The sequence below is a fragment of the Choloepus didactylus genome, chromosome 16, assembly GCF_015220235.1.
Source record: "Choloepus didactylus isolate mChoDid1 chromosome 16, mChoDid1.pri, whole genome shotgun sequence".
Lineage (NCBI taxonomy): Eukaryota > Metazoa > Chordata > Mammalia > Pilosa > Megalonychidae > Choloepus > Choloepus didactylus.
In genome coordinates, this window is record NC_051322.1 from 11,576,399 (window position 1) to 11,835,159 (window position 258,761).

Here is a 258,761-nt window from a genome sequence, read left to right on the forward strand (position 1 = left end):
TTGCTATTTTGTGACTGGATGACCATTTACATATTTCCATGGGTCATGTTTGATCCTTGTCTCCTAGGTTGCTTTGTATCCAGAATTAAACATAGTCTCAATAAATTATAGATTTATTTGTTTTCAATTATTTTCTATTACATGAAATTCACTAGAAGAACTCTCTTTACCAAACAAGAAACTAAGCCAAATGCAATCCTTACGTAACTGAGGCATTCCATTATGTGTTTGGTCAATAAACAGAGTCGATTATTTGAGCTGATTACCATTAACTTACCAACAATCCGCATCTCACCTAAAGAACATTAACAATCTACTGCCTGTCTGTGTAATCCTTTCTGTATGAAAGCATCCCATGACTAAAGAATTCATCGATATCTTACATGAATTGAAAATACATGCTACTTTTCCTTAGCTATTGTAGATCTTCAAAAGTTATCAGTAACCTGTAAACAGAGAGAAAACATTTTGTTCAAAGAACTAAGAACACTACTCAAAACAGAAAGATACTGCAGAAAAATTTGCCACATCATTATTTTTAATTAAATGTGAATTGACTTATTATAGAAGAATCCCTCAAATGTTCATCCTTGTTAACATTCCATTAAATAATAGCGAAATGTGTTATGTCTTTAGTATCTAATGTTTCTCCATATTTCTGAAACTAGAAGTCAATTTACTGGAACCTATCAATTTATTCAAAACCTATTTACTGAGCTCCTAACATACTCAAATTTCTATTGGGATTTTCGGGGGCCTAATAGTTAACACACTTTTTCCCAAAAGGTTCTGAATCTGTTAAGATGGACATTTGAGCAGTCAGAAATCAAAATATTACAGATAATGCTGCTGGGGAACTTGGTTGGCTGCAGGACATGAATGGACTTCTTACGTGATGACACAGATGGCCGCTTTCCCCACCCTCCCAGCCCCGTGTAGGCAGGGACACGGGCAACTCTGCTGGTGGCTAAGGAGATAGGGTGTTCTCTGCAGGCATGTCAAAGAGAGGGGGAAGGCAGGGTGGGAGCTCTGCTTGCTTGTTTCGTGACACCAATATCAAATCTCCCCCTCTTATCCTATGGTAGAAGAAATTTTCTTGGAAACTTGAAGCAAGGATAAAGAGTGGTCCTGATCCCAAAGAATGCAATTCCAAAATCTACTGTTTCTTCCTTTATTTGCTTTATAAAGAAAATATCCATATTCACACCACCATTCTAATACCTCTATCATCCTTCCCTCTTGTGACTACTGACATGCATGTATGGATACTGTCTGTCCTCAGCTGTAAGTGTACAGGCATTAATTTTATCTGGTATATTTGCAAGCAACAATATACAGACACTGGAGGGTACAGGATGAAGAGGGGTGGGGGAAAAAATGTATATTTTAACTCTTTACATTCTGGCAGATCCACTTTGATGTAATTAGCATTTGTTTGAAGAGATAAATGCACTGTCTTGTACACTGTGGCAATTGCGGCAAGATTTAATATGCGCTAAGTTATTAATAATAACTGGGTACTTTTCAGGGAGTGCAAAAGAAAGACCCTAGTCCGAACAGGGAAAAATTTCAAAGGGTTGTAAGTCCTTTGTTGTTTTAATGACCTAGATACTTTTTTCTGCTCAGACACAAAATAGCTTGTGGTTTGTAAAACCAAGAACTTAATGTCACTGTTTCCCTTTTCCCTCACTTTTAACTGTACAGATAAACTCTTAATTCACGTTGCGTTCATAAAAATTATGATTTGCAGAAAGAACAGAGCTATGAATGCAGCAGGTGATCACATATTCCAATAATTGGAGGGAGTCCAATTTTACAGCACCGACTTTTCAGAATGAGAAGAAAAAGAAGGATTTGTTTATATGTATATGTGACTGTAACTTCATTAGCTATTTTCTGAGGAAAAAGGCTAAATAGATGAGCATGTGAAAGAAGGAAATTGTGAGGAGGTAGAACTGAATATAAAACGGCAAGGGAACAATGCATGATAAACAGTCATGTAAAGCCCCAGTAAGATGTAAAAGTGATTGTAATTATAAAGAATCCAAAAATATTCTTGCATGCACACTTTTAGGTCTACATTTCAGGGTCAAAGGGAAGTATGGTAAAATGAGCTAATCAAAATGAGTTTGATTAAAACTCCATTAAAATAAGTTTTGATGAAAAGTTTTAATATGATTTATTACTCTCTTATGGAGAGTGTTCTCCCTATATGGAAGACTTTTGAATGGCAAATATTTATTTTACATAGCTTCTTGAACATTGCTACCTTGACAATAACCCAATATTTGTTTTCAGATTTTTATAAATATTGTTGCTGTACAATATAATTGCATTTAGTTTACCTGTCACTTGGGTCAAATGATGAAGCTCATTTTCATAGCAAAACAGTTTTTAATATAGTACCTAAAATGTAGGATGCAGTCATTACCCATACACTAAAATTTTTACTAATTATTACTAATTTTAGTACTACTAAAATTATTACAGATTCTACTGGAGTGTTTCAGGTTAGACAAAAATTTTATTCAAAACAGTTTGACGGATCATTGCATTCAGAATGCATTAGTATTGCTAATAATTGTACTTATGTGCTAGATGATATTCTAAGTGCTTAACAAACATAAATCATCTAATTTCCAATGAATCTTAGTATCATTATATCACCATTTTACAGCTGAGGAAACTGAGGCAAAAATAAGGTAAACTTTCCCAAAGGCACACGGCAAGCACATGGCAAAGATGGGATTAGAAACCAGGCAGAAAAATGAAATTAAATTAACTAAAACATTTGGATGATAAAAATTTAACCTAGATATTTTTAAAGAATAACATAAGAAATAGCTAATGATCTAGACATACCATTTCTCCAAATTTAGCAGGAAACAGGAATATCTGTAGCTTTTCTAACAAGGAATATACAAATATTCTTAAATGAAGAACTGTGTAAGATAAAAATTCATGAATATTTATGTTACTTCTAATTTACAGAAGTTTTTTGTTTTTTATATTTTGATTTATTTTGTCTAAAAATATACGGTAGCTATTTTCTTTCTGAGGGCAATAAGTATATCCAAACAACTGGAAAGATAAAGAAATAAGTGCTCTCTAAAGATTTACAGTTAATATTGTATCTCTGTTTACCACTGAAATGCAGTCAGTTGATGATTATCAGAACAATAAATATGCTAAATATCTCTTATTTGCTAATATATTTTATGAAACTCTCTCATTCTGACAGCTTAAAAGGAACCTAAATTTCTCATTCTCAAATTCAATAAGGAAAATAGCTAATGCTGATAGATTTACATAAGATTTGCAGAAATGTAATGAAATTACATATCAAAGCTATATAGCTTGCTCTTGTCAGAATAAATATGTATATGTGGGTTACAAAATATTTTTATTCTTGATGAACTAAATAAATTTAAAACCACTGACAATTGGAGCCCTAATATTTCAGATGATTATATACTTCTGGCATCGATAGACAGAAAAAAGAAGGTCATCAAAAAGACATCATGTAACATAAACTGATAATGCAGGAAAAAAAGATCATTCGTTTAAAATACTAAGAAAAATTTTTGTTTTCCTGTAATTTTTGAAGGAAAAAAAATACCCTGAAAAATAATAAACACAAAAGGTGAATTTTGTGGCACGTATTTTTGTCACTGTGATAAATGATGGTAATACACTGTGTATTTATCCAGTTAACAGATGTGTGAGCAACAAACATGTACTAGGCCTGAAATCGAATTATGGAAAAAACACAGAAATTTACTTCATGAAGCTAATGGCTGCCTATCAGGAATCAGAAAAAATTATATAAAAAGGGTTAGTAATGCATTAACTAGATAGTCTAGGTGACTTTTCCTCTGCAAAATCTCCAGAAGGTGCATAAATTCAGCTTTCATTGCTGGGATCATAGGAATTAAGAAAAACCCCAACATATCAGAGGAAAAAAGCAGGGAAAGATTGTGAGTTCAAAGATGAATGGGCAACAGTGTTTACACAAAAGGGAGGATTTTTCCCCCTGCCAGCCCAGATCCCAGGTCAGTCTCTCTCTCTCTCCCTCTCTCTCTCTCTCTCTGTCTCTCTCTCTCTCTCTCTCTCTTCCTCCCTCCCTCCCACACGCACCCTTCCTCTAACCCCTCTAATGTGTAAGGCTAACATCTATTTTCTCTGTATATCCAAATGCCTACCTCCTGGAAGTTCTGGAAGTTCTCCGTTACCTGACAAGTCTAGCGCTGTAGAACTCCAAGGATTTCAAGCAGGGTCCCTCCCACAGTAGACTGGGACTATGAGTTTACTAATCCCTTCCCCCGTGACTGGCAGCTCTATGAAGACAAGACTGAGTCTCATTCATCGTCATCCCTCTCTGGCTAAAGCACAGTGTCCAATGCAGATAGGAGCTCAAAAAACCCTCACACGTGAATAAAACATACACATAAATAAAGGCGTGAATCACTGAAGTCATGCCATAATAAACAGGAAGAATAGTTTATATTAGGTGTAATAGGAATTAGGAAGTCATAAAACGTCTTTTATTAGGGAGTAAACAATTAAAAAAAAAAAACCTGCTGAATCTATTGTCTAGCATTAGAAACAAGCCTAGAGACTGATAGAAAATAGGCCTGAGTTACTTAGGGGAAGATAATGGAAATTTAAGTAAGGGATATTACTCATTTTCATAAAGAAAGCATCAACAGGGTTCTCTTATTTACTCCACTCCAAGCTCTATGAAGGCAAGGACTTGTTGGATTTGCTATCATATGTAGAACAGCTAACCCAGTATCTCAACATAAGTGCTCAATGAATACTTATTGAACATTGATTGGAAGAATGAATGCATGAATCAATCAATCAACACATTCAATTTCTGAATATAGGCAATGATAAAAAATGACGGTGCAGTAGAAACTAAAATATTTTGAGTACGGAAGAATGCAAAATTATTATTTCCACTAAAAAGGATGATTTGTCTTGGAAATAGAAATGATGACCAAAAGACAATGAATTCTTGTGGATGTTGTATTGAAAGTGAGCCGTCCCAAGGAGAATCATTTCTTGGAAGGCTGGAGATAGACGGTTGCAGTGGGCGTAAGAAAACCAGACCAAAGACAGATTCATACGATATCCACATAAAATACAGAGATAAATCCAAGGGAGACTTAAAGAGAATAAATCTAGCAATACTTTATTTGCTTTCCAAACTAAATCACAAAACTAGAAAAACATATTGCCTCAACATAATAAAACAAAAACAAATCAAAGGATGGAATGTATTCTAGAACATATTAGAAAATACTACCATTCTTAGGCTGACCTTTCTAAATACCAATTTAGCTGTTCTTTGGAAAAGGAGAACTAATTCTCGAAGACATATGAGTGGATCTAGTGAAATAAATGTTTACTTTCCAAGACATATAGACCATATATAAAAATAATATCAGCAGGAAAATGGTCAGAGAACCTACACTTTATGAAATCTAAACATAAAATAAATTTACAGAATCCCACAGAAGATGAATATATAAAAGCATGTACAATTCTATTAAAATCCATGAAGTATTATGTTAGTTGGGACCAAATTATACCTTGTTGGAGAACCTGAAGTACCTATAACATTTCTACAAACATTTTATATGCACATATACATAATACCACAGACACTGAATAGACAATATGAGAAAAAAGGTACAATAAAATTTTCAGAATGAAAAAGTATAAGATGAATTTCAACGCCTCCTTATTCTTGTCCAATGACACATTTGATGCCAGAATAACTTGCCTCTTTATTTTGTAGGTGCATTTTAACATTTTACACTAAGTGCTATATTGAAATTATCCTGTATATTTAATCATATATTGGGTATTATGTTGAAAGAACTTACTACTTAAAAGAATACTACTGTAAATCCTTTTAAAGAAATTTGTCATCTTATTATCAAAGGAACATGTGAAATTTTTTTATTATATCTAAGAAGGAAGTTCTCTTAACCCCATACCTAGATTTGTTTACAACTATAAGAACAAATGATACAAGTGCTTTTTGACACCATATTTTTCCATGTTATTGTGCATGATTTTTGTACGAAACAATTTTGAATGAAAAGGTCACTTCTTTCAAACTTTAATAGCTCTGAGAAAATACAAATTCCCATTTATTGAGTGTGTATATGAGGCAATTTATGTACCAAATCCATTTCAGTTGTGTTAAAATGCCTTTGACTTTATAGCATTAATAAAGTCTGCTTATTTGTTTTTTAATGTTTAAAATTCAGATTAAAACTCATATGTTAAAATACAATGGATAGTGAGTGTCTTTTATTCATTTATTTATTCATGCTATTGTGGCTTGGTTCAGTGAGGTGAAATTGGCAAAAGGAAAATGCTGTTTCATCAGGTTATGCTCCAGTAACAGAAAGCATGATCTTATACTCCTGTGATTGAAGGCAGGCAAGGGTCATTGCTGAAGCTAAAATCTGAAGTCAGACAATCTAGCTACGACGCATGGGGAAAGAGGGTGGTAACTACATTCAGTACTAAAGAATACAGCATACTGAGACCAGGCCCCCTGGCTAACACTTCACCCTGAAGATGTTTCAAGAACTCAGTGAAATCTATAAGAACATTTCCTATTTAAATAAAAAATGAAAAATAAAAAAACCCTAAATAATTAAAGTAACCATTTTTATTATTTAATATACTCGATATATTCAAATATAGATTGTCGGGGCAAAGGCATGCAAGTTCATTTCCTACAAAAGTAGCGTGACTGGAACACATATTTTGAAAGAGAACTTACACCTACAGCCTATTGTATAAATGAATTTGTAACCAATAATGCATAACACAAATGTATGCCTAGACTTTTCTGTTTTATCCATAAAAACAGATAATATTTAGTCTAAAAGTTTACAATATTTCTCATTGAGTTTACACATATTTTCCCTACTGTTCTTGATCTCAAGTGGTTATGAAAGCATTACAGATAGAGAATTCACTCTTCTTCCAACAGTATATAAAATGTGCAATGCACTTAAAACTCTGTAATATAATAACTCAAAATTATTGAGAACTATTTTTCCAAAGAAATAAATTTCCTGTGTTCAAATAAGAGACCGTAATTCCAACCTGACAATAGAAGAACAGTGTCATGTGGCTAAACACAATGTACCACAAGGAGGAGTTCCTCAAAGACTAGGAATTATAAACATATTCAGAAGCAACAAAAATAGACCTTTTTCTACAGAAAAGCTAGTGGTTTACTTCAGCATGAGTAAAGCCAGTTAGTGGCTACGAATTCATCTTCCTAGTTACATAAAATATTTTTTAAAAGAAATAAATGTGATACCGGTGCTGCCTGTGTAGTAGTAATAAAATGGAGAGACTAAGAAAAGAGAAGGAAATGAAGAGGCAAAAACAGAAAGAACATTCTTCACTATTAGAAAAGTATTGAATTTTTAGCAGTCCAATTTACTGAGACACCCCATTGACTTTCCAACATGTGCTGCAAAATGGAAAGTAATAACTTTTTCTGCTGCCCTATAGGCTCTTCTGAAATATACAGCTTTTCATCTATCATGTTTTCCTAAATGGGAGTATATACTTCTACATGTGGATATCTATCTAGAATACCCCTATTAAGCTCATTTTTAAATAACTTGATTTTATAGAATTCATAAAGCAGCAACATGTGCTTTAAAAATAAGTTCTAAGGCAGCATTTGCTTTACAAACAAGTGATTTTTTAAATTCCAAATTCAAAGCCATATATATAGGCACTAATTTTCTGATGCAAACAAGGGAGCAATACATTGAATGCAGTATAATTGATTTGTCTTTGCAGGAAGAGTCCCACAAAATGATCACAAGAAGAGATTCTAGAAAGTATCCTATGCATCAACAAAGTTCTCACAATGGTCAAAAAGAAAAAGAAGTAAAAGAACTTTGATCATTAATATTAAAGTCTCCAAACATAAATTATAAAGCCTTTTTTTATCTGCAACATTTGGAAATGCGGAGCTTTAGCAAATGGTTACCATGGTAGGGCAGATGGTAACAAAAGCATAAAAAATGTTAACAAAATTTAAATTTCTGAGTTCCTTCACCAGAAGTAAATTCCAAGAATGTACATATCATACTGGTAGTGATAGCCCAGACTGTTCTTTGTGCCCACCCTCCTCCCACATCAGCAAAGGAAATGTAGATTCAAGGTTGGTTTTAGCCAGAAAAATTTAATTCAAATTATTATTTTCCACTGTGTGAGTGCTGTTGGCACAAGTTATTCAATGCCTCTAAATCTCAGATTTTTCCTTTGTAAATCAGAATATCAATAATCGCTCTAAAGGGTTACATAAATTCACAAATATTAAATTATATAACTTAGAAAATACCTCGTGAGTTATATAGAAAATAATATTTTGCGTGGGGTACAATGAGAGGAAGGTCTTGGTGATCTAACAATATATAAGCTATATTCCCATCAGTGAAAAACAGCATCCTAGGTAGAGGGGTATTATGAGGGAGCTTCAAATACCACATTTTCTCCCCTTGAAGCTGTGAGGGACCCTCAGGGGTGGAATCTACAGCTAGTTCAGGCATAATAAGAGTCCACAATGTAGTACAAACAGTTCCTCAGGATATGGAGGGCCCTGGGTTGACAATATATATACTCTTGGGCATCTTCTGGATAAATTGTGGCCTGATATTTAGATTTGGGGTGACTGCACCCCCCCCCCATGGGCTTAGGACACCCAGCCAACAAGGCTGCATGAGCCAGGACCAGGGCCAATTGACCTTGTTTTCCCCACTTTCTAATGTCTGTGGCATAGGAAAGAGCAAATTATTGTTGTTACCTTGTTACGTTTTTTTTTCTTTTTTGAAATAAATTCAAAGTTATAGGAACAGTTGCAAAAACAATACAAACCCTATACACAGAACTCCAGCATACCCTGACCCCCTTCTCCTGATACCCCAATCCACCAACTTCAACATGCTGTCACACCGCTACTTCTTTCCCTCCCTCCCTATCATCTATCATCTATTGCTCTGTCTTCTGAACATATGAGAGCTAGCTGCACACATCCTTGAACAAACACTATAATTCCCACATACAATTCCCATGAACAAGAACATTCTTTTATGCAATCCCATTAAATGCAGCTAAAAAGTACAAGAGATTCAACATTGATACAAAGCTTACATTCCGTATTTCCTTTTTTTTTTTCCTTATGTCTCAGCTGTGTCCCTTTGAGCCTCCTGTCCTCCATCTTCAGATCCCATCCAGGGTCATCCTTGGCATTCAATTGTCATCTATTTAGACTTTTTTTTTTTCTCTCAATTGTGGAAACATATATACAGCCTAAATCTTCCCATTCCACCCCCTCCCTAGCATTCCATTAGTGGGATTAATCACATTTAGAATGTTGTGATGCTATCGCTTTCCAACCATCCATTACTAGAAATTTCCCTTCAGGTCAAACAGCAACCCTACACTCATTTCTTAACTCCCCATTGCCCCTTCCCCCATTTCTCTTAACCCAAACTCTACTTTTCATCTCTATGGTGATATTCTCTGATAATTTCTTTGTGTTTACTGTGGGGCTTAAAATTAACCTCTTAAATCCATAACAATCTCTGATCCATCAAATCTTTTTCTTTGATACCAACTTTACTTCAATAGGACACATAAACTATGTTCCTATACTCCTCCATTACCCCACCTTTATATAGTTCTTGTCAAAAATTACATATTTTACATTGAGTTCAAAACCACTGGTTTGTCATTAGAGTTTGTATGTTTTATATCATGTAGGAAGTAAATAGTGGAGTTACAATTCAAAAATTATTGACTTCTATTTGTATTCCATTGTGGTCAGAGAATGTGCTTTGAATATATTCAATTTTTTTTTTTTTTTTAAATTTATTGAGGCTTGTTTTATGTCCCAGCATATAGTCCATTCTGGAGAAAGATCCATGATCACTAGAGAAAAATGAGTGTCCTGGTGATTTGGGACTTAAGGTTCTACATATGTCTGTTAAAATTCTCTATATCTCTTTCTCCTTTCTTTATTTCTCTGTTGGTAGGGCTCCCTTTATTATCTGAAGTAGGGCAGGTCTTTTATTGGCAAACTCTCTCAGCATTTGTTTGTCTGTGAAAAATTTAAGCTCTCCCTCAAATTTGAAGGAGAATTTTGCTGGATAAAGTATTCTTGGTTGGAATTTTTTCTCTCTCAGAATTTTAAATACATCATGCTACTGCCTTCTCACCTCCATGGTGGCTGCTGAGTAGTCACAACTTAGTCTTATATTGTTTCCTTTGTATATGGTGAATTGCTTTTCTCTTGCTGCTTTCAGAACTTGCTCCTTCTCTTCAGTATTTGAGAGTCTGATCAGAATATGTCTTGGGGTGGGTTTATTTGGATTTATTCTGTTTGGAGTTTGCTGGGCATTTATGCTTTCTGTATTTATACTATGTAGAAGGTTGGGGAAGTTTTCCCCAACAATTTTTTTGAATACTCTTTCTAGACCTTTACGCTTCTCTTCCCCTTCTGGGACACCAATGAGTCTTAAGTTTGGATGTTTTATTTTATCTATTGTATCCCTGAGATCCATTTTGATTTTTTTGATTTTTTTTCTCCATTCTTTCTTTTATTCTTTCATTTTCTGTTCTGTGGACTTCTAGGACACTGAGTCATTGTTCAACTTTCTCTAATCTTGTATTATGAGTATCCAGAGTCTTTTTAATTTGTCCAACAGTTTCTTTAATTTCCATAAGATCTTCTATTTTTTTTTATTTACCCTTGCAATTTCTTCTTTATGCTCTTCTAGGGTCTTGTTTATGTCTCTTATATCCGTGCCATGATCTTCTTCATGTCCTTTATATCCTTTGCCATGTTTTCATTCCTTGATTGTAGTTCTTTGATTAATTGTGCCAAGTACTGTGTCTCTTCTGATAGTTTGATTTGGGTGTTTGGGATTGGGTTCTCCATATCACCTGGTTTTATCATACGCATTAAGATTTTCTGTTGCTTTTGGCCTCTTGGCACTTGCTTTGCTTGATAGGGTTCTTTCAAGTTGTAAAAAAAAAAAAATACCAATCTAATTTTTCAGAAATTAAGTTGGTGGCATACACTTTCTCTAACTAACCAGCAGATGTTGTCTGCAAGTCACCTATACCCCTCAAGTCAGTTCTCCTCAACTTTGTCCTTGTAGTGTGTGGGGAAATGATTCTTGTGGGGTTCAGTTGGTGAACTCAGTTTGGATGTGTTCCTGGAGCCATCCTCCCTGAATGTGGGGCATGTGTCCATGTGGCTAGGGAAGCAGGGCAGCTTTAATATTCAAACCTCCCAGGTGTTCCTGGAGATTCAAGGCTGTTGCAAGTCTAAGCCTTCATTTCAGTTCTGCCCCGGATCCTCTCTGTCGCTGACCCACAAACCATTCGCATTGACATAGCATCCCTGGGTTTTCCTAGCAGGCCCCCCTTCTCAGCTGTGATCTTTCAGGACCTCTGCTGAGGGAAGGCTGTGCTACGTCACAAGTGCGCGCCATCCTTCAAGGGAAGCCCTGAGCCACCGGGCCATGCAGGGACGCTCTCAGCCTGATGCAAAGATGGCTGAATGGGGCGTCTCACCCCCCCCACCCCTGCACAGTTCCTCCTTCCCAGCTCCGGGACAACTGGTGCAGCGCTGGGCTGTGGGCACGGCCCTGGGCAGGAGTGTCTCCAGCCCACCAGGGAGCCAGTTGCAAGCAGTGGGGTTTCTTTCTCCTTCCAGCTCACCCCTCCACTCCCCTGGCCCTGAGGGAGTCTGCAGCAGGCTATCCTCCACACCAGACACCAAGAGGCCGGCTCAGCCTGCTCCTGCCCTGCTTCACTGCACAGTTCCCACCATCGCAACTGCAGCCGCTCCTGGGTTTTTCCCCCTTTTTTTTTTTTTTTAAAAGAACCAGTCCGTCTCCAAACGCCAACCCCCAGCTTCCCCACACAGCAGCACGGCCTGGCTTACTCACTTGTTTCAGAATGCAGACTCCTGGTTTCACCAAGTGTACAGACCCTGTGGTTCTAGCAGACCTTGTCCAGATGGTGCATCGCTGAAACTGGTATTCTGGATCACCTTCTGGTTTTTATCTAGTCTTTTTCACGGAGGTGTTTTTTTGCTGTCTCACCTAGCTGCCATCTTGGGTTCTCCTCCCTTGCTACAGGTTTAAAGCTACCTGCCCTTTACCTGGATTTGTAAAGCTTGCCTGGGTCCAGCGGTTATCATTTCCACAGGAGCAGGGGCAGCTGCTCTAGGCCTCGAGTTGATGCTGATTAGTGTTGAATACATCCACCGAGTGCACTGCTGTAGAGAATGCCTATCATCCTTCAAGTGTTCTTTTAAGAGACCATTCATTCTTTCAATCAGCCCTGCTGCAGTGGGGTTGTAGGGTAGGTGAAACGTCCAGAGGATGTCATGTTCAGCAGCCCAAGCTTGGGTTAACTGTCCAGTAAATGGGGTCCTCCTATGGCTGTCCATATGTGTGGGGACCACAAAGAAGGCACTCAATTTTTCTAAATTATATATTATAGCCTGTTAGTTGACTTTCCCCACCAGGAAAGCTAGCAAAAGTCCTGGAGCCATGTCTACAGCAGTGAAAGCATACTTTGCACCCTCAGATAGGGGAAGGGGCCCAATATAATCTACTTGCCACCACGTGATGGGGATTTGGTCCCTGCTGATGTGCCCAAGTTGGTGGGGAAGCATTCTGGGCCATTGTAGTGAGCAGGAAGGACAGGCATCTACTACTACTTTTAGCTCTTGTTGGGTGATAGGCAGCTGAAACTGCTGTACCAGCTTCCACAGGGTCTGATGCCCTCAGTGTCTGGTTTTCTGATGCAGCCATTGAGCTGCCTCATGTGTTGTTGGTGCTAGGCTGCGGATCTTCACTAGGCATCTGCTTCTACATTACCTGGCAATGAGTTAACATTATGGGCAGAGACATGGAAAACAGTTGCCTTACAATTCTGGCAGGCTGTCCAGATGTCTTTCCACAGTTCCTTCCCCCATAGGGGGTGGCTGACCACTGTCCATTGCTCTTGCTTCCATGTTGCCATCCATACTGTCAGACCTCAATATACAGCCCAATTATCTGTGCAAACAGTCAAGGGGTCTCTTGGTTCATGGACAATTACCATCCATACAGCCTGCAGCTCAACCCACTGGTTGCTTTGCAAAATTCCAGTCTCCCACCAGATGGTTTGATTACTGGGCTGGACAGCCACAATCATCTGGGTAGCAGGCTGCCTGTGTGCCGATTCGTCAGTATACCATGCTGAAGCAGGTATACTTCCTTGTCCATCAATGGTGGGCATGTGAGGAGCCACTTCAGGAGGACTGAAAGGAAGCAGAGCATACTGCTCTTCCACGTAGGGGAGTGGTCCTAAGATTTCATGCACCTCTGCATTTACAGGACTATTGTTAGAGACACTGCATTGTAAGAGGTAACCTTTCCATTTTGTTAATGTGCTCAGCTGAGCACTCTCTGAGTGGGGCTTGCTTATGGTGTCCCAGATCCACCTTTGTATGGATATGACTGTTCATCGAGTTACCAGACATTTTTGTGTTAGCCCCTCCACTTATAACAGGGCATTATAAGCTGCATGCAATTGTTTTTCCAAAGGACTATATCTAAGCTCTCCTCCTTTCCATAACTATGAGTAGAATCCAGTGGGTGCATGCTGAGCCTGCTGTCTTTGCCACAAACCCCACCCAAAGCCAATGTCGGTGCTGGCCACATCTAATTCACAAGGCACATCAGGGTCCACCCCCCTTGAAGTTTGTGCTTGTGCCACAGCATGCTTAGATCTTACAGTGTGTGGCCTCTGAACCCCAGTGTACCCCTAAATTGCTCTTATTTGGGGATTTTGGCCCCATCCATAACCCAAGGGAAATGGGACTTCCCAGACCTCTTGTGCTGGTGGGGAAGAAGGCTGCTTGCACAAATTGCACACCTGAAAGCCAGTGCTATATCTCCTTCTGAAGCCCTAATTCCTGGCTTAGTAAACCTTTCTTCCTTGGGCAGTTTGCTCCATAACTTAACCAATACTGCATGTGGTTGCCCATTGATCTCTTCTACTGTGGTTCCAGCTGCCACAAGGTCTGCCCACATTTGCTTGCAAGACACCCTGTTTGGTCCATTGTGCCCTTTGGGAAAGTGCCCTGCAGCTCTGACTCTGGCTTTACGTCACCACAAGTCTGTTTACCCTGCTCAGCAATCTCCTGGGCTGCCTCAACTAGAGGCCTTCCTGTTAGTGACTTGAGGATTGGCATTAATGTCCCATACCATTGGTTAGGGGCTGTGTGTAAAATTATTCTGCAGAGTCCCCAAGTAAAGGTTACATCATCTGGCCCCAAAGCATTCGGTGCATAAATGGAGTATCTCATATCTAACCCCTGCATTACATCCTGAAATTCATCTATACTGTTCCACTGCAGAGGTGGATGGGGCAAATCCCCCTCCTCAGGCCACACCTCCTTACACTCTTTGACTAGTTTAACTAGTCAGCTAAAAAGTGAGTTTGTTTCCTGATTAGTCCTAAGTGAGTACAGGCACTGGCACAGAGAGGGGTGGGTGGAGCAAGGTCAATTTACTCATTTCATGTCTGGTGAACAAAGTACTGTTAGCTCCACGTCCCATAGCTGCAACAGTCAATTTGCTAAAGATTCCCTAGATTTTTGTAAGTATTGATTTCCAATATGTCACAATTCAGCTGTGAAAAACTCCCACAGTGAGATGAGCACCTTTTGTTCATCAGGCATGGCTAAGGCTGCCTCTGCACCACCTCTCTCTCCACCCACAGGGACTGCAACCTGTTCTGACTTGATCGTCCATCGGACTAGAGAACAGACAAGCTTATAGTCCTCCTCTGTGTCCCAACCTGTCTGTGAATTTCTCTGAAGAGAAATCCACTGGATCCCATACTTTGGGATCCCAATCAAGCAAAGTTACAACATGCCTGACTTGCACTTTATACAGCTTTCACCCTATCACTCTAGTATACTGGCATGCAAGCATTTTCAAATCTCTACCTATTCACTTAAGTCTCTCATTTAAAGCATCCTTTAGTTCTGCCTGTGCCAGCCTCATATCCCTTTCTCATTTTAACTCATTCTCCAGGTGGCGCACAGCTGCTTTGGCCACAAAAGCCTCTTCAGTGGCAGCAAGTACAGCTTCTAGCAATGGCTAGCTTATTGTGGCAGCTATCTGGCAGCCCTTCTTTTCTTTCTGAATTCCCAAGTCTCCTGTGGCCTGCTGCATGATGGCTATTAATCCCTCTGGAGAAGTGCAAGCACATCCATACTCTCTTGGCAGGCCCCATTCATACAGGAGGGTAGCCACCCCCCCCCCCCACACACACATATAGAAGCCCCAGGCCACCTCGGGATCCCTCCCAGGGTTTCTCCCTTCCCAAGGTTCATGTCACCAGAAATGGGGTCTCTTTGGCCTCCTGGCTGGCTCGCCAGTTGCCACTGCCTGTGGGGGCTTTGCCAGTTGAAAGGCCAAAGAAGACACCAGACAATGCCTGAGACATGAACCTTTATTGGGATTTACTTACAGGAGTGCCCAAGGAACAACAGAAATCAAGTGGCTTTCACTCGCTAGGCAGCAGAAATCAAGTGGCTTTTTCTTCCCAGGCAGGTATGCTAAGGAAGCAGCAGGGAAGTAGACTGCTTCAATTATGTTGTGCAGGAAAAAGGGGAGAATTATAGGTTACTTTGTACATAACAACAAGAGTGACAGCATCTTAGAGACCTCAAGAAGGAGCAAGCTATAGATCATCTGACACAGGAGATCTGGTTTCTATATGTACATAGTCCAGCTGCACATCCCTGTTAGTTCACAATGAGGACAGGCTAAACTTTAGCTGACATAGGTCATGCAGGCTGCTGTGTGCAAGCTCCACAGGCCCTTTAGCCCAGGCATGGGGCTCCTACACCCATTCTTTCTTCCCTCTTCCCACTTAAACTTTATTTTTGTATTGTCAGTGTAAATTTGACTTTGTTCTAGCCCTTATGCCTACAAAAGAATACGTTGAGATTTGTATTATCTACATTTTAAATTGAGTGTAAATAAAATGCATTGGCCAACTTGAAACAAAATCATATTTGATCATGTTTAGTGTGTAGCCATCAATGCACTTTTACAGTTTTCAGGCAAGTGGAAAAAAGGCCAATAAAGCTGTGATGGTAGCTCTATTCTTTGTTTAACACCTGCCATGATGTTTCCATCTATCAGTGTTTCCTGTGGATGTTGTCTCATTTAAATAAGTCACCATACCCTGTAGATTCTGTGTCACTGATGTTATTGTACTCAAGGGTTATGAGGTTTTCATACTGACAAAGTACACAAGGAACACTGCAGGTATTCAAATTGGGAATGCCAAAGAGGAGGCAATGCAATTATAAGTCTGACAGAAATGAATAGGCAATTCAATGAAAATCACTTCAGGATTTTAATGCCACTAAAGTAGATTCAAATAATATTCTAGAAGTTACAAAATTATCCTACAAGTTAGTGATTTTTGTCTTTAAAGCTTCAAGAAATCTCAAGTGATAACAATGAGAGATATTCACAGGAAAGTAAGATTTCTTCAGGTCCCATCTGGTAGCCTTATGCCTTACAGTGGTTCTACTTAGGAATTATTTTTAAGGTAACTATTTCCACAGTATAAAATGAAAGAATCAAGCCAACATTTTTTTCATAATGAATTCAAGTGGTCTAAGTAAAGCATGTATAATAGATTCCCAAATAAACTTTCTAGTTGCCTATTTTGTTCTATTCCTTTTTATAACATGGAAATTGGGCCATTTAAAAATCAATAACCACTTCCTAAATTTCAACTTGACTCCCCTTAGTCAAGACCATTTCTAAGCTAATGACATTCTCTTTCCTCATATAAAATTGACACATAAATAAATATAAAATAGTCTCCAGTGATATTTTTATTGGCCACTAGAGAGACAATCACTTTAAGGTCTTGTGATTTTTCACTTAATTTTAATAGAATGTAAGATCCATACAAAATATATGAAAGATATAAAGCCTAATGAAATGATACCTATGAACACAACAACAAACTCAAAACCTAGAGCATTACCAATATTGTTATGTCTTCCTATGTGTTTATCCCATTTCCCATCTGTCAACCTTCTTTCCAGAGATTTAAATGTAAATGTGCCCCATATGTATGGTTTGCATTGCTAACAATACATATTGTTTTCATTTTATTTGTTTTTTGAAATTTATAAAATCAGAATCATCCTGGATGCAGTTTTCCAAGACTTACTTTTTCACTCATTATTACGATTGTCATCTTCATCCTTGTTGTTGCATGTAGCTCTAGCTTATTTGTTTTCATTCTTGTAAAATATTCAATTTATTTACTTATTGCATTTTTAACAGGCATTTGGGCTGTTTCTATGTTTTGCTATTTCATACAGTACTGCTATGATCATATTTCTACATCTTTGGTCTATATATACCAGAATCTCTCTATGGTTTCATGTTTAGTGCTAGAATTAGTGATTCATAAACAATGCAAATTCAAACAAGATAATGAAGCTTTTTCCAATGTGGTTTCAACCATTTAGACTGCCAACAATGTTTACCAGTCTCTGTTGACACACATACTCGACAGCACTTGGAATTATCAGGCTTAATCAATTTTTGCCAAGTAGTGATAATAATATTGTATCTTATTAGGGTATATGCCTATTTCCCTGACTAATAATAAACTTTATGAAAGTAAACATTCTCATATATCTATTTGCTATTTTTCTTCTTTTATAAAATGACTTTCACTCACTTTTTATATGATTGTTTTTCTATTATTGATTTGTGGTAGATCTTTATATATTATGGATACTAAGCCACTGTCAGTTATGTTTTGCAAATGCTTTTTACCAGTTTTGAAAATTTTTAATTTTTGGTTTCAGTTGATGAACAGAAATTCTTAATTTTAATATAGACAATATTTTTTTAATGATTAATGTTTTTGTGTCAACTTTAAGAAACCATTTATGGAGGATTCTGCGAAGATGGCGGCATAGAAAGAAGTGGAAGACTTAGTCTCCCCCAGAACAATTCATAAATGAACAAAAAACCAGTAAATAACCTGGAATGGTAGTGGGGAGACAAACGTGACAGTACATTCAACATTCACCGACATGAATTGGGAGGAATGCCCGAGATCACAGCATAAAATCTGTAAGTAAAATTGTGGACCTGCGCTGAGAGCCGAGAACCTAGAGCCGGGAGCCCCTCCCTCATGGAAGCCATGCCGTGCACTTTCTCAGCCCAGCTCCAAGTGAGGTTTTAATATTAACTGCTCAATACAGACAGCGAATTCTCAACAAGCAGACAGAGGCTTTTGGTGACAGCTGACCTTGGGAGAATCAGGAGAAATATTCTGTCTCTCTCTCTCTCTCTGTGGAGAAAACCTCAGCTGCTCTCAGCCCACAAGGCATTGCAGTAAAGACAGCCTCACACATTCTGCATTCTGAAACAAGCTGAGAGCCTCACAGCACAGCCAAGCAGCCCAGGGCTTCCCTAGAGGGATGGTGCACACTGATGACGTAGCACGGCATCCCCCTCGGCTCAGGGAGGATCGTGGCTGGGAGGGGGGATCCGCTCGGAGAACCCAGGGGTGCTACGCCAAGTCCGGTGATTTATGGGACACCGAGAGAGAGCTGCCCTTCCTCCCTGGCCACCCGTGCGCACGCCCCACATTTAAGGCGGGTGACTCCAGCGGCACGCCCAGGCTGAGCTCCCCAACTGAATACACAAAAATCATTTCCCCACACTACACGAGAAAAAAGGTTGAGAACTGACTGGAGGGATATAGGTGGCTCACAGACGCCATCTGCTGGTTACTTAGAGAAAGTGTACATCACCAAACTGTGTCTCTGAAAAATTAGATCGATTTCCCTTTTTTTTTTTTTTGATACAACTTGAAAGAACCCTATCAAGCAAAACAAATGCCAAGAGGCCAAAAACAATAGAAAATCTTAATGCATATGATGAAACCAGATGATATGGGGAATCCAGCTCCAAACACACAAATCAAGATATCGGAAGAAATGTTATACATCGCAAATTTAATTAAAGAACTACAATCAAAGAATGAAAACATGGCAAAGGATTTAAAGGACATCAAGAGGACCATGGCCCAGGATATAAGCACCATAAAAAAGACCCTAGAAGAGCATAAAGAAGACATTGCAAGAGTAAATAAAAAAATAGAAGATCTTATGGAAATAAAAGAAACTGTTGGCCAAATTAAAAAACTCTGGATATTCACAATACAAGACTAGAGGAAGCTGAACAACATCTCAGTGTCCTAGAAATCCACAGAACAGAAAATGAAAGAACAAAAGAAAGAATGGAGGAAAAAATAGAAAAAATTGCAATGGATCTCACGGATACGATAGATAAAATAAAACGTCCAAACTTAAGACTCATTGGTGTCCCAGAAGGGGAAGAGAAGAGTAAAGGTCTAGAAAGAATATTCAAAGAAATTGTTGGGGAAAACTTCCCCAACTTTCTACACAATATAAACACACAAAGCATAAATGCCTAGTTGAACTCCAAATAGAATAAATCCAAATAAACCCACTCCGAGACATATTCTGATCAGACTCTCAAATACTGAAGAGAAGGAGCAAGTTCTGAAAGCAGCAAGAGAAAAGCAATTCACCACATACAAAGGAAACAATATAAGACTAAGTAGTGACTACTCAGTGGCCACTATGGAGGCAAGAAGGCAGTGGCGTGACATATTTAAAATTCTGAGAGAGAAAAATTTCCAGCCAAGAATACTTTATCCAGCAAAGCTCTCCTTCAAATTTGAGGGAGAGCTTAAATTTTTCACAGACAAACAAACGCTGAGAGAGTTTGCCAGTAAAAGACCTGCTCTACTTCAGATTTTAAAGGAAGCCCTACCAACAGAGAGACAAAGAAAGGAGAAAGAGATATAGAGAATTTTAACAGACATATATAGTACCTTACATCCCAAATCACCAGGACACTCATTTTTCTCTAGTGATCACAGATCTTTCCCCAGAAGGGACCATAAACTGGGACATAAAACAAGCCTCAAGAAATTTAAAAAAAAAAAAATTGAGTATACTCAAAGAACATTCTCCAAACACAATGGAATACAAATAGAAGTCAATAATTTTTGAACTATAACTCCACTATTTATTTCCTACATGATAAAAAATACACAAACTCTAAGGACAAATCAATGGTTTTGAACTCAATGTAAAATATGTAATTTTAGACAACTATATAAAAGTGGGGGAATGAAGGAGTACAGGAACATAGTTTATGTGCCCTATTGAAGTGAAGGTGGTATCAAAGAAAAACAAGATTGATAGGGATTTAAGAGGTTAATTTTAAGCCCCACAGTAAACACAAAGAAATTATCAGAGAATATAACCATAGAGATGAAAAGTAGAGTTTGGGTTAAGAGAAATGGGGGAAGGGGCAATGGGAAGTTAAGAAAGGAGTGTAGGATTGCTGTTTGAGGTGAAGGGAAACTTCTAGTTATGGATGGTGGGAAGGTGATAGCATTACAACATTCAAAATGTGATTAATCCCACTAATGGAATGCTAGGGAGGAGGTGGAATGGGAAGGTTTAGGCTGTATATATGTTTCCACAATTGAAAAAAGAAAAAAAATAAAAATAAAGACAGTCTAACTAGATGACAATTGAATGCTAACGATGAACTTGGATGGGATTGGAGGGTGGAGGACAGGTGGCTCGAAGGGACACAGTTGAGACATAAGGAAAAGGAAATATAGAATGTAAGCATTGTATCATTGTTGAATCTCTTATACTTCTTAGCTGCGCTTAATGGGATTGCATAAAATAATGTTCTTGTTCATGGGAAATACATACGTGAATTATAGTGTATGTTCAAGGATGTGTGCAGCTAACTCTCATATATTCAGAAGACAGAGAAATATATGATGGATGATAGATAGGGAGGGAAAGAAATAGTGATGTGACAGCATGTTAAAGTTGGTGGATTGAGCTATCGGGGGAGGGGGGTCAGGGTATGATGGAATTCTGTGTATGGGGCTAGTATTGTTTTTGCAACTATTCATGTAACTTTGAATTTATTTCAAAATAAAATAAAAAAAAAAAAACCTTTATGTTCCTGACCTAGAGGTCATGAGGATATTTTCCTATAATTCTTGTGTGTGTGTGTGTGTGTGTGTGTGTGTGTGTGTGTGTATACATTAATGGGGTTGACAAGACTGTGTTACACACATTAGTTTACTAGGTTCTCATGATAAACTTGGTAGGTAGGTATTTTTTTTATTGTTTTCCAAGTCAGAGTTAGGTGTTGAATTCAGATCTTCTAACTGCTTGGCCATTGCCTAATTTATGAATCCACAGGTGTAAAATCACAGATCATCAAAAGCTAAGATCACAATGTCTTCTTCCCATTAAAATCTTAGGGTCAAGTAATGACCAAAATTGGCTTTCTGTCACCTTCTCTTGCTCCCCTTTCCTCTCACATATCCAAAGGGAGCCAATTTTTTAAGCTACCACTGAAAACCATCTGCTTCTCTGACTCAAGACCCATTATGGAGCTAAACACTAATTCTACAACTTTTTCCTTGTCTTCAAAATAAGCACTCAAACATCTTTTCATCTTTACAGGATTTTTACTATTAGTATTCTCAAGAAGAAAAGGAAATAATGGGTAACTTTTAAAATAGCAAACACTTAGGGAGCTATAACTTTCAAGACATCTCAAAAACCAAAAGCCTTGTTATGATTGACCTCAATTATCCATGAAATGTAAATAGTATTGTACTATTATCCTTGAAACTTCTGCTGTGATATTATCAGACAGTGCCCTAGAAGTCCACTCCCTCATTCTCTTACCCTTGTATTTTACCCTCATTATGGGCCATCTACTCTCAATGTTACCCTTTGTCCAGTACTTGAAGTCAAACTAGGGAGTCCTTACTCCCTAGACTCCAGGAGCTCCATTTGTGTAAACCAGCAAGTGCAGTGGGGCATTAAACCTTGGCTAAGTTTCAGCCAGATCTTTGTGACTGAACTACAGAAAGGGAAGGTGGCTGATGACTTCTAAAAATGGAGAGAAGAAAAAAATGGTGATGTCATTGGAATGGAGATAATTATTTTGACCATCCCTAACCTCTTCCTTTAAACTAATGGCTGACAGGGTCATGAAAATGAGGACAGATGAAAGATGGGTTTTAGAGAAAGGGGGACAAAGTGAATCATTTAGTGGAATTTCTGGAGAAGAAGAACTAGGATCATGATACAGATATATCTTGGAATGGAAGAATTAGAATAGGAACTCTCTCTATCCCACTAATCACTGTTGTATACAAGGAATTCAAAGAGTGGTCTTTTACTGTATTTAGTTTTCCTTTGTAATAGTTGGGCTTAACATTTTTTATTTACAAATTTTTGTTTAAAAACCAGTTGTCAGTTGAGGCCCCCCTGATTCAAGATATATAACCTTGACTTGAAATACTAATGCCAGTGGCTTGTAAATGCCCAGGTCTTCTCAAAATGTCAGAGGCTTCTCAAGTTTTACTCATCATGGTGGTTTCCTCCACCTCTGAAGTCTTTATTATTATATATGGTCTGTTTTATTCCATGTCAAAATGGAGATCAGTCTGCAATAGTCTCCACAAAGAAGTCCTTACCAACTCTTTGGGTTTCCCTTTATCTTTCTTTGCCATCTCTATCTTCTCTTTCCTTCTTTCTTCTTCTCTGGAGCCAATAAATTCCTCTTTGTATTAGCAAATAGGCTTTGCAGAGACTATACCCAAGCTAACTTACAAAGACTTTTTCTCAGCAAAAATGAGTCTCTGCTTAAACGGAATTCTTGTACCAGCTGATAGAAGAACAATAGTTTTTACATATTTTATTAAAGTTAAGTCACTTTTGAAAACCTCATCTTTAGTTTTTACAGGTGACAATGTTCCAGTTTAATCGATCTTTTCTTCCCAAGTATAGTGACCTCGCTGTTTTTTCACCCCAAATAAAGGCACTGGGTAGTGTCTTTCCTGGGTGTATTTCCTGGGCATGCCCACACAGAAAAGCTCCACAAATACCGGGAAACTTCCCTAACTCTCCTCCCTCATAAAGTGTTACAGTAGCTTTAGATTTTCACAAGGACGGCTTCATACTAGAAGCTAGTGGAACTTAGCAGGATACTAAATCAACTAATTTCTCTGCTATATAATCAAATACATAACACTCTTATTTTCTCCCCTGAAAGAGGATGTAATGTTGCAATCGGCCCGTTCTAGCTGGAGCCAGTACATCTGGCAGTGTTTGGTAAACCAGCTTGAATTTTTTTTTTCCTCTTCAGACAGCTCATCACAGGGAACTTCAATGATGATCTCATGTATATGACTTCCAGTTGGTGCTGGAGTGCTATTGATTTTGCCTGACTTTATGAGTTACTGGATCAGACAACATCAAATTCATGAGGGGTTCTCAAGTTCCATGGATCCTGGTGTCCCATAGCCTGGTTTTCCATTTCTACAGGAGCCAATGCAAGCCCAGGACTATTTCTCAATATATATGCATACATATTTGCTGAAGACAGCTATATCTCCTGTGATTCTTCTTCCTGAGCCCAGCATGAGATTCATACAGCATATTCACCAATAACCACCATTGTACGTACTGGGCCATGGGAGCCAAGTGGCAGAGAAGTTTCCAAAGAAGACTGGATAAATAAGGGAATCCTTTCTTGTACCACAAATCTGAAAACTTCATGTGTTACTCAGTAACATCCAAATAGGTATATGCTACTTCAAAAACCAGAGAGGTCAACCAAGCATTCTGTGCTACATTGCTAGTAGGAAGTATAAGTTCAGCGGCTTTCGTTTCAGCTGGATGAGACATACCATACTGATATGCTCCAGAAGACTGGATGTCCAGAAATGTCAATGGCCTCACAGGTTTTGGGATTTTGAGGAATTTTTGTCTCATTTTCCAACAAACACATTTCCTCAGGCCATCTATACTACCTTTTCTGTCCTATACACCAGGTCCTGCCAGCAGGATGTCATCAACATAGTGGAAATGGAGATTGATGTCCTCTGGGATGGTGAGAGGACCAAAGGGTCTGAGAATAAATTATGGCACAGTGATGGAAAGCTTATTTGTCATGCCAAAAAAAAGCAAACTAACACTGGTATTTTCTGTTTATTGCAAAAGGAGAAGATAGGATATGGCAGATTAATAATTATACACAGTATCTTGTTACAGGGCTATAAGTTTGATTTAGTAAAGGTACCACCCTTGAAACAGCAGCTGAAATCCAAGCAGTTAATAGTAAAATCTAACAAAATTTGTCTTTCTCAAAAATCCCTGTCTTTTATTAAAAAAAACAAAAACAAAAACAGGCAAGTTAAAAGGAAAGTGATAGGGAACATCATCCTGCCTCATTGAAGTCTTTGATGGTGGTGCTTGACCCAAGGATATTGATAGTAGTTTTGGTTCAGCACTTATGAAGAAAATGAAGGAGGAGCAATGGGGCAAGGGGCTTCCACTTGGCCCTTCCAGCCATAATAGCTCTCATTCCACAGGTCAGGGAACCTCTGGGAACCAATTCCAATTGTACTCTAGGAATGAAGAAATAATACAGTTTGAATTCAAAGACCAAAGGGGCATGGAATGACTCCTCAAGTCAACTCTCTATTTATCACCAGACTCCCATAAGTCTCCCTTTGACTTGGGTCTGCAGAAATTATCATTAACTCAGAATCAGTGTCTGACAATTTATTGAAGATACAGGTATTTACCTTCCCACAATGCTCAATTATCCTGGTAAATGTCTGCAGCTCCATTTATAGAAGGCTAAGAGGAAGATCTGCAATATATATCTGTGATGGTATCATAGGATCTTTCATAAATTTATCTGTCCTTCTCTGTTATCAAAGAGATCTGGAAACGGTCTCTGGTCTAAGAAATGGGTTAGGGGCCATGAGTGTTTATGGCAGTCATTCAAACCTGGCCTCATTTATTTAGTTGTAATGGTCCGGTAGGACATTATTCTGTTACCCATTTATATTGCTCCTGGAGGCCTCATGATCAATATGCTAATACCCAAGATATCTGTAGGTCAAACCATTTTTATTGCACTCTGGCCCTGCGGTCTAGCACACTAACCACATACACCTTGTCTTGGTGATTATCTGGCTGCTTTTCAGTCTCTGCTATGCCAGGTTTTCAGATTTTGACTTTTACATACTTTGGGAATTTATTTGGGGGTATGTTTGATATAGGCACCCAATTTATTTTTTTATCCATGCAGATATTTGACTGTTCTAGAACAGTTGCCTCTTTTCCCACTGATTACAAACTTATTTCTATTATATGAAGTTTACTATAAGCATGATCATTTTTCTAGGCTTTTTATTTGGTTTGCTCTACTCAATTCGTCTATCTCTGAATCAATAACAAAACACTGTCTTAATAAACACAGCTTTGGAATAAGTCAATATATGATAAGGTAAAAACCCTTCCCTGATAATTTGTTCCTGGGATTGACTTAGTCCTTTGCTTCCTAATATGTTTTTCGAAATAACCCATTAATTTTTAAAAGCAAGCAAACAAAATCCAACTTATTGGTAGTTTCACTGGAGTTCCATTTCACCTATCCAAAAAAACAAAACATACATCTCTATTTATTAAATTGTCTTCCAAAGTTTTATAGTTTTTTTAATTCCATAGAGAATTTTCATTAGCTTTAATAGTTTTATTTCTAGATAATATATGGTTATTCTTTGTTTTTCTTAGGTATGCTTCTTTGATAATCATATGGTCATATTTTTTCTTATGCACGCTTCTAATTATTTGTTACTATATATCTTTCATATAGAAACACAACAAAGTTTTATGTATAGATACTATATTCAGTTACTTTACTGGACTTATTCTTTATTTCTATTAATTTATCTGTAAGTCCTCAGAAATTTTCTATGTAAAGAGGCATAGATTAAGACTGTCTTGCTTCCTATGCTGTGGTCCTTATTTTGTCCCCACCCCCTTCTCACCTCACTTTTTCTTTCCTTAACTTTCTGCATTGGCTAAAACCTCCAACATAATGTGAAATGAAGGAAGTGAAAGTGGGTATCCTTATTTTGTTTCTTATATTAAAGATATTATTTTGATGACTAAAATTAAGAATTACATTTCTTTTATTATTTGGTAGTACTCATCAGAGTAGGGAAATCTTGCATTTTTATTTGGCTAAGAGTTGTTTTGGTTTTCATCATAAACAGGTGCAAAACTTGATCAAAGTTGTTTTTAACAACTACAAAAGTAATTACATAGCCTTCATCATTTAATCTATTCATATTAAACCATCCATGCATATCTGGGATATAAACTTGGTCATTATTTTCTATAAAAACAGCTGGATTTTGGCATACTAATACATAAATCAGGATTTTTACATTTTTCTAATTCTGGAAGCTATTATCCTGAACTGCTCGCAATGTGTTTTCACTTATGTATCTGATTATCACAATGAGAAGTCCAAGCCAGTTGTGTTTAAAACCATTTTAAAGAGGGGCATATAATTTGCTGTCTTTGCAATTACTTAATTTGTCAAAAATCACTTCATGAGTAAATAGAGGAGCAGAGCTAAACACCGAGTTTTCTGCCTCCTAATCCAATTGATCTAATATAGAGTAGGATAACATAGAAAAATTCATTTTTAGAAATTAAATATGTGCTACTAATAGAAAGGAAAAAAATGGTAGGAATCAGTAATTTGCTCTGATCAGGAACCAGAATTCCAGTGAATTTGTTTTGTGGGTAAAGAAATTTATGTGCATGTAACAAATGTTCTACATGAGTAGAAAAATGCCTCTCAATTTTATAGAATAAAATGAGAAATCACTAAATATTTTGTTTCAGAAGTATTTATCTTTCCAAAGTGGGTGCATAAGGAGGGAGACCATTATCCTTGTTTTAAAATATTTTACCCTTTACAAGTTGTGCTGGTTTGAATGTATTCTGGCCCCCAAAATGCCATTATCTGTGATGTAATCTTGTGTGGGCAGATGTATCAGTGTTGATTAGATTGTAATTCTTTGAGTGTTTCCATGGAGATGTGCCCCACCCAACTGTGGGTGATGACTCTGATTGGATAATTTAATGGAGGTGTTACCCACCCATTCAGGGTGGGTCTAAATTAAATCATTGGAGCCATATAAATGAGCTGACAAATAGAAGGAACTCAGTGCAGCTGTGAGTGACATTTTGAAGAGCTACTGAGAGTGACATTTTGAAGAGGAGCTACAGCCAAGAGGGACATTTGGAAGAATGCACAGAAGTTGAGAGAGTAGCTGCAGATGAGAGACAGTTTGAAGACAGCTGTTGAAAACAGACTTTTGCTCCAGAGAAGCTAAAAGAGGACAAATGCCCCAAAAGCAACTGAGAGTGACATTTTTGAGGAACTGCAGCCTAGAGAGGAACATCCTGGGAGAAAGCCATTTTGAAACCAGAACTTTGGAGCAGATGCCAGCCACGTGCCTTCCCAGCTAACAGAGGTTTTCCAGACACCATTGGCCATCCTCCAGTGAAGGTACCTGATTGCTGATGTGTTACCTTGGACACTTTATGGCCTTAAGACTGTAACTGTGAAACCAAATAACCTCCCTTTTATAAAAGCCAATCCATCTCTGGTGTTTTGCATTCTGGCAGCATTAGCAAACTAGAACACAAGTGAAACCAGAACCTTTGAGTTTGCATATTAATTACTCATTTTCATAGGAAAAATAATATGTACGCGTTATAGCACAGACAAAATAAAAGATTTGTGCATCAACAGGTCAGATTAATTCTCACTAAAGCCCAAGGTTTCCTAACCAGAAAAATCTTCAAGAATGTAGAATTGTGGACCAAATTCCATGGGTTGAATCAAGCACACAGGAATGCTTAGTTTGGAAAACAGTATTGGCCAATGCCAGTAGTATTTTCATAATTATGTTTCAAAATTTAAAAATTAGAAAGCTATCACATAAAAGTCTGAATATATATTTTCCCTATAAATATTGGAAGATTCAACAACACAGATCATATTCCAAAATGGCAACAGTCACCCAGAGATGAAGAGTCGGTCACATGGTTCATTTGCTCTCAAGGTTTCCACTGTCCCTACCACTATCTATTGGTTTGCCAACACTCAGGTCAAAGGTCATTGTACTGATTATTTTATTAAGATGAAAAGTAAAGTTAGATATTTCCTGCACACCTGACTCCATCAAAAGTTCAGTAATCAAAGGCAGATAATGTTGGCCACATTTTAAACCTTTTTTCATTTATATTTGCTATTTTGCCCTTGTCAACATTGAATTTGACACCCTGCTCTAGACTATTGCTCTATGTATAATTCTAACAATATTGGCTATCTATTTTCTAATATGACAGGGGAAAAACCTAGAAGTGTATTCCTGCATAGTAGTGAGTAAAGAAGAGAAGAGGTACAGGAATTGAGAATTTATGCCCTTAAACAGTAAGAATGTGGAAAAGAGACTTTTGGGGTTGAATCATGTCATTCACAAAAGGCGTGTCCAGGACCCAACCCCTGGTCCTGTGGGTGTGAACACATTTGTAAACAAAACCTTTGAAGATGGTATTAGTTAAGGCGTGCCCAGAAGGAATGAGGCAGGCCTTAATCTGAAATGGCTGAAATCCTTACAAGCAAAGGAAACTGGACCTCTAAAGAGAAGTCTCAGGGAGCAGCCAGATTCTGGAGGTCAATGGAATCTAGAAGAGAAAGGAGAAGATACCACCATGTGCATTGGCATGTGAAGGAAAAGCCAAGGACCAAGGATGGCTGGCAGCCAGCCCCAGAACGCCACAGTCTTCACAGAGAGAGCACTACCTTGCTGAAACCTCAACTTTGAGTTTTCCTATCCTGAAAACCATGAGCCAGTAAATTGCTGTTGTTAATCCAAACCAATGAACAGTATTTGTTTTAGCAGCTAGGAAACAAATAGAGAGACGGAGAAAGAAAAGACACTGAGGAGGAGACCAAGAGTTAGATTACCTGGGGGACAATTAAAGGAAAGACTTTCAAAGGATAACATTTGTTAATTGTCAAATACTGCTAAGTCAAGAAGGGTAAACTAAAAATTGGCCATCAGTTCTAGTAATCTGGAAATAATTTGTGACTTAAACAGAGCAGTTTTGATGAAGTAGGGAGGTTGAAAACTTGATTACAATGGGTTTAAGTGGGGAAAAAAGAAGGCAAGGACACTAACACTAAGTAGAGTCAATTCTCTTGCAACTTTAGTGCAATGGAAGATCACAAAATGATGCAATAGGTAGAAAGGGACATAAATGAAAATTACAAACAACTTTAAGTGAAAAGTTTTAAAATTGAAAAGTTTCACAATACTAAGTATTGGCAATGATATAAAGAAACAGGAACTCTCATTTATATTTCATGTGGGCATAACTTGGTCTTGAGAAGCAATTCAGCAAATCTATTAGCGCTGAAGAAGCAGATCATTTACAACCCAGCATATTTATTTCTATGCAAATATCCTAGAATATTTTTCCATGTATGCAATGTCATATTTGCAAAGACATATGTTGAAGCACTTTTTTAAGTAGGAAAAAGTGGAAAACAATATATATTTCCATTCATCAGAGATGAATTTTAAAATAATGCTTGCAGCAAATATTGTACTTTCTATACTATAAAGGCTAGAAAACTAAAAATACACCTTCTCAGACTCCCTAGAAATCATCAGGTGATCTGTTCCTCGCCAATGAACCAAAAAAAGAAGGCTGACACTTTTGGGGCTCTTCTCTTCTCTTTTTATCAGACCGGAACATGTACATTATATTGAACACAATAGCCATCACTAAAGATGGCATAAAAGGAAGAGAGAATGACTCTAGTTCAGTCACAGAAAATATAGTAAGATATTAAGGTGGTTATATATTGGTGTCAAATACATGACTGATTTTATAGTATTCTTTGTAATTTTCTGTATGTCTGAAATAATGTAAATAAAAATATTTCTCTAAAACTGTGGAGCACATATAGAGTTGTAAATTTTCAATTCAAGCTTTAAAAGAGTTGTTACAAGACAAAATATCTAAAAATTCAAGAACCAGCTCAACTGAAATGTTACCATCAAAAATGCAACAGCATCAGTTTGATTATCCATTATGTACACTGAGTCATTAAAATACCATTTGCTAGAGATTTACAGTTAAGTTGGGCAGAATATATAATTGCCAATGATTGATAATATGCTTATTCTTCAAGTATTAAAATGTTATAAATGAGACAAAATTTGAAAAAATCATCTTTGATTTCTTTTTTTCAATTTATTTTGATATTTACACTGTAGATTACAATGACCAAAACTCATCAAAAGAGTTTAATTACCCTCATCTCTAAGACCTAAAATGAAACATGAATAGTAAATAAAATATTTCAAACTATGTCCCATAAGCATATTATTAAATGTTTTGCTTGTTTCTTTATTATTATATAAAAAATAACCTCAGTTATGGCAGAGAAAATATTATTCAATTAGCTTTCTTCATTACCCTATTGAGACAGGTGGTTTTGCTGTATTTTTACTGGTGATAATACACAGATACACATATATGTACATACATATATATATATATATATATAAAATGTGATACCTTTTTCTTCTCTGTTTCTGATAATTATAAGTTGAGGGCTATGTATTCAAAGGAGTCAATACATTTCAACCCCACCATTTAATTTCCATTGTTAACAATGAATTTCTAGTGAAAAGTTGTACCCAGGAGGCAGTCACCCAACAATTCCCTGTCTCCATAAAATAACTCTACTAATTTAAAAAAATAACTTAAAATTTTTGCTACTTTGAAATGAAATCTCCTGGAAGTAGAACAGATAATTTTTAATCATATTCTTTGCTTCATTAATGTTTACTCTGATTGTCTTGTGTGTTGTTTTCTTCCATTCACTAAGATTTAATTAGAATTAATTTTAAACCAAAGACAGCAGTCAGAGAATAATCATACATGTGTGCCTGTTCAAGTATCACTTTTGAGCAATGTTCTTGTTTCATTTAATTTGATTTTGTGAAGATGTAGCTCAAATCTCATCTTTAATAATAGCAGAGAAGGATCTACTTTTTATTTCACAGGATGAGCTGGGGTGGAGGGCAAGCTATCCATAAATAAAGGGTGCACGTTTTGTTCCAGCTGCACACTGACAGGTTTCCTGGCCAATCACCTACTATGCTACTACATCTCTCATTAGTCCCAGCTATAAACCAAGAACAGATACTCTCCACATCCCAGTCACAAACGACTGGGCAATAAAGTTTTGATAGATGTTCTCTCAGCCTATCAGAAGGTTTTAGAAAGACAAAGTGATACATTTATTGAATAAATAAATAAAATCTGGATGTTGCTTACCACCCCAATTTCATTTCCAGAGATGGACTCTATGAATCCTCAGACAGGACCAAGTCATCAGTCAGCTACTGTCTCACTTCTGCTGCTTTCCTGGCATTATTATCCTTTGTCTGGAACTCCCTTTGCATCATCTGCTTATTTGAATTTTATTCATTCCCCCAAGCACAGCTAAAACTCTCTCCTCAACAAAATCTAGCAACTAACTATTTATACTCAATCCTTACTACCATGTTTGATTCTACACAATAAATTTCTCTCCATCAGAATAATTCTGTGAAAAATTTAACTTTGTCATCCATATATTTACATCTCCAGAACTAAGAGAGTTCCCTTTGCTTGGTTGAAGATGATCTTTTACCATAATACATTTCATTTTGTAAAAATGACAAAATAACTTCAATTTACATGTTTTATATCTATAATTTATCATTATAGACATGTTTAATTTACAAATAAAAACATACTACTTAGAGAAAATTTATCTTGTGTGATTAACACATCACTTCCCAAATAAATAATCAACATAGAATTCATTGCTATATTCATGAATGTGAGGTTTATGCGCAACACTTTTTCAGGAAGTGAACAAGCTGCAAGCTGTGGAATCTTTCTTCCTTCGCTTTCACCAAATGCTTGTTTTTAAATTTTTATGTGTGCATATAATCATGAGTGTCCCTTTAATGTACCAAGAGGGAAACAGATTTAGGATAAATAATAAAATTGCTATTAGGTAGAAATATAAAAGAAATACGAGAAAAGACAAAATTAAAGAACAGACATTTCAAAAATGGTATGTATACCAAACGCATTTTCAAAATTCAGGGATTTATCTAATAACATCTATATGATATTATATTTTTTGCTCATTTTTATTTTTACATGTTATATATCTAACTGCTAAAATCAAGTTTCCTGGGTATCATGTAGAAGTTTTAGAGCTTTACAAATTTTCTCAAAGAATACAAAAAGGAGAAGAACATGCAGAGAGAGGAATGGCTGAAAAATGGAATTTATCCACTACTCAAGAGGAAACCACTTCAGTAAATACATCACTCTTAAGTTTCCTGAATTTTGGATGAACAATAGGTAACTGTGGAATGAACTTGAAACAAGGAAACTAGAGAACCAGCTGTCTAGCACCAGATTCATTAAAAACCCTCCAAGTGACCATCTGTTTCCCTCAGTTTCCTCATTTTAAAGATGGAAGGTTGAATTACAAGCTCTCTAAGGTAAATGTAATGCATATTTACAGCCACTATATTTTGGGCCCTGTATATATATAAGTATTGGGCATATTGCATATATGAGCTTTAAATTCCATTCAAAGTCTTCTAACTGTAAATAACTTTAACTACTTCAGTTATTCTCACTGTAAGACTTCATCACCTATATCAGGATATGTATGTGGTAGGCCAATCATCTGATGAGACAGCAGTTACAGAAACTGGAGGCCACTGATGCTACTCTTTCTCTAGGGGATGCAAAAACATATTCCTCAAGGTCATAGAGAAATAAATGCTTAATTGCATATGAAATTCCATACCCATACAACCTAACTAAAATTGTTTTTGAAAGTCAGTGTTATTAACCACTTTTTCTCATTCTAAGGCATTGTTCCTACTGTGGTTGCATAATGTGGTTTTTGTTCTTCAACACACTTTATATATCAGAATCTCCAATTCCCATAAAATACTGAGTCTTGTATATTCAGATGTTTGCTGGCCCATGACGCTTCCATTGGAGATTATTATTATATTAATTAAATGTGTGGAACAAAATTACTGAGGTGTAATTCTAGTCACAGAATAATGATTCCCATGTAAATGGCATAAGATTAGGTGATACAGTTTGGAATAAAACTCTTTATCCTGGTAGTTAAATTAGCTTTAAGAAACCATATCTAAATGCTACTGAACAAACATTTTACTTTCATAGCATAACACTTAGGTGTTTTGCTAAATAACAGCTCATCAGATGGGAACAGCTGACTACCAGGATACCCAAAATGTAATTTTGCAATCCTTCAATCACAAGCAATATCTGGGTACAATCAATTGAGAAATTCTTCTCAAGCATGTAGCTACAGAATGTGGCTCTAATTGACAGCCCAAGATTATACAGATTTTAAAACACTAAAATAAAGATATATGTTGCACTGTCCTTGACTAATGACAAACATACGGCAATGTATTGTTTCCTAATGCTAAATACCTTTAGAAAATGGTGCTGATTATGTGTTATATTCATATGCTTCCATGAAAATAGAGGTGTATGTAATATTTTTATGACAAGTATGTCTATTATAATCATAATAATCACATTCTAAAGGAAGTATGTAAACAGAATTATAAATGTATCTTTTCTGTTTCAACAATTTGAAAAATATTTTCTTCTATTTGATTTAATACTTAAATAAACCATATATTAGAGCCAAATAATAAGATGATAGCAACAAAAATAATGCAAGATAATACCATATGGCTCTCAATATATATGAAAGATAGAAAATTAATGTCCTTTATATATGAAAAGTTCTTATAAACAAGTAAAATGAAGAAAAACATACCAAGAGGAAAAATGCCAAAAATATATAGAAGCAATTTAATATGGAAGACAAAATTGCCAATACACATAGGAAAATATGTTCAACTTCTCTGGTAATCAAAGAAACCTAAATTCAAACATCAACATTTATATGTATATATATATTCTCAATACACTATCAAAGATAGAAAAATGTCACTACATTGCCGGGTGTTGAGGATGTGCTGAAATGGTCACTCATACACTTTTTTAAGAGACTCGGAATTTGTTTAATCTTTTTGAAAGCAGTTTGACAATTTGTATAGAATTTAAATAACTAGCAGTTTAATTCCCGTAATTTCTTTTGCCTAATATTTACATAAGTAGGTAAGGATGTGAATGCTTGTCACAGCATTGATTAATTTGTTAAATTTAAAAATGACTTAAATCATCAGCAGCAGGACAATAGTTCAATAAATATGGTGTATGGAATAGGATGTTGTACAGCTATCAAATACAATGATGTCGTTGGATAGTTGTTAACCTGAAAATCTGACTTAACATACATTGCAGATGGAACTGAAGCCAACACTACAAGTCTGGGTCATTCCGAGTATGTGCATATGTGTGTCAGTACATGTGTGTGCATGTGTCAGTATACATGTGTGTGTATAAACACAGGAAAAGACCCAAAGGCATATAAAGCAAAGTTAATAGTGGTTTTGTGTAGATGGTCGAAGTATGGATGATCTTTGGTTTCCTTTTAAGATAGTCTGAGTTTTCTTTTGCCATGTAAAATTTTAGAATCTTAATAATAATAATAAAGCTACAGAAAAGCTACAAATTACTTACAGCAAAAGATACTTAAGAACAACTAATCCACTAAACTGTAACTATAATGAAATATATTGGAAAGAAAACCACTGGGAAAATGAATACACATAATGTATATTAGAAAATCAGAAAATAAAGTGACTGTTGTAAGCAAGCCTGTATTTAAAAATTCCTTTCCCTCAAGCCAATAGGCTGCAAGGTCGATGTTTTATTACCTGTGAATTACATCAGAAGATGTAGTGGTATCAGAAATAACAGACCACAATTATACTGAAATAAAAAAGGACAACTCTTAAAGGATCCTATCATAGGAACAAAGTATAAGGATATGGTCTCCTGGGAATAAACAAGGACAAATTGCTTTATTGCTCTTCTACAAGAGATTTTCCACAACATTTATGACAAATACCTTGAGGTTACATTGTAACAGCATGCTTCAGTAAGCTATGCTATTAAAAACAGTTTCAATCCATTATCTACTTGAAATCAACAAACTAAAATATTCTGCCAACTTGCAAAACAAAGTTAGGTCAAATAAATTATGTAGCTAACTTTTATATGACTATTTGGTAATTTTGAAATTAAACTTGTCAGCGAGAAACTTTTCTGCTAGATCATACAAATGGGTGGATAAATGCAGCTTTGTTTTAAAAATTCAACTTGATATTTGACCTTGACAACATCAATTTTTCACCTTAAGGCTGGCTCCTTAAGTTGACTGTTAGATTTATTTTAAATTAAACCAAAGTTTATAATGCAGACTACTCACTGCTACTATTTAGCTCAGTAGTCATGCAATTTTGCATCATCTTTTCCCCACAGTATATAAAAGAAAGAAGTGATTATCATTCATTTATTTAATTAAATAAATAAATAATAAGCAAGCAAACAACTAGGCACTTGTGTGCACACGCGTGTGTCTAGAGAGACACTGAGTGCCTGTGGCATTGGTCTCAACTATTTGTGAAACCAGCACTACTGCCTCCTAGCAAATGTTCCTGGTGGTATCAGAGACAGTTAGTAAAACTGGAATCATCAGGGGGCCAGTGGTGATGACTTCTATCAAGGAGGATGGAAGGAGAAAGGAACAAACATCCTTCTGGTGTGTTTGGGGCAGCATCTGGGAGAAGCGGCAGGAACACAGGCTTTGGATTCAGGCGTGGGTGTGAGCCTGAGCCTGGAATTCTCCAGCTCCGTGATCACGGGCAAGTTTCTTAACTAGCTAGAACTCATACCCGTGAATTGTGGTACTAGTAATGACCTCGTATAGTCATTAACATTATTTTAATGAATCAAAATAAAGTATTAATTCCATGCTCAATAAACTGTTGGATGAACAGCAGCTTTCTCAAAATCTCCGTTTTGTTCAGATATTCTAATAAATCTACATTATGATGCTACAAAAAGAAACAGTTTCCAAATATATTTTACCAATCGTTAACAACAGTATAAAATAAACATGGAAATGGGCTGTAGCAGTACAGAAATAGCCTACAGTCTATAAAAGTTCCATGATGGATTTCAGTAAAAAGGTTAAGAAATGACCACAATATAATTTGTTTTCACACAGAATGTGATAAGCATGGATACCATGTACTCAACAACACAACCGTCAGAATCTCCAACTAAAAATCTACTTAATATTTGTTCGATCCTTTCAGAAACTTTCTGTTTACGAATGCAAGGGCTCTTAAAATTGGAATAACAGTGAATTTGATATTATTTGATGCAGTAAAACTGTCCCTACAAAATCAAGACATCTCCAAAGGAAAATGAAATTACCTCCTGATTTTTTGTTGCCTACAAAACCATTTCAAGTCTACGTAGCTCACTCCTTTATGACTGTGTATTAATTAATTTAACAAATTGTAAGTGAGCTTCTAAAATGTTGAGCTAGCAAGTTTAGGGGTTTTCTATTGGCAGAGACAGAACAATCAGTAAACCATTATCCCTGCCTTAAGTAGCTCACAGAGCAGTGGGAAAGAAGAAAATGTACAAAATGTTTAATGTCCTATATCGTTAAAATAGAGACACATTACATACGGAAATATGAAACTTTTCCCTTCCTGTGAATCACTCTATAGAGTATAAAATACTTTTTCTATACTGAAGTCTGAGCAAATGGAAGAGTTCGCCTGTATTTTTAATTGAGCTTATGATGAAATTACATTGTATCTTCATGTTTTTACATCTAAACCATGTTTCTCAGAGGAGTATATGCTTTTTACTGAAGAGTCGAGAAGTAAATATGTCAATCCATCAATGTTAAATGCAAGGCATTGTGATAAGTATTATGGTTTGATGCAGAAAAAGATGGCACAGAGTTTGATTCCAGTGCTGTCTGGTCAAGAAAGCAGACTTCCTTAACAGGTGTTCTAACCTGCATCAAACAGCAAGCTCTTGAAAAAAAAAGGTCATGCTGGGGAAATGCACTGAACTCTGAGGTTAATTTACTTCTATTGAGTTCAGTAACCCGAGCTTTCTATTTTCCGGAAGAGGAACTTTTCCTTGAACACTATATACCAAAGGAATTAACTAATTTATAATAAATGTAATAAAATTGCATTTTCTACTTTGATTATAGCCCTCATCCTTTAAAAAACAGCCTAATGTGTTTTTTTTGTCATTATAAAGGTCAGTGCATATCCTGTTTTAAATACTAGCTTAACTACAAAGTCCATTTTCAAAGTCCTAAATGAAATAACAGTTAAGCATTTCTCCAGGTTTGTAAAAAGAATATGATAACTCCTAGTAAGAATTCATTAACGTGTACATCACAAGCTGCTTTTTGAGATTTTCCTGAGCAAATTTATATGCAATCAAAAAGTTAGCAAGCATTTCATGTAATGGAGCATGAAATAATGTTGGCTGTCATTAAGGTGATTTTCCCTACAAGCAATGTGATTCATTAATGTAAAGAAACAGCCGGTGCATAAGGCCAGAGTCATAATATAAATATAAACAAGTATGTGTTCTACATGCAATAAATTTGCAATAAATTTGAAAAATTCAAGAGACTTTCACAAATGCACATTTCCAGGTGACAAATATTTATGATAAAAAATGTGTTAATATCAGAAACCAAAGATTTCATATGCCATGCAAATATTCTATAAATCATGATTAAATACACATAAGCTGAAATCATTATTACACTTCATAGTATAACTTTTTCACTGTCTTTTCAAATATTTCTAAATTTCCTTACTTAGTGTCATTTAATATTTGTCTGTTTCTCTCACCTCTGGAAAGACCATAATATCTAAAAGATGGACTATTGAAAATAATAGTGTTCAGAGTTTTGATTTGGAAGAAAATGAAAATCAAATTAATCAGATTATGTTAGAAATAATAGTGTCAATATGATCACTGGAAAAACATATACATTTTGTGGCAGTTAGACAAAAAATACATCAGTGGTGGCAAGCCATATGTTCATAGGGTTCAGCATTACTCTTAGGTTTTTATGCCTTAATGGGGTGAATTATCTAATATTTCCACTTAGTCATAGAATATTAATGCTGAATGCATTGGGTTAATTTCATTAGAGTTTTAATCTGTCAAAAGGAAACAGATAAAATATAGATAGGATGACGAGATATTTTACTTAAATGCAAAAGCAAAACAAAATGATAAAAATTCATTTTTGTGAAATCTATTATCTATTCGAACCTCCACCTGTCAGTGCCATCTAGCTTATGATATGTGCCTTCTACAAAACTAAGAATAACCTTTATTTCAACCATCAAATGGGAACTGTGAGTCAAGATGGCAGGTTTTGTGTTATAAATAATAATACTTGACTTTTAGATACATCAGGATCAATAGAATATCTGCATCAAGAATAGTGTTTAGGAAAATAGAATCATGTTGTTTCCTATAAATTTATGGCAAGCTATATGCAAAAAGTACTTGTGACATGGCAGTAAAAATATAAATTGCATTTGAAAATATATAGAGAGAAATAAAATCATATCCAATCATTTGCTTAAAAAATAGTTTAATCAACAGAAATAAAGGCCCTATACTCAGAACAACTAAAGGCAACAAAGAGCATTTGGAGGCAGAAACATTCATTTTCTATCTCACCTCTGTAATTTCAGGAATATCAATTACTTACTGAAATGACTTATTTTGGTTAATATCCATATATATAGCTGACAAGTCATTTGAGAAAAACATGAGGCATAAATTCAAAAATATTAACAAGAAATGACTTCTATTTTTCTATTTTCTACAATTCACAATGTCATGAAGAAGGTTTTATTATGAAAAAGCCAAAATGATACCATTGTTTTTTGAACTGGAAATAGAATATACTTATTTTGCAAGATTTTCTATAAAATAGTACCAAAAAATCTACAATCAAGTACTTCAGGGGAAAGGAATGAGTGTTTATAATTTTGAAGTTCTATTTGCATTAGCTTCAATACCTTTTTCTTAAGTCATTATTCATGTGACATACGTTAAGTATATTTGTGAGATATATGTATATCTGTATATACACAGGTATGCAAACACATACATTTATGCATATAAATGTGTACACTTTTTTATGCATAGTATTTTTAAAGATATCTATTGGGGGCCATTTTTGAAGAGTGCATAGCTCTAGAATGTACAAAAAATATTTAAATGTATACCTCAAATATTCCGTATCCTACTCCTTCACTCCCTTTCTAGCTTTCTTTCCTCCTTACTTCCTTATCTTATCAGGCCCCAACATATCCTCTGGAATTCTAGCTATATGACTGCCATGGTTAAGTAACTGGTAACAAAATAATCTGAGTGTTTATTATTAAGTGGAAGTGAAAGGGGTGGGGGTATAGGGTCAGGTTTCCATAAGTCTCAGAGAGGCTCAGACTTCAGGTGTGTCTGAGATCAATTCTACCTCAGAAACTCCTCATATGCAATGGAATCCGTCAATTCCTGCCCTTATTATTGCCTTTGATTTCCTGCTGAGAGTGGCTTATTTTTTCATGCTGAGATGATATAAATCTCCTTTTATTTTCTTCTACTATTTTGATAGTTTCATTTTCATATTTATAGCTGACAGAAATTATGGTACGAGGTGAATACTGGAGATCTAATTTTTAAAAATATTTTTTAAAGTTAGTATCCCACTCTTACAACACCTTTTGTTTAATGCTGCCTTCTTAAACTATTCCATTCTCATATCCATATTTCTGGAATTCCTTATTGTCATCTCTTCTGGTGTCAGTCTACATTTTAAATCATCGCAGCATCACAAAATTGCAAAGCAAAGAATCTAATCAAGGGCTTTGTCAGAGAATTTTTAATAATTTATATTTATTATATAAATATAGTTATTTAATAAGATATTTGTAAAATAACTGATATATTTATAATATTATAATTTCCATCTATTATTCATCAACTTTTGAAATGTAAGTATATCTTTTCACTGAAAGATCTTGCTTAGTATTGAATCTAAATGTTAAGTTCTAGTTATTTCAGTTAGTTGGAGAAAGTTCATTTTGAATTAACAAGATATTTGTTTTCTAGAACAATCAATAAAATGTAATTTTGTAATTTGCAAATAAATAACATAACCCAAAGTGATAACTAAGCTGTGTAAATGTCCCAGAATTAACAGAATTTAACTGAGCTCTTATCATGGATGAAACATTATACCAAGTGTTGTCAGCAATATTAAAATTGAGAAAACCTGGCCTCATCCCTTAAAGAATTTTAAAATCTCCAGGGTGTGATACATACTTTTAATATATTTCAAAATCATATTTTCCCTTAAGACTAACATTCATTTTGGAAATCTAGCACATGTTTTATCTACATAAAAAACTTCTTTCATAGATTGTATTACAGCAGTTGGAAGATAGAATAAAGATCCAAAGTAAACTGACCCTCGCCCTATTATCCAAATTGTATAAATTTTAAGTTAGTAAATTCAGACTTAAGGTACAGTGAAGTCAGGATCCAGATTCACACAGTGAAAGTCCATTACACTGGCGGTTGATGAATGAATGAATCTAGACCAGAAAGCAACTAAAAATACTTTATTGTGAAATACTGTTTTACTGCAAATAGTTAAAAGCGTGCCCTCTTGTAACATGAAGGAGGAATAAAGGTCATACTTTAGGGCAAGTTTTAAGAACTGGAAAAGACAAATATCTTCTAGCAACACTAGGAATAAAATATAAATGAATAATACAGAAATCAGGAATTTGACTAGACACTGGAAAAGGTTTTCTGACTCCAAGTATTTTTAGATTTTGGATATAGCTTGGGGAAATTACTGAAAATATCTTATGGAAAATTAAAAATACAGTATCATATATCCATCTTATTAAATATTACTAATGTTGGAAACGTAGAAAAACTTCCTATCTGGTTCACATAAACTCTAGTTTCTAGAATTTCTTTTATTTTTTCATAATACAGTTTTCATGATTCACCATCTCCATTTAAATATTTTTACATATATATCATACGTAGAATTACATATCTTTCTTTAAGCATAATATATATAAATATACATGTGTATATGTGTGTAGATAGACAGATAAATAGACAGATGATAGGAAAGTTCTTCTGACAGGTCTGAATTATCTGAAGACAATTTGAGCATTGGTCCTTCCCTTAAGGTAATTGCCTCATCACATAGGATCTTTAGAAATTGTATTGACTTGGAATTTTCAGAAACATTGTTAAAAGTGAGATAAAATATATGATACAATATATAATCCTCTGGATCTAAATATAAATGTAGTTATAAAGATAATGCAAAAAAAATGAAACTGTTGTATATTTTAAAAAGTAGAAAAATGGGACTTCTCTGACCATTTAATGATTCTATATTTTTGTGGTGACTTCTGGAGGTGCAGTGCTGACAGAAGATGTTAAGTCTTTAGATTAAGGGGTGGTGGCTTTATGGCAACAGCCAAAATGGCTGAGGAATTCTTACTGCTTTTACTGCAATGAATGAGAAATACAAAATAATAGGAGAGGGAAGAGGATTTCTATCTGTAGCCAAATACCATTCATCATTCTTGAACAATTTGCATCCTCTAATAGTTACAGATAAAATTTTAAAATTATTTAATTTTTCTCAAATGTTCATAGAAAAAAGTAATATTTCATCAAAAAAAACAGAAGTACAATGGAAGATGTGGAGCATTTAAAAGACCAAGGAGAAGGACAAGGCAAGTGAGAACAACGGCCAATTCTCAGTTCTTAGGTTGTTTGTTTGGCTGCAGCATGTGAACAGTTAACAACCCTCTCCTCCTGGATACCCTTTCTTCATTTGGTTTCCAGGACTGCACATTCCAGGGTTTTGCTCCAAATGCACAGGCCGCTTCTTCTCAGTCATGCTGACAGTTCTTATTCCTCTCTCCCCGACCTCTGAACTTTGAGTATTTCAGCGCACGTGTCTCTGAGCTTGCTGCTTTTCCATCTGTTCCTGCTCACTTGGATATTCCTTCCAGTCCTGTGGCTTGAAGCTCCGTTATATGCTGAAGACCCCATTTCACGTGTCCAGCCCTAACTGTCCCCGTGACATTCATATATTGTCAGCTTATTTGGCATTTCCACCTGGGTGTCTAACAGGCATTTCAAACTTGCCGTCGTCAATGCACACACTTGGGCGTGCAAGCATAAAACTAGAACCAAAACCAAATCCACAACAAACAAAACGCATCTGTTTTTCCCTCTAAAATCTGGGTGACAGTCTTCCTCATCTTGGTTAATGGTCACTGTCCTTCCTCTTCTTCTTTGAGTTTTTCTGGACTTCTTGCTTTCTCTCACACCCCACACCCAGCCTGTCAGCACATCTTGTCAACTTTTCCTTCAAAATGTATTCAGAAACCAATCACTTCATACCACCTTCCCTGACGAACCCTCATCCAAGCCATCAAAGCTTATCCAGCAGCCCCCGCTTTATATATCCCCATAGCACTTACCACCATCTACCAAAATATGTAATTTAGACAAATATTTGTTTGTTATATTTATTTTCTAAGTATACCATATCCCCTCATGATGACAAAGGTTTTCTTGTCAATTTTTGTCTGTTTTTTTTTGTTGAACTATACTTTTAACAGTGTATAGCAGAAGAGCTATTAAATGAACATATGCTGAATGAATGAACAAAAATCTGAGAAATATTTAAAGCTTTACACAGGTAATCATATTATAAAATGAATTTGGATAAAGTGCTGAAAAAAAATCAAAGAAAAGGCACTGTCCCATTCCATATTTATTGCATCAAACTTCTAATTACTGAATATTTTATGTTATTTCCCATACATGCATATAAATTATTTTCCACTTGGTACAGACATAGTAGAAGATTTTCCCTCATTTAAATGCCTGGGTCAAAATTAAATCTATTTTATTAAAAATTGAAGACATTGAGGGTCCTCAGAAACCATCATGAGTGGGATGAATTGGTTTGTATTATTTCCATTTTTATTTTTTTTAATAAGTCCTCCTCTTTTAATGGGTCCATGTCTAAGTAGAAGAATACTTAGGAAAACAATATTTAGAAGAAATGATTGATGCTTTTTCTTCCTTATTTAAAAGTAATAACCAGTGGCTTTGTAATAGAAATCTTTGAAAACAACAAAACAAAACAAACACTCAGCCTCTTTAAAATAGAATTATTTTAAAATTCCAAAATTATCTCCTACCATGTTAAAACATTTAATTAAATAACTTCTCTCCTTTGGGCTAGAACCAATGTAATTTCCTGGTTACCAGCTGATGAAGAATATGGATGTTATAAAAAGCAACTGCTTCAGTGACATGAGTTTTCATCAGTAATAACAAATCATAGGTAAAAGGCCATTTATCTGGTGAAATGGGAAAGCATTTACTGCCTTATATAAAAAGCCTGATTTTAATTATTTGCATACATAAGTAACTCATTCTGGTTTTCAAATGTTCTTTTAGAATACACTGATGGTAGGTAAAAATTACATTCTTAGGCTTTTTTATTTGTTTAGTTGGGTTTTTTTTTTTTTCATTTTTTAAAATTTGAAATTAAGAGGGGTAGAAGAGTGGCCAGCTAATGCTATTGGTATTGTATGAATCACAACACGTGAACTTCTGCTATGATTTGAAACTATGATTGGAAAAAAGCCTGACACGGTATAACAAAGCAGTAAGTTTTCACACTGATACTCAATTCCTCTGTTTCATCACAGAATATTGTTGAATGATCTAAGGAAATTAGAATACTCATTAAGTATTTTGACTGCCAACAACCAAGGACCCTGGATCTGAGTACACATCCCACCAAAACTGTCTAAGTTCCCAAGAAAGTCAAATTTTACCAGGTAAATGATGCTCATATACCTGTGAATGTTTTAAGGGTAAAAATGATTTTTTTTTATGTTGTAAGAATATCTGGTCTCCAAAAACTCTGGATAAAAATTATAAATAATAAGTATAAATAAACTTCCTTAAATGTCAAACTGTGAATAAATTACCAAAAAGAAACACAAGCTATTAGTTTATTAAATTCTATGCAAGGTTACGGAGTAACAGTTGAGGGTGAGAGTGGCGTTTGGAGTCAGCAAGCCATGGGTCCAAACCCAGCTATCCAATGATGGGAACAAGTCCTCCCTCCACCTCAGCTTTCTCTTTTCTAAGGTGGGAACAGCAAATGAATGGCTGCTTCAGAAGATTTTTGTGAGGCCTAAATGGTATAACACTTTTAAAGTGCTTAACGGCAAGCTTAGGACATTGTAATCATGTAACATAAATGATTACATGTTATATTAACAAAAATATAAATTAAAAACATCAATGGACCCTATATTTTCAGCTGAAAATACTGAAAAGAATACCCAGTTCAACAAATAGGACTAAGTGTTCTCAGGAATACTAAATTTATTCCTGTTGTCATTCACAGAAGAAAGGAGATTCAGAAGAGAGGAGGGTGTCCTTTGGTATTACTTGTTAATAAAGTGGAAGGAATTACAAAGTCCACCTAAGGAAACCCCTTCATTTACTTATGAGGAAATTCAAAAAGAGTGTTTAATGATCTGTATGTTTCATGGTGAGGGCGGGTTTCTAACTAAGGTCTCCTGCTTCTCCTAACAGGGTTTTTGTACCTTCCCCCACCCCATCCAAACCCTATTGTCTCAAATTTAATACCAAAACTGAAGGATATAAAGAAATATTTTCTAAGCAAAGTTTGAACATGGATAGAAGAATTAGTTTCTAGGAATTTTTTCTGCAAGTTGTTACTTAAAATTGAATACAGAACAGAAATGCCAATCCAGGGAATATACGAGGAGTAACTATGCATCAAACTTGCATTTTAAGGTAGTCCAAATGTCTAGCTACAATCTTCTGCAACATAAGCAATCCAAAACTACTATGTGGTCAAGAGAGTTTATCATTTGGTTCTTGTAAAGAAAAGTATTGCTTCCCCATTCAAAATGGCTTATCATATGCATATCCATATCTGAATTGTGCAAAGAACAATTTAAAAGATCTCCAAATGATTAAATAAAACCACATTATGTAATAAGATAAATAAATTTGCATTTAAACGTCACAACGTGAAAAAAAAAGATGTAGCAAAAGCCTAGACTAAACTTAAAGTAATACTGGTAATTGGCCTAGTGTCAATGCTAAATAAGGGAGAATTCCATAAAATTGAAAGGGACTCACAATTCTCCATAATTGTTTAAAAATATAGTTATAAGATCATCAGAGCTGGTATCTGAGTTACCTTAAAAGGAGCTGGTACAGTAATCCACATATCAATTCAAAAACAGTTCAGGATATAGTCCCTGAATATCCATTCTGTGAAAGGTGCTCACTTGTGACAAGTACTCACCTGTGACAGGAACTCCAATTCCTATGAATCAGAATTTAAAAACCACTAGGTATTCACCAAATGCCTCTCTCTCTTTCACTCTCTCTCTCTCTCTCTCTCTCCTTTCTGGACACACAGCTAGACTACATCTCCCAGTATCCTTTGCAGTTAGCTAAGGTCATGTGACTGAGTTTAGCCAACAGACTTGAATGGGAGTGTTGACTTCCATAGAGCCTTCCTAGATGGTCTCTGCTCTCCATCATCTTCTGACAGCTGGAAGCAAAAAAGAGATCAAGACCCTAGGGCAATGTTTCTCAATCATTTTTTTTTTCATTACTACTTTCTCCTAGGGGCATTTTTAGACATTTTTCTACTCCTTCACCCCATAAAATTTTAACACCATTAATGTGCTATATATCTTTTTACCTACTGTGTAGCCCTTTGGAGGAAGACAAACTACTGTAATATCTAAGAGTGTTTTCACCCCCCCAAACACTAAATTTTCACCTCATTGGGCAATATGGCCCACTTTGAGGATGCATACTTAGAGAATCTTAAAATTATGAAATGGGAAGAGGGGGCAAGATGGCAGCATAGAGAGGAGTGGAATTTAGTTAGTCCCCTGGAACAACTAACAAACAACCAGGAACAACTAGTAAGTAACTTGAAATAACTGCTGGGGGACAACCATGACTGTCCACATATTGTACACCAACCTGGATTGGGAGGAATGCCTGAGATCGCAGCATAAAATCTCTAAGTAAAACCTGCAGAACTGTACCAAGAGCCCCCTCCCCCAATAGCAGGCTGAGCTACAAAACCTTGCTGTGGTAGAAAGCAGCACTCTCCAAGCAAGCAAATGTAGCTCAGCTGAGCTCCAACGGGGGTTTTAGTTAACAAATGTGGACTGCTGAATACAAGCGACAACCCCCCAACAAGAAGACTGAAGCTTTTAGTGATGACCGACTTAAAGAACCAGAAGACTTATCTGTCCCGGGAGGGGGAGCCCAGAAGACCAGGTATTACCTTCGGCTGATGAATGAAACTGGGGGCTGTGTACTGGCTCTACAAGTGGGCTTTCTGTCCCTTTTTTCCCTCTCAACACGAGGGTCTCAGTGGAGACAACCTCAGCTATTTTCAGTTCCAGTGCTCTGACCCAGACAGGAGTGGAGATAACAGAGTCAGAGAGACAACAATTCAAATGCAGATGATACTTCCCTATGGGGTGTATCTTCCCTAAGAGTAAGGAAGTGGGGCCCAGCTTTCCCTTCAAAACCAGACCCCAGAGCCTGGAGGAAAACAGCCAACACAGAAAATAAAGAGGCCACACCTCCTTACACCAGTCCAGAGTGACAGGCTGACAGGCGCCACCTGCTGGGCAAGTTAGGAAAAGCACAGCGACTAGAGACCTCACAGGAAAGTCTGTCATTCCTCTAAGATACACCCTGAATATAACCCATACTGAGACCTGAACCCATTCTAGTCTGGGAAAATCTGATTGGGGTAACCAAGGAAAACAGATGCCTAGACAATGGAAAACTACAATCTACCCTAGGAAAAATGAAGATATGGCCCAGTCAAAGGAATAAACTTACACCTCAGTCAAGATACAATTGAGATATTGCTTCACTTTAATGAAACAATCTATTAAAGATTTTCAAAGAAATATGCTAAATCAAATCAAAAACCAAATCAATGAGTTCAGGGAAGATATGGTAAAAGAGATGAAGGCTATTAAGAAAACACTGGGTGAACATAAAGTAGAAATCGAAAGTTTGAAAAAACAACTGGCAGAATCTATGGAAATGAAAGGCACAACACAAGAGATGAAAAAAACAATGGAGACATATAATGCAGATTTCAAGAGGCAGAAGAAAACACTCAGGAACTGGAGAACAAGACACCTGAAATCCTACACATAAAAGAACAGATAGGGAAAAGAATGTAAAAATATGAGCAACATCTTCAAGGAATTGGATGACAGCATGAAATGCATGAATGTGTGTCATGGGTGTCCCAAAAGGAGAAGAGAAGGGAAAGGGGGCAGAAGCAATAATAGAGGAAATAATCAGTGAAAATTTCCCATCTCTTATGAAAGACATAAAATTATGGATCTAAGAAGTGCAACATACCCAAAACAGAATAGATCTGAATAGACCTATGCCAAGATTCTTAATAAGAAGATAATCAAACATCAAAGAAGAAGAGTGAATCCTGAAAGCAGCAAGAGAAAAGTGATTCACCCCATACAAAGGAAGCTTGATAAGACTATGTGTGGATTTCTCAGTAGAAACCATGGAGGCAAGAAGGAAGTGGTGTGATATATTTAAGATACTGAAAGAGAAAAACTGCCAACCAAGAATCCTCTATCTGACAAAACTGTCCTTCAAATATGAGGGAGAGTTTAAAATATTCTCTGACAAACAGACAAGAGAGTTTGTGAAGAAGACACACGCGCTACAGGAAATATTAAAGGGAGCACTACAGACAGGAAAAGACAGGAGTGAGAGGTTTGGAACAAACTTTTGGATGATGGTAGCACAGCAATGTAAGTACACTGAACAAAGATGGCTGTGAGTATAGTTGAAAGAGGAAGGTTAGGAGCATGTGGGACACCAGAAGGAAAGAGGAAAGATAAAGACTAGGACTGTATAACTCAGTGAAACCTACAGTACTCAACAATTGTGATAAAATGTTCAAATATGTTTTTACATGAGGGAGAACAATGAATGTCAACCTTGCAAGGTGTTAAAAATAGAGTCATATTGGGGAAAAAATACAATCAATGTAAACTAGAGACTACAATGAACAGAAACATTGTATTTTGCTTCCTTTAATGTAATATAGTCAATATACCAAAGCTAAATGCCTATAAGAGGGGGACATAAGGGAGGGGTATGGGACTCTTGGCATTGGTGATGTTGTCTGACTCTTTTATTCTACTTTAGTTTAATTCTGTCTTTCCTTTTGTTGCTTTTTAGCTGTCATGTTTTTTCTTTCTTTCTTTCTTTTTCTTTTCCTTTTGTCTCTCTACCTTCTTTGACTCTTCCTCCTTCTTTGTGGAAGAAATGGAGATGTCCTTATATAGATAGTGGTGATGGTGGTGAATGCATAAATATGTGATTATACAGGGAACCATCGATTGTTTACTTAGGATGGAAAGTATGGTGGGTGAACAAAACTGTCTTACAGAAAAAAAACAGATTGATGAAGAAACCTTGAAGGAACTACATTGAGTGAAATAAGTCAGACACATAAGAACAAATATTGCATGGTCTCACTGATATGAACTATTTATAATACGCAAACACATAGACATGAAATATAAGTTAACCAGATATAGAACAAGGCTAAAGAATGGGGAGCAGTTGCTTATTATGAGCAGAATGTTCAACTAGGTTGAACTTAAGTGTTTGGAAATGGACAGAGGTGATGGTAGCACTTTACTATGAGAATAACTAACAATGCTGAATGGTGGTGAAGATGGTATAAAGGGGAAGCTTAGAGTCACGTATGTCACCAGAAGGAAAGCTGAAGGTTAAGAGATGGGATTGCATAAAACAGTGAATCTTGTGGTGGACAATGTCTGTGATTAACTGCACAAATATTTGAAATCTCTTTCATGAACTACAACAAATGTATGAGACTATAACTAGAATTATAGAGGAGTATAGAGGGAAAAATATACCTATTGTACACTATGTCCTACAGTTAGTAGTATTTTAACATTATTTCATCAACAGTAACAAATGTACTATAACAATGCTATGAGTCAATAATGGAGGGGGTGGGTTAGAGGTATGAGAGGAATTGAGTTTTCTTTTTTTTTTTTTTTTGTCTTCATTTCTTTTCTGTAGTAATGAAAATGTTCTAAAAATTGAAAAAAAATTACTTGTGGTGATGGATGCACAGCTGTATGATGGTACCATGGGCAACTGATTGTGCACTTCGGATCTCTGGACAATTGTATGGTATGTGAACAATCTCAATAAAATTAAATTTAAAAAAATTCTGACATGGAAGGTGTCAGAGTTCAAGGGAACTGCCATATGAGCACAAGATAAAATCCAATATATTGAGCCATTATCCATTTGAGGCCAATATGTTATAGCAGTTTAGCCTACCCTAAGCAACACAAATATCTTAAAACATATGTTTATAAAATACAGTGATACACCTTGTCTCCTTAGTTAGAAAATCCAACAGCTGGAAAAAATCCACAGCAATCTGTGAAGCCCTACTACACAAAATAAATAAATATATAAACAAATAAAGTATTTCTCCAGATAATACAATAGTGACTCACAGCCTCTACTTGCCTTGAAGGGATAGATTCTGATTACAGTATTATCATGCTTTTAGTTTATCCATCAATCACAGGACAATCCCCTCAAAAATACACCTAAGCAAAGAACAGGGCATGTGCTGGGCTAGTTACAACCCTGGAACTTAGTATCTCACAGTCCTCAGGCTGGGCTCTCTGGGCAACCACTCGGTATTTCATAGGCTATTCAAGAGCCAGATATTTCTTACTTTGTTGAAATAATAAACATAGTGGCAAAACCATTCTGCAGTCCAAAGAGTCCACTTTCATGTTCCCACAAAAATATGAAACTTTGTCAGAATAAAATAAATCTAGAACCCTTCAAGTTCATATGTACTAATTAGTTTTGGAATCTAAAATAAATGCATCATTTAATTTAGGTTATATAAGTGCAAAATAACTCATGATTATTAGTTTACAATTTCAAGTTAAATTGTATGAAATGAAAACAATGAAGACTGCCTTAATACAAATTGTCCTCTAATATTTAAAGTAAGGTAAAAAATATATGTTAATGCTTATAACTGACACTAAAATTTCTCAATTATTCAAACTTCTTCTCCAATCATTTTAAATTTTAAATACGTAGGTAAACTGCAATTTCAGCTGAAATTCTGACAACTAATATTTCCTGTCTTTTTTTTTTTAATTGGAGGAGAGGGATGGAAGATTTCCCAATTTATCTATTCTGGCCTCATGAATGTGAAAAACACATTCCACTGAACAGCATGTGTCACCTGAGGTATTAAAATTATTGAATAAAAGTGATTACTTGATTTCTGAAGTATAACAAAATTAGTGTCTAATTAAATTAAGCATAAGAAATATCTTGACCAAGTATATGCATTATGACTAAGAAAACTTCAATACTCTCAGATATGAATTGTAAAACTAACCTTAAATTTTTGGATGTCTGAATTTTTGAAATGTAAAACAATAAATTTATTTATTATGCCTGTAAATGACAGATAGGGGTATGAATAAAATGAGAATAATTAATTAATAATAAATAGTCTGTTGCTGTTGAAATAAAACAGGGTTTTCAAATGAATAATTTGTTCACTTGAAATTATATTTACAGATATAGAGAGAGAGAGAGAAAGAAAGAAAGAAAGAGAAAGAAAGGAAGGAAGGAAGGAAGGAAGGAAGGAAGAAAGAAAGAAAGAAAGAAAGAAAGAAAGAAAGAAAGAAAGAAAGAAAGAAAGAAAGATGGTAGATAAATAGATCACTTGATAAATGCAATTAGATGCAATTACTATTGAGATCTTGATTTGACGTAGGTTTCTTGACAATGCATCTTATTCCTATTTACTTTTTAACCAGACTTTTCTAATACAACACCCATAAATTTAGGTAAAGAGATATTTGCAGAGTATATAAAATTAAGGCAACTACCACAACTTCCAATTCCTGGGAATTTTCAAAGGAAATCCCTTAGTCATGCTAAATTTTTTTGACCTTTGCATTTACACAATTTTCCAGGTAGCCCATAAGCTGCCTTTGTGTAGATTAAAACAGTTGTTCTCTAGAAGAATAGAGCCTAAGACCAGAGCCCGGGTACGAGGAACTCAGCATATCCTTAATTACAGGCCATCATTCCCTGGGCCCGGCATTCCACCTGCGCAACCCAACCTGACAACTCCGAGTAACAGCCCTGGCTGCACATCATCTACTCATCGTGTTCTACGGCTGCTCAGCTGACATTCAATGAATTATTTTGCCTGTAATATTTACTGTCAATGATTTAACCTATGTAAAAATTTCAAGGGAGTTAAGTCCGTGATAATATCCTATATTAATATCCTGAGAATATCTATTATAAAGAATAGCCTATGAAATATGTATATACACCTCACATACTTAAAATCTTATAACTGAATCAAAATACCTGGGGCCTTTGCAGATTGCATTGTCCTTTAACTGACCATAGATCTGTCCATCAAGTTCTGTGTGATTATTAAAGTTCAGTCCTAGGGAACTTCAGACATTAGAGTAGGATTGAAAGAAGAATCAAAACAAAGCAACAAAGAAACAGACAAAAATTGATGCTGGTATAGAAGGCTATGCATTAATCTTTTGAATTTAGGATCAAACGGTAATTGACTATCTCCTTATATCAATAAAATTTTCACAAAATTTTAAAGATAGGTTAGACTTGATCTTATACCTACATATACACACCCACATTATATACAATTCGTTCACTTTTATTAGACAAATTCTGTTCCATACACTCGACGTCACAAAGGAGAGACCCAGGAATATTTTATCAACTTACCAAAAACTTCTCACAGAGGTACTTAGAAGCTATTGAGATGACTGATACTTAAAAAGTTAAAATCAAATTAAATAAATGAAATGACTGGGCCTAGTAACCACCAGGAATTTTTAAGCAAGATGGAAATGAGAGGGCTCCATTTTCTACTGTCTTTAATGCCGGGCAGGCTTAGCTGGCACGTGGCTTCTGCCCAGCTGAGGGAGAGCCTGAAGACTCAGAGAGCCAAGCAGCAGGGGCCCCCTGAAAGCTGCTTTCTTTTTCAGCAAAATGGATGCAAAGGCAGTCTGCTGGAAACCAACACTTGTAAAGTGGAAAACACAGCAGAAGGATAAAACTGTTCCATTTCAGGTAGAAAATTCTTTATACACCCTTTCCATCAATTGGTCAAAATTGAAGTTTGTGGTCTTATGAAACAGTGAAGGGTGAAATTAAGGCTTTACTAACTTTTGAAACCCCTGCTGAGTAGAATTTCTGAGAGAAGAAAAAGCCTCTCATAGGCCTTTTTTCTGATCAAATTATTAAGACTTCTGTTCCAATCTAAAAAAAAAATGACTTGAATTTTCAATGTAATGTCCTTTGCAGGCATGAAAAAAATATAACCTTATAACTACTAATCACTGGACATGATGATTTAAAATATATTTGATTAAAATCCAAAATAACTCTTTCCTAATCTTCCTGTTCATCTGCCACCCATCACTACTCCCAAAACACCTACCTCTTCTCCCCAGTCATCATCACCTGCAGGGGATCTACGTATCAATTCTCCACAACTTCTCTTACTATTGAGCTTGTATACCAGGTTTCATCATTTCAACTACTGTCTTGCTCTACAATAATCTTTTGTTCCCCCTTATCCAGAATCCACCTTCCCAGAAAAGCATCAATCTTACTCTTGACAAGAAAATGTCCCTGCATCAGCACTTAAGTGCTCTTCTTCCATTTTATGGCAATAGAAGAGGTGGCATTATCCTATCACAGCCAGTAAGTCCACCCTTGTTCAGAAAACTTGCAGTATTGGTTATCCTCTTTCTGTTCTATAACTTTAAACTCCTCATCTCCACTGAGAAGCATTAGAAAGGTTCAAGTCTCTCTAATAAAACAATTTCACCTGACCACCCAACATAACTATTTTTGGGTTTCTTATTTTGTTAATTTCACAAGCATCTTAAAAGTAAGCTCTAATAGCTTCTCCCATTTCTTCACCTTCTGCTATTCTTATTCCACTATTTTTATCCCATTCTAATCTGTTTTCTTCCCTGCTATCTCTCCAAAAGGCTCTTACCAAGATCACGATGGACTCTGATGTTGTAAATCCAAGTGATATATTTCAGTCCTCTTTTTCCCTCTCAGCAGCACTTTGTGAAAGTGACCACTTTCTCCTGGAAGCTGTGTTTCAAGCAACATCACCCTCTTCTGATTTTTTCCACCTCCTGTTGATTGTCCTCCTTTTCCTGCTATACTTTTTCTTGTGAATTGGCAAATATTAGTTCTATGGGCTTATTATCAATCTCTTATATATTCCTCTTCCACTGTCAATTGTCAGTCTTTTCACACTCCCTCATGACCAATTATTACCCGTGCATCCAAGATTCTGAAATTCATATTTATAACAATTTTGACATCTATATAACAATTTTGACATCTATATCCATATAATACTTATAATCGTATCTTAATAACTGAAATGTTTTGAGTCCTTATTCTGTCTCAACCTTGAAGATAAGCACTTTGACTACATTATCTCACTTAATCCCAAAGAAGGTTCCATTAGATAGGTATTACCATCACCACTTTAAAAATGAAAAAAAAAAATTGAAGCTTAGATGAAAGACATGCCCACAGACAGATCTGAGGTCAGGGAGTCCTTTCATTTATTTAAATTTTCTTTGATTTCTTTTAACAATGTTATATAGTTTTCTACATATACGTCCTTTACATCTTTGATTAAGTTTATTCCTAGATAAGCAATTATTTTTGCAGCTATTGTAAAGGGATTTTTTTCTTGATTCCCTCTTCAGACAGTTCATTATTAGTTTATAGAAACATTGCTGATTTTTGCACATCGATATTGTACCCTAACAAATTTCTGTATTAGCTCTAGTAGCTCTGTTGTGAATTTTTCAGGATTTCTATGTATATGATCATGTCACCTGCAAATAAAGAAAGTTATAATTCTTCCTTTCCCATCTGGATGCCTTTTATTTATTTTTCTTACCTCATTGCTCTGATTAGACCTCCAAGTACAAACTTGAATAACAGTGGTGACAGTGGGCATCCTTGTCTTGTTTTGGATCATAGAGGGAAAGCTTTCAGTCTTTCACCATTCAGTATGATGTTAGCTGAAGGTTTTTCATATATGTCCTTTATCATGTTGAGGAAATTTCTTTCTATTCCTAGTCTTCTGAGTGTTTTTATACTAGCAAATCATATAACATGGCTTTTCTGCATCAACTGAGATGATCATGTTTATTTTTTTATTGTATTCTATTTATGAGGTCTATTAATTAACTGATTTTCATACACTGAACCACCCTCACACACCCATGATAAAAAACACTTGATCGCAGTGTGTAATTCTTTTAACGTGCTGTTGGATTTGGTTGACTAGTATTTGGTTAAGGATTTTTGCATTTACACTCATAAGAGATGTAAATACTATAAAATACTCTAGTATGGGAATTTATAATTATCCATATGGTTACCTTTACCAGAGGTCTCTATTTCATTGTCACTTTTACCTACTGCCTAGGGTCCTTTCCTTTCAGACTGAAAACTCCCTTTAGCCTTGTTTGTGACTAACTCCCTGAGTTTTGGTTTATCTGGAAAAGTCTTAATTTCTCCCTCAGTTTTCAAAGATATTCTCATTGGATACAAAATAAATGGTTGGCAATTGTCTTCTTTTAGCACTTTCAATGTTTCACCCCACTGCCTTCTTGCCTCCATGGTTTCTGATGAGAAAACAGCATTTACTATTACTGGGGCTCCCTTCCACATAACACTTTTCTCTTCCATCTTGCATTTCTTTTACTACTTTCAGATCTCTCCCCTTGTCCTTGACTTTCAACAGTTTGACTACTATGAGCCTTGGCATCATTCCCTTCAAGTTGATCCTGTTTGGGGATTCACTGGGATTCCCAAATGTGCATATTCAGTATCTCATTAAATTTGGGAAATTTTCTACCATTATTTCTCACATATTCATTCTGCTCCATTTTCTCTTTTGTCTCCTTCTGGGACTCTCAAAATGCATATATAGTATGCTTATGTGTCCCACTGGTCGTTTAGGCTCTGTTCACTTTTCATTCTTTTTCTTTCTGTTCCTCAGCCTGGATCATTTCACTTGTCTTGTTCACATGCTCACAAACTTTTTCTTTTGCTAGCTTCTATCTGCTATTGAAACCTTTAAAGGATTTTTCATTTCAGGTATTGTGATCCTCAACTCCAGTATTTGTGCTTGGTGCCTTTTAAAATTTCTGTCTATTGCATCATTTCCTGATATCCTTTAGTTCTTTCTTTGTATTTTCTTTTAGTATATTTTATGTTTTAGTATATTTTAGTGTATAAAATGTTTTCTTTAGTTTATTGAGCATATTTTTAAAAGTCTTTGTCCAGTAGGTCCAAAGTCTGGCCTTCTTGGCTATTGAATTTTTATCTTATTCCTTTGGATGAGCTATCATTTCTAGTTTGTTTGTGTCTCAATCTTTTGCTGATGCTGTATGTTTTAATATTTTAATGTGTTAACTTTGAGAGTTAGTACCTGAGCTGTCTGTTCCTTAAGTTTGTATCCAGATAGATATATGACAGAGATTTCCTTGAGTGCCAGGAGCTAATATAAAACAAACCAATTCAATATATATATAACTTTTACAGTCTTTGCAAATTGGTTCCGCATTGGCTGGTGCTCTTCTTCAGAGTTTAGCCCTCCTATCAGGAAGATCAGCCCAAGATGAAAGTGAAGTTAGGAACCTCTTCATCTTTTCTGAGCCTGTGTCTTGTTCTGGGCTTGTGCTTGCTCATGGCCTTAGGGATTCTCCCATTTACCATAATTGTCCCTTCTATTCCCTATGAAACTGACACACTCACCTCCTACAAGCTCTATTGTATGTCATAAAGCCATTAATCCTTTGCTTCAGATCACCTTGACTTAACTGTTTCTTACACTGTTTCAGCTCCCTATAAACTGCTTCTGCCTGCAGGGCAATTTGGGGATGGCAAGCCAGAGAAGAGTTTCCCAGCTCAGTCTTACAAACTACCACCTAACAGATTGGCACCTGCATGCAGGTACCCCAGTTGTGCATATGGGTTAAACTGCCCCTCCAGCACAGAACCAGGGAGCACAATGGGAGCACACGCTGGCTTCACACTGTACTGGTAAGGGGTGGTGGAGGGGCCAGCAAGGGTGCCATGAGCTTCTTCTATCATTTTCATAGCTCAGTTTTCTTGATTCAGCATTTTCCCAGTTACTACAACCCTTAACTGTTCTCTGGAGTTTTAAGGAAGGTGGCACTACCAGTTTTTGCTAGTTGTTCGAAGATTCTGTGGGGCAATGGCACCCAGGAGTGTCTTATGCTGTCATCTTGGTCCACCAGACTTTATGAAGACTTTTACTGAGGAATCTGTCACAGATTCTGGAACCAACATAAGTCTAATTCTGAAATCTACACTCTGTCTCTTGTACTATACTGCCTTCCATTACACACGCTGGCTCCCTTTATGTTACACTCAAGTATTCCAGACAGTACAAACAATAGAAGCGTCACAAGATCAGAGGATCCTGGATGGAAAATATTCAGCACTTTTTTTCCCAGAAATTATTTAGAGAGCACTGTATATAGAGACTATACTAAAGCAATGACTTTGGGGGATCTTTGCTGACTTTCAAACATGACAGATGCAGCCTTTGTCACTGCAAATATTGCAATCTAGACAGCATGACATTACTCTGCAATCTTGAATACTTTCATGTTCAAACTCTAACCTATGGCCCATTTATTTTATGAGATTTGTATAAGACATTGGTTAAAAAATATCACCTAAGCAGCATATATATTAAAAGAATACACTAAAATATAGTATTTTCCTGATTTGTTCATACTTGATTCTCAAAATTTTGCTCCAGGAAATTATTTCTAACTTTTTATTTAGAAATAAATGTCCATATTGTAATTTAAAAAGTAATACTCCATAACGGATAATGGTGAACACAAATTAAATTGTAAAAAGCCCTGGAGGGAAAATCATTTCAAGAATAAAATGCATCTTGAAACAGATATAAAAAAAGTCAGTGCCTGAAAGATATTAACTATATTATGAAATTTAATAATGGTAATAATCATTGATGTAAACAAGTGTTTAACAATGTCATCAGTACTTACGACATTTAGCGTATGTGAAATAGCACTCCAACATCTACTAACTTCAAACAATTTAAACAATTGTGTCTTTTATAGTTGTTTCTAAAAGAGAATTACATTGTACTTAGCTCCTACCTCCTTTAAAACGAGACTGTTTCTGATTTATGTTAATAGATACCAAGAACGTGTCAACATAAATATGACAATAGAAATTTTAAACTCTACCTTGATCTAATGGATGTGTTATATGTCATTATAGGTAATTAATCTCATATTTTGACTCATCATTGTTGGCCCAAAGACACAATAGACATTTTTAAATGCATAGCAGTGATTAAAATAAAATTGTAAACATTTGGGACCATGTTTGTACTAAACTGTTTTAAATCAATTAAAAATATATAAAATGTGTTTACATTCTTCTTAGCTCCTTTTCCTGTTTGAATTTTGAGACATTTCTAGCCCTTGCACATTTAAAAATGATAATATTCAATTTTCAAGAAAAGGTGATTAAATATTCCTGTACTGCATTTTTCACTGAATGTTAGGAAAAGCCATCATATGTCCAATAATTTTTCAGTCTGGTTCCAATTTCAAAAATATGTTCCAAATTAATTATTCCTGTCAAAGGAGACTGTAATATTAATTTATAAATGAAATGTGGATCCAAATTTTTAACTCCGATCATTTGTTTATAAAAAGCAAAAAGTGTCAAGTAAGGAGTTGGTGTTTTATTAATCCTGTCATTAAAAATATCTTATGGCTTTCTGTATAGAAAATGTGCTTCCAGAAATAACTGAATTATTACAATTGGTACATGTCTATTGCAATGGTGTTTCTACAGTAACCATTCATCAGTGGGCTTTGTGTTTAGGGGAACTAATAATTGATATGTAGGTTTACAGGTGAAAGGGTGATATCTTCCTTTCATATTTTAAAAATCAATACTTCTCATTTGAATTAATAACTGTCCTAGTTTACCAGCTGCTAACACAAATACCATACAATGAGTTGGCTTAAACAAAGAGAATTTATTGGCTGATGGTTTTGAGGCTGAGAATTCCAACATGGAGGCATCAGCAGGGCGATGCTTTCTCCCCAGAGGCTATGGCATTCTGGGGCTGGCTGCTGGTGATTCTTGGGTCCTTGGCCCTTGGTCCTAGCCTGTCACATGGCAGTGCACATGGTGATGTGTTTTCCCTTCTCTTCTGGATTCTGACTACTGCCTTCCACCCATGGCTTTCTCTTTCTATGTCTGAATTTCATTCTGCTTACAAAAGACTCTAGTAACCTGATTCAGCTAGGCCACTGACATAACATCTTCAGGAGAGCCTATTTATAATAATGAGTCCACACTCACAGAAATGGATTGAGAAGACGTTTTGTTTTGCCCCTTGGTTACACATTCAATCTACCACAATAACCAAACATAAATATCATATAAAAGATAAATAATTTATGTCATAACCTGGGAAAGTGCTGACACACAGTAGGTGCCCATGAAACAGAAGTAAAGAGATGTTACTAACATTATAGAAAAGAGTGTGTTTGTGGTCATGAACATGAGGATAGAAACTGACATAAGGAAGGGCAAAACCAGATGGCTTACTTGTAGCTTCATTCTCTGATTTGATGCCACCTTGTCCCCCAGTTGTGGATGTACTAGGATGAGAAAAGTAGTCAAGATGAGGGATAGAGAGTCTGGTGGAAGCTTACCTTAGAAGAGGGATGGAGTGAGGAGGAAATGGAGAATTGCCTCATTAATTCCTTTCAACTCTCACCCACACTTCGCTTCCAATATTGTATGCAGGTGTTCCCATATAAGTGACATTTTAATATATGCTGTCTTCTCAGATCAGCTACCTGCTGAGTAGAGGGGTAGGATCTCACTTTGAAAAAAAAAATCCGTGTTTCATTCATTTCTGGAAGCAGCATCTCAAGGTAGATAATGAAAAAACTGAAAAGACCCTCAGTCAGGGGAACCCATGATGATGGAGGGAGATAGGGAAGGTGTCATCCATGGGGGACAGGTCAGGATCTAGAAATGCGATGGATGGTTGTGGGATGCCTGCTAATGGTGCTTCCCCTTCTGGGTTTGCTGTGGTTCTCAGCCCTAGCTGCACGTAAGAATCACTTGGGGGTGGGGTAAGGGGGCATTTAAAGATAAAATGCTGATACCACCATACTACCCCCAATTGGTTTAGGAGAATCTCTGGAGAGTGGGATCGGGATCTGAGTATTTCTAAGTGATTCTATTATGAAGCTAGGGTGGAGAGCCACCCAGCTAAAACATAGTTTGCTCAGACTGGTTGTGAATGGGGGTAGGATGGGGACACTTAACAGAATGCATACTGGTAGCAAGATCAGAAAACTGTAATTTTTTAGAGCATTTGTTCTTGCATTTTCCTTGTTTCCTTTCTGAGCATCTCAGGATATAATGGTAGTTCCTAAATTGTGGTCTCTGACTCAGCAGCATCAGCATTCAGCACAATGCAAATTCTCAGGCCCCACCCCAGGCCTATGGAAATAGAGACTCTGGGGGTGGGGTCCAGTAACCTGTTTCAACAAGCCCTCTAGGTGACTCTGGCAACAGGCTACACTGAGAACCCCTGGCATGGCATACTCAAGGTGTTTATGCAACTCAGCTCTGCAAATGGGGACCATAAGAATACCTGAGCAGAGCCTTAAATTGAGGACTAGGTGGGCTAGCAAGTCAATGGCCTTGAGAGTCAAAGTAAGAAAACAATAGTGGGCCTGGGTAAGTAGGAGCCACTTTGTTTACCTGCCTTCACTCACACTGAGATTTTTCTTCCGATTTGAAAAGCCACAGTTCCGTGTATTTTCAAGTTGCACTTTTGTTTACATCTCTGACCAAATATGGGTGTACACGCTATGTAAGGAACAACTGAGGAATGGGAACATAGAAAAAGAGATCTGTTACGTGCTGGGGGAGGGAGAGAGAGGGCAGTGCGGAAGAGACCGTGCTACAGTCAGTTTTAAGAATAAGTTTAGGAAAATAGGCAGTTCAGCAAGTTCACTCCTAGCAGAGTTATTTGGTTGTTAATGATGCCGCCTACGGCAATAAACACAGAAGAAAACAAAGCACTTCATGACGGGAAGCTCTGCTGATGATGGCCACAGACTCCTTGTCATAGCTGGTGCCCTGAAATCTCTCCCCTGCGAGCCTTATATTCATCATGAATCCAACCACTGCGAATGCAGGCCGGCCACGTGTCTGCGAGCCGCGTGGTCTGTACCGCTGACCACTGATGTATGATATTGTTTTCTAGGTGATCTAAAGACAGGCTTAATGCAATTCAATTACCAAGGCTGCCGCTAACTCTCTTTAATTTCTGGCTCATTGGAAGGCAACATGATTCAAACCATGCTCTTCTCTTCTCTGCAGTGCAAACCTGTGCTTGAATACAGGTTCCTTCAGGCTGTGTTATTTAACCTCATAGGATTTCAGTTTTCTCAACTATAAAATGGGGATGATAAACATATTTATCTTAGTAAACTGTTTATAGTTGTCATGTTTGTAAAATGCCTGGCATAAGGCATTGGACATAATCTGCGCTCAATTAGAGGGAGACATTTTTTTGTATTATTATTTTAGCATCATACAAACTTTGCATAGTTTCAAATTGCATAGAGAGTTTATTACAGGGAAATAAAAATTTGAATTTCTTGTGCAATGCAGAAAGAAATGAGATCTGATAAAATTATATTGGGAGTCAAATAAGTTGTTAATTTCCTATTTTTTTATTAAAAGATTTGGAAAAAAAGAAAAACAAGGAACAAAGCATTTTTTGCTTTTGCTTTTCAAAATTTAACAGAGACTCTCCATTTTCCTTCCTTTTGATTCAATGGCTGTATGATACAGAGAAAACAAATATGATTTTGAATCTGATAAACATGGGTCCTTGATTCAGTCAATTTAATAGATGAACTATTTCTTGACTGTAAGTCCTCTGCAGAAGGAACCAACACTTAGAAGCCTTATTGGAGTCAGGCTTCAGCAAATCATTTAACTTCTCTAATGTTCAGCTTCCACATTTGTAAAACATCAATAATAAAATCTACATCTCAATATTATGGTTACAACAAACCTACCTAGTCAATATAATCAACTGGCACATAGTACGTGCTCAGTAAATAACGTCTCCCCCATGGGAACATAATTTGTTCCCAGCTTCCATAACCAATTCTTCTGGACAAAAGATCTTGGATAAACAGACTTATGAGGCTGTGGAGGAGCAACTTGGGAGAGCGGCAACCCCAGGACCTGGAGAAGGAACACTTGAGACTTCAGGAGGCATGAGGGGGAAGGGAGTGATTGATACTGAGCACTACAGCCTGGGAGAACTATTTCCTGGTCCACTGGAGACAAGAAGTCATGGTGGTTGGCAATCTGACCAAAGGAAAGCTTTGTCTTCCCCATCCAGGTGCTATAGGAGCCAAAGATCTCCTGTGGGCATGAGGCCATCAAGGGCAGCTCACTCTTATAGACTACCCTGGTTCATGTACAAAACACAGCCTGCACAACGCTGTTTCCTTCTGACTGACACAAATCCAAATGCTTCTGCAGGCCCTGGGTAGCCTTGGCCACTTGACTACAGATCGCTACTGTGGTCGCACTTATTGGGTGACACTGTCCATATGGCTTAACCAAGTCAATGTAAGTTTTACAACAGATTCCAGTGAGACAGCATAAGCCCTGGAAGATCTGTCACCCTCATAAGGAACCCCAGAAATGCAGAACCCATAGGCCACATCCTGGCTGGACCAGGAGGGGCAAGTGTGTTCACCAACACTTCCTGTTGCGCTTGGATTAATACCACTAGGCAGGTGAAACAATGCAGACATGCCAAAAGAAAAGAAGTTGAAATGGTTTTCTGAAATAAAACCCACTACTCCCCTCTGGGGCTTATTCAGTGAGCTGATTCCAGGATCCTGGGCTATATGGTGAAGACAATAACCAGAATGTTATTCTAACAAAAAAAAAAAAAAAAAGGAATTTCATAATTGTTTTTGTTATCTTGCATTAACAAATATTTGGCTGACCACATTGGCATACTCCCTTTGTGTACATGGGGCTGTACGTGCCTGTGTGTGTAAAGAGAGGGAAAATGTATGGGTGTGTGCATGAGTGTGTGTGTTTCTATAGTTTGCACATGGCAAATAAAAATGGTTCGTTATATACTTATATTATGTTACCTTGAATGTTTTCAACTTAAAGGTGAGATTTATCTTCAGGTTTTAGCCCAATAAAAATTGCTGTTTATATTGCTATACTGAGGTGGAGAACACTGTATAAAGTGTAGAACACCTGGAATCAAAAGGGATCCAGCAAAATGTCACCTTCTTAGGTAAATGATCAAGAAGAAGATGTTAAAAGAAAGCATCCAAAATAATGATTTGGCACAGACTTGATAATGAAAGAAACTGAGCTGTATCATTAGTATTCACCGAGAACAATCAGAATTGATGGATAAAGTCCTTAATACAAGAGAGAGGGGTACTTTATTCCCAGAGCAGATATATTTGGACAAAATGAAGCAAGAAAATTTAAGAATAAAGCTACTAAAACAGATCATAACATGACAATTCCCTTAACTACACTAGCTAAGTATGCCCACCAGGTCTTTAATGAGTAGTCAGGGTGTTTATTCAGAAGATTGCACGACTCCTTTCTTTGTGCTTCACCACCAAGTCCACAGCACAGGAAGTTTTTCCTAGCACTGCCCCCTCCCTAAGCTTGACAGCAGTCATAAAACTCTAAAAAATTTTTATCACCATCCTAGGGCACAGTGAAATCCTTGACATGGATTGTAACCCCACAACCTCAGTTTTCCTCTAAGCATATCTCCCCCAAAGCCTCCTCTCCCCCACCCTGAAGACACAATAATCTCATAAATGAAAAGAAAATAGAAGGTTTTCAAGAAATTTGTTGTGATTCTTAGTTTTAACATGTCAACTTGACTAGGCTATAATATCCAGTTATTCATTCAAACATAAATATGGATGTTGTGAAGGTATTTTGTAGACGTGGTTAACATCTACAAGCAGCTGGCTTTAAGTAAAGAGATTATCATTGATAAGGTGGGGGAACCTCATCAAATCGGTAGGAAAGGCATTAATCACAAAACTGAGGTTTCCCTGAGGAAGAAAACATTCTGCCTCCAGACTGCAGGATTGGCTCTGGCCTGAGAGTTTCCAACCTGTCAGCCTCCCCTAAAGATTTCAGACTTGACAGCCCTCACAGTCATGAGAGGCCATTCCTTGTAATAAACCTTAAAATATCATATCATAGATGTGTGCACATATACCCATATATAGAGATATATACCTTAATACTTTGGAGAACCCTGAATGAAACAAAAATAAAGGTCTAAAACCAGTAATGTAAGTTACCGTCTTAAGAAAGTACATAAAGAACACATTAAATCAAAAATATGTAGAAGGAAAAAAAAAAATAAAGGTTTGAGTGGAAAAAAAAAAAGAAACAGAAAACTGACAAACAACAGAGTAGCTGGTTGAAAGACACAAAGGTTCCCATGAGGAGACTAAGGACCAGAGAGTGAAAGTGTCACCATCAGAGTTAGTAAATGGTAGAGCTGGTCAAGAACCCAAGCCTGTAATTGCAGAGTCCAGAAACCATTCTACTACACTTTCAGGAAGCACATCCTAAGATCTTTGCAAACAATCTTACGAAACAAAATGCTTAAAGTCCAAAGAGGCCTGGGGGTTCCCACAGATAACGGGGAGCTGACTGCGTTAACACTGGATCAACTGGATCAAAAGATGAGAGAAGGAAAGGAGAAGACAGACAGACCTGGAGGGGAAGCTGATGTGAAGGCATATGCAGAGATGGAATGGTGTGTCTAAAAGCCAAGGAATGCTAAGAATTGCCAGCAACTAACAGAAGCTCCAGAGAAGCACGGGATGCATTTTCCTTCGGTGTCTCCAGAAAGAACCAACCCTGCCTTCATGTTGATTTTGGACTTCTTGCCTCAAGAACTGTAACAGAATAAATGTCTGTTGTGTTAAGCTATCAGATTTGTGGTAATTTGTCACAGCAGCCCTAGGAAACTAATACAATTGTTTTCCCCAAAGAGGTACAAACTTTACCAGCAGCAAAGGAGAACAGAGACTTTGAAGAATGGGAAGATGAAACATACTTCTGCTCTAACCGGAGCCCTAATTCCAGGCAAAATTATTATTTCAAAATCCCAGTCTTATTGCATCACACTCTTGCTTCCTACTAATTTTGGATAAAGGAGGCCTGGCTCCCACTTCCTTCCCAGATTCACCTTCATCATGATCACACTTGCTCTCTTCTCTCCCACCCGACAGGGCTCCTTAGAAGACCCGGTGCTCCCTCCAGCTCCAGGAATGCCTTTGCACTTATGCACTCTCTGTGTAATGCACTTGTATTGTTCTTTACCAGGTAACAAGTCCTTTCACCTTTCTCATCTCAATCTGAGTCTTTTCCCAGGAGGGAGAAATGGCATGAATCTACTAATTGGAAGCTTCTAACAGTCTCAATTATAGACTTATTTGTTGATAATTTGACTTGTTTGGGTCTCCACTGAACTGTAAGCTTCATGAAGACAGACAGCTGTAAGGTCTGTCTCGCCATCTTTATATCCTCCATCTGCGCCATGCATGTCTGAAACATATAGTAGATTGGCTATCCCATCTATTCCAGATTCCTTCTAGTTTTCCGTCTTGTAATGCCAATCATCTACATTTTTCAAGCTTTCTGCAGCTAGTACCCCAGATACGAGGCAGAAGCTGGAAAACATGTTCTCAACCAAGGCCTGGATTTGGAAAGGATTTGAGTGGAGAGGGAGGCAACGAGGAATTATAGAGCTAGCAGGCCCTGTTCTGGAGGTGGATTCCCAATCCCAGGCCGTGGCTAAGGTGGAGCGGTCATGGAGCCAACGGTCGGGGCAATGGCGTCCTGAACATCCTGACCCCTGTATCTTCCTGATAATGTCACACCTTTAAACAGTCTGCCCCATTAGCCTTAGCTACCCCCATTCTGTGGTAGTCTACTGGGAGTCAAGCCAGTAGGCTCAATTCAGAGCTTGCTCTTCCAATCCTTCAAGAGCATCCAACTTCTTGTAATATATACCTCTTTGCTTATAGAGCCATATCTACAACCAAACTCTTAGTGATACAGTATTCACCAAATATTTGTTGAATAAATGAATAAACAAAAGATAGGATAGATTCTACCTGATTTTATATGAAATGTTTTTAATAGATAAAATGAGGTAACTTGCATCTTTTATAAAATTAGATCTTAATATCGTTCTTTTATTCTTTGTGACCTACTATGTTATAAGCACATATGAAATAAATAGTGATGTGGACTGAAATATTTGAAAACTCATAGGGCCTATTGAAATCCTTTTACCTCAATTTGAAAAATATTCTCCATTTATACTTCCTTCACAACTATTAAAACCAAAACCACACTGAAATTGATTTTTTCCTTAAAATGCTAGCAAAGATAAAACAAATCTAATAAAAGAATGAAAGATGCATTCCTGATACAGTAAAAATTAGGCTAATAAGTAGTGACTCATTCAAACATACAGACTAGAATGCATTAAAATTCAAATAATTCTTTGGAGAAAAAGACTCATTAGGGTTTAAACAATTATAAATCCAAACATCCTTTCTTTTTCCCCTAATTGTCAATACAGCCAAAGGATGTCGGACGACCAATGAGATGCTCATTAGTATGGGTGAGAAACGCTCCAGTTACATTCACCAAATTGTGCCAAATACAGTTTTTTTGGGAGAAATTGAATTAATTTTATCTGGCATAAAGTAGAATAATTAATTTTAACTGGCTTAGGGTAGAATTATTAATGTGATACAGACTCAGCCAGCTCATTATTTCCCCATATGTTCCTGCTCCCACACCTGCCTCACCAGGCACTGCAGAACGCTCACATTTCACGCTCTCACCCCACATGTCAAGGGCCTTTCCACTAGCACAACCACCAACCTGCCCCCCCATACAAGAAGAAACAGATTTTCAAGCACTGGTGCAATAGACTGGAAAGTATATTTTGCATGTGATCTTTCTTTAAATGGTAACTGTGAGCTACAGCAAACCTCCTTGAAATGATATAATTTGAAATAAACATTGTTAATGGATATTTTTCCCAATCACTGTCCTTCACTGTCCTCCCTAAACACACACACACACACACACACACACACACACACACAACTTTGATAATGCCAAATCAGAAATAATATAAAGTCATTTAAAGATACTGAAAAAGAGTAATAAAATGTATTTTTAAATCATTGATGTTGATACGTGGTTTTCCAAATTTTAGTGCCCATAAAAGTTACCTAGGTATCTGTTAAAAATATGTGTTCCTAAGTTCCAAATGACCAGCTTACTAATTCGGAATCATTTTCAGAAACCATGCTATCTGGTACAGACAGGACCATGCTCCATCTTTAAGAAACACCATGGTAAGAGGGAAGACGGTCTAATCAAAGCACATGTTCTCTGTTTTTAAATTTCTATTCTTCACCATGTAAATTCAAGCAAAAATACACTGAGCAGCATGATTCCAGAATAATACAAAAGAACCTGAATGTGAAACATGAAACATGAATGTGATTTATGATTATTCTTCCTTTATTGACTTCTATTCACTTGTGTTAAAATAAAACCATCCTAAAAATAAAAAGAAAAGAAAAAAAGATCTATGTAATGGAAAATTAAACCAAAGTTGGCTAAAAAAATACAAAGAGATGATACTTGTTGGTTACTAATACATTGATACCTCCCTTCTTCTGTTTTCCTAGAATTTAGAGAGAATTAAAAAGGCTGCCAAATGTTATGGGGATTTAAACATCATTAAATTAAGCATAATAAACTGATAGCCAAACAGAAAATGATGGCCAGTAGCAGAGAAATATAAAATGAGAAATCTCTCAATTATGTCAACAACCATATTAAATTTAACTGCATGAATTAAAAAGAAATAAATTCAACAAGTAGAAAGAGTGCACTAGCTATATTAAGAGCCAACATCCCTTTTAGTGAAACTAAACTGAAATTCTAAAGAAATGCGATATTTTCCTCCCCATTTAAGCCAAATGGATACCATGTATTTAAACACAGAAGCCAAATTTTGGAAAAAATAATAGGATCATGAAATTTTAGTGCAGAGTTATTTCATCTGTTTAGTCCAATCTCTTTTAAAAATTTGGAAACTAAAGCATCAAGAATTTTACTTGGCCCAAATCCCTTAAATACTGAATATGGACCCAGGAAAAGAACTTAATTCTTCTGTTTCCTAACATCAGGTCCCATTTCCTTCTTAGAAATGAGCTAAGCCATGGATTTACCAATTACCAGTTTCATTGAGTAATTTAACAACCGAAAAGTGGTTGAAAAGCATACATCGTAACATAGCACATCAAGGCACTGTCCCAAATACATTAAAGCCTTACAGCAATCCTTGGAGGTCAATGGTATTTTGTTTAATGTACTTTATTTTATAGTTGAATATACTTAAGTTTTGAGAAGTTCAGAGAAAAACCATTTTCCCATATAATAAGACAGTGGATTCCAAGCCCTTAAGGATTCAATTCCCAGTAGATTCAATATAGTATTCAATTGAATAAGTATAAATTATAAAAGAAAAACATCAATACTGTGGGAAGTATTCAAATGCATGATTTTACATGAAATTTTATTACTATCCATATCTAGTCCTACCCTAGTTACCATGATGCCTTCTATATGGCATTAGAGAAGCCAAATATTTTGATTGTACATAAAAACCAACTCGCAATAAACCAGCTTACCTCTGCCAGGTAAGGTGAAAATTACCTTTGCCAGGGAGGTGTCTTGAGAAAGCAGATACCCACAGCAGTACCTATCTCCTGAAAATGATGTTGGCCATCCTAGAGCCCATGGCTCAGTACCCTTCATTTGACCATGGGAAATTAATTCTGTTTATGTCTGATCATTTGACTAGGAAAATCCAAAAATTTATTGTATTCTCCGTGGCAGTCTGAATATGTTTTGTACCCACAAAAGCCAAGTTTAATGCAATCTTGTGGAATATTTGGATTAAGTTGTTTCCAGGGAGATGTGACTCACCCAACTCTAGGTGAAATATTTTGATTAGATATTTCCACAGAGGTGTGGCTCCACCCATTCAGGATGGGTCTTAATTACATCTCTGTAGTCCTTTAAAGAGAGTTCATAAAGACAGCACCGAGGAAAAAATGCCCCAAGGGAAGCTGAGAGAGACATTTTGGAAAGAAGTTAGGAGTTGACCCAGATGCTTGCTGACACTTAGAGATGGTTGGAGATGTGGACAGAAGGACATCGGGAGTTGCTAAGCTACGAGATGAAGCCCAGGGTTTGCCCCAGAGAAGCTAAGACAGACCCAGAGACATTTTGGAGAAACCCATTTTGAAATGCAATCCGGGAGCAAAGGACCAGCAGACACCAGCCTCGTGCCTTCCCAGCTGACAGAGGTGTTCTGGACACCATAGGTCATTCTTTAGTGAAGGTACCCTATTGTTGATGCCTTAGTTTGGACATTTTTACGGCCTTAGAACTTTAAATCTGTAATCAAATAAATGCCCTTTATAAAAGCCAATCATTTCTGGTATTTTGCATAATGGCAGCCTTAGCAAACCAGACCATCCTCCAAGAGAAAAATCTAATCTTGCCTAGCTTGATACTCTCAAATGTTTCCATAAATTGATTTTTTTCTATATTCCTAGTCCCCAATCAAAGGAATAATTTTTACCTTTGGTATTTTTGTTTGTTTGTTTATTGGTTTTATCCTGAATCATAATATCTCAGAATATACAGCATGCAACTGGGTTTTCATAATTTAGTATTATTATGTTCTCTGAGATACAATTTTAAGAGCATTTTAATATTTTCATTACATCAAATTCTTCACCTTAGTATTCTGGATTATAAATGAATATACAGTCATTATAAATATAATTCATATTCTATTGTAGTGAAAAACATGAAGGCTGAAAAAGAAACCTCTGAATTAATATAGAAAGCTATATCTGGAGCCAACAACTGTTTTAGTGAAAATAAACTGGAATTCTATAGAATGGTCATGTTTTCCATGTGAAACAAAATTATTTCCACTTATTCAAATTAAATAGCTAAAATTAAGAAGAAAAAGACCATCATGGAATTTTGGTTCTAAACACAGTTTTATATGAAAAGCAACAATTTTAGCAAGAGTATGGAAGAAAATTTAAGACAGGCAACTGGGTGTGGGCTTAATTAAGTAGAAAATAACTAGGTTCCACCAATTCCCAATTCCCAGAGGAGACCTGGCTGTTTGAGTCAGAAAGGGAATCAGAAGATTTCAGGAAATTTCTACTAAGGCAGAGCAGCTGTCTCCTTAGGGCAATATTTATCTGGTTTTACATTGAGCCATCAGAAGAAACCAAAGGCACCATGGCTCATTGAAAAGACTTCCTATTTTGGGACTCAAGGTCATAAGAAATGTCCTTGAGCCTAAAGTTGCAGAGGCAGGCTTCAGTTTGAACCTGACCTGTCAATCATATTTAGTAAGGGCTGGGAGTGGTGGAAGTCGGTATGGGCAGTGTTTGTTTCTAATTGGATTTTAATGACATAAGGTAGAGATACTCACTCTCCAGTTAATTACAGACCTTACAACTCCCTGTGTTATTACCACAAGCTGGATTCCAACAGTGATTTAAGTCACCTCTCAGGCCCTTAACTATATGAGACTGCAATCTTGAGAACCACTTACAATTTCTGAGTTAGTATCTATAAAATAAAATTGGAGTAATTATAATAGATATCTTACCTACTTACTGTATCTACAAGTATTAAAATAAAAGATGTGATTGTTAGTTATATCACTAAAATAATACAATACAGTGGTTTTATTTGAAAACTCTTTTCAAATGCCAAAGTACTCCAAAAATATTGTCACTGATCTTCTTTGCCTTAACTATTCCTCAGCTACTCCTAAATTTCTTCTCATAGTTTGAACAATGGCAGTGATGGCATTCATAAATTTAACTAGGACAAATTATAATTAAATTTCTATTTTATTTACCCTTTGGCAGAATCCCTTCTGTATTATGTATTTAAATCTATTTTTCCTAAGAGGAAAGGAAACTGCCCGAAAAGCAAATATTTTAATATGATGGAAAACATTCGTGCTTAATCTATCCATGCCATTCTTGATTTATAAAAGGGAATTCAAAGGAATTTGATGTTATTCGAGGGAAAAGGTGATGTAACGTAATCTGGATGGACATATTTTCAGCATACTCACATCTAAACCAAAAATCTGGCTACAAAAATGAGGACAAGATATAAAAACAGGGTTCTTATCAGACAAAATGAGGGTAATTTCCAAGTTCAGTGATGGTAAAGCAGATAGATAGTTCAGTGGCAAATCATAATGCATGCCAAGGTTTTAGTGGCTTTTTATTTCTGAAAAGGTTGTTGGAGCAAAAACAAAGAAAGAAAGAAGCTTCAGTAATCCAATCATCTGATGAAGAAGGTTTCATCCTTGTTGGCTGTATCTGCTCTGACTAAGTAACAGAATAAGAGACAACAAATGAGGGACAGGGTTCTTCCTCTGCTGTGTACTGGTGACCAGGGTGGAGTGAGCTGCTTCACAGTGTATCATGGGAACACAGGTTCAGCCACACAGAGACTTTCAGCAAATGACCACTTTATTACACAGCACAAAGAGACCAAAAGAGCAGGGGAAGAGATCGCATTGTGGCTGGTCTCCTGGGGAGGCCATCTGCTCAGGGCAGGGTTGGTGGATGGCAGCTCCAGCACACCCCACTTTGTGTGGGGCAGGAGAGTCAAGTCCGTGTTGCCTGAGAGCAGGGCATTTACACCACCCAGGAGAGGGGGCCCTGCCACTGTGAGTTCCCACCCTCATAAGCAGCTGGGGCTGCTTGTTCTGGGTTTCTGGGTTTAATGTCTGGTCAGGCCACTCCTTTAGACTTGGGCTGTGGGCTGTGGAATGAAAACATATTAGAACATCTACACACAGTAGGCAAGGATGGGGGCGGGTGGGGTATGTGAGGGCTGGGAGATGGCCACTAGGCATATCCAGGACCTCATGATAAATATTTCCAATCAAACTTTATGATATTTTATTATTTCTTTGACTCAGAAAAATCAATAACAAATTTGTGAAAGGGAATGGAAGTATATGTTTTATTTTCATCATTTGCATCTTTCTTCTTTTCTTTCCTCTTTTCTTTCTTTTTTCTTTCATTGTACTTTGACAGGATCTTAGGACCTGTTCCAGTTTGCTAATGCTGCTATTATGCAAAATACCAGAAATGGATTGGCTTTTATAAAGGGGGTTTCTTCGATTACAGAGTTACATACAGTCTTAAGGCCATTAAGTGTCCAAGGTAAGGCATCAACGATAGGGTACCTTCACTGGAGAAAGGCCATTGGCATCTGGGAAACCTCTGTTAGCTGGGAAGGCACGTGGCTGACATCTTCTTGTTCCCAGACTGTGTTTCAAAATGGCATTCTCCAAAATGTCAGCGTCAGCTTTCAATGACCGTCTTCAAAATATGTCCCTCAGCTACAGCTCCTCTTCAAAATAACACTCTCAGTTGCTCTGAGGTTCCTCTGCTTGTGAGCTCTTTTTATAGGACTCCAGTGAACTAATCAAGAAACACCCTGAATGGGCAGAGCCACAGTTCCATGGAAACATTCAATCAAGAAGTCACACCCTAATCAAAGATGTCACTCACAGTTGGGTGGGTCATATTTCCATGGAAACACTCAATCAGAAGGTTCCAACATAATCAACACTAATACATTGGCCCCCACAAGATTGCATTAAAGAATATGGCTTTTTCCGGGGGACATAACATATACAAACCAGCACAGGACCCTTTTGAGAGGAACACCAAATGGATGACAAGACCAGCAAGGCCTCACATCAGACAGGGCAGGGCTGGAGGCACCACCAAAATCAGCCAGAAATTTATCCACCCAACGACTCCCTTCAACACACACACTGGTGATTTACAACATCATTCGTACTCCGTCTCCACCACTGCACATGAGCTCGGTACCCCTAGATTCTTCCTTTTCCACCATTCTATCACAAATACAGGAAACATGAGTTGGATTGCCTTTTCCTGACCACAGATGTTGGTTCCTCAGTTGCTTGTCTGTTTTCCTTTACTTTTCTTACTCTACTTTGCCTCAGTTCCTCATCTATTTTATTTTGAACCAAGCATGGTGCCCGGGGCTCACTCGTCGCTTCCCCCTTGAGTGACAACATCTCTATATGTTCCTCTTCCTGAGTGCTACTCTGAAGCCAATCAAGTCTGTTATATTGGCCAAGCAGAACTGATGCCCACAAAAAGCATTCAAATCATCAATACTCCAAGCAATACTTTGGGGAAAAAAAATACTCTAAGATATTAGCAGAGCTCAACCACATTAGATGATCATGATTTTAAAAGGCTAACTTTTTTTAACACAAAGAAAGACTCAACGTAATATGACCCTAAGCATAATGACAGTCAGTCAGAAATATTCCTGCAGGCAAAAGGAACTGCTAATATGATTTTAATGTGGATCATCTACTTGGTGCATATGTATCTCCCGAGTCTTTAGATCTTGATAAAATGGTATAAATAAGTTTAATGCAAACATATTGGTTAGATCAATGGTTCTCATATGTTAGAGGGTGTCAGATTCATCTGGAGGGCTCGGAATGCTGGGCCCCACACCTTGAGTTTCTGATTCTGAAGGTCTAGGTGGGTCCTAAGGATTTGCATTTCTAACCAGCTCTCGGGCGATTTGCAGCTGCTGGTTCAGGACCCACATTTTAAGAACTACTGGGCTAGATAATTATTAGTTATTAAGTGGAAACCTTAAACAGCTTAAATGATTTAACTCGTGTTTTCTTTTATGCTTGATTAATTATCTAAAACGGGACTTACAGAGTAGTGTTTTGCCCATTATTAAATTACTTCAATAAAGTTGTATTTTAATACAATCAAAATCTGGTGTGTTTTTTTCCTAAACTAGGACCAACACTATGTGGAATTAACTTGGCTTGTAGAAGTCTTCTCCAGCACCAAATCTAAAACACATCAATGAAATTGCCACACAGCGTAATCAAATTGCCACATGATCTAAATGAATGATACAACCAGGCAGCTTTGTGCATTTAAAGAAAAACATGGTAAACTGGCTTAGGTCATACTACAGCTCTTGCAAAAACTTACAAAATATTCCACTGAAGTCAGCAACAACTTTTAGAAAACCAAAATTATAATGGCTGAGGGGATGTTACTAAGTATATGTATATTTGTATTTTGCTTCGCACAGCTAATTCTCACTTTTCATCCCCAAATTCTCAAAACCGTAGGTCTCTGTTTCTCTTATCAGGAATGCAATTCCTGAAGGGAGGACAGATATTGAGAGAGCACTCAAAACAAGATAATTTAGATGGATAAGAACCAGGTGTTGATGTCACCAGTTGCTTCTAAAATTCTTGGAATTTTAGAATGAAGAACATTTCTAAAATGCTATTGTTCTTGTATTCCTGTTTTACTTCTAGATAGAAGGACTGGATTCCATATAAACCCTTCTCAAAGCTATACATCATGTGTGCCTTCAGCTTGCTCAGCTACCTATGTGTGTCTACTGCTACAACTTGTCTCACGACCCGGGTTATTCTCATATTTTCTGTGGATCATTCCTAAAGCTTTACTATTTAGGGGGATAGGATATAAAATTAAACCAATTCTGCCATATATTAGACCCTACTAGTATGACCAAGTACAGTAGATCTCAGCCAAATTAATTTGCTACCCATATGTGAATTTCTGAACTGATGTTAATAACCCCAGAAGAGAAAAATCAAATATTTTCAACAGATACTATATTTTGCAGACTTGGAGTCAGATTTTTCATCCACTATTTATTACTACTGAAAAAAATAATTGGTGGCATACTTTTAGTGACAAAATAATCTGAGGGGCCTCCACCACTAACATATACTCAAATGTACTCCTTTGCTTTTTGAATGAAGAAGTGCTACAGATACTTCTTGGTAGAATCTGATCCAATGAAGGATCTTAATTGATAATCCTGTTTAGATATGACTCATTAACAGTGAATCTAGATATTTGTTTAACATCTGGGAAAAAGCACATATTGATAGAAATATCTGTACTGAATGGAAAAGAACATTTTAAATGAGAGAAACCAAAGCATTGCCACCTACAAATGATTGCTTTAATTTTTCTTTCCTCCTTTTCTTTTCCTTCCTCCCTCCCTCCCTCCCTTTCTCTCTCTTTCTCTTTTTTTTCTTTATTAATTTATTTTTTTGCCATGCCCAAATGCATCTTTGGTAACATATAGATGGAATAAGAACAATCTTAAAAGGAGAGTCACTATGAATATATACAATACCAACCAAAGAACAAATGTGTACATTAAAAATTTGATCTGTATCAATACATCTAGAGAAATCTAAGCACAATTAAAAATTGGAAAGTAATAAGCATTCACATACCTATAAATCTGTAAATTCAATTAAATCAAAATATATGTTTTACATATATATGCATACATGAATATATTATGCAGTGCTAAATTTCTTTACTTACTAAAGTATTCTTAATAAATATCATTAACATTATTTGAATTCAATAAGGCCCAAAATCAATATCACATTGATTTCTATAGTAAGATGCTGCAATTATTCTAATACCGAATGCTATGTGTTTAAAAAATCAGGTGACAAAAAGGATAAAAGTGTAATGCTATTTAACAGAGATTTTAGTGAAGCACATTTCTGGAAATTTCACAAAGTAAATAGAATGCATACCAATGCTTTAGCAATATTTAGCCTAGATTTCCCAAGATCAATGGTGAGTGTTTTCGACCTATTAGTTATCTGAATTATTCACTAATGTTGTAGTTAATTTTAATTTTAATTTATTTCAGTTTTGAATTTAAAGAAATTTTTTAAACATAGTTAAATAAGAAGCTAAATAATTCACTTTTATCATCACTGCTTTAAGTCAAGCTAATACATATCAACTGACAACTGCTATGTGAACTGCCATCCATTTTGTAATAATATAATAAATTATCTATTCATATGCTAGTGATATGAAACACAAAATGATATAATTTCAGATCAGAATGTCACAATGTATATTTTAAAATTTCATGAAGTTATAACACTGTGAAATGTAACTGACCTAAAATGTCAAAAGTTGCATCTTTGTTTTAATTGGATGTTAGATAAAATATCATTTATCTGATACAAAGGAGGGAGATCTTAAAGGATAATATAAATCTCCAATAACCTTATAGGCCTCATTGCCCTCTCAAATTTGCCTTGCTGATAGAATAAAAGGGAGGGCGTAGAAGTTAAAAATAGATCAAAATATACAATGAAATTTAAATAATGGAATGGAAGCATTAACACATAAATGTATTTGACAAATTTGACAAATCAACTTGACAAATATTTATGAGTATGTTCCAAGCATTGTAATAGGGACTGATATTCTATTTTTTGTAATTTTAACCTAAGAAGATACGATAGTATTTGGTATTTTAGTAAGAGAATGTGAAACTTCATCCAGCACTAATTTATTATTAGGAATAATATTTCGTATACCTTGAATCTTATTCTTATACCTTTGGTTCAGTGGAAAATCACAAAACAGGAAGAAAAGTAAAACTTTTATTTTTATATTTTAGAATTAAATCGGTGAGTGTGTGTGTGTGTGTGTGTGAGAGAGAGAGAGAGAAAGTGGATGTGAGCAATCATATTATACTAGAGTAAATGCTACACTATTTTGCAGCATATTGATTATTTCAATCCAGAAGGAAACTTTCATGAGATGCTTCCCTTCCTAGGACTTTAATAAATATTTACAACTGAAAGTCTTTATCTCTGGTAACCTCAGAAATTCTTGGGCCAAAGAACATTGTCCCACTCAAACCATGCAATGTCATTCACCTTTGTTGAAATTTACTTACAACACGGATGAGTTTCTAAGTTTTATAAAATGACTAAATTATCAATTAAAAAAGACACCTATGTCCAGATTGGGGTTTTGCTAAGGACAAGACTCTTTAAAAATACAGAAATGCTTTCATTTATAAGAACAAAATATAATACACTTCATCTACAAATGAGTTAAATTTTTCCATGTGTCAAAAAAGTCTCTAGAGTAACATAATTTTTATTAATAGCTGTAGTAAAATAAAATTTCTAATGTATACTAGGTTTCAAAGCTATCGAGAGCAGTTTAAAAAGGCATGAAATGACCTTATCTAATTACACCAAATTATATCATTCTCATGTATAAATTATTACTATTTTACAACAGTAAAATGATAGACGTAATTATTGTTTATTCTTAAATTATTTAACAATTTTATGAGTAAAAGAAGGATTTGGAAGAAAATCAATGAATGGGGAAAACTTACTAAATCCAGAGGTTTGCCTGCTAAACCACTGAAATGGAAATAAATATTTTTTTGTAGCCAAGGTTACTAAACAAAATAAATGTAAGGTCATTCCTTGAAACTGGACCACTGTCTGTAAAGCAAATTCACTAGATGTTTACTCAGATGGCCTTTCAACCTGCAGATTAATTCATCATTTTTCTGAGGCACATCAATTACCACTCTGTCACATTAACTTTCTGAAGGTGACCCATTATGTGACCTGAATGAATGCATTCAATTGCCAGTAATTTAAGAAAACAAGGTTCAAAAACACTTAAGAGGCATGTTGACCAGTCAACGGGGCTTTACCCAACAGAATACTGACCATTTTGTTCAATAACTTCTCATTGAAAAGTATTATTTGCAATGGAAAAATACATATGCCTAATATTAATAATGGAAGAATTAAGGGTTTATAGCACAAGATGTTGGCATACATTTGAAAAAATAAATTCACATTTATAGGACAGGTATCATAAAAAAAGGTTAGAAATTGAAATTTGTCGTTTCTCCATTACAGCCACATCAAGATGTATTTTGAAAAATATTAGGTTATGTGTGTCTGTTCCCTGCTTGGTTATTATACGTTCTCCCCCCATAGAGACACAGCCACACATTTCTTATACTCTACTCCCATTTGACATCTCTTATCTTATTCCTTAAATGTTCAAAGAAGAAAGGACGGGAAAGGTAAGAATGCAGAAAGGGGTTCGAGTTAGTGAGGGACTAACCGTTCTGCTTTCCACCAAGCCCTGGGGAAAATGTTCTTTTCTTAAGCCCAGTCTTACCCTTTTTACTTGAAACTCTCTTCTTTCTGTGTCTCTCCTAGACATATTCCCATATGTCCCCATGTTCCCATATGCTACTCTGAGATATTTCTTCATATGCATTTCTTGAGTCTCCAGCTTTCTCTCTTTCAACATATATCCGTGAGACACTTATTTACTCTTTGTTCTCTGGCAGTCTGATTCACGTTTACAATTTATTGCTGACCTTCTCCAAATCCATTCATTCCTTTTTATAAATTCCATTCCTTTCATACATGGTTCTGAGAGCCAGGTATGTGAAAATAACTATGACAGGTTGTAGGGAAACATGGGTAGCAACACAGACACACTCTCTCATGGATCTCCTAGCAACTGAGATACTGATTATAACAATCTAATAAATAATTGCAACAATGACAAGAGCCATCTGGGACATCAGGTAGATCAGGAAAGGCTTTCCTGAGGAAGCAAAGCCCTTTAGATATTAACTAAAGAAATTTTTTTTTTCTTTAGTTAATATCTAAAGAATGAACATGACATAAGAAGGCAAGTGGGAAGGAGAGGAAGGGTTGCAGCAAGCTTCATCCAAAGAGTTGCCATAATCTGAACCAAGCGTGGGCCTCTAAATAGTTTTGTTTGCTCTGCGAGAGCATCAATCACAGATGTATGCTGTTATGTTAAACTTGGCGCCAGCTATGCTTCAGAAGCATCCTGTTCACATGAATAAGTTGTTGTTTAATGCAACTATTGGTCTTGTATTTAGGGAAAGGGCATTTATACAAGGAGGTTGTTGAAAGGAAAAGATGGCTCAGAACACCAACAAACATAATGTTTGGGACTGAGAGAACCAGTGAAGCTATGCTGATCTCTACAGGTTTGTGGCATTGCTGAATCAGACCTCCAAGAAAACTGTTTAAGATAGGTGCATGAGCTTGATCACTTCAGACCTATTTGGTGATGGAAAAAATCTAGATAGGAAAAGAGATTGTTCTCCCTAGAAAGATCAGCATATGCAAAGGTCCTGTGAAGAAAATGTGAAGTCCAGGGACTGAGGGGCCATAGGGGGAAGAGAGGGTAGGCAAAGGGGGGCATCTTTTGTGATGAAGCTGGGTAAGCAATTCGAGATGATGGCATGCAGCCCATGTCAAGGAGTCCTGACTCCATCTTGGGCTTAAAGGGAAGACCTCAAAGAATGTAGGCAGTACAATGTCTTGATCAAATTATGTTTTGAAGAAAATAACTCTGGTAGTAGAGTAGAAATGAATTGTAAGACAGTGGTTGGCAGGAAGGGTGCAAAGAAACCAGTAAATAATTTCTGCAGTCTACGCCCTCTGCTCAGCATGTCTGTGAACAAGCAACACCTACATCATCAGGAAGCCTGGTAGAAATGCAGAACCTCAGGTCTTTTCCCAGACCTACAGGATCAGGAAAGAATCTGCACAGATCTCAGAGTGAAATACGTTCATCAGTAGCACTGATGACAGAAAGCTATCCATGGACTTCCAGAAGATACGGTGAGCTGCTACTTCATGACCTGAGGATGATCTGAGTGAATGGTTTATGAGAAATGTCATCTATTCAGTTCAGGGTCACACCCCATGGTGGCCACATGGCTCATGAGTTTCAGGGAAGAACTTTCAGCTACTGTCCAATAAGTTAAGCGAAAAGAAACTACGAGATTGAGAAGATGTGAACACAGAAGAAAATAGTGAGAACTTGGATAAAAATACAGAAGCAAACAGAGGAAATTTGAGAATAAAGAAAACAGTGCAGTCTTAGTAGAGGGGAAGGGTTTTGCACTGGACAACTACTTCAAACATCTTTTCCTTCCATTAGCCCCTGACAGTCATCACCAGACCTCACCTTCTCCTTAGAGTGGGTCTCTCCAGCACTCAGTACCCCAAAGTCCATTCCAAACCAGGAGCATTGGCATCACCATGAAGCTTGTTAGAGATTCAGATTCCTAGGCCCTACTCCAGAAATCACCCCTACTAAATCAGAATCTGCATTTTAAAAGATTATTCATTTGTGCATTAAATTTGTGTATGCACACCAAAATATCTCAAATACATTGCTGATCCCTGAATTCCAGATAAAAATAAATTCCCATAAGAGAATCGGTGACTCCTGATATGAGTGATAATGATGCAATGCTATGCAATTGATCAGAAATATAATTACTTCAGTTGAGCCAATTCCAAGGACATTTCAACTTCATCCTATAAATTTCCTATGCTGGTAGTTACAATGGAAATGTACTACTAGCTTATGCCATGGAAACCGTGAACAATATGCACTTTGTCAAAGTTCTATAATGAGGACTTCCAACTTTTAACTGAAGTCCTATATAGCTTCTTGGTAGGATCCTGATAATTCATAAATTTAATTTTGACTGCTTATCAATATTACAGTTGTAGAAAACAAACATCACACTATAGGTATTATAATTTGTAATATATGCAATCAAGCTAATTATCGGTAAGTGGAGTATAATTCCAATTAGGGCATGAATTCAGTGTTTTCCTCCAGACCCTATCTTTAGAAATTTTCATTATGGATGTTAAGACTTTTCTCTTTTCCAGGTTATCAGTAAGCCTCTGTGTCTAGCCTTGTACCCATAAAGCCTCCTGAGATTATTCTTGGCCTTAGGTTGTAGACCTTAGGATCCATATCTTTGATCAATGGAACAATGTAGTCCTTGAGAGCTTTTCTGCTAAGGATTTTCTTCCCAAGCCTACCTCAACATGAATGGTGCTACAGGTATTCTCTTAGTTTTGAGCTTTGTTAATTTTAAGCTATTTTCAGCAAATGCTTATAAAGTAGTTTAGGACTAGTCATTATCATTATTTTCATTTATCTCTGTAATATATATGCACATAAATTTTTTCTTTACCCATTTTTAAGTCATTTTTTTTGACCAACATCATAGAGGACATACTGATTCTCTTCATTGTTTCATAAATTCACTTAGCTATGCCTTTTCATCTTAGTGCAAAGCTTCCCTTATTTTGGCTTATGCTTTTTTAGAAAGAAAAAAAGAGCTCTCCTGACCCAAATATTTGGTGAATTGACTAAAAAGAAAACAAGAGTCCTTAAAATCATATAATAATATAATATTAGAACTATTTCTTGATAGTGAATCATAGATATCCAGCATGACAGTGTTGTATACAACTCTTTAACTCTAAGAATATGTAGTGTTTTTTCTAAATGGGTGATAAAATGTGTAATTCCTGTATAGTTTGACTGCCTAACAGAGCATTTATGCGTAATATAAATTAAATATATAACCTTGTTGAAGTTTCTGTTTATTATTAATATTTAATAGTTTTTTAATGGTTATTTAAATCTATACTGTCTCTACCACTGCCAAGAAAAAATATTAACATCAGCTAAACTAAAAAAAGTTTTTTGCATCTAGGTTGGTTTCAAACAAATATTTTTCATACTTTATCTAAATTTTTTATTCATCCATATTCCTACACCATAATTTCTCAGTTTTTTAACTTGCAATGCTGGGGTATGCACAAATTTTTTTTCCAAAGAAACAAGGTCATTTGGGAACTGTCTATTGATCAGATGTATTTGAAGGATTAACCATTTATGTCCTCAAACTGTGCTGAAATCCTCAGCAGAAATACAACACAAAGACCTACATATTAAATATGAAAGAATACCATTTCCAGTTCATTAGTTTGTTTCCAAACTGTGCTTATGCCTCCATTAGGCACAGGGGGTGGCAGTGAGATTCCTCAAATGAAAAATAGCTTCTACAAAGAGAAGAAAAGTAAACAGACACCTGTAAAATAATTGGCAGAGGAAAGCTTGCTGAGCAATAGAGGAAATAGATACTTTGCTGAGGGTTTTTTAAATGACTTCAACAAAAACAAGGAAACAGAAAAACACATTTTCTTAATCCTAATCCACTTTCCTGCGGGTGCCAACCCATTTTTGGAAGATGTTATTTTTAGTTAAAATCCGACCCACCTGAATGAAGGCGGGTCTTAATCCATATTACTGCAGGCCATATAAAGAGAAGAACCCGGAAGCCAGAAGTGTGAGGGGGGGCACGGGAAAAATCTGGAAGGAAGTCAGCAGAAGCAAGAAGGAGAGGACATCGCCGTGGCATGGGAGAACGCTGCAGACCCCGCAGGAAAGCAAGCCTTGACAGTATCTTCATTTTGGACTTCTTCTAGCCCCGAAACCATGATCCAATACATTTTTGTTGTTGAAGTCAACCCATTGGGTGGCAAACCAAGACAAGCACCCTAAGAGGCCCGGTGGAGGAGCCAGCCCAAAGAGCTCTGTTTGGCCGGAATAACGCGTTTAATACTTTGAATCTAAACGCCTTCAGGGAGGCACTGCCATCCCACTACGAAGGGGTCCTGCCGCGCCCTACGGCCCAGCATTTGGTGCGGCCCCACAGTTCCTGTTGGCCTCTCTGTGTGTTTAATTTCACGGACGGCTTACCTAGAGCAGAGGTTGGCAAACTATGGCGCGCCAGCCAAACCCAGCTGGAGGACTGTTTTGTACTGCCCACAAGCTAAGAATGGTTTTTACCTTTTTAAAGGGTTATAAAAAGAAAGGAGGGTAGGAAGGAGGGGAGTGGTTAGGAAGGAATGAAGAGAGGGAGGGAGGGAAGGAGGAAACGAAAAATAAATAAAAGCTATGCAACGGAGACCAGAGATGGCCTAAAAAGTTTAAACTATTTACAGCCTGGACCTTTGCAGAAAAACTCTCTGAGTGCCTGCTGACGTCCTCTTCTACATAAAGAGGTATTATGCATGCACGTCAATTAACTCCTGTTGTCGGGAAATTGTGAAAGGCTTTGAAATGGGTAGACTATGTTACCGTAGTCCTGTCTAACACTCTCCTCCAGGTGGATTTTCTGATTCAGTAGGAGCCTGCAGTTTTCAGTGTCTTTAAGCTATTTTACACACAAGTCTGTAAGTTGTAGAATAATTGAGAGCAAAGCAAGTGATTCTTTCCAGAGACATGCAAAAGAATTGTGTGTGGTGATGCAATTTATTTCCCTATCCTGGGTTGAAAAAGACAGTTAGCATCTATTAAGCAAATTCATTTCAGCATTCCTGATTACCCGGTTGTCTGCTATTTGGATACTCATATGAATCAGCTATAGCATCTTACTAGTTTCTTAATTAATTAAAGGGTTCAATAAAATCTTTGACACATGTTCATTTTATGCTTATATGAGTTATGAGTTTACCATTTTTAAAATTAATTCTCCAACAATGTTATTAATTTATTTGTGTTCTGTAGACATGCTGCTATACTGATACGATATTATAAATCATAATAAAACATAAACTCAAATGCTAAAAAAAAATTCACACCCCAGTGTGATAAGTACAGTCCACTTTGAGAATAGAGTAATTTTGAATGCACATCAATTTTTTAGTTTCCTGTACCTTGTGAAAGAAAACTAAGCACATTTTCTAACAAATATTTCAGATAACTAAATTCATATTTTATGAACACATTGAAGATATTTTTAAATATTAAATCATATTAACTATTCCAAGCTCTATATACATAATTAAAGGTGTTTTTTTAAATGTTGGATAGAGATATACAAGCATCACCAAGATGATGTACAGTTAGTTAGCTGTGGATTCAGAGTTCCAAATGTAGCTCCACTGTTCCACTTAGAACATACATTTTGATTCATTTATATTTTACAAAGATACTTCTCACTATATTTGCTATCACATAAAATGCAGGCTTGATTCTGAGAAGAGCACTCAATAATGCCACAGAAACTCCATTATCTGATGTCAGTTGTTTTGTCAATTTTGCCAATGTCTTGGAACATTAGAACTATGTCACTAAAACTTCAAAGCAACAAGAATCCAAAAGATCCTCATATATAGGTTGTAAAAAAGTCTATGGCTGTTATTTTATGCTTTAAAAATAAACTGTAACAACTAAAGTGGTGATTTCCCAAGCTATCCATTAAAAGTTCAGGTATATTGCTTCTTTTGAAAGGCATCTCCCTTTAAAATGTATTCCCTGTTTCACAAAGTCAAAGAAGCACACACACAACTACATGAAAATTCTTCTCTTCTTATATACCTAGAGATTTGTAAAGATGTTATTGAGCAATAAGATTATTAAAATTCTATATATTAACAATATATTGATGCGTAGATTTCTATGAGTAGTAGGGACATTTGTGTCCACCACAAACATTTGTTAAGCATGTTTCAATGTAAATGTCATGTGGTAAGAGATCATACAGCCTTTTCAGAGCCTGATAATTGTGTGGCATCTAGAGTTGTATCTCTTACCTGCCAGCACCTATCCCCACAGCCGCTTATATATGGCACCGTATATTTAACTTAATGCTGACTAAAACAATGTTCAAAACCACAGTATGGTTTGAGGGAATGACAGCTACCTTATTACATGAACTTAGGCCCATTCTATAGGCCAGCACTGATTCATTGGCCATTTGGAGACAGTTGAGTCCTGACAGTTGAGCTTCTGTGGACGTCTCTGTGGCACCACAGATTTTGACCTGAATCTGCTCTGTGATAAGTAATGATTTTGGATCAAGTTAGAGATGTCTGAATTCTCAATGAAAAGGTTAAACATCACCAACACCCCCACCCAGTCAAACTGATACACACTTAAGGATCTTGCAGTATTCTGATTGATGAGAACACCCCTCGATTTGGTCAGACCTTCTAGAATCCTCCCAGTTTCCAAGCCCTGCCTAGTTTTAAGACAAGGAGCTGTAACGTTCCCAAAGTGTGCAGGTCGAGCCTCAAAGTGCCCTATTGATGGAACATGGCCACAGGAACATATGCCAGCCCCAAATAGGCCCTGATGGGCCTTCAGATTTCCTGAGAACATACTTTATGTTATGGCATTTTGATATAACTGAAAAGATGTCAAAATTAAAAGATGAATTACTTCTTTCTCTGCATTCCTGTTCCACTTTCTGCTTAGCAGTCATCACAACACATTTGTGACAATATTTTATGTGTTTGTCTTCCTGTATAGAATCAAAGCCCATGCTGGGCAGAGATAATGGTTAATTAATATTCATATCACCAGCATCTAGAGCAGTGACTAACACAAAGTATAATAGAAACAAATGCTTGTACATTGTTATGAATAGTGTATGAATCTGTAGAATAGAATATTATGATTGCTGCATTCAACTACATTTAACTTTAGATTTTTGCATGGCTAAGTCATGATACACTAAGGCAATTTAATCCTGTGTTTGCAAAAACTCCCTAGAATCACAAAAAATAAGGAAAGGTGATACGAAATTCAATTTTCACATTCGTTTAGCTTTCGGAACTCATAAGAGTATGAACCACTTTATTTTTATAAATACAAAAAAATATGAACTTATCAAACTGTCTTTTAAACTGTTAAAGCAAATGAGTGGAAAAAGTAGTATTATGCATTAAGATGTCATAGATACTCTAATGGAAGAAAATAGAAACAAGATGTATGCATGTATATTGCAGCATATTGACACTAAAATAGACAAATTTCAATTTAAGATCAATTTAAAATATATGGAAAATATATACCAAAAGAAAAAACCCTAGATCAATTTAAAATATATGGAAAATACATACCAAAAGAAAAAACCCTATCCATAACAGTAACTATGTCTATTGGCTTGAGGATAAAATAACTCCAAAACAACCAAAATTTCCAAAAGTCAAATTCTGAATTTTATTCTGGCTTTAACATTTATGTTATAGACTATAAAATGTATTTCCAAAATGATTCATTTAATTAACTCAAAAATAACTGTACTGAGACTAGCTAAAAATGAACCAGAGGACAATATGCTTTCACTAAACGTAAATGTTTACAAAGATACTTGTCATAGCTACTGACTAAATGCTTATTGCATAATTGCTGAAGTAAATGAGGAAATATACTTATTGAAAGTAAGATCAATTGCTTGGAAAATACCGAGACAAAGCTGTAGCAAGAAACAAAAAGCACAAAGTTTCATCCCCTAGTTCATCTTTTTCTTTCTGTCAGGGAAACAATACTGTCAGAAAATTTGTCGTAGTCTAACACTTCCATCCAGAATTGGTCACACTCTGGTTCAAATATATGAACAACATTATTTTATATCCCAGTGGGAAAAAGAATAAGCTATCTTATATTAGAATGCACAGAAAAACACATTCAGATTTGGAGGTGTGTAAAAGTTAAGGCAACCAAGCATTATCCTAGGCATCATGGGGAGAGAATGTAGAGTGAGCGGGAATGCATGCTTCCAACAAGAGCCCGTACCTTGCTTTTCTCCTGCAATTCAACTTGAGATGTCTTGAAATCAGGAGCTTGCAAGTTTGCACTTAATGTCTTTTTCGTCTCCAGGAGCTCTTCCATTTCTTTCACCTGGACCTTTAGCCTTCTATTTTCTCTCTCCAAAGCTTGTTTTTCTGTTTCAAGTATTTCCCTCTTGTCCCATTCCGAGGCATTTTCAGCCTGCAATCTCTCTAGCTAAACACAGAAAACACAGAGAAGTCACATGTAGCACTGGTAATTGCCAAAGGTAAGGCACTGCAGCAAACCCTTGCTGCGAAAGGTTCGTGGATAAGTCCATTTGTATTATTTTAAAAAGAAAACTCTGTTTGTCAGACTCAAAAGTCCTGAGACCAGGCCATAACTTAGATAACTATACTTTTCATCTTGGAACATGTAGCTATTTCTATAACTGTATCAACCGCAGCTGTCAAATAAATGTTAAGTAAAAAGATGCTGATTTTTGGCCAGCAATCTTTACTCAACTGATGCATGGTTGATGAACTAATGAACATTTATCAGTTGAGAAGGCACAAAATCATTTCTTGGGGAGTTTTGATTGGATATAGTTAATTTATTCATTCACACATTCTTTTACTTAAGGGCAAATATGTATTATAATTACATATATTATTTATTTCAATATTTATTTATTTATTTATTTATTTATTTATTTATTTATTTCAAGTACTAAGTACTGTGCTAGGCATGTGAATAAAGGCAAGTGAATGTCATAAAATATTATAAATTCTGTGATTATGAAACCACAATATAAAGTGAAACTCACATGAGTGTCTAATTTGAATTTTAGGAAACGGGGGTTGGCAAACTCTTACCCATGGGCCGAATCAGGCCTGCCTCCTGTTTCTGTATGTCTGGCAAGCAAAGAATGGTTACCATAAGGTTGAAAAGAAATCAGAAAGGAATAATATTTTATGACACAGAAACATTATAGGAAATTAAAATTTCAGTGTCCACATATAATGTTTTCTTGGAATAGGGACACACTCATAGTTTTACTTATTATCTATGACATTTTTCATGCTTCAATGGCAGAGTTGAGCAATTGCAAAAAAGAGCATATGGCTAATAAAGGCTAAAATACTTACTGCTTGAACCCTTACAAAAAAAGTTTTGTCAACCTTCTGCCCTGGATCCCTAGTTCTCAGCCAATGCTTAGATTCATAGGGAGATTTTTATAACTACCAGTGACCAGAGCCCAACTCTAGAAATTATGATTTAAATGAAGGGGTAATTTTAATGTCTTCCTCAATAAGTTTTTATTATTTTAATTTTTATATGTAGATTTAAAAGAGGCAATATCATATGTATTTACTTTTTTGCAATTTAATTCTATTTAAATGTTTGCTAATTACTTTAATGAGGTTGAATCATATTTGCCTTCTATAATTATGTACTCTTTATCTTCTTCTGGATATTGCAAGTAGAAATGGTTAATAGCTTTTTAGCTCTGATTTCTGAGCTTTGAATTCTAATCCTGTGCTCTGAATTCTAATCCTGACTCTGCCGTTTATCCTCTGGATAAGCTCTGTCAGGTAATTTCATCTTCCTCATGTGAACAATTTATTCTCTAACCTGACAAGGTGTGTGAGAAGTAAAATTAATCAAAATGATTTGGGTGGCACTTTGCATAACCAATGCACAAAGCTCTATTCAGAGGGGAAACATTGAGGCAATATCATTTCAGAACAAGAATTATATATGTATGTCTCCCATTTGGGGGCATACATATAGCCTAATGTTGAAGTAATTCTTAGCATAAATCTGTAGAGAGAAGTAACCCTTTACCATAGAAAATCTTTTAGATTCTAGTGCAGGTTTTACCCCTTGCTCACTATTTGAACCCAGATATACATCTTATTTCTCAGTTGTAAAATAAGAATGAGAATACTCGGCTTGACCAAATTCCTGAAGTTATTGTAAGATTGAAAGAGATCAGCTATTCGAAATGCTTTGCAAACTATTTCAGATGATTAAAACATGATGCATTTAAAAATTATTTGTCAAGGATAAGGAAACTGTTTATTTTTTAAATTGTTAGTTTTAAATGGTTTGATTTTTTTAAAATGGCTTGAGTATTTTATAGTGTTATACTCTTAAAAGTATTTTTTCATGACATTTTAAATTCCAAAAGAAAAATCAACATAGTGAATTGTAAGAAAAATATTATACTTCAATAAATCCCTTGGTAATGAAATTCAATATAAAAATCTGAAAAACTGCTTTTTCATATATGTATAATTGCACTATTATTATAGGAAATGTTCTGTTCTCAAATCTAAGCGATGCTCTGGCTTCTAAAGTACAGGAAACCAAAATTGCCTTCTTGGCACTGGACCTCCTTTAGCAATTAAATATAATAAACTAAGGATCAAATTTTAGATGATGAAGTTTGACATCTGGGGTCCCTCTTTGGGGATATAAGATGAAAATAGTATTTCACAAGCCAAATTAGAACATGACATTATTTTAATTATTAAGATTAATGCTTACATTTTTGACTATCATTGTATCACTTATCAAAATGAAAATAACAAAGATGCAACAAAAAGTCAGCAACTTAGTGATGAAAAATTAATTTAAGGAGAGCAAATATATTTTTGGCCAAAGACAAATATAAAGATATTATGTCAAGACTTTATAAAACTGTAGGCATTGAAAAAAAATTAAGCCAAGTAAACTGATTTTATATCTAATACAAGATAACAAGCAGAACTAAAGATTTAAATAATTTGGAGATGGTCTGAATGAATAAACCTTAAATCTTAAAAAGTAACTTTAAAAAGGAGGAATTTTCACAGTTGTAAACAAATATTAAATAATGAAGTTGGATATTTTATCTTCTGTAGTTTTATTAAGGCATAACATTTATTTGATAAAATTATGTATATTACAAACATCAAAAAACTCAAAGGCCCTGTAAAAATGTGAAATTTATAAAAATTATGACATTTTATTTTAGTTTCATTTTGCAAAATTACTTATCAGTTCATTCTTTCCCATTAATCACATGAAAATCACCTACTATAAAAGTCATTTAAATGATGCAAGTTAAAACAATTAAACAAAAATCAGATACTATTAAAAAATAATTAGATACTATTTTAAGTTTTCAGACTTTAAGTAAAAAAATTCTAATAATTTTATCAAATTGAAATGGAATTCCTTTGATTTGGTTCTAATGATGAGGAGAAAATCTAAACATATTTTAACTCTAAAACCAGTCTTAAATAATATAATTTTAACAAATAGGGTTCCAATATTAAATGAATTTCAAATAATATAGGAGTTACTGGAAAATATTTTCTGAAAATTTTAGCATGAAAGTATGTTCTTATCAGAGTAAGCACTGAAACGTCGATTAAATGACTGAGATTAATGCATAGTAAACATTAAGGAAGATACATAAATATCCATCCTTTTATTTTTTAACAAATATTTATTGAAACTGTTAAGAATTAAAGAGGCAATGGATATACTATTATCACAATCCAAATAAATATTTAAGTATAAATCGGGTAATATTTCGTAAAGATGAACAAACCCTGGGTGCCATGAGAAAGAATTCCATTAAATTGGGTAATCAGGGAAGGACACTTGAAGGAAACGCTACTTATACTGAAACCTGAGGTCTAAGAAGGCAGAGAGGTAGCCAGGGGGAGAGTGTTCCAAACAAAGGAGCAGGGAATAGCTTTGGTTGCCAGGGCTGAGAGTGTCCAATCATCAAGTATGATGATTTTGGGAGAGCAGGGTATGAAATGAAATTGGACAAGTATGCACAGATTCTCAAAATTAAGTGTGAATACAAGAATCACTTGAGTTGCTTGTGAAAAATATAATATTGGGAATTTTTCTAAGGATAGACTATTGGGACATTTTCTAAACCTATTCTTCTATTAACTCGACCCTCATCAATTGTCGTTGCCTGGTACAATTGAAAGGTTATCAAAGATTCTAACCAATTCATGAACCAGAGTGTAAACTTTGGAAAACAAATCTCTGGTTTTGCTCACCAGCCTGGCATCTGACACTGGCTATGCAAGTGCTCAATAAATGCCTGCTGAATGAAGGAGAAAGCACATAATCGCCTTCTTTAGGAAAGAGGCTCTCTGTATTTCAATCACAGCAATTAGTCTCCAAGTTATTTAACCCATCATTACCTAAGACCGATAGGATTTCTCAATACATTTACTTTCAACTCATAGTGCTCTCATGACAGCTGTGTTACATTTTTTGATGCATAAATGCAGCAAAATAAAGAGAAGACTTTCAGCAAAATGACCTAGGGTTGAGTCCATTTCTCCCTTTTACCTTGACAGCCTCTGTTTCTCATTTACAAAAGGAGGATAATATTAACATTGAGAGGGAGCAATGATATAATCCAGGGGAAATATTTATTCAACTTCCAAACTCAACACAAATATTTCTGAAGTCATACGTGGTTTTTCTATAGCACGAAACGTATCAACAGCCAGTTCAAACACTCACAGTTCAAAATAGTGTGTTAATTTCTTGTTGTTTTAGCGAGATGACAATCATTTTATAAATGGCTCTCAGCAACTGAAGCACCCCACCCTCCCACCCCACCCCTGCCCCGGAAAGGCATTATATGTGACATTCTGCAGGACAGTGAACTGACACCTAAAACCAATGTGGACGTCCTAATAACAAATTTGCAAGTATTCAAAATATTCCTGTAAGACAAGCTAGCCATAAAACCTCATTACAACCACTGTTATCTTGGTGGTAAGAGGAAAAAGGCAAGAAGTGTTGCTGTTTCCTGGCAGTGAGAATATCTAAGTTTTACTGAGGATCCAATAGATTCCTAATAAAGAGCTTTATAGGTTACAATAATCCTGCAAGTTTGGTCTTGCTGCACACAATGAAACTGGGATTCCAGAAGAGAAAGTTATTCTCAAGGTAAGCAAGGTGTTGGAGCTGTGGTTCACATAAAGTTCTTTAACTTCTATGCTTGTGCTTCTTCCTCCTAAAATCCACTAGCATGCAGTTGGCTGTAAATATATGCAGTTCCCCTTGCAATACTGACCACTAAATTCTGTATCCATTGCATTAACACTAGAACCAAGGTTTTCTCTCTGCTTTTATTTTGTCTTGATGTGTTTTGGGCTTTTTGTCCTTATTCCTTCTCTCTCCAATAGCAAATTATTTCAGAGGAGAGGCGATTTCTAGAGAACCATATTCAAAAGTCTGGCAATTCAAACGGAAATGCACTGTGCATGCTTTTGATGTCATGCTCTGGATTGTTTAATAATCTTTCTCTGACCATGACTTAAAAGTCACAAGTAGGAACTGGAAAATCTTCTTCCTAAATGAAAGCCTACTGTCAACCTGTCCATAGTTAAATGTAATTCAGTTATAGCACATTCCCTCTTTGACCAAAATTCAACAGAGCAATGAATGATTTTACTAATAAGTATTGTCACTCTATACTTACATTACTGTGATTTCATTTTAAATCATACAAGAATTTCTAAAAGTAAAAGTTGAAACAAAATGTGTGTCAAATTTAAATAAAAGGGAGACCAAAGAGCACAAATCTGAGATTGTACATGAAACAAAAGCAATGTTAGGAAATTAAAAGAGAATGCAGCTATGTCTAAATAAATATGCATATATTCAAATGACAAAAGAAAATGCATTATAAAGACCTTGACTATGCTTTCATAGAGAATAATTATAGGCTTCACAAATCAAAACTCTTAAGTGGGTGTTTTACACCCTGCATTTTATAACTGTCAGGCAATCTCAATCTTAGTGGCATTATAAAATTTCAAGTCCATTGTTTTCTCCATTTCAGTGTAGAAGTTAATAATCTTTTATGCATATCTTAGGAATTATTAAGATAAAAAATACAAATAAAACATACTGCTATTATTTCTAAAAGATAGGACTCATTCCCTGTATCCTAGAGAAACAAGAGAAAAGTCTTAATCAAAAACCAAAACAGACAAAAGACATTTTTCTACAACCTTCCTATCAAACATTGATATGCTACAGTGATTTTCTTATAAACCTAGGAAGGTGTGAAACTTTATAGTGCCAATATTTACAAAATTTGAGAAGTGAAACTCGATAGAGCTTGTAAAATATGGATCTTGCTCTAATGATAATAGGAACCAGAGGTTTATATAATCATGTTTCATAGGACTTAATTTTACCATGCACTCACTGCAACCTCAAGCATATCAGGTTATGGGAAGAAATATGTGGACAAGCACTGCTTAACAAGAGCTGCCTTAGGAAAAGTAATACATTATAAGAAAGTTGTAATTAAGCAAGCCACTAGAATTAGACCTTGTTCATTTCCAAAATCTCACCCCCAAACAATTTAAAAAGTAGACAATCTCTCTTAGTACCAGGGATGCCAAACAAGTCCTCTCAGACTGTTATTTCGCAATCTCCAAAGAACAAGAAACCTGCTAGTGCTGCCTAAGGCAAAGTTTTCTGCTCAGCTGAGACTCTGTCTTGTGTTAATCCATATACTTGTTTGTTTCTAAATGATAAACAACCATCTTATTAGAAGTTATATTGCCTAATTTTATATACTCTGATGGTCCTGATAAAACAGAAAGTTAACTTTAATTATTAATACTGAGCTATAAAGATTAAAAAATGTTTATACATCATCTACAGGGAGAAGATTATGGTAAAAGAGATGGTATCATGAATTGGAGCTGGAGACTGATGCTAAGGAACGAATGAAATAGAGGTGAAAGAATTAATGAGCATCCTCTCAAGTATCCCTTTATATCAAGAAAAACATAGCATAAAAATTTCACTATTATAATATGTTGCTTTGGTAATCTATTTTTTGGGGAATTTGCCAAAAAGAGATATATGGATGAATTCTTTCAAAAAACCACCCTGAGGAATAAAAATTAGTTTTCTTCCTGATCAAACCAAAATTACACATCCATTCTCTAAAATTACATCAAAAACTAATACTATAATTGGAAAAATTAATTCTTTACATTCATCTTTAATCTAAAGCCAGCATCTCTACTCACCACTAATTTACTGGGACAAATCAGTTGACAAATCAACTGTCCACTTGTGTGTGGTTCTAGTTCTGGGCTATTCTGGTGCTTGTTTGATCTACTTGACTATTTCTGCACCAATACTATCCTGATTATTTTTATACCTCTAAACTTTTTGCTGAAGTATAAAATGCAAATGATTTTATACCCAGCAGTATTTCTAAACCCTCACGAATTATATTTCATAGATTATTTTGTGTTTTCTAAGTAAATAATTATATCATTGCAATAAATACAATTTTGTTTCCTTCCAATCCTTACAATTATATTTATTTTTCTTCTTCAATTAGGCTGTCTTGTATCTGCAGTACAATGTTAACTAAAAAGTGATAGCATGCTTCTAATATTTCATCACTGCATAAAATATTTTCTCCAAGATTTTGCTATCCTATATCAGATTGGAAAAGCCCATTTTTATTCCTAGTGGGCTAAAATATATTTCCCTCAAATCACCCATGTGTACTGAGTTTTACAAAATCCTTTTTATGTAATCTTTGGGAATAATAGCATAATTAATGTGTCCTTCTCTCACTTGGTTTAAGGTGGTGATTAATATAGCTATCCTAATGTTATGATATACTTTCCATTCATGTGCAAAGCAATTTTTTATTCATTATTAAAGTGGGATTACTTATAGTTGGTAATATTTTTTTGCAATATATTTATGTGTGAGTTTGACTATAATTTTCCTTCCTTACATCATCCTTCTGTATGCAGTATTAGGGTTAAAGTCACACAACAGAAAGGCTTGGGCAGTTTTTCCTCTTTTTCTTTTCTCTAGCAGATGATCTAGCAGATTGGAATTATTTTCCCTGAATGGCAGAATTTGTACAGAAAACATTCTGATTCTGGATTTTATTGTAAGAAGAATTTTAATTTACTATTTTTTTATTTAATTCATTTAATGTTATAACTGCATTCAAGTTTTCTATTTCTACAGGGGTCATATTGGGTAAGTTATATTTCTCTGGCCAATTATTTATCTCAAGATTTTAGTTTGGTTAGAATCATTTCTTCATACTGTGTATTTTTTAAAATCTCTACTTCATCCAAATCTCTGTCCCTTTTTCATTACTAATATTTTCTATTTATATCTTCTTGGTTAATTTTGCTTGAATTTCATTTTTTTAAGAGCCAATTTATGGCTTTGCTGACCATCTCTATTAAACTTTTTTTTTGTAATTTATTAATTTCTAATACTGTTTTTCTCATCTTATTTCTACTTTCTTCAGATTTATTCTGCTAATCTTTTACTGACTTCTTAGGTAGAATATTAGCTCAGTAATTTTTTTTGTCCTTATTATTTTGTTATCCCAGGTACTCACAGAAGCAACTCCACAATGGGATTACACATGCAGTAACTTTACCAGGGGAAATGCCTATGAGAGAAAATAAGGAGGGAGCAAGGAGAGCTGTAGGGAACAGGTAAACTGTGATGCAGGTCTGACTTTGAGCAAGAGCGAGACAGAAGGAAGAATGTTTCCATGGAAATGCCTTAGCCTGCAGAGCAGATTTAAGGAAAATTAGGCGAGGCCGTGGAGGGGTCCTGGGTCTGAAGGTGGTTGTCAGAGGAGCGTCACATCCCTGCCCTACCCTTGTATCCCACAGTGCTCAGCCACAGGCTGACGTCAGAGCACAGCAGCTGGGATCCTGGGCCAATTACACTCCTGGTAATCAAGATCTGAGAGGCACCTTCTCTTGGTGGAGATAACTATTTCCTAACATAAGCTTTTAAGTTATGTGTCCCTGAGTTCTCTGCATCCCTCAAGATTTCACAGCATTTTTATCTTTCAGTCTGGTTTCATTAAATTTCCTTCTTTGACCTATGAGTTACCTAGATGTCTGGTTTCTAATATCCAAATCACTGAGTTTTTATTTTCTCATAATTGAAGTTATAATAAAACATGTAGAATCAAAGATAATGCTACATAGTTTAGAACATAGCAGTTGTCCAGATCTCGAGCTCTCAACACTCCATCCAAAAACAAAAAGTGAGAATAAATAGAATCACTGATAACCCATACCTGCAAAAATACTTGAGGGAGTTAGTTTACTAGAAACTTTGATAGTCATGCAAGAGGGGAAATAATTATTCGAGGGCAGCAAGGCTTCTCTGGAGACCAGAGGAGCAGATTCAGATGGGATCTGTAGGGGAGAGGAGGAAACATGAGCAAGGCTGGGACTCCCTAAAGGATTCCCACCCCCTAGTAGGGAGACACTGAGAATGAGTGATGGAGCACAAGCCACTGTAAGAAACATAATAGAGGCGTTTAGAAGGTACAGGGCATCAGAGGTGTCAGTCGTAGGGTGGTACCACTTCCTGGGGAGAGGAGGCAACTTGATAGGGAGAGAGGTCAATTGGTGGTCTGTAGTAAAGGAAAATAAGGAAACAAGAAGCTGATATCAAGGACCATTTGGAAGAACCAAAAGAGAGATTGATCTGCAGATCCCTCAGAAAGCTTTAATTTTTAAAAAAGTCCTTTGGCTACATCAATAAAACAGGGTATTCTAGAACTAAGAAATTAAACACACAAGCCATATCTTTGCATTTCTCCACCTTCTGGATAGAACAAAAGGTTATCACTGATTCTTCCTAGTCTAACACAATCCTACCCACTTTTCTCACAAGCAGAATTCAGCATCCATAAAGGTATGAAAAGCAGAAACAAAAAGAGAACCAAAACTTTTCAGTTGCTGAAAAAAATATTCATAAAGCAATCACATGATACAGAAAAAATATAATACCATACTCTGGCACGAATTAAATTAAAGCAAAAGAAGAAAAAAGTAAACCTAATACTGAATACAGATAAACTAACTACAGGAATCTTAAATGAATTTCAACACAGAACTCTGATGTGATATCTGGTGGATATATTCTAAGAACAAAAAGAATTGCACACCATCCTTTAACTTCAGTCAAAACAGTTAATATTGGTAGTAACACAGATGTAAATTTGACACTACTTTATACATATTTTATGATAAAGCAAATAGTTATGCATATTAACAGTATTAAGAAATGAGGTGTTTAGTAAAAGAGAAATAAGATATGAATTTAAAAGTTAAGAAAACAGAACAATTACATTGGAAATCAGTTTCGACATTTTCTACACCATAATTCAGTAATTCTACTCCTAGAGAAATAAATTTCACTCCCAAGATTAACAAAAACACGTGTCCACAAAAATAGTTATATAAGAATATATTCAAAACAGCTTTACTCATGATAGACAAAATTTGTGGGAAAAAAGTTTCCACGAACTCCAGGAGAACTGATAAACAGATTTCAGCATATGCATACCATGGAATATCATTCTATTGTTACTAAACAAAAAGGAACAAATTAATGATACATGTAACACCACATATGAATCAATAGGCACTATGATGAACAGAAGACCAATAAAGTATCTGAGGTATGTTTCCATCTATATGAGGTTCAAAAAATGGGCAAATTTAATCTATGGAAGCTCTGCGGTAAGGAGTAACTTGAGAACTTTTTACAGAAATATTCCATATCTTGATAGGAATGTGGGTTAGAGAGAGGCTTGCAAATTTCAAGACACATCAGCCATTATCACTCATATCTGTGCGTTAAATTGTGTATAAATTACAACTCAATAAAAAGTTAAGCAATAAATACTTAATTCTAAAGTTAATGGGAAATTATAAATGACAGTGAATGAATAGTTTTCTAAATCTATCCACTGAAAGGATGTGGAAGCAATTATACTGCAAGGAAAATGAGCATGTCTTGCACCCTTATTTCCAACACGGTAACCCAAGGCTCTTAGAGGAAATGCTAGAGCAAGGGAAGTATAGGGTGAGCCCAGCATATTCTTGAGCCTTCAACCAATTAAGCACTTAATGTCATAATACAATAATGTTATGAGGACACTATTTCTAGCTTAAAAGGGCTCCAAGTGACTAAATTTGAGACAGTTTGAATACTCGAAAGAATGACATTGTTTATAATGTATTGAATAAAAATTAATTCATGAGTCTGTAATATTACTTGAAGACAGAAAAACAGAAAGAAAGGACAGTAAAAAAAATTATTTTGTGTAGAATACCAACAAATAAATATAGAGGGGTAGAAGATTAGAAAATCACTATTTTGTAAGTACCAATTATGATAATTATAATCAGTTTGGATAAAGATCATCAATGGATGCTAAGGTCATTAGATAAAAAGTTTTTGGAGAGCAGGATATTTTCAGGGTGCCAAACAATTATCTCAAAGATTACTGTGCTGGTTTGTATGTATTATGTACCCAAGAAAAAGCCATTATCTTTGATGCAATCTTGTGGAGGCAGACATATTAGTGTTGATTAGGTTGGAACCCACTGATTGTTTCCATGGAGATGGGACTCAATAAAGTGTGGGCAAGACTTGTATTGGTTAATTTCCACAGAGATGTAACCCCACCAATTCACGGTGGGTCTGAATTAAATCACTGAAGCCATGTAAATGAACTGACAAATACAAGGGACTCAGGGGAGCTAAGAGTGACATTTTGGAGAGAGCTGCAGCTAAGAGAGGACAAAACGCTCCCCAAGAGCAACATTTTGGAGAACGCCATTTTGAAACGCAACCTGGGAGCAAGCAGACACCAGCCATGTGCCTTCCGAGCTAAAAGAGGTTTTCCGGACTCCAATGGCCATCCTTCAGTGAAGGTACCCTGTTGTTGATGCCTTACCTTGGACATTTTACGGCCTTCAGACTGTAACTTTGTAACCAAATAAACCCGCTTTATAAAAGCCAATCCATTTCTGGTGTTTTGCAAAATGGCAGCATTAGCAAACCGGAACAATCACTTACTAATTTCAAAGTAAATATTCTATTGGAGAAAGTTGGTAGTCCCTACCTTAACTGTGTGATCACATTTAGCATCACTAAGAGTAGAACAACATGACATTTTGTGTCTCTTGATGTGAAGCATAAAGAAATCTACATTTTTTTGCTAAAATGTTTAACCTAAATCTAATCTAGATTATAAACCAGTGGTCCTTAATCTGGGTGACTATGCCTTCCTAGGGACATCTGGCAAAGTCTGGAGACATCTTTGGTTGTCACAGCTATGGGGGTGCTCCTGATATCTAGTGGGCAGAGACCAAGGATGCTGCTAAACATCCCACAATGCATAAGGTGACCTGACAACAAAATAGCAATAGTGCTGAGTTTGAGAGACACTGCCTTAGACCTACCTTCCCATTTACAGGAAATATAGAAGATAGAAGACTAAAGGATATGATTAAAAATGAGAAGGATCCATAATGTGGTATATTCTACCACAGAAGTGATCTAATTTTTTAAAAAGTCAATGCATGGGGAAATAATGGGAGATGCAAAGCTAGACTCATAAGTGATTAATAAGACATTCACCTGATGCAAGACATAAGGCTATAGATGGTATGCTGGTTTAAAACAGCTGTCAAAGACATTCTTGAAAAAATAGGGAGATTTGAATGTGAACTTTATATTGATGATATTAATAATTTATTAATTTATTCAGTTTGATAATTGTTGCTATGAGAGAAAATGCCCTTATTCTAAAGAGCTGCATGCTAAAGCATTTAGAAAAGAAAAGGTCTGGTAATGCAAATTTTGTTCAAGTAGTACACATGCAACAGGAATTAATCTTCAAAGATAGCATTGTGTTTAAGAAGTAACAAACAGAATGAGATTTATGGCAATACCATTTATGAAAGTTAAAAACGTACATGAAATGTTATACATTTTTCAAGAATATTGTTGACATATTGAAATAGTGGCCCACTATTGCTTTATATACAGTTTTAGTTTCCAAGGCTGCTCCAGATTTGCTCAGGGTTTCGAGATGAGAAAAAGCCAAATGAAGGCATCATCAAGGTGATTCTTCCCGAAGACCGACGTTCTGGGGCTGGCTACTAGCGATCTTGGCTCCACTCTCACATGGCAAGGTACACAGTAGAGTCTCCGGGTCGCTCCCTTCTCTTTCAGGTTCTGTTCCAGGTTCTTGTTCCCTGTGACTTTCTCCTTCTTTGTCTGAATTTCATTCTCTTATAAAGGACTCTAGTAATAGGATTAAGACCTATCCTGACATAGGTGGGTCACACCTTAACTGGAGTAACCTCATCAGAAGGTCCTACTTACAATGAGTTCACACCCACTGGAATGGATAAATTTAAGACCATGTTTTTCTGCAGTCCATACAACTTCAAACCACCACAGACACTATGAATTTCACTTGGGGTGGGTTAAGCTGAGGTTGAAGGGAAAGCATGGAGTTGAAGGGGAAACAATGGCTTAGGCAGTAGCTTAGCACTTAAATATAGAGGCAATGGTAATTAAATGAATTTTCAATTTTGCTCACTTTTACTAAGTGATTTGGAAGCCATTAAAAAAAAGAAAGCTGATAGGGTCAGCTCAGCCAACTTTCTAATCATGGAATGCTATGTAAACTAGAAGTTGTTTAAGTGCTTATCTCCTGAATCCAGAGGCAGACTGAGGGTTCCCAGGCCCAGGAACTAATCCTAAACGGAAGAGCTGCAAAGAAGTCCAAACACACAGTATTGACATGTCTCCTGTGCTAATTCAGGTCCCTGAGAGGGAAGTAGTGGGAATCTGACACCTGGGAAGAGCAATATCCTCTCCCAAGGTGATGGCAGAAATTAGTTGCAGCCACAAAGACCATGCAGACTCACTCAATCTGTATGGTCCTTTGACATATCAGATGCATGGTGGGTGATAGTGGACAATTGAAAACATAAATAGTGTAGTCCAATCTCTGCTTCTTTTTCCAGATATGATGTCTTTACTAGACCTTGAATTATCTCAACATTTTTCAGAACAACACATTGGTCCATTACATTGAAGACACCATGCTAATTAGATTTGATGAACAAGAAGTGGAAATTACTTTGCCTGGCCTACTATGTTATAGGCATACAGAAGAGTAGGAAATTATTATGGATCCAATTTTCTGGAGCATTCTGAATCATCTCCTCTAAGGTAAAGAACAATTTACAGTACTAAGAAAGAGGTAGAATGTTTGGCGGGCCTGTCAGTTTTTTGGAGGCCAGATATACTTTAATTAGAAATAATGTTCTGACCCATTTGGGGGTAGTTCAGGCTTCCCTTCCATTCAAACTACTTGACCCAGCAAATCCAATAGTACTAGGATAAGTAGTAGATAAGAATGCATTGTGGATACTTAGCAAACCCCAAGACTGGAGTCACAGCACAGACTCCTAGTGTTCTCAAACAAGGCTATGCCTTCTGCAGAAGTGAACTACTTTTAATATGAAACCAGCTCCTTGCATGTTAAAACCAATTCCTAGTGAGCCCCTGACCATGGTACATTTAGTGATTATGTGTCTGGTGGAGCTGCCCATCATAGTCTGAATATTATCACATCCACTAAGTTATAAAATCAGGAAGGCCTAACAGCAATTCATCATATAATGGAAATGACATATTCTGGGTCAGGCCAAAAATGATCCATAGTACACAGGTAAGTTGCACAGATAGAGGGATCAAGCCCTCAAGTTCCCTATCTAGATTACATTGATTCCTCTCCCTTAGCTCACTTCTATGTCTCCATGGGGGGTGTCTTTTAATGAGTTAATATGTAAGAACAAAAACTCAGATATGGTTCATGAATGGATCATCTTAATATGCTGGCAAGAGCTAAAAATGAATGGCTGCTTTACTACATATCTACTCAGTGGTGGCCTTGATAGACAGCAGTGAGAGGAAATCCTCCTAGGACTTGTAGTAGTACACTGGTCATCAACTTTGAAGGATGGAACATGTGCTACGGTATGGATATGGATATGGATATGGATATGGTGAATCATTAGGCTGCTTGGTCAGGGGCCTCAACAGAGCAAGAATGAAAGACTAACAATGAAGAGGACTGTGCGAGAGACACGTGGAGAGACCTCTGACTGCAGGCATCAAAAGTGTAGATCTTCGATTCTCCTGTCATATCCACCAGACAGTTTCCATGGCAGAAGAAACATTTAGCAACAAGATGGAGAGGATGGCACACCCAGTGAACACAGACATTCTCTGTCCTCCACAAGCTCTGTGCTTTCATACTGGGTCATGAATCGAGTAGTCATAGGTGAGGGTGAACATTTCCTATCACTGAAGTTCATCAAGCTATTGCCTCTGCCATTTGCCTGACCTGTGGGCAGCAAAGAATAGCCAGCCATGTCGTGACAAGATAACTACATCCAAGCCTTTCTGCAGTGGGCAGCATTTAGTTTTTACTGGAATGGAAACATACCCTGGATACCTTTGTCTTCTCTCCCTTGTCTTGACCAGCACTATGCCCTGAAGAATCACACAGTAAGTGGTTTACCTACATGGATTCCTGCAAATCAGCACCTAACACATGGCAGCAACTAGCCTGATAAAACAAGAATAGATCGTCGAAAAACAGCAAAGGTTTCCAACTCGAGGAGGACACTCTGCAGGGCTGGAATGCCACCCTCTGAGTTATGGAATATACATTAACCCAGCAGCCACCATGTGGGCTGTGGCCCAGTTTTCTGAATGCTGATGTCCAGGTACCAATGCATGAAACTAGGATTGGCTCTTCTCACCACTATTCCCCACTTGGAGAGTTGTATTTATATTCTGGCAGAGATAGGCTAACTTCTAAGTAAAAACATGCTTTCCTACCGTACACTGTAAGTGTATAATGATTTTGAGGTGTTCCAAGGTTTTTATTAACTTGGTAAGGTTGAAAGTTTAAGATACTTGACAAAAATACTGTTTTGAGTTTTGACTGCAACATGAAAGGTTTGCTTGAGAGCAGCTTTACATTTGTAGTTTAAGTTTTCTCTTCCAGAAGAGAAAAGAAATTTCTCAAGGGTGAGTCAGTTAAAAGGATCAATTACTCAAATATGTCAGTGAGCCAAAGTCCAACGCGAACATTTGTCCAAATTCAAAAATAAATGTCAATGCATATAGATCGAGTACGTAAGGATCTTCAACTCACCTGACCTTTTTACTAAAAAATTCTTAGACATTTATGATAGAGGAGAGAATTTCCCAAAAGACTTGATAAAGGTCAGAGTATGGACTTGAGTAGCATTTGAAATCTAACTTCCTGTAAATTTTTATGAACAGAATTCAAAATCATTTGCAAGAAAAATTTTAAGTGGCTTTCATCTAGAATCAGGCAAATTTCCTTTGAGTTTCCGAGTATACTTGTCTTCACCTCATTGCTTCACCTTCCTACATCCACACATCCACAAAGTAAAAAAGGGGACATGGAAGGAACTTCCCCTCCCTCCAGTCAGCAGAGGAAGAGTCACAGTGTCAAATAAAGTCAGGGTTGAGAATGGCAAGTGTTTCTACTAATGGATATGGCATTTTTGAGAAAAAAAAAAAACAAACCTTAGTGGAGGCCAGGATATTTGACTCTAAGAAGACAGAGAAATGCAGGACAAATATGGAAATTTTTAAGAACACCAAGGGCCAAAGAAAACAGTGGTCAGGATTCTGGGATCACTGTATGAGTCACTGGCTTGAAATCTGAATGTCAGGAAAGTGACTAGCTGCTGTGAGCAGACTGAAAAAAGGAATATAAAACCATTTTGCTGGCATCCATGTGAAATGAGTAAATATCAAACTAGATAAAAGGAATAAACACTTTTATCAAAAAGAAGCACTGATGAATATATATGGTGAAGAATTCCTTTGACAAGTTAATAGTTACTACTCCTATTATATTGTTATATTGTAAGTAATAGAATGTAAATGACATAAATGGCTTCCCTTTGAGATATTTTATTAGCTACTTGAAATCCTTTCTAAAACAAGAATTTCTATAAGTTTAGGTAAAAAATGAGTGCATTCACTATATTTGAAACCTAAGCATTGAACATGTACGATAACACAATCATCTTAAAAAATGAATTGAGAATAATTTTTTAAGCCTATAAAAGAATTTAGGTTTCCACTCAAGAAAGTTCAACTAAAGATGTTTTTCCTCTTTAAACATTAATTTTGACCCTAGATTCAAAATCACTTTTTATTGTTGTTAATATTCTGTTTTCCATACCTACTCTAAAGAAATGTATGTCTTATAGATTTCCATTTTATATGAAAAAATGTCCTGGTTACATGCATACATACCATGAGTTATCTGCTTCCTATTCTTCTGCTTCCATAAATACGGAGGTATATCATTATTTATTTATTGTGTATTCAAAGTTAGCTGCATCTTCTTTCCTAAAATTGGTAGTAATGAAGAAAGCAATTCCCTATCTATGCTTAATTAAGAATGCTAATATTTCCTTCACTAACATAAACAACTAAAATGTTTTTTCCCAAAATCAATAGGTGATTCTTTGCTGAAGGTTTAGCGTTTATATCATTGCACTCCTTTTAATGTGAAGACTCTAGACCATGGCTGAACATAAAATAAGGCACTGTGGTATGGGCTAGCATTATTTGTTTTATTAATGATAATAGATAAATCTCACTGAAAATATCAAATGGCACAGTCACTGTTCTAAGCTATCGACTTCATTATTTCATGTACTCCTCCCCAAAACTTAAGAGAAAGTTACTGCTATTCACATTTTCACATAAGGAAACGGAGACAGCAAAACTGTCAATTTAATTGCTGGTTGATTCAATAACTTGATTAAAGTCAGAACCCTAACAAAAGCTCTCAAAAATACACAAATATCTGACTTACTAAATACATTATTTACTAACTATATTGTGAGCTATAAGATACTGATAATGGCAATGGCTATCTGCAGTTATATCAATGCAGATTTGGCAAATAGATATTATAACTTTAAAATATATAAGGTACTTGGAATTTTTCTTATATTGGCAGGTCAATTTATAGACATTTCTTTCCCTGCTTTTTTTCTTTATAATAACAGTAATATGGTGTTTGAAAAGTTATGTTGAAACTGCTACACTGATTCATGTCCTATAAATGAGAATCACAGTTTTTCAAATTAGTTTAGCAATACATTTCAAATATCATAAAAATATCCATAGCCTTAGATGTATTCCCTATTTTTCTTTTCAGAAATGTATCCAGGAGATCTAATTTAAAAAGAAAAGGTTATATACAAAAAAGTTTTTTTTTTCATGATGATCTTTAGAAGTGAAAGGCAGGAAACAGCCTAGTTGACAATAGCAAAGTCAGCGGCATGTGAAATCATTTTTAAAATTAAAGCTGATGAAACTATGTGGAACATTAAAAATTATATCAGTGCCTCGTGACATAGCATAGTGATCAAAGCACAGACTTGAGAAACATGCTGACTGCTTTAAAAACCCCTGGCATTTGGCAGTTTACCAGATGCCACCACTTAATAGCTATGGCATTTGGTAAATTACCAAATATCTCTTACCTCAGTTTCTGGTTTAAGTAATCTAAAGTTTGTGTTGCAATTTTTATCCTCCTCTAGTAGGTTATGATTGTAACTCATGACTGAATAAGGAAAATCTATTAGGTTTCTACTCTATCCATTAGAGAAGGCTAAAAGATCATCTGCTTAAGGTACATGTAATCTAGTTAGTTCACAAACAACCAGTTAAGATACTACTTGCATTAAATTTAGTCTCCAAAGAGTAAAGAGAAAAGGTAAATAATGGAAATGGAAAGAAAGGGAAAGGAAGCAAACGAGTGTATTTCGATTTGTCCTCCAAGCACTTGCTTCCTATTAGGTATTCAGAGTTCCAATTTAGTCTCAATGAGCCAAGCAATTTCAAGCTCATTTATTCACAACTCTTCTCTTTATGGAATGAGATTTCTCAGGTGATCAACTTAAATACCAAGGAGTCTTCCATTCCTGAACCCCATTAGACATCACAGAACCTTTCAAGATGTTGCTTTCATAACTATGAAATAAAAGTCTTAGATAACTTGGGTTGGCTGACTTTTTAGGGTCTTCCTAGTTCTAACTTGTTCTCTCATAACTCTTGTATGATGTTTTATGTTTAAATAAAGTTATAAATGTAAATGTGCATGTTTTAAAAGTCAAGCTATTATTATTTAAATAAAAACAATATTCAGTTCTGGCCTTTACTATATCTGATTTCAATTCCCCAGAATCAATCACTTTTAATTTAGTTTTGTCTTCTGTCTTTTATATACGTATATGACACTGTTGTTTTAAATATTAGTATTAAAATTCTACAGTGAAAGGATTAGCTATTTTACACTCTTTCTTTCCCTACAGGTCACATACGTAAAAATTCTCCCAGCTTCTTAACAGAGAATACAGTACACATTCTGTCTTAATATTGTGAAACAAATTAAATTTTATTTGCAGCCAACCTATGTTGTATACTATGATTCTAGAGTTACATGCTTCATATTTTCTTTTGCTTAATTTTCAATATATTTACAAATAATTTGGAATGTTTCAATAGAAGCATACATCTCCTGGAAATTCTAAAAAAAAACCAGCAGATAATCTATGAGTATTGCTTTTGTTTTATTTTATTTCTTTTTATTTTGAGACATCTTTCTATTTTTCTTTTATTCCAATCTTGAATGGTGGTTCTATAAGAATTAATATACTATAAGAATAATTATCAACTTGCATTCAACCTTCACCATAATCCTGGAAATTCTTCTTCTAGTGTGTCTTAAAATGCATGGTTCCACCCTCAACTTTTATTGATAATTGGGTATTTATAGAACTCTAAGATAGATAGATAGATAGATAGATATCATTTTCACTCAATTTTGAAAATCTATCTGTTGTTTTCTAATTTCTGGAGTTGCTTGCTGAGAAGTCTGATATTATTCTGATTTTTGAGCATTTATATATGCCCATTAGTTCTTCCTGGTTGCTTTAGGTATTTTGCTTTATTTGAGTGTTCTGAAATTTCATGGAAATGGCTTCATTCTGCATCTTTTTCTGTTATTATGCTCAGTTCTTGGATGGACCTTTTCATCTAGAAACTCATGTCCCTCATTTAAGGGAAATTTTCTTGAATTTTCTTTTTTTTTTTTTTTTTTGTCTAATTTCTTCCCCTCTATATTCTCTCTTTCTCAGAAACTTAATTATTTTGAAGTAATTACTGAATTAATCTTTAAGATAATCTCTCACTTTTTATTATTTCCTTGTCTTTGTGGCTTATTTTTTTTTTTTTTTTTTTTTAGATGCAGCAAACTTTATTGATGTCTTACTTTTTTTTTTTTTTTTTACAAAACAAATTGTACTTTCGATTGTTTACAGTACCATTACATAGTTGTACATTCATCACCTAAATCAATCCCTGACACCTTCATTAGCACACACACAAAAATAACAAGAATAATAATTAGAGTGAAAAAGAGCAATTGAAGTAAAAAAGAACACTGGGTACCTTTGTCTGTTTGTTTCCTTCCCCTACTTTTCTACACATCCATCCATAAACTAGACAAAGTGGAGTGTGGTCCTTATGGCTTTCCCAATCCCATTGTCACCCCTCATAAGCTACATTTTTATACAACTGTCTTCGAGATTCATGGGTTCTGGGTTGTAGTTTGATAGTTTCAGGTATCCACCACCAGCTACCCCAATTCTTTAGAACCTAAAAAGGGTTGTCTAAAGTGTGCATAAGAGTGCCCACCAGAGTGATCTCTCGGCTCGTTTTGGAATCTCTCTGCCACTGAAGCTTATTTCATTTCCTTTCACATCCCCCTTTTGGTCAAGAAGATGTTCTCCGTCCCACGATGCCGGGTCTACATTCCTCCCCAGGAGTCATATTCCACGTTGCCAGGGAGATTCACTCCCCTGGGTGTCTGATCCCACGTAGGGGGGAGGGCAGTGATTTCACCTTTCAAGTTGGCTTAGCCAGAGAGAGAGGGCCACATCTGAGCAACAAAGAGGCATTCAGGAGGAGACTCTTAGGCACAAATATAGGGAGGCCTAGCCTCTCCTTTGCAGCAACCATCTTCCCAAGGGTAAAACTTATGGTAGAGGGCTCAACCCATCAAACCACCAGTCCCCTATGTCTGTGGTCATGTTAGCAACCATGGAGGTGGGGTAGGCGAATACCCCTGCATTCTCCACAGGCTCCTCAAGGGGGCACTACATTTTTTTTTTCCTTGTTTTTCTTTTTTTTTTTTTTTTAACTTTCCCTTCTTTTTTAAATCAACTGTATGAAAAAAAAAAGTTAAAAAGAAAACAAACATACAATAAAAAAACATTTCAAAGAGACCATAACAAGGGGGTAAGAAAAAGACAACTAACCTAAGATAACTGCTTAACTTCCAACATGTTCCTACTTTACCCCAAGAAAGTTACATAATATAGCAACATTTCTGTGAACTTGTTCCTACTATATCCATCAGAAATTAACAGACCATAGTCATTTCTGGGCATCCCCAGAACGTTAAATAGCTTATCTGTTCTTCTTGGATTATTGTTCCCCCTTCCTTAATTGCTCTCTACTGCTAGTTCCCCTACATTCTACATTATAAACCATTTGTTTTACATTTTTCAAAGTTCACATTAGTGGTAGCATATAATATTTCTCTTTTTGTGCCTGGCTTATTTCACTCAGCATTATGTCTTCAAGGTTCATCCATGTTGTCATATGTTTCACGAGATCGTTCCTTCTTACTGCCGTGTAATATTCCATCATGTGTATATACCACATTTTATCTATCCACTCGTCTGTTGAAGGACATTTGGGTTGTTTCCATCTCTTGGCAATTGTGAATAATGCTGCTATGAACATTGGCGTGCAGATATCTGTTCGTGTCACTGCTTTCCGATCTTCCGGGTATATACCGAGAAGTGCAATCGCTGGATCGAATGGTAGCTCTATATCTAGTTTTCTAAGGAACTGCCAGACTGACTTCCAGAGTGGCTGAACCATTATACAGTCCCACCAACAATGAATAAGAGTTCCAATTTCTCCACATCCCCTCCAGCATTTGTAGTTTCCTGTTTGTTTAATGGCAGCCATTCTAACCGGTGTTAGATGGTATCTCATTGTGGTCTTAATTTGCATCTCTCTAATAGCTAGTGAAGCTGAACATTTTTTCATGTGTTTCTTGGCCATTTGTATTTCCTCTTCAGAGAACTGTCTTTTCATATCTTTTGCCCATTTTATAATTGGGCTGTCTGTACTATTGTCATTGAGTTGTAGGATTTCTTTGTATATGCAAGATATCAGTCTTTTGTCAGATACATGGTTTCCGAAAATTTTTTCCCATTGAGTTGGCTGCCTCTTTACCTTTTTGAGAAATTCCTTTGAGGTGCAGAAACTTCTAAGCTCGAGGAGTTCCCATTTATCTATTTTCTCTTTTGTTGCTTGTGCTTTGGGTGTAAAGTCTAGGAAGTGTCCGCCTAATACAAGGTCTTGAAGATGTTTTCCTACATTATCTTCTAGGAGTTTTATGGTACTTTCTTTTATATTGAGATCTTTGGTCCATTTTGAGTTAATTTTTGTGTAGGGGGTGAGGTAGGGATCCTCTTTCATTCTTTTGGATATGGATATCCAACTCTCCCAGCCCCATTTCTTGAAAAGACCATTATGGCTCAGTTCAGTGACTTTGGGGGCCTTATCAAAGATCAGTCGGCCATAGATCTGAGGGTCTATCTCTGAATTCTCAATTCGATTCCATTGATCTATATGTCTATCTTTGTGCCAGTACCATGCTGTTTTGGCAACTGTGGCTTTATAATAAGCTTCAAAGTCAGGGAGTGTAAGTCCTCCCACTTCGTTTTTCTTTTTTAGAGTGTCTTTAGCAATTCGAGGCATCTTCCCTTTCCAAATAAATTTGATAACTAGCTTTTCCAAGTCTGCAAAGTAGGTTGTTGGAATTTTGATTGGGATTGCATTGAATCTGTAGGTGAGTCTGGGTAGAATTGACATCTTAATGACATTTAGCCTTCCTATCCATGAACATGGAATATTTTTCCATCTTTTAAGGTCCCCTTCTATTTCTTTTAGTAGAGTTATGTAGTTTTCTTTGTATAGGTCTTTTACATCTTTGGTTAAGTTTATTCCTAGGTACTTGATTTTTTTAGTTGCTATTGAAAATGGTATCTTTTTCTTGAGTGTCTCTTCAGTTTGTTCATTTCTAGCATATAGAAACATTACTGACTTACGTGCATTAATCTTGTATCCTGCTACTTTGCTAAATTTGTTTATTAGCTCTAGTAGCTGTATCGTCGAGTTCTCAGGGTTTTCTAGATATAAGATCATATCATCTGCAAACAATGACAGTTTTACTTCTTCTTTTCCAATTTGGATGCCTTTTATTTCTTTGTCTTGCCGGATTGCCCTGGCTAGCACTTCCAGCACAATGTTGAATAACAGTGGTGACAGCGGGCATCCTTGTCTTGTTCCTGATCTTAGAGGGAAGGCTTTCAGTCTCTCACCATTGAGTACTATGCTGGCTGTGGGTTTTTCATATATGCTCTTTATCATGTTGAGGAAGTTTCCTTCAATTCCTACCTTTTGAAGTGTTTTTATCAAAAAGGGATGTTGGATTTTGTCAAATGCTTTTTCAGCATCTATTCAGATGATCAATTGATTTTTCCCTTTTGAGTTTTTAATGTGTTGTAATACATTGATTGTTTTTCTTATGTTGAACCATCCTTGCATGCCTGGAATGAACCCCACTTGGTCATGGTGTATGATTTTTTTAATGTGTCTTTGGATTCGATTTGCAAGTATTTTGTTGAGGATTTTTGCATCTATATTCATTAGGGAGATTGGCCGGTAGTTTTCCTTTTTTGTAGCATCTTTGCCTGGTTTTGGTATTAGATTGATGTTAGCTTCATAAAATGAGGTAGGTAGTGTTCCATTTTTTTCAATGTTTTGAAAGAGTTTGAGTAAGATTGGTGTCAGTTCTTTCTGGAAAGTTTGGTAGAATTCCCCTGTGAAGCCATCTGGCCCTGGGCATTTATTTGTGGGAAGATTTTTGATGACTGATTGGATCTCTTTGTTTGTGATGGGTTGGTTGAGGTCTTCTATTTCTTCTCTGGTCAGTCTAGGTTGTTCATATGTTTCCAGGAAATTGTCCATTTCCTCTACATTATCCAGTTTGTTGCCATACAGTTGTTCATAATATCCTCTTATAATTTTTTTAATTTCTTCAGGATCTGCAGTTATGTCACCTTTTTCATTCATTATTTTGTTTATATGGGTCTTCTCTCTTTTTGATTTTGTCAGTCTAGCTAGGGGCTTGTCAATCTTGTTGATCTTCTCAAAGAACCAACTTTTGGTGATATTTATCCTCTCTATTGTTTTTTTGTTCTCTATGTAATTTATTTCTGCTTTAATCCTTGTTATTTCTTTTCTTCTACGTGGTTTAGGATTGGTTTGCTGTTCATTTTCTAGCTTCTTCAGTTGATCCATTAGTTCTTTGATTTTGGCTCTTTCTTCCTTTTTAATATATGCGTTTAGTGCTATAAATTTCCCCCTTAGCACTGCTTTTGCTGTATCCCATAGGTTTCGGTATGTTGTGTTCTCATTTTCATTCGTCTCTATATATTTAGCAATTTCTCTTGCTATTTCTTCTTTAACCCACTGATTGTTTAGGAGTGTGTTGTTTAACCTCCAGGTATTTGTGAATTTTCTAAGTCTCTGATGGTTATTGACTTCTAATTGTATTCCATTGTGGTCAGAGAATGTGCTTTGAATAATTTCAATCTTTTTAAATTTATTGAGGCTTGTTTTATGTCCCAGCATATGATCTATTCTGGAGAAAGTTCCGTGAGCACTAGAAAAGTATGTGTATCCTGGTGATTTGGGATGTAATGTCCTGTAGATGTCTGTTAAATCTAATTCATTTATCAGATTGTTTAGGTTTTCAATTTCCTTATTGGTCTTCTGTCTGGTTTATCTATCTATAGGAGAGAGTGATGTGTTGAAGTGTCCCACAATTATTGTGGAAACATCAATTGCTTCCTTTAGTTTTGCCAGTGTTTCTCTCATGTATTTTGTGGCACCTTGATTGGGTGCATAGACATTTACGATTGTTATTTCTTCTTGCTGAATTGCCCCTTTTATTAGTATGTAGTGGCCTTCTTTGTCTCTCAAAACATCCCTGCATTTGAAGTCTATTTTATCTGAGATTAATATTGCTACACCTGCTTTCTTTTGGCTGTAGCTTGCATGAAATATTTTTTTCCATCCTTTCACTTTCAGTTTCTTTGTGTCCCTGTGTCTAAGATGAGTCTCTTGTATGCAACATATTGATGGTTCATTTTTTTTGATCCATTCTGCGAATCTATATCTTTTAATTGGGGAGTTTAATCCATTTACATTCAACGTTAAAACCGTGAAGGCATTTCTTGAATCAGCCATCTTATCCTTTGGTTTATGTTTGGCATATTTTTCCCTGTCTCTATTAATATCCTTTATTGTACCCATACCGAATCTCTTTAGTACTGAACCTTTCTCCAAGTCTCTCTGTCCTGTCTTTGTTTCTCTGTCTGTAGGGCTCCCTTTAGTATCTCCAGTAGGGCAGGTCTCTTGTTAGCAAATTCTCTCACCATTTGTTTGTCTGTGAAAAATTTAAGCTCTCCCTCAAATTTGAAGGAGAGCTTTGCTGGATAAAGTATTCTTGGTTGGAAATTTTTCTCACTCAGAATTTTAAATATATCGTGCCACTGCCTTCTCGCCTCCATGGTGGCTGCTGAGTAGTCACTACTTAGTCTTATGCTGTTTCCTTTGTATGTGGTGAATTGCTTTTCTCTTGCTGCTTTCAGAACTTGCTCCTTCTCTTCTGTGTTTGACAGTGTGATCAGTATATGTCTCGGAGTGGGTTTATTTGGATTTATTCTATTTGGAGTTCGCTGAGCATTTATGATTTGTGTATTTATGTTGTTTAGAAGATTTGGGAAGTTTTCCCCAACAATTTCTTTGAATACTCTTCCTAGACCTTTACCCTTTTCTTCCCCTTCTGGGACACCAATGAGTCTTACATTTGGACGTTTCATATTATCTATCATATCCCTGAGGTCCATTTCGATTTTTTCAATTTTTCTCCCCATTCTTTCTTTTATGCTTTCATTTTCCATTCTGTCATCTTCCAGGTCACTGATTCGTTGTTCAACTTCCTCTAGTCTTGTACTATGAGTGTCCAGAATCTTTTTAATTTGGTCAACAGTTTCTTTAATTTCCATAAGATCATCCATTTTTTTATTTAGTCTTGCAATGTCTTCTTTATGCTCTTCTAGAGTCTTCTTGATTTCCTTCATATCCCGTACTATGGTCTCATTGTTCATCTTTAGTTCTTTGAGTAGCTGCTCTAGGTGCTGTGTCTCTTCTGGTCTTTTGATTTGGGTGCTTGGGCTTGGGTTATCCATATCGTCTGTTTTTTTCATATGCTTTATAATTTTCTGTTGTTTTTGGCCTCGTGGCATTTGCTGAACTTGATAGGGTTCTTTTAGGGTTTGTAGACCTATTGAAGTCCTTATCTCTAATTTATCAGATCTACAGCTTCGTGGAGTACACTTTCTCTAACTAACCAGCAGGTGGCGTCCACGAGCCACCTGTTCTCCACAAGCCAGTTCTCCCCTGCTTAGCCTTTTTGGTGAGTGGGGGAGTGAGTCTTGTGGGGCCCAATTGGTGTACCAAGCTTGCGTGTGTAGTTGGTGTTGCCTGCCCTGTATGTGGGGCGTGTTTCTGGGCAGTCAGGGAGGGGGGGTGGCCCTAACAATCAAATCTCCCTGATGATCCTAGAGTTTTAAAGCTGCTGCAATAGTCTAATCCTTCAGTTCAGTCCTGCCACAGTTTGTCTCTGCCACTGACCCACAAGTCTTTGGTATTGGCGTATGGCTCCTGAGACTTGCAAGTGGGCCCCTCTTCCAGTCTGTGCACCCCGGGTCCTCTGTTGAGGGATGACTGTGCTATGTCACAGGTGAGTGCCGTCCTCCCAGGGCAGTTCTGGGCTGCTGTGCTGTGTAGGCAGGCTCCCAGTCTGCTCAAATGATGGCTGAATGGGGCTTTGTTAATTCACACTGCTCCACCTTCCCAGCTCTGGGACAATCAGCTGAGGTTGCAGGGAAGGCTAATGTCCACGTCCAGTTTTGTGGTGTGTGCCTGTTATTTGAAGCACTTCCGTCACACTGGGTTGTCTGGGGCAGCTCTGGGCTATGGGGCTGGTGATGGGCAGGAGTGTTTCCTGTCCACCAGGATGGTGGCTGTGAGTGGACACCCCCCTTTTCTTGGGAAGTTGTGGTGTTTAGTGAATTTTCTCAGCCACTGGATTATTGCCTTTTGTCTCAGAGCTCTCTTAGTTCTGCTCTTGATTTGACCTGCCCAAATTGCAATTCTTTGAAGCTTTCTGTATTGGGCTTCTTAGAGTAATTGTTTTAGAAAAGGAAAAAAGGATTAAAAAAAAAAAAAAAAAAAAAAGGGCCCTCCTCAGAGATCTAATGGGTTATTGCAATGCTAATAGACAAAGCAACCAGGGCCATTAAGGAAAGGTCCACAGGGCAGAGAGATCAGCTTTCCTTCGGGATTTGCATATGTGACTCAAGGCCTGAGCTCCACCCTTCCCCTTTCTGTGTTCACCAGAACTCCAAAAATCCTCTGCTTTTATTTTGGAGTTTTTCGTGTTATTTTTTTTTTTCTATGCCTGTCTCCTCTCTGCTGGGCTGGCAGCTCTCAGATTCTCTGGTGTCTGGTCTCAGTCTATCTATGGTTGGAGTCTGGATCAGTAGAATGAGTTTCCAAGAAGGGCTACCACTGCAGTTCTCCCTTCTCCTTCCCGGAGCTGGCAGCCCCTCCTCCCACGGGACTGAGCCTGGCAGGGAGGGGCGCGGGTCCCCTGGCCGCAAAAACTTACAGATTTCGCTGATCTCAGCAGTTCGACATCTTCATGAGTGTTGTATGAAGTATGCCCAAAGACAGATTGCTCTGTGGTGTCCAGTCCACGCAGTTCCTGGCTTTTTACCTACTTTCCTGGAGGAGTAACTAAAACTTACAGCTCACCAGTCTGCCATCTTGTCCCGCCTCCTTTGTGGCTTATTTTCTGGGAGATTTACTCAACTTTCATCTCCAAACCATATTTTTCCAAGAGCAAAATTTTATGTTCCTTTTCACTTAGCATCCTGTTTTTTCTTTCCTGTATGCAATGGATATTTTTGCTCTTCAGATATTAATTATAGGTTTTCTTTGGTTTTAATTTTGTTTTCTTCTACACTACTAGTAGTGTTTCTGCTTCCACTGAGTCATTTGCTTTTTTTTTTTTTGCTTTTTTTCATCTGTTTGTTTGGGCTTCCATTTTAATGTTAAAGAAAGGGTAATGCTTAGCTGCTAATTCATGTTTAGCAGTGAGTTACTGAAAAGCTAACGGTCAGCTGATGGGCATCATGAAGGATGCTGAAGTTGCCAGGATCTCTTATTTTCCTCTGAGAACGATACTCAGAAAAGCATGTTCCACTCTCCTTTTTAACGTAAATTTGCTCAGAGCCATGTGAGGAAAGAATATACAGAGTTTCCCTGTTCATCACGCACAATTTCACTTAATTCCTCTGTTTTCAGTAAAACACTCCAACCCCTCAGTTTCACGTTATTCTTCAGTTTAGAGTTCTTCTGCTTAACTTTTCCAGGGAATAAAGTGCCAATCTAGCTCTGCAGCAGGAAAAGTGTAGACTCACCTGGCTACATGAGATGCAGGACTGATCTAGGGTTGTACTCCTGCTTACATGTTTTCCATCAATATTATTTTTAGTCCCTCTTACATCCCTATTTTCGGAGGTATCTTCTACATTTCATTCCAAACACTCTAATGGTGTTTTTTTATGTACAAATTTTTTATTGTGGAATTTAACATATATACCTAACAGTGATAACTTTAAAAGTATGATTTAACCAGTAGCTAGAAAGCAAGTTTCAAAGAATGCAATGGGTTACAGTTCTAGTGGGGTTGGAAGAAGACGTAGTGAACAATATCTGTGATCAATTTGCCAAAGGTAAAGAACTAGCTCTCTTTGTCCTTCTCCCCTTGTAAATGTGGCAGTCTTTTTTGTTGTGTTTATAAAGGTGAGAAAGTAGTTTTATATACTGGATAGAAATGAAAAAACTCTAAAACAAATGAATGAGCTTGAAATGATGGCTATATTCTGGGTCTAATTAGGAGCTAAATTACATATATTTATTAAACATATCATTCATTCATCCAATTTATACCAAATGTCTACCATGAACTGCACTAGATTCTAGAAATATATCAATGGCTAGAATAGGAAATTATAAAATGCAGTGCTTGATGTAAAAGGAAAAATGAATGGGATATTTCATCAATTGTCTCTTCCTTCTGTTTGAGACTTGGGAGCCTGAAGATAAAATGAATGCCAAAGAGGAGAGACAAGCAAAGAGATCCCTGTACTTAAGGGATGGGGCAGGGGGGGTGGAATGGACATGTAGCTAAAGTCATGACAAGAAAAGACACTGGATGCTCTGATGCCTGTCATCTCTCATTATCTTCCTCTGACTGAATTTATAGGGCATGATTTTACACAGTATGAATTTACAGTGTCTAACTGATAATAATTGTCTCATTTATATACATTCTTACTCAAGTGACTCAGATTCAAATATCCTAAAGGGCAGTAATGCAAAGACTGCTCTTATAATGAAAATAATCTTTGGTTCTTTAAGGTTGTCTGATGATTTTTCAAGTTATTGTAATGATAAGCACAGTTAAATTTTTGTATGCCTTAGGAAATTAAGTGTTTCTATAATCATGTATTGTAACATTATCTAGCTACATTATATTACAAGGCAAAACATAATCATTTTTGCTTGATTTACATAATTTTGCTTAGTATTCTACTATAATAGAAATATGTTCCCAAACTACACAAACAACTTAAGTTCAATGTGAGAAGATGAACAAATACTTAAACTGTTTGGTTGATTTTGGATGGTGTTAGGAAGCATCATGTGAGGATTAATTATAACTCTGCCACTCACTAACACTGAAGCCTTGGACTTGTTACACAAACTTTCTGTGTCTCAGTTTTCTCAACTATAAAAAAAAAATATATAATAATTCTTCCCTTGTAGATTGATGTAATGATTAAATGTGTGAAGTGCTTATAAAGCACATGGAAGACATAAACCATTCATGAACCTTAGCTGTAAATACCTAGTGATATTCACTCTGAAATAAAACAGAGAAATGTATTTTGATTTATGCATCTTCCATTGCTTTTCAATATTTAAGGCAAGAGGGTATGCATTGAATGGCTTTTCTTCTTGCTTTCCTTACTGGCCTTCTCCTTTTCTACTACCCCTGCTCACCTCCAAATGACAGCCTCTACTTTATGTGGGGCATACTCCCTGGTTGATAAAATAATTGGGAAGAATATTTGTCTTGATTTACTACCTGTCTGATTTTTTTCTTTAGTAAAGCAATTATTTTTATGGTGAATATTAGAAAGCCTAACATCAAAAACTCAAATATGAATGTAAGGTAAATTTTCTCTTTTGCAGGATACTTGAAATCTTGCTAAATACACAAGGGGGACAAAACACCTCAGGCTACAGGACTCAAATAATTCCAGAGCAGCTGTTTTGAACTTGAGCAGTGCAATTCTGAAAATAAAAATCAATATGGTCCATTAATGTTAAAAATAATTGTTCCAACAGCCACCTGTGCTTGCCAGCGTAAAAGTAAATACAAGCAAAGTTTTATTAATTCATAAAGTTATAGAAGTTATCTAATTAACACTTTCTACTGCTTAAAACACAGGAGAATTTCTAATAATATCTGAGAGGAACAACATAATTATTTATTAAATAAATAACCCAATTCAATGAGAGGTTTACCCCTACAAGTAGAATTATATGAAAACAAGGCATATCTTATGACTTTGGTGTCCAGCTACTAGTTTTCCAAATATTTTTGTTTCTGAAAACAATATACTGACCCATCTATATCAGAGAGCACATATAAGACCAACAGTGTTTTGAATACATCAGAATCATATTCCAAATGAGAATATACAGTTAGTCTCTCCCTCCATTTTGATTCTATTTTTGTCTTTCAACCACATGTGAGGCTCTCTCTTCTATTGAATATGTGCTGTATCTTCCTTTTCATTCATTCAATCAATAGTCTTTTATTAAGTACCAACTATAAGTCAGCCACTATTGCAGAGTGAAACTAAGAACTCCACCATCTAAACTGACTGATCTTCCTTTTTATCTTTTCACATTACATTTACATTAACGTGGAATGTTGGAAGAAGAAAACTGTGATTGCTCATTTGGTTTCCAGAGGCCTCTGTTCACATGAAAGCCTGTTTTGTAAGGGACACATTTTGAGGAAGATAATGGGAAAGTTCTAAAACAAATGCCTCTAATGTAAAACTGAACATTTCTCTTTACTGGAGAGTTGGATTCTTTTTAAAGACAACTGGACTTAACAGTGCTAGTAAAGCAGTTTTGAATTTAAAACATTGAATGTAAAAATTGATTGTAATATGAATTTGCTGAGTTCACTTGTTGCACCCATGGAAAGCAGTAAACAGGATCCAAAAAAAAAGTCATACAGAAATTATGGGCCAAAGGGTCAGGAAAAGTCCCAAAGGTGTGTGTGTGTGTGTGTGTGTGTATACCATAGGGGACAAGGCTTGGTGGGCATCGTAGTGGAGATCTTATGTAGCTTGAGGGCATCAAGGAAATACTACGTGCCTTGGGGGTTAGATTAAAATGTGCAGGGATTTCTGAAGAAGAGAGGAGGGCCTGATCCTAAGACAAGCTCAAATTGTTTAATTAACGTAGTCCCTTCCATTCCCACCAACATCACAATCTTCATTAGACAGTTCTCTATCCAATAGAAGATAATAAGAAACTTTCTTTTAAAGAAAATGAACCTGAGTGTAATTAAATAATCAAATGAAGCTATCTAGAAAGTTTTTCCAAAGATCTGGGCACAAGAAAAAATTACTACTGATGGGATATCCACACTAAGGATTTTGAAATGCCTTATTGCACCCTGCATATTTCAGAATCCTTTTTGAAAGAAATATCTGTTACCCAAGGCACCTTAAATGATCACATTTTTCTGCCTGTTATTCAATTTTATATGTATCAGATTTCTGTAAATGCTGTGCAGTTTTAGGCATGGGTAAGTAGAATATTTCAATTCATACTTATCTAAATGACCAGAATGTAAATCCATCTGAGACAATGTGAGTCATAGTTTTCTCAGGATGTTATTTTTCTCCAATGGTTTTATTGGTATCAAATATCCCTTTAGAGACTGTGTTTCCTGAGTTTTGTCAATATGAACCTAATATGTGCCAGAATGCTTAAACACATATCACTAACAGACTCCTGAATTGACCTGCTTGCAATCATCAATATCTTGTTTCACAATTATATAACCACATCTGATACATTCATAGTATTCTCAGTAATCTAAATCTCTTTGCCAGAATGTGTAAAATCATTAAGAGCTATTGCGACACGAGAGATTTAAATCAATTCAGGTAACACCTATTGTGGCCAATCACAGAAAATTAAATTATGATTGTGATGGCACTGGGCTTTAAATTAAACAGAACCCTTCATAATCAAAAGTGAAACTGTTTAACTGTATCAGTAAATAAAATCTCAGGTATCTCTTCATCAAAAATTTCTGACTAGGTCAGTTCTTATCATCATGCACATCTGCTACACAGCTCCCATCCAGGTGGCAGCGTGCACATATCTGGATGAGTTTTGATGAATATTCTGTCCCTCACTGAGACAGTTCTCTGAGGATAACTCCCTTTCTGCTCTGTATACTACTGAATGACTAGATCCTAGCATAGTTGGGACTACACAATATTTGCAGAAAGTACTGGATTTATAATTTACAAAAACATCTTGAAAATGACTTTTTTTTTTCATTTTTAACACAGAAGAACATTTTTCTGCTGTGTGCATTTTCCCACATCTTACCCAAAAATCTATGGTAATGAATTGCACATTAGACTGTAGTACTTTTCCAGCGACCAAACATGGTCCCATAACCAACACACCTCCTGATATCTACAGTTGTATAGAAGGGAAAGGAGGAATTTTTTAATTCACTGTCTATATCCCCATATTAAAAAAAAATCTTTCTTATATATTATCCCAATCAACAGACATGCTCTACAACTCTTACAGGTCAACCAAAAACCTTTCTTACATTTATTTCCTGCTAACACAGCATTATTGTGCTGTCTCACCTGGTACTCCCTTTTGCATATGGATTTTATATCAATGCTCTCCCTTCTACCTGGCTCACTACTATCTGTTCATATTCTGGATCTCAGTCTGAACATCTTTTCTATGTATTCACATAGGTCACTATATCCATGTATGAAAGTGCAAAACATACTGTGTTTAACTGTCTGGGTCTGTTTGTCTGTTATCCACTGTGGCTGTCCCCACATCATTCTGAGGGGAAAGAGATTCTATGCTTCTGACCATTGAATCCCAGTAGTTAATCCCAGTGCCTTCCCCATGGGAGAGGGTTGAGGAATATTTGTGGAAAATTGATTGAATGAGATAATGAATAAATGAATGGATGGATGGATGGCTCGATGGATGAATATATGAACTACTTATTTTGTTGTTGTTGTTATTTTCTTTTTGATTTTCACTTTGTTATAACTGCATTTTGCCTAGGCAGGGAGAACTCAATTGACACTCATATGGAGACAAGTGCCATTTTTAGACTCCAATAGAAAGCCCAGTGAAAAAAATAAAGGTGAACCAAAATGGTTATATTTTACCTTGCATAAGCAAAATAAAAAGGACTACATATATAATCACTAGTTACATCGAACATTTTACCCATCTGGGCTTTTTTTTCCAATTAGGAAACAGTATTTTATAAGTGAATAAATATAGACATTCTGAAGGAGAAAAATAAAACAAATTAGTACATTTGGTACCTTCAATTTATATCACAGTGCATTCAACTAGGATTTTAGGAAGAAAAGGAAACCATTTGAAAAGCATTTGGTTGCAACATGTGGAAAGACTTTAATCCTAATGAATTATCAGAGACAACATGAATGGTTGAAGGAACACAAAACAACACAAACCAGAAGGTCTCTTAGATGATTTATTAACAACAGAAAGTGAATCTTTGGAATGCAGGGATTAGAATACATTTTCAACTTCTTTTGCCCAGGACTCACTGTCTTTGTCCATATAGTTGTCAAAAGTGTACCCGAGGGTCAATGCTTGAAGAGCTATAGGCAATATTCTACGTGAACCAAGAGTGGGAAAAGATATTCCATTTCCCTTTAAAGACCCTGTAGTCTAGTTATGAAGTAAGAGTATACACATTAGAAGATGCACCCCTTCATCAACAATTAATTGGAGGCTGACTTGGTGTCAGAACTGCGGCAGGTACACTTGCTATAAGACAGAATTTACAGTCATAACTCAAAAAGAGTTTTACAGCTAAAACTCAACTCAAAAGAGTTTACACTTGAGGAAAGGGAGAACACACATGTAAAAGAATTCTGAAGTCTTTTATGGAATTTAAAGGGATTATTTATTGTGTTACTAATGTCTAAAAATCCAATGGTCGGCCCAATGTAAGATATACTAAATAAAATCTGAATAATGAGGGAGAAAACAAGTTTTTATTGAATGCTTACTACATGTCATGTCCAATTTTAAGTATTTTATATATTAATGAATTAGTCCTTTAGATAAACTACCACTTAAATTCCATTTTACATATAATAAAACAGACTCAGAAAACCTATGTAATTGCTAGGATGTCAGATATGAAGACAGTATCAGGATGAGAAGTTGGACCCAGGTGTCCCAGACAAAAATAGTTGCAAAATAAATGGTCACATGTTTTCAGAGGAGTATGTGGAAGAGGTAGAACTTGTAATACATTTTTAAAAAGGATGAGATTTTAGTTAAATTTTTATATTGAGACAGTTTTAGATTCATATGCAGTCGTAAGAAATAATAAACAGAAATCCTATGTGCTCTTTACCCAGCTTCTCCCAATGACCCATCTTTCAACCCTATAGTCAAATATCACAGCCAGGATATTCACATTAATATAGTTAAAATATAGAACATTTCCATCACCACAGAGTATATGATGTTGAGTTTTATAGCCACAGCTACCCACACCTATCCCTACTTAATCCCTGGCAGCCACTAATCTGTCCTCCATTTCTATAATTTTGTCATTTCAATAATGTTATGTAAATGCAATCACAGAATACATAATCTTCTGGGGTTGGCTTTTTTCGCTCAGCATTATTTCCTGGAGAATCACCCACATGGTTGCATGCATCAATATTTCATTCCTTTTTATTGCTGAATAGTATTCCAAAGTAAGGATGTAATGGCTTGCTTATTCACTCACTGAAGGTTATCTGGGTTGTTTCCAAGTTTGGGTATTTACAAATAAAACTGCTATAAATATTCACATTCAGGTTTTGTGTGAATATAAGATTTCATTTCTCTGAGATATCTGCCCAGGAGTGCAGTTGCTTGGTCATATGGTAGTTGCTGTTTAAGGAACTGCCAAACTGCTCTACAATGCAGTTGTACCATTTTATATTCAGACTAGCAATGATTGAGTGATCCAGTTTCTTTTGCATTCTTGTCAGCTTTTGATGTTGTCATTATGTTTTATTTTAGCCATTTTGATAGGTGTGTAGTGAGAGATATCCCATGTGGTTTTAATTTGCATCTTCCAGACAGCTAATATGTTAAACATCTGTTCATGTGTTTATTTGCTGGAGACAAATAATCTTTGTTTTCCTTCATCTGAGGATAACTTGATTTCCCCTTAGTTCCTGAAGGATATTTTCATTGAATACGGCATTTTGGGTTGACAGTTTTGTTTCAGAACTTAAGAGAAATATGTGCTGTTTCTTTCTTGCCTCCACAGTCTCTGATGAGATATCCACTCGTTTTAATTGTTTTTTTCCCTTATAAGTAAGGTATAATTTCCCTCTCACAGCTTTCAAGACTTTTTCTACTTTTTGTTTTTCCAGAAGTTGACTAGGATGTGCCTTGATGTGGATCTGTTTGGATTTAGGTTGTTTGGGGTTTACTTAGCTCTTGGTCTGTAGATAAAATACTTTTCCAAGTTTGGGGAATTCCCCCCCCCCACCCCTTACTTTATTGAATACTATTACAGTTTTGTTCCATTTCTCCTCTTTCTGGGACTCCAATTAGACAAATGCTAGCTTTTTAAATCACTGTACAGGTGGCTGAGGCTCTGGATTTAAACAATCAGCAAGAAAATAAAATCTCTGAAAATTTGAAAGTGAAATGTTGGTGCTATATTCTTGGGACATTAGAGAAGAGAGATGTCTTCCTTTGGAAAACGTTTATCCCAAAGTGTTTTCCCTTAAAAAGTGGAGTGTTTCCTGACTATGATTTTGATTTCAAGCATCTAGGCACACTGAAGAAAGAAGTAATATTCTCTGACTCAAAATGCCAGTTGATTTCCATTCTGAATCATCTTTCCATTTATAGTCTCAGGGATCTTGATCATAAATATGCAGAAAGATCAAAAGTGCCCCGTATGCATACGCTTATGTGCCTATATTGAGAACTATTTATTTACCCAGCAACATTATGCTCAGAGAACTCACAGCATCACACATTAGCCAGAAAAGCCAATTATGTAAATAGTCTGGGGACTTTTATCTCAGTGTCTGCATTTTTAATTTCTTTAATTAATCTGATTTCCAAAATAGGAAGATCATCATCAAACTACTTGTGAAAGAGATTGGGCAGGTTAAGAAATAACTATAATTGTACTTGTCAAGTGAAAATAATGCTATTATCAAATTCTGGGTGTTAACAAAACAGTTTTTAAAAGTTGCCCTCCATATATGAGTATCATCAATGGTTAAAAAATGTCATGTTTGATGTTAAATTGTTGGGTTGGTTTCCCTCAAATTCAAATAATACTGTAGGAAATCCTCCTTGCTTCCAAAATTATTATTTTAGTAAATTCTCATGATGATGATCAGACAAGGTAAGCAACGTTAAGTGCTGATTGTAGAGTTGGGCCTTTGGCTCCAAAACTCCCAAGCTGTGTGGCCTCTGGTAATTGCCTAGCCTGTTTACCTCTCTGAGTTCCAGTATGCAACTTTGAAAAATCGGAACTAAATGAGAACACAGGTACAAGAGTTTATCAATAATGCTTGAGGACATTGTGTAACCTTGAGCAAAGTAAGTTCTTTAAGCCTGTTTTCTTTAAATGTGGATAAGAATCCAAAGATCACAGCAGTATTAAAATATTAAGTGAGGTCTTATGTGGAAAGCCGCCTCCCGAATCGGGCCTAGCGTATGCGCTGCAGCCTGCTCTAGAGTTACCCCCGCCCATCGAGTGAGCCAAGATGGCGCCTGCATCCTGTTTCCGCATAGTGACGCATGTATCCGCCACCCGCTCCTACCAATCGAAATCCTGTATACGCGATACTAGCCTAGAAGCTTATTGGTTGTTAATTGTGTATAAAAGGTCTTACCCGGACGGGGTAGGGTGAGACAGCCCACAAGGAGCCGTGCCTGACGGCCACATCGAAGCTGCTCTCCCACGAGGCGCCGTGCCCCGTGTGGGAACCAGTAACACAGAATGTTCATCTAGCTGTAGTAAAGGGCTTGCTTTCACAACTGCCGTGTGGTTCGAGTCGTGATTCATGACCAGGTTAGTTCGCGCAGTCTGCATCTCTCTCTCTCCTTCCCTGTTTCCCCTCGCCGGCCGGGAACCGGGGACCGAGCGGGGCAGCGCCGGACAAGTGGTGGCCCGTACGGGGAAGCTTCTCCTCCTCCTGCCTCGCTCTCGACGGTCCCTCTGTGAGGAGAGCAGCGCTGCGCGTCGAGCTTACAGCGGACTTCCCGCGCCTGATCAACGCGAGAAGGTGAGTGCGTCTTATTACATGATAGTTAGGGCCCGTGGGTTTTCAGGTGACCCCGGGGGACTCGGAAGAGCTCTCCGAGTGACTGAAGTATAGTGCCGACTGCAATCATGGGGCAGTCCGGAAGTTCACCTCTCTTAGCTCCCTTAAAGAACCTTTTGAAACAACGGGGTATCTCGGTCAGGAAAAGCTCCCTTCAGCGTTTTCTTGATGATGTTGATACTTTTGCCCCTTGGTTTGCCTGCACCGGCAGCCTTAGCCTACCCTCTTGGATGAAGCTCGGTCGCGACATAGACCGAGCGCGCCAGACGGGCGTGTGTATGGACCCGATTCTAGTACCCATATGGGAGACCGTCCGTGCGGTCCTTGAACTAGAATCGGCTACCGGCCTAAGCCCGTCCTCTGTCTTGCAAGAAGCACAGTGCGCGCTCCAAGAAACCCAGTCAGTTTCGTCAGCGGACGGCTCCTGTAAGGGCAAACCGCCGGAGTCCAGTGACTCTGACTCAGAGTCAGATAGCGATACTGACGAGAAGGCGGAAGCATCCCCGCTAATTGAGTGGGAGGAGCCTCCCGCCACACCCGTGCGGCCTTCCGCCCCGCCAATGTCTACCGCTGCACCCCCAGGGACACCCCAGCTCCCAACTGACGCCTTGGGCGGTCCCACCAAAGGACCTTGCCGAGAGCTCCCTCTAGTGGCCATGCCCAGTAAATGTAATTATCCTTTGCTGCCAGACCCGGAAACCCCGATGGGTCGGTCAGGGGAGGGGCAACCTTTGCCGTACCCCCCGCCCGAGTATACAGGCCCTCAGGACCCTTTGCCATTAGGTAGTGGTGGGAGACATTTCTGGAGATGGAACCCTTTCACAACATTTAGACCTTTTGGCATGCTGGGTGGCTACCAGCCACTTGAGCCGCAGCCAGTCTCAGAAATGTACCCGGTTATTATCAATCCCCAAGGTGGCAATCGGCACGAATCATATGATTACAAACTATTGAGGGAATTGAGGCAGGCCGTCCATCAGTATGGCCCCAATGCCCCTTATACCTTGAACATGATCGAGAACCTCTCTGCTCTAAATCATACACCCGCAGATATTTTTCAGCTAGCCCGTGCTTGCTTGCCGTCAGGCCGATTCATAGATTGGAAAGCATGGTTTGAGGAGTTAGCTGAAGAGCAGGCCGCAAGGAATGCGGCGGGGAGACGTGGCGGGTGGAATGCTGACATGCTGTTGGGGAGAGGCGCCCATGCCCAGAACCAAACGGGTTTCCCACAAGAGGTCTATGCCCAGATCTTCCGCTGTTTTGTGGGTGCCTGGAAAAAGCTAACAGGTGAGGGAGAGGCTCAGGCCTCACTCAGCAATATACACCAAGGCCCCACAGAACCATTTGCGGATTTTGTAGCCAGGATGCAAACCGCAGCTGAGAGAATCTTCTCAGATCCAGGAGTAGCAGAGACTGTGGTTAAGCAAATGATTTTTGAGCAGTGCAACAAGGAGTGCAAAGTTATCCTGGCACAAAACAGAGCAAAAAATTTGACAGAGTGGGTCAGGCTCTGTAGAGATGCTGGCAGCCCTTTAACTAATGCAGGTCTAGCTGCCATGCTAGCCAGCTCCCTACAGGTGGCTACAAAAAGCCCGAGAACCTTAGGGGCAAAGTCTAACGGGTGCTATGGCTGTGGCCAATCAGGGCACTTTAAGAGAGATTGTCCCAATAGACGTCAACCCCCTGCCACTCAACGGTTTGGCGAACCAGGTGCAGCAACCAGGCCGTGTGGCCGTTGCCACAAAGGCCCCCACCGCGCAGAAGACTGTAAATCGGTTTTCGATGCGCAGGGTAAACGCCTCTCTGGCCGCCCCGAGCAGATTCCAAAAAACGGGAAGAGGGGGTCCGCCCTTTCGACGGACCCCCTTGCATGCCATTCGACAACACAGGATCCGATCAAATTCGTGCGTCCCCCGGCTCAGCAGGACTGGACCTCTGTGCCACCTCCAGACTCGTACTAACCCCCTCCATGGGTGTCCAGTTAGTAGGGACCTCCTTCAAGGGGCCCTTACCGGCTGGTACTGTAGGGCTCATATTGGGAAGAGCATCCACGGCCCTGAAAGGATTAACAGTTATACCAGGACTTGTAGATTCAGATTTCACAGGCCGTGCCCAAGTTATGGTTCAATCTCAGCGGGGCACCTTAGTCATTGCAGAAGGTGATAAGCTGGCGCAGCTCCTGCTCTTACCCAGCTTACATGCAGTCTTTCCAAGCAGAATCAGACAGAGAGGGGAAAAAGGGTTCGGATCCAGTGGAGCGATTTTTGAGGGACTCCATATGTCCCTGGAGTCTCGACCTATGCTAACCATTAAGGTGCAAGGCAGATCTTTCTTGGGCCTGCTCGATACAGGGGCCGATCGGTCTATCATAAGACAACAAGAATGGCCCCCCACCTGGCCAACGAGCAGGGCGGAAGAGCCCATTAGAGGAATAGGCCAAATTTCAGCGCCCATGCTCAGTGCAGCTGCCCTTCATTGGGCCGATGAAGAAGGACACCAAGGCAGTTTCCAGCCTTATGTATTAGCCCTGCCTGTGTCTTTGTGGGGAAGAGACATTCTGACCCAAATGGACGTTACTTTAATTAGCGGCTACTCCCCAACCTCTAAGCGACTGCTAAAAGAAATGGGGTATACCCCCGGCAAGGGTTTAGGAGCTTCACTGCACGGACGTGCGGAGCCTATACAAGCTGCCCCCAAGTCTGACAGACGAGGCTTGGGTTTTTCATAGGGGCCACTGAGGAGAGATTCCCACCCACACCTATAAAACTAAAATGGAAAACCGAGGCTCCGGTGTGGGTGCCTCAGTGGCCCTTGCCACAGGAAAAACTTGCAGCGTTGCATGCCCTAGTATCAGAACAACTAGAAAAGGGCCATATCGCCCCTTCCACGTCACCGTGGAACACCCCTATATTCGTAATAAAAAAGAAATCTGGTAAATGGAGACTGCTACATGATCTAAGAGCTATTAACGATTGCATGGAGCCTTTAGGGCCCGTTCAGATGGGACTGCCCCTCCTCTCGGCATTACCGGAGCACTGGTCGATTTTCATCATAGATCTGAAAGATTGCTTCTTTTCTATTCCGCTCCACCCTGAAGACACCCCTAAGTTTGCCTTTACTGTGCCCTCTAGTAATCAAGAGGAGCCCTGTCAACGCTTTGAATGGACAGTCCTGCCCCAAGGCATGGCTAATAGTCCTACCATGTGCCAGCTGTATGTCGCTGCGAAGCTAGCTAGCACTCGGCAGCAGTTCCCTCAAGTGAAAATCATCCATTATATGGATGACATTCTCTTAGCCCATAGAGACACAGATCTTCTTAAAACAGTTTTGTCACATTTAGTCCTTAGTCTTAGAGAAGCTAACCTAGAGATTGCCCCTGAAAAAATCCAAATGACTGACATTACCACTTTCCTGGGGGCGAAAGTCGCACCCACTCATGTTTCCCCCCAAAAGGTGTCTCTCAGGCTAGACAATATACACACTCTCAATGATCTACAAAAATTCATGGGGGATATCAATTGGATCCGTCCATACCTAAAAATACCCAATGTCAAACTAACACCTTTGTTCGACCTGTTGAAGGGGGATTCTAATATAAACTCACCTCGAAGCTTCACTCCAGAGGCAAGGCGAGCACTATGCCAGGTGGAACAGGCGCTCAGTGGCGCTGCATTGAAGAGAATAGACCCTGATGAGCCTTTTGAAGCCTGCGTGCTGCCGACAGAATTACAGCCCACTGCGGTACTGTGGCAGCGGGGGCCGCTGCTCTGGGTCCACCCTGGAGTTTCCCCCAAAAAAGTCCTAGAGCACTATCCTACAGCGGTTGCAGACTTGGCCCTAGAATGCATTAAAAGGGCTGTGCAGCATTTCGGTCAGCAGCCCAAAAATCTCAGGGTGCCTTATTCTTCCCAGCAGCTTGAGATACTCACCGGATGCATAGATCAATGGGCCATTCTCCGGTGTACATTTCTTGGTCCCATTAACAATCAGTTCCCTAAGGCTCCTCTCTTGCAGTTTGTCACCCGGCACCCAGTGATTTTTCCCAAAGTAACCTCTCCTAGGCCACTAGCAGGCGCCCCCACCGTATACACGGACGGCTCCAGCTCTGGAACAGGGGCGTATTGTGTGGAGGGGGACACTCCTAAAACAGTGCTCTTCCAACCACAAAAGCCTCAATGGGTAGAACTGCAGGTTATCATTGCAGTCCTGGAAAGCCTTTCCGAGCCCTTAAATGTCGTCTCGGATTCTGCTTATGTTGTGAACTCTGTACAAATTTTAGAAACGGTGGGCATTGTTAAACATTCCTCTACAGTAAGGACGTTCTTTGCCAAACTACAGGAGGTTATATGGACCAGGCAACACCCTTTTTACATAACCCATATTAGAGCCCACACAGGTTTGCCTGGCCCTATGGCCCAGGGGAACCATAGCGCAGATGTAGCCACTCGACAGCTGCACATCTTTCCGACGCTGGTACCGTATCAACAAGCCCGAGAATTCCATGCCAAGTTTCACATCAATGCAGGTACCCTAGCTAAGCGGTTCAGCATACCACGTGCAGCTGCTCGAGATATTGTCCGAGCCTGCAACAATTGTGCAGAGCAGAGAGCAGTCCCCTCGGTTGGGGTCAACCCTAGGGGTCTCACCCCAGGGGATACTTGGCAGATGGATGTCACTCATCATTCAGAGTATGGTAAGATCAAGTACTTACATGTGTCGGTGGACACATGCTCCCAAGTTTTATTTGCCTCTGCTGAACCAGGAGAAAGAGTCTCCCACGTCATTGCACACTGCCTTGCTGCATGGGCAGCTTGGGGTAAGCCAAAGACGTTAAAGACGGATAACGGGCCTGCCTACACTAGTAAATCCTTCCAAAAATTTTGTGACAACATGGATGTCCAATTAAAACATGGCATCCCCTATAACCCTCAGGGGCAAGGAATCATTGAAAGAGCGCACAGATCTCTCAAAGACTTGCTTAAAAAACAGAAAGAGGGTATAGGCCACGGCCTGTCCCCAAAAGCTCGACTGTCTGTAGCCTTGCTCACATATAATTTTTTAAACGAAAATTCACAAGGAATGACACCTGCCCTGCAACACACCACCCCGAGTCCTCCGCATAGAGGTCTAGTCCGTTGGAAGGATGTCCTGTCGGGGCAGTGGAAAGGCCCTGACCCGGTGCTCAGCTGGGCCAGAGGCTCTGTTTGTGTTTTTCCCCAGGAACCAGGACGTCAACCAGTGTGGGTTCCGGAAAGACTGGTGAGAACCGTGACATCACCTGAAGAAGCCAAGGAACAGCTGTCAGAAACGCCAACGAATATACAACCTGAACCATTAGACCAAGCCTCCGACCCTGCTGATGATGGCGACGACCGACAAGACGATAATAGTAGGACTGACCACCCCGCGGTTGCCCAAAAAGAGGATCGGTAACTCTGTTCTTTGCTCTCCTATAGCAATCCTTCTAATCTGCCTTTTTCTTTTTAGTGGAACTATATTTCCTCCACAAGCTTCAACGAGTCCTTCCCCCTCACCAATGACACACTGATCCTCTCTTTTGCTAACCTCTCTGTCAAGGTTGTCAACACCACAGTTGCGGCGAATGCTACTTGTGAAACTGGTAATGGCGAGTTAAGTAAGGGAGTCTTGCTTGAATTTCTTAACGTTACAGGGAAGAGCCGCCAGTCTTGTGAAGGGATCTTGAGTAAAAAGGAGACTCAAAGGTGCCTTTTCCTTCCAGGGCTTGCTCCTACAGTCTGCAACCGTTCCAAAGACCCGGATGCCTCGCCGCCCCGCTATCCTAGTGTATCGCCCAAGTTATGTCTGGCTCCCCGTCAAGGCAACCGACTGGGTTGGCCCTGTTTCTCAAGTTGTTTCACTTAACAATATCCCCTTCTCTAAGTCTAGGCGTCCAAGAGGCATAAAAGAATGGCTATCGAATGCTGCCAGTGTAGCTTCCTCTTTGTTTGTCCCAACGATCGGGCAGGCTGTGCTACAAGCATGGACAGATCGGCAGCTCGCCATAACGATGGAAACGGTAAATGGCTTGGTCAACCTTACCCGAGACGTGCTACGCCGCCACAATCAGATGCTGAACTTAAATTTCCAGGCCATTCAGAAACTCCAAGCGGAGATAGATGAACTTGGACTGGAAATAGATGGACTCTGGAGAGTGCTTCAGCAAACATGTGACACCCGGTGGCTTACGGTTAAACTCTGTGTCACTCCTGTCAGGGCCAACGTGACCGGAAGCATTTCCAGAGTCTCTGATTGGCTGAAAAGGTCATATTTTCCTGAATTTGTTAATCTCTCCCAACAGGTGGAATCTAGTTTAGACACAATTGGGGGGATCAAGTTAAAACCCGTTAAAGTCGATCTCTCCGGGTTAGGCGAGGTTCTACAGAAACTATTGCACAGTGTTTCTTCCTGGTTCTCTTGGCCCAATTTAACTAATTGGATCCTCATTGCAGTGGGATTATTGGTGGGATTAGTCGTTGTTAAATGTTTGCTAGAACGCCTGTTTCAAGCGCAGCAGCAATTGCGTGTTACCACTATGATGGCTATGACTCCCACCTCTGTTACCCCCGATAGTGACCGATTTATTAACCATACCCCTTCCTGGTCGCCTCAGGTGGGGCGCTTTGGAGCAAAATTTGTAGCGAATCGCATGGCTGTTTCTCGGGTGTAAAAGGCGACACCAGTAGTCATAATTTTGTCTCAGGTGGGTCTCTAGGGCAGAGTCCTAGTTGTGGCCAGACTGGACCCTAGCCATTGCACAGAGACACCTAGTGACACCCCCGACTCTGGTTACTGCTGTTCCTGCCCCCGTCGTTGTTCCCCAGTTGCCAGGCAAAGCACTGCAGGGAGAGTCACGTTGCTTCCAGCTTACGGACTCTCCGGTCTCCATATGACGTGAGCATTCTGGTTGGTGCTAGAGGCTCCGCCGCTGGATGGCTGAGGCCTAGTCCAGACTCCCCAAAGCACCAAAGAGGTTGTGAACCATTTGGGTTCACGGGAGCACGCTCATCACTGGAGACACTGGGTCAAAAATAAATAAGAAAGGGGGAGATGTGGAAAGCCGCCTCCCGAATCGGGCCTAGCGTATGCGCTGCAGCCTGCTCTAGAGTTACCCCCGCCCATCGAGTGAGCCAAGATGGCGCCTGCATCCTGTTTCCGCATAGTGACGCATGTATCCGCCACCCGCTCCTACCAATCGAAATCCTGTATACGCGATACTAGCCTAGAAGCTTATTGGTTGTTAATTGTGTATAAAAGGTCTTACCCGGACGGGGTAGGGTGAGACAGCCCACAAGGAGCCGTGCCTGACGGCCACATCGAGGCTGCTCTCCCACGAGGCGCCGTGCCCCGTGTGGGAACCAGTAACACAGAATGTTCATCTAGCTGTAGTAAAGGGCTTGCTTTCACAACTGCCGTGTGGTTCGAGTCGTGATTCATGACCAGGTTAGTTCGCGCAGTCTGCATCTCTCTCTCTCCTTCCCTGTTTCCCCTCGCCGGCCGGGAACCGGGGACCGAGCGGGGCAGCGCCGGACAGTCTTATATTTCAATGGCTCAGAGCAATGCTTGGCATATGGTAAGTTCTCAGTAAATAGTAGCTATTATAATAAATACTATATCAAATAGAAAATGAACAAAGAACATCTAGAACAACTGTGTTTAGATCAATAAAATACAAATTAAAATGAGATTTTTTGCTTATCAGTTAGTAAAATATTAAAAATAATAATATTTAAGTGCTGGTATAAAATAATGTAATGAGCAGGCTGAAACACTACAGTCTGGTGAGAATGTACATGGATATAATTTTCCTAATGGACAATTTGGCAATGTGTATAAGAAACCTATAAAATGAACACTGTCTTGACCAAGCCATACCATTTCTAGGAATTTATCCTAAGATATTTTTAAACATCCAAAGACATACGTACACATGTATACTTATTGCAGTATTGATAATGTACCCCAAAATAAAAATAAACAGATTCCAAAGCAAGTTGTTTCAGTCAGAGTATGGTACAATCACATGACTTTTATGCAAATATAAGGAAGCTATGATATTTTCTAAATGAACAAGCAAGTATACATTTGGTGTGAACTCAGGTTTATTAAAAAAAATAAGGAAGTGGAATCAACAATTGGAAAAAATATATACCAAAATTTTAACAGGAATTTGAAGAGATACTTTTTAATCTTTACTTACCCACATTTTCTAATTATTTCTACAATGAACATTCAGTACATATGAAAATTTTTAAAATCAACTAAATAAATGGGAGACCATCCTTCAAAAATAATCACATCACATTAAAAAGAGGTAATATTCCTTCTTTGAACTAGAATTATTAATTTTTCCTATATATTAAAAATTTACCTTACTATTATGTAATATTAAAATTGCATGTGTTGTAAAAGAATGCTTGATGTTCAATTACACGTGAACTAGTACAACTGAAAGGAGACTTCAATGTCATTTAGCCGTGACCTTATGCCACAGAGAAGAACTGAGACTTAAAGTTCTGTGACCTGCCACAAAGCAAACAACGGTGTCTAAAATCAAGTAGTCTGGCCTCCAGCCCACTGCCCTACAAAAGAATTGCTTTTAAAAATGCAAAGTGCACCATACTGTACATATAACTACATATTTGGTGAGCATATGTACTCACACAAACTTCTTAACATGGCTTAGGTAGAAGAGGTCCACAACAGGAAGGAGCAATTGAAGAAGGAGCTTTATTTAGGCATCCCTCTAAGTCTTTACCCCCAGGAAAAGAGACTTTTGGCTTTTCATTTGGGGCGTACATGTATTTCCCAAAGGCATCAAGTCAGGTGAGAGGCCATACAAAAGACAAGTGCAACTCTATAAAGGCAAGACAGAGGCAGGCAATACGATTCTGGGGAGTCAGGCCATGGATCCCTTCAACATCACCCTGGTCAAATCCCAGAGTTACCCCTGCTAACAGTTTATACAAATTGGGAGCTTTCACAGCTGGTGGAACCGAAACCATACCTATGCTTTTAACAGAGTTTCCCTGCAGAGAGTTTAGCACCTAAACATAGGTAGGGCTCAAAAATAAAGTGGCACCAAAGAGTAGTTATCTGTTTTCTTTTCCAGGGAGCTACCATGGATGAGGCTTCTGTCCTCATTTAAAATTTAAATGTATGCAAATATAATGATATATACAACACACACACACACACACACACACACATGCCCCTTGTGTCTGTAAGAATCTGTCCCAATTTTTGTTTTTCTTTAAGCAAAGCCTTTTTTCTGCATCTTTCAGTCAATTGAATATACCACTTGAGTGCACATGGTAAAAGACAGAAAATTCATGCCTCCATTTGCTTTCACCCCAAAGCTTTGTAAGAATTTTGAAATAAAATCATGCAGCTAAGTTTATGAATGCCTTGTTAGAGTCTGACTTTAAGTAGATAACTTTTTTTCATTCTTACTTTAAGGGATACAGTTGATATCTGTATCTATAAAGTATTTACCCAAAGCCATATATATAATAAATGGGTCTCAGAGCTTTTTATTAAACCAAAGACTCAGAGATCCTATACTGCTATGGCTTCCAGCGTATCATGAAAATGATGATATAAGATGCCCTTGGCTTTTCTGGAGAGTTAGAGTAAACAGCTATACACACCTCCTCTGTTTTGTCTTTAACTGCTAAATAAACTTTTATACAATGTGTTGTGCAATGCCCCTTAATCAAAGATACTGCTCTTACAGTATTTAATCTTTTCAAAAACCTGTGTGATAACCAACATTATTTCCATTATTTCAACATGGAAACTGAGGCTCAGAAAAGCTTACTGAGTTGACCAATAAAATAATCAGAAAGCAATAGAGCCCTCTCTGGCTCCAAATTCTATGCATTTCCCATGGCCCTATGTTCATCCACTATAAAGCATAGTCTGGTTTGAGTTCAGTCTTTGAAGAGTCTTATAAGGAAGGAAACACCTAACACAAATCGCCTTCCTCCCTTCTACGCTATATTTTCACTAGCATCTTGCCATTTCTTGAATTGTTCCTACACATTTGTATCCAAGACATTCTTCCATATATACCTGTTACAAAATAAAGAATTTATGATTTCCCATTTTTCATACAGAAACACAATTACCTATGAAGTACAAATCATACAATCCTATCTCCTATCTCTGTGGAGGATAATTTCTCCTTTAACAACAAGACAAGAAAAAATTGTGGCTTTTACAACCTATGAAAATTCTTTTCTTGTTCTTTGATGTAGGAGTGAAAAACAGATGTTCCCACCGTTTTACTCAGCATACATCAAAGACTTGGGTTAACCATAACAGAAGTGAATTACTTTGTCTGCTGCTAGCTGCCAACAGCAGTGTCAAGTCCTCCAGAAACTACATGCGATGCATCTTCTATGCCATAACCTGACACATCAGACCCAACATCTGACTGAACTTGTAATTGGTGTTTCCTCACAGTAAGGCTTGGTTTGATCACACAGTGGTTTGTTAATCAAATGATTTGTCTTTGTAATATTCAGATATTTCAGATCTAATTATTAGCCAGTATCATTCCACAGCATTTTAAAACACATATAAACTTATTATGATATTGTATTTGATTTTCAGCATATTCTTCTTCATAAAGTTACCAAATGCACTTCAGTTACACTAATCAGTCTAGCTTATCACGTAGTAATCTTCACATATATTTTAGTATGTATTATGCTCTGTTTTTAAGGTCTTACCTCTGCTCTTAGCCCATAGATCACCCTATCCTTGCTGTTTCGAGATTTCTCTCCTTCTTTATTATATCCTGATAGTCCTTCTACTTCATTTTCATGTTGTCCTTGAAGAATGTTAAACTGGAAAAAAAATTTAAATCTATAATCACATGTTGCTTCAAAGGCTGGTCCCAGTATAACACATATTAGACTTTCACTGGTTTGTTCATTTTGTTTTAGGAAATTTATTTTCCCATGTGGATTCTGTCAGGCTTTGTTGTTGATGTTGCTATTATTGTTGTTGAACTATTTATTTTTATGTTTGTAGTAGAAAAATCCTAAATTGTCAGAAAACAAATCAGCAAATCCCATAAATCTGAATTTACCAATTGAAAAATAAGCAAATTTAGTTTCTTCCACAGACTCCTAAATAACTGACCAACTGGCATCTTACAATAATCCAATTAATCCTGATCTTTCAGTCCTGAACATTAGCACCGCAGTACTCTTCACAACCCTAATTATTTTTATTGTCTATAAAGTATAAATAATATATTGATAGTAACAGAGACAAATTTGGGCAATGGAAATTATATACATTATGCTAGGCCTGGTAAAACATATGTGAATCATCTACAAAAAATGCCAATAAATTCTCACAGAAAACTACTGCAGAAAAATATAGGGAAGTGAGAAAAAATTCTGAAAATGGAAACAGTGACTTTTTCCCCTAGCTGTTCTTATAATTAGAAGTTTTCAGCAGAACTACCAAAGTTGGTAGTTGTGCCAGTTTGAGTGTATTGTGTCCCCCAAATGCCATTATCTTTATAGTCTTGTGTGGGGCAGAAGTTTTGGTGTTGGTTAGATTTGCTTGGAGTGTGCCCCACCCAGCTGTGGGAGATAATTTTGATGAGATGTTCCCATGGAGGCGTGGCCCCGCCCATTCGGGGTGGGCCTTGATCAGTGGAGCTATATAAATGAGCTGACTTGGGGGGAAGAAAGAGAGTGCAGCTGGGAGTGATGTTTTGAAGAGGAGCAAGCTTGCTAGAGAGGAACGTCCTGGGAGAAAGCCGTTTTGAGGCCGGAGCTTTGGAGCAGATGCCAGCTGCCTTCCTAGCTAACAGAGGTTTTCCGGAGGCCATTGGCCATCCTCCGGTGAGGGTACCCGATTGCTGATGTGTTGCCTTGGACGCTTTGTGGCCTTAAGACTGTAACTGTGTAGCGAAATAAATCCCCGTTTTATAAAAGCCAATCCATCTCTGGTGTTTTGCATTCTGCAGCATTAGCAAACTAGGACAGTAGTTATATAAAATGTATAGGTACACACACAAGGTAGTTTGTTTTATTAACTTTTCTTTTTAATAAAAGACTTAGGTAAACATTTCCAGAATTCTTATTATATAATTTCTACATAATCCCAAGACAAATGGGAAAACAAAAGTTAATATTACACCATTAAAAAAAATAAAAGAAGGACCCACCGCCATCAAGATGGCAGAGTGAGATACTTCAGCATTCCATCCCCCCATAAAAGCTTTGAACAACCACAAGAACTAGCAGAAACATCTTTATAAAATCCCCAGAAAACAGTTAAGGGACTGCAGAAACAGGGCAAGTGCTGAAACAGGAAGTGCCCTACTGAGAAGTGGTAGGCTCGCATGGCCATCTGGCTGTTCTTGCCTCCACCCCTTCCTGGCTGGCCTGTGCTCCCAGTGTGGATCCCCAGTCCTGGTTCTGGAGGGAGCAGAGTAACTTCATGCACATACTAGGAGCATGTATGCCTGGACCAATCTGTCTGGTGGTGGCCTGAGGGACTCACCATCCCAGAACTTGCCCTCTATGTAGAAGACCATTCATGGGACTCTCTTACAGAACTCTGTGGAAGAACAATCAATCAAGTGATCCAAGGGATTGCTGGCTGTAGGACAAATAGTGTAGTGTCTGGGACCCTGAGGAAACTGTTTCCCAGGGAAAAGGGGACATTCAGAACCATGTAAACAGGGGAATTCGTAGGTCCACATGCATGATGAAGATACAACACATGCACAGTAATGGAAGGTAGTGAGGGTACTGGAATATTCTGAATGTGATTAATCACTGAAAGGTGTGCTTGAGAGTGGCTGATATGGGAAAGTTCCTGTTGTATGTATGTTCCCACAATAAAAAAAAAGACCTAAAGAGACAACGACAATTAAATGCAAGACATGATCTTCCATGAGATCTAGCAAGGGAGGAGAAAAGGCTCAAATGGACATTATTGAGACAAATGAAAAACTTGGAATATAGACTATAAACTTTAAGTAAATATTAAATTTCTTTAACTTGATAACTGCACTTAAGTTGAGTACATTAGTGAATGTCCTTGTTCTTAAGAAATGTGCATGGCAGTATTGTGTTCCGAGAGCATGATGTATACCACCTACACTTAAGAGTGCAGAAAATAGATGGATAGACAGATAGATGGATAGATGGCTGGATAATGATATAGAAAGACAGACGATGGATGGGAGGGAAGGAAAGCAGGAAGGAAGGAAGGAAGGAAGGGAGGGAGGAAGGGCAGGCAAATGCGGCAAATTGATAAAATTGGTGGATCTGGGTACGGGGGGGGGCAGGGGAGTAGTGGAGTTCTCTGCATGGGGTTTGCATTATTTTTGTAACTGTCCTGTAAGTTTGAAAGTATTTCAAAATAAAAAGTAAAACTAAACTAAAATAAAATAATGGTATTACTAATATTTTATTGTTAATAATAAGCATGTATTAGTGTCCAGGAACTGAGTGTGATATATATTGCCTTAGTTAGTGCTAACAGTAATCCTGTGTGGTAGGTAGTAATATTATTAGCCACACCTTAGAGAAAAGAATCAGTTCGTCAAGAGGTTTAAGTAACTTTCCCAAATTTAAACAGATAATAATTGGAAGAAGTGAATTTTAAGACAGTTCTTACTGAATTCATTACTTGAGCTCTTAATCATAAACCTATACTTTATGTATAATTAGAATGCTAAAGGCCAAAGAAATGATTTTCTGAGAGGCAATAGGTGGGTGAAATAGGATAACAGAGGGAACACAGCAGAAGATGCTGTAGCCCAAGCATACTGTAAATGGACTATGGTGGTAATAGGAGCTGATTTACCAACAACAGAGAAGCTCCATGTTTAGAGTAGTATCATAGAGGGAGCACAATGGAAGGAAAGAGTGAGAACAAGGAATAAAACCATGAAATTTACCGGAAGTCTGTCTGTGCATATTTCATCCTACTCAGATAGCTTGGCATTCATCCCAGGACAAAATAAAATTTTAAAAATCACTTTGTAAAAAAAAAATAATGAATACAAGGGTAAATTACTTTTTCCACTTACACCTTCACCTTTAGGTTTACATTAATGAAAATGTATCAAGATCTATTTAGCACCTGAAAAGTTGAAAGCACTGTACCTGTTGATGCTAAAGATTAATTTAGCAGATTTATGAATCTCATCCACACATGATACATCAACTCAGTTAAAATGAAAATGGCAAAAATAGGAGGTACCTGATGAATGGAATGAGTCAGCATTAGAAAGCATTTTCCAAGTTCATGTCCTCCAATGTAATACTTATTTAGTATTTTCTCTAATACTTACTAGTATTTTTCCTGAAGTCACACCCATAATATGATAATTCCAAAATTTCTCTTTAAAAATAATCTTTTCACACTGCAGTATACGTGAAAGATTAAATCAGGCAACTTGTCATATCTCTGACTTCAGAAAATTCTGACATAATTAGGTTCTAGAGAACCTAATTAAATTAGATTAAACACAATAAAATTTCAGTGGTGGAGAGATCTCAAATGGAGTCGAGAGGTCATTCTGGAGGTTATTCTTATGCATTATACAGATAGCCCTTTTTAGTTTTTAGTGTACTAGAATGGCTAGAAGGAAATACCTGAAACTCTTGAACTGCAATCCAGTATCCTTGATTCTTGAAGACCATCTGTAAAGCTTATATGGTGTGACTGTGTGATTGTGAAAACCTTGTGGCTCACACATCCTTTATCCAGTGTATGGACAAATCAGAAAAAAGGAGGACAAAAAATAAATGAATAATAGAGAGGAGAAAGGAGTATGAGATGTTTTGGGTGTTCTTTTTCACTTTTATTTTTATTTTTATTCTTATTCTTTTTTTTTTGAAGTAATGAAAATATTCAAAAAATTGATTGTGGTGATGAATGCACATGTGGTGATTGTGGTGATGAATGCACATATGGTGATGATACTGTGAACAACTGACTGTACACTTTAGATGATTGTAGGGTATGTGAATATATCCCTACAATAAAATTGCATTAAAAAAAATCTCCACTGAATACCAAACCCACTATTTCTCCAATAACTCCCAACAAATAATCCTGCAGCTTCTTTCACAGAGAAAATAGAAGCAATGCATAGAAAGGGACCTAAACTTCCTGGGGCAAAATCTATGAATTTGATTGCATCTACACAAATCTTCCTTCTTTCCTTCTAGTAAAGACATGCAACGTCCCTTTTTGAGTCAAAGACTAATCCTTCCACTTGTCCTCAGGCTTTGATACTTTTGGGGTCTTGGCAAACTCGTTCCAAGAATTGCTCCTCACTTGGATCATCAAGTATCTCCCCTCCTGTATGCTTCTCTTGGTTTCTCCCGTATTGACCTTTAACAGCTCAATCTCTAACGCTGGCTGAGGTTGGGTGGGGTGGATGGCGTGAGGGAGAAAGAGTAAGAATACTTTTTTGTTCCATCCCTGGAACTTCTATCCCAGATCCTTGTTTGCTTTTACTGACAAGTGCTTGTGCTCAGCTTTCCCACATCCTCCCCTCTCACTCAGTCTCTGCTGCCACCATTCCCCATACATTCCAAATATTCAGCCCTCACCTTATTTAAATCTTCAGCAGAATTTGACATTGTTGACAATACCCTTCTTCAAACATTCTTCCCCTTGCTTATGCAAAGAAAGATTTTCTACTCCTTTCCTTCCTAACCATTCACTGACTTCTGTGCAGTTTCCCCTTCTCTGTCTGTCCTGCCTGTTACTAATCCCCCAACCTCTCTTTCTCTTCATTCAATACCTAACCCGGGGTGATCCAAACTGTTCCATGGCTTCAACCACCATCTCTTTGCTCATTGTTCAAATTTCTTTACTGCACTCATACATCCAAAATCCTGCCAAACATTTCCAACTCAATCCCAAATATGTCCAGAATTGAACTCACTGTCTTTTACCCTCAATTTTCTCTCTTCACTGATGTTCCTTTTGATGAACTGCCAACCAATTTATAGGGTCTGAAATCTGTTATTCTTCTTTCTCTGTAACCTGTCCCATAACTCCACACATTAACAACATTCAATTAATCACCAAATACCATATTTTTCTCACATGTGTATTTCTCAACTGTCCCCAAATGTCCATCCCCACCTGGCTTAGAACAGCCAATGATTTCTTTCTGGATTACCATGACAGCCTCATAACAGTTTCCTTACCACCCCCCCCCCCCAATCTCATCTTCACACTGAATATTGCATCATTTTTCTAAAATTTTAATCTGATTGTTTCACTTCCCTATTCAACACACTTCAAGGTCTCCCCCTGTTGCCCTCGTGTTGATGCACTCATTTTTAATTTGGCTTTTGTGAAAAGTACCAAATATCAAATAGTTCTGAGTATAAGATCAAGTATTTAACAGTTAGCCAGGCTCAATAGCATTACCATACTCTTATAAAAGGTGAGGAATATAACAAACAAATGTGCCCAAATGCAGTGGACCCCACAGCAAGGTTATGGTTCCAAAGTAATTTGGATTCATTTTAAGTAGACAGATAAGCCTATAAAATTTCATGCCTTAGGCTCCAAAAACTTTATTTAAAATTCTTTAAAAATTTTTTTACATAATTTTCTCCCTTAAAGAATGGTATGGAAGACATTAAAGAATATTTAACTTTGATTCATGTGAATTTTTATTACATCCTTCAAGTAAAAATTAGGACATTAACATCTCAGTAATCTGTAAATTCTTTTGCTCTTTTGCTAATGTATCTTCTACATTTTTAAGTTTGTCTTCAAACAGTATTAACACAAATTCTGCTATTATAAATGCTGGCATTTTAAGCAAAACATCTGCCTTATCTATAACCAATGACATCTAAGAACAATAGAAATCTGAAATTCATCACCTATTGAAAAAATATATGTTGCTAATTTTATATATTTCTGTTCTACCTCCTCCATATTCTCATGCTCTAAAATATGTTTATATTTGAAAATACATTATCACTCTATAATATGCAATAAAATATGTATATTATATATAATACATATATATATTCTGACCATAAGGCTCCAAATGTTTAAAAAATTACTTTGAATTGAATTATCTTAATAATTATTACTGACATACATATTTTTCTCGATTGTGCATCCATGAATGAACTTACTTACTGATAGAATGAGATAAGAAAATCAGTTTTATTCCTTTTTTGTTAATGTAGGAACTAAGAAAGTTGTTCACACAGGTTAGACAGAAATATAAGATGTTTTATTATAGCAGAATTTCATATATATTTTTTAAAAATATCCTTGTAAGTTATGTTGAAAAAAACACATTTTATCTAATAACAAAACCTTATTTTTTGTTATTCGTAAGCTGATTAATCCATTAGGTTCTACTCTAATATTTTTATGAAAAGGAAAATTAGAAGTCACCTGAAATCCAAAGATTTTATGATCTACTGATTAGTTGTTTCCTCAACACTAATATTTCAAAATATCATTCTATTTGGTACTCCTGAGTTTTTACCATCCTGGGAAAATGCTCCCAAATAACCCTGGGGAAGGGAGATAAATATGACAATTTGAATATTGAATGAAGTGTATTGCAGGAAAGGAGTAGATGCTTGCAAGGTACTTAGGCATGTCAATTTTAGGAAAGTAGATAAACTGGGGATCTGGAATTGAAAATCATATAACTCTCCCCATAGGGAATCTGGGGAACAGGGCACTCATGTAGCAGTGGCAAAAATTTTTAATGCCTCCAAATCTCCATCTCAAAAACAGACAGAGCAACTAGAACAACAAAATAACAACCTGCAGACACGTGCAACAATGTTAGGTAAAGAATTTTCCCCATGAGGCCTGAAACTCAAGTGGGTTAAGTAAAGCCTCTGACAGCTTCAAGACCTGCACCTGGGTGAGACGACTCAGGGAGAAGAAGCAGAGCCTGAGAATAGGAAAGCCCCGAAATTGACAATGGCATTACCTGGCAAGCGTGCCAGGCCAACTTGAGAACAGTAAGTGTGCCAGTTTGAATGTATTACGTCCCCCAAAATGCCATTATCTCTGATGTAATCTTGTGTGGGCAGATGTATCAGTGTTGATTAGATTGTAATTCTTTGAGTGTTTCCATGGAGATGTGCCCCACTCAACTGTGGGTGATGACTCTGATTGGATAGTTTCCATGGAGGTGTTACCCCACCCATTCAGGGTGGGTCTAAGTTAAATCACTGGAGCCATATAAATGAGCTGACAAACAGAAGGAACTCAGTGCAGCTGAGAGTGACATTCTGAAGAGGAGCTACAGCCAAGAGGGACACTTTGAAGAATGCACAGAAGCTGAGAGAGTAGCTGCAGATGAGAGACAGTTTGAAGATAGCCATTGAAGGCAGACTCTTGCTCCGGAGAAGCTAAGAGAGGACAAATACCCCAAGGGCAACTAAGAGTGACATTTTTGAGGAACTGCAGCCTAGAGAGGAACATCCTGGGAGAAAGCCATTTTGAAACCAGAACTTTGGAGCAGATGCCAGCCATGTGCCTTCCCAGCTAACAGAGTTTTTCCAGACACCATTGGCCATCTTCCAGTGAAGGTACCCGATTGCTGATATGTTACCTTGGACATTTTATGACCTTAAGACTGTAACTGTGTAACCAAATAAACCCCCTTTTATAAAGGCCAATCCATTTCTGGTGTTTTGCATTCTGGCAGCATTAGCAAACTAGTACAGTAAGTGAATCTAGGGATTTTTAAACATTCCAAATTGTGGGTGACTGCCAGAGGCCCACAGTGAAGTCTGAAGAAGTGGGACAGTCTGGACTTCATATACTCTCTAAAGCAGACAGAGCTTCCTTCCCAAAACAGCCACACTGAGAATAGGGTGCTGAGAATGGAATCCATACTGAGAGAGGCAGTGGCACTACAGGCAGAGGAAGGACGGTCCAGAAGATAGTGGGATGGGAAACAGCCAGGAATTCTTACAAAGGGCAAGGCCAAATTTTGGAGACTTTATCCAAAGATGAAAAGATGTGCCCTAGGACAGTGACACAAGGAAAGGCTTCTGGATCCAATCCATTTCTTATATAAGTTCAGAAAACCTAATTTCATGTAAGAATAGGCAAAAGAAAAGGAACATATGATGTTATTAAACAAATAAAGGATCAGAATAGTGTCCTCATAGACAATGAAAGTATGCTACTGATAATGAAAACATTTTAGAAATGCATTCCCATGAAACAGAAAAAAAGAAACAAATTTTTCAATGTGATCTAAATAAAATTAATAAAATGATAAATAATATGAAAGAACAACATAGCCAAGAATTAGAAAGACTCAGAAATGAGGTAATAGGCCTTAGGAAATAATTAGAAAAAGAAGAAAAATCATCCAGAATAAACTGAAAGGAATACAAGAGCAAATAAATGCAAAAGAGGATTTCTTAAGAGAGAAGGGAAAAAACAAATTGTTAAAAATCAAAATACGATGAAGATGAAAGATTAAGAAGGATTTCAGAAACTGTGACAAATAGAGGAGAAAGTCAAAGAGGATTCAATATACTTGTAAGTTTCCCAGTTCTTTTCACAGAAATGGCCTAGAAATAATGACCATCTCAGAGTGTTGGCTTGAGACATTTTCCACTGAAAGAATGCTGGAATCTTTGGAGGAATGGTTTATTCCAGGTCTAGGTCAGGATAATGCTGGTGCATCTTGTCATACCATAGAGTAAGGAAACTATAAACGATTACTAGGGTTGAGTCAAATATACTCAGTAGTGAATTTAAAGCAGTTCCTGCTTTCCAAATATGGGACCATTTGAATATAAAAAAGGATAATGCAGCAAAATATTGAAGCACATCTAATACAGTGATACCTATGAATTGATAATGATACTAAAATTAAGAAAACACTGAATGATACGATTCAACATTTTGTATATTGGGAAAGAAAGACAAAGAATCTGCTAGGTATCCTGACATATACATCAATGAGGAACATAGTATATGAGAGAAATTCCTCTTTATAAAGATATTTTAACTAATAACTGAAGGAGAAATAACAGAATTAAAACATCCTTATTTGCAACCCCTAATTAATTAATGGTTCCAAGCAGTGAGCATCAGGGATGCTGAAATCACAAGGAAAACTACCATATGCCATTTGCTCCTGATGGAAGAACACAGCAGCATCCTGGAGGGGAACTGGAAACTGAATCACATCAAACCTCTTAACCCAGCCAGCATTTAGAGGAAATACTGAGGCCAGAGGAACATGCTAAGCTACACCATAAGGTCCAAGCTGTGAAATTCAAACTGAAACTCTGTAAGATAAATAATTCTGTTTCTTCAATAAATAAATTATAAGAAGAAAAAAAGGAGAGGGAGATATGAAGATAAAAACAATATATTTAAACATACTTTAAAAGGCATATCTAGTCAAAATGTCTGTGCTTTACCTGATTTCTGCTTCAAATATGTAAATCATGAAAAAAATTTTCTATTTGTCAGAAAATTGGTAATTTAAACACTGAATAATTGATATTAACAAATTATTCTTAATTTTTTATGTGTGAAAATGCTGCTGTCATATGTAACAGTTCACAGCCCTTATTTTCTAGAGATATACATAGAAGTACTTCTCAATGAAATGATACATAGTAAGGATGGGGATGTTGTGGATAAAACAAGACTGTCCATGAGATAATACATTATTAGATATGGATGATGGAAATGTTGGCATTCATTGTAGTATTCTTTCTCTGTGTGTATATATTTGAAATTTACCATAAGAAAAAGTTCAGAAAAATAAGAATCCCCCTGCTTGTATACCCCATGTCTTATCCCTATGCCTGAGCATAACTGGAAAGCAACCCAGTACAAAGATTTCTGATTTATCTTGCAATGTAAGATCTATTAATCCACTGTCTTTTTTTCTCTTAGTGATTCACTAACAGAATCTATTATTTATTAAAGACATTAGTCTTTGACATAAAACCAATGTACTATACATACAATGGGAGCCTGATTTTTTCTCTCTGTATATGGTTGTGAGGGAGCAGATGGTAGTTCATCCAAGAGTTACATTGAGTCACAAGATTATAAATCAAAAATATAAAACAACACATCTCTACTGTGTCCCATAAGGAATTATCCAAAAGATCCTTTTTTAATCCTTCCATTTTGTAATACTACCTGACCCCCTCAATAGCATTAAAGTGTAGATTTGACACTTGCTTCAATAATACAAGTTTATATTTTTAGTTGGTAGCTGATCTCTGTCCATAGAGTCAGTCATGGAAACTAACTCTCATCAAAAAGTCAATTAGAGTCTCAATATATGATTTATTATTCTTACCAGATTTATTCAAAAGGACATAGAGGATATCACAGTGTCTCAGATCAATGTTCTGAGACATTTAACTTGTATTTTATCAAGGAGTCAACTAGCATATATTTTAGATAAAGTAAAATATCAAATAAGGGACTACTCTAAAATTTAGTTCTTTATGTAGGTGCTTATTCATTTATATACTAAGTATTTAAAGAGAAAGAGATGTTATGCAAACTTATTTGATCAGTAGAAAGAAGTTTACATACATCTTTTGGAATACAATCTCCTTCTTTTATTCCATTTTTAACCTGGAAATGCCATTAATTTTCCTTTAAGATTTAAGTTATACATCTCTAACAACTCCAGGCACCAAATGACAAGAAATAAATGTTATTTCTTAGTCCCGGGATCCAAATAAAATTTTTAACATTTTTATAAATGAGTAACAGCACTGTGGTCAAAAGGTAATTGAAAAAGATCAGAAAACCTGTGTGCTACACCTGGCCTTGACAAATACTGTCCACACTCTTGGGCAAATCAGACTTCCTAGGCCTCAAGTCACTTTATTGTCCATAAAAGAAAGAAGATACACTAGATTTTATTCTAAGTAACTTTGCAATGTGAATATTCTAGGAAAGTGACAGCTTGAAATTATATTTTTCATGATAAATTAGCAATAGGAAGAATGATTAACATCTTAGTAACCATACAAAAAATAAATAGCATACACAAGGGGATAATGCTTTTTGTTTTTTAACTCAGAACAAAGAAAATGTCTTTTAATATACAATAACATTATTATTTTAAAACAAGTTACCATGACTCACCAAAAACATTCACAAAACTTTCATATCTAAAACATCTAAGAATTAATTGTTTTTAGGAAAGCAAGATAGAAAACTGAATTTCTAATATGATTAAAATGATACTGACTGCTAGACAAGGTGGTTACTCCTCCAGAGGCTGGATTTACCAACTGAAACAACCAAAATGCATGACAAAAATACAGGAAACAGTTGCTGTAAAGATATTGAAAATCAGGCAATGGGACAGCAATTACTGAAAGATGGGAAACAAAGAGAGCCCTGCAATCGTCCAGCATATTGCGTGGAGAATTTTTAGTTCATGGAGCAGGAGAGGGAGCCCAAGAAGAGCTGGGGGGCTCCCCGTTTTGAGGAGATGGATCTGGGAGTCCAAGAAGGCAATGGCATACCGAGTTTGCAAGGAAGAGGACCCGAGGGGACAGAACTGCTCAAAGAGAAGCCTGGAGGGCTCCAGAGTGTTCAATAGGGTGCTTGTGAGGGAGGGAAAAGACACCCAAAAGGAATAAACAAAGGAAGTGAATAAGTCCCTGGGACTCAAATAAGGCTAGTAATAGTCCGTATTCCCCAAAAAGTGGAAACCTCACAACACATACTCCACTAGATAAAGTACTCAAAATGGTTTTGCTTCAATATGGAGGCAAAATTAGCCCTAGACAAAATGTACCTCTGGTTTCATGTTACAGATTTAAAAGCTTTGAGACACAAAGGATCAAAATATTTCCATGCAACAAAACCAGATCTCAGAACAAAGCCAAAGAATGGTTATAAAGATATGACAATATCCAGCACCCAACCCAACAAGGCAAAGTTCATAATGTCAGGCATCCAATCAAAAATAGCAAGTCATGCAAACAAACAGGAAAATATGACTCACAGTGAGGAGAAAAACAATCAATTGAAACTGTCCCAGAAATAACACAGATAATAGAATTAGAAGATCAAGGATTATCACTTTGTTTTCCATTTATTCAAGAAACCAGAGGAAAGATTGTATATTTTGAGTAGAGATACTAAGGCTATACAATTTACAACAGATACTAATCAGATCATTAGAGATAAAAAGTATAATATATGAAATAAAAATACACTGGATGAGATAAATGACAGGTTAGACACTGCAGAAGAAAAGATAAGGGACTTCAATGAAGAACATGTTATAGAAAGTATTCACAATGACACAGATAGAGAAAAGGGAAAAAAAAAGGAACAGATCATCAGCGAGATGTGGAACAACTTCAAGCAGTCTAACATACACACAATTGGAGCCCCTGGCAAAAGGTGGGGGGAGATAAATATTTGAAAAAATGATGTCCAAAAAGTTTCCAAATTTGATAACATGTATAAGTTTATCATATTTTGCAAACTTCTACTTGCAAAGAAGATATATGAGCTTATTGATTTCTCAAATAATCAAAAGTGCAATATTTTAAAAGATTACAAAATATGCTTCCTCAGATATTCACAATAAGTAAGATTAGAAGCTGCAGATGGGTCCAAAGATGAGGTGTTCTTTATTTTCATCCATACAAGACCTTCTAAATAAATTTTGGATATAGATCAAATAAAGCATTATTGTGATTTTAGGAAAATACCACGTGAAACATCTTCAAGATACATTTCTGAAAATGATATCATTTAAATTTATTATTTATAAGCCTTTTAAATTTCATAGACTATTGTTCTCTAATTTCCTTTTTCCTACCCACCCTCTCACCCCCCACAGACCCAAGTCCTTCAGCTCACAAAGAAGTTGAAATCATAGGACATCAAAGTTTTGGGGGGAAAAATATGTTTTAGATTTTTCCTTAAGGGTAACAGGGCTTTTAGAGGATTAGCATGATTTAATTCTTAATTAAATATCATCTAAAGCAGCACATAATTACTATAGTATAAACTAGGAAAAGTTAAATATTCATATTTGAATAAATCTTACTGGAACTAAAATACGTGATTTAACATCATCAATCAAAAAATTAGTGCCAACTGTGGTTTGCATGAAAGAAGATCTTATTTTCTGTAAAGCCTTAGAAATTGAAATGCTTTCCTTTGTTTTCAGACTCAATAAGATTCTATTAAATATGAGATAGTAGTCTGTACTTCTGTCAAAACCAGTTTCCATTTAAGAAAAATACTTTAAAATTTTGATCTCTTGCTTTGGACGAGCATTAAGTACTTGAATGTTAACATTTTTCTTATGGGAACCAGAAAATTACATTTCATGATATTCTTTTCTATATGAGACTTCCATTAAAAAAAAAAAAGATCAGTGTTGTTTCTTTTTCCACTGGATTTTGACAGAAAAAGCTGTGAGCACAGCAGATTACAGACACTCTGTTCAAAAACCTATGTAAAGTAAAAGAGGCCAGTCCCAAAATACCTTATATTATGCTTCCATTTATGTGAAATATCCAGAACTGGTAAATCTTTAGAGATAAAATTATATTAGTGGGTGCCTAGGGGTGCAGGATTTGGAGGGAAATGGATGTGAGGTTTCATTTTGGTGTGAAGAAAATGTTCTAAAGTTTAGTGTTGTGTTGATTACACAACTCTGTAAACATGTTTAAAAAAAAACCATTGAAATGTACATTTTTATGGAAGAATTGCATGGAATTGAATTATATATCAATAAAGCTGTTAAAACATGTAAAAAGAATTTCAGGAGTTATTCCTTCTAATTTAATTTTAAATCTCAAAGAACTTCTGTTTAAAGCATTAATCATGAAGCGCAACATGAGTTTTCATCCCTTAATTTGTCATTCCATTACCTTGGCATACTTATCTTAGGAAGAGTCAGTAAGTCTGTTCACTCACTTCTCTCTGTGTTTCACAATCTAACACTGACAATGTGATTCAAAGTGGGGAATTTCACACTCCTCACACTCTCTCTCCCTCTGTCAATATTGAAATGGCACTTAAACTTGTATATAGGATGGTGCCTACTTTTTAGGTAAATAAGTTCCTTAGAAACAATTCACCTTGTGTGATTTTTCACTAATTCGGAGATTTGGCATTTGTTAAAATATTCCTACTCTCCCCTAACAATGGTGTTCTTGAAGTCTTTGGAGATAGGAGCCTGACCTGTGCAAATCTTTCCCACAACTAAATAGCTGACAAAACTACTTTTCTTCTGTGGGACTTGGTGTCTTTCTGTGTAAACAGCACAGATATCTGGAGTCAGCAAAAGCCAACTCATGGAGTGAGTTAAAAAAAAAAGAAAAAAAGAACAATGGTAACTAGGCCAAAAGTCAGGAGGCATAATCCTCCAGCATCTCCATCACCTCACATACAGCCCTCTTTATCCACCTTTATTAAGCCCAGCAGCAAGTATCTATCAATCACCGATCCCTTCTAAGAGTCAGGCCCTGAGATAGCAGAGTTGCTCACAAGGTTGAGACAGTGCTTACCTCTGCCCTCAGTGTGATCACTGTCTAGGGGAAGAGACAAAAAACTGACAGGCACTTATAATAAGTGACGTGATGATGACAGTGTAGCCCGGGATAACACACCCCAAAGGAGAGAGACACCTGCCCGCATTCTGTACATTAAAAAAAAGGACATCAGAGGAACAAGTGCAGATTTTATGGAGTCTGGATGTTTACAATTTGGGGAAAGAAAACAAAATTAGGAATGATCGTAAATACTTATTTATAATGGGCAAACACAATAATGAAAATACCATAAAATAAGAAAACCCGCAAGTTAATATAAAATTTTAGTAATAACTGTTAAATAACTAATAATTATCCTAGATTTTTGACTGCATCTACTTTGATCAACTTTTAGTATAACAATGATTTTGTAATATCAGTTTTTATAGAGAGAGTGTTCTTTCTTCTAGAACAATTGATTAATTTTTTAGTTAATGATAGTTGGGATAAATAAACCTGCAATATAACACACAAACCCACTCACTCTTCACAATATTTCCCTTTGAAGTTTTTCCTCACAGATATAGAAAATCTAAAAAGTGATATTTCATATGATTTTCATTTAAAACTATGGTGCATTATCAAGAAAACTTTGAAAGGCAAGAACTTCAATACTGACTAGATATACATGAGAAATAAATGCAAAATATATTCCACTATATACAGATATACTACCAGATAAAAGACAACTTTTAAGAATTTAGAAATGAGAGACCATTATTTATCAAAAAGGAGACAATTTGAAACTTGGGGGTGCTGTATGCTGAGACAAAAGAGCTCCGTTTTTCCCTGAGAAAGAGGCAGCTTATTGAGTTAATATAATATAAAGAAAAATATGGTTGGTTAAGCAGAAATAATTAAAAAACAAAGCCTTCTAAGGGACTGGAATGCTAACTAACAAAACTTATTTACCCCAGACAAAAGTCCTGGTTTCGAGGAAATCAAGACCCAGGCTCAAAGAATTTCAGAATGTTCTAGCAGTTGTACAAGGTCGGAGAGTCTCGGATAACTTGTCTCATAGATAACTTGTCTTGGGCATGTGTGGGCAATTTCAACATGCACAGATAAATTGCCTTTGCTTTAGACAGGCCCATGCCAATTCATTTAACAATACAAACTGTATGTCTCCTCAATCCAATAACAACGTGGCAAGATTCCAAGTATCTCCACAGCCACTCCACATCTACCAGAGAAAAGAGCAAGGGGTTGGAAAGGAACACAGAATGGAAAGAGACAGAGGCTTAAACAACTGTGCCCAAATTACGTGGCTCTTGCAAATTGTACAAAAACATGAGTGTGTGTACCTCCAGCTTGGGCTGCTGATGGGGTCCAGGAAGGGGCTCAAAAGATGGGCCTAGAACATAAACTGTAAATCTGCCTCTACAGGGGAGAAATCATGCCTTTTCTCCTTTATAGAACTCAAAGTGGTGTAGTTCAAAATAATAAGTCAATGAAGTATTGAGTATCGCTATGTTAGCACAATCCCTCTTGGCGGTACATATAGAAATTATTTTTGAGTCATACCTACCAACAGCTATGAGGAGTAGATTAAAAAAGTACATACTTCTCTCCAAAGCTGAAGTTACTAACCAAGAGCACATGTAGGTCTTTCAATGCCAATAAACTGGCAAAGGAATTAAAAATAGCTGAAGGGAGAGAGGCCTGGGCTTGTCATGAGAAGACCTGGGTTGAGGTATGGCCCTTGGAGTTGGGTTGGTCTTCGGAACTTCTTAGGCCCGTTTCAGCCCTGCGCTCTGGAGCTTGAGAGCAGCAGCTTGCCATTGGGATGTGCACCAGAACTACAAGCTTTTCAAAATATAAAAACCTAAGCAGCATCCCTAACCTTCACAATCTTCAAGGAGGGACCTGGATGTACATGTTTTTAAAAATGCTTTCCTGTTGGATTTTGCTAATTCAGTTAAGAAAGGGTTATTTATTATTTTTTGTAATCATGGTATCCATCTGAGAATCCTTAAGAGATTCCACCAGCACCTCATTTTATATACATCAGAAGATGTTTTCACATAAATATGGCATTATACTTTCCATTGGCTTTGATCCTAACTTCAAAAGTATATTACAAAGGAAAAAAATTGCTTCAAGATGATCTAATGTGACAATTACACATTCTAAAAATGCACTTCAAAGAAGACCATCTCTTCCAGCAGGTAGTCTGTGTCTCCAGTTCTTCCATACGAGCCCTGTAAAAATACTGGCTAAGGAAGCTTTCTATTTTTGTGATTCCTGAACAATCATTAAAAGTACAGACACTAATTAAAATGGACCTCTGCCCTGGAGAGGGGTTGGTCAAACGCCAAGCCTCCACTGTGTCCACAGCCCTGTTCCCACCAAAGCAGATAAATCAAACTCCTTACGTGTAATTCTTTACATCCCAAACTTTGACCTGCTGTATTGGACACAGGATTCCTGATTGTGCCTCATTCAAACGTGCTGTCTAGTGGGTGGCTGGTGATCTATGAAATAATCTGAAATAAGAATTCAGCTCAGCAGGGATAATAGCAAAATACAGAGAGGCTGAAAGCCAGAAACAGAGGACTAAAATCTATTGGCGGGAGTGCTGAAGGACTTGGTATTCTAAGATCCCTCGAGCCTGTGCTTGACTGCAAAGGTGGTTTTCTGCTCTCCGTTTGCTTGTTTGCTTCTGTTTGGTTTTGGTTTTGGTGGTTGCTTGTTTGGTTTGGTTTCTATTTCCTGAGTGTTTTTACTATTAATCCCTCTCACCCAAGGGAATCTGAATATTCCTCTCTTCCTTGACAGATGACACATTTCCATTACGGTTTCCATATTTTTTGAATAACTGAGCAAACACTATTTCAGAATACACTAGTGAACTAACCACAGAGAATTGTTTTATATTTTGGATTTTATCTGTCCTATGTAAAATTTATGTAATTTTTATTGGTGATTTTGTAAGTATATCTTTTGAATGTGATTACTGTTCTTCAAAGAATGCCTGTAGTTATAAAACACTAAACTTAATATCCAATAATCTAAATAAACTATCTTCTGAATTAAGAGAGTATAAATTTGATAGAATGGCTGGAATGTATCATAATTTATCTTGTTTTTGTTCAGATATCCTAACAAGCTATGGAAATAAATTATGTTGCTCATTTCCATTCTGGTCTTAAAATTATGCTTTCCTTTGCTCCTCTTTCTGTCTTGGAGGTGATGTCCTCAGAGGAAATAGCAACTGGTATTGTCTGGTCTTGTCTTTGGGAACATTTCAATGCACAAAACGTCAAGCTAGAAAATCTGCTGATTTCACCCCTTGCATGTTGCACAGATTCTAAACCTAAATTTCTTGACATACTGAATGAAAGCCAGAAAGTATAACCCTTTATTCATTCACTCACTCATTCTGAAAATAATAGCTCCCAAGGACTTTAATATTAACTTCCAGTCTTCACATGGCTCACACTATCCATTTCCCAACTATATTCTCCATGTAATCCATTTTATCTTGTTATTAAAAGTGTTCTCTGTCCAAACCCCAACAAATGATGAACTCCTGGACTTAGGTTCCTTAGCCTTAAATCATATATTTGATTAAAAACAAAAACAGGGTGTTTATAGAGTATAAAATGGTGTCTAATGCATGTAAAAAGGATAGACATTTTTAAATTTGTCATCTCAGATATTTGTATATCATGGAGAATTTTTTCAATGGGTTACCAGGCACTCCTGTTTTACATCTTGATTTTTTCACTCCATCATATCGATCAACACCTTTTGTGTCAATACATACACATTTGCTCACTTGCTGCATTCTTTCATTATTTAACCTATTGGGTGGAGGGGTTATTTAGCTTGTCTCCAAAGCTTTTCTATTATAAACTGGGGAGAAAGGAGTTAAAACACCTGAAATGTGTTTTGGTGAAACACTATTCCTATTTCACTAGGAACAGTGAAAATTCTTTCATTAAGGGGATGAAGTGGGACCACCTCAGGGGAAAAGAAAATGAGGCAAATATCCTGAACCAATCTCCTTTTCAACATGCAAAGTGACTCTCCAGGCAAAAAAGACTAATGCTATTTTGATGGAATTTTCTTAACTGAATGTCTCTGTTTAAGGATTGCTTATAGGAAAAAAAATAAAAATAAAAACAGGAAACAGAACTTTTGGACATATGAGACATGGACCACGGGGAAATATCCTGTGAGCTGGGATAGAAAATGAAGAAGTTTCATAGACCAAATGCTCCCTGTTGGGTGAGATGATTGCCAATCCTGGAACTCATGTGGCGCCCTCACCTAGTCTGGAGAAGAAAGCACAGGAAGGAACTCAGAGCTACCTCAAGGCCTGGTCCTCTCCCTGCCTTGATGAGCCTCTTGGCTGCCTGCATTCTTGAAATTCTCAGTCAAGCTTGGTTGTAATCAAACTGATTAAGATCTCTGATCCATTTATTTAACAATTTGTTCACTATAAAATCTACTATCTATAATGAAGTCCCTTTTATTTATGTCTATGACTAATTGCATCTGTAATGGGCATCAACTGATGCTGTCAGCATCTGGTGAGTTAGCCAGGTGGATAGGGAAATTTGCTTGGAAGACAGCTATGCTGTAAATTCAAGGGGAAGTCATTGAAGTGTTTTAAGCAAGGGGGTAATATGACAGTCTGCATTTATGCAAATATTACTCTGCTCGCTGGATGGAAAATAAGTTAGAAAAGGTCAACAGTGCTGGTGACAAGACCAGGTAGGAGGGAAAAAAGAGATGATGGTGGTTCTGTGTAGGGAAGCAGTAGAGATGGAAGATACGGTATGAGGTACAGTTTGGAGGTAGAATTGGCAAGACACATTAATGTTATAAGTAACTTCTCTGGAGTAATTTCTTTAATCCACAAGAACAGCAACAAGAGACAGCATTTCAAAATTAACTTTGAGTTTTCAGTTGCCCTAACACCCCATCATACACCTATTTCCAATAAACACCACCTTCTAGGACCCTTGCTTGATACGTGTGGAATATAGTCCATCTCATATGATCTTCTTGAATATGAAGGTATTGGTATAGAATTTTAGCTACATATAACTAGCCATTCTATCTTCTAATTCCCCCAATTCAGAAGAAGGTTGAGAGAACTAAATAAAGCTTCAACATAAGTTCTCAGCACCATAAGTGAGATCCATAATGCCTGTATTTCTATAAATATTTATTTAATGTATGAATAAAAGAACATTGCAAATTGTAAACTACTAGACATATTTTTACCACAAAAAGGTAGGAGATTTATTAAGAAAATTCATAAAAAGAGAGCAGGTAAATGGACACAATTTTCAAAGAAAGATAAAAAGGCTGTTTTCTGTTTTTTAAGTTTGATACTAATTTTAAAATGTTAGCAGTTTTCTCCACAGACGGCAAAAGATCTCTTCCACTACGGAAAGAATCAGAATCATCTATTGCTAAAGCAATGTACCATAATTATCTGTAATCAATATTGCTTACATGAACATTTGATTTGCTAGACCAGGAGATTTAATAGAAATGATACTTTCAGCATACTTGGAATTTATAATCTAATTCCAAATCAATATATACAGACTTGCAAAGGAAAAGCTGAATAAGTATTAAATTCAGCAGAGGAGCAGCATTTTCAACATAATTACATCTTCTACTCATTGTCTTCGTTGCTTTTAAAATACTTACATTTTATAAATAAATTCTTATAATTTATCTTCTGTAAATGTCAGTGATTTAAGAATGATTTCTCTTTAAAGCACAGCAGACTTTGAAATACATTTTTTAAAATCTTGGTCTATTAAGCACATCTGCTTTCAACTCTAAAAATTGCTAATCTTTCCCATCAGCAGTTCTTTGCCAGGCATGTGTTTGCTTTTAATCTAAAAAAGAATTATATTTGTAGCCAAAAGCTTTTACAGACGGAGAACTACAGTAAAGAGGAAGATCATTTATCAAAATTTTTTAGGCAATTTCTTATGCAGTTTCAAAGGATGCATCATGACACAACTTTTTCTGATTGATAATCAACTGTATGAGGACTTTGAATATTTTAGACTTATACCTAACTCTACAATGTCATTTCTAAATGTAACATACAATTCTTGTTCTATTATAATCCATTATAAAAGAGAAATAGGCAAAGCCTATATTAATAATTACATGTGTTTAAGTATTTATTTGTTTCATTTTTAAAAATTTTTAAACATTTCATATTTTATCAAAATAATTTAAATATATGTGTAATTCTTCCAAAAAGGTTCTAAGAACATCACAATTTCCATGTTAGAAAGTAGAGATATTTTTAAAAAGAATCACATATAATTTAAATCATATTTTTATCGTTATCATAACATGTTTATCTGTAAATCATGTTTTTATTTTATCTTGTAACACCTTTTCATCATCTACAATAAAAACTTTTTTTCCTTCATTGTAATTTATTAAAGATATCCAGCTTTGTAGTTCATCTAACTGAAACATTCACTCAGAAGTTTAAATAGCTGGACAAATTTTCCTTATCAATTTTGAGGTTTCCTCTGTTCTCAAAACCCTATCAGCATTTTGTTTAGTAAAAACATCATACATGCATTAATAGGTATTTCTATATGGGCATCAAAATATGAGCCCAATTTACACTGTATAATGCTACCTTTGTTTTATTTTTGCTCACCTATAAAATTTTGATAAGCAATTTAGGGAGGACTTTTTCCTATTTGCCATCAGAAATAATCTTTGAATAAAAAACTGTAAATGTCTTTGTAAACCAATTCAAAACTATGGCATTTTTTTTTCAAAACAGTTGTCACATAAATGTTAACTTATATGAATAAAAAGAATCCTTAGCAGACAATGAGTAACATTACCAAGTCTGCACTGCACACTAGTGGCAAGAGATACTAAATGCATGCTTGTTTTTGAATTAAATTTAAGACCAATTCAGCCTTAAATATTAGCTTTCTTTGTCAAATTTGAACCTGCTATATTATGGAGAATATATACATACACTCCAACCACACTATGTTTTTTATATTTGTGAACTATTTTTCCTGTATAACATTTACTTATTGTCAATGTCCACAACAAAAGTTATTCTGATCAGTTACCTGTGAATAAAAATACCATGAATCCATATATACATGTATGCATGTATGTTAACACATATATATGAATGAAACCATAAACACCGATGAATTCCTCCATTTAAATGTTAATTTTTAATTATTTTATTTTAATTTTTATGTAACATATATGCAACATAAAATTTTCCCTTTTAACCACATTCAAATATGTAAATTGGTGCTCACAATTTTGTTCACAATGTTGTGCTGCCATCACCACCATCCATTACCAAAACTTTTCCAACCCCGGAACAGAAATTTTGCATCAATCAAGCATTAACTCCCTATTACCAACCCCCGCTCCAGCCTCTGATAAACTGCATTCTGGTTTCTAAGTCTATGAATTTGCTTATTCTAATTACAAAGGCACTCCTCCAATCCAACACACGAACCTATAAAAGGAAGAATAAACTTAATCTGGATTGTTGGTTTACATTTACCCCTCACTGAGATTATGTTGCATTTTCCAAAGACACACAAACTAAACTTCTACTATCATCACTGAAATTACCTTTCATTTATAAAGGATTTGTAAACATAAGACTGGTTTAAGAATGTCAAGATGCATTCACCTTCCTTTCAAACCTCAGTTGTCCAGTGATTAATGGAGTTGACTATTTCACAGCCTGTACATGACATAATGATGGCTCTCAGGGGCACCGGGATGCCTGCATATGAGCCAGAAGAAAGGTATATGCTGGCAACCAAGGTTCTTGAACATCCCCACATGTAAGTTCAGGACACTTAAGGTAAGGACCCCAAACTCCAGCATTTGCTAGAAATAAACATGAAGCAACATCCGTATGGGTTTTCACATACAAGCATGTACATGTGAAATATGGCTTACCCCTTTTTAAACAATTGAAAGAAGAATCCTTTAGAATAATTAAGGCAGCTCCAGGAACTATTACATTTTAGATTTAAATGCTCAACTTCTTTAGACAGCTGTCTGCATGCCTATGGTTTTGTATGTACACACATACGTTGCACATGCCCTCACTAAATGTGAACCCATTTGAGAGAATTTAGCTTGTCTCACTCTTATTGCATCCCATGTACTTACATAGAACAATGCTATACATGTAGAATTTGCACAATAAATATTGTTTAAATAGTAAATATCAATAAATTGTTGGAATGGGAAGAGTTCATTACAGCATTTTATTGTTGAAATTACAAAGGAAAATTATAAAGGCAAGTGGCTAAGCCTCACTTACTATATTACCAAATATGAAAAATAATCTAAATACACTTGAGGTAAATTGGTATTTTCAGACTACCTCGGCTTCATATGAGAATGAGATTAAAATGTTCATGGTAGCTGGTATGATATGATAATATGATATCATAATATGATATAATAAGACATTTTCCACAGTCCCCTTGACTGTGGCCAGAATGGGTAATTATCTCTTGTGCTTAATCATTAAAAATCTGTGTTACTTAGAACAAGTTTTCTTACGCCCTGTGTTTGACCAAGTCCAGGCTGACGTGTTACTTCAAACATTCCTTCATAGGAAATTCAGTTTTTAAACCTCCCTTGCTCTTCTCTGTTGAGCCTTTTCTGCCTTACACCCACTAGATTACACATTCAAACAGAGAAAACCTTCTATTTCATTTCTTTTTTTACATCTTAAGTCTCCATACCTCTTTTAGATTTTTCAGCTTTGATTCCTTCAGTTCTTCGTACTTCCGTTTCCATAGAGACAAAGCTGACTCCAGTTGTTCTATTTCTTTCTCCAAAGATGCACGCATTCTAAATAATTTAAGAAATAAAAGACACAAAGTAGATTTATAATTTTCAAATAATTTTAGAAATTATTCAATTTTAGCTTTTCTATTTTATATTTTTCATATTAGTATATGAAAAATCATAAATATTGAATAAAACTTGGTTTAACTTGTTACTTTGTCCATTAATCTACAGTAAATTAAACATATTTAATTTGGCTTTGCCAGTATCACAATAATTGACTTTTCATCTGCTTTCTCATATATTATTCATGCATTTCTCTACAATGCCTCTTATTCCTATTATTTCTTTATATGGGATGACAGCCAAAAATCCCACCTAACAGTTAAAGAAATAGATAAAATGAAAATAATTTAAAATACTTACAACTTTGTTTACAAAATAACAATTTCACTGGGATCTTTTTCCATACTTAAAATAATAGAAATTAATTTCTCTATTTGTAGAACTAGTGACAGAGCTAAGATTAAAATCTGGGCCTCTAATATCTCAACCATTAAGGTTTTGCTATACCCATGATGTCCATTAGAATGAGTCATTATTTTATTTCTAGTGCTAATTAGCATATGTTGACATTTGCAACCAGTTTACCCTCATCTGTGTGGCAGATTAGATTATTGAAATATACTCCTCTTTCCTCTGCCTCCATGGATTCTACTTCCTCATCCCTCAATTCTAGTCTTTGACCAAGTGATATTAGCAGATGGGACACAAACTGAGGTTTGTAAAGATCTTGTATGGTTGGGCTTTTACTCTTAGGCCTGACATCACTGTGAGAAGAGTTTCCCCCAGGCTGCTGCTGTCCCAGCATAAAACTCATGGGACAGATATGAGCCTGTACTTGCCATGGAGCCAAGACCAGCTAGATCCACAGCTTGAAGCAGAGCCACCTTGCTGAACCCAGCTGAGATCAGCTGACTCCAGCATCCCTGCATCCACATGGGGAAAATAAATAATTGGCATTTTAAACCACTGAATGTTATGTGTTTCATTATTCAACAAAAGAAACTGATACCAAAACCGATACTTAAAATTGGGATGCTGCAATGACAACAAACAAAAAATATGTAGGCTTCACTTCGGGGCCAAATGGTGGGCAAAGGCTGGAAAAATGGTGATAAAACTTAAGGGAAGCTGGAAAAATAGTGACATTTGTTATTTAGTGGTGAAGCACATAGTGAAACTGTTACCTGCAGTATGTTGGGAAATAGAAAATGTGCCGATATCACCAATGTCAGTGGGCATGATGTGGCCAAAGGTTTGAACAGTGTTGTGCAACTGGGCTTGCTCCCTTGAATTTCGGCTGTTAGTATGAGAAATACATGCCAGGGCTGGCCCGTTGCCCCCTTAGGAAGATGCGAGACCCAGAGCACTACCGAGTCTCCCCTGCAGAGCCCACCTAGATCAGCCAACCCTCAGCTGACCCACAGACAACTAACTAAATGCTTACTGTCTTGTACCACTGGGATTCTGTGATCGTTAGCTGTACAGCCTCCTTGTAGCTAGAATTAGCTGAGAAGCACATATCAATCTATTTCAGTGATGTTAAATGTCTTTAGAAAGATCTTAGAAACACATGTAGGGAGAAATGAAATACATGCAAAATCAAAATTTCAATGTCATTTATGTATTTATAAGATTTATGACTTTTTCCTCTGGCTGTAAATATATTAATTTAACCCAATCCAGTGGTTAAGCATCCTACTAAGAGTTAGCATAATTTTATTTTCATGAATCAAGGCGTAAAATTGAAAGAGGACAAAAAAGTATTAGTAAAGGGGTTAGTTTAACCTCAAACAACTCAGGCTCCTTCAAAACAGCTCCATTTACAGGTCTTTGATTTGTAATCTCCTATTGTTAGCAAAGTAAATGTATTAAACCAAAGCTAACACACAAAAATGTTCAGCCTAGAAGTCTGGATCTTAAGAACATTGCCTCCAATGTCTTCAGCTCCAGATTAAAATCCCAGCCAAAATTTCTGATAGATAAGCAAACAGAGTCAACTGATGACACCCGAGTTGTGTACAATGATATAATTTTTGTTGTTAGCGCCTGTGTTTGGAATGTCTACAAAAATAGACTTAAGCATGGAAACAATAAGCAAATCACAGAACGCTAATATTTTGTATTAAATTTGGAATCAATATGCAAATAATTTTGCATTAAGTACATTATATTTGGCATTTGAGTACTTTTCAAGTTTCAGATATTAAGGCATATTTGAATATTTAAAAGAAATCTGATATTCGCCTAGATACCCAAATTTAAGTTGAAACATATAATGCAACTTTACTAAGTTTTGTAACTTCACTGCAATATTTCAGATAAGAATCGCCATATTTGTTACTTTAATTTATTAGATTTACATGAGTATTAAAATGCTGGGAACACCTGTCAGACATTGAAAAACTTAAAAAGGAAATAAGAGTATATTAATTTAAAAAGGTATTTTATTAAAGAAAATTAATTAACAATATTTCTGAAACAGCATACATTGATTTCTCCTTAAAACTACATTTGAGAATCATTTTACTTATAAATAGAATAATCCATTATTCTTGTACTTGAAATTTGAGAAAATTCTAGATTTTTAAATTTACAAATTCCAAATCATACATGTTAAAACAATTGTGAGTTTTTGAAATTGCACTTTAATAAGTCAAATAATAGTTTTAACAGACTAAACGCAGCTGTTTCAGAGTAAAAAAGTTCACATTAACATAAACATTATTTTATTACTGCAGAACAAATGCCGACCCTCCAGATTTGTATATAGAGATACAGTCTGAGTATAAAGATATAATCATATCTAGATTATATCCAGACCTAGAATAAATATTCAAAAGTGAGTTCATGAAATAAATATTAAGTATTTAAAACAAATTAGTAACATTTCAATGGTAATAATATTTCAGAAACCAATATCTTTATCTCTTTAATTAGACATTTTAAATAAAATAATAAGATTTTCCTGAATGAAAATTATGTATTTATGTAAAAAGTAATAATTTAGTCAGGAGAGTGAGGGGATAAGCAATTTATGAACATTTACTTAATGGTGTAATGTTTGAATTTTTTTTTTGGCATGCCCCCATCAAGAAAATATTTGTGACTATGCAAGCAAGCATAAAGGACATTGCATATCTAAATTTGTGCAGCAGAGGTTGCTCTATAAATCCATAATTTTCTGACCTAATCAATTTATTTTGTATTTCAGGGAAATTTTCAAAATTGATTAATTTTACAGTTAAATTTATAATTGAAATTTAAACTACAGTCATGTTACTTGAGCTACAAGAAGGCAAAAAAATTAATATTTACTCAAAAGAACATTGCCTGTTTTATGCATAAATTCCATAAAACAACAAAATTAACAAAATAAAGCTCAGGAAAGATACAGTATCTTTAATATGATATGAAATTTTAAAAATCAAATTGCTAAAAATATGTAATATTTGTAGGGTCTAAGAGATAAATATGGAGTGAAATTATTTTTATAGAAACTGATATTTCTAGCAATCTTTTGCAAAGTTGTTTATTATAATCATATAATAATTGGACACAAAAGTTGGATATCTAGACAGGAACATTGGTCAAAATACTTCTCAGGAATGAAAAGTTTTGAAAGATTAATATCTGAGATTACATATTAATCATTTTTGAACTGTAGGAAACTCCACTATAAAAGATCTAATCAGTATTTTCTTAGAGTCATATTAATGTCAAAAAAAATTTTGCCAAGCCAAATAATTAACTTGTAATTATGTTTAGATACACATTTTTCATATCAGCACAAAATTTAGAGTTAATATTAAACTATGAATGATAAAAGATTTTTACAAATATGCTTTTAATGAGCAAAACATCTGTCATCTTGTCATTGCACTCCCAACTGTTTATCATTTCATCTTGCAGCAGTACAAGTTACTTGCAGTCAAAGGCATCTATGATTAATGTAATTAGAAAAGAGATCTGCATAAAGAATATTAAGTTCAGGGATCATCAGGAAGGTCAGAGAACAAGGCTTGGAGACAATGCAGCCAGGAGCAAGGTTTATTTGCAACCCACAGAACTGGTCCTATGAAGACCGGATCCCCTGCCGCCCTTCCTGTATGTTGCCTGTACACTATTCTAGTATCTGTTATGTGCCTGGCAAGCAAATATATCCAAATTAGCTAATCTAAGTAGAAAAGGTTATTGGTAGCTGAACAAATCTCTGAGAGAGCCAGAGGAGCAAACAGGGAACCCATGTAAGCCAGAAATACCAGATCCCTGGAAACCTTCCCGTGAGGACACCATCAGGGAAACCACTGGCTCCTGGCATCAGGGATGACCTTGGCTCCACCAATACAAGACACTGCGTGGCGCTAGAGCCCACAGTTCACTCCTGCCCTGGACACTCGATGCAGTTACTGCTCTACCTTTCGCCTTAGCAGAATGGATTCTGGGTACTCCCTTCTTCCTGGGAGCATTAGTTGCTGCATGAAAGTCTATGGTAGGCAGGGCAAGATGGTGGAGTGGTGAGGAGCAGAATTTCATCTCTTCCCTAGAGCAGCTGGCAATTACCCAAGAACTATATGAACTACATGTTTTCGGCGTTTCCAGTAACCAGTCACACATCGGACGCAAGTTTGGAATTGGAGGAAAAGCTGAGATCGCAGCAAACGTTGTACGCTCCCCAGACTAGGGTTCTGGCGCCCCTCCCCACCCAGACCTCACAGACTGTCTTGCTGCTGGCTCCCTGAAAGGGGGAAAAAAAAACCAAAAAACAGCAATCTGCTGAGGGCAAGTAAGGGGGCTCAACCCAGCCTCAACTTCAGAATTAATTAACAAATTAATTAACTAATTTTGGGAGCTGGGGGTGCTAAAGAAGGGCTGGGCTCTGAAAAGGGGGGGCACATAAAAGAGGGCACCCATTCCCAGGCTGCAAAAAAGCCATTTTTTTTTCCCCTACATTTTGTCCCTTCTGGCTTCTCACTGATTTCTTAACTTTTTGCATTTCAGTAGCCCCTGGCAGGGGTGGAATTGAAGCTGTTAAAGAGCAATTATCAGACAGTAGCCCAAAGTACATCTTTAAATGCCCTATTCTGACACTGACAAAACTTCCAGGCTAGGAAAAAACTTTTAAAAGGGATTCCATTTCTTTTTTTCTTTTTTCTTGTTCTTCTCTTCTATTTTTTTTAATCTGAAAGTAACATATGTGGTTATTTTCTATCAGAAAGCCCAGGTTGAGGGACTAGGCTGGGCTTGGGGGGAGACAGAGTACCCACAGCATCTTTGAGTTCTGGATTCACTTCTGAAGAAGGTCTGCACCCCCGTCTTTATTTGGCAACTCAGGCTGACCAAGGAATCTACCTGGAGAGGCCCCAAAGAGGAGAGGAGAGAAGGGAATAGTGCCCCTGAGAGACAACTGGAGTTCCTAGGATTGGGAGAGTGGAGGGAGGTCCAGCTCAACTGGCAGTCCTCCCTCTGGAAACTCAGACCCCAGGGTTCCAGGGGCTGGAATTCCAATTCCCGCTTAAGTCAGCCACTCCCACAGCAGGATCAGAGTCACCAGAAGAACTAAAGACTCCATACCTCCTTACACTGGTGGGGGAGCTGTGGGCTGGCCAGCGCCACCTGCTGGACAGGAGAGGAAAAGCACCAATTCTAAAGGCCTCATAGGAGGGTCTCATCCTCAGGAAAACTCCATACTCTCCCAATGAGACCTGGGCCTCACTAGACTGGGAAAATCTGACTGGAGTCAACCATATCTGAGGAGACCCTCTCATAAAAAAGCTACATAGAGGCAGGGCAAGAAACAGAAAAAACAAGAGGTGAAAAATTCTGATCAACTAAATAGAACCTAAGTTAGAGGTCTAGAATAAGTTGAACTGAAAAACAGAGGCCAGAGAACAAAGCCAACCAACAAGAAAACCCCTAGGTAAAAGATAGAAAACAAGCTCCATAATAAACTAATCAAGAAAATCAGATGCCTAGACAACTTAAGATAACAAGCCATACCAGGAAACACGAAAAGATGGACCAGCCAAAGGAACAAACTAATAGTTCAACTGAGATACAGGAGTTGAGGCAACTAATGCTAAATAAATTCAATGAACTGGAGGAACATATAGTGAAAGAGATGAAGCATATAAAGAAGACACTGGGTGACCATAAAGAAGAATTCGTAAACTTGAAAAAACAAATGGCAGAACTCATGGGAATGAAGGCCACAATGGAGGAGATGAAAAACACAATGGAGGGAAATGACAGTAGATTTGAACAGGCAGAAGAAAAGATCAGTGAACTGGAAGACAAGACATTTGAATTCATACACAAAAAAAGAACAGATGGTGAAAAAAATGGAAAAATATGAGCAGGGTCTTAGGGAGCTGAGTGACAACATGAAATGCACAAATATACATGTTATGGGTATCCCAGAAGGAGAAGAGAGAGGAAAAGGGGCAGAAAGAGTAACAGAAGAAATATTCACTGAAAATTTCCCAACTCTTATAAAAAAACAAAAAATTAGAGGTTCAAGAAGTACAGAGTACCCCAAATAGAACAGATCCCAATAGATCTACTCCAAGACACTTACTGATCAGATTGTCCAATGTTAAAGACATAGAGAGGATTCTGAAAGCAGCAAGAGAAAAGCATTCCATCACATACAAGGGAAGGTCGATAACACTATGCACAGCTTTCTCCACAGAAACCATGGAGGCAAGAAGACAGTGGCATGATATATTTAAGACATTGAAAGAGAAAAACTGCCAACCAAGAATTCTATATCTGGCAAAACTTTCCTTCAAAAATGAGGGAGAGATTAAAACATTTTCAGACAAACAGACACTGAGAGAGTTTGTGAACAAGAGACCAGTACTACAAGAAATACTAAAGGGAGTGCTACAGGCTGATTGGAAAAGACAGGAGAAAGAGAGTTGGAGAAGAGTGCAGAAATGGAGATTATTAGAAAAGGTAAAAGGAGAGAGAAGAAAAAATAAGATATGGCATATAAATTCCAAAAGACAAAATGGTAGTAAAAAGTACTGCCCTTACAGTAATAACACTAAATGTAAATGGATTAAACTCCCCAATAAAAAGACACAGACTGGCAGAATGGATTAAAAAACAGGACCCATCTTTATGCTGTCTACAAGAAACTCACTTTAGACACAAGGACAAAAATAGACTGAAAGTGAAAGGTTTGAAAAAGATATTTCACGAAAACAACCAGAAAAAAGCAGGAGTAGCCATACTAACATCAGACAAATTAGACTTCAAAAGTGAAACAATTCAAAGAGACAAAGAAGGACACTATATATTAATAAAAGACTCAATTCATCAAGAAAACATAACAATCATAAATATTTATGCACCAAGCCAGAATGCCCCAAAATTCATGAGGCAAACACTGAGATCACTGAAAGGAGAAGTAGACATCTCCACAATAATAGTTGGAGACTTCAATACACCACTCTCATCAAAGGGTAGAACATCTACAGAGAGGATCACTAAAGAAACAGAGACATTGAATTGCATGATAAATGAACTAGACTTGACAGACATTTATAGAACACCACATCCAACAACAGCAGGATACACTTTTTTCTCAAGTGCTCATGGAACATTCTCTAGGATAGACCACATGTTGAGTCACAAAGCAAGTCTCAATAAATTTAAAAATATTGATATACAAAACACTTTCTCAGACCATAATGGAATGAAGTTGGAAATAAATAAAAGGCAGAAGGTCATAAAATTCACAAACATATGGAGTCTAAACAGCATCTTCTTAGAAAACCAGTGGGTAAAGGAAGAAATTACAAGAGAAATTAGTAAATACTTCAAGGCAAATTACAATGAAAGCACAACTTATCAAAACTTATGGGATGCAGCAAACGTGGTGCTGAGAGAGAAATTTATTGCCCTAAATGCCTATATTAAAAGAGAAGAGAGAGCAAAAATTGAAGAGTTAAATGTTCACCTGAAGGAATTAGAGAAAGAACAACAAACTAAAGCCAAAGCAAACAGAAGGGAAGAAAGAACAAAGATTAGAGCAGAAATAAATGCAATTGAGAACAGGAAAACAATAGAGAGAATCAACAAAACCAGAAGTTGGTTGTTTGACAAAATCAATAAAATTGATGGACCGCTTGCTAGGCTAACAAAAAAAAAAAAAAAGACAGCACAGATGCAAATAAATGCAATCAGAAATGGGAAAGGAAATATAACTACTGACCCTGCAGAATTAAGGAGATAATGAGAAGATACTATGAGCAACTATATGCTAATGAACTAGACAACTTAGACGAAATGGACAACTTCCTAGAAAAGCATAAACAACCAACATTGACTCAAGAAGAAATAGATGACCTCAACAAACCAATCACAAGTAAAGAGATTGAGTCAGTCATCAAAAAGCTGCCAAAAAGGAAAAGCCCAGGACCAGATGGTTTCACATGTGAATTCTACCAAGCATTCAAGAAAGAATTAGTACCAACCCTGCTCAAACTCTTCAAAAAAATTGAAGAAGAGGGAAAGCTACCTAACTCATTCTATGAAGCCAACATCACCCTATACCAAAATCAGACAAGGATACTACAAAAAAAGAAAATTATAGACCAATTTCTTTAATGAATATAGACTCAAAAATCCTCAACAAAATACTCGCCAATTGAATCCAGCAACACATTACAAGAATTATACCCACAACCAGGTGGGATTTATTCCAGGTATGCAAGGCTGGTTCAACATAAGAAAATCAATTAATGTAATCACCACATCAATATATCAAAGCAGAAGAACCACATGATCATCTTGATTGACAAAGAAAAGGCATTTGACAAGATACAACATCCTTTCCTGATGAAAACACTTCAAAGAATAGGAATAGAAGGGAACTTTTTCAATATGATAAAGGTGATACATGAAAAACCCACAGCTAACATCATACTCAATGGGGACAGACTGAAAGCTTTTCCTCTAAGATCAGGAACAAGATAGGGATGCCCACTATCACCATGGTTATTCAACATTGTGCTGGAAGTTCCAGCTAGAGCAATTAGGCAAGAAAAACAAATAAAAGGCATCCAAATTGGAGAGGAAGAAGTAAAACTTTCGCTATTTGCAGATGACATGATTCTATATGTAAGAAATCCAGAAAAAGCTACAGCAAAGCTACTAGAATTAGTCAATGAATACAGCAAAGTGGCAGGCTACATGATCAATACATAAAAATCTGTAGTGTTCCTATCTGAAAGTAAAGTGCAACAAGAGGAAGAAATCAAGAAAAAATCCCATTTACAATAGCAACCAAAAGAATCAAGTATTTAGGAATAAACTTAACCAAGGACACAAAAGACCTTTACACAGAAAACTATAAGAAACTGCTAAAAGAAATTGAACAAGACCTAAAAAAAAATGGAAGAACATACCATTTTGATGGATTGGAAGACTAAATATAGTTAAGATGGCAATTTTACCTAAACTGATTTATAGATTAAATGCAATACCAATTCAAACCCCAACAACTTACTTTACAGAAATAGAAAAACCAAAAACCAAATTTATTTGGAAGGGCAAGGTGCCCTGAATAGCCAAAAATATCTTGAGAAAGAGGACCGAAGTGGGAGGTCTCACACTACCTGACTTTGAAGCATATTACAAAGCTACAGTGCTCAAAACAGCATGGTACTGGCATAAGGACAGATATACCAACCAGTGGAATCGAATTGAGTGTTCAGAAGTAGATCCTCACGTCTATGGACAACTGATCTTTGATAAGGCAGTCAAGCCAAAGCAACTGCGAACGAGCAGCCTCTTCAATAAATGGTGTTTGGAGAACTGGATATCCATTTCCAAAAGAATGAAAGAGGATGCCTATCTCACACCTTATACAAAAATTAACTCAAAAAGGTTCAAAGACCTAAATGTTAGCACCAAGACCATAAAACTCTCAGAAGAAAATGTAAGGCAATGTCTTAAAGATCTTGTGATAGGAGGTGGTTTCTTAGACTCACACCCGAAGCGCGAGCAACCAAAGAACAAACAGACAAATGGGATCTCCTCAAAATTAAACACTTTTGTACATAAAAGAACTTTGTCAGAAAAGTAAAAAGGCAACCTACACAATGGGAGATGATATTTAGAAACCACATATCAGATAAGGGTTTAATATCCCAAATATATAAAGGAATCCTGCATCTCAATAACAGAAAGATAAACAATCCAATTAAAAAATGGGCAAAAGACATGGACAGACATTTTTCTAAAGAGCAAATACAAATGGCTCAAAAACATATGAAAAAATGCTCAACTTCACTGGCTATTAAGGAAATGCAAATCAAAACCACAATGAGATATCATCTCACACCTACTAGAATGGCCATTCCAAAAAAACAGAAAATGACAAGTGCTGGAGAGGATGTGGAGAAAGAGGCACACTTATTCATTGTTGGTGGGAATGTAGAATGGTGCAACCACTCTGGAAGACAGTGTGGAATTTCCTCAGGAAGCTAAATATAGATTTTCTGTACAACCCAGCTATTCCATTGCTAGGTATATACTCAGAGGTACTGAAACTTAAGACACAGACATTTGTAAACTGATGTTTACTGCAGCATTATTCATGATTGCCAAGAGATGGAAATAGCCCAAATGTCCATCAATGGATGAGTGGATAAACAAACTGTGGTAGATACACATGATGGAATATTATGATGCAGCTGTAAGACAGAACAAAGACATGGATCATATAATAATGTGGATGAACCTTGAGGACATTATGTTGAGTGAAGTTAGCCAGAAACAAAAGGACAGATTCTGTATGGTCTCATTAATATGAACAGACATTAATGAACAAACTTTGGGAGTTAAAAGCTGACAACACAGGCAACCAGGAGATAGAAAGAGGGTAGAGATCAGGTATTTGATGCTGAAGGACTACAGAATGTTTAGCAGGATTGATTGCACAGATCCAGAAATAGATAGCATAATACTGTGTGATGGTAGCACAGTATTGTAAGTACACTGAACAAATATGTCTGTGAGTAAAGCTGAAAGAGGTGGGATAGGAGAATGTATGACACCAGAGGTAAAGATAGATGATAAAGACTGGGACTGTATGACGTGGCAAAAACTATAGTGGCCAGTTACTGTTATTAAATATACAAATATCAAAATGTTTTTGCATGTGGGAGAGCAAATGAATGTCAACCATGTAGAGGATTGAAAAAGGGATGGTATTTGGGAAAAAACATAATCAAAGAAAACTGGAGTCTATGGTCAACAGTAACATTGTAATATACCTCCATTAAGTGTAACAAAGGCAATATGCCAATGCTAAGTGTATATAAGAGGGGGATATAGGGGAGGAATATGGGATTCTTGGTAGTGGTGTTATTTTCTGTCCTTACTATTGTATTGTATGACATGTTATTTTTCGTTTTATCATCTTTCTTATTATTGCTAAAAAAAAAAAAATTTTTTTCTTGTAGTAATCAATATGTTCAAGTGCTGATTGTTGTGATAAATGTACAACTTTATGATGATACCATGAACAACTGATTGTACACTGTGGATAAATGTACGGTATGTGAATACAACTCTATAAAATTGTAGGAAAAAAATATATAGGAGTAAAAGTGTTGGAGAAAACATGGTGAGAGGGATGTACCTATCTCTGTTAATGAGCAGGTAGAATAGTGTAGCCTTTCTGAAGGTCAGTGTGGTGGTTCCACAAAAAGTTAAGTATGTGGGGACCATAAGGTCCTGCAACCTCATTATGGGGTATGTCATTTGAAGATCTGAGAGCAGAGATATGGATGGACATTTGCAAACTGGTGTTCATGGAGTCAGCAATCATGATTTGCAATGGGTGGAGGTGGCCTAAGGGTACATAGACTGAGGAACAGAATGGTCAACTGTGGTGTGTGCATACAATGGAATATTGAACAACTATGAGAAGGAGTGAAGCTGTGAGACACACAACGAGGTGAATGGATCCTGTACACAGTATTTGAGTGAAGTACGCCAGAAATAAAGGCAAACACTATGATGCCTCACCAATTTGGACTAACTACAATGTGTAAACTCAGAACTGAATCTTAGAACATAGCCTAATGTGGACATGACTATTGTAATGATCCCTAGATTGTAAGCTCTTACAGCAGTCAACTCTATTCCTGAATTGTAATGGCTATCTCCAAACTTTGAAATGCTGATCCCTTAGTGCATAACCTCATTGGTCTCTGGAACAATGTGTTATCTCTGAGACACCTGAAACTCAGAGCTAGAGCTTGGCAGATATGAATGTCAGTATTAGCGCATACAGCAACTGTTAAAAAAAAAAGCTGAAAAAGAGCCCAGACTTCAATTAGTGATATAAATGAAGCAGATCTGGTTAAGACTAGGGCAAACCGGGCCAAAGGGTAAAGGTCGAAACTGATTGTGTTTTAAAACTTCAACTTCCATGTGAGACCAAAGGAAGAGATGTCTATTTGGTGCAGGATCTATATTTTCTAAACAATATAACTCTACAGTCAGTTTGTTCAAACACCACAATTACATGGAACTTTGAATAGGAAGTGAGATATGGTAGTTTAGTATAGGTTAGAGTAAAATAATGACACATCCCAAAGTCATTTGGGCAGAGAATAAAACATATATTTACCCCCAAGCTAGGGGAAGGTGCAGGGTTGGATTTCCTCACCTGGACTGGTGTTGATGTTGTCACAAACATTGGGTCTGGTGGTTTGATGTGCCGAGTCCTCTATCGTAGGACTTGCCTTTATGAAGCTCGTTACTGCAAAGGAGAGGCTGAACTTGCATATTATTGTGCCTAAGAGTCTCCCCCAAGTGCCTCTTTGTTGCTTAGATGTGGCCCTCTCTTTCTCTAACTGAGCCACCTCGGCAGGTGAACTCACTGCCCTCCCCACTATGTGGGACCCGACTCCCAGGGGTGTAAATCTCCCTGGCAATGCAGGATATGACTCCTGGGGATGAATCTGGACCCGGCATCATGGGATTGAGAATATCTTCTTGACCAAAAGGGGGATGCAAAATGAGACGAAATATTTTCAGTGCCTGAGAGATTTCAAGTGGAGTCGAGAGGTCACTCTGGTGGACATTCTTATGTGCTATATAGATAACACCTCTTAGATTTTAATGTATTGGAATAGCTAGAAGTAAATACCTGAAACTACCAAACTCCAACCCAGTAGTCTGGACTCCTGAAGACGATTGTATAATAATGTAGATTACGGGAGGTGACCGTGTGATTGTGAAAACCTTGTGGATCACACTCCCTTTATCTAGTGTATGGATGGATGAGTAGAAAATGGGGACAAAAACTAAATGACAAATAGGGTGGGATGGGAGGATGGTTCGGGTGTTCTTTTTTTACTTTTATTTTTTATTCTTATTCTGATTCTTTCTGATGTAAGAAAAATGTTCAGAAATAGATTGTGGTGATGAATGCGTAACTATATGATTGCACTGTGAACAGTTGATTGTATACCATGGATGACTGTATGGTAGGTGAATATATTTCAATAAAACTAAATTAAAAAAAAAAAGTCTATGGTAGCTACAGCTGCATAGCTGTTCCTGGGTCAAGTGGTTGCACAAAAGGAGACTGTAGTGGAGACTTAGCATTTCTGTATCTGTGAATCACAAAGTGGAGGAGTGTCCGAACACATGACAGATACTGGACGGTTGAAACAAGGCAAAGGCTTACTGCACATTCCATTAGTGACAGTAAATACATTAAGGAAACCTGGCTTTCTGATTTTTAACAACATCACACTGAACAATATTAACCAGATTTGCCTGCCAGTCTACTCATTGTGTTATTAGAGGAATTAAGATAGAGATAGGTAGGTAGGTAGGCAGATAGACAGATAGATAGATAGATAGATAGATAGATAGATAGATAGATAGATAGATAGATAGATTCTATCCTCATTGTAATATTTGAAGCATTTTCAATTTGCTGACACCTTCTCACCAGGATTTTAAATCTCATTTTATTGATAAAAATGTCAATATTCAATGAAGCAAAGAATAAGTATAGAAGCATACTACTTTCCTTATAGACAGAATAAAATTAAGAAAATAAAATGGAAAGAAAAGACCAAAGCTTGTTTGAAATGGCACAAAGCAAATGTTTTGTAAGGGATACAGGCTATCTATAGCTTAAGTTGAAGTTCTGAATAGTAAGACAGTTCATTGAAATATCTTACATCATAGTTTTCTTTAATTAATATTTGATATGGCCAAAGCTCCTCTTCATAAACGTTCAGGCACACCAGATCTCTAAGAGAATTAGGTTCCCACTCTCAAGCCAATATTTTCTACCAGAGAAGTCTTTATCTAAGTGGTCAAAAATATACAAATTCTAAGTATATGAAGGACTTCCAGATACTGGATAATTACTCGTAAAAATGAAACAATATACAAAGTGTAAACAATGTAATAAAGCTTAGAATATTCTATGAGGAGGTCCTAGTCAGCGCCAGTGGTAGAAGTGATTCCCTGAGTTCCCTCAGTTTCATCCTTGCACTCGTCAAGACACTGTTCCCACGATCTGGGATCTTAAAAAAAATTGCATTTACATTTTCTCAACTTAAGCCACCCACTTGCTGAGATTCCAGGAGGAAAAGTTTAAAAGATTAGACAGATTTATAGTAATAGCTACATTCTACATCCTTGGGAAACATCCTCTTGAGATAGGAAAAAAGGGCTTCATGCAAGTCTAGTGAGGATTCATGGCAATGGTGATGCTGATTCCTGGACACACATCCCTAACTCGTAATGCCCAGGGGAGCAGGACACAAAGCTGAATCAAAGGCCCTCTCCCCCACCCCCATCTCTTGGGCTGTCTTTGGTTTATCTATTGAAGTTGCTGAGAACTTGAGAGTTTGCTTTCTATGGGGGTTGTTAATTTATTCCAAAAAATAGAAAGTGTGTTTGTATGTGTGTGTGACAGTGTGTAGAAATACAGATGAATATCATTAAAACTGACACCATAGCTCAGAAAAGTTCACATCCAGGAAACAGCAGTATCATATTATTCCTATTATTCTCTGTCATTGAAGTAACATTGGGATTGGGTTTAAGAGGATTCTACAATCATTAAAACGTTAAATTCTTCAAGAAATAAAAACATAGAAGTTGGAACTTGATCAGGAGCTATAGGTCCATATAAAGTCAATAGTATATGTATATACAGGCCTAAAAATTAACTTATTTTTATTCTCTTTTCTACTACTGTTGATCAGCTCTATTAGAAATTTATATATAAAATATATAAAATTATAATGTAAATATTTATATTTATATATATTATAATATATTATAAATATTTATTCTGTACACAGATATTTGTATTACCACAATCTGATAATGGTGAGATTTGGACAAAGAAGCTAAAAAATGAATGAATGGTTCTAATAAATTAGAAATTTTTGGCTGACAGAAAAGGAATGGCAGATAAAAGACTTACAGTATTTGTGAAAGGCTTGTATATATAGTTATCGATATTTTAGTCAATTTAAAGCAGGGCACATCTAAGCCATTATAATATACACAACATATATTTACTATTCATTTTATATTATATCACATTGTATTATATTTTATATCACATTCATGTTTCTGATTCTACTTATCAAGATTCTCCTAAGTAAAGAGGTGGATAAATAATTATTTTCAGATTTGGGGGCCACATTTTTAAACAAATCAAATACTCCACACAATGCTAATAATATTTTCTAAGCCAATCATGAAGGGGAAAAAAAAGAGTAATTCCTATTACCAGCCACTTTCACAGACATCATTTTTGTTTTATCTTTATGAGGCCTCTGGGAAGAAAGACATGGCAGATTGCATTTTCCAGAGATGGCCAACACCATTACCCCATCCTCCATGCCCTTCTTAAGTATGATTTTGACACGTCTCCCATTACATGGTGCAGTCTGTGTTCCTTTCCCCTTGATCTGGTGCAGGCATTTGAGGCTACCTCAATTGACTTTGGAGACACAGATATAAAAATGCCATATACTTCCATGTGTTCCCTTAAGACGTTCACTTGCAACCTAGCCACCATGCTGTAGGAAACAAGCAGACATGTGGAGAGGTCACGGGTCTGTGTTCCCACAAAAGCCCTAGCTGAGAACCAGGATCAACCACTAGATACATGAGTGAGCACATCTTCAGATGGTTCTAGACCCCAGTTTTCAAGTCACCCCCCAGCCTTCAAGCCGTCCCAGCTGAAGCCACCTGGCCAAGCCGTGCTCAAGATTCATGAACAGAATAAATGACTGTTGTTAACAACAACCATTGTTTGGGAAGTTTCTTACACAAAAAATGGGTAATCAGAATACCAGAAGATAGATATCATTTTACAAAGGAGAAAATAGTGCACTCTGGGCCAACCCAATATCAGAGAACTAGAATATGTTGGATCCAAGATGAATATCCAAGCCTCTTAATTGCAAGCCTTGTACTCTTTTCTCTGTACCACAAATGGTCAATACATAAGGTACCTTTTCCTATGATCAAAACCTCACAAAATTGTGAGTTGTCTGTTCTTAATATTAACATAATTATTCATTTTTATTGATTCAACAAAGTCAAAGAATGTTGTAAAACTTAAGACAATACACTTGACATTTTATCTATATACATTAAGAATTAAAATATAATTAAGTGAATCTTCCAGACATCATGAGAACATAATTATGATAAAAGTCATTTAAAATGAATGATAAAAACAAGACATAAATAACTTTATTAAATAATTACTTTTTAAATGTATTTTTAAGATCTTACAATTTAATGGTTAGTCATGGATGAAATACATTCTCAAATGACCAGTTTATCAAACTTAACAATTTTAAGAGTTTTGAAACTCAGACTTGGCTAAAGGAGACGATGCTTAGCACTTACTCTCTTTCCTTCCATAAGGTTTTTTGGAACTCATCCAAATGCACCTGCAAAGTTGAAATTTCAGGTACTTCATTCTCCAAAGGCATGTTTACTGCATGCAGTCTTAGTCCAAGCTTTGCTGCACTGTTTTCAGAACCACTATTCTTGAATAAATCAGGGCAATCTAGACTGAGTTTCAAATCCTCATTTAATCTTAATGGATCAATAATCACATCTTCCTGAAAGGAAAAATCACAAAACAACTAATATTACTGAACTTTTAAATCCCTCAGAAGAAAAATCTAGAAAAAGCATATTTTCCAAAGAAAATAAATGTTATAGGTTCAGAATCAAGTCTATATTTTCATTTAATTATCATTTGTAAAGAGTGTTACATAGCCAAACTTTAACTGCATTCTTCTTCAAATTTATATCATTTTCTTTTCCACCTTACTATAATAAAATATATTTCTTAAAAGTTCTGCTTTAACTTTTAGTTTAAGTATTCTTTTTCTAATCACAGCTAAAAATAACCCTGCATAAACTTGGACAGCAGTCAAGAGTTATTTAATGAGTTGATGAATTCCTCTTCAAAATTTCTTTTGTTACAAGGCACTTGAGAGTTTCCAAGTGAAGCCAAAGGATTATTTTTTTAATATCTGTAGAGAACAGGGTAAGAAGAATTTTCAAGGAACTCTAGGATAACTTTAATAGGCTTGTTTATTGAAATATCATAGTTCCTTAGTTGAATCTCAAATAGAATTTAATGGGACATTTTAATAAATGTGAGCATCAATAATCAGAGTTTGAAATGAAATAAAGCAATTCATTAATAGCCAAGGTCAAATAAAATCTCACTTATACATCATCCCCATTACCTAGTATGGTTGACCTCTTAAATTTCTCAAAAATTAATATTATTGTTATATGCACTATTTTGGAAAGAATGAAATAAGACATGTAGTTTATGGAAAATACTGTGTTCAGACAATCCTTACATCCCCCAGTATTTTTTTCATTAGGTTTAGAGTTGGCAGGGAAACAGAGCAAAATACAAACAACTGAGTGAAGCATCTTCAACAGCCAATACTTATTTCTCTACCATCAGAAGGAAGATTAACTACATTTTCTCCTAGATACACAAACTTTAAATAAATACCCACCATGGATGATTTGTTCTTGACACTGATGATACACAGAGCTACTCTAGATGAAGTCCCAAGACACTGAGAATTTCTGAGGGTAACAAATGTAAAGAGAAGGCTTCACATTCTCCTCAAATGCGGTGCCTATGCCTTGTAAATAATACAGAAATATGTTTTGGGTTCAGAGCACATTATGTTAGCTACAATTCCTCATCCCCATCAGTGCATTCAATTACCTAATTAATGCAATTGAATTTTAAGAGTATATAACTTTTTCCCAAAGATGTACACAAAGGTACTATGGTCTGGATTGTCAATTTAGAAAAAAACAACAAAAACCTAGAAGGTCAAATAAGCAGAAGTAAGTGTTTTGCTGAAGTATTTAAATTTTTTTCTTTTTTACTGGAATCTAGGTTATACCTACCACAAATTCCATGTGTCATACAAAAGCTTAAAATTTTAGATGGAATTGTAAACCTGACTTTATATTTGTAGAGATGGAATTTAATAGAAAAGAGCTGTAATATAAAATGATAGCATGATAAGAAATAACACGATTGTCTAAAGTTTCCCAAAATATGCTTCAAGGGATGTTAATGGCATTTACCAGGTTTAAAAATAGGGGATGTCCATGGATGAATTAGTGCTAGATTAAATAACTTCTTTAAAATTTCTTCTTTACAGAAGACTCAGAAATGTCAAGATTCTATAGTGTACCAAGGAGTTCCAAAAGTAGGTAGATGTATATGGAAACCATTTTACAAGGAGTTAACTGTGAGACCAGAGGCCCAAACCTTGGGAAGTGTTCAACTATTCTATGGATCATTTTTTATTATTGATATAATTAGGGTAAATAGAGAGAAATATCTCCAAATATTTTCTTTTCACATAAAAAAACTCTGTTAATTTTTGCTGCTAAAATACTGGTGAGGTCACCATTGGGTTTCCCAGATTTCTTCTCTCCATTGCTGTATGTATAGAGCATTCAAATATGCACATAACATCTAGGTCCTCTTTGGGGGTTTTCTTACCTTAGTATTTGTGCTCTCCTTTGTAGGAAATTGTTTCTTTACAAAACACTGTCTTATAGACTCACATTGCAAACCACTTTGAAACTGATCTTTACGAGCATAGGACACTTCTAAGAAACTAGGAAGCTTCGAGTCCTGGGTCACATTGCCATCGAATGCCTCCTTCTCATATGGCAAGCTTTGTCTCTTCTTCAGAGCATTCAACTCTTTCACTGTCATCTCTAATTGTATTCTGAGCTGTCTTCCTTCCTCCCTGGCACTGTTCCTTTCAGCTCGAACTCGGCTCCACTTTTCTCTCCAATTGGCAGTACAGTCCGACCACCACCGCATGGTCTTCTCCATCTGAGCAGCTCTGGCCTTGACTTCTTCCAGTTCCTGCAAGCGAAGTTCTTCACAAATATCCCATTCTTTGATGTTGTATGAGTGAGCCCAGAAATTTGGGGCAGCATGCGATTGTGGCCCATAAAGTGGCAAAGAAGAATTATGGGTACTCTTAGAGGGGGTGGCAGACTCTGCCCTGTCACAAGGTGATTTAATGGATGTCTGCTGCATCTGGAAGATTTGTGTTTCCTCAATTAATCGATGAATGGAATCTAAATTCATATTTATCTTTTCAAGCCTAAGAAAAGACAGAGAACATAATTACAATTTGAATGTCTCTTGCAATTTATAAGAGCAAGACCCACATTTTTTTAGTAAAGTTGGTGAAAACAATGCATCTTTTCAATGTTGCATTTCTTTTCCAGTGTAACTAAAAATACAGATTTTATGCATTTGTAATTATCTTCAAAGAAATGGAAACTGCTCATATTAAATTTTGCCAAACCAATATAAATAAAAATTTAAAGATGCATTGGAGATGACATGTAACATGAGTAATTCATTTCAAGAAATACAATTCTGCGGGATACTGATTACGTGCTTCAACTTGGCGGGCCTGGGCCAGGGGACCGGATCCGCCCCTGGGGAGGGTGGTGGGCACGGGCGGTAGCGCCCTCCACGGCCCCCCGGGCCTGAGAAAGTGGAGCCGGATGCAGGCCCCATTTCCTCACCCCAAAGTACAACTGTCAGGAGAAGCTTGCCGGAGAAAACCGCCCCCTTTACCTTGCCCGCCCACTCCCCGTTACCAGAGCAACTCCCGCCCTTTTCAATCGACCTCCGCGCCCTCTCAGAACCAATCCAAGCCTTTAACCCCTACAGCTAGCCCGCCCTCTAAACCGCTCTATATAAACGTGTACTCTCCCCTAATAAACGCTCTCGGCTTCTTCACCCTCAAAGAAACATGTCCCGCCTGTTTCCTCTCGCCGCCCTCCACACCTTGCACGCCACCGCCGGGGACCGGGCCCAGTCTCCCGCCTCGCCCTTGCCTCCGGGAAAGAGCCCCTGCCGCCGGTACCCTCCGAGCAATGCCGAGAGCGGAGGGTTCAGCAACCGGCCGCCCCCCGACGTAGTAGACGCGACCGCACAATTCTACTCAGGTAATATTTTGAGGGATGCATATTGTCCACTAACTACACAATGGTCCCCTTCTTTTATGCTAATTAAACACCAAATTGTTCAGGTAGAAGGCAGAATCCACTGATCTCTTGGAAAATAGGCCCCCATCCCATTCCTGGGGGCTACATCACAATTGGTCTAAGCCTGCCATGATGAACTCCATCAGCTTGACCATTCTGTAGTCTCAAGGGAGGCTGGGACTTAGTTCTTATTGATGCGATGTGCATGGCATTCAATGGGGGAACTCTTCTCTTCTAGAAAAATTTAGAAACTTCAGAATAGCAAGCCCTCTTTCCTTTGCTTTCTCTCTGCCTGAAAGAGGACATGATTCTAGAAGTTGGGCATAACAGCGGCCTTGTAACAATAAAGTGTAAATACAATAAAATATAAATAATACATTTAAGATGGTGGAACAGAAAGAAGGATGGAAAGATGGTGGAGCAGAGGAACAGAAGGAAAGATGGTGGAGCAGAGGGACAGATGGAAAGATGGTGAAGCAAAGGGATAGAAGGAAAGATGGTGGAGCAGAGGGACAGAAAGCCTGATTTAATCAAACTGCTGCCTTGGCCTTGGGTTGCTTATCTCTGGTGCCCATGGTATGGGAGAATGATTACCCATATTTATTAAGCTATGATAGTTGGTTTTTCTGTTGCTTGCAGTCAAAAGTATATTTAACTGATAAATTAATTAATTTCCTACTATGCTTAATACTGTCATAAACTCTGAAAATTAAGTATTATAAGGCATGGTCCTTCTTGGAGGTTTTATAGTCTAGTAGATGAGACACGCATAAATAAATAAATAAATAAATAAATGAAATTTTTTCTGTCACAAAGATATTTATTTATTTAATCAATATTTTTTAAGTACCTATTATGTGCCAAGTCAGTGCTAAGCCCTTCGTGTATGCTCTAGATGCCAAGGACTACTGCCTAAGAAATGTTTACTTCTGACTCCTAGAGAAGAGGAAGCTTCACAGAGTAGATAACATTTGAATAGAATCCTAGCAATTTCAAAGCTTTAAAAATAGCTTTCTGTTATAAAGAGCAAAAAGCAAATGAATCTGTAAATGCAAACCGTTCTCATCAATATTTATATCCATTACTTCATTGGATATAGCAATACAGCTATTGGAATATATAGCGAGTGGGTTTTTTCTGAAAAAATCATTGACCTAAAATATGCGTGTGAGTTTACAAATTATTATTTACAAACTAATAAGTTTGTGTGGTTGTATAAAATTACCCATTGTTAGAAACAGTTAAGTTTTTCTGGTGTAAAAAATCTTAGATGACATTTTATGGACATTAATTTCTTACACTTTTTAAAATTTTATAGGTTTTTAAAATTTTATAGCTTTCTATAGTTACTGATCATCTAGTGCTTCTTTATAGTCATCCATTTTATCAACTGACTGGGTTTCATTATACCTGCTCACTTGCAAAATAAGCCTTTATTTATTGGAAAATAAATTGTATAATATTAAATATATATCACCTTCAGTTGTGGGGGAAAAAACACATTTTGACAAGTGTTCTGTAGACGGGCCAAACCAATTCACTCCTTACTATAAACTTATCATAATAATGGAAACTCATGATTGTAATTATTTTGTTAGCATTGGTATAAGGCCAATCATATTTGAATTAGTGCTGATTTGGAATAATTGTTCCCTTCATTTACCGTGAATCAGAGGGCAATGACATTATAACTGACCAGTTTTCTTGGACCATTAATAAACCAATACCAATATAAATACAGTTGTAATTGCCTTTTAAAGAAAAGCAAGAAAAAAATCTTAATTTGAAGGACACCTAATATTCTCTCTCCCTTTCTCTCTCTTTATATACATACACACACAGGCATATATATTTATATATTTTTAACTAATGATATTTCTTTTGATTGGAGTTTCAAAATGAAGACAATTTTCTTCAGAATAGTAAATTTAACTTTGGCATTTTTCAAAATAAATCAGTATCATGAAACGGTAATGTCTTTGAAAATGCCTCATTAACTTTTATTTCACTAGTGTGTTGAAGACTCTGTAATTGGATTCTAGGACACTGAGATCTTGCCTATCAATTAACTTTGTATTATTTCACATCTGACTAAACAAAAATGCGTTGGGTTTAATGATTCAGTCCTTGAACATAAATAGTGTTTCCTGTTCTGAAGAGCTTTCTCAAACAAGTGTAAATGGGAATACTGAAAACATATGCGTATTTATTAAAGCATTCCTTTCCCTTACACATATGTGAACACCTGTCATGCTTCATTTCAAACAACTATGAAAGTCCTTGCCAAAGGCTGTGGCAGAAGGCCTTTGATGTTTGCAATATATATTTAATGCCAGTGACTCTGGTTTCTTATGTATATTTTTCTGCATTATAAAAATGCTCACATAATCAGACCATCAGGATTACTGAAAATATTTTAGAATATAGTGAATAACCAAATAAATAAAATGTGATGCATCTACAATGTACATAAAACATCATTAAACATATTATTTCTTTCCAAAAGGAGTTTAATGTATAAAATTGTGAACTCCAGAGTCAGACTTTACTGTTTCGAGTACTGACTTTGCCAACAGAGCGATGATTTGGGGCAAATTATGTAAACTGCCTTTGTCTCAATATCCTTATTTGTAAAAGGGGCCAGAAATAGCACAAGTTCCATTGAGTTCTTGTGACAATTAAGTAGATTAATGCTGACTGGCTGCCCGAGGCTGTCTCTTAGACAACGCAACAGTTTTTCTCAGCACGATACAAGTCTCTGGTATGTAGCCTTGAACTAATACACCATTTAATATTTTCAGTTTCTTTTCTCATTTTTTGAAAGAGAAAGTATGTACTTAAAAATAGGAAAAGCATAAATATAAATGAGATTTTTAAAAATGCTTTGAATTTTTTGTGATAAAGGTGGAGTCACACTTTCTATATAACATTAATATTTGGTGGAAATTCAAAATAGATCACAAGTTTTGATGTAACAAGTGAGTAGGTATCGATTGCACTGGTCACAAACTCAGATTTTCACAGAACAAATTCTACTTAATTTTTCTATAGCTAAATTTATTTTCTAAATCGATCTTCAGTATCTTTGATGGTACACACTCCTCTTGATTTAATTTGTTGTTCCCTCCCTCCTTTTCTCTAAGGGACCATCTGCGTTCCCAGCTCGGCGGAAGAGAGAGGAGAAAGCACTAAACTAACAAATATTGTAATATAATGTTTCTACGAGCACCACAAACGGTGAAGCTCAAAGGTCAAATGTTTGCTTAGTGCGTTTGGGTTTTTTGGCCTGGCAGACAGCGGGGCGTCTATCGATTTCTTTTTACTGACTTTACTTTGAAGAGGCGTTGGATAGTGATTAGTCCGTCTGCCGTCCAAATGGGGGAACAAAGGGCCTATGAAGGGGAACAAAAAAACCCACAGGAAAATATTTCAAAATATTATCCAGCCGCACTTGTTTATGACTTCAAAAACAAAGAATCATCCTTCATTTTTATTCTCTAAACAAAGAAGTGACATTAATCACCGACATTTATTGAATATTTTATCTGTGCCAGCTACTTTGCTAAGTGCTTTCCGCTCACTAACCTGTCCCATAAGTTATGTACTGTTATGAGCCACATGCTAGAGATGAAAAAACAGGGGCTCAGGGTTCTAACGTAACCTGCCCAAGTCATATAATTAGAAGGGGTCAATGCACTTTTGAAATAAAGGAAATCTGAATCCAGAGTCACTGCCTCCCCATAACAAGAATCTACAGTTTCAAAATACCATCTACATTCACCACCGTGAGATCTTTTAGATTATTTCTGAAATCCGTATGGTAGACTTTCATTGGGGATATTTTTATACTCAAAACATCCTCTATTCATCTCACCATAATTAGCCGCCTAATCCTGACACAGCCTTTGAATTATTTCCGTCTCCTTGTCACAGATTGGCCTTTGGTCCTTTGGAATTCCACGTCTCAAGCTTCGGCCTGCTGGGTGTGCCAGTTCCTCACAGAGGCCTCACCTCGTGTCCCCCTTGGTGCCCTGTGACTTCCAGCGGGAGCGCTCATCTCCCTGCACACGCCCACCCTCCCTGCACACGCTCACCTCTCTGCACACGCTCACTTCCCTGCACAGGCTCACCCTCCCTGCACAGGCTCACCCTCCCTGCACACGCTCACCTCCCTGCACGCGCCCACCCTCCCTGCACAGGCTCACCCTCCCTGCACACGCTCACCCTCCCTGCACGTGCTCACCTCCCTGCACGCGCTCACCTCCCTGCACATGCCCACCTCCCTGCACACGCTCACCCTCCCTGCACGCGCTCACCTCCCTGCACGCGCTCACCTCCCTGCACTCGCCCAGCCACCGTGCACATGCCCACCCTCGCTGCCCCGCCGGCTCCAGGAGGCAGTTCGCCCTCCGTACGCCCTGACTCGCCGAGGTCCGGCCAGGGGCTCTTCCTCGAGAGGGACATCTTCCCCACAAGAAATCAAACCATAATCACAAATGCTAATTCAGTCTTGGAAGAAAGCAAGCAGGGAATTGCGGTAGAAAACGTATCTACTCAGAACAGTCAGAGAAGCCTTCGGAAGTAAAGTCATCTGAAGAAAGAGATAGAGCAGACGTTATCAGGGCAGAATAAATAGAGTCTAAAGGGATTTCTGTTTTATCGTTTCTGTCTATGGCCTTCTGTTAGACTAGAGGAAATACAATCTAAATGAAAACCTTCTTGCATTCCTCCCCCAAGGAAAGCATAGGACCTTTAATGAACACTCAACAACAACAAAAGCCACAAAAAACAAAAGAGAGAGATTCCTAGCACAATGTTAAACAGTCGTTGCTATAGACATGACACCGCACATTCTGATAAAAAGAGGAAAGGATCAGTTTTCAATACACGGGAAAGAAAAGCATCATGTTCCTCGTAGTTTTTCAGGCAGCTATGACAACCTGAAATAAAACAACGTCTTCAAAAGGTCCTATTTACCAGGGTTCACACCCACAGGATGCAGATTAAAATTAAGAACAATTCTAAATTGGGGTACGTAATTCAATCTACCACAATGCTGTATTTTAAATACAACCACACAATGGGAGGGCTTAAACACAAGGAGTGTTGGCTCACAGTTCTGAGGTTTGAAGTCCGAAAATGAGGCATCAGGAAGGCGACGCTTTTTTCCTCAGAGACTGTGGCCGCCAGGGGTCGCTGGGTCCTGGGTTTGCCTCTCCGCCTCCCTGCCCGAGGTCTTCTACTTTCTCTTCCGCTTCTGTTGACCCCCGGCTTCCGGCTCCTCCCCTGGGTTTTCTCTAACTAGCTGAATTTCTTTTGCTTGTAAAGGACCCCAGTAATCCCCTGCAAGGCCCTCCTTGATTCATTTGGGCCATACCTTAACTAAAATAACGCCTTCAAAAGGTCCTATTTACCGGGGTTCACACCCACAGGATGCAGATTAAAATTAAGAACAATTCTAAATTGGGGTATGAAATTCCATCTACCACAATGTTGTATTTTAAAATGTGGCCTGTCAGACACGCACAAATGATTAGTATAAAATGTATGCCTTTTGTTATGGGTCTGACGCAGAAAGTATAACGTGGTTTATGGGAATGGTTTGCAAAGAATATACACAATCTTAAATGTGAATATAGCAGTTGTGACATTGAGATAAGTGAAACACAGTGAAGGATCATATGATATTGCTTCTATATAGTTCAAGTTTTGCTCATGGCCAAGTATTACATTTTAAAAATACATAAATCCATACGATGTGCCAAAAGAATATGCACAGTTACTGTATATAATTGTTGGTACTAACTGAGATTTTGGAATTTCATAGAGACAGGAAATACTTGCCCAAAGCAGGCAAGTAAATAAATTTAAAACAAATTTGTACAAGTTGGCAGTTATTTAACGGTCAGATCCATTACTTTCCAAAAGCATTACAGCATAAAGTAAGCATAAGCATAAATATTTTAAAAGCCTATACATTTATGTTTGCCAAGAGTCATTAAATTATAAATTGCATTTGTAATCAGATAGAAATTATCTTTATTTTAAATAATTGGCTTGGAGTTTATATAAGCCCTGCCTTTTGTAGGCTGGTTTTCCATTGCTTCCTCTCTCTTTAACTTCTTAACATTACCTAGTGTTGCCAAAGCCATGTATTAGTGTTTCAGATCAGCATCTCTCTCCTTGAGTTAGGTTTTCAGTAAAGATTATTTGGGAAAAAGTGAGACAAATAATAAATACCTTTGAGAAAGCTTAATGATAAAAATTAACTGCTTCTTTTCTTTTATAATAAATAATGTCAGAAAAATCTCATCGTATTTTGATGTTACTGCTATCATGGCAAGACAATAGCAAGGTTTCCTATGCTTTAAGAAGCTAAAAAAATTAAAATGCAACACTTCAGTAATAACCCTCTTATAGGACAGGGACAGAAAGTAACTGATCTGACCTCATTTGGAATGTGATTATAATAAAGACAGATCCAAAACCCATAGTCCATTTTATAAAGTGTATCATTTGTAATGGGCCTTGGGAAAATAAAATTCCTGTTTTCTTGCAGGGTGATCATCTTGAAACCTTTATAGTGGTTTGCCTGCCAGGTACAAATTTAGGTTTAGATTATTTAGAATTTCTTGGTGAATTTAACATAAGTTGACTTCTTTTGTGTAGCACTTAGGGTGTCAAACAGGTTCAAGAATGTTGTGTGTTAAAATATTGCTGTAATTTCTCACCAGTAAATAAATTGTGAGAAAAAGATATTTTAATTAAGACCTGAGGTTAGTAACTCAACTATTTCTTCTAACAATTTATAAAAATTTATAATACTTTTCTCTATTTCATGGAAACCTGACACTTGTTTAATTCATCAGCATTTTCCAATATTTATGTTCATTTCAAGATTTCAGTGAACAAAACCACAAACTATGCAATTTTCCTATGCGATCTAATCCAACTGAATAGTGTCAAATAAATAAGCTGAAGTTTTCATTGAAACCTTAAGCTAAAAATGACACTAGTATTAGCTGTGATGATGGAATTGGAGAACCTCACTGAATCCTCCTTAAATATGAGTATTCCCTTACTGTAATATCCAAGTGGCTAACAGACTGCACATTTCATTGGAAAAATCACTGCCACAGTTTGGTATTGTCAAAGATTCTACCACTTTCCAAAGTTAGACAGGTGATTCTGAATCTGGAATTTACATAGATACATAAATATCAGTTTATATAATCTAATAGAGATTAAGTAATTCACAGAACAATATAACTATTTCCATAAATTTACTTTAAAATAAATTAAATTGGAATCCAGAAGAGCATACAGCAAACTACATGAAGTTATTATTTGTTTATCATATAAGAGTGGATTACCCTATGAAATAATTCCATTCGCAGTCCCACTATAAACTAGGTGATGGTAAGAAAAGGGAATTATGTTTTTCAAGGTCAGGTGTTTTTTTTTTAATTTAAAAGCTGTTTGTTATACATTTTCTTTAATGTGAAATTCATCAACATTTTCCAATACTAGCGCTCATTTAAGTTTCCACTGAACAAAACCACAAACTATCCCAATACACCTACGCATTTCCTAAGCAAAATTCCTAAGCTATTTATCCCACTCACACTGGCTGTTAAAGAATGTATGAAGTTAAATCACCTCTTAGCAGCCAAGAGAAAGCTCTTTCATGTCAGTATGATTCAGTAATATTCTCTCACACCCATTTGATGGAATGTGTGTAGCTGCCAGCCACTCTATATTAGCCAACTGAAAAGTTCTCTCAGACTTAAATCATGAATTTTTGGAGAGTACAGCCCAAATGATTGTCATATTTATTTTTGAACAGCAGGTATAAATTTTTTTCAATCAAAACAAAATTAATCCTCAAAATCTGTTTCATTTTTCCAACAGTGCAGTCTTTATATTAATAACCTGAATGTATCCCACATCAAAAAAAATTGGATCAGAAGCATAAATTTGATAATGCATTTAGACTTTTATGAACTGTACCTATGCATTATATTGCAAAGTACTTTTCTTCATCTACCCTATGTATTATTTAAGCAAAACCATATTTATGTAAAAGCATGTCTGTATTCTTTGTCACTTAAATTTTAGTTTTTTCGTATGATCTGGAATTTAATTTTTGTGTTAAATAGTGATGATCATATTGGTCCCAGAGAGTAAAATTCACCCATTTGAAATATAAAACAGATAAAAACAAAGTCTTTTAAAAAAGCCCAATTGCCCCAAATCACAAAATTACTGGTTATCGCAATACTATAGAGCACATCTAGGAAAGATCGGGCATGGCAGGCTATCTTCTGAACAAAGACCAGTTTGAAGGAAACTCCCAGAATTCAAGAGTTGGGAAGCCAGGAAGGCAACTTGGCAGCCTGTGGGCTTGCAGCTACTATTTGTCAAGGGCAACTAAGGATCTGGTAGCCAAAATATCTGCTACAGGATATGAAGATTTCAGTCAGTTTTCAGAAGTTTTAAAAACACTCCCTAAAAAATGCTATAAGATTGTCATCATTGTCCTGATGGTTAGGTAAGCAATATTTTAAGATTATAGAAACTAGTATTTAATTTATTTATTCAGTATATCCACCGGGCACAACCATGATGGACATATTTAATTTGGGCTAATGAGCAATAGACAATTCCATAAATAATTACCAAGGATTGCCCCATATCTCTGCTCCTATCACAACAAAGACAATTTATCTAAAAAGCTTATATTCACTGCTTTCATTTCCTCACATCCCATTCTCTCATCAATTCATTTCAACTGGAAATCTGTACACACAATTCCACAGCATTCATTCATTTGTCAAGATCATAGAGGGCCTCTGCATTGCCAAACCAAATGTTTATTTTTTATCCTTATCTAACTTGACCTCAGCAATATGTAAAAAACAGTTGAAAATTCCTTCCTTCTCGAAACACATTTTTGTTTTGTTTTCATTATCCCCACACTCTCCTGATTATCTCTCAGCCTCCTCTTTGTTTCCCTTTGTCTTTCCCTGCTGCTCGTCTGTGAATACTGGCACTAAACATAATGTCTTTGCCATTGACTGCTAAATCCATATCTCCAGCCCTTTCATCTCTCGTGAGCCCTAGACTCACTCATCAAGGCGTTTCCTTGATATCTCCGCTTGGATGTGTAGTAGGTATCTCAAGCTAAACCTTGACCATATTGAACTCTGCAGTCCTCAGCCCTCTGCAAATTTGTCTTTTTCCATTGTGGATATCACAGCAAATAGCACCACCATCCATCCAACTGCTGAAGCCAGTTTTTTTTTTTTTTTTTAATCTATAGTTAGTCTGCAAGTTCTGTTATCTCCTTCCTTCAAATGACTTCCCAGCTCCATGCACTTCTTTCCACCTTCTCTGCCTCTACCCTGTGGAAACCATCACCTCTCACCTGGCGCTATATGAAATGCCTGCTGGTACTCCTCTCAGTCTAGTTGGGACACAGCAGCCAAAGAAACTCTTTAAAATCTAAATCAGGTTAAATCCCTCTCTAATCCAATCTATCAATGCTTCCCTGTTACATTTAAAGTAAAATGAAAACTTCTGCCTGGGCGTGGTGGCTTTCTTCCTGTTCTTTGAGGCTCTCCTGCTCATCTTTCAGCCTTTTAGTACTTTCCCAGCCATTCTCTCACTTCTCGTTTCTCACTGCCATTCTTTACATGCCAGGCTTTACATTACGGCAATTATTTAATGGTTACATTTTGTTTATTTGTCTCCCTACTAAAATTTGAGAATAAGGATCTCATCTAATATTTCAACACTGCATTTCACATGCCTCCAATATTGCATAGAATACATTAGGGGCTCAATAAATACTTGTTAAATCCTTAAGTTAATATATGTAAAACAACTGAGACAGTTCTAGGAATATGTGCCAATAATGATAAAGTACCATTTATTATTTACTATAATCCACACACTGCATTATTTTAAAACTGATATAAATATTCACAGAAATATTTGGATGTAGACTTTATTATGCCATTGAACAAATGAAATTCAGTTTAAAAATCTTGCCCAAGTCTCCTAGCTAATAAATGACGGAGGCAATATTAAAATCAGTCTGTCTAGCTGCAAAGATTTAAATCCTGTGCTCTTACGTCTTTAGAATGCAAGAAACAGCATCTTTTATGAAGTGGGAAATAATGGTTCAGTTATCTTATGGTGGAAGCAAAGTATAAGGAATAATTCAGTCAGTCCATAGCTGGGAAAACTAGAAGTTAGTAAGTCTTCCTGGCTGAACAAGACTTGAAAATGCAAAACTGGGGAGAAACACAATGTAGCAGCAGAAACAAAAGCCCAAAGGAATGAAAGGACCTGGAGTATCCAAAACCCAACAATGACAATTTTTCCCACTAATTTCCACTCCTCTCTAGGCAAGGACAGGGAGTGGTCCCACCTACCATTGTGTTTTAGTTTGCTAATGCTGCTGTAACAAATTCCAACAAACACAGTGGCTTAAAACAACACAAATTTATTCCTCTTCAGTTCTGAAGTCGAGAAGTCTAAAATAGGTCCACAAAGTGGCAATCCTTCTGGAGGCTGTAGGGAACAATCCATTTCCTTACCTTTTGTACCTTTTGGAAGCTGCCTACGTTCCCTGGCTCCTGGCACTTTTCTCCATCTTCAAAGCCAGCAGCATAGAATCTTCTCTCCTCTCTGACTTCTGCCATCCTCTTATATGGACCTTTGTAATTACTTCTAGCCTACCCAAGATAATCCAGGATAATCTCCATATCTCAAAATTCTTAGCATAGTCACACTTTAATTAGAGATATGAACAAAATGGACTTGGTTAGGACTAAGGTAAATCAGACAAAAGGGAAAAGGATGATATTGACTGTGTTTTAAAACTGTGAAACCAAAGGAAGAGATGTTTATTTGGTGGAAAATCTGTATTTTCTATAGCATGCTATATAATGTAACTTGTATGGTCAGTTTACTCAAACACCATAATTACATGGAACCTTGAATACAGGGTGAGAGCTGGTTGGTTTGTACAGGTTAGTCTGAAGCCCCAATACATCCCAGAGTGATTTGGGCAGAGAATAAAAAGTATTTGCAAAGCCCCCTTGAGGGATTGGGGGGAAACTGGTAATATTAAACTTCCCCAGCTGGGGAATTCCTGATATTTTTGCAAGCATAAGGACTACCATTGTAGTAGGCCAATCTCTTGATCTTGGGGCTCGCCCTTACGAAGTTTGTTACTGCAAAGGAAAGGCTAAGCCTACTTAAAATCATGCCTAAGAGTCACCCCCAGAGAACTTTTTTTGTTGCTCAGATGTGGCCTCTCTCTCTAAGCCAACTCTGCAGGTAAACCCACTGCCCTCCCCTCTATATGGGACATGACTTCCAGGGGTGTAAATCTCCCTGGCAGTGTGGGACATGACTCCCATGTTTGAGCCTGGACCCAGCATTGTGGGATTGAGAAAGCCTTCTTGACCAAAAGGGGGAAGAGAAATGAAACAAAGTAAAGTTTCAGTGGCTGGGAGATTTCAAATTGAGTTGAGAGGTCATTCTGGAGGCTATTCTTATGCATTATATAGGTATCCCTTCTTAATTTTTAGTGTATTGGAATAGCTAGAAGGAAATACCTGAAACTGTTGAACTGCAATCCAGTATCCTTGACTCTTAAAGATAATTGTACAACTATATAGCTTGTACAGGATGACTGTGATTGTGAAAACCTTGTGGCCCACACTCCCTTTATCCAATGTAAGGACAGATGAGTAGAAAAAAGGGGGACAAAAAGTAAATGAATAATGGGGGGGGGAGTATGAGATGTTTTGGGTGATCTTTTATACTTCTATTTTTAATTTCTTAAAATAATGAAAATGTAAAAAAAAATGATTATGGTGATGAATACACAACTATATAATGGTACTGTGAACAACTGATTGTACCCTTTGGATGATTTTATGATATGTGAATATATCTCAATAAAATTGCATTTAAAAAAATGCTTAGCAAAATCACAAGGCAGTTTCTCTTGCATGTAATCCATATTCAATGGATCCTGGGATTAGGATGTGGATGTCTTTAGGAGTTATTATTCTGTCTCCCATACCCTCTGACTACAGTTCAAACTTTCCCTACACAGCCTCCACACTTCCTCAAAGAATAACCTAACCCTCCACCACACTGCTGCCCTGCAGTTGGTCTACGGCAAAATACAGGTCCAAGGATCTTTGTCTTAACTAAAATTTATTACTAAGTGAGGAAACTTGGTTAGGGTCAAATTCTGAATTCTTTTCTTTAAATAATGTCTCTTTTTTCTGACCTATCATGAAAACTTCATGTATAGATATAGGAAGACCTATCAAAACTTCTTTTTAGATTTTCTAGCCCCAGAAAAAGTCTAGAACTTCTAAGGACTCAATATGCTTCCCTGCTCGAGTATTTAAATTTAAGAGGCATTGATGGTTTAACCAAAGAGGATAAAATGCTAATAATCAAATTTCAAGAATTACCCTCAAGAGGTAATAACTTTTTAAATTTGTATAATACATCGTATTTTAAAAAACACTTTTGAATGAGTATTGAGTATGATACGGCAATTTTACTAGGTAGGTATGAATGCCTGGACCGGTGTCAGAAACCTGAAGAGTGGCAGAGCATAGACTTAACTCAGATCCTTCAACTTGAAGTTCAGAGTTACAGCCACTATACCAAGTTGCTTTTTCAGTAAATCTTCAGATATCCAGACACCACAGCACAATGTGTGATCCCATTGGCCTTTAACTTGGAGAGAGTGGGGGCCTAAGGGAAGAATTTCATTTCAACCCTCCAAACCACCCATTATGGCTACAGAATTAATTTAGCAGCTAACAACACCTTCTTATTTTTCTTATAAAAGAAAAAGCAAAGGCTGGGTGGATTGGACAAAGAAGAAAGTAGTGGTACCAACCCATGCTCCACTTTCATACTCCTGCTCTCAGAGAGCCTAGGTTTTCTCCCTGTGCATCTCATTAATCTGCCTTTTCAAAAGAAGGAAATTAAGAAATTAAGGTCTCGGTATTTTAAAGGTGCCTTTCCCAAGCCACCTCAAAGAACGTATACCCATAAAAATATATCATAAATCATGGATTATATTTTGTATTCAAATTAGGGATTATAAATCAGGATATATATATATATATAGAGAGAGAAACACACACATATATACATATACACATTTTAATAGGGTAGTATATGGTTTTAATATTTTTATTTAAGCAGATTGAGCTGACATTCCATGCATATTTAGGAATGTTCACAGTACTTGGAAGAAATAATTTCAGTATCTAAAATTGTTTTCTGTTTAATCCACTTTCACTATAACTACATGTGCAAGCACAAAGACTTAAGGGAAAATCATAATTACTTTTAAATGGATTTTAGATATCAATTTCTAATTTTTCTCTTGTTTCCAAGGTTCATGTCAAATGCTTATAAAGTCTTTTACAGATTCAAAAAATATATATAATATTTGTATATATTATCAGGATATCAATAAATGTTGATTTCATTACAAATTACATATTAAATAATAATCCCACTAAAGTGCACTAAGATTCTATTTTTGCATTCAAAGCATGTACATTTACTAAGCACATTTTATGCTATGATAGAAAAGAACAGGTTCAATTTTTAAACATTAGACACATAAAAACTGACAAATCTGATCAAGTAAATGAAAATGTGCTGTTGAAATAATCAGTAAATAGTAAAATAAATACATTTTAAAGAATATTTATATTAACATTTTCCATAATAAAATATTTTATACCATTTTAGAATGAGTGAATTTATTGACTGAGTTAAGTTTAACATTAATGAGAATTATCATCAATGTCTTTCAATGCCTTTTGCGTAATCTTCAACTTTGTAATTAAGTTCTGGCATTTAGGGTAAGAATGAGAAGACTTATTAGTATAGTTCAGAAACTTATTGACATATGTTGGATTCCAATCTGAAACTTTTGGTTTGTGAACTAGTCTAATCTTGCCAAAAGATTCCTTAAAGAAGTGGCTCAAGAGTTCTTGGACATCAAATGGCAAAAAGAAAAAAAAAACAAAAAAACTAACATTAAATTACAAACATGTGGTTGGAATGTCCTTTAAATTACTCTTGAGTCTAAATCTTAAGGGGAAAGAATTTACCAAAACACATTTGGGATTGCAGTAACATAAAACATTTGAAAAGTTACGCAGAGAATTCATCCGCCCCCACAAGCAGATGAGATTCCCATGTAAATATTGAGTAAAATGAATCATTTTTCTTATTATTTTGAAATATTTCTGCCCTGCAATTAAAATGTCAGTCTTTACAGTGTCATAAACCTATAAATTAGGTAGTTGAGAGATTTACTGTTTTTTTACATTCAGAGCCAGAAAACTAAAGAATGAAGAGAAAACACAAAATAAAAGAATTACTTATTAAAGAAGTAATTCCCCCAGGGCATCACTTATCCTTTCTCACCTAATCTATAGCAACCTTTTCCAAATGCGTGTGCTGTGATTAGTAAGCACTTTCTAGTTTATGGGTAGCAAGAAGCAGGGGAGATTGAAATACTATTAAGAAAAAAACAAAATTTATGCTCTAGTCCAATGACATCCCAAAAACAAATTTTCTTTCAGCATTATCCTCAAAACAATCATATTATCATATTTTAAAAAATACTATGGAACAATTTATATTAAATGATTTAATTCTCAGTGCTAAAAATATACATAAAATAAGTTATCAAAAAATCGCATATAAAGTTGATTTTCATTTATCTGATTTCTAAAGCAGTTATGACTACAGTAAGAAAAGATCTCAATGCTTAGGAGTGATTACATCTAGATTATGTGTGATTGCAATTTTCTCCTATATACTGCTCTCTAGTATGTACAGTTTATTTTTCATTTATATAAATACATATACATACACATGTATACTTATGTATGACCACACAAATGTCAATCCCATTAAACTACAACATGGAAAATTTGAATTAAATTCTAAATTTGAGCATCTATGCATCTAAAACACTGAAATAGTGGAGATGGGTACACTGAAAATCATAGGAAGGACCATAAATGAGAATGAAACAAAGCAGATTTTGGATACTCCAAGGTAATGATGCATCATAGATGTAAAAAATGACAAGAAAACATGGCAGGTTGCTAAGATGATTACTATAGAAATAAAAAGGAGGCTAGATCAAATGTAAACTACTCTAATTCTTAATTTTTCTTCAGATTAGAATACTCTTACTGTTTGGAATATTGATTGACTATGTACTATAGCCCAGCACCTCTGCAAAAAAACAGAGGATAAGGCAACAGGGAAAAGCATGGCCATGAGTGCATGTGTAACCGTTCCAGATGTTCACAGAGTGTGTGGGAACTTTAAACAGACACATTTTCATTTCTGTTTGGATAATAATAACCATTTTATTCCGTGAACATTGAACAGACTATATTTTTTTGTTTAATTACATTGGGAGGCTTTAATTCATCTCAGTAGCAATACTGACACTTGTTAGACCCTGACAAGTGCTGAGTTTTGTTTGTAATTTAAATTTTTATTGAATAATTGTAAACCCCCATGCAGTTGTAGGAAATAGTACCAAGATACCCCATATATCCTTTGCCCAATTCCCCCCCATGATAACATCTTGCAAAACTGTAGTAAAATGTCTCAATCAGGATATTGAATTTGATATAATTGACTGATCTTATTCAGATTTTTTCCAGTCTTACTTGAACTCGTTTGTGTCTGCGTGTACTTAGTTTTCCATAGTTTTATTACCTGTGTAGCTAAGTGTATCCAGCACCATAATCAAGACACAGAACAGTTCCAACACCATAAGACTCCCTCGTGTTGCTCTTTTATAACCACTCCCACCCGCCCACTCCCCGCACAGTCACATCCCAGCCACTGGCCCCTGAAAACCACTAGATTGTTCTCCATTTCTAAACTTTTATTTCCCAAATGTTACAGAAATGGAACAATACACTAGGTAACCTTTGGAGATGGGCTTTTTCACTTGTTTTTTAATCAGCGTAATAACTTAGATGATAATCCTAGTTGTCATATATATGAATAGTATATTTTCAAGTGTTGTTTTCCTGTCATTTGCTTTTTTTTTTTTAATTTCTGAGGAATGTTCCATGGTATGTATGTACCATAGTTTGTTTAGCCAACTAACCTATTGAAGGACATCAGAGCTGTTTCCAGTTTGGGGCTATTACAAATAAAGCAGCTGTGAACATCAGGTGTGCGTGTTTTTGTGTGAAAATAATTTTTCATTTCTCCGGGAAAGGTGTCCAGGAGTTCACTTGCTGAGCCATACAGTAATTATATGCTTGCTTTTATAAGAGACTGCCAGACTATTTTCCAAAGTGTTCGTACTATTGTCCACCCCCACTATTGGTGTTTCAATGATGCAGTTTTGCCACATTCTTTCCAGTATTTGGTGCTGTCACTATTTTTATATAAAGCCATTCTGATTCGTATGTAATGATATCTCATTTTTCATTTTAATTTACATTTCCTTAGTGGCTAATATGTTGAAGATCTTTTCATGTGTCTATATACCATAAGTATATCCTTGGTGAAATGTCTCTTTATGACTTTTGCCCATTTTGCTAATTGAAATTTTGGTTTTTACTGTTAAATTTTCAGAGTTCTTGATATATTCTAGTTACCAGTCTTTTGTCATATCTGTGGTTTGAAAATATTTCCTCCCAGTCTGGAGTTTGTCTTTTCTTTCCCTTAACAGGGGCTTTCAGAGAGCAACAGATTTTAGTTTTGATGATATCCAATTTATCAAGTTTTTTTTTCTTTATGGATTGTGCTTTTAGTAACAAATCTAGGAATTCTTCACCTAGTCCTAGATCTGGAAGATTTTCTCCCATTTTTTCCTAAAAGTTTTGTAAAATTATGGTTTACAATTAAAACTATGATGCTTCAACATCATTTGTTCTCAGGCTTTTTTTCCTCCATTGAATTGCCTTTACACCTTTGTCAAAATTAGTTGAGCATGTTTGTGTAGGTCTATTTGTGTGGGTTGTCTATGTTCCATTTATCCATGTGTCTATCCCTCCATCTACAAGTACCCCACTATGGTGAATACTGTGCTATGTAGAAAGCCTTAACATCCAGTAGAGTGATTCCTCCCACTCTATTCTTCTTTGTCAAGATTGCTTTAGCTATTCAAGTGCTTGAGCATTTCTACATAAATTTCAGAATAAGCTCTTCTGGGTCTACGAAAACCTTATTGGGGCTTTGATGGGAATTGTATTAAACCTATAGATCTATTTCTGGATAGCTTTATTATGTTGAGTACTCTAATCCATGAACATAGTGTGTCTTTCCACCTTCATTCGGTGACATTTGGCAATTTCCAGAGACGGAGCCTGTGTATGCTTTAAGTTTATACCTAAGCATGTAATTTTTCTTTGGAGTCATTAAAAATGATCTTGGCTTTTTAATTTCTGTTTCTGTATGTTCAATGTTAGTGTACAGAGATGTGATCAATTTTTGTTTGATTGTAAATGGTGCAACCTTGCTTAACTTATTATTTCTAGGAGTTTTTTTTTTTTTCTCAGTTCGTTGGGATTTTCTATTGTTTAAATCATGTCATCTGCAAACATGGAGAGTTTTTTTTCTTTTCTTTTTTTTATTAATCTGTATACCTTTTATTTATTTTTCTTGCTTTATTGCAGTGGCTAGAACTACAAGTATAATGTTTAATAAGAGTGATGCAAGCAGATATTCTTTTTTTTTTTTAAGCAAACACTCCCCCTTCCTATCTCTGACCTCTCCCCCAAGAACCTCTAATCTGCTTCCTATATGTAAGAATGTGCTAATCTAGTCATCTCTCATAAGTGATATCATACTATTTTTGTGCTTATGCATCTTGCTTGTTTCACTGAGCATAATGTTTACAATCTTCTTCCATGTTGCAGCCTATCTCATAAATTCACTTTTACTTATGGCTGAGTGTATTCCATTGCTTGTATGTACCACATTTTGTTCATCCATTCATCTATTGATGGATATTTGGGTTGTTTCCAGCTTTTGGCTATTGTGAAAGATGATGTTGTAAACATCAGTATACAAGTATCTGTTTGAAACCCCATTTTCCCTTTTCACTCTCTGTGGGTATATATTTAGAAGTGGGATTGCTGGATCAAACAGTAATTCTGTATTTAACTTTTTGATGAACTGCTACATTGTGTTTCACAGTGGCTTCAACAGTTCACATTCCAACCAGCAATGCACTGGAGTTCTAATTCCTCCAAATCCTCTCCAACACTTATTTTTCATTTTTTAATAGCCATTATTGTGGTTATGAAGTGGTATCTCATTGTTTTTGTTTGCACTTCCCTAATGACTAATAATTTTGAGCATCTTTTCATGTGTTTATTGGCAATTTGTGTATCTTCCTTGGAGAAATGTCTATTCAAGTCCTTTGCCCATTTTTTTAAATTGGGTTGTTTGTCCTTTTGCTTTTGAGTTGTAGGATTTCTTGATATATTCTGAATATTAAACCCCTATCCATTATATGGTTTGAAACTATTTTCTCCCATTCTGTAGGTTGCTTTTTCACTTCCTTGCCAACTTCCTTCAATGCACAAAAGGTTTTTATTTTGATGAAATCAAAAATTTATCTATTATTTCTTTTGTCGCTTATGCTTTTGATGTCATATCTAAGAAACCATTGCCACATCCCAGGTCATGAAGATTTGCTCTTCTGCTATCTACTGATAGGTTTTTAGTTTTAGATCTTACATTCAGGTCCTCAATTGATTTTGACTTCTTTTTTGTATGTGATGTGAGGTAGAGGTCTAACTTCATTCTTCTGCATCTAGATATCCAGTTTTCCCCACACCATTTGCTGAAAAGACTAGTCTCCCCCCACAACATATACCTAACATCCTTGCCACAACTCAATTGACATACTGACCCAATGCACTGTTTCACTGGTTGGGTTTGTTCCTTCTTTCTGTGTTGTTCATCCTGGAACTCCCTCTTTAACTCCTGGTCAGTGCTGGAGGAGGCTGTGAGTGTGGCTGCCCCGGAGGCTGAAACTGAGGCCAGCTTCCACGGGGCCCCCTCAGGGGTTCCCCAGACCAACCTCAATCCTCAAGCCCAACTTTTAGAGGAGGAGGTGTCCTCTCCCAGCCTTGGCCCCAGCCGCCGCTCATCGGAGCTGGACGCATTGCCGCAGCTGCAGCCGTGTCCGCGCCTGCCCCGGGGCTGGTCAACCGGGACTGCTCACTGGTTTGTGCTCTCACTGACAAAAGCTGGACTCCGCAGACTCTTGCTGCCTCTTGGACTCCTGCAGTTAATCCAGAAGTCCCTTCTAGTTCCAGAGTCACCACCTGGTTAAATCCGGTCTCTTTTCCCAGCTCTTTCTTTTTTCTAGTGGAGGGAGCAATTTGTAAAACTTCTACTCTGCTGTTTTGCTCCTGCGTTTCCCAGAGAGCAGTCATTCTTCCCATGTTCCTGATATTAGGCAGGAAGGCATTCAGTCTTTTGACATTAATTATATTAGCTGTAGGTTCTTCTAGATGCTTTTTATCAGTTTGAGGATGTTTCCTTCTATTCCTATTCTATTATTATTAGAGATGTGATGTAACAAGAAATATAAATTATCGTGCAACAATGCCTTTAACAACTTAAAAGTTTAGTCACTTTTCTAAAACGTTTCTTAAGTGAAAAAGACTACCTATAATCACAAAAGATTTAAGCTGCTATTCCCTAAAGCATATTTAACTCATTGTGTATGATTTTGCCCCTAGTTTTATGTTGTCATGTAGGTATGCTAAGTTCTATATTTATATTCTAATAATTTATTAAAAAGAATTTTTTTCATTTAAAATGTAAGATATTGTTTTGCTTTTGGAAAAATGAGACTTCCAAGTAATAATTAATTTTTTTTTCTTTGCCACTTTTAAATGCCAATTACAAGAGCATGAGGAAAGCTTTCTATTCAAACAGCACTGAAGGTCATTAGTTGTTATTTTGAACACAAAAAGTGGCATGAAAAGTTTAAAGTTCTTCAGTTTCATCCATCGAAGTCAATTTCATTTAACACCAGGATAACTTTTTTTAATGCCTATTAACTAATTTATTTTGTCATTTCTTCCTTTCTATTTCCAAAAATAATTTCTGCAAAACAAATGATAGATTAACTGAACTGTCAGACATCTTACAATGAAATTTGGGGAGAGAGCAAGGAAGAGAGTGAGAAAAATAATCAGGCATTTTCCTAAACATTTTACATATATTGACTGATGTATTGTTCGCTACAATCCAAAGAGGTATGTCTGATTCTATTTATTTTTCTCTCTTTTTATATTCTGTCCGTTCTGAGTGTGGTGAGTGCGTATGTATACTAGGAAGAAAAATAATTTATCCAGATGAGCAAAAGTCTATTTTACTTATTATTATAAATTATTTTATTACTCAATGTAATTTCGCAGAGGCTTTGCTCTACAGAAAAAAAATATGAAACATTCATAAAGCCACTTTAATCTGAGCATTTTGTACTATTTAAATGATGAATTGTTCACATTTCATTATTTTCATTTCTCTGATCATATTTTCCCAATGAAATCCATTTTAGGATTGTGATTTAAATATCATAGTTTTAAATTATTTATTCCAAACCAAAATAACATTTAGCCTTGTTCTAAATGCTTATCCATTTATACCTTCAGTATTACAGTTTGAAGCAACAAAAATTCCATAGTTGTTGGAAAACTCCACAGCAGTTATGCATTATTTCAAATGGACTCTGATTTTATAGTTTTATAAGTTTCTAGCCCAAAGTGATATTTGACCTAGCACCTTTAGTGAAACTTCTGCATTTATATCCAAATAGAAGAATACAAGTCTTAAAATCCCTTGAGGTTGTTTCTTAAGGGAATTTTGAAATTGTTTCTGAATATTTTATTTTATTTTCTCTGCAAATGCATTAAATATTTATCCTTTACTCAAATACTATACTTTGTGTTCTCAAATGTAAAATAACTTATGTCATTTACCAATTAGATACTACTGATCTTTCCTAGAAAATTAAAAAAAAAGAACTTAGCAACACACTGAATGTATTACTCTGCTGCCTGTATTTGGCTTGATTTCATATTGCATGAGCTAGCTTCTCAAAATGAAATTTAGTATTTTCCATTATTGAGAAGAACTTTGAGGATACAAGATTTGTTTTCTCTTTTTTGGCATTCAGATATTGGATTTGAGTCCAATATCTTAGAGAATAGATTTTTATAGTGTGTCTCAACACAGTTAAGCTTAATTAAAGAAAGAAAAAGTTTATAAAATATAACATCCTGGAAAATGAAAACTTTAATGTCTTTGTTAACAGGAATAATGATTAAAAAAAAAAGAACTGAATTTAAGATGGGAGGCCATTAGCCATTGCTAGTGTGGGGCCAGTAAGACTTATTTATTGTCAGTGTTTTCCTTTTTTTGACTTAAATATGTAGTCTTTGTATTAGATATTCATGTAGTTTTAAGGACATTAACTTGCATTACCTTGGGACATCCACTACAAACAGAGAAATGGACCACATTGGACACCCATTTATCCTCATATTACAACATTCTAACCATATGAATTAGATGTCAGTTCAAAATAAAGAAAAGAAATTAATTGGTCTATCTATTTCTGACTATTGTCTTTGTCATGGAAGCCGCCATAATCCTTATTTAGGTCAGGCACCCTGCTGTAATCTCTGAACACTGGTTCCCAACCTTCACAAAGTTTTACTAGAGTTTGTGCCATGTTTTACAGTTATTTAATTACTATCTATCCCCCCCCCCCCCACTGACTGATTCTGCTCACCCTTCCATCCTCAAAGATTAGCATGATGTCCAGGTTAGAATAAACAATAAGTAAATATTTGCTATATTAATAAAGGATGAATGAGAGATATTTGGAGATAAATTCATCAAAGATTATTTATAAAGCATTTGGAAAGTACATTTTCATATCAGGAAAAAATTATGCCAAATTTCACAAATTTTTCCAGATGAGAGAATAAAAGTGAACACACCCAGCTGATTTTATGAGGTCAACATTGGCTTGATCCCAAGACCTGACAGGAACTTTAAGACAAATCTCTCCCATTAGCGTAGACATAAAAACCCCAACAGAAGCATCAGCAAGAAAAATTTAGTGATTAAAAAATTGATACATCACAAAGAAGTTGAATATATATACTAGAGGTATACATTTGGAATAAACATTTGGTTTAGCATTTGATTATAAATCACTGCAATTCATTTAATTCACCATATTAACAAAACAAAGGAGAAAAATCTCATTAGATGAAGAAAAAGCATTTGATAAAATTCAGCATTAGTTTACGATTTTTAAAAAATGGCTTTCAGCAGGAACCACCATCTTGTGGTAATGCACCAAAATGATGAACTCAAAGGAAAAGAAGACAGGAGTCCATTACATATTTTCTAGGCCTTATGGAAAACATGGAGTTGTTTCTTTGGTCACATATGTGCGAATCTACAGGAAAGGTGTTATCGTAGCCATTGAGGGATTGGGCACTGTTCAAAAAGGAATGCCCCAAAAGCATCACCATAGCAAAACTAGAAGAGTCTACGACATTGCCCAGCATGCTGTTGGTATCCTCATGAATGGCAAGATTCTTGCCAAAAGAATTAATGTGCGAATTGAGCCTATTAAGCACTATAAAAGCCGAGATAATGTCCTGAAACATGTGAAGGAAAATGATCAGAAAAAAATAGGAGGCCAAAGGGAAAGTTACCTGGGTTCCACTGAAGTGCCAAGCTGCTCCACCGCGAGAAGCATGCTTTGTGAGAACCAATGGGAAAGAGCCTGAGCTACTGGAGAGTTTTCCCTTTCTTATTCATGGCATAAGAGGTATAAAAATAAAAGACTTATGGATTGTAAAAATGTTAGGTCTTTGATTTTATCTTGAGTAGAAGTGTTGTATCCCCTCCCCAAAAGAAAAAGTATTTAAAGCCAACTCTGTCCTAATCCATTGGGTAATAAATGTTGTTAAATTTAGTATTTCTCTTGCAAAAAAAGGAAACTAAAAATAGAAAGGAAATTACTTAATATGTTGAAGGGTACCTGTGGAAAACCTGAAGCAATAACCATTAATGGTGAATTGTTGAAATATTTTTCCCTGAGATCAGGAACAAGAAAGGTGCCTGCTAATACCAGTACTATTCATTGTTACACAGGAAGCAAGTTCCTAGCCAGTGCAATATGACATGGAAAGGAAATAAAAATAAATAAGAATGAAAGGAAAAAATAAGCTCATGATTTTTAAACAATGATTGTGTAAGTAAAAAATTCAAACCAATTTATAAAATATTAGACCTAGTACACGAATTTGGTAATGTTCCTGGATGTAAAGTCAACATACAGAATCATGTGTACTATATTCTGGAAATAAGTACTTAGATACCAAAATTTAAGAACCAATATCATTTTATAAGAGCATCAAATATATCAAAATGACAAAGAATAAGCATGTCAAAGGATGCATGAATTTATGCTCTCTAAACTATAATCTACTTTTAGATAAAATAAAGAATCCCTAAATAATTGGAGGGATAACTCATGTTCATGTTTTGGAAAACTCAATTTGTAAAGATGACAATTTCCCCCAAATCAACCTATAGATTCAGTGTAACACCAGTCAAAATCTCAGAAAGTTTATTTTGTGAAAATTATCAAGTTGATTCTAATATCCATTTGAGAATGCCAACAGTCAAAAATAGCCAAGACCATCTTAAAGAACAATGTTGGAGGAATTACACTATTGGATATGAAAATAATATAAAGCTACAGTAATTCAGACTGATGGCAATGGCACTAGGAGAAGCAATAGACTAATGGAAGAGAAGAGAGTCCAAGTATAGACCTACCACCTCAATGGCTATCTGCTCTATGAGAGTGCAGAAGAAGAAAAGTGGTTTTCTTTTTTTCAACAAAAGGCACTGAGCTTAGCCATATGTCCATATGGAACTGATACATCACACCTCATAAAACAATCAGTTCCAAATAGAAAGTGTTGATCTAAATGTGAGAAACAAAACAATAAAGGTTCTTTTCAATAAGCAAAGATTTCCTAAATGGGGTACAACACATTAACCATAAAGTAAAATATTTGTAAATTGGACTTCATTAAAATTAAGAATTACTGTTCAGAAGAAGATATGATAAAGAGATTAAAAATGCAAATAATAGCACAAGAGAAGATATTAGCCCATACTTACATCAACTGGGGATTCATATCAAGAATGTATAAAGAATTATTACAAATTCACAAGAAAATACTTGACAACCTAATTTTTTAAAAATGTACTGCAGACCTAAAAAGGTACTGCATGAAAGATGCTATTCCCATGGTCAAGAAACATGTGGAATAAACATTATTAGTTATCAATGAAATGCAAATTAGAACCACAATGTGAAACCATTATTGTGATGGCATTATTTCTAATAGCTCAAAACTGGATAAATAAATTTGGCTGTAGTCATATGGTGGATAAATAAATTTGGCTGTAGTCATATGGTGGAATACTATGCAGCAATAAAGATGAACTATTGCTACAGATGGATGATTATCACAAACATAGCACCAAGGGAAGGAAGCTACTGCAAAACAACACATTCTGCATGATAACGTTTATAACAAAATCAGAAGGAGGCAAAACTATTCCAAATGACAGAGGTCAGAATTGTGGTTGCTTCTGGGTAGGTTGGTAATGGGTAATGACTAGAAGAAGCCATGAAGGAGGCCCCCTTGAGCGCTAACAAGATTCTCATATTTAACTGTGTGGTGGCTCCATGGATGTCCTCATTTTTTAAAGAAATCATTGAGCTGTATATGTTTACAATTTGTTCACTTAACATGAATCCATCAGTGTAGAGTCTTGTCATTTTGAAAACCAGAAAGCAGTCAATTTCCTGGCACTGACTTTACAAATACTAAATCTATTTGTACTTGTACAAATACAAAAGTACAAATAAAGAACTTTCCAGATTAGGCAGTAGAATAGACACGATAAACAGAATATTTTCACAATATAGTGAAGTGTGCTCTAATGGAGGTACAACGGAGGGGCAATATGAGAGGGAAAATGTCCCTTGGCTTGTTGCATAGGAAAAGTCTTAAAGAATAAGTTAGAAGTTTTCAGATATGGAAAGGGGGAAGAGCATGACAGCAGGTTCTGGGATCCATGAAGTACACGGACCTCAGGAAAGTATAGATTAATCAGCTCTACTTGAAAGTAGATATATTCCTCCAAAGATAATAACTGTCTTGGACTCAATGAATTAATTGTAGTGAAATAGTGCAGTTTCTTACGAAGGGGCATAAGGTACAAAAATTCTGTTATTTCAGTGTGTTCAATTCCAGTAAAAGGAATGATGAAATTTGTATTTATAATATATAATAACAATTAAAGCTTGTTTTCCTAGTCATGTCTCTGTAATACAAAAGAGCTTACCCTAATATACTAGTTGATTAATGTTTTTGTTATCAACCACCAGATTAAATTTTCCCTGTATTTACTTGCCTTATAAAATTAATGCTTATTAACAAAGTATTTTCTGATTACCAGAATTCCATTATCAAATATACCTCCACTTGATAGAAATGAAGGCACGTGTCTCATCAAATAAATGATTTGTAAAGACTTTAACACATCTCAATTAAATGGTCAGTTGTCCTACGATTCCCTTAAATGCACACATACACACACACACACACACACTCCTAATCATTTTCTTGTAACAACTCCATTCGCAGTTATCTTTCTTGCATTTATAAAAATTTTAATTTAAATAGATCACCAACAAGGTATTTGAGCCTCTTTCAAAATAATGAGCATTAGCAACCCAAAGATAATTGGACTTAAATTTAAAGAAAAAGTAAATCCGACAACTTTTTCCATCTTCTTTGAATATATTCCCATTAGCAAAATGTCAGGACACATGACAACACAATCTAGACAGTTATTTTGCTATTGGAATGCTAATATTCAAATGGGAAATGAAAAAAAAATATTTTGGAAGAAGCCTAAATTCAAATGTTGATTTCCATTTGTTTATTATGTTTATGAATGCCAAATCTACTTTTACGTTTTTGGCAACAAAAATTCTGACTTCAGAATCTCAGTTCTTCCATAGTTCTGCTGCATAAAATCTGGAAAGTGGAACCAAATTCAAATTTATGTTTTGCTTTAAGATAATCTGTATCTTTACAAAGCAAAAGAATTCTCAGACATAAGTAATTCTAAGTTAACCATTTCATGAAAGAAATTATAAATTGAAGTACAAAACAGAAAAACACATGTAACATTTTATAACAGCATATTTTTCCTACTAGTAAAAGAAATTGAAGATAACAGAATATTTTTTTCCTAAGCAGCAAAGAAATAAATGTTCTGGATCACCTTATGACCCTTGTGGATTGAAGACAAATCATAGCTTTCTCTCTCCCCCATGTAAAACAACAGAGCAAGCAAGAGCTTCTTGATAAACATAATAGTTATAGTAGTTAGCTTGAATGCAAAATATTTGCTTTCTCATGTTTTGTACATTAAAAGCAGACAACTGGATCTTTCCCTATTTAATACTGCTTTCAGCCATTTTTACTGATTTTAAAAGAATCAGTAGCTCTTCAAGAGAAAATATCTGCAAGCTCTTTTCTTTCTCCAAGAGGTAAAAAGAAATATATAGAAAGGTGTAATGAAAAGGGACTTGATTTTCGTTCCAACCAGGTATAAGATGTTGGAGAAGTTATTTAGCTTTGCTCAGACTCAATTTTAACAATAAAATTAGAGTCATAACATCTACCTCATTACTTTGCTGTGAGAATGCAACGCATTGACATATATAAAATTCCAGGCACAAGGTACACATTTGTTGAATGATAGCTATTATTTCATGATTCTTTTTACTACAAGAAATTCCCTTTCTGTGCATCCTGCATTTGTGACAGAAAAGAAAATGCTGGGTATAAAGCCAATGTTCACACATTTTCTATTGCTATTACAAAATCTTCAGTGAAGGTAAAGGATAATATCCTAAGACTCAACTCTTTGAACAATTTACTGTATTTTCTACCTCTCTTTTGGGCATAAAGTATCAGTAAAAATAAAATCGTGAAAATAAGATGAATAAAACGTGGAAAGTGAAGCACTTAAACAACAAAACAAGAACAAGATACAGGAAAGTAAACAATCCCACTTCCAAATTATTTAGGGCCATGGTAACAGTGAAACGATAAACTGAAGCAAAACACTCAAACCGATGTTTCCTTGGTGCCTGTCCAACTAGAACACACATTTCACAGAGCCACATAAATAGAGGCAAGCGGCTGTGTTACTACTGCAGCCTGTCATTAACTCTTAGCTGACATCCATAGTGTGTGAGGCAGACAGTCTAGATTAAAAGACATAAATCTGGCACCTATAGAAAGATGGTACAGAAGCTATTTGAAAATCAAAATAGGGTTCAACTGGTGCATGTGTTGGGGGTGGGGGGGGTGGGAATAGGGGCAGAGAGTGGCTAGTAAATGAGAGAAGTGATGGAGCTACACTATGTTTCCTGTCAGTTTGTTCCTCCCTCATCTGGGTTCTCATGCACTGATTAATTACTGTTTTTGAACTTATGACACTGATGATAATTTTAATATCACTCTTTCTATCACTAGTTTATGAGCGTCTCAAGGAGAAAGCTTGAGCCTTATTTGTTTTTGTCCTCACAGTGACAAGAACGTAGAAGATGCTCAATTAATGAACCTAGATGGAACTAAAACTACAATTCAATTAAGATAGCACTTACAACTGTCAAAATGCATGCGTATGCAGTTATGTGTATGTATGGCCACTGGAATGTAACAAGAGAATTTTATTTCAGCAATTTAGAATTCTCAGGCTTGTTTGGAGATAAAAGTATATTTAGTGTGTGTGTGAGTGGGTGTGTGTATTTATTTATGAAAATCAAAGGAGTACAAGGAAAGGTGAGAGAAGAATAAGAAATGATCCATCACTAATATTCCAGAGCTAGTGATCAAAGAAGTTTTAGTTTCTCATGACCCAAAACCTCAAAGCCAGTATAAGAAAAAACACATTTATAATGATAGATTATGTAAACAAACATGAAATATTCACACTTCCTTCTTCAATACAGAGAAGCAAAGAATTGCTTTTGTTACTATGCAAAAATAATCTACATTTCCTTTTTATTAATATATTGGTAGAAAACCTTTCAGTGACTATCTGCAACATATCAAACTTTAGCAGAGATAATAGTCTGCATTAAAATAATAAGTATAATTATTTTAATATTGCTGGCCTTTAAACCTGCAAACACATTGTAAGATTTTAATATTTTTCTTCTTTTCATCTTCTTTTCATTTCAAATGAAATATTCAGAGGAGCATACCCATTTCCATTATATATATTTCGTAAACTTCTGGAACTCTACATTTTTCAAAATGCAGGTGATCTTATTGGTATAGTTTTTAAATAATAAGAGAAGAGATTTGTTGGGGGATTGACTCAGGTTCCCCACAAGACAGGAAGTCCTATCCCCTGGTCTTGTGGGTTTGAACTCATTTTTCTTTTACATGCAATTTTATTGAGATATATTCACACAACATACAATCCTTCAAAGTGTACAATTAGTCGTTCTTAGTATCAATGTATAGTTGTTCATTCATCAGCACAATCAATCTTTGAACATTTTCATTACTCCAAAAAAGAAAATAAAAATTAGAATAAAGAACATCCAAAACATTCCACTTGCTTCTTTCCCCCATTGTTCATTTACTTTTTTCCTCACACTCATTCGCTGTATTTTTAAACTTATCAAAAAATTAAAAAACAAACAATAAAAAAACATTTCAAACAAAACCAAAACAAAGGAATAAGAAAATAGCAAATAATCTGAAATAACTACATTGCTTCTGACATGTTCCTACCATAACCCAAGAAAATTAACAGACTATCATTTTAAAATAGGATTTCAAAGATCCTAGAAAGAAGAGACCATGTTGAATCACATGGGCCTTATTCAGATATGACTGAGGTCTGTATAAGGAGAGGAAATTTGGACAATGAATTAGAAGCCTCAGAAGGGATCAGACAGCGACAGCTGGCCATGTGTCACCGCCAGCCATCAGCGGAAGGCTACAGACTTCCGTGAAAGCACAGCCTGCTGATACCTTGATTTTGGACTTCTAGCCAAAAACTGTGAGACAATAAATTCCTGGGGTTTAAGCCAACCAGTTTGTGGTATTTGTCATAGTAACTGTGGCAAGCTAAGAGAAGGTTCCATTGCGTGATATTCTCCCACATCATTCTTGCTCTGTCTTTAAACAAATTTAATAAATCACAAGAAATGTTTGAAGACAGAAAAGTGCTATTTTTATCTTTGTTCATTTTTCCTTTGAAAAAATATGATTATATATGATATAATAGAGGAGGAATAAAGCCTTCTGGTAATGTCTGCATATAACTGGCTGCTGAATGAAGAAATAACACATACCTCTGGCTCAAAGTTCCATGATTATGTTTCTAAGAAGGACAAAGTATTAATTACCAAAATCTCTCTCCATATTGTGTTTTGATAAAACCTGCAGATTTCTATTTAAGTAGCTGATGTACTGTAAGAAATGCAGATTTCTATTTAAATAGCTGATTTATTGATTCCTATTTAAGTAGCTGATTTATTGTAAGAAATGCTCTAAATTGAATACATATTTCTTGCCAACAGTGCTCAAAACTTGTTACTAAGAGAAAAGGTCTAGGAAAAAAAGTTATTAACTGCCAAAAAGAATTTGCACTGCTAGAAACCCCCCCCTCCCCCCAAAAAAAAGGAGGACAAGAATGTGTTTCACTCCTTTCCTAGAAATTAGAGTGGAGAATATTCTTTTTTGGCTTTCTAAAAGGAAAACATGAATTTTGCTGCTTCAGAAAGTTTGAGGGACGCTGTTTACACTTATTCTAATGATTAACCTTGGTTTCCCTACATTTTTCCCTTTTAGTAAAAGATGCCATCATCCTTTCAATTTGTGTGACTCAGAAATTTAGATGTCCCTCACAGATCATTCATCATCACCCCTTACATCCAATCAGTTATCAAGTACTGTTCATTTTACTTACTAAAAAGTTCTCTGTTCACTTTTCTCCATCTCAGCCACCCTCCGTCCACATTCTATTCTCTCATTCGCAGACAGACAAAATGGATTTCTATCTGTTCTCCCTTCCAATACACTTCTCCACTCAAAAACTAGAGAGACATTTTTTTACTTTTAATTTGGTTATTTCATCTTTCCTGAGACCCCTTCATTTACTTTCCATCATTCTTTGGAGGGAAGTTTGAAGTCCCTAACATGGCAAAAAGACCCTGACACAGCTCTGCCTACTCACCAGTCTTGCGTCTTTCTTTCCTTTACAGCATCCCCGCTGTTTCCGCTGGTTATCCCATTTCTCATTCTAGCTGAGTTTTTAAATTAGTCTTGGATTATCACAGTAATTCAACTTCATTGGGTGTCACTATTTGATTCCTGTTTATTAATTCTTAGGAAGGAATATTTCTTCCAAGAAAATGTAGAAGTAACAGCTTGAACTAAAATATGTATGTTCATATTTTAAAACTAGAAACTGCCGAAGTATTCATTAGGATCTTGATTTCTCTTTCTTTCTCTTTGTAAATTGCTTCCTCTGAATTTAACTCAAAACATCAACCTACCCCATTAATACTTAATATGTAAAGTACATAACTTATGCAACACTTATATTTAATGCAATCCTCTAGAGAGGGTATTCAAGTTCATTATTGGGTTCTTTAAAATGTTTTTTCTGTAATTTAAACTGAACCATGAAATGAAAGTTATTTGCTACTGCTTTATAACTGCCACAATCCATAATCAAGGATAATATGAAAAAGAGAATTTTGATCTGCTTGATATACCCATTTTTTGTTAAAAAGCACAGCAATGTGCTTGCAGTAATAATAGTTTGCCATCTATATTACATGTTTTCAAAAGCAACCCACCATATTTCTTTAGTTCCCATTGTTTAGCTTTTTGAATGAAAGGACGCTGGTGATAAACCACAACTTATAGACCACCATATGATCTCCAGTCATGGTATGCCTAAATAGATTAAGCTTTTCTTAAATGCCTTTTGCTATTTCAATAAACTCCCTTCCTCCAGAGTGCCTCATGATCTAATGTTTTTTCTTAATTCTCAGGAATTCTGGAATGATAATCTCACCCCATCTCCCAAGCCAAATTTCATGCTTAAAACTTTTCCCTAAAACTCCAATTGAAATGTACTTGCCACAGATATTCTGTGGAGCACGGTCTCAGCATCCTCAAGAAATCTGGCAAAACTATTCCTATTAGTTTACTTGCTAGGATGATTGGTTTATTGATTAACCCCTCTGATGTCTGTCAGGAGATTCTGCTGGCTGGTCCTCCAAAATCCAACGGCCTCTCGGCACCTCCAGCACTCCCAGCCTGTTGCAGCCCACTCTCCCTCTCTCTCTTCCCCAGATCCTACCAATGCCCACTTGGTGGTCTCTGCTTCTGCTCTTGCCACAGCAGCCAGCCTGAGCCTTTTTTCAAGGAGAGTCAGACCTTGTCATTTCTCAGCTCACAATCCCCTGGTGGCTCTCCATCTCGCTCAGGGCAAAAGTCTAAATTCATACAATTGCCACCGTTCCCGTTGTCCTAGTTCCCAATACCCCTGTCTCCCTGGCTCATGCTACAGCAGCTCCACTGGCCTCCCGGCTGTTCTGAAAATGTCCAGGCAAGCTTCCAGCTTCCAGCCTTTGGATAAGCAGTTCTCTTTTCCAAAGAGCTTCCTAGCTTACTCTCTCTCCTCCTCCAAGTTTTGATTAAATGTCATCTTCAAACCCAGGCTTTCCCTGATGACTCTGTCTAAAATTGCAACCACCCCCACAGCCACACTGCCAATCCTCCTTCTCCTAATCTAGTTTTTCCCCCACATTGCTTAATATCCTTCTGATACATTATGTATTTTACTTACCAAATACAATTCGCTGTCTTTTATCCACTCCCCCTGACTAATATGGAAGCTCCGTGAGATCGAAACCTTTATGTTCGCTGTTGTAACCCAAACCTCTAAAACATTTCATTTTAGTTGTTTAATAAGTACTTGTTGAAGAAATTAATGTACAATTAAAAAAATTAAATTTTAACTCAGAACTGCTTGACTTCTAGGAAATAATCCAAAGAAATGAGTTTATTTAAAGCTGTCAACAAAAGCAATTAAAATTTTAAAAATTTGATCTATTGGAAAGGAAGAAAGTGGACAATTGGCACAATCATCACTTTTATTATTTCATTCTAAGAAGATGCAAAAGGTTATTACTTGTAATTGAATTCCTGCATTGAAATATTATTTCTTAAAAAAATTTCAGCAGGGTGAACAAAAGTGTGTCCATGCAATTTAATTTCTGTCCTTCATAATTCTCAGTCTCCCATCATGTCTGTTCATAAATCATGCTTCATAATCCACAAGACTGAAATGGAATGAAATGATGTAACTATTTTTGTAATCAGTAAATATTCATTGCATTTTTATTCCTCAGAAATAATATATGAAACTGTGGCAAATAAAGCACACAGTCCATGCTTATCAATATGCACAAAAAGAGAGAACAAAAGAAACACAGAACAAATGCAATGAATAGAACACAAATAGCATCTAGTACAAGTCTCAAAGTAAATGAAGCAAAAATGATAGAATTGAAAGGAGAAAGAAACAAATCCAGAATATAGTCAGAGGTTAAACATAATCATCTATATTTGCAAGTCTTATGCACAGAAAACAGAAAAGCATTGCTGAGAGAAGTTAAGAGGACCTAAAATAATGGAGAGATATATCATGTTCATGTTTGAGAAAGAAATATTTAGGTGTTAATTGTCCTTAAATTGTCATTTTGATTCTTTGCTATCCTAGTCAAAATTCCAGAATAATTTTTTATAGAAATTGCCAAGTTGACTTAAAATTCATATGAAAAGGGAAAAGATCTAGAACCACCAAAACTTTTGTGAAGAAGAATAAAGTTGGACTTAGAGTACCTGATTACTCTGAAGCAACAATAATTAAGAGAGGGTTGTATTAGCACAAGGATAGACATATAGATTACAGAATGAAACAGATGGTCCAGAAATAAACTTGCACATATATGATAGATTCATTTTTGACAGAGATGCCCAAGTAATTAAAAAGGAGAGAATAACCTTTTCAACAAATGTGCTGAAAGAGTTCAATATCCAAATTAAAAAAAAAAAAAAGAATCTCAACTCTGACCTAACACCATATTCAAAATAAGTCAAAATGGTTCATAGACCTAAATGCAAGAGCTGTAACTAAACAACTTCTATACAAAAAATTAGAGAAAATCTTTGTAACCTTGGGTTAGGCAAAGATTTCTTAGGTAGGGTATATGAAGCATGAAGCACAAAAGAAATAAGTAATTTACTGGAATTCATCAGAATTTAGAAATTTTTCTCCTAAAAATACACTGCTATAGAATTGAAAAACAAACCATCAATTAGGAGAAAATATTGGCAAAACATATATCTGATAATGAATTTATATGCAGGTATGTAAAGAACTCTTCCAAAGTAAAAATAAGACCTAATTTTTGAAAAATGGCAAATGGTTAAACAAACCAAACAAATAAACAATAAGTTCATTTAAACTACATAAAATTACCTCAATATTTCATTTAATAGGTTTTATCTAGGAATTATTTTGAACATATACAAATTTGTTTCTCCCTGAAAAAGCTGAATTAGAATTCCTGGAGATTTTTGTCATTTTTATTTAATGAGTTTGCATTCATCTATAGGGAAAGAATTTCTTATAATTGATATAAATTGCAGATTAAACAGACTAGGGGTGGGCAATGGCCATTTGACTTGGGTTTTGAGTTGTGATTTTACAGGCTCATGTGAATGTAAATATGTGTTTAAGTAACATCCTAAAGCTCCTCTTTCCAATGTTGACTTCCCACAAAATTATTGGATAACTGAGTTTAAAGGAACTTCAATGTTACATCAAATACACAACATGAGATAGGAACACAGTAAAAAGTTAAATTGAATTAACAGAATAAATGACATATATATTTCTGTCTTAAGTAGATTATAATATACATATTTAAGCAGAGCAAAATAAAAACTTTCTAAAATGTAGGATTATTTGATGGAAGCTATGAAGTTTCATTTTATATATGCTTAGATTTTATTAAGAAAACAAAATTAATTAACATCATGTATAACCTTTTCCAGATACTAATACTCTAAGGTATTCCTTATTTATCAACGGTAAAAATAACTTTTAAATGATTTTAATGTCTCCTTTTCTGTTTGAGAATACATTATCATTTCTTATTATTTCTAGAGTATATTATTATTTTTACATTCTTAACATTAAACTCAACTACATAAATTAATTATTATAATACATAAGCTGCTTCTGTGATAGCAATCACATATAACATAATTTCTAAAAGATGTTAGAGATCAGAAGAACTTAAAGAAAAATTTCTTCTGAAATAAATGCTTTGGTGAGCAATTACATTTTTTTCACAAAATATATTTCTGAAATTTTAATATGTTTCATAAAGTAGAATAGATGATATTTGGCATGTTAACATAATCTAGACTTTGGATTGTTTTTGAAATAAAATGATTCAAGTATGTTTTCCCATAAAAACATTGATCCTTTCTAATAGAAACAGGAAAAGCTGATTAGACTTTCTAAAACCCCAACTATGATTTATAACTTATGCAGTCTCTTTAATTTTTCAATAACAGAGTCCTTAACAATAAAACATTAAGCATTGATCTTGTAATGAAAAAATCTAAGACCACAAATATATTTCTTCTGATACAGAGATTTATTTCATTCAATATCAGCAGTAGAACCTTATATTTATTTCCAACAGCATACATTAAAAAGTACCCACATGTGGAGTCTGAATCATTTTCCCATTCAAGTGACGGGTGCTGGGCACATTAAACCCAAACTCAGCCAAAGATTTGTCTTTTCCAGCTCCACATGCTAACTTTGCAGCCCAGCTTCTCTCCCTGAGAGCTAGAGGGCTGCCCCCCATGCTTCCAGCCACCCCAGGATCCTCACCTGTCATCCCTGCCACCTCCCCTGATCCTGCCTTTCTAAATGCCTTCCGCCATTCGCTCTGCCAATCACATTCTCTATCCCTTTCAAAACTCCCTCTTTCTTAAAATCTTTCCTGCCTGCCAAAATTGCCCCTTTCTTAAAGTTTGCATTTTATCAATATAGAAAAGGAACTGTTTTCTTGGAAGTTTCCATGGAGACTCTATCTGCTTTCATATTTTGTCTTTCTACTTAGGAAAAATCCTTCAAAACAGTCTCTCTGAAAATCATTAAATTTACAAAACACCTAAGAGAATAACCTGTGCCTGGGAAGCATTCGCAAGCAATGCTAAGGCATAGTAATAATAGGGATTTTATTTTCTGGGTTGTTAAGGCAGATTGGAAGAAAACTCTCCTTGATTTTTTTCTAATGGCACTGCAGAATTGCAAAAAGCAATTTCATTGGATTGTTTTCTTGTATTTTTATTTTAATCAGAAATAAGTCATATGTTTGACGCATAACTACATCTGACAGGGCTTACCCACCTACTGAGTAGGTTTCTGCAAATGATTATTCATTTTATTGAAGTTCTTTATCAAGGCCTCAAAAAAAATAGATAAAGCTGAGAATCAAAATCCATCTGAAAAACACAATTTTATAAAGCAACTGCTCACACCTCTTTCCAAATGTTTGGTTCTATTAGGGCTTGGTATGTTTTTTTTTGTTTGTTTGTTTATTTTAACCAACAACCCTTGGACATATGCACTCTATTCAAAGACGAACACTCTTGCAAATTCCTCATAGCTCTAAATTTGACAGAAAAATCATCATAAATCTACAATACACATAATTAAAAACAAGAAGTGACAAATGTAGTAATTTTATGATTTTAAAGTACCTATATTTGCTTCCATTTGTCATTAATTCTGTTGTAATCCAGCTTAGAATTTTTAAAATCATTTCAACAACTCATGTGAAACAAAGGCAAAATAAAAGAACACCCAGAAAGGGCTAGAAAACAATGTATTTTGATGACCATTTTATTAAATGGTATACAGTAATGTCTACTTACTTCCATACTTTGTTAAAGTAAAATAAGAATAAACATTTCTTAGATTTTGGACCTTGAATGTATTTAAGTGTTCATCCAGCAAATATTTGTTCAATTTCTATATCTGCCACGCACTGTTCTAGAGTGGCGATGCATCAGTGAATAAAATAGAATTTAAATGCCTGTCCCCATGGAGCTTACATTATAATTACATGTGAAATCTAACTCACCAAAATTCAAGTAAGTATGAAAAAAAGTTTTCTGAAGATTCACTTGTGATAAATTATGTAGGTGTTTTAACATTTTAAAACAGATTCTGATGTTATGAAGAATCAAAAAAATTATTTTGAGTATATTGGAAGAACTGGAAATAATAGCATTTTATAAATTATACCACAAATTTAAACTAACCCTATTTTTTGGAGTTTATCACACTTTTCTGATTAATCTTCCAAAAATAAATATTTACACAAATTCAACTCTTCTTCCTTTATGAAAAATAAAAGAGATCCTGGGCTGAGAGTGAGCTGAACTTTCTAAAAGTTCTCAAAATTTTTCAAACAGAAAAGCCAACCAACTCCACTCTTCCATGGCAAAGTGTTTTAAATGCAATACTGCAGGAGCTCATTCAAGTCCTTGAATGCTCCAAATTACTGCAAGTCAGATTTAGTCCTTGAATTATGTCTTTATGGATGTGATTGTAAAGGATATTGAGAAAATAAAATTATTGGTGAATATGGACCTTTCCATGTTTCATAATTAAGTTTTTTCTTAAAATACAGTTTTAATCTCTCTTGAAATCACAAGGCTACCTACCTATAAATAGCAATAGCATAAATTGCAGAAAATACATTGTACCTCTTTACACATGAATGGAAAAAAGATAAAAGGAACATGTAAAATTGATTTGGTATTTAATTAAAACTATAGCCATTTATATGCAGCACTATAAATATATTAAATCTATTCTTTTTCTCTTGCAAAAGCATATTTCAATACCCAAAAAACACTTCAAAATAAAGGGGTATAGAAAAAGTAAAGAGGGAACAATGCAATTGTTTAAAAATGAATATTCTTGTATTATATGACAAAAATGGAACTAATGACTTATACATTTATATCACTCATCACAAATTGTCAAAACAGCAGCTAATAAATAATATTTTGATGTTTAGACAAAATTTTGACTTCTTTATATCAGGCACTGTCATTAGATATATAGCATCATTATATTTCTATGGACTCAGCTAAGATAAAATAGTATCAGTCATATGTTTTATTTCTAATTATTTTGATTCTCATATAACATTAAGATAATTGATCAGTTTAGAGACATATCACTTGGAGGAAAATACCTTTACCCCAGAAAACAAATATGGTGGTTGTGCCGTATTTAGGTTACTTCTTTTAATAAGACGTGAATTTTGGTATCAATGAAATTTTCATTCCTATAGTTTTATAGTCTTAAGAAAGAAAGGACCTGCAATCTTCAAGAAAAGTTAGATTTTGATTTGAAGATCAGTTCCTACAAATGCTAGAGGAACTTTGCCTCATTTTAATCCCTGCCATTCTTCCTCCTTTTTAGCCCAAATGAATTAGTCATTTGTTTAGACAAAGCCTTTCAACTAGTGTTGATGTTTCTAGTTTTTGTCCTTTGACATAGAAGATAACACTAGAAAGAAAAGCAAGTTAACTATAAACAAAGTTCTTAACACAATTGCTCATTGATCTGGAATCAGTTTTCATCTGTTTGTTTTTACTGTAGGCATAGTTGTTTATTTCCCTATTAAAGATGAGTAAAGGAATTGGATTAAAAATGTCAAAATCACAGGAAGTGAATAACCAGAATTTATATTTCTCAAAAGAACTAACTTTCCAGTCCCTGAAACACAAAATAGAAAATGTGAGCAAGGAAAGCTACAGTTAAAGACCAGTTTAAACTCTTGCATTTCTAAAAACTCTTTGTTCTTATCTATCTTATCAAATATATAGATATTTTCTTTCTTCAACTCCTTTCTAAATAATAACCCTAATACCACAATTTTAAGTCTTCTTCAAAAAATTGTTTCTTTTTATTCTTTATTTTATTTTTATTTCAAGGTGCCATGCTCACCCAGATTTGTGTCTTTCCTTTAATTTATAAAAACGGGGGGGAAAAAAAGAACATTATGAATTACTGGAATTGGAATTCATCATTTTCATCATTGTCTGCTTTTCATATCAATTAATTTTTTTTAAATTACAGCAAGCAGAGAATATATTGGTACTGATTATTTCCACAGGTCACCATATTTTACATACTTCTCATTATTAATCGAACATAAATATATAAATATAATGACATCAGAATGGTATAGAGAATACTGTGCAGACTCTGAAACCACCCCTGGATCTCTTCCTTGCTAAAGTCACTCGAACTCACATGGTTTCATTTACAACAAAGGGATTAATCTAATGCCTTAAATAAAATCTATGGTTACTCTGAGAATACTTGGTAATTTTTTATGCCTGGAATATTAGGCTCTCTGTTGCCCCAAATGGTGGTCACCAGCCAGAGGTAGCTAATGAGCACTTGAAATGAGGATAATCCAAATTGAGATGTGAAAAATTCTATGTCTAGGTTTTCCTGCCTGAGCATTGTTTTCTAATACAGTCTGTAGGGCCAGTCAAAACACCATGAAAGCAGAGAGAAGGTAAGTGAATGAGATCACTCGCAAAATTTAACTTAAGTTAATGTCCAAAGTATCTTCATATACATTGTCCTTAAAATAGTCGCACCTCTCAATTCCTTGACTTCCTTATCCAGCTCCAATAACCTCACCTCACTCATCCACCTCTGGGTATGCCCTGGATGCCATTTCCATAACTGCCATTCCTTCTGCATCTCAATGTTAAGCACATCTCTCTGATTAACCCTCCCCACTGCCCCCTAAATACTGTGCTTGGACCCAACTGGGACCTCCTTTCAGTGGATTCTGTTGCCTGTCACTGTCCCTTATCTCATCATATCTGCACTGGCCTCTCTATTCTGTGCTCCACTGTCAACTCCCACCTTCAGCTAGCATGACCCTCTCTCCCTTTATATTATTTGCCTAGAAAACACCAGTTCTGGTTACTTCCAACTATCCTCTTGCTCCATATCTTCACCTGAGCTCCTGATCATACTCGGAGCATAATACACCCCTTGTCATCTGGTCGCTCTTCAAATTGTTGACCCCAACCCCAAAACTCAAACAGACCCCTAAGACTGCCAAAGCAACCCTATCCCATTTCCCTGATCAATTCACTATCCCATTCCCTCTGAGTGACTCCATGCATTTTCTGTCTTCTAACTTCCCATACTTTCCTCACCCCCTCCATCCCATTTCACTGGAACGAGAGAAGTAATCAAAGGACAATGGCTGTTACCATGGGGGTTACCCAGATCCTCTGCCTGTTACCATGGGGGGACCATCCCTGGCCCTAAGGACAAACCTTCCATTTGCAGGTCCATCACATCCCTTCTTACCAATTCAAGGGCCATGGTTCCTGCAAATATACTCAAGAGCATAACTCCCCTCTCAACCCTACATCATCAGATTATCCTTCTCTGGTAGATCATTCCATAGGCATATACACTAGCTGTAATCACTTCCACATAAATTAAAATGGTCTTGATTTTTATCCACTGACCATCCCATTTCTCTGCTATCTTCAATAGTAAAAATCTTCAAAAGACTCTTCACTCATCCCATTGTCTCTTGAATTTTTTGTATCAGTGTTCCACCCTGGTTCTTCACAAAAAGAATTCATGACTTCTACATTGCCAAATGTAATTAATGGGTTATTCTGCCCTGTTCTGATTGATCAGTCAGTAGCATTTCAAATAAATGGTGTACCAGATTGAATATGTCCCTCCAAAATTCAAGTCCACCCAGAACCTCAGAATATAACATTTGCAAATAAGGTCTTTGCAGATATAATCAAGTGATGATGAAATGATACGTTTCAGGGTGGGTGCTAAATCCAATATGAGCTGGTGTTCTTAAGAGGCAATTTGGACACAGGGACACACAGACACACAGAGAAAGGATCAAGAGATGACAGAGGCAGAGAGTGGAGAGAGGTGTGGAGCAGATCGTCTCAGAGCCTCCAGAAGGAAACAAATCTGCTGACATCTTGATTTCGGACTCCTAGCCTCCAGAACTGCAAGAGAATAAATTTCTGTTGTTTTAGGACAGGCAGCAACTTTGTGGTAACTTGTTAGAGCAGTCCTAAGAAACAAATACAATTGGTCATTCCCTCTTTTCAGAATCCCTCACTGGGCTTCTGAGCCTCACTCTCAGGATCCTGATCCTGCCTCACTAGTTGGTGAGGTGATCCGCCTCTCACCTGCTCTGCTGGCTCTGCTTCCTCTCCCCACCTCTGACCTGAGGTGCTTTAAGCTCTGCGTCCTCAGCCCTCTTCTCTTCCCCAGTGGTCATCGCTCTTGTGAACCCATCAGTCCTGTGCCTCCAAGTCCATCTGTTTGCTGATATTTTCCAAAATGATATCTCTAGCCTGAGATTTCCCTTCAGGTCCAGAATGATGTGTCCGGCTCTAATTGGCATCTCAAACTTCACATGTTCAAAAACAAACTCTTCTGTCTGCTCCACCTCCTCCCTATCCAAACCTGTTCCTCTCAAAGTCTTCCCTATGTCAGGCAATGAGTATTTCATTCTTCCGGTTTATCAGACCTAACCTAGAAGTCATCCTTGCTTCCTCTCTCTTTCTGGTACTGCACGCAACATTGCTGTCTGAAAAATCTGTCAGCTCTGGCAGGAAAACATAAACTATAGACCTAATCTTAACAACCCCATCTCCTGTCTACTTCAAGTAACCTCATCCCTCTCCTGGACTATGGCTATCATTTTTCACCTGGTCTCCCTGCCTCCACCTTTCCTGCACACCAAGCTGTTCTCCACGACACTGTTGGAGTGATCCTTTTAAAAGCCACTTGTATTATATCACTTCTAGGATCAAAGCACTTAAATGGCTTCCCATCAGACTCAGAAGTAAAGAGAAAGTTGTGACTGTGGTTGACAAGGTTTTCATGATCCAGAGGCAGGATATTTCTCCAGACTCTTCTCCAGGACCCAAGATTTCTGGACCTGAGGCTCATATATTTGGGTGGAGACAGTCTTCTTTTGATAAAACATTCTCTTGAAGCCTAAGCTGGATTCATTTCACAGCCAACCACCCTCTGCGTATGGCTCTCCCTTGCTTACTCCTCTCTAGCAGCCATCCTTCTGGCCGTTCCTTGAGAAGACAAGCCCTCTACTGACTCTAGACTTTAGTGCTGGTTGTTTCCTTTGCTGATGACCCACTTCTCCAAGATTCATGGGTAGATTCCTTACTTCACTCACCCTGACCAAGGGGCAGTCCTGATCGTATCAAAAGGACACTCACTGTCTCTTGCCTCTGGTCTGGCTTTTCTTACTTCTTATCACACACTTAATACATGACTCTATATATATAACTCATAATCTGAGGATCCTATTGCCTTACCAGCTAGAATATATGCTTGATGAGAGCGGGAGCTTTTAGTTTTGTTCATTTCTCTATCCCATTGCTAGAACAGTGTCTGAGACTTGGTGGACTTTTGTTGCTGAATGCACAAAATCTGGAAGAAAACAGAATAACACAACTACTCTTTCTCTCCCAGATGCAAGTATTACACATTCTCCTATATTCTTAGTTGAACAAGTCAGATTCTTTTAAAGAAAGTGACTTTTTGAAAATTGAATGCTGGCAGACTTTTAAAATTACCCTAAAAATGAGTTTTGATTGAGGTTCATTTCTATTTCAATTACTATTAAAAACTTTATTCTTCTAAATAATAAATACACATGCTTACAATGAATACCCAAATCTACAAAAGACAAATATTTACACTTGTTTGTCCAAGATATTTTTGAAACAGTTTGGAAAATGGTTGGGAGATTAGAGAGAAAAAGGCATGCATATTCTTTCCAGAAGACAAGAGAATCACAGAGTTGCAAGAGAGTCAAGAAATTGTGCAGAGTGGGGAAAAGTCCCTCGTGTCCTATTTTTTTACTTCTTATATTAAGTTGCTGATAAATATCTAGGTTTCTGGAATGCATCATTTTCATTAATTTAGATACAAAACAACCTACTCAATAATATGAATGGAACTCAGCCACAGAGTGGCCAGTGACTACCCAACTCACGAGAATCCGTTAATGCACCATCAGAGCAGGGCTTTGTTTTCACCCAGGCTTGGGCTCTGGTCCACTCTGAGAAGCCCACATCTCAAGGGCAGCACTGGTGCACTGCCTGTATGAATACTAGAATATCCCCCATCACTCTGCTCTGTCAGGCCAAGTTTACTGCAATGAGAGCATCCTCTTTGATAGAGGATTCACTGCGTCCACATCAAAAGTTCAGAAGCCAGATGCCAATTCATCTTGCATGATCATCCGTAGAGTCTGTTTATAACATGACGCAATTGCAGTAACGTTTTCAATCCACACTATCATAAGTTTTATAACTTAAGCTTGTAGTAATCTAAATAAAAAAAAAGGGAATGGAGCAACCCAGGGAGCATCAGAAAATCATACTGGAGCAACGCTAATGAGTCTGGCTGGAGCCCAGCTCGTTCCTGACATTGGCTGGACCCACAAGAAGGTTCTGAACTAAAGATGGAGTGAATTGGACCTGAACTCTTAGAAAATCACTGGGATTACTCTAGCTCCTGACTTGGGGCAGGTTAAAAGATGTTGCCAATAGAACTTTCCTGGGCTACGTTAAACTTCCATGGCCTTCCACATCTCCCTCTCCTCTCCTGAGTCAGTGAGTTCTATCACCCCACTGAGCTCTAACAATTTTCACTCTTCATTTATAAATCACATTTTCATCTCATCCAGAAGATGAGCAGAGGACAAGAATCCTTGAATGTGTGGTGAATAATAAGGCCATTTTATATTTTTGCCGCCATCATAAATTTAACTTAAAATAATGTCTTCATAACCCAAAATCCACTAAGGGAGGAAATGAAAGACTATATGAAAAATGTTCAAAAGTATTTCCAGATAAAAGCTAGTCTAAAGCTGCTAAAGGATCTTCACTTAAATATTGCCACTTTACCTTGTGTTATTTTTTCTAAATGCATCTTAGAAACACATGCTCCTGCGTCACTGACTGAGAGACTCACTGCTGTTTTTTCCAAAGCCTCAATTCTACAAATTAAAAGCAGCCTCTATGATAAGATATCATGGGTAAGTTCTGTAATGAGCATATTTTTTTTTTTTTAACTTATACTAAAGACATCTCTGTCTTTGGCTTAAAAAAAAAAAAGAAAGAAAGAAAATGAAATCCTTGTCTTAGAAGTTTAGCATCAAATAACTTTACATCTTTGCTGTCTTTATAAGATGCAAACTAAAACACTGAAATGCAAGACACCTCACACCCTCCAAAAGCTACACATAACAGCAATTGTTTGTAAGTACTACTGAATATAAATCAGCCCAGATAATATCTAAGTATATGATAGTATTTTAATAACACTCTACTAAATGTCAGTGAAATGGGACTGAACACAAACCACCTTCTCTCTGCTGAGCCAATTTCCTCCAGTACAATATCCAGTTTTCATTTTAATAATCATCTCCTATGGTCTCATACTCACCATATTTGGACCTTGTCAAGCACCTATAATTAGCCAGAGCACTGGGGACTGGGCAACTGCTTATATAAAATGTCATCTGTGGTATACAGTCCAGAGCCATTTAATTGTAATAGAATGTCATAAGGTCAATGACTGAAGTATTTGAAATGACAAATCTATATATATATATATATATCATTTAGTAATCATAAATTTAAAAGGATAAATCTTTGCAACTCATTTATCCTCATCTGTTTGTATGTTTAGCATAAATGAATTTCTCCAATGAAGCCTAATTAAATGAAAGAAGACTTCTAAATAATAGATAGTAGGTTTCTTAAATGATAGTATAGAAATCATTTATATATACACACACACGCACACAAGCACATGAACACACATACACACAAATAACCAAAAATCTTGTGATATAATGAGCTAATATAAGGTAATATTTTTGTTTCATTGAAAACATTGAAACATAGAAAAGAAGAAACTGAATGCTCTTCCTGATACTAGTCCTATTTTACTTTGAGGAAAAGTAAACTAACATGTTTAAGGTTTGGATATATGAAAAGAGGAACAGTGTTAACAAATAGACTATATTCTTTTTACTTTGAATATACTGTAATCTGCATTAGGTACTTTCAACACAGATTTTTATATATATTCTTCATCCATTAAAATAAAATTTATATGATACTTTTCACTGATCATAATTTAGTCTCTCCCTGATTTTAAGAGCACATGGTCACTAAGTGTTCATTCATATCAAGCATCACAAAAAAATCAAAGGAGAGCCAATGTATTTCCAATATCATTTCCAGACACTTCATTTATTTTGTTTGTGAATAATGGTTCAGTGAAAATCAATAATGGAATGTCCTTTGAGAAATCAGAAGATATCTTCTTTGAATACAACATTCAAGAAAATAAGAGAAAAGCATGAGTCGAATTTGAGAACAGCAGATTTAAATGTAGAAGCCACCCCTTATTTCCATATCAATTTCTTCTCTCTCTTTGCCCAGGGTAGAGGGGATCCCCTCAGAGACTTTTGATTAGCTCAGATTTACAAAATGTCAGAATTCACCTTTGGATTGTTGTCTCACTGCCTCCTTTTTACCCTGGGGTTCCTTTCAAACCATTCTACTTAACTTCTGCCAGATTCACATTCCTAAGATACCAGTGCTCTATAGTGGAACTAGCTCTGGGGCCAGGAAGCCATTGTTCTGAATCTGGCTTCAGCACCTACTATCTTTGTGGCTTTAAATAAATAATTTAATGTCTCTGAACATCAGATTCCTTCAGGTGTAAAATGAAGGTTATGCATAAAATTTTCAGTTCACTGCACAGTTATCAAATTAACAGATGTGTATGCATATGGAAATCAACTTTACATGTATATAAATCAACTTCTGTTCATGATGATAATAATGATGATGACAGTGGTGGTGATGATGATGATGATGACAATGATAAAAAGGGGAACACTTTATCTCTTCTCAGGAAACTGCAATTGTCCCTCTTGTATGACAGATAGGGACAAGATTATGCTGTATATATTTTAAGATGCTCCACAGATTTGCCCCACTCTATCTACTTAGCACAATACCTGCTACTCCACAGATAAATATTTTCTTCTCCAATCAGGCTGACTAGTCACCACCATCTTTCCCCACTTCATGGAAATTCATGCCTCCAAACTATTAGCTCCAACTACTTCACTGAAGTAGAATACTCTTTTCCCTTCTCATCAACCATCCAAGTTCCACTGATTTTTCAAGGCTCAGCTCAGGAAGTCAGACCTCTCTTTCAAAGCTGCTCAAATTTCTCTAGCCCTAAAATCCCTGCTAAAAGAGAATTTTTGACGATTCTGGCCTTACGGCAGAGTCCAATTAACCTTGTGATAACAGCATGGGAGATACGATACTTCATCAGATAGAGCTGGCCTGAGATCAGTTTTCATACTTTTAAGAATTACTGACATTATCTTTGTGGCTCTAAGAATTAGATGAAAAGCCTCAAAAGTCATTTAAGGCCACATCCATTGTGAGGCCCCAGGAAGATATGTCCCAGTGATCAGGCAATTACTGAATCCAGTGAAAACAAATGAAGAATGCACTAGTGAGACAATGAAATGGTCTATCATTTCACAAGAAAACTATAAGTTCTTGAAAAAATTCAGTTCACATAAAGAATTTTTCCAAATATTGTTCAAAGAGATTGATTAATGGTTTAAATCAATGTTGCAAAATTACATGAAACTTTTACATGTACTGTATCACCAGCTTTTCAAGATTCCTTTCTAATGTAATGCTTTCATTAGAATATGGGGGGAAAAGTCAGCAATCAAGATTATTTTAATGTATATTTGAGGATGTTAATTGATAAAATGATTTATTCACAACAAAACATCTAATCAAAAATTGTACCAACACCTTCTCCCACAAAAAGATAATCTAAGATATATTCACATGCTTTTAGAAAAGAGAAAAGCCAATGTTGATATACCTGAGAATAACTAGAAATATCATTGTGTATTTCAATGTCATGTGCTATTTACACATTTCTAATTGTAATTTTTATTTTAGCAATATTTTCCTTATATTTCCACTTAATAGACTTACCTATACAACATTCAGGTTATAATTTATCTTTACAAAACCTTCAGCAAATACTTCCCAATGATTTCCATCCAGCATTTCCCCCCTTCAGTTCTGAAATTGTTTTCTATGTAAATGTCCATTTCCTATATATTATGCACAGGATATTATTTTGTGTCCCTGTCTCATCCATACTATACAGGTAATTTATATAAAGAAATCAATCTGAGTGCTAAATTTGAAGTATAACTTCCTGTTAACAAAGACAGGAGTTCAACCCGAGGAACAGTAAAATTAAAATAACTCTGAGTGCAAAAAGAGCATAAATATGAGGATTTGCATAACAACTTTTCTTTTTTTTTTACTGCAAGAGTATAGATTACTTCAAACACATTTATTCACCCATAATCATTTGGAACTAAAAAACAAGATTTTAATAGTAACATATTATATTACTGTCTGAATTTAGAGTTAAAATTCTTACCTGAGTTTGGTTAGTATGTAGTTTTTTTTTCAAGGCAGGCAATACCTGACATGCTGTCAGGATGAATAACACCAGCAGTGGAAAAACGGAGAGGGAAGGGCCAAGATCAAGTCCACTTTTAAAAGAAATTCCAAAGCCTTCTGTTTCACAGAGCCACAGTAGTTTTGTTCTGCATTTTATAAGCAATTGTCTTTTGCCTTGCTCAGAGAACAACACATGCTCTGCCCCAACAGGAAAGTATAAAAATTTAAAAAGAAAACCACAAGGTTATTAAACACTCTTACCCTCTGGGCTTGCTGGCGGCTCTAGTGTCTCCGTGTTACAGACACATGTGTAAACAACAGAATTTCCTGCATCCTTTTCTCATCTGTTTAGTTCTGGGGTCCTGGCCAACAAGATTATTTCCAGCACTAGGGCTACTCCACAGTAACTTGAAAAGGATTCCTATTGGTTATGAAGTTTTATCAAAACCAATACCTCAACACCCTCTTTGAAACACAAGAGAGTGAATCAAATTAAAATCATTTTTAGTGTCTCCTATCTAATCACAGTTATCCAAAGATTTCCATTCCATTCATTTAAGACTATGCGCTATGCATGAAAGAGGAAGAAAAGACCCCTGCCTTTATTCACAAGTTTGTTTCATGTTTAATAATAATAGGCATAACTTGTAATAGCAATAGAAAAATTAAAATGGCAAAACAAAGAAAAGCCATTAAAGTATCTTCTCTGCAAAAAAGAGTTAAAGCAAGATTACGCTGCAGATCACAGAAATAATAGAAAATGTAATTTGCCCAATCTAATTTTGGTTTGATTGTCAAAAAAAGGAAGAAAAGAAACAATATTTAATAAAACATTCACATATATAAATCATGGTTCAAGAATTGTATGTCGGAACACTTGATCTCAGTCATGTTGGCAGGGATTGTGAGTTAAAGACTCCAGGGCCTCCAGGGAGAGCTCTCTGACTCCTTTCCCTGGAGGAAAAACAGTGGTTTCCAGTGACATGACTCAGCTGTCAGGAAGTGTTCTGATGAAGGGGTGAGGGCAGACCACATAAGAGAGTTTTCCTGGTTAAAACCAACAACAAAAAATGCTCAAATGGGCAGAGGAAAAAGCAATCAATACGTTTCTTTTAAGTAGCATGAAAACAGCATCTGAAAGATAGAGGACATATATCTTCCCCAATATTCCGAGTCGATTAACAGGTCTGCCATCATCTATTTCTTCCTAACAGCTTCCTTCCCTCCTGACCATTTTCAGGTATAAAGCAGTTAGCCCTTTTGAGCTCAGGTTCCCTTTGCCCCATCTTCTCAGCTTTCCTGTATCTGTGAACTCTCCCCCTTGATTGGATTTTTCCAATGATATTTTAGACACAGTAAATTCTTCAGCCAAAAAGAAAACAAAACAGGCTTCCCTTGATCCTAATTTCATTTCCAAGTTCCATTTTCCTCTCCTTCATGGTCAACTGATTGAAAGAGCTCTCTCCCCATTTAATCTACTCTCTACCCCCTTCACTGCTCCAAAATGCTCTTCCTGAAAACACACACACACACACACACAAACACACACACACACACACCACGAGGAAAACATTTGTTTTTTACAATTCAGAGACTCCTGTGTGTCCTCGGTCCACTTGGCATCTACACAACCTCTGACTCTGTTCACCACCAGCCTGTTTGGAGACACTCCTCTCGGCTTTGATGAGGGCTCCTGTCTCTTGACACAACACTCTCCTGGTCTTCCTCTCGGCCAGCCTTGCTGTGTCTTCTCACTCTCTTTGGTGGCTCCCTTTCTCCTCCCGTGTCTTGGTGTACACCAAGACCTTGTTCTCATCTAAATCCAGCTCCTCCTCTGGATATTGGCACACATTCTTGTGGTTTCAATTACCATCTCTTTTTCAGAAGACTCCCAAATATCTACATTTGGACCCAATCCTCTTCTGAGATTCCAACTGTTATATGCATCTGCACACTGTAAACTTCTACTAGAACATACCACAGCTATGTCAAAATCAACAAGTCTAAAACTGAAGTCACCATTTTTCCATGGACCTGCTATGTTTATATCAATAAGTGCCAACTCAATCTTACAGTTAGTTAAAGTAAACTCCTGGAAGTAACCCTAGACTCCTTCTTCTAGTCTGTATCCAAACACAAGTGTCTTGATTTTATTTCAATAATTTGCCCAGTCCTCTCTCTTTCCACTGCCAGCTACTCTGATTCAGGGTACTATTATACTCTGCCTGAATCAGAGTCATGTCTTCATCAGTTATTTGCCTGACCCCAAACGTGTTCCCCTCTGTCTTTAGCAAAAGTTACAAAGTAGTTCCGGTGGTAGCATCTAGTTCAGTGGCCTTTGTTGAGGTACTGCCATTCCGTCAAGATTTTTTACTTACTTAATTAGTTAATGAACTTACTTACATAATAAAATTTATTTTTAGAACAGTTTTAGATTCACAGCCTCATCTTCACAAAACATTGTCTTCTCTTGGTTTTCGGAGCTAGAATTAGTATTTTTCTGTCAGGTCTTTAACACCTTCCTTTACTTACTATCCTCTCTTCTCTCTTTTTAATGGAAAATCTGCAAGGGTCTAGCCCTGGCTCTTCTCCTACTCCACATCTTCCCCCTAGGTGATCACATCTGGTTTTTGGCTTCTTTTGCCATATAGACAATTCCCAAACCTATATGACCAGCCCACTGCAGTTTATCAAGCTTTGGATCTGCATATCTGTCTTATAAGAACACTCACTAGGAACTATTTAATTCCCTTAATTATCTCCAAGAACCAAATCCATTATATTTCTTCCCAAACCTGTACTGTGTCTTGTATTTACAATCTTAAATATTGACACTTCCACCCAGCTAGTTTTTCAGGCTAGAAACCTTTCTATCATTCCTGAGTTCTCATGCCTCTTCACTTTCCAACTTCACTTAACAACACACCTTCACAGTAAAACCTGAAAGAATTATCTACATCTCTCTCTCCACTTTGTCACCTCCCATGTCTTCTGAACGCACACCAGTCAGGTTTTTGTCTCCCATATCAATTTTTCACTGGCAAATTTATAAATTACTGATCAGTAAAAATTGACCATAAATTCAGGGCATTGTCACAGATGAAGTTTTCTCAGGTGAAAGTTACTGATTCCCCCATCACATATTTCCCTTAGTTTCAAAAGTGGCACAGGGAAACTGCTTGGTCCTTATTGCCAACTCTTGCTCACAAATTTTTGTTGATTGATATCAGGGGACCCACTGGCATCATGGGAACAAGGTTATCCCATGTCTCTATCCTGGTTCAAAGGCTACATTGACACCATGGCTTATCTCTCACACACACACACACACACACACACACACACACACACACACACACGGCAGCCCCTCCAAAGACAGTCTGATGCCTTAGGAAACCACGTTTAAATAAAGTAAAGCGCCTTTCTGATGAGACTCCTGGCATGAGCATGAGGGGCAGGAGAGGTATAACAAAGTCTAGGATCCTTCAGAACTGCAAAGGACACTGAAAAAAAAAAAAGAAAAGAGATTCCCACTAGTATGAAGTACATTAAAGGGATCCATTCCAAAATAAAAGGCTTTCTTCCTTTTAGATGTGGGTGTGGGGAGCTTGCTCACCTGCTCTCAATGGGAAACCTGCCTGGGGACAGTCCAAACCCCACTAGGGGCACCTCAAGGGTTAACGTCCACAGGGTAAACAGATGCACCCCCTGCAGCCACCAACTCTGAACCCCAGTTACTTCATCTGCAGAATGAGGCCAATAGACTATTTTGAGTTTATTTTGAAACTGCTAAGCAGAATCCAGAGCTGGCACATAGTAAATGCTCATCAAATGGCAGATTATCAATAATAATAACAACATAGACTCAATTATATTGAAAAATTATGCCCTCACATGCAGTTGAATTTTTTGGTTTTCACTTCAATTAATCAAGTTGTGATTAAAATATTGTCCTGATCTTTTGAAAACAATGTTAATTTGTTTTTTAAATATATTGAAGAGTCATGGTTTTCCTAAAAAGATTAAAAGATCAAACTGCCCTTAGGATTGCATTTTCATTCTGGTTAATCAATATCGATGAATTCAAATCTGTTTTTATCCTTAACTATAGGAAACTGGGGAGTTACAATGGCATCACTGAACAGTGCTAGAGAAAGACAACTCTGAGGCAGATCAAACATTGAGAATACTAATACTCTAAGGTAAAAAACAAAGTAAATGCAAAAACATCCATTTAATTGAAGTAAAAATTAAATACATGCTATCATTAGCTCATTAAATAATGGCACTAATATTCCGTCTTATATCTCTCAAAACCCTGGCATAACTTACATTGCCTTCTAAAAAATTGTGGGAGAGAATAGAAAGAGGAATTGAGGTTCATATTGTAAAATGTAATATTTTGAAAGGTAATTATATTTCAGGATATGGACATAGATATATATATATGTGATTTTCTTCATGAATTTCAAAATACCCCAAATCAACAAAAATAGAAGCTTTTGGCAATAAGCCAAAAAAAGAGAGCAATTAATATCATCAAAATCCTTGAAGTACAAAAAATAATAATGTTCTAAAGCTTGGTCTATAAACATTATTAAACTCTTTCCAAAATAATCCAATAATGAATAAATGTTTGGCTTAAACATTGGGCTACAATTGTTTCTTCAAATAGAAATTGCATTCCTATGAGTTCAAACCAGAGGAAATTTACGTTTCTGGTTAAATGGCAGAAATTGTAAACACATGATTGCTATACTAAAGTTAATTTCAGTATTTATAATCTCTTTTATCTATTGATTTCTAGAAACCCTAAAAAAATCTCAATAACTATAATTCTACTTATAATATTTCTAGATATTAAAAATTAGAATTAATGTATGTTATCACTTCATTAAAAATAGTCTACAAGGACTGAGAGAGTAGATTTTATTTTACAAATCTTTAAAAATATAATACAATCCTGTACTTAGAATTAATGTATGTTATCACTTCATTAAAAATAGTCTACAAGGACTGAGAGAGTAGATTTTATTTTACAAATCTTTAAAACTATAATACAATCTTGTACTTTTACCTTTGATTCATCTCCTAAATCATTATACAGCCCTAGCTCAAATGAAGCTAGGCAATTCGAAAATTAACAAAATAATAATTACATCATCTGCAGCTAAGTGGAACTTCTCCCATCCATGTGTGGAGGCAGGCCTGGACGTGGGCCACTTGGACAGTCTACTCACCTCTAATTTCCTCCAACAGTGGCCCTTGGGGGCCTTCCATAGCTCCCCAGACTCCAAGAACACTTTGGAAAACAACCAATACAGCCAAATTCTTCTCTTACAGATAAAGAATCTGGACTTCAGTGAGGAAATACTATCTGTCCAAAGTTCTTTCTCCTCCTCCTCTTCTTCTTCTCTTACTAGTTTGCTGAGAACTTAAAAATATTTTTGTCTAAATATGATATTTATTACATAAGTAATAGATATTTATTTTAAAGATATCAGAAAATATAAATAAGCAAAAAGATGATCATCCATGATCTTCCATGATCAGAGAAGAAATGAAAGCATTTTGTTTTGTAACTTTCCCAACATTTCTAGCTAATTACAACAGATGATAAATAGACAGATACAGATAAGTTCCTTTATCAAGCTGGGAGGTGCAAGATGCAGTAATCCAATCATGCTGTCCCATGTATCCAAAGCTTTCCTGATGTGGTGAGTCTCCGAATCTCCTCCACCTTCCATACAGCATGGGTCTTAGCAAGACCTCCAGCACACTGGCCACTTCTTGCTCTCCGACTCTGAAGAGCATAATGTTATTGTTCGGCGGCTGGTCTGGGTTCCTCCAACCAACTTATGACAGAAGTTGGAAGAGTTGAGGTAGACCAGCAGCCAGGCTGCACATTCAAGCTGAGTGCAAAATGTTTCTGAACGAAGGGACATCTGCAGAAATGGTGGCGTGGAGAACGGCTGGCCTCTTCCTCCCCATAAACGCTGAATAACCTGGCAAATGTTGTCAGAATTAATCGTATTGTAACTCTAGAAGATAGAAAAAGATTTACAGCAGCCAATCAAACACTTAACCAGAGAAAAGGCCTAGAATAGGAGAATTTCAGGGCATTTTAACTCACTCGAGCCCCACTCTCCTCTTAAGCCCACCATTGGTCTTGAAGATGGCAGCCAGTGTGGGTGCTGGTTCTGGGGGGAACAGAGCAGATCTGTTCCCAAGGAATCATGTTTGTCTCTTTGGATCTGACTGGGGTTTGCCCGAGGGCCTTCCATTGTTTCCCTCCCTGCCACCTCCATCAGGGAGGAGCAGCTACGTGGCGGTCCACATCAGAAATGCATCAGGGAAATGCAAATTAAAACTACGGTGAGACACCACTTCACTGCATCCCTGTTAGGACGGCTAGAATCAAAGAGACAGATAACAACAAATATTGGCAAAGATGTGGAGAAATTGGAACCCTGATACACTGCTGATGGAGATGAAAAATGATGCAGTTACTTTGGAAAACAGTCTGGCCGTTCCTCTAACGTTTAAACAGAGAGTTGCCATCTTTCCCAGAAATTCTACTGCCAGGTATATAGCCAAGAGAAGGGAAAACATCTCCACACAAAAATTTGTACTCCAATATTCATAGCAGTATTAGTCATAAAAGCCAAAGAGTTTCTACAGCCCAAATTCCATCAACTGATAAATGGCTAAACAAAATGTTGTATGCCCATACACTGGAATATTATTCAGCAATAAAAAAGAATGATGCATGCTACAACCTGGATGAACCTTGGAAACACTACGCTATGTGAAAGAAGCCAGTCAAAAGAGAGCACATATTGTATAATTCCATTTATAAGAAATTTCCTGAAAAAGCAAATATATATCGAGAGAAAGTAGACTATTGTTTGCCTAGAATGGGGGCTGGGGGAAAATGGGGAGTTACTGCTAATGAGTACAGAGTTCTTTTCTGGGTGGCAAAAATGTTCTAAAACCATTTGTAGCGATGATTACATATCTGTGTGCAATATGTTAAATCCATTGAAAGTATACTTTAAGTTGGTGAATTTCATAATATGTGATTATCTCTCAATAAAGCTTTTATATAGAAAGAAAATGATAAGCACAGAGAGTTGTAAACAGAAGGGTATATGTGAAAAATAAAAAAAAAAAGAAAGAAAATCAGCCCATGTGTGAAGCACCAAGTGTGCCTAAGTGATTATAGTTCCTTATGATCAATATCAGAGCCCTGTATCATTACCAATACAACCATCTCTATATTCTGCTATATCTTTACTGCCTTTTTCCTTCTCTCACTGCATGATTTCCTGCTTCTCTACTTCAGGGGTCTCCAAACACTTTTGATTATGCAACCATCAGCAAATTATTTTCAGTATGAACCCACACTATAAGTAAATGCATTCATTTGTAAAATATATTATTGTCCTATTGTGGTGACATGTGCTGACATTATTAAAGTTCTATGAAAATACAAATGTGAGAAAGATGAGATGTAAAAATATAAATCCATCTTTGCTTATATTCTTTTACATCCTACTTGCCTTAAGCCAGCTACCACATGGGACAAGGAAGAGCTAGATATCCCAGGATGCATTACTACTACATTTCCTATTGTCACACTCCCTTATAATCCTTTTCTAATGAGGGTGATATTTACCATAATTTCCTCCTACATTGCCAGCTCAGATACTTATATAAATACTTAAACACATGTGTGTGCACAAAGATTCACTGCCAGAGTAAAGTTCTTTGCTTACCAAGATATTAGAAGTTGAGGCCAAGGTTTTGGGGAACAGCATTTATAAGAATGGCTCTCCAGTTCTCAGGGTGCTACATTTCATTAAACAGGAATATATAAAGCATTTCCTACTATTAGTCAGAGCAACCTCTACCAAAATTCAGGAAATGTCACCTGGAGAAGGTTGCTTCACCACAAACCCTCTCTATCTGCTCTGTAATTGTATATAATTCTTCAAAATTCTGACACTAGGTTTCCTAAGATTGTTTAAACTGATGACATTATGGTCACTTTTATTGACACCTCAACAAATGTACTAGGTACCATGTAAAGAAAAGGTCCACATTTCACAAACATGTTTTTTCTCTTAAAGACAAGCAAAATTTCAGTGATGGGCAAAATTAATGATTGTATTGACAGATACAATGTTTGACTAGAATAACTGTGGTATTATTTTTTATTCTTCATAGAAAGGAGTGGATGTTTGAAGAAGGGAATATTTAATCAAAAGTAAGTGCTTTGCTAATGTGAAAAGCAGTCGTGCCATCTTGGTGTTTTTCCATTCCGATGTTTTAAAACCAGTCAGCATCAACCACGCTTATATTCCAGAAAACTATCTTGTAAAATAAAAAACTTGTACAACAAAACAACAAAAAAAAAACTAAAAGAAACTGTGCTAAAACTCTCAAAATCTTCACACTTGATGATAGCCAAAACTAACAAATGCTTTACCTTTTGATATTCTTGTAAAAATATAATTCATAGTAAAGGGAAAAATTTTATTCGATTTTAAGAAATAAAATTATTTTAAGTAGCACCTCTGGGGGAAAATTCATAGTATGGTATTAATTTGCTATTAAGATAAATTTATATTAGGATGCAAGGTAGCAAGAAATTTTTGTTTTTTTCCAAATTTTAGTAGATTCATTTAAATAAAAATGGTATGGCAAAAATAAAGACAGGAAATTAACTTAAAAACTTTTATTATGGATAAATTTCCTCTGCTCATTACCACATATGAAGCAAACTAACTTCTTGGATTCTGCAGGACGTGTCAAATTAGCCTTCTGTTTCTCCCTGGCTCCACTCCAGCTGTTACTAGTATTTCAATCAGCCTCATCCTTAAGGCTTTTGTAGTACAAATTGTTTACAGCTGTAGACATTTCTACAGCTCTAACACTGAAAACAATGAGCAGGTTTAAAATTTAAGGGAGAAACTCAGTCTGATTGCCTTGTCTTGACATTTTTTTCTTCTATTTTGAAGTTTGCTATCCAGAACAAAAATATATTAAACTACTTTGGAAGAAGTTCTGATAGGTATTTGACAAATTTTTTATGGCACACTGGTATTGATTAAATATTTACTTTCATTTTAAAACTTTTTAGTATTCTGTTTTTCATGGTCCATAGCCCAGGAACCCAAACTCTCTAACATTCATGTGTCTTTTTTCATTTACCAGAAAGCTTTAGATCACTTTCCCAGACTCATACCAGTTTGCTCTCTCTGTACTTAAAAAAAAAAAAAAAATGTTGCAACTTCTTTTTTATTCTTTCTTCAAGAAATTTTATTTGTTAAACCATAGACATCTCTTGGAATGTGTACCAGATATCTCTCCCAGAGAAAATATTAAAGCTGTTCTTTTAATGAGTCTGTTTATAGTGATCAAGAAAAACGTGGCTATAATTCAGTGTTGACATTCCTTTCCTCAAGCTAGAAGACACATCTTTAAATCTCAATTTCCAAATAAACATAAAATTATTACTTGATGATTTAAACAATTTATCAATAGATAATATATCTCAATGAATAATAAAAGATGTATTAAATAATGCAGCATAATTTTACAAAATTAAGAACTAAAATTACCCAGTTTCTTAGCAAGCAAGGAGATTCTGACCTACCCTGGGAGTCACAAAGCAAAATGGAAAGTTGGCCATGGAACTTACGGAGAGAGCCAAACTAGACAGTTTGGGTCAAAAGTAAAATTTTTGTCCATTGCATAAACATTAGAAGTAGTCCGTAGCTGTAGATAATTTCTCCACTACAAGTTCTAAGAATACCATGCTGAATATGGTTTTGTCCTAATTATCTAATTTGGCTGCCTGTGCTGACCAGCTTTTCAGGATTACTTCCAACTTTCCATTTCACCTTGTGCTGGCAACAAGTAAGATTTCGGTTAAATATATCCATTTGAACAAACAAATCTTCCTTTTGTTGAGTGATAGAATCTGCAGGTGCTAGAGGGCTCTGACTTTGATAGTTGAGCCAAGATGTTCAAACTTGAGGGGCTAGAACTCTTAGATCACCAGCTGATATCACAGGAGAATTTGATTCTACCTCTCATTATATTTGATTCTGTACTTTGTCACATTAATCTCTCACCTTGGAAATGTGTAGACCAAAACAATCAAAATCAAAGCAACTGCATAGTCAAACAATATTTCTAAAATTTTTTAAGACAGAAGAGCGACTATTACCTCAAGAGACTGATCAGACATGCCTAGTTATTACATCTTGAGAATTCTTATTTTCAAAGGATATGTGTGTGTTTATATTTCAGAGTAACAACTAATATGTGCAGAAATGTGTATTTCCCTCCTTTCTGATGAGTAAACTCAACTTCTGGGTGATTTCCACTTCAACCCCTCCTCTCACTGGCAGCAGAAAGCTCTTATTTTTGCCAATTCAAGGAAACTCAGTCACTCCTAGCTTGAAAATTAGGATTCTGCTGTAGATATTAAAATGCATTCCCAGCCACAGATCTGAGTAGCTCCAAAGCCCCTGCTCTCCAGATGCCACCCTCCTCGTGCAGTGCCATTTGGCCCCTCCCCTTTTTACAAGCTTCCCCCATGTGACCCAAGTGATAAATAAATGCATTCAAGATTTCTCCCCACCTCCTTTCTGTGGGGTCACCTAAATCCCAGGGAGAAAGGGGGTGGGGTGAGAGGGCAGCAGGCAGTTGTCTGTGACTTGTGCTCTTCCTGGAATAGAGAGGGGAGCCCCACAGCTGTTTGCCACCTCCAGGCCTTACGGCTTTAAACCCTAATATACTACACCCCGATGATGTTGTGTTTAGAAGGGGTGTCTGCCACAGCGACCGCTCGCCCTGCTGAGGGCTCAGCACACACTCTACATCTTTCTCATCCTGACCCAAGGCTGAAATCCCACATCGTGGGCTGAGCTTTCCTCTGGAGGCTTCTAGGAAAATCTGCTTCCGAGCTGTCTCCCAAAACTCCATCTCCTTTGATACACTCTTGCGGGGGCAGATGTATTAGTGTTGATTAGATTGGAACCTTTTGATTGTTTCCTTGGAGATGTGACCCAAAACGACTGTGAGTGACACCTTTGATTAGGGTGTGACCTCTTGATAGAATGTTTCCATGGAAATGTGGCCCTGCCCATTCAGTGTGGGTCTTTGATTTAATCACTGGAGCCCTATAAAAAGAGCTCACAGACAGAAGGATCTCAGAGCAGTTAGGAGTTACATTTTGGAGCTGCAGCCAAGAGAGAGACTTTGAAGAATGAGCTGAGATTGGAGCTGGAACACAACCTGGGATCAGCAGATGCCAGCCATGTGCCTTCCCAGCTGACAGAGGTTTTCCAGATGCCATTGGCCTTCTTTCGGTAAAGGTACCCTATTGTTGCTGCCTTACCTTGGACACTTTGTGCCCTTAAGACTGTAACTTTGTAACCAAATAAACCCCCTTTGTAAAAGCCAATCCATTTCTGGTATTTTGCAAACGGCAGCATTAGCAAACCAGAACACGAGCTCTAGGTTGTGGGCAGAGCTCAGTTCCTGCAGTGGTGGACTAAGGTTATCGACTTCTTGTTAGCTGCCCGGCGGGGCCAATGTCAACTTCTAGAAACCCCTCTCAGCTCCCAGACACTAGGCGCCCTCCACCTTCAGGGCATCAGTAGTGCACCCAATCCTTCTCATGTCTTGAATCCCAAACCTCCTCTTTTGTTGCCAGTCAGTAAAAACTCGGTGTTTTTAAAGGGCTCAGGCAAATGGGTTAGGCTCACCCAGCTAATCTCCCTATCTTAAAGTCAACTGCATCCTACAGCATAACGTAATCACGGGAGTGAAATCACCATATTCAACCAGGGGAGTCTGCAGGGCATGCACACCAGGAGAACTGGAAATCCCAGGGAACATCTTAGAATTCTGACAAACACAGAACAGACACTGTCTGTGCAAGGTGTAGAAGAGCTTGCATGAAATTGTCCACCAAAGCTGACTTTGATCAAGTGTGGGTAGAAGATATGACTCAAGGCTCAAAACAATCTTCTACAGGATCAAGGTACTGAGTTTTGCTTATTAGGAGCACACACACATTCAAATCCAAAAGTTGCACAGCCACTGGGAGAACACTGATGTTGTGCTTCTCTGAGCTGCTCTATAGTCCCAGTTTTTCACATCTGCTGGTATATCTATATATTTATGTATCTATATATCTATATGACTATATACATATATATATATATACACATCTCCTGCTGGCGTGCTAAGCAAATAAAGGAATAAGCTTGGGCTGCTGTTTTTAAGTCATGTATATGTACAGAAAATTTGTGGAAAGACTGCATCCCACCATTTTAGTTTTCCAGTTGCTAAAACAAATATTATACGATGGGTTGGCTTAAACAACAGAAACGTATTGGCTCATGATTTTGACTGAGGCTAGGAGAAGTCCAAAGTCGAGGCATTAGCAAAGTGATGCCATCTCCTGGAAGGCTCCTTGGTCCTTGGCTTTTCCATCACTTGGCAATGCACATGGTGGCATCTCCTCCTTTCTCTTCTGGGTTTGGTTTACTTCCAGCTTCTGGTTGCTTCCCATGGCTTCTCTCTGCCTGACTTTACTCTGTTTATAAAGGACTCCAGTAATCCAGATTAAAGTCCAAACTGATTCAGCTGGGTCACACCTTAACTGAAGTAAAATCTTGAAGAAATCTTGTTTATAATAGGTCTATACCCACCAGAATGCCAACTAAGACCAAAAACTCAATTCAATACACATCCCTTATCATGCTTTCCTCTACTTTCCACTCATTCCTCCAATATTGGAGGAAAAATCATATGCATTGTCTTCCAAAACCAAGACTTTTTTCTATGTTAGAGGAAGAACAATGCAGCCTGTCTTCCATAATCGACACTTACTCTTCTTTCTTTGTCTCATGACTCTAACCCCAGAATAAGTGCTATTGTTTTAGTATCATCTGCCTCCTCAAAATTTCCTTACAATGACAAATTTGTCAGTATGTTGGTATCCCTTCAGCCAATCACAAAAGCTGAAGATGTGTTTGCATCTCAGTGTCTTTCTCCTCGAAGTTCACATCCATTGATATGGTGAATATCTTGCCAATTTTAAGTCCTAAGTATTCTCTATGTCACTCCCTCTCCAGCTCAAGGGTCGCTGGTATAGACCTTATCATTCTTCGCTAGAACCATGGCTAACTAGCTGGTTTCACTACAATGGTATGTTTTTACATTTTGATTGAGAAAAAAATGCATAGAGAATGTGGCATAAAATATAGGGATAGGGCTTAATAAATGATAGGAAGCAGAGAGTCATATAAGAATAAACCGAGGCCAATCAATTGAATATTGCCAGGCCCGCCTCCCCCCACCAAACCCTCTGTGTGCCCCTCTCCTGGGAGGCAAAATATGATCCTAAAGTTTATGACAATCACTTCCTTTCCTTTCTCCAAACATTTAAAACCTATATATACATCCTTAAACAATTTCATTTGTTTCTCTCAGTCTGCGAACTTTATATAAATAGAACCATATCACATGTATTTTCATGTCTGCCTTCTTTGACTCAACATTATTTATAAGTGATTCATCTATGTTGTTGAGGTTTGTTTATTTTTATTTCTTCCTGGAATTAAATTTTATGAATATGCCACAATTTGTTTATCCTTTCTCCAGTAAATGGACATTTGGGTTGTTTCCATTTTAGTTCTATGACAAATGACACTGCTATGGCCATTCGTGTGTTATGTGTCCTAATGCTTATAGACATAAACTTCTCCAAGTGTGTAAAAGTATGCATATCTCAAGTTTATTAGATAATTCTGGACTGTTTTTAAAAATAATGGTACCAATTTACCCTTCACCAATTGCATGATGTACATGAAATTCCTGGCATTCTTCATCTTTATCAATTTCTGGTGCTGTCAACTTTTTTCCTTACCCTAGATCTATAATTGAGGGGTGGGCATCAAATTTTGAATTATTGAATACATGGTGGATTTTTAATTGTAACACATTTATAACTGTGTCCCTCTTTGGTTAGAGATTTTTATATCTTGTTTCAGAAATCCTACCCTGAAGTCATGAAGATATTTTATCTATCTACTAAAAGTTTTAGAGTTTTTTTCTTTTATATGTATGGCTGTAATCTTTTTTTTACAGGTGTGAGGTAGGAGTCCAGTGTCATTTTTTTCCCATATGAGTATTCAACTCACTCTGGTCTTTCCACCACAACCTCATATACACAGGGTTCCATAATGATCTACTTATAAGGTAAGCCTTGCCAGATTGTTCTCTTGCTTAACAACCTTCAGTGGCTCCCCAATACTTTTCAAATATAGTCCAAGTGCCTGGCATCCATGTCAAGTTGATGATAGTGCCAGCATCCACAATGTTATTCTAATTCCCTATACTCCTGGAAAACGTCCACATAGAACACGTTCTTTTCCCTGTGAACTTTCCCTTGACTCATCCCCTTCATTTCTAGCTTATGGTTTGTCTCCTATGTGCCCACCTTCTACCTCCAGAATTAAAATACGTCTAACTTTTATACCCCATATCTTCCCCCACTCTGAGATTGTCTTCATCCCCTTCTGTGCTTATGAAAATCATACCTATCCTCCAGGTCCTTCTTATATTTTACGTTCTTCCCCTTTATCCCTATTAGAATGATGCCTCTGTAATAACTTCTGTTGCATGTTATGGTGTGATAATGAATTCTTTTTGCATGTTTCCCTCGTTAGCTTGAAAGCTACTAGAGAGTGATAACATATCCCATATTAATTCAATCAATATTAATTAAATTAATCAGAAATTAATATGAACATATCTAATTCTATTAATTGAATGTAACAGTACAGATTACATGACATTTTAAGGAAGGAAAAATAATTTGTTTATACCTTGCACCTTACAAAAAACACTGCGTCTCCCCTCATTGAGCTTTTAATTTTTGTTAAGTGCTTTCATTTCCCATTAGTAGCCATATGCTAAATGATGTATAAAAATTTGTAACACACCAAAGGAAAGTCATTGGTACCACAAAATAAGAGGCTATAAGACCAGTGAGGCACTGAGCTCTGTGGACCCGGATAAGAGACCATATATGTTTGCGTATACAAAGGTTATCCTAAGTGACAGTCACCAGATGCAATTCCTATCTGAAAAGGACAGCATGAATTTGGCAAGACCAAAACGAGAATTCTCTAGCTAAATATGTGATTAAACACTGGAAAAAGCTATCATAAGGGGAGTAACAGCTGTCTTTATGATAATAAAATCCATCTGTCTTTGCTGGTTTAAGAATAGAGCTTAGAACCAGGAAACTAGACCCACTACCTATTGTGCAATGAGAAATCAACTTCATTCTTTAAGGCCTTTCTGCTCAGAATATAATCCCTATTGCCTTAACATTAGGGTGTGGATTTGTAATGATACCAATGTGATTAACAATTGTGATAAGTTAGCCAATAGGTAAAATTGCACATTGCTGATTGGAAAACCATAAAAAATCAGAAGTTTTCCAATCTCTGAACATAAATGCATATTTAAGTACCACCAACTTTATCTTGGTTTATTCTAAAAATTAGCAAGTATAACAGTGATGATTTAAAATCCCAAATTTAATTACCGAGTCAACATACTAGAGGTAAATAAATAATAATTTAAAAAATATTTGTACATATTTTTAACAAAAATGAGTTCTCTTTTACTAAATTTCATGTGGGAGAATAAACTTGAATATATTTAACATTAATCTTGATCATTTTTGTTTAAAGTTTTACATGACTGTAAACTATTATTATTATGCGTTCCTTGTAAACCATATACAATGTTTAGATAAGCTTTTTAGAGCATTACTATGATCTTTAAATACTTCCAAAAATCCTAATAAATATAAATTTTATTTGGTTCTTAATCTCACACATGTAGATACTCTTGTCATTATTACACGAGTATACTAAGAAAAATGAGTTGCCTGGCTTCAACCAATTAACAGCAGAAACAGAAAAAAAAGGAGAATGTTGAGGAACAATAGATTATCCCCAACTAGTAAGGATAAGACAGCCTCAAAATCATTTCAAGGAGTATACTATTTTTTCAGGTTCTATAGTTTTTATCTAACATAATCTAGAACACTATTTGGCATCTCTTGGTTTTAATATTCTCATTTATAATATAGGAAAATCAGCATTTATTTCTGCCTATCCAATCAGACTTTCTGTAGAATAATGAACTGATGTCATTATTGGATTTTACAAACGAATAAATTCAAAAAATTCAAAATATTATCATTAACCTACATGACCTTTACTTTAATTCCCAGAGTCATAGTTTTGCTGTTATTTCTTGTCCAGCCAGACCCACAGGACATGTCAGTTCCCACTGTAGCTCTGTGACATGCCGTGACAGGCTCCTAACCTTTTGCTATCCTCGGAAACATATTTCTGAGCTGACTAAACAAAGTATCCAAAATGAAACCGTAAAGAGTATCACGAATTACTCTGACTTGAAAAAGGACTTGGAAATCCATGTGCTCTATGATCTGCTGCCTGTTTCTGCAGATTTGAAAGCCATCTGCTTTACAAAAGACTAATTTAATGGGTTTCCATGCATTTTTGAGGACCAGACAGAAAGAATTCTTACCCACACTCAACCAGTTGCCAACAAAGGGTTCCCGTCACCCTTGACCTGGACAAGAACTTCAAGCTCTTAAGGCTACATAGTACTCTAGAATTTTGGCACAGATTAACTAAAAACTGTAAGACTGCTCACACCCGGGTCACGGAGCCCACACAGTGTTGCAATATTTCATTTTCTCTGTCTGCCAACATAGCCTGACTCTGATTCCCTGTGCAATTCTGCCTCACCCTCCTCAAACAGATTTATGGATAATTCTATCCTGATAAATGAATGAAGAATTAGATGCATCCAAATAAATCTAAGAATAATATATATTCTATGAACTATAGTGAATGGGGCATTAAGCAACGGTGGCAGCTGTGGGGCAATACCAATAACCCTGATCACTAATTACTGTGATGCAGATTTTCTCTAATTTTTTCAATGTTAGTTAATTATCCGTTTTTGTTATGTATCACTGATGCTTGTAATGATATTAGCAAATGTGCAGTCTAATTCTAAAAAGAGATAAATGATGTAGGTTTAAAAATACTATGGTGCTCTTGGCTTGAGTTTACATTTTCATCATGTCACTTGCCAAACAGATTTTACGCTAGAAAGTACTGAGGAATATTTAAAAATTCACTTGGAACTAAACTATTTGACACATACTAGCAGCAAATTTAAGGCAAATTTTTCCTCCGTAAATATTTAGGGGACAAATAATGTTAAAAAAAAACAAAAGTTTGTCTTCATTACAACTGTATTTTCAGATAATCAAGAATTTCTTACGGTGCTGTAGTAGGAACCTAGTGATTTGAAAGTTTTTGTTTGTTTTATGAGTTTTTTTTTTTTTTTTTTTTTTTTATAATGGTAAAATGGCTATGGTGGAACAAAGAGCTTTGGAATTTAAGTTGGAGAACCTGGAGTGCAATCTTCACTCTGCTGTATACTCATTGGATAACCTTCTCTGAACCTTTATTTCTTCCGTGTAAAATGAGATAAGACACCACGCTGTCCTCACATGCTGTTGTAAAGATAAATCGGGATAATGCTTGTGGAGATCTGCAAGCCTCAATGCCAAACACTCCTATAGAATAATCGTAATGTTATTATTAGTAATTATAGGAGCACTATATGAGGCATCTGGAATAAAATCCATAGGCAGGCAGTTGATATTGGTGAAAATGACAGAAGGAAAATGACACCCAGATACTTTGCCTAGTTGGAGGCAAGAGAGTAGTGGATCACATTTCATAGAGTATTTTCCTTTAGATCATGGGCTTTCGAATGTCCAATTTTGAATCTAAACCCAGCTCTGACTCACATTGTCTGTCTAACGTTGGGCAAATTACTTCAGTATCCAGGTATAAAGCATGGGGTGATAGCATTCTTATGAAGCTCTGAGGATAGAAACTATTGATTGTGATGTTTCTAGCACAGTCCCAGGCACATGGTATTCAACAAGTGTTAATTACTATTTCCTCAGAAGAAACAAAGCTACTTTTTCAGCCACAGTTACTTTATTACTCTATTTACAGAAGACAAGCTTAACACGACGAAAGATAAATTAGGTTCTAATTTCTATTTATATCTACCGTATTGAGGAGTATTGGTAGTGTTTATATTTTTTGCAATTACCAAGTGTGGATATGTAGAGGAAGTCAGCTGGGCTCTTCTGTGTTGGTATTTCCTAGCATTCTCGGGACACAGAAGCTTGAAATTACTCATATTTAACTGCATGTGACTTTTTTACAAAGCATTTTTTTTTTTTTGTAATTGTAAGAATCTTTTTGCCAATAGGATAAATGAGTCTTTTGTGTTCAGATGCTATTGTCCTTTCCTCTAGGGGAATAAAAAGGATATAATAAAGAGAGGCAAATATGCAGTCATGTAACAAATTCAGTAACTCCATTTGGCTTCTTTCACAGATCCACTTAAATATAGTAGGTAAACTTTCCTGTGGTGAAATTATAATTAATCTAAAAGAGCTTGTGGTGTTCGCAGCCGCCGCCGCGCCGCCGTCGCTCTCTAACGCCAGCGCCGCCTCTAGCTCGCCGAGCTCCAGCCAAAGGAGAAGGGGGGTAAGCAAGGAGGTCTATATACCATGGCTCGTACAGAGCAGACTGCCCGCAAATCGACCGGCGGTGAAGCACCCAGGAAGCAACTGGCTACAAAAGCCGCTCGCAAGAGTGCGCCCTCTACTGGAGGGGTGAAGAAACCCCATCGTTACAGGCCTGGTACTGTGGCTCTCCGTGAAATTAGACGTTATCAGAAGTCCACTGAACTTCTGATTCGCAAACTTCCCTTCCAGCGTCTGGTGCGAGAAATTGCTCAGGACTTCAAAACAGATCTGCGCTTCCAAAGTGCAGCAATTTGTGCTTTGCAGGAGGCAAGTGAGGCCTATCTGGTTGGCCTTTTTGAAGACACCAACCTGTGTGCTATCCATGCCAAACGTGTAACAATTATGCCAAAAGACATCCAGCTAGCACGCCGCATACGTGGAGAACGTGCTTAAGAATCCTCTTTGATGGGAAACATTTCATTCTTTAAAAAAAAAAAAAAAAAAAATTTTTTTTTTTTTTTCTCCTTCCTGTTATTGGTAGTTCTGAACGTTAGATATTTTTTTCCCATGGGGTCAAAAGGTACCTAAGTATATGATTGTGAATGGAAAAATAGGGGACAGAAATCAGGTATTGGCAGTTTTTCCATTTTCATTTGTGTGTGAATTTTTAATATAAATGTGGGGACATAAGCATTAATGTAAGTCAAAATGTTTCAGTGAACAAGTTTCAACAGTTCAACTTTATAACAATTATAAATAAACTGTTAAATTTTTCTGGATATGCCAGCATTTGGATTTTTTTAAAACAAGTAAATTTCTTATTGATGGCAACTAAATGGTGTTTGTAGCATTTTTATCATACAGTAGATTCCATCCATTCACTATACTTTTCTAACTGAGTTGTCCTACATGCAAGTACATGTTTTTAATGTTGTCTGTCTTCTGTGCTGTTCCTGTAAGTTTGCTATTAAAATACATTAAACTAAAAAAAAAAAAAATAAAAGAGCTTGTGTCCTGGCAGCTGTCAATATGATTATATGGAGACAGAAGATGACTCAGTAAAAAAAGAGGCATTCCCCATATTTACAGTATAATAATCATGAAAGGAGTTTTTCAAAGACTATGGGAGTTAAGTAAGCAAATCTAAACGACTGTTATCAATATATATAATGAGAACTAAATCTAAAAATATTATCCAGATAAAATTATAATATCAAATGTCAAAAATATTAAGAATAATATCTTGCAAGTCAAGAAGGGATGAACAAAATTGTTTTTATCTAAGTCCCTTGTATGGATAGAAAAGGTGAAGTAAAATATCAATTAATTTTAAATATTGTTTAGGTACGTATACATGGTAAAATATCAAGGAACAGCACCCCCCAAAAAAAGGATAAAAATAGAGGAATTACTGCCAAATCAGTAAAGGATTTTTAAAATGAAGTAAGAAAAGAAACAGATAAACAAACAACTTCAATCAATCAAAAAAGGAGACAAAAGAAGCAATAGAAAAACAGAACAAATGGAAACACAAAGTAAAGATTTTTAAAACAAGTCCAAAAATATAACTAGTCATCATAAATGCAAATATATTAAACCTATCAAATGAAAAATAATCACTATATATATTTATATATATTCGTATTTAATATTCTATGCATATATTTATATTTTTAAAATCCAGCCATAAAACACAAAAAGGTTAAATTGTTTAAAAATGAAAAATATCTGAAACAGGAAAATATTATCAAAAGAAGTCTGGTTTCATTACATAATACCAAATAAATAGACCTTAAAGCACAAAGCAACATTAAAGATAAGGACATTTGCAACAAAATGATAAAATTTCCACCTTATCAGGAAGGCATAAAAATATTAAATGAGTGGAGAACAAATTACTTATATACAAATATACAAAACAAAAATGAAAGAAAAAAAGGGGAATTTGGCAAATCCACAATCAGAGTTGGAGATTTTAACATATCTCAATTGTTGAGAATCTAGGTAGACAGAAAATACTGGCCAATATAGACTGCTTCACACAAGAGTGTGAAAATGTACATTCTCCCAGAACTCAAATGGAACATTTACAAAAACTGAGTGAGTTCCAACAAATTTCAGAGAACTACACAAATGTCTCTCTACTTCCTGGAATATCATTCTCTACCTACTTCATCTGGATAATTCCCACTTTACCTTCCAGGTGCATCACAGGTACATCCTGTAGAAAGCCTTTCTTGACACTCCATTCACTTCCCCAAAGTTTTTCTGAGCACGTCGTGCTTACTTCTGTAGAAAGGCTTACCTTCTTATACTAGAATTTTCTGCTTTATGGTCCAACTACCTCACTAAACTATAGAATTCCTGAAAGCACATACTGTGCTTTTATCTCCTGATTTATGACCTCTGTCTCATTGGCAGACACTCAAAAATGCTGGTGGAATGAAAGAATGAATAAAATGAAAATCTGGAAAGTCAAAAAAATGAATTTATCTACTGGGCTCTTTGGTAATTGTGCTGGATGTTTTCCACCTCCCCTTTCCCAGATCCACTCTCCATAACACCTCTCTCTGTGCCCTAAGAGGCTGGCCTTTGGGAGTGACTCCGACATAATTACTTGTCCCTGGTCTCCTGCTGAGCTGGTCAATGTGAGGCATGGAAGAAGGATGGGGAGCAGGAGGAGAAGAAGGTCCCTGGGGTCAGTGTGTGTCCTCCATGCATCCCCCATCAAAGGCCACAGCTCCTTTCATGAAGTCTCCTCTGTTCAGCTATTTTCCCTGGGTTCTCTGTAACCATTTTCCTTTCCTTTCTGAATTATGAGGGGTAATGATGCCCCATCTTAGCTAGTTCAGGGATCATATATTATCGCCTGTTGGTTCCATTATACCTGGCCAAAACCTTTAAATTCTTCTCAAATTATCCAATTTGAACTTTCTAGTTCTTGGCTGATGACAATAATGTAACAGTGAAGAACTGATTTGATTGGGAAAAAACAAATCATGACTTGTGAAAGATAATTTAAGAAGAAATTTTAGAAGGTAGCACAAAAAACTTAGATTAAACTTTCAAAAATGATATAGATCATTTAAAAAGGTTCTACCTTTAAGGCAGAACCAACCATAACAGTAATTTTTTTTCTTTTGAAGATGATAACTTACTTATGATATATATTCTGTGCTGCTAAAGAGAAAACAATAAGCAGCTAATTTAGAGGATAATATTTGTAGGACTGTGGTACAAAACAAAATTCAGAAGGAGAATTTCAGAAGTAAGTATATTTTTGCCCATAGAGGTAAAAGTTGCAAAACTCTGTTTGTTTTAACATCAAAGTAGGTTTTGGCCTTTGCTAGGGACTGCAAAATCATTGTTATTCAGGAATTCTGTGACTAGGGACTTTGTCGGATATTATGCAATACCAGAATGGTTTTGATTATGGAAAAAGCATATCTTATTGGGTAACAAACTCTTTCAAGTTTCCTTTCTGAGAAAAAGTTAATAAATCTCCCAAAATCCTTATTGAAATTTCTACATATCTACTATGTTTCTATAGTAATATCCAAATGTTTTATCACCTTGTCAGGTGAGGAATTGTATTCAGAAATTGTGAAAGTCAGGGTAACTTGAAGGGCCCAGAAATTATGCAAAATTTGGTTCTTTTAAAAGAAGTTCTTAATATGGTAGTAATATATCAAGGGACAGTTTTCCAAGCTTACATCTGGAGTCTGTTTCTTAGGATTAGCACAAGATGTCATACCTTTTAAATATTTTTTATATTTTCTATGTTAGTAATAACACTAAAGATCTATTCTGCCCTGTGGTCAGATAACTCACATGACAATGAAGATAATATGATTGAGTGCATGACATAAATACAGGAGTTGTCTTGACTTCTTAAGGAAGCCCAATAAATAGCACTCTTCATCTGCACCTGAGTTCTGAACATACATACTGAGAAGTAAGACTTGGAGGAAGGCTGTAACATCATCTTCATTATTCATAAAAGCAAGTCGTAGGAGATGGCATACAGTGAGGGTGAAATAAGATCGCTAACTGACCTACAGACTCATCTTAGTCAAAGAACCTAGATCACCACAGGCTTTCCCTACAAGAGCTGACCTGGAGTTCTAAGCTTATGACATGGTCAAAAGAGCAGAAAATGTTTGCTCTGTCTAGCTAGACTGGCTTCTGAAGAGGAAAATGGAAGGATCTGAGCTGAAGCAAGCACACACCATTTGTTCTCCCCACATTTCCAAACGGGTGCATCACTCCAATGGTCTCCTCTCTCCTCTTCTGCAGGGAGTGATTGAGAAGGTAGAGACCAGGAATGTTCTATGAAAAGTTTCTCCTCTCAACTCCAGAAGCAGGAAAATACGGTTCTGCCCCAGCATTGCTCAGCTCTCCACTCTCCTAGAACACTGGCTACTCCGTGGTCAATAAGGATTGTGACTATCCAACTAGAGGAAGGAAATCAAATGTCCATGAGGATGTCCTGCTTCCATCTTAGAAGATTGTGCCCCAATGCCAACTATCACTCTTTGGAGAGCTTTCTGAGACCATCCTCTGATTATTATTACTGCATAACAAATCACTCAAAACTTAGTGGGGTACAACAGTTTTTTAGTGTTCGTAGAATGACACATTATCAATGTCTTTTTTCTGTTCCACCATCTTTGGGGCCTCTGCAGCTGGGGTGTCTGGATAGCTGGGGACTGCAATCATCTGGCAACATCTTCACACATGTCTGGTGGTTGACGCTGACAAGGGGGAACTCAGCTGGTGCCCTAACTGGAGCACCTTACGTGGCTGCTCCCTGTGTCCTGACCTGAGCCTCTCCCCAGCATGGAGACCTCAAGGTGGTTGAACTTCTTACATAGCAGCTCAAGGTTCCAAAATAAGTGTACACACTAGAGGACCAAGTAGAAGTCTCTGAAACAAGTGTATGCACAAAAGGACAAAGTGGAAGCCATGTGACATTTTCTAACCCAGCCCCAGAAATTTTAATCCTCACATTTTATTCATTACAAGGCAGTCATAAAATTGGCCCAAATTCAAGGGGAAGGGACATGATTCCAACTCTCAATGCGAGGGGTATCAAAGGATTTTTAGGCATGTTTTAAAATGGCCTGACTCCAGCAGATGTCAGGGTTGATTTTGCCCCCATAAGGCTCTGAAATTAGTCAGAAGAATACAGTAATTTACTTCAATAGAAGTCTGTCAGTGAGACTGAAAATTATCTCCCTGTTTTATTTCCTATTCAAAGTATGTCCAGTTAAGTATTTCAACAGAGCATATCAGAAGATCCTCAATGAGATTAAGTGACAATGATAAGATATTCCAATTATAAGATGAATAAAGACACTCCAGTAGTAAAATTCCAACAATATAGAAATGTCCTAGATACTTAATATAGTTTCTCATTAATAAAATTCCTAGGGAGAAATCAAATGCAAATACTAAAAGTGTTCAAGTGCAAAGACTTCAAAACCCAAAGGAATTAAAATCCAAAATAGATATTTCTTGCCCTTGCAAGTAAAAGTTCAAATAAATTAATTCCCTCTCAATTTATTTTTGCACTCAGTGTCAGATCAGAAAAGTTCTTAATAACTGGATAGAGTTGAGGTTCTTTCAGCAGCTGCAGGCTGGGAATCTCACACTGAAATCACTAACGTTCCTTTGGAGTCCCAAAAATTGTATTAATACATTCTCAAGTTGTCCATAAGCCTCCACAAAGATTTTGCAAGTTAGATATTTAAAAGGACTCACAGGACTCCACAGAGCCTACTAACACAAAGGTTTTATTTAAAGGCAAAGGAAATGATCCCGTTAGAGAAAGAGGATGGAATGCAGTCCAGCATTAGGGATGTGAGGATGTTCAGGCTCCAGCTGCCCAACATCCTTATCTCCATACTAATTTGCTCTCTGGATTGAACCACCAAGATGTGTGCAATGGATCTGCACCTCCAGAGAGCTCCAGGCAGAAGTTTCCAGAGGGGTCTTTATGTACCTCTGTTCGCGAGGTCAAGCCCCTTTGTCAAGCCCCATTGTGAAGCCATGTTGATAACCCATGATGCCAGTAGAAAATCGTCAGTAAACAAACTGGCCCTAGGGGTTGGAATTTAAACAGCACATCATAAATCCCATTACCCTTATCTTAGCCAACAGTCAAGACTGGACATCTGGGCATCCCCAGAAATAAAGGCAGAGCTATTCCAGTTCAGCTGTAAATTATCTTTCCCTTTTAAAGTGTGGCCCTTAAATGTGTCACACAGGCAAAATTGTGTTCTTCTTAACCAGTACTTAGTGATGCCAAAGATCATTGTAGCTACTCGTTGGCATTGAGGAGAAGAAGGTAGATCAAGAAAAATGTTGGTTTCAGCTCTACCAGGATGCCCATCAATCTGTGCTAGGTGTCCAAAACCAATAAGTTAAACTTAATGAGAAATTAGTCATCAAAAGGTTAATTCCAGCATCAGCTTTACCTTATATCTAGACATAAACCATTCCTTTCTCAAAAAGTGGCATGTGGAATTAGAGTCTCCATTTTTTGATGTTAGACTGTTGACAGTTTTTAAGCCTCACCCTTCCTACATCCCCTTCCATCTCACCTCTAGGCAAGGTGAGAAGGGGGCCCAGGTGCTCCCTCCGTTGGCATCATGGGACTTCAAACCATGAGCAAAAACCCTCAGCCTGGCCCAACCCACCAAGCACAATAAAAACCCCGAGTCAGTCTCCTTTCCCTGTTCTTTTAAACCATTTCTGGACCTGCTTGGAGACCCAGAAAGCCTCATTATGTGACTAATAAAACCTTTTTATACCCTCTTGGTGTATGGGGTCATGAGTCTTCACATCTGAACCAAATTTGGGTTGAGGTCCACCTGCTTTTTCAGGATGGCCAAGCATGGAACCAATCTGCCTAATTATAAAGTTGTGGAATTTATAGCCTTGGCAATCCCTGTCCTAACTGGGATCTCTGAGTCCTAACTCTAGCACATTTCTTTCCCATTCAACTTTTCAAACCCTCTTATTTTTCAATTTCTCCCTTGAGTTCCATGTTTCTGTTACCTCAGGGCTGTGTTAAGAGTGGACTCTATAGTGACAGAGCCGTCAATTTCCTTCCTCGTTATCTGCTCCTACTGCTGCTTGCTATGGAATTCCAAAGGCCTGAAATCTGTCTTATGGGTAAAGTTTTTCTCTTACATGCCCATGAAACAACTGGAGAATACTCCTTAGCTGATTTCAAATCCAAACTGATAATGCTTCTGAAACTCATGCCCACAGGAGCACAGCTTGGCTTGTGCGCCTTGAGATATTGTCTTTCTTCAGCATTTGAACTGTCCTTAAACATTAGTTTCTGCTGTATCTTTTTCTAAAAGAATGACATATGTAACCTTTTCTATTTTCCTCTGTTGTTCCCCAACTCCTTCTGACAGTTTAATCTGTTTCTTATATTGATTCCTCCCTTCCCTACCATAATGTAGGTGAATATTCTTAGCAGGATTTGAGTCTTCTTTCCTTTTTCTTTCCCACTTACTTCTGACCTAGATGTTTTTCCCAATATAATTTCTACATTTTGTCTCACAGCATCCTCTGACACGAGAGATATGAAATCAATAAGTTCCATGCCTTCCAGAAAACAGCCTTTGTTCAAGCAAAATATTTTCAAGTTGATCTTTAAGAACTAATTCAACACCTCAGTCAACGTCTGACCCAGATCTGAACGTGATAAGTCGTCATGCTGTCTGGCTTCCGTTTAAAATACCTCAACTTTGCTGTTTTTTCCATTCAGATCCTAATTCCATAAAGCATTCAGGGAATACGCAATACTTCCATCTGCTTCTAGTATGGCTGTGGCATCTTCAAAAGTCTCCAGTGCTTTTTCTTTTTAGTATTTTGTGCTGTTTTTCCTGGTCATCCTCTCAAACATCTCTCCAGGTTCTCTACTGGAGCAGATTTCACCTGAATCATCGGGCTTGTTTCCGAATGACTTTCACTGGGAAGTCCCAGCTGCTTCTTTAAAATACCACCTCTCAACAATTCCTTGGATCCTGGCTCCCTCTAGGGGAGTCATTTCAGCCTCCTCTTGCATTCCTTACTTCCCTTCCTCTTTTGGATTTCATTAAACCCCAGTCACATTTCCAATCAACTTATAATTAAGACATCATACCTTTCCTGATGCTCTCCTTGAAAGCTTTGAGATGTGCAAATAAAACTTTTTAAAAAAATAATTTAAAAAAGCATTGAGAATATGGAGCATCTTTTTTCCACTTTTATATCTTTCTATGCTGGCCTTTAAGACCTCTCTTTCCCTTTCATAAATTCAAAAATGTCTGAACAATTTCAAACTTTCTACTAAGGAAATTTCTCTTTTCTTCCTGTTTAAGAAACTTGCTTTTATTTTGCTTCTTCCACTTTACTGTTCCAAGAATAAGCCTGAAACATGTTTTCAAACCACTCTACTTCCCATTTAATCTATTGCTGAGAGACAGGTGTTCCTTACTTTCAAGCCACTCTAAGTCCTTCTTAATATGTTTCCTAGAGACTTTGGGTTCCTGAGCCAAACATCTTAGAGTTGCTCTCTTTTTGGAGTTTAAATAATGTCATTAGATTTTTTTCTGTACTTCAATCCAAGGTGATGATGATGGTCTTTATGAGACTGCCCCATTTCTTTTTGTTAATAAATAAAATCTGCTTTCCTTTCTTGTAGTCTCATGATCAGAGCTAACACAGCCCGACTGGGACCACACTGTGGTAGGTTTCTCCTGAACTCGTGAACAAGCCTCAGAAATTCAGGTACATTTCTTTACTGTTCTCTCTCTTGACTGAGAAGTAGATAAAAATAATCAGAAAAAGGATCAGAATTTGGGTCAGCCTATCTACACTATCAATTAATATTCTCTTACAGACTCAAATTAAAAACACAATAAAATAGACAATGTTTCTTGTGCCCCTTAACAACTGGCTTTCTTGATTTTCTCACATTAAAAACTAAGAATTCACCAATCCCCTAATTTCATAATAAGTCAATCTGAGGTTAATATCAGATATCACATAAATGGTCTGATTATGGTGTAGTAAGAAACATACAACAAAAAAAAAAAAAAAACAACTTAACACAGGTAGCAACTTTTCCTTATAAAAACTATAACAGGACTTTCAAATTTTATTATTGTTATGATTTTATTTATAATTTGATGAGACAAAGATTTAAGACCACCACAAAAGTAAGCACAATGTTGGAGAAATTCTTTACTGGATCTTTAAAATACAGTATATATAAATAATCAATGCTGAAGAAATTGGGGAGAATCATAATTCACATTAGTGGTTCTCAACTGGGTCTACTCATCAGAACTCACACGCAGGGAATCTGGGCTTCCCTTCTGCAAAATTTTAGGTTCTATGGGTCCAGAGGAAACCATAGGGTTTCCCAGGGACGATCACGTCCACCAGGAGAAACAATGTGCATCCCACTGAACTGAGTCCCTTTGTGCTCCCTGTGCCCGTGGGCCATCCAGCAAGGCAGGGCTCCATCCCAGCCCGAGCCACTGCCTCCAGTCACCAGTCACCAGTCACCAAGTCACTGCGCAGAGGTGGGGCCGCTGCCCGCTGGGGCCTCTGGTGACCTCCACGCCCATTTATCTGAACAGCCAACCACAGCCTAACAAAGTCATGGTAAACAGGGGCTCAGACCCCTCAAACGAGAGTTGGGGACAACACGCCCCCAGACCAGCAGGGGTGCAGGTCCATAGGCAGGGGACTCTAGGGTGGGCGGTGCAGGGGGAGCTCTTGAGCATCCTTTACAGCGCTGGGACCAGCTAGGCAGCTCCTCTCATCCTCCTGCCGTCAGTTTCCCAGAACACGCAACCAGCCAGAATCCTGGGGAAGCTGCGCCCGCGTTGAAAGGACTTGGAGTGGGAGCAAACGTATCTGAGCAGCGCCAGGGTGGACTGTAGGAAATATCTGTGTGCCCGGAATGTCTTCATGGCAGATTCACCCATCCCCAGATGGAAGAAACTAGCTCCAGAGAATTACTCTCTTCACCCCGGAGGCTACTCCTCCCAACTCTCCGAGGGTGGATTACAGCCAACAACGGACTGAAATGTGGGGTACAGAGGTTGATCCCCTTCCCTCAAGATAGGGCCCACTCCGTGGCTCTAGAGCTCTGTTGCTAGCACCATAGCTCATGCCACGTGTGGCTACTGAGCAGGTGGAATCAGATGTGCGGTGAGTGTAAAATACACACTAGATGTCAAAGACTTGGTATGGAAAAAGGAATGTGAAATATCTTATCAGTATGTTTAATATTGATTGCATGCAAAAAAACCCACAATATTTTGGATATATTGGTTTCCATGAAATGTGTTTAAACCACTTGTTTCTTTTTGCCTTTTTAAATGTGGCTACTAGAAAATTTAAAATGACATGTAAGACATGCATTCTATTTCTACCAGACAGAGCAGTCTTGGAGCTTTCCTGTGGGGTCATTTTGAAGCTAGTTTCAGGCTAAGACCACATTCTTGCAGAGTTTTATCCCCTGCCTTGTTCTGATTCCCATGATGGTCTTCTCCTGAGAACTTGCCCTCAATTAGTCACTTGAACAAGGACCCCATCTCAAGCCCTGCTAGGAGCCAAACCCAAAACACTTGACATTTTGTATAAGTTTGATCTTCAATGCTCTATAAATAACCAGATATGCTATAAATTGTCACAGTTTTATATGTATATATATATATGAAGAAAAGGGTGCAACCATAATAACCAGCTTTATATTATCAAGACAAAAATCTATAAGAATTATAGCTTTTACACAGGATTAAGGCACTGAATGTTAAAGTGATACACATGATCCAACTTGACATTAATAATGGTTTTGATCATGATCCTCAAAAAGCACAACTGAAATCATACAGATCTTACACTAGCTCATACTCAGTTGATGTTAATTCACTGTCAGGTTGGAAAGAGATCCTTGTGTTTTACAGATGCTATTCTGGGCTCGGTATTTAAGATATCATCACTGCTTTTGATGAGAAAATAAAAATCCACACATCTTTTTAAAGTTTATGACAAATGTGTGTGGGCATATAAGATAAGATGTGATTGGGATTTCAATTTTAAATAACCTTAAATTTAAGACATTCTCAAAACTGACATACACTGAGGAATTTTGTCCTTTGATCAGTGTGTGTCCTGACAGCATTTAGATCTTTTACTCCATATACTCATATTAAAAAAAAAAAATCCTTATAATTTCCCTCCATATAAATAATTTAATACTATTATGTAGTAAAAAAATATTGTCTTGATATAAAAGGGCATGATATTTGGTATAAAAGAACTTGGAAAACTTGTATCTGGTGACGAAAGAATTGATCTCCAGAAAAGTGATTAAACAAGGAATGTTTCCTACAAGCTGTCTGCATAACCTTAAACTGCCACACGATGTCGCTCTAACTTAAGGTTCCAAGGATGGAATAAAACCTTTAAAATAAATTGTCAAAAGACATACTTTCCAGATAAAAATGTTCAGTTAGAAAGAGTTTATGAACTACTGTCAGCAACATGGATCTTACAATATAAAATGTTTCTATTTGGTGAGTTTATACTGGATCTCACATGCCTGTTATCAAAAACTGGATCTTGGTTGTCTATCAAGTTCTGTAATGGGTGGTGGTGATGGTAGTACAACATTGTGAATTTAATTAGCAACACTGAATTATATATTTCAGTGTGGTTAAAAGGGGAAATTTTAGGTTGTATGTGTGTTACTAGAATAAAAATTTTAAAAACAAGCATAGGACTGAACAACACAGTGAACCTTATTGTAAAAAATGAACTGTAGTTCACAGTACAATTATAAAAATATTCTCTCACAAATTGTACCAAATATACCACACTAATGCCAGGTGGCAATAATAGAGTAGTATATGGGAAGTCTGTATTTTCTGCATAATTTTTCTATAAACCTACAACTCCTCTAATTAAAAAAAATATGGGTGTCTTCTCGTGTAGCTCTGAGCACATGGGGGGTCTGCAGTTTGGAGGGGACCCCGATGAGCTCTCAGGAAAGCCAGTGGTGCATGCGCATTTGGGTTTCCTTGTCCAATCCTGCCTGCATGCCAAACAGGGAACAGAAAGAAAAGCCTACAGCTAGAAATGTTAGTGTGAAATTTAAGAACATCAAACATAAAGGAATTCATAAGACTTATGAGTTAGAGAAGGTCACCAACAAAGAAAGAAGAACGAGAAGGACCTCAGGCATGACAATAAAAGTGCTGCAAGAAAAGAGTGGTGTATTTTTACATACTTAAGGAAAAGAATTTTGGATATAAAATTATATGTGCAACCAAATGTCCTTTTAAATATTATAGTAAGTGTTACAATAATTTTAAATTTAAATTACAATAATTTTAAATGCTAGAAGAAAAATATGCTTCAGGAATGCAAAGCTTCAGAAATTTTTCTACCCTAGGTAGTCTTTTATTTTTAAACGTTCATGAAGGGAATCCTAAAATAAGGCACTACAAAGATATGGCAATTAAAGGTGACCAATGGCATAATGAAGTTTGTTGTGGCTTAAAAAACCAAATGCCAAGAAATTTAAAAAGAAGGAATATCCATTAAAAACTCTGGACTATATTTCTAGACTAGCTCAGATTTAGGAGTGAGAAGATAAAATAGTTATGAGGTTGTGTTAAACTTCTCCACCTTGCACTTTGTCCTTGTCCTGGAAAATTGTGAGAAATGAGACACACAGAGGCAGAAATGTCTACAGAATGGTGACTATAATTATCAAGAGTTACTTTCAGGAAATGCACTTAAATGATTGTGATCTCAAGCCTGAACAAGGATCTGAAAAAGGTTTGATATTTATAAAATTATGAAAGGAATCAATGGGAGGAACTCATTTTCGGAAAACTGAAGAAGGAGGCATTGCTTTAAATCTGAAGTAGTCTTAAAAATAGACTTTACACAAAAACCCTTGGCATTTATGGAATTCTATTTATGGCTGAAATATATGTAATGCATAAAGTTTCTCCCTGAGCAAGATGGTGATGCTAATACCTTGTTATGTTCATACTATGATGTTCAATACATCATACTGCGTTGTAGTGACTGTAAAATACAGTTTGGATTTTGAAATTATACACATATGTATATGTGTATACATACACACATGTATGTGTATATATATGCACTAAATATATATATATATACACACACACATACATACGTGTATATATAGATTGGTACCCTGCTGCTTTGTCAAATCCCTACAGCCTGATGCAACCACCTCTGGGTAATAAAAGTATTTGCAGGCAGACTCCTCTAGCTTTTTGTCTTCGGAGCTAGGCATCTCCTGTCACCCAATGCCTCTTAATGAGCCCTAGAACCAACTTCCCTGGGGACAGCTAACTATTCTTTCTGTTCTTCCCAGAGGACAGGTTTACTTTTGTTACTATAGCAACCACTGTTAAGAACTTTCTCTCTGTCTTTCTAAGCTTCTTAGTAGTATGGGTTTCTTTGCAAAAGAAGCTTTCAGTTCTCTCAAAAGTGTGTCTTAAAGAGCTTGGCTTGGTCCACAATAAATATTATAAATCCAGCGTGAAAGTAGTTATTTCTCCATTTGCTTGTGTATCTGTAACCCCTCTTGGAGCACACAGGCATGATTTGGATCAAGTTAATCAGGTGCTTGGACATAGCTTCTTGATGCTGAAACATGTGGTTCCAGGAGATGTTGCCATTCTTAATCCACATGAAAAATTTGAGTCTGAAGATC

At 36.6% G+C, this 258,761-nt stretch overlaps 2 protein-coding genes and 1 pseudogene across 2 annotated transcripts; 2 read left to right on the forward strand and 1 right to left on the reverse strand.

Annotated features, from left to right (window-relative positions):
• Positions 1-24,481: 24,481 nt before the first annotated feature.
• CCDC102B (coiled-coil domain containing 102B) lies at positions 24,482-226,561 on the reverse strand. Its single transcript, XM_037806288.1, has 7 exons — positions 226,259-226,561; positions 177,759-178,377; positions 175,604-175,821; positions 158,566-158,674; positions 134,975-135,091; positions 86,245-86,454; positions 24,482-24,678 (listed from the first exon to the last, which is right to left on the reverse strand). Exons 2-7 carry the CDS (start codon positions 178,359-178,361, stop codon positions 24,562-24,564), a joined length of 1,374 nt encoding a protein of 457 aa, XP_037662216.1. The 5' UTR covers positions 178,362-178,377; positions 226,259-226,561; the 3' UTR covers positions 24,482-24,561.
• LOC119511226 lies at positions 201,733-208,517 on the forward strand (annotated as a pseudogene).
• An 18,448-nt stretch (positions 226,562-245,009) lies between the features above and the next one.
• Positions 245,010-245,817, forward strand: LOC119511753 (histone H3.3A-like). Its single transcript, XM_037806279.1, has one exon. It carries the CDS (start codon positions 245,024-245,026, stop codon positions 245,432-245,434), a length of 411 nt encoding a protein of 136 aa, XP_037662207.1. The 5' UTR covers positions 245,010-245,023; the 3' UTR covers positions 245,435-245,817.
• Positions 245,818-258,761: the final 12,944 nt, after the last annotated feature.

Coding starts and splice junctions, on each gene's coding strand:
- CCDC102B (XM_037806288.1), bottom strand. CDS start 178,361: ATGAATTTAGATTCCATTCATCGATTAATTGAGGAAACACAAATCTTC. Junction 158,675..175,603: donor ACCTTATGGAAGGAAAGAGA/GTAAGTGCTAAG, acceptor TAAATTATTTAG/AATGCGTGCATCTTTGGAGA. Junction 24,679..86,244: donor AATTGCAGGAGAAAAGCAAG/GTACGGGCTCTT, acceptor CTTCATTCCTAG/AGTACAATTGGAATTGGTTC.
- LOC119511753 (XM_037806279.1), top strand. CDS start 245,024: ATGGCTCGTACAGAGCAGACTGCCCGCAAATCGACCGGCGGTGAAGCA.